This window comes from Pongo abelii, chromosome 11, assembly GCF_028885655.2.
Source record: "Pongo abelii isolate AG06213 chromosome 11, NHGRI_mPonAbe1-v2.0_pri, whole genome shotgun sequence".
In the NCBI taxonomy this organism is placed as follows: domain Eukaryota; kingdom Metazoa; phylum Chordata; class Mammalia; order Primates; family Hominidae; genus Pongo; species Pongo abelii.
In genome coordinates this window covers 20206065-20423335 of record NC_071996.2, presented here as the reverse complement: position 1 = coordinate 20423335, position 217271 = coordinate 20206065, and the positions used below count along the sequence as shown (strand labels likewise).

At 48.7% G+C, this 217271-nt stretch overlaps 4 protein-coding genes and 1 pseudogene across 15 annotated transcripts; 3 read left to right on the top strand and 2 right to left on the bottom strand.

Annotated features, from left to right (window-relative positions):
- The first annotated feature begins 1465 nt into the window (after positions 1-1465).
- On the top strand, positions 1466-1626 carry LOC112132537 (U4 spliceosomal RNA; annotated as a pseudogene).
- Positions 1627-10084: 8458 nt separating this feature from the next.
- Positions 10085-56750, bottom strand: IWS1 (interacts with SUPT6H, CTD assembly factor 1). 11 transcript variants are annotated; one of them, XM_054549141.2, is made up of 14 exons: positions 56059-56750; positions 53089-53204; positions 33915-34983; positions 32636-32822; positions 32064-32121; positions 27395-27492; positions 25193-25343; positions 24078-24160; positions 22507-22657; positions 21203-21320; positions 19059-19170; positions 18407-18463; positions 15785-15896; positions 10085-10452 (listed from the first exon to the last, which is right to left on the bottom strand). In XM_054549141.2, the coding sequence occupies exons 1-14, from the start codon at positions 56105-56107 to the stop codon at positions 10321-10323; spliced, it is 2493 nt and encodes an 830-aa protein (XP_054405116.1). In that variant the 5' UTR covers positions 56108-56750; the 3' UTR covers positions 10085-10320. The 11 variants fall into 11 exon arrangements, with proteins under 11 accessions (XP_054405116.1, XP_063568777.1, XP_054405114.1 ...); XM_063712707.1 differs by having other exon boundaries at positions 22507-22636; XM_054549139.2 differs by having other exon boundaries at positions 32636-32825; positions 56059-56712.
- Positions 56751-92706: 35956 nt separating this feature from the next.
- MYO7B (myosin VIIB) lies at positions 92707-165014 on the top strand. Its single transcript, XM_063712646.1, has 48 exons — positions 92707-92739; positions 92831-92992; positions 93551-93664; positions 94632-94784; positions 96030-96214; positions 99195-99316; positions 103285-103427; positions 105925-106038; positions 107470-107623; positions 110065-110141; positions 111211-111330; positions 111624-111766; positions 113444-113654; positions 114100-114235; positions 117687-117850; positions 119289-119426; positions 122025-122177; positions 122768-122866; positions 125701-125795; positions 135132-135216; positions 136499-136717; positions 137996-138166; positions 138794-139003; positions 139121-139288; positions 141521-141598; positions 141747-141874; positions 147570-147696; positions 149201-149320; positions 150410-150583; positions 151306-151533; positions 152593-152760; positions 154205-154322; positions 154414-154540; positions 155606-155769; positions 156863-157044; positions 157996-158126; positions 158458-158615; positions 158876-159029; positions 159523-159678; positions 160527-160632; positions 161446-161559; positions 161869-161956; positions 162402-162508; positions 163004-163189; positions 163496-163612; positions 163833-163916; positions 164084-164203; positions 164614-165014. Exons 1-48 carry the CDS (start codon positions 92707-92709, stop codon positions 164713-164715), a joined length of 6606 nt encoding a protein of 2201 aa, XP_063568716.1. The 3' UTR covers positions 164716-165014.
- A 692-nt stretch (positions 165015-165706) lies between these two features.
- Positions 165707-202520, bottom strand: LIMS2 (LIM zinc finger domain containing 2). Of its 2 annotated transcripts, XM_063712704.1 has the most exons (11): positions 201552-201654; positions 200968-201033; positions 184689-184848; positions 182108-182174; positions 181699-181819; positions 170257-170406; positions 169376-169526; positions 168187-168279; positions 167538-167586; positions 167338-167413; positions 165707-166704 (listed from the first exon to the last, which is right to left on the bottom strand). In XM_063712704.1, exons 3-11 carry the CDS (start codon positions 184842-184844, stop codon positions 166557-166559), a joined length of 1011 nt encoding a protein of 336 aa, XP_063568774.1. In that variant the 5' UTR covers positions 184845-184848; positions 200968-201033; positions 201552-201654; the 3' UTR covers positions 165707-166556. The 2 variants fall into 2 exon arrangements, with proteins under 2 accessions (XP_063568774.1, XP_024099062.1); XM_024243294.3 differs by lacking the exons at positions 200968-201033; positions 201552-201654 and adding an exon at positions 202252-202520.
- GPR17 (G protein-coupled receptor 17) lies at positions 173066-180475 on the top strand. The gene is made up of 2 exons (XM_002812373.6): positions 173066-173550; positions 177974-180475. The coding sequence occupies exon 2, from the start codon at positions 177994-177996 to the stop codon at positions 179011-179013; it is 1020 nt and encodes a 339-aa protein (XP_002812419.1). The 5' UTR covers positions 173066-173550; positions 177974-177993; the 3' UTR covers positions 179014-180475.
- Positions 202521-217271: the final 14751 nt, after the last annotated feature.

Genomic DNA, 217271 nt, shown 5'->3' with positions numbered 1-217271 from the left:
TGTACAGGATATTCCTTATATGCCACTTATGCTATGGGATTGACATAGGTTTTGTCCCTTATGCTATGGGATTGACTAGGTTTTGCTCTAAAAAGCTTTAAAAAAGAAAATTCATTACTATAAGATCAATTCGATTCCAACTTAATCTTACAGTAACTCTAAGGTATGATTATGCTGCAATTCTAGTGTATTTGATTTTTATTTCATATTGAACATCATTATATTCTCAATAAACCCTTATCAGGCTTTAACTGTCTCATAGCTTTCTCTCTGATTTCCTCGATAAAAACAAAAGAGCAATAATTAGGAAAGATCAGAAAATAAAAGCCAAGGAATGAAAAGTCTGAATAAAAGCTATTGCATACTCTACATAGAAAAGATCTAGCTGATATGGTGGTCACGAAGGCACACAGGATCTGGAATCAGGAGACCTGAGCTTGAATTCTGACTCAGCCACTCAGTAGATGGGAGGCATCTTGGTCTCTATGGGCCATTTTCCTCATCGAAGATGCAAATATCATCCCAATTACAATCGGTGTCAAATGACAAGTGCTATATGTTAGTTCAGTTCAACAAGCCAAATAGAGACAATCAGACAGACCTGGTCCCTGCCCCAGGGAGCTCACAGTCTCTTTGACCTGGGCCCTACCTTTTCCCTGATCTGGTTTTTAGTAGAGGCCAGCTTGGAATTGCTACTCATGACTACATTGATTGACTTCCGGGAGAGCCCTTTGAAACACCAGTGCTCACTGACCTAACCTTCTCTGCTGGTTTTACATAGAACTGGTCTGGGGAACTCACTCTATTTCCATGCTATCTCTAGCCAAAATACTTAACTTCTTGCACAAAAATCATAAAATAAAGAATTACAAATAAATCACTCCCCCTGCAAACTCAAAGACCAGGCTCATCCCCTCTCCTGACTGTGTGGCAATATCATCCTTTGCCCAAAAGAGATCCTCTCATACTGGAGACCAAACTCCAGGTCACTTTATTGCCAATCCTGTGCGTTTACATGCCATCATAGTAAAATTTACAAAGTGTTTTCCCTAAAGCCTCGCCCACTGCTACCCAGGTCAAGTAGAACCAAAGGATATCTAGCTGTCTGTCCTTGGGACTGACACACCCTGAATCTCTCCTCTCGCATTTTTAAGCAGTTATGCCACAGAAAGAACCTTTGGGCCCAGGACCCTGGGTTTTGTAAGAACCAGTCTTTAGGAGAACAGACCCAAACCCTCTTCTTCTAAAGTGAGTGGTGTTTTTACTAGTTGCTTCTTCAAACTTTGTAATTCGAGTCCTTCTTTAAAGTAACAAAAATGTTTTCAAAGTCTTCTGCTGAATCTCTTACCAAACAATAACCTTCAAGTTTTGGTGAAACTATTACTTTTATGTGTTGAGCTTGCTTAAAACAAGGCACGCAAGTAATCCTGTGACGTACTCCATTTTCTTCAAAAACTGATGAACAAGCTTTGCGCAGTGGCAGTATCACAGCCAATGAGGTTTACTTGAGGTGTGATTATTGCTAATTGAAAAACTGATGAACATATGAAGTGCATGTCTGTAGCTTAATAATACAAAGTCAGCCAACTTGAGACCTTGGCTCAGGTATTTTTGCAACATTTCTAGCCCATGACTACACTGGGTAATCCTACCTCTTTGGACTTATCAAACATCTCTGTAATCCTTTAATATACAATAGACATCTACATCACTCCAAACGACACTCTACCTGCTCCAGGGGGAGTCTTACATCAGAGGACTTCTGCTGCTGCGATAGGGGAAGATCACAGAAAGAGACAGTATGGAGTTTGATTCAATAATTTCTGCCTGTCTGAGAGGAACAGTACACAGGCAGGTGGAGAAGAGTTGGTTTATAAACAGTGGTTACCAATGCCTTCCAAAAAACTGTACAGTAATTTACTAGTAGTCTCTCTTTACCCCCGCCAGGACAATCTCAGCAGCAACTCTGCAGTTAGAAGGCAATAGGATAATGTACTTAAAATGATGAAAGAAAAACCTGTCAACTAAGTTGTTTTTTTTTTTTTTTGAGACAGGGTCTCACTCTGTCACCCAGGTTAGAGTGCAGTGGTGTGATTTCAGCCCACTGCAGCACTACACAACCTTCTGTAGTCAAGGGATCCTCCCACCTCAGCCTCCTGAGCAGCTGGGACTACAGGCATGAGCCATCACATTCAGCTAATTTTTCTATTTTTTGTAGAGATGGAGTTTTGCCATGTTGCCCCGGCTGGTCTCGAACTCTTGAGCTCAAGTGATCAGCTTGTCTCAAGCTCCCAAAGTGCTGGGATTACAGGTGTGAGCCACTGCACCCAGCCAAGAATTCTGAATCTGGTAAAACTATCCTTCAAAATCAAGGGAGAAACTAGATATCCCTAAATAAACAAAAGCTGAAGGAATTCATTACTAGACCTACCCTGCAAGAAATGTTAAAGGGAGTCCCTTCCTTCAGGCTGTAAGTAAACAACACTAGACAGTAACTCAAAGACGTATAAAAATGTACATTTTTCCTTTCAAGGTAAACACATAGACAAATATAAAAACCAGTATTATTGCAATTTTGGTTCATAACTCCCCTTATTATTTTACAGGACTTAAAATAGAAAAGCATAAAAAACTATAAATCTTTGCTAGTGGGTACACAATATATAAAGATGTAATTTGTGACAGCAATAACATAAAGAAGAGACGGAGCTGTAAAGGACATCTTTTGTATGCAATTAAAGTTATCAGTTTAAAATAGGTTGGTATAACATTAGGATGTTTTATGTAAGTCTCATGGTAACACAAAGGAAATATCTACAGAATATACACAAAAGGAAGTGAGAAGGGAACCAAACATGCCACTATAAAAAAATCAACTGAACTCGCTGGGCGCGGTGGCTCACGCCTGTAATCTCAGCACTTTGGGAGGCTAAGGCGGGCGGATCACAAGGTCAGGAGTTCAAGACCAGCCTGGCCAATATGGTGAAACCCTGTCTCTATTAAAAATACAAAAATTGGCCCGGTGGGCGTGGTGGCACATGCCTGTAGTCCCAGCTACTCAGGGGGCTGAGGCAGAGGAATTGCTTGAACCTGGGAGGCAGAGGTTGCAGTGAGCCAAGATCATGCCACTGCACTCCAGCCTGGGTGACAGAGTGAGACTCCGTCTCAAAAAAAAAAAAGGAAAAAGAAAAACAAAATCAACTGAACTCAAAGAAAGACAGTAAGGGAATAAATGAGGGACAAAAAGAGCATATAAGAGATACTGAAAACAACAAAATTGCAATAGTGAGTCCTTCCCCATCAGTAATTACTTTAAATGTAAATGAATTTTAACTCCCAAATCAAGACAGATTGACAGGATGAATTTAAAAAAAAAAGAATCCATCTATATACTGTCTACAAGAGACTCACTTTAGATCTAAGTACACACAGGTTGACAAAGAAAGGACAGAAAAAGATATTCCATGCAAATAGTAATGAAGAGAGTAGGGGTGGCTATACTAATATCAGACAAAATAGACTTTAAGTCAAAAACTGGTACAAAAGACGAAGAACATTATATATTTTAAAAAGGATCAATTCACCAATGAGATATAACAATTATAAACATACATATATATACACACATATATACACACACACACCCCCCAAACATAAGAGCTCCTATATATATGAACAAACACTGACAGAACTGAAGGGAGGAACAGATGGCCTACTGTAACAGTAGGCTTCAATACCCCACTTTCCATAACTGGTAGAAAAGCAAGAGACTAGATCAAAAAAGAAACAGAGGCTGGGCACAGTGGCTCACACTTGTAATCTCAGCACTACGGGAGGCTGAGGCGGGTGGATTGCTTGAGCCTAGGAGTTCAAGACCAGCCTGGGCGATGTGGTAAAACCCCCCTATCTCTACTAAAAATACAAAAAATTTGCGAGGCATGGTGGCACACACTGATAGTCCCAGCTACTTGAAAGGCTAAGGCAGGAGAATCACTTGAGCCTGGGAGGCGGAGGTTGCAGTGAGCCAAGATCACACCACTTCACTCCAGCCTGGGTGACAGAAGTGAAACCCTGTCTCAAAAAGAGGACTTGAACAAGAGGCCATTTGGACCTAACAGATATACAAAAAGCATACACCCAACAATAAGCAGAATACACATATTCCTCAAGAGTATATGGAACATTCTCTGGGACAGGCTATTAGGCCACAAGTAAGTCTTAAAACATTTGAAAAGACTGAAAGTATATAAAGTATCTTTCTAATCACAATGGAATAAAATTAGAAATCCATAGCAGAAAGAAAACTGTAAAATCCACAAATATGTGGAAATCAAATGGTACATTTTCAAACAACCAATGGGTCAAGGAAGAAGTCACAAGAGAAATAAGAAAATAACTTGAGACAAATGAAAATAAAAACACCAAAGCTTACGGGATGCAGCAAAAGCAATGCTGAAAGAAATTTATATCTACAAATGCTCAAATTTTAAGATCTCAAATCAACAACCTAATTTTATACCTTAAAGAACAAGAAGAACAAACTAAACACAAAGCAAAAGGAAAGAAATAATAAAGATTAGAGCAGAGATAAACGTAACAGAGAATACAAAAAAGAGAAAAAAAAAAAATCAAAGAAACCAAGAGTTGGTTCCTCAAAAAAAATCAACAAAATTAACAAACTTTTAGCTAGGTGAAGAAAAAGAGAAGACTCAAATGGGGGGAAATTATGACTCATTTTACAGAAACAAAAAGGATTATAAAACAGTACTATGAACAATTGTATGCCATCAAATTGGATAACCTAGACAAAATGGACAAATTAAATTCCTGGAAACACAACCTACCAACTCTGAATCATGAAAAAATAAAAATCTGAACAGATCTATAACTAGTAAGGAAACACCCAATGAACAAAAGTTCAGGACTAGATGGCCTTACTGGTGAGCTCTACCAAACATTTAAAAAAGAACAAATACCAGTCTTCCTCATACTTCAAAAAATTGAAGAGAAACACTTCCAAACTCCAAACTATGAAGTCAGTATTATCCTGATACCAAAACCAAAGAAACTAAAACTACAGACCAATATCCCTGATAAATATGTTGCAAAAATCCTCAACAAAATACTAGCAAAGAAAATTCAAGAGCACACTAAAATAATTATACACCATGACCGTGAAGGATTTATTCCCAAAATGCAAGGATGGTTCAACAACAACAAATATAAATCGATCAATATAATATACCACATTAACAGAATGAAGAAAACAACTCATGATCATCTCAACTGATGCAGAAAAGGTATTTAAACAAAATTCAACACCATTTCATTATTTTAAAAAAACACTCTACAAACAAGAAACAGAAGGAAACTCAACATAATAAATGTCATATATGAAAAGCCCACGGCTAATATCATACTCAGTGGTGAAAGACTGAAAGCTTTTCATCAGAAACAAGACAAGAATGCCCACTTTTACCAAGTCTGTTCAACATAGTACTGGAAATCTTAGCCAAAACAATTAGGCATAAAAAAGAAACTAAAAAGGCATCCAAACTGGAAAGAAATTAAATTATCTGTTTGCAGACAACATAGTATTACATGTAGAAATGCCCAGAGTCCACAAAACACCCCCAAAGCCAAACAAAACTGTTAGAATAAACAAATTCAGAAAAGCTGCAGGATACAAAAATCAACACAAAAATCAGTTGCATTTTTACATGTTAACAATGAACAATCCTAAAAGGAACTTACGAAAACAATTCAATGTATGACAGCATCGAATAGAATAAAATACTTAGGAATACACCTAACCAAGGAGGCGAAAGACTTGTACACTGAAAACTACAGGCCATCATGGTGGCTCACATCTGTAATCCTGGCACTTTGGAGGCCAAGGCAGGGGGATCGCTTGAGGCTAGGAGTTGAAGAGCAGCCTGGGCAACATAGCAAGACCTCAACTCTACAAAAAAAATTATCCGGGCATAGTGGGACACACCTGTAGTCCTAGCTAGTTGGAAAGCTGAGGTGGGAAGATTGCTTGAAGCCAGGAATTTGAGACAAGCCTGGACAACAGAGGGAGAATCTGAATCAAAAAGAAGAATGAAAAGAAAGAAAAAGAAAAGGAAAAAAGGAAAAGAAAACTACAAAACATTAAGAAAATTAAAGAAGACACCAATAAATGAAGATATTCCATGGTCATAATTCAAAGACTTAATATTGTTAAGAAGTCAATACCCCAGAGCACCTCTACAGATTCAATGCAATTCCTAACAAAATACCAATAATGTTTACTGCATATATAGAAAAATCCATTTTAAAATTCACATGAAATCTCAAATAGCCAAAACAATCTTGAAAAACAACAAAGTTGGAAGACTCACACGTCTTGACTTCAGAATTTACTACAAAGCTACGGTAATCAAAACAGTGTCATAGTGGGGACGGACAGACAGACAGTTCTATATTGCAACATGCAGACCAATGGAAAAGAACAAAGTCCAGAAATCAACTCTTGCACATATGGTCAAATGATTTTTGACAAGACTGCCAAGACCATTCCATGGGGAAAATAAGTTTTTTTTTTCAGTAAATGTTGCTGGGGAAACTTGGTATCTATATGCAAATGGATAAAGTTGGAACCTTATTTTACACAATATACAAAAAATCAACTAGAAATGGATCAAAGACCTAAACATAAGAGCTAAAGTTACAAAATTATAGGGTAAAAGCTTCATAATATTGAATTTGGCAATAACTTTTTTGATATGAAACCAAAAACACAGGCAATAAAAGAAAAAAAGTGAGATACAGCAAAATTTAAATAACGTGTGCATCAAAGAACACAATCAACAGAGTGAAAAGGCAATCTAAAGAATGAAAGAGAATATTTGCAAATCATATAGCTGATAAAGCATTAACACGAATACACAAAGCACTCCTACAACTCACACCAAACAACCCAATCTAAAACTGGGCAAATGACTTGAATAGACATTTCTCCAAGGAAGATATATAAGTGGTCAAAAAGCACATTAAGAGAGGCTCTACATCACTATCATCAGGGAAATGCAAACTAAAATCACAAGATACCACCTCATATCACTTAGGATGGCTACCATCAAAAAATTAAAATAACAAGTGTTAGCAAGCATATGGAGAAATTGGAACTCTTGTGTACTATTGGTGGGAATATAAAATTGTGTAGCCCCTTATGGAAAGTGTATGTATGGCACTTTCTAAAAAAATGTAAAACAGAATTACCATATGATCTAGCAATTCTACTTCTAGGTATATAACCAAAAGAATTGGAAAAAAAGAGGGTTGTTTTTTAATAGTCTCTAGAAGTGAAGAAAAAAAAAGTCTTGAACAAATACTTGTACACCCATGATCACAGCAGCATTATTCACAATAGCCAAAGGTGGAGGCAACCCAAGTGTCCACTGACAGATGAATGGACAAACAGAATGTGGTATATACACACACTGGAATATTATGCAACCTTACAACGCAAGGAAATTTGGACACATGGACAAACCTTGAGGACATTATACCAAATGAAATAAGACAGTCGCAAAAAGACAAATGTATGATTCCACTTATGTGAGGTACCTAGAACAGACAACTCGTAAGAGACAAAGTAGAATGGTGGTTGCCAAGAGCTTGGGGGAGGAAGAAAGGAGAGTTCTTTGATGGGTAGAGTTAAAATTTTGCAAGATGAAAAGATTTCTGAAGATGAATGGTGGTGATGGCTGTACATTCTGAACATACTCAATGCCACTGAGCAGTGAAACTGTTTAAGATAGTAAATCTTAAAACCGGAAGAAGAGGAAGAAAAAAAGCCAAGCATGAGAGTGCATGCCTATAGACCCAGCCACTTGGGAGGAGACTGAGGCAGGAGGATTGCTTGAGCCTGGGACTCCAAGGCTGCAGGGAGCTAGGATCACACCACTGCACTTCAGCCTGGGCGACACAGCAAGAACCCATCTCTTAAAAAACAAACAAAACCCCCGACAACTCTGTATCATCATAGCCAAGTTGTCAAAGTTAGTATCATCAATTCTGGGACAAAACTAAAGTCTATGTTCGTGGAAGAAATATGCTGAAGTATTTGGGGCTCAAGTGGCAAGTTGTCGGCAAGTTACTCTGAGTCTGCAAAAATAGCTCTATGTATATACAAGATGATAGAGACAATGACGTGGCAAAACGTTAACACTTGGTAAATATCAGTGAGTATACCAGAGTTTATTTACTGTTTTTGCAATTACTGTAAATTGGAAATATCTTCAAAATTAAAGGTTTTTCTGGCCAGCTAGGTTTGAGCTGCCATAAAACCAACACCAAGGCTCATTTATCTAGAAACTAATTTTTTCCTTCAAACCCAGTACAGGAGAATCTCTTACCATTTTGAATTCCTCAGGTATGGTTTAAAACTTTTTACTTGCCAACATCGTAAGTTTTACCCTGTAATAGTGAAATTTTCAGGTAATTGGAGCTTACCCCATTAAATGACAAAATTGTGTAACTTAAAAATCTTTCTTAAATACAACCTTTGTTGTCTTTGTTTCAACTTTGTTTTTTAATGATCAGTGTAAGGCTTCACTATATGCCTATGTTTTTTCCTTCTCAAGTGTTTTTGAGGGTATTTGTATGAAACATTGCAGAAAAGCTTAGGTTTTTGTCTCCATCTAGTGGTTAGCTATTACCTTCTAATGCCTTTATGCACCTGCTTTTTACAAAGCACTATATCCCACTGTGCTTCTGCATTTGTTGGAAGTAAATAGTTTCAGAGTTTCTTGTAAGTTTCTTGTAAGTTTCTTCAGTGTTTTAGTATATAAACTTCATTATTTTAGCTGTAAGGTCTTTGTGGCCAAAAGTAGTTTTATGTGTTTCTGAAGATCAAGGTGCCAATCTGTATCAGAGTAGGATTTCTGTAATTAAAATAATCTAATTGATAAAATGTTCTTGGGCCTCGTCATCTTGACCTTAAGAGACCTCTCATAATTAAGTCTATAGAGACTATTATCACAAAAATAGAGCAACAAGAAACACAGCTACAAGCCATAATTTTTCTCTCTCCCCTAATTGCTCAACTGCTCTAAGCTTTTGGCATAGTGATTTTCAGTTATATCCATATTTCCTTGAAGACAGTAGTATTTCTTGATCTTTTCTCTAAGTCCCTATCCCAGAGAAAAATGAAAATCAAAATAATTATCCCAAATAAGAGAAACACATTAATAAGATTTTGTTGGTATTCCATTCCCACCCCAACTGAGGTACTGCAATTCAATTCTGATACGACACACCCAGAGCTGGCATCAGACTCCACAGGTTTAAGGGGTCAGTCCTCCATAATACTGCCCCCACTTCAGATGCAAGCCACAAGTGAGGTACCCAGGCTACTGTCACTTCTGACCAGCTACAAATTTGGGGTTCGCATAAACCTCTCAGGTTTAAGAACTTGCTGAAATGACTCACAGAACTCAGGAAAGCACTATGCTTCCCTAGAAAACACTATGATTAGTTTTACTATAGAAGATATGAATTAGGAGGGCCAGTCAAATGAAGGGACACATAGGGGAAGGTCTGGGAGGGAAGGCAGAGCTTCTGTGTCCCTGTCCTCATGGAGGGGAATCCTCTCCCTCCCAGCACACCAATGCTTTCACCAACCAAGAAGCGTCATTGAGCTGTGGGGTCCAGAGCTCTTCATCAGGTCCCATTTTGCAGGCATGGTTGATTAAATCAAACAGGTCACTGACTGCGTCTCAATCTCCCGGGTCCTGCTGGCCCAACCTCTGTAGTAGCTGTTTCTGGTTACCAGCCTCCATCCTAAAGCCCACCACACAGTCACCTCGTTAGCATAATAGAGACACTATCACTCAGGAAACCACAAGGGTTTTAGACATTCCTTGTCAGCAACCAGGGGCAAAGGCCACACAAATTCCTCATTATACCACAATCAGGGAGGATTGAACCTCTAAGGGTCACAAACCCCTGTAATATCATAAGATTTTTTCCCACACAATGAGAAACAATCTTTGCCCCTATTAAGAATGCATCCTCTAAGAAATGAAGAGACAGCCCCCCAAAACCAGAATGAAATTTTATTGTGTAAAGTTTATAGAAGTATGACTAGTATTCCTTTGTACAAAGTACACAACGGTTTTAAATATAACTGAGAGAAATGTGAGTCCTATGACAACATCTGATACACGCTGAACCATTTATAGACACACTAAAAATGTTGTAAAATATCTTCTTTCTCCAAAGAGTCCATTGCGCATTTCTTAGAGTAGAGATGGGGACACATTCCAGGCAAGGTCACAATGGCATTTTGTTGCCCTCAATGCTGATTTTCACTGCATGTGCAGATCTGCTTTTTTTCCTTATATCTGTGAACTTTCTCATCTGTTTATCCAGTCGACTGATACCCTTCTTGGAGGTCGCCTGAAACTAAGAGTACGGGAAAAATTAAAGAGCAAACTACTGAAATACATAAGTCTAGTTATGTCTTTCATCTTCTTATAACTGAGTTAGCAACCAGAAGAGCTCCTAGCTCTAGAATAACCAGAATGTGTGTTGATGACCTCAAGAACAACAAAGCAAGAACAGATGGTGTTAGAAACGCATATTAAACTCTCTCAGTGAAGAATAATTCTGTTGTCTGTGCTTTATTTTTAATTTTGCTGCAGTCCATGGAGGTCTCCTAGATGGGAGAAAGGGGGGGAAACTGAGACTATGATCCTCCCAATTCCATCACGTACATTACATTTTAACTGCATGCTTTTTCCCTTTCGAAGACCAAATGTGGAGCTAGCCGCTTGACTTACACTTTCAAACAGTGCTGGCATACAAAAGAATGACCTAAAGCAAAGTCAGGTCAGCTGAGAAAAAGTCTTAAGCATAATAAATGAGATTAGATGATTAGTGAAGTGAACCCCTAAGTGCAGGAGCTCTTGAGTTTTTAGACTTGGGGTGAATCCCTGCTCTGATTCAGTAACTTCTGTGACCCTGGGCAAAGCATACCCAGGGTAGGTACTCCTTCCAGAACTGCTGAGAGAAGGAAATGAGATAGTGATGTCAGATCCAAGCACAGAGACTGAGCACATATAGTCAGTGCTCAAAATAATAGGAGCTATTACTATTTTACTACTTCACAAGCAACTAGATTTACATTAAGTATACTTGACACAAAAAGAATATTAAGTCTTCACCCACTTGCCCTTTATGTTTAAAGGTTTGGTTTGGCGGCTATTTTATATTTTGAAAACACTGCCTTGCAAAGATGTGGTCTCCAAGAAACTGCCATCTTTTAGAAATGCTAGAAAGGTTTGCTGACTCTGTTGTAAAACAATTCAGATGTTTAAGAATGATGAGTGCTTAAAAAGAGATGGGTTTTTCTAATTCTTCTCTCCATACATTTACTACTGAGTCACCTCTGAAACTCAATTCAAAAGAATGCTAAAATAAGGTAGGGCCTGGGAGACACTCCGGGGTCAGTACCAGCCTGGTGAGCTTCTTTGGTGGAATCTCATCCCACCTCTGGACCCAGCCTCAACCATGACCTGAAGCCAGCCGAGCACTAGGCAAGGAACTCTAAGTCATTCTTGACCAAGAGCCATGTTGACCTATCTTTCTAGGAATATCTCAATTCAAATACTATTCTGTATCGTCTCAATACTTGGCATTAGTACTCTGAGTAAGCATAAAAAGTGTCAGATGAGAAAGGGCTATGCCACCATCACACTATCTCCCAGATTTCCTGGACAGTCCCAAATATCTGACTTCCTTTTAGAGGATGTGCCGTGATCTTAGTACTTGTACTCGGTCCACATCAGAAGCTTTACCTGCTCAAATCTCTGCCAACTACACAATTCCCAGCAGCTTCACACATTAACTGGACTTCCCTTCGCCTACTCCCAGGACCCTCACTAACTGTCTAAGCCCTGATGGATCTGTCTAGCCTCAGCAATCAGGGCACACACTGGCCAGTTGGTTACAAAATATATGACTGGTAGTTGCAGATGCCTAGTTACCCCAAGCTTGAAAAGACACACCATAGTACCTCATACACCGAGTTCAATGATCTCTCTCCTGATTCATCAAGGGAACACTACACTTCCTTAAAAATTAAGAGTGTGTGCTACACTGCTTTACTAGAGCAAGACCAAAAGCAGCTTCAATTATGGTACAACTGTGTGAAGACACAATGCAAAACCACTCAAGAATGCTCACTCAAATGGATCTTTTACGATGGTAAGTAAAAAACAAACCCAACAAGGTATAAAAGAATATGATCACAATGTCGCTTGAAAAAAAACAAAAACAAACAAAAACCCAGTAATTGTCTATGCATATGTATGAAAAAAAAAAGAAATAATCTAAAATGTTAACACTGAGTTGTGGTGGGATTACAGATGGCATTAATTTTATTTATGCTTTCTGTATTTTTAAAAGTTCATGAAAAAATAGGCATTGCTTTTGCCATTTTACTGTTATTTTAGAAGTATTCCATGGAGTAAATGAACATATAAAAAATACAATGTAGCACAGGTTACTACATTATTTAAGAGTAAAAAACCAGAAATCGTAAAGGAATGAATAAACACATTATATTCATGGCCGGGTGTGGTGGCGCCTGCCCATAATCCCAGCACGCTGGGAGGTCAAGGCCGGAGGATCGCCTGAGACCAGCCTGAGCAAGATGGTGAAACCATCTCTACAAAGAAAGAAAATACACAATTTAAAAAAAAGCAAATTATATTCAGGATAGACCATTATGCAGCCATTAAAAATGATAAATCGACTAGGTGGTTTAATGAAGGAAAATAACCAAAATTATAATTTGGTCGTTTTCTGTTATGTGTGTGTGTGTGTGTGTGTGTGTATATATGTATTTTTTTTTCTTCTAGAGATAGGGTCTCACTCTGTTGCCTAGGCTGGAGTGCAATGGCATGATTCTAGCTCACTGCGGCCTCAAACTCCTGGGCTCAAGTGATTCTCCCACCTCACCCTCCCAAGTAGCTAGACTACAGATGTATGCCAGCATGCCTGGCTAATTTTTTAATTTTTTGCTAGAGATGGAGTCTTGCTATGTTGTCCAGGCTGATATTTAGTATAATTTTAATTAACATTATCAGTAGGAAAAAAGACAACAAATATATCAAACTGCTTTTGAATGCTAGGACCATGAATAATTTTTCTCTTTATATCTAAACATTTTCTATAATTATAAAAACTAAGTTCAAGGCATATCTGGAAATACATTTAAAACCTCAAATTGTTGGCCGGGCGTGGTGGCTCACACCTGTAATCCCAGCACTTTGGGAGGCCAAGACGGGCAGATCACTAGGTCAGGAGATCGAGACCATCCTGCCTAACACAGTGAAACCCTGTCTCTACTAAAAATACAAAAACAAAGTTAGCCAGGTGTGGTGGCGGGTGCCTGCCCTAGTCCCAGCTACTTGGGAGGCTGAGGCGGGAGAATGGTGTGAACCCGGGAGGCGGAGCTTGCAGTGAGCAGAGACTGCATCGCTGTGCTCCAGCCTGGGCGACAGAGTGAGACACTGTCTCAAAAACAAAAACAAAAAACAAACAACCCTATTTTTTATATTTATTTACATAACTTTGAAAACAAAAATGATACTTAAGACAAAAAGTGTTTCATTGGAAAGCCATTTCCATTTTTCTTCCTGGACATGTCTTTTCTAATACTGCTCATTAGCGTCTACAATGCGGAAGCAAGTCCTGAGTGAATATGCAACCCTGCTCCACCTACAGGGAGGTGGGACCAGAACCAGAAACATCAGCACACAGGGACACAGCCCTGGAAACACAACCTGTTTTCAAAGCAGACTGACCACTAAGAGTTTTTATTGCATTTTCTTTGCCATATTGTAGTTCCCAATTCTCAAAAATAAAAATGTTAAGAAAAATATGAAAGAGGGCTAAAAAAAGAGAAGAAACAATGAAAAAGGAGATGGCTCATGCCTGTTCCCTTTGGGAGGCCGAGGCGGGTGGATCACGAGGTCAGGATATCAAGACCATCCTGGCTAACAGGATGAAACCCCGTCTCTACTAAAAATACAAAAAATTAGCCAAGCATGGTGGCAGGAGCCTGTAGTCCCAGCTAATTGGGAGGCTGAGGCAGGAGAATGGTGTGAACCCAGGAGGCGGAGCTTGCAGTGAGCAGAGATCGCGCCACTGCACTCCAACCTGGGCGACAGAGCAAGACTCGTCTCAAAAAAAAAAAAAAAAGAAAAAGGACATAAGGGCAAAAAAGAAACAGGTGCAGGGGACATGGAGAGGTGGTCAGGGACACGGATATGGGCACAAGGGAGGGAGAGAGAGAGGAGGAAATTCTTGGCACAGAACTAGTCCTTCTCTACCCTTGATTTATTCTCAAGAAATAAGAAAGTACGTTTTGTTTTGATAGTCACTTAATAGCAACATGAACTGGCAGGTAGGAGAGTGCAGTCAGTGGAAACAGCTGCCAAAGCAGGGGTCATGGAAAAGAACAAAAGGCAGGCAACACACACACACTGTGTGTGCTCCGCAACAAAGGTGCCATTAGTCTCAAAGCACAGCGGATCAGTGAGTTGGGCTTATGAATGTTCCAAAGCCTTTTTCACTTCTGACCACATTTTGAGTATGTGTTAATCAAATTCATCTCCTAAATATTTAGTATAAGGCTTCATGCAATGAGTCCTCAAATGCATGTTGCTGAGCCACTGACAGCAGGAAAACAAGCTACCTCCCACCAAGAAACCACTAACTAGTTTATATGCCTGTAACATGTATTCACTATAATTCTGGGTCCTAACAAAAACCTTTTTCATAAAAACGGGTACCAGTCAGGAAGACCCAAATGCATATTAGGGAAGTAATTATCTATTACTCTCTAGGATACTGATAAAGGAAGGGACTTCCATGTCAATTTCTAAATATTCAAAAGGCCTTGAATATCCCAAGGTGCCTGTTAGGGTCATTATTTCGCAACTAAAAGCAGACCTGGCCTCTTCTGATTAAGAAAGCACACACACACACACTTTTCACTCTGACTGTTGACAATTCAAGCCCATGCACAGTACATGCTTCCTTGGGAATACCTCTCGTGTATACACTCTGGTAGGGCCAGGCCTATAGGGGCATCCTGTTGCCTTCAATGCTGAACTTGACAGCACGATGCACTTTGCTGAGTCGTTTCTGTTCTGCAAATCGCCTCTTATGCTTTTCCAATCGGCTTAGGCCCTTTTTAAGAATACCAGGCTAGAAGTAGTAGTTTGATTGGAGAATAAAAAGAGATTACTGAGAAACACTGAAAATCCACCGAGCAGTATTTAAATGATAACAGAGTAAGTGTCTACCCTAATCATTTGCAATGGAATTGCTTAAGCTATTGAAGAGAAAGGGAGAGGTAGGTCTGCTGAAGCACATAAGCTCTGTTTCTCATGGTTATTAAAAAAAAAATTCACTGTATCAGAATACTCCAGGTCTCAATTTCAAGCCTCGCTTGAAGTAAAGGGATTAATAAGAACAAACTTCCCTACCTGATAATGTTGAATTAAGCCTGAAGAAAAGTTCATCAGCAATAAATTTGAATCCTGGTTAATACTTTTCCTTTCTCTACTGCTCAATTTGAGGTTTGGCTAGATAAGCGACCAGAAAACAGTCCTCTCTGAATCAGACAAACCTCAAGAGCTACAAGGGTTATTAACACATAAAGTAAAGAGTCAAATAGTAATCTGCAGGTAAGATCCACCTTGCCGATCCTCCACTTGCTTACCCTGGACGACTCCATTTCCACATTCCATTTGGGCCTGACAACATAGTCCTTGTTTGAGGGCATTGGGACCCTTGCACGGGCACAGAATCCAGGATCTCCAGGTCTAAGAGCCCTGAAAAAGGGAAGAGGAAGAGCATGCTTCTTATGTGGCCATCCACAGTGGGGCACACAGGCCATTTCACACTCCTGTTCCTACGTCCACCCATTAAGCTGCAATGTTCGAAACTCCTCTGCTCCCCACCAAAGGTCACCCAATCCACCCTCCTGCTACCTCTCAGCTAGCCTGTCATCACACACACTCTAGTATGCATTCCTCGCTTCTCTTCCAAAGCCATCTTGCTCTGCATTTGCATGAATCCTTTTCTCCTCTCCTCAGCTTCAGATATACTCATGCCCCTCTGCCTTCCAAGGCTAGTCCCACCAGCGTGACTTGGAATCCCCTTTTCTCTTGTCTAGTGGAGTCACTCATGAGTTCACTGGTGAGATGACGAATTGTGATGAATTGAGTCGTCAAATGACCCCCCAAAACTCTCAGTATGCCTATAAAGTAGTTTTTCAATATACAACCCATACAGCAATTTTTAATGTTTATTTTTGTAAAAATCTTTTGAAGATAATTACAGATTCAAATGAAGTTGTAAGAAATGATAGAGAGATCCAATGTCTCTCCCAATAGCAACAACTTGCGAATCTACAGTACAGTATCACAACCAGGATACTGATGTTGATACAGTACACTAATCTTATTTACACTTCCCCAGTTTTACTTGCACTCATTTATGTGTATGTATTTAGTTCTATGCAAATCCATGGGCAACCATGCTAGACTAAAATAAGATTACTAACCTTCCAAAGTAAAGCCTATCTATGGATGCCTGGGCATTCAAACCATTCAGCCTTTAGGTAACTAGTAAAGAGTGGATCTGTGTGTGTCTGTTGGGGATGGGGAGAGAAGGGTAAAAAATTCTCAATTGCTTCTATTCTCTTGTACACTTTACCCCATTTTTAACCTTAAACTTGAGTCTCACTCTGTCGCCCGGGCTAGAGTGTAGTGGCGCAATCTCAGCTCACTGCGAGCTCCGCCTCCCGGGTTTGTGCCATTCTCCTGCCTCAGCCTACCAAGTAGCTGGGACTACAGGCGCCCGCCACCACGTCCAGCCAATTTTTTGTATTTTTAGTAGAGATGGGGTTTCTCCGTGTTAGCCAGGATGTTCTCGACCTCCTGACCTCGTGATCTGCCCGCCTCAGCCTCCCAGAGTGCTGGGATTACAGGCGTGAGCCACCGTGCCCGGCCAACCTTAAACTTTTATAACCTTCATATATATATGAACAGATTAATTGGCTTGCCAAGATAATTCCCTGTAACTCTTACTTTCCTTCTGAAGCCACGGTCTCATCAACTTCCTTCCTAAACAAACTTGCTTCCTCTAGCTCATCCCCTATTCTCCTCTTGCAATCCGGATGCTGCCTGACTACCAACACACCTGCACAAAGCCCTCTGCAGCACCTGCCACTGGCCCATGCTTTTGTCACTGCCACCTCCAGCTCAGCCTCATTCCCCTCCAGGCTCTGCTCCAACACATAGGACCACAGCTGCTCATTCACCTTCACTGGCTGCTCTGCCTGGCTATGCCCCCTTTCAAAATTGTTTAGTTCATTTCTTACTCTGTACTCTCTTGATTGAACAATCTTTTCTATGGAAAGAACCATCAAATCTAGGTCTCTAGCCCAAACATCTCTTTACAAGTTCTAGACCCATAATATTTATAGGGCTATCTCATTAGTCATCTCACATTTAATATGCTCAAAAGAGAACTTGCCTGGTCTCTCAAATCTACTTCTCCCTCCATTTTGGTGAAAGGTAATAAACACTGTCTCAGCACTTAGGTTAAAATTTTGGCTGAGGTCTTTAACTCTAGCCATCTTCTCTCCCAGTAAGTCACCAACATATGACAGCTTTGCCTCTGCAATGTCTTCTTACCCCTCTGTTCCCTCACTACCGCCTCTGTTTAGCTGTATCACTGCCTCAGTCCCACTGCCCTCCAATCCATCCTACATGATGCCATTGGCATCAGCACCCTAAATCAAATCAAACCAGATGGCTTCACATCCAGCCTCAAAAACTTCCTGTGGAATCACAAGGCATGTGAAAATTCCTCATCTTGATTCAAAGCCCTTCACTGGTCTATTATTTCCAACCTTATCTTCTACCACCTCAGGCCCCATACTACTGTCCAACCCCTTCAGTCTACTTGCCATTCCAAACACAGACCTGGCACACTTACCCCATGGCTTTACCAAAGACCTCCCTTTGCCTATCATCCTTGTAAAGACTTTTAGAGAGCATAGACTATTTTTAATTTGTTTTTATATTCTCAGAGCACAACAAGGAGGCTAGCACTTAGCAAACAGCAACAAAATCTTTATTGAATGAATTATTTTCTCAATTTTCCTTACATCCCCAGAGTACCCAATACAATGCTTTGTAGATACTAAACGTTAAAATGAAAGTCACTTCCCGCAAATGAGAGCATAACATCATTTCATTTACTACTTTTCTTAAAGCAGCAAACGGAAATTCTCTATATAGTCTAAGAAGAAAAATTAACATTAAAACCTTACTTCTCCTCTCCTGTCAGCACCTTTTCCAGGTCTCTTCTGGGTGTCTGACCACCAGTGCTGAAAAAAAAGTAAACAAGGAGATACCAGGAATATTAGAAACTAATAACTCAGAAAAAGAGCAAACTAAAAATCAAACGTAGACTGTAACTATTAACAGCTCTTTTATGATGGATCAGGGAAAATAATTCCTAATCTTTAAAAAGTACTACTCATTTTAGTATTCATTTGCATAACAGGTTTCCTTTTGGGTGGGCCGTAATTGCCACATTTGTAACTAATGACCCTGTCCTCCTGGATGCAACTGTATATCCACTATTATCGATACAAATTAAACTATAACATTTTTTCTTCTAGGAATTCGGAAACAGGACCCAGAAAGTTGTTTCCTGCAAGTGGCTGGAACAACACAAGCAATAAGTATCCTGAAACAGGCCCTGTTCCAACAAACTGACCCAGAAAGGTCTGGTTAGGACAGGACCCTCACTATACACTAATACATTTAAACTAAAAGGATATTATGAATTATGTAGACATATCAAGCTGAGAGGAAAGGAAATCCTATCATCTTGCAGGCTTCCTAATGATCTTACTTAAAACTGAGTTACTGCAACAATAACATGTATTCCACTTACTCATACCTGTTCCCTCATACCTGTTCATTCTTCGTCGTTGAGGCATCTGTTCTAGATCTCTCTGCTCCCTTTCTTCTCTTGTCATTCCTTTGTAGTTTGAGGTAAGACCAAATATAGGCCTAGACCACTCATCTGTAGTAAGAAAAAAATCAATTATTTTGTCCATAAAATTGCATTTCCATTTTTTTCAAATAATTGCACCCCAGTGTGAGGGGATATTCTAGACATTTAGAATATTCTTTCCTTGAAGAGCCCATTATTTCAGAGTAATTTATAGGATAAACAAAGCATAATGCCAGTATACTAACTCTGGCTGATTCAGAAAATTTAATGTAAAAGACCACAGAGATTTAAAGAAAGTAACATGTGATACACTTTAATAGTCAACAATTAGCTGGATTGACATTTCATAAAAGAAATTTATTTAAAATTTTTATTTATTTATTTTAAAAGGCAGACTAATTTCTAAGTTTACTCTACTGGAAATAAAAAGTCTTGAAATTCTGCTTTCTTATCCTAACCCAGAACAAGCTCCCTTACGACTACCTTACAAAATGGTCTGTACCTTTAAAAATTACAGTTTAATAGTGCGGGTGGAGACTTTGTACTTCATTAAGTCTAACATAGCTGCTATAATCACCATGAAAGAAAGTACATGCCACTGTTCAGTCAGTCAAAGTCCAGGAGCCAACTGATGTCTTTGTTCTAAGATGTAATGTAGCTTACTGCTACATTTAATACACTATAAAAACAAGAAAGGACCTTTATAGACCGAACATGGGTGCTGTCACACAAAGAAAGAAGCACGGATTCTCAGGGGGTCCACATATCTTTTAAAACCACCCCCATTGACCCCCCTTCTGAATTCAGAATCACTGCTGTAGTAAGTCATGGATACCAGTGGGGATATTCTGCTTTTCTCAGTCTAGGGCAAAAAAACAAAGTTGCAAACCACTGCATAAAAGCACCAAAAGTTAATCACTTAATAGCCAGTAAGCTGCAGATTACTAACAAGATCAAAGATGGTAGTATATCTCTGGTTTATAGAAGAAATTTACATTTCTCTAGAAGCTTTTGATAAACTTAACAATTCAAAAGAAAAATAATTATTCTATTCGAACATAGTAGTTACTTTTTCAATCTGGCCTTGAAGTTCTAAAAATTCCTTTTCAACATGGAGGACAGGAAGAGTTAAGGAGGATAACAAAAACAAACACGGGTTTCATTCTTAAAACTGAAGAATTTCACAAACATGGCGCTTGATTACATAAATTTTGGTTTAGACTTCTCTGGATTTCTCTGGCATCATTAAATAAGAACATGCAAAAAGGTTTTGGAGACCACTGTGCAAGTAACAACAACAGTGGCTGTTTCTTGAGTACTTACTATGTGCTAGGTACCGTGCTTTAGACACAACCTCTCATTTAATCTTTAAAGTCACCCAAAAGAAAACACATAATTATCTCAACTTTACAGAGCACAAATCACTAGCTAAGGAAATGCAGTAAGGTAGGTGGTGGATTCATGATCTCAACCCAGGTAATATCAACTCCATGGCCTGCAATCTAACCCCTCTCTCTCTCTCCATGCTCTTGACCCATGACTACAAAATGCATACTTTTCACTTGCAATTTTTTTTTTTTTTTTGAGACGGAGTCTCACTCCGGTTGCCCAGGCTGGAGTGCAGTGGCATGATCTCGGCTCACTGCAACCTCCGCCTCCCAGGTTCAAGTGATTCTCCTGCCTAAGCCTCCCGAGTAGCTGGGACTACTGGTGCATGCCACCATGCCCGGCTAATTTTTTGTATTTTTAGTAGAGATGGGGTTTCACCATGTTAGCCAGGATGGTCTCGATCTCCTGACCTTGTGATCCACCCACCTACCGCCTCCCAAAGTGTTGGGATTACAGGCGTTAAGCCACCGCACCCAGCCTCTTACTTGCTATTTTTAATACTGAATAGCATACTTAATTATATTGAGGGTTTTTTTTTTTTTTTTTAAGTCTAAGAGAAAATGTTGGTACCTGTAAGAAGTTATTTAAAAATTTCTATTGCACTTTACTGGCTCGTTTAAAACAAATACTGGTAAAAATACAGCTTTTATATAAACGCATCTCTCTCTTATCTATAGACAAACACAACAAACAAAAAGGAAAATTTACATACTGATTAATTTCCCTGCCATGTCCTTGTTGGACCTTGATTCCTTGGGGTGTTTATAGAGATACATCACTGCTCGTCCAATCCCACTATGCTTCAGGGTCTCCTGGCTCACACTAGGCAGCTGGGGAACATAAACACATACACACATATTAATCACTCAGAAGCTGGGGGTCTTGCTAATCTATTCTAGAGACCTGGCGCATTCACAACAGAACAAATAAAAAATTCCATTTTCAGGATCTACAGACATAGAACACAAAGATACTTTGTGTCCACATCAGAAGTTCAGAGTTCAGGCCAGGCATGGTGGCTTACGCCTGTAATCCCAGCACTTTGGGAGGCTGCGGCGGGTGGATCACCTGAGGTCAAGAGTTCAAGACCAGCCTGGCCAACATGTGGTGAAACCCCATCTCTACTAAAAATACAAAAATTAGCCAGGTGTGGTGGTGGGCGCCTGTAATCCCAGCTACTCAGGAGGCTGAGGCAGGAGAATCGCTTGAATCTCGGAAGTGGAGGTTGAAGTGAGCCGAGGTGGTGCCATTGCACTCCAGCCTGGGCACCAGAAGCAAAACTCCATCTCAAAAAAAAAAAAAAAAGGTTGAGAGCTCAGTATTATAGCTGAGTTGACGTAAAACCTAACAATGTGAGAAAGTATGAACCAAGCATACTCAGAGGTTAGCAGTTTAATACAGGAGCCAGCACAGGCCTCAGAATCCAATTGACCTAAGACTGAACCCAAGCACAGCCACCTTCTAGCTATGTGACCTTGACGAGTCATTTAACTTCTCTGCATCTTAATTCCCTCATCTGTAAAATGGAAATAATACACCTACCTTCTCAGTTTACTGTGAGGAAAAAATGAATCAACACATATATAAAGCACCTGGCACAGTGCGTGGCATATGAGGTTCCTTGGGAATTCCTTCAGAAGTTAAATAGTTTACCCAAGGTGTCACAACTACGTAAGGTGGCCCAGCTCAAGATTCAAATGCAAGTTCATATGACTCTGAATTTGGTGTTCATTCTGCATCACATGTCTCCCCGGAACTTGCCCACTACTGTACTACTCTTCTCAGACACATCACAGCTACTCTAAGATCTTTTCCCTGCAATGTGATAGTTACATGAACTTTTATAAGGTCTTCCCTTTCATGCTCATTTTATTAGATATGTTCCTTTTTTCCAACCCCTCTCCTGGGAGGCTGTAGCAGAGATAACATATAAAAACACTGTAAACTACACAGGTTATGACCATACAGACCACATTAGATAATTAATAAAGAACAGTCAGATTATCTGCCTCTAACCTCTTGCAGGATCTTCAGCAGCTCCTCCCGGATCTTGAGTGCAGGCAAACTCCTATCTGGTAGAGGTGAGAGCCATTCTTTGATGGCAGACATCACACCGCTGTCAATGAATGTTTCTTTAAGGTCCTGCCTGCAGTAATAACAATAATTTCTAAAAATTCTGTGAACCTTGGTTCTACTGTATCTTCTGACTTTTCTTACATATTTAGTGATGTTTCTAAAAACTGCTTTTAAAAAGTTACTCATATAAATTTGATATTTACTGAACACCATTCTGGTTTCGAAAGCAGTATGACATTTAGTTCTTATTTTCCAGAAATGCATATACTTGACAAAGATGATTTGCTGAAAACAAAACAAACTCAAGTTACACAAGATAAATTAATGCTGATATGAATGGTACAGATAGTAAGAACAATTAACTCCAATCATTTCAACTAAAAAAAAAAAAACAATGTTCAATCTATCAAAATAGTGATTCTTCAACAGTTTTACATAGTGGTGAACCCAGATTTGCTGTTCTCTGCAGGACACCAATGAGACTAGCACTCCACTGGCAAGACAAAAAAAAAAAAAAAAAAACTTAATAAAATAATGCTTAAATTCCATTTTACATACTGAAATCAGTTATGTTAATAGAAAACATAACATTATATACATAAAACCTGCCACAGATAGTTTTCCCTGTTAGAATAGAGGGAGAAATTTTCTAGTTACATATGCTCTAGGCCATGCTGATGGCAGCTCACTGATGCACCAATACATTTCCTCAGTCATCAAAAGTAGGCTGTGGCTTAGTTCAAAGGGAAAGCAAGGTTGCCCAGAAATATGAGCAAATCAGGGCCCGGTGTGGTGGCTCACACCTGTAATCCCATTCCAGTACTTTGACTTTGGGGTGTTGAGACGGGAAGACTGGCTGAGCCCAGGAGTTCGAGACCAGCCTGGGCAACACAGCGAGATCCCGTCTCTAATTAAAAAAAAAAAAAAAAAAAAAGCAAATCAATGAAAAAAGTTAGAAACAAGGATCTACTCAAAAAGGGCATCATTACTTCAGAAGGATCAATAATTGTGACACATTAGAGTCACTCAGGTAGGGTCTTCCAAGATTTACTATTTTCCCTCACACGGAGAAAACAGATGCAATTTTACCAGACCAAAAACTCTCTATAAAGAACAAAATTAGTGGCCAGGTACAGTGGCTCATGTCTGTAATTTCAGCACTTTGAGAGGATGAGGTGGCAGGATTACTTAAGCCCAGGAGTTCAAGACAAGCCCGGGCAACATAGCAAGATCCTGTCTTTACCAAAAAACAAAAACAAAACAAAAAAACACAAAATTAGTAGTTTCCAAGTTTTTCTTTCATTAGTATCAATTTTTTATTTGTTCTGTTTGCACCAGGCATCAAGGTTTAATAAAAGTTTATGAAGAAATATAATTTAGGAAATTTTATTATCTTTCTGTGAACTGACAGAAGTCTATCATTATTTAATATTCCTAGAACACCAATATATCATTTGAATTATCATTCCATGAAAAGGAAAAAGACATTTTAAAGAAAACAAAATACTTACTTCTTAAGGTGCATAACTACAGTAGGCAGTAAAGTTAATTTTTTCAGTGCTGGCTTTTTTTGATTGTTCAACTGTCTGTCTTCCTATTCAGAAAAAAAATAAAGATTTTTTTTTTAAAACAGTACTTATTATTAATATTGAATTCACTGTAATTCTGAACCTTAAAATAAGTTTTTCAAAGAAACAATTTTTCCTACAAGAAAGAATAACTTAAGAATGGATCTTTTGCAGAGCACCAAGCTCTGTATCTGTCCATGTCAGTCAAACCCACAAAACTATTAGAATAATTGCCTTTAACAACTACAAATTGAGAGAAACAATTTTAATGTAGAACATTAGCATAATTGTCAAATTTTCAGAGTTCATTAAAGGTACAAATTAAAACTGGGAAATTTTGGCTTATTATATTAGGAACAATTTTCCAGGTGTGAGGTTATATGATATTGGAATATGCTATATCAAAGAACAGTTTCAGTATTTACTTGGGCAGTTTTTTCTATGTTTTTAAATTATGAAAAATTTCAAATTCTACAAATATAGAATAATATACCTGTTGCATATATTTCAACAACTAAATACACATAGCTAGTCTTCTTTTAGCTACTTTCCCTCCATTCTTGAATTGTTTTGAAAGAAATCCTAGAACACAGATCATTGAATCCATGCTGAACTCTCAACAAGTGTCTCCAAAAGATCTGAACTTGTTTTTTAAACATACTACTGGGCCAATTTTTGTAAGCTGAGTGGATTTTAAAAATGCAATGAAAGAAGCCGTGTCTTGATAAGGAGCAAGACAACGACACATGAATTTGTAACACCTTTTATATATGAAGAAACTAAACTTTGTGAACTAGCCAAATCTGAGAACAAAACCATTTCCCATGAAACTAGCAAAGCCATTCACCTAAAACGTTTCATTTTACTGAATACTTCATCTTTTCACTTTTTCTAAACGTGTGACTAAAAAATTAAAATATTAAAATTTAGAACAGTAAATGCTTTATTACAAAAAGCAAAGCATCTTAACTGTAGTTTAACAGTTAAGCATCAAAAAAAGGGCATCCAATAAACTCAGTGGGAGGAAAAAAGGTGAAGCTAGAAGCGACCCAGCTCACCTCAGCAGCTTCATTCATCTTGACAATCATGGCACTCACGACGTCGTCTGCGTCACTAATAAAGGTGCCACCGTCACGGTTCCGTCTGCGCTTGCCACTCATGCTCTTTTTTCGCTGCAACATCATCTCAAAATCCGACAGAAAGTCCATACTAAAGCAGTAAACAAAAGCAAGTGAAATACAAGTTGCCTTTTAAATACACATTTACTTTCACCACAATTAAGAACACCAGATTTCTTAATTCTAACTCAATGAAGTGCCACCTTCTCTTAAAAGTGCAAATACAGTCATGCGCCGCGTAACGATGTTTCGGCCAATGACGAACTGCAAATACGACGGTGGCCGTCCAGTAAGCTAAGGTTAACTTCTTATTGAAGAAAAAAGTATTTTTATAAATTTAGTGTAGCCTAAGCGTACAGTGTTTATAAAGCCCATAGTAGTGTACAGTAAGTAATGTCCCAGGCCTTCACATTCACTCATCACTCACCCAGACCAAATTCCAGTCCTGCTTTCATTCATGGCAAGTACTCTAAACAGGTGTACCATATTTATTCATGGCAAGTACTCTAAACAGGTATACCATATTTATTCATGGCAAGTACTCTAAACAGGTGGTGTACCATATTTTATCATACACACACACACACATATTTTTTTTAAAGAGTTGGGGTGTTGCTCTGTCACCCAGGCTGGAGTGCAGTGGCACAATCATAGTTCACCGTAGCCTCAAACTGCTGGGCTCATCCTTCTACCTTAGCCTCCTGAATAGTTGAGACTACAGGCCCATACCACATGCCTGGCTAATTTTTTAAATGTTTTGTAGAGACAGGGCCTCACTTTATGTCACCCAGGCTTGTCTTGAACTCCTGGACTCAAGTGATCCTCCTGCCTCAGCCTCCCAAATTGTTGAGATTACAGGCATAAGCCACCACGTCCAACTATACTGTATTTTAACTGTAACTTTTCTATGTTTAGGTACACAAATACCATTGTGTTACCACTGCCTACAGCATTCAGTACAATAACATGCTGCACAGGTTTGTACCCTAGGAGCAACAGGCTTTACCATACAGCCTAGGTGGGTAGTAGGCAATACCATGTAGGTTTGTATAATACTATGATGTTGATACAACAACAAAATCACCTAATGACACATTTTTCAGAATATATCCCTGTTGTTAAGCGACGCATGACTGTACTTAGAACTTGCTATTAAAAGAACAGTTGATCCTAGACTTTATGTTCAATTTGTGTACTACCCTGTTATATATACACATATAAATCACTAATAGCCCGGAACTTTTCATGCACTATATTCACACTTGCATCTATCAGTTTGAGAAAGTACATTTTAAGTTCCAATTCAGGGGACTCATTCAGCTTTAGTGGCACTGCCCTTTCTTGGACTAGGAAGGTGTTCAATTATTTGAATGTTGTTGTCTTATATAGCATGAGTAGAAAAAATGAAAAATAAGCTGCTGCTTTTCAGTGATAAGAAGTATAACTCTCAAAACATAATGAGAGATACACATGGAAATCTACAGGCTTGCTAAGCGCCTCAAACCTTTATGGCTTTCATCAGAATCATTACACTTAAAAAAGATGGAGTTGTTATTGTCGGCCACTATCGTATCAATTCAATTTCTAAAAGTACTGCCAAACTCATTTAGTTTAATTACTGCATGACACTAGGAATTAAAAATGAAACTATTTTTTAAAAGCATCTTTACAACTGAAAACAGTAACTAATCTTTCTATTACTGTATGACATCTTTTAAGATATCAGATTTTTCTGAACATAGATTCCAACTAGCTCAACAAAAGTAAGTGAAATATGGTGAAGTAATATTTTATAGTTAAGATGTTAGACTCATTTCCCCTGCCCCATAAAATCAGCTTTTCTCTCAAAAAGGTATTTTTAAAATTAGGTTATTTTTCATAAGAGTTTACTTGGTGAGCCATAAATTAAGTCTGGTGCCATATAAATACAACTCCACAAAGTAAGATATCTGAGCACAGGGTAAATGAAAGACAAGTAACAACAGCAGGTAATTCACTGACAACACCGTAAATGGAGAAAAACAGGAATAGATCCACTCCTGAACTTAATCAGGAACCAAAATGAAAAACAAAAGAAAGTTTAATAGTCTCTACCTTGATTTTTAAACTTCTCTTTAACAAATTCCTTAAAAACAAACTTACTGTTTTCCTCTCTTTATGTTATCATCAGAATCTGAATCTTCTGCTTCTTTTACCTGTGTTTCACCTTTTTCTTCTTCCAGATCTTCTTGGTTAAAACCCTAAATGCAAAATTATCACAACCTCCTTACAGATTTTCTTCTGTATTAAGTGTTCTTAATATTTTGCATTTTTAAAGTAATTCATTCACAAAAAAACAAAAATTCAAGATATCAAAAGGTACATAACAAAAGGTCCCTCTCCAGCCACTAGTGTTACTAGGTTTCCTGTTTCCTTCCAGAAATAGTCTATGTTTATATAAGCACTTCTACACATACTTCGTATTCTCTTTTATTACACGAACGGAAGTGTACTATTCAGAGTGGATACAGGATAATGCATCTTCCAAATTTAAGAAAAGAATCTAGAGGCCAATCCATGTCAGTATTAAGTCTTGTCATTTTTTTCAAGGCTTTAGACTATTTCACAATATGGCTGTAACCATAATTTGTTTACTTATTTGCCTAGTCACATTTAGTTTTATGTATTTGAAATTGCGAAATACTTGCCAAACTGTATTCCATAGAGGTTACACCAATTATCTCTCCAGCAAGTATGAGGAATCCTGTTTCCCTACGTTCTCACTACGACAGCAGGATATCAAACATTGATATCCACCAATCTCTGGATGGAAAAACAAATCTCAGGGTAGCTTCATTTGCATTTTCTTACTATGGGAGTAACGTTGGGCATTTTTTCCATTTACAAAGCCATGTGTCATTCTTTCTCTGTGAACTCTGAACATTCTATGCCCATTTTTTGCTGGACTGTTCATCTTTTTCTTATCAGTATGTAAAATCTCTTTGAAAATTAGATACAGCCCTCTACAAGTGACAAGAACTGTACAATCCCATTTGTACAGTTTGATTTTGTTTATGCTAATATTTGCCAGGCATAATTTTTCTTTTTTTTTTGAGACGGAGTCTCACTCTGTCGCCCAGGCCGGAATGCAGTGGCGTGATCTTGGCTCACTCCAAGCTCCACCTCCCGGGTTCATGCCATTCTCCTGCCTCAGCCTTCCGAGTAGCTGGGAATACAGGCACCCACCACCATGCCCGGCTAATTTTTTGTATTTTTAGTAGAGACGGGGTTTCACCATGTTAGCCAGGATGGTCTCGATCTCCTGACCTCGTGAGCCGCCCGCCTCGGCCTCCCAAAGTGCTGGGATTACAGGCATGAGCCACCGCACCCAGCCAATTTTTCATTTTTATGTAAATGAAATGGCCTGTCTTTTCTTTATAATGTCTACCTTTTGTGTTATACTTAGAGGCTTTCTCAATGGTTCACCTAGTACATTGTTCTTCTAACTGAACTGAAACTATAACCAAGTTGATGTTAAGTCTCCAAAACAGGTAAGTATACCTTATTCTTACAATATGGTGCTTAACTAAGTATGAGCTCCATGAAGGCTGTGTCCAAACAGTCTCTGAAACATCTGTTGAATGAATTCTTCCTTTATATTTTCCTTAGGTTTACTTTCTTATTTCACTATTGTCCTGAGTTAGATTCTAAATTCATCTACTTTCATTCTCTATTGCATTGGTTAAAAATAAGTATTGATTTTTTTTTTGACCCAAGAACTATTTAAGCAGGGTTTAAGTTTCTTAGTGGCAAACAGATTGGAAAATATATACAGACACTTGATATATGACAAAGCTGGCACTACAGAATAGTAGGAAAGGATGATCTTTTCAATCAATGGTGCTGGGTCAACTGGATACTTCAAATAAGGAACAAATCTTGACTTTTACCTCATACCACATACGAAACCAATTCTAGGTGAATTATACAATTAAATGTGAAAGACTGAATAATCAAGCTTCTAGAAGATAACTTGTATCTTCATGACCTTGGGGACAGGCAAAAATTCTTAGGCAGAATTCAGTCTTCATCATAAAGAAAAAGATTGGTAAATTTGATCCTATGTTAAAATTAAGCACTTTTGTTCATCAGAAGACTCCATGTTAACGGAATGAATTTAAGATATTCTAAAAAATTTAAAAATTAAAAAAATTTTTAAAAAAAGATTCCATTAAGAAAGTGAAAAAGAAGTAACAAAATGAAAGGTATTTTTAACATTCGTAATTGCCAAAGGGGATTATATGTGGATTATATAGAGACTGTTCCCTGGTTTTTTCGGTCTGCTTCTTCCGTCAGTTACATTTCTCTTAGATTATGGATTTGTCCATTTCTCTTTTCAGTTCTACCAATTTTTGATTTTTATGTGTGCATATATCTATAAAGCCATGTTATTAGGCGCAATTTTAAAATCTTTTTATCGATATAAAGTGACCTCTTTATCTCAAGTACTTTTTTCTGCCTTAATGTCTACCTCCCTCTTTTATAATATTATAGATACCACAACAATTTTCTTTTGGTCCATGCTTACACGAAGTCCCTTTTCATACACCTTTATTTTCAGCTTTACCTTCTGTTTCAGACAAATCTCTTGAAATCAGTATATGGCTGGTTTTTAAGATCCTGTCTGGCAATTGTTGTCCTTTAACTGGAACATTTACTATTTACATTTAATTTAATTTCTGATATTATCAAAATTTAAATCTACTATTTTACCACGTAATACTTTCTAATTGTCCCTTGTCCTACAGTTCTTTCTCTTTTCCTGCTCATTTTCGACTGATTAGCTCTAGTTGTTCCACTTTTCCCCCCTCTATTAGTTTAGAAATTACACATTCCATTTTAGTCTTGTTAGTGATCACTTTAGAGACTACAACATGCATCCTAACTTATCCGTTTACTAATGTACATTCATATACATTTGCAAAGGCCTGTGAGCACTTCAATTCCATGTATGCTCCCAATTTACTGCTGTCATATTTTAATTTTATACATATTCCACATTAAATACATTTCATTTTGTACAGTCAGTACTCATTTAGACTTATACACATACTTTTGTTGCTCTTTTCTCCCTCCTGCATCTCTAACCTTCCATCTGAGATCATTCTTTCTTGCATTTCTTTCCTTCTGTATTTCCTTCAGCTGGTACACTGTTAATTAATTCCCTCCTTATTTCATCTTCATTCCTGGAAAGTATTTTTGCTAAATTTAACAAAATTCTAGGTTTGCAGTTAGTAGATTCTATTTTTTCTGTTGTGAAGTCAGCTGTTAGTCTAATCATTACTTTTCTGAACGTATTTTTTTCCCCTTGTGGCTGCTTTTAGACTTTCCTATTTTCGTTGGTTTCTTGCAGTTTTATTATGATGTAGTTAGGTGTAGATTTCTTTTTGTTTATCTTCCTTGCAATGTGTAGAACTTCGAGAACCTATGGTTTAGGTATCATTTCCTTTTAAAATACTGCTTCTGCTATAAATGTAATTTTCCCTCACCTTTCATTATTCCAATTTTTGCGAAAACTTTTCCATGTATAGTCTATATCTTTTACTTTCTTCTATAATACTGTATCTCAAAGCTTCATTCTAGATCTCTCCTTCTAACCTATCTTCCAGTTCACTTATTTTCAAGTATGTCTAATCTGATGCTAAACTCATCCACTAGGTTTTCTGTTTTCCCCACCCCCTCCCGCCCCATTTTTCTTTTCAAACAGGGCCTCACTATTTTACCCTGGCTGGTTTCGAACTTCTGGGCTCCAGCTACCCCCAAGCCTCAGCCCCCCGAGTAACTGGGACTACCAGCTACTTGCACCTACCTACCTGTACACCGAGTTTTTAATTTCAGTTACTGTATTTTTATAGTTCTAAAATTTCTACTTGGTTCTTTTCCAAATTTGCCTTCTTTTTGTTTGCTCTGACATTTTTAATCTTGTTTCTTATCTCCCTGAACATATTTAAGGTGGTATCTAAAATTCCTATATCTAGAGCCCTAAGTCTATTACTATTGTCATCATTATTGTTTCCTTTTAATGTTATTTTTGTGTATCATACTATATGAAAAACTTAAACCACTATAATCTTATTTCTGAGACTGAGATTCTCTAATTGCCAGAAGATTCAAAGATGGCCTAAAATCTGAGCAAAGGCTATTTTACTTCCCCCTGAATCCTATGGTGCTGCTCTCTGAAGTCTCAATCCAGGGTACGGGGTTTACAAAGCCCCCTAACCTCAAAAGGCCCTGAACTCTAAATTTTGTCCCCAAGCCTTGAGGCTGTCAAAAATATGAGTAGCCTCTCAGTCTGACAGGCAAACACCCCCACAGAAAAAGCACTTCTAAATACTGAGTTACCACTTTAGGTTTCTCTTGGCTTAGTAATTCTTTGCTACTTTGTGCCTGGACAATGAGCAGATTTCTATATATTTTGTCTAGCTTTTCTAGTCATGCTTGGCGGAGGGGTTAGTCCAAATCACCCAGAATGCCACTGTGAAAATCGGAAGTTCCCTAATTATTGTGAATCTTGCCCTTTAGCATTATAAAGTGACTTTCTTTGTCTCAAAGTGTCCCTTCCCTCTTAATTCAATTTTGCCCATTAGCTTCCTTTTATGTCTTTGTATATACCGTTTCATTTTACTTCCTGAATCCCTCTTCTAGATTTTTATTTTGAATACATCATAATTGTTTATTCCTACTTATCAGAATCATCTATAATTGGCATCACTGCCATAAAAACACCAAAAAAAGCACAGTCAAGGAGGAAATATTTCCATCTTATACTTACTGTAAATTCTTCTTCCTCTTCATCACCAGATTCTCCAAATATGTCTGCAATAAGATTTCTAGAAAGTAGACAAATGTAAAAACATTCATTTGCTTTATTCTCATTTGCATAGGAACCATTTTTTTAAAAATAGAATTTATGTACAGTAAAATGTGCAGATCTTCAGTGTCCAGTTCAATGAGTTTTAACAAATGTATACACTCATGTAACCAGCACCCTATACACTCATGTAGCCTCCCCAGAAAGTTCTCTCATGGCCCCTTCTAGCTGGTCCCCTAATATCAACATCCTAGAGACAACTGCCACCTTGACTTCCAACACCACAGATAAATTTTGCCTACTGAAATTCATGTAAATGGAATCATATATGTCCTCTTTGCTTTCTTTCACTTAACATGTTAATTCTGACATGAATTCTGAGATTCACCCACGTTGTAGTGTGTTCAGTTCAGGAACTAAAATACTAAATCCCCAAAGACATGCAATTAGGCAGGACATATTGTATTATAACACAGACCCCTCTCTATTGCCTAATTAAGAACCCCTGAAACTCATGTTATACTGTCACTTACTCTTCTTCATTGCCTGACTCACTGTCACTCCCAAACAGATCCTTCTCTTCATTTTTCTTATCAGACAATTCTTTCCCAGCTTCTTCCTCACTGTCAGATGCTATGGTCTTCTCTCTTTTGCCTGACTTGTCTGATACAGCATCACTGTCAGAGTCATCTGCATCAGAGACAACGCGACTCTTCTTTGCTGCTGTTGAAAAAGAAAATCATCATTAATTTTATTTTATCACAGCCTTTGTATTACTAAGCATAACAGGTGCTTTAAAATGACAGTATGCAGCAAAAATAAATAAATAAATAAATAAAATAAAATCAAAGGGCCTCCTGACACATGGTTTAGAATTTTAAAAATAACTAAATGGCTCATTCAGAGTCATCTTACAAATTATCTGTTATTTTGCTTAAGAAAAAGTGGCCAAAAGATGAAGAAAGATATCATCAATATAAAAGCAGCTACCTTTCCTTTTGGGAAATCGAGAAAATTAAAACTAGATTGATGGGCAAAATTGGCATCCTTTCTATGTTGCCTAGTAGTAACTGAACTAAAAAGGACTACATATTTGTTTCTAGGAATAGTCTCCATGTTACTCTATCATTGCTGGTCAGTTTGAAATTTCTCATCTCCCTTAACAAATTGACAGCATGTCTGGTACCTTTTCCTTCTCCTATAAGAACTGTCAGGTTATAATGAAATATGTCTTTTCCAAAAAAGATAAGTTTCATAAAAAAGTAAACAAGTTAATACTTACTATCTGTGCAAATGGAGTCTTAGATAGCAGAGACTGAAACACTCTGGAGAGAGATGGTGCCTCTAAATAGAATCCTCTCAAAGCTTCCCTGTATCTGAATATTCAACAATGTTTAACAAATGAAGAGATGTACCTGTGGGAGCTCAGTTACGGTTTGGATGGGATCTAGCGAACTAAGTGTCAAAGAGACCCACAGCTAACAATGAATACAGTTAGGGGTTTTCATAAACTTTGAAACATTACCTCTTCCAGTTTAAAAAAAAGAAAACAGTATTTTATATTCCTATTGACATGTGGTTTATCACTTTGAGGCAGTCAGAGATTAATATGTGCTAACAGAACTCAAAGGAAACTTACTATTAAGCTTAGCTAATGATAACCAGGGGAAATGAGTGTCCTACTGATATTTTAGAATATTAAGCTGAATAACACAACACAGATCTGACATACCAAGAGGATACAACGTTCCACAGTTACAAGCTTAGACAATGAATAAAGCCATTGATAAACAGCCCAAGGTAATTCCTTACATGCTTTCTCTTCATCTTCACTATCAGAAAGCACAGCAGCTTTTCTCTTCGCTACTTTCTCCTCCTCACCCTCTTTCTCATCTTCATCACTGTCCATTTTTTGCTTTTTGTGTTCTTCCTCCTCACTATCAGAACTGTGAAACTTTTTTCTGTCCATATGGCTGTCTGAATGGAAGGAGTCATTCTGCATTTCTGTATCCTCTCCCTTATTCTCCCTGTCGCTGTCATCATCTGACTCTGGCTTCTGTTTGTGTCTGGACGCATCCTCAGTTTCTGAGTCACTGGCAGGCCCCTTCTGAGGCCCCTCACTCTCAGAGTCACTGACTCGGGGTTTGGGTAGCTCCTCATTTTCAGAATCACTGGCCTGGTTCCTTGGGGGATCCTCACTTTCCGAATCACTGATTCGGGGTTTGGGAAGCTCTTCATTTTCTGAGTCACTGGCCTGGTGCCTCGGAGGGTCCTCACTTTCTGAGTCACTGATACGAGGTTTGGGAAGCTCCTCATTTTCAGAGTCACTGGCCTGGTGCCTTGGGGGTTCCTCACTTTCTGAATCACTGACCTGAGGTTTAGGAAGCTCCTCACTTTCAGAATCACTCATTCGAGGTTTGGGAGGCTCCTCATTTTCGGAGTCACTGGCTTGGTGCCTTGGGCGTTCCTCACTCTCAGAGTCACTGATTTGAGGTTTTAGAGCATCTTCTGTTTCAGAGTCACTGGCAGGACTCTTCTGGAGCTCCTCCATCTCAGAATCACTGGCGGGATGCTTCCCAACATCTTCGTTTTCTGAGTCACTTGCATGCCCATTAAGAAGCTCCTCATTTTCAGAGTCACTACCAGGTAATTTCCTGGTCTCTTCACTCTCAGAGTCGCTCCCATGCTGATTGACATCCTCATTTTCAGAATCGCTTGCAGGAGGCTCTGCACGTTCCTCAGATTCAGAGTCGCTGTCCTTTTGCCTGTGAAGCTCCTCACTTTCAGAGTCACTAGCATTAAGATTTAAGGGCTCATCATTCTCAGAGTCTGTCACATGATGTCCTTTGGGGAGGCCATCTTCTCGATCACTAGTTTCATTCTGAAAAATAAAGTGAGAAAAAATTAGGAAAGTGCAAAAAAAAAACTTAAATAGTAAAACATTAAATTTTTTCAGTGATTTTTTAAAAATACAGGATTATGTGCACCTAAATGGAGAATTCTTGTCCTATACCCATATAGAAATACCCCCACAGAAAGCCAATCAGTGAAATGGTTTTATTTGGATCCCCAAATGGGGAAATATAACCAGCCTTCATCACAACAAATTTGTAAAGCATGCTCTCAGATTAATATAGAAAACTGACCATGAAGAGCTAGATTTTTTCTTTTTTAAAAGGCGAATTTTCTCATACATACTTCTGTTTTGTAAAAATATAACTCTAGGCTGGACAAGGTGGCTCACACCTTTTGGGAAGCCAAGGTGGTGGATCACCTGAGGTCAGGAGTTCGAGACCAGCCCAGCCAACATGGTGAAACCCTGTCTCTACTAAAAATACAAAAATTAGCTGGGCGTGGTGGTGGACACCCGTAATCCCAGCTACTAGGGAGGCTGAGGCAAGAGAATCATTTGAATCCGGGAGGCAGAGATTGCAGTGAGCTGAGATTGCGCCGTCGCACTCCAGCCTGGGTGATAGACTGAGACTGTCAAAAATAAAAATAAATAACTCTATTTTTCAAAGAAATACAAGCAAACATGTAACCAAGTTCTTTTACATAGGAACATTCTTGGGTTTTATAAGGTTAAGATTATTTAAGGGAAAAGAACTATAAAATTTAATTTTATTTAAAGGGTCAAATAACATATGGGCACCTTCTCCCAAGATAATTTAAGCAAACAAAGAAAGGAGAAGTTAACATTTCCTAAGTACCCACTAAGAGCCAATACCACAATAGGCTCTCTCCTGTTAGTTCATTTACTCCTCATAATGGTACTTCTCATGATAACAAAATTGAGGCTTACAATAGTCATGGTCCTGTGTCTAGTAACCCTAGAAACAAGAAAGCTTAAGTTTTAGGGAGAACATGATTCATCTAACTATACCAACACATAATGTTACTTGAAATAATTACTCTGAAAACATGCTCTGGGGTACAAACTTGATATGTACATATTATAGCTATGGTTTTTAAAATTCAGAGAAAAATATACAAAATTAAACATACCAAAATACTAACAAGTGTTTTAGGATCAGGTAAATTTTTTCTCCTATCTGGTAGCTCAACTTTAAATAACATGGCAATAATATTCTAGCTTAAAAAGTGAAAGTATTTCCATGTTTCAGTATACCCTCTTAAAAATTTACTGAGCCAAATATTTCTTGTTAGATATATGACTGAAGCTATGTGAACCTACCACAGACCAATTTTCAAGGACCAAAGAGCCTTTAATAATATATATGCCCAACATCATGCTATGAAACAGTTAAGTTACAAGATAATTCTTGTCAATGACAAGATAAATGGCATGAAAATGTTCTCATAAAACCCAAACTTTTACTAACCCAAGTATGCTGTGTCTACAAATTCAAAAAGAATATGAAAAATTATAAAATAAGCCTATAAAGCCAATGTTTGAAGAGTTTTTTTTATATTTTATCACCATTATGACAGCACAGCATTGCAAAGAGTCATTGCTATACACAGTCACTGAAATACAGCACATTCAGGAAAGTTTCCAAAATCACACACTTTTCAAAATTCCTAAATACATTTTTCTTGAGTTCTCACTGGGCACTCAGCACAGTACTGTATTAGATTCCTTGTCAGTCACAAGCTCTATTATCCCACTGAAACAGGCACTTATCTATTAAAACGGTATTAGGACTTGAGAGATATCATAGAATCTTACAATTACCATACAATACTCTGTATGTTGCCTAAAGTTTACTTTAGCCATACTTCATAATTTAAAAGAATGCAGATGGAAAATTTACCTATCTAGATTGTAAGCTCTAGGAAGGCAGACATATTTTGGTTTGTTTTCCTGAGGTATCCTCAGAGTGCAGAATGGTCTCCAGTACATACACACACTAGGTAGAGTTTGAGCATTCCTAATCTGAAAATTCAGACAACTCCAAAATCTGAAACTTCTTGAGCATTGACATGACACCACAAGTGGAAAATTCCGCACATAAGCACCCAACACAAACTTTGTTTCATGTGAAAAATTATTTAAAATAATGTACAAAATTACCTTCGAGCTATGTATATAAGACACATGAATTTCGTGTTTAGACTTGGGGTTCCATTGCCAAAATAGCTCACTATGTATAAGTAAATATTCCAAAACTCGAAAAAATTCTAAATCCAAAACACTTCTGATTCGAAGCATTTTGGATAAGGGATACTCAACGTGTATTTGTTAAATGAGTAATAAAGGCGTTAAGTGGGAATAACATAAGGTGAGGAAAAATTAATCCAACAAGAATGTATTTCATGTCTACTATGTGCAAGACGCCAAGAATCCAGGCTGAGTATGTCTCAGGGCCTGACCTTAAGAGCTGCTGTCTAACGAGGAGCCAGCCAAGCATACCATAACAGTGTAGTGTGACATGCACTATTCACAAAGTATGTATATGATATTTCAAAAGTGCACTGGAAGTGCATCCATATGAAACTGAGCTGCAAAAAAAAGGTGTGCAGACAATGAGCCAAGATCGCACCACTGCATTCCAGCTTGGGTGACAGAGCGAGACTCCACCTCAAAAAAAAAAAAAAAAAAAAAAAAAAAAAAAAAAGGGTGTACAGACAACAGGCATGTTTGCATGCAGTTTGTGATGGCTGAGTTAAGATGGGAGGGTGGGGAGAGGCATACAGTACCAGCAGAGGCAATTAAAGCAGGAGGCAAAAAGGAAAATTATAATTGGCTTTTGGAATGCTTTCCATGACATACCCATCACATAACTCTAACACCATTTCTATGCGTGACTTGATTTATTTTAGTTGAACAACAGAAATCATCTCTAGCTAAGTCCAGAAAAAAAGAACAATCTTCTCAGGATCAAAGTCAGTTGAATGACTAAACACTCGGGAAGGTTAAATACCAATGCAGCACAGAGAGCTTAGAAAAGGGAACTCAAGGATCATTTTACTAGAGTACCATCAGTAACATGATTCAGCTATACGCTGTCTAGAACCTAAATTATAAATCCCCAAGAGAGATGACTTAACTGGCCAAGGCAATATTAGAAACTGTGACTCAATCAGTTACAGCTGGATCGGGGCACAGCACTGGGAGTCGCTCCCAAAGAAGTGAGAGACACTGGGCAGTCATCCAAAACTCACCCGCTACACTCTACCCCAGATTTCCCGACGCATGGTGTAGCATTCCAAAACAAACCCTTACAAAGACACTGCATAAGACAATGATTGTAAAATTTAGGAATCCTCATGAATTTTTTATGAGTTTCGTGAAAACATAACATTATGTATGGCATGACAGAGCAAAAAGGGAGAAATCACTACAGTAAAAAAGTACTAGTTTAATAGACTCAAGCTAAAGAATACACTTAACAACACCACAGAATTTGGGACGAGTATGCTGGAAATTATACAGTTAAGCTTAAAAGTTATCAAAACAATATCCAAAGTTTTTAGAGTGGTTTTGGCAATTAAATTGCAAGCTTAAAAAAATCCAAAAGACAGTTTTTTAAAAGTCAGATGAGTACAACAAATCAACAGTTGCAACTGACATTTAATTTCATTTCTAAAATAATGTAAGACATTTCCTAGTTGTAATGGTAAAACAAATTGAGCACTCAGAAGGTTCTTAGATGCTTTGGAAACATCTATAATGCCACCGGGCACAGTGGCTCACGCCTGTAATCCCAGCACTTTGGGAGGCCGAGGCAGGCAGATCACGAGGTCAGGAGATTGAGACCATCCTGCCTAACATGGTGAAACCCTGTCTCTACGAAAAATGCAAAAAATTAGCTGGGTGTGGTGGCGCACTCCTGTAGTCCCAGCTACTTGGGAGGCTGAGGCAGGAGAATCACTTGAACCCAGTAAGTGGAGGTTGCAGTGAGCCAAGATCACGCCACTGCACTCCAGCCTAAGTGACAGAGCAAGACTCCATTTCAAAAAAAAACAAAAAAAAACATCCATAATGCCTCATACCTCCTTCTTAGTCATCATTCACACTGCAGTTATAAATTACTGGTTATCCATCATAATAAACAATCTTGTTTATCTCAGTCTACAAAGAATAGCCACACTTCTTATGACCAGGGCTACAATACACAGAGAGATAACTGACATTCTTAAACTGCAAAGTAAATAAAACTGCTATAAATTAAATAATAATTTGTAAAGTATTCAAATTTCAAAGTATTATATTGTCAAATGGAAACTTGTACAGACCCAAATAACTCAGGACACTTTGTTTCTTCTTTACTGGTAAGAAGTGTCAAACTCAAAGTACTTGATGTTGCATACTACTCTACCATTATAAACTGGTAAAATGCTCAACACTAAACCACACAGTACATTCCATGAAGAAATATCTATAGGACCATTTTCAAAAACATGTTTCACTGGCCCTTAGTTCCAGAAGATATAGCTGAAACTATCATATTGGACTTTGTCAATGCGTATCAGTTTAATGAGCATGAAAGAATCTGAGAAACCAAGCAGTAAAATAACATAATGCTGTCAATCCAATGTAGTTCCTGGAGTGTTGCAACACTCTGAGAAACTCCCAAGCACACACTTAATATAATGAAGCTATAAACCAGAATGTCCCTTGTGTCCCCTGTCTATCAAAAGTTGGTTGATCTTAGACTAAGAGTCAGAAACAAAGGCACTCCTGATGAATACCAGAAAAAAAAATTCTACACAAAGCTTGTTTTTTGTTTGTTTGGTTTCTTTTGTCTTTTTGAGACAAGGTATCACTCTGTCACCCAGGCTGGAGTGCAGTAGCATAACCACAGCTCAATATAGCCTTGAACTCCTGGGCCCAAGAGATCGTCCTGCCTCAGTCTCCCAAGTAGCTGGGACTACAAGCACATGCCACCACGTCCGGATAATTTTTTTTTTTTTTTGGAGAGACAGAGTCTGTGTTGCCCAGGCTGTTCTCAAACGCCTGGCCTCAAGTGATCCTTCCGCCTTGGCCTCCCAACCAAGTTTAAGATTTTGTAATAATGATGTAAACTCCTGCCTACCTCTTTAGACTCACTTCTTTCCACTCACCATCAACCCTATGTGTTACACCAGCAGTTCCCAAACTTCAGTATGCGTAAGAATCACTTGGGGAACTTTGGAGAAAACCACACAAACTTTTGTGCTTCTCACCTCCAGATATTAATTCAGTGTATCTGAGAAAGGTGTCACAGAATCTGAATTTTGACATGTGGTCCACATGATTCTGACCACATTTTAGAAATTCTACTCCAGTTCCAGTAGAGTGGAACTACTAACTTCACGCCTTTACAAATGCTGTTCCCTTTACCAAGAATATCTTTCTTCTACCTTGTCTTTTTCATGCCTAAAAACTTGCCAAAAATACTCGCCCCCTGAAGTCTCTTCCATCTTTCTCCCTAGGTAGAATGGATGGACTTTGTGCAACATAATCTGACAGTTAAGGCTGTGGAATTTAGAGTCAGAAAGACCTGAGGTCCAAGCCCCAGCTCTGCTATTTTCTACTATGTGATCAAAGGACATTTTCCTAACTCTTCAAAGCTTCCATGTCCTTGATCTGATGGAATCAGGAATAGTATCTATACCGTAGAGGGCAGTTCTGAGGACTAAAACCATGCAAAGCAGTTAGCACAGAGCCTGTGAATATTCAATAAATGTTATGCACCATCAATAACAAAATCTTATTAATTATTAATTACAAAACATTCACCCCTTCAAGACTCAGCTCAAATACATTCTGTGACAGCTGCTGACCTGGTTAGCCATTCTCTCCCTTCATATCCCCATAGCATCTTGTACGCTCACACTTCACTGAAAGGTGATTTACACATTTATTTACATTTATCTGATACACTGACCTTAAGATCAGAGGCTATTCTGTAAAAATGTATCTTTTACCTGCAGCATAAAAAAGACACTCAAAATATATTCACTAAAATGAAAAAGAAACCCCACAAGCAATGCTTAACATAAAATAAATGGAAAATAATGTTTGCATTAAACATTATTAGAATCAAAGACAAAGACTGAAAACTAAAACAGGAAAATGTAGATAGAATCAAAAGAATTAATAAGAAATAGGACAGCAATGGCCAAGACAAATCTTCAAGTTGTTTTGATGTACTCCCCCATAAGCATGCTTTCCTTATACTAACACAACCCCCTGGTGGAAAGATCCAAATAAGAGCAGACTTTTTCTTTTACTCAATTCAAGTAATGTTGGAGCTAAAGGAGTTGTCACTGACTTCAAGGGCGGATGGCTGGGCCCACTGTGCTTTGCTTACAGTCAGAGAACCATGAGAAGCCAGGTTCCATTCCCAAACAACATCTTCCTCAATGTCTCACACTCCATTTTTTCCTGTGGGACGCTCAGGAGGGTACTTCTATATATAGATAAAATCTACAGGCTTCTGGATGTTAAGGTAAGCATTTCCTTTGATACATTTTCCATGAAACAGAAACCAGCTGAATCAAAACCACACAGCTAATTGGCAAAAATACTGTCTAAAAGAATATATGGTAAAAATAACAAAAACTAGAACTGGCAACTAGTTATAACTAGGTCACATTTGACGGCCACCTCTCACTTGGTGCTCAAATTGCTTTATTAAAAAGTTACATTTCCAGTGATTACTATTCAAAAAGATTTTTCAGAGTTTTCCCCCTTCTTCCCTGTTTGTCCTACCACAAAAGGTGTGAAGCCATCTAACCCAAACTTAATTATTCAGCATTACCTTCCATTAAGCTATTCCATTTTCTAGCCACAATAATGATTCCTGAAATATATCAAGTCCTTCTTAATGTTAGGCCCTGTACCTGTCGCTCTTCTAGCTAGACAGAATTACCACCACCGCTATCGCCACCCCTAACCTGTTTCTCCAACTGGCAATGTCTCTCATTCTTCTGTCAGCTGAAATATCTTGGCTACTAAGCCCATCCTCCCTTCCTCTCAGTGCTTGGTATGTATCCTTTCTACAATGACGCATTATATAGTAGTCACCTATTTATAGGTCTGCCGCACCCACATGGACACCTTAAAGTTTTAAGTTTGCATTGCTATGCCTAGTAAACAATAAACATTCAAAAATGTTTATTGAAAGACATGAATAATAAATTATGAAAGACATGAATAATAAATTATCACACATTATATAAACTTAAGCAAGAGTGCCAATTTTTTGGGAAATGCATTCCAATCTAAAGATTTAATTATCTGGCGGGGCACCATGGCTCACACCTGTAAGCCCAGCACTTTGGGAGCCCAAGGTGGGTGGATCACCTGAGGTCAGGAGTTCAAGACCAGCCTGGCCAATAGGGTGAAACCCTGTCTCTACTAAAAATACAAAAAGTAGCTGGGCGTGGTGGCGCATGCCTGTAATCCCAGCTACTCAGGATGCTGAGGCAAGAGAATTGCTTGAACCCAGGAAGCAGAGGTTGCAGTCAGCCAAGATCACACCACTGCACTCCAGCCTGGGTGACAGAGTGAGACTGTGTCTCAAAAAAAAAAAAAAAAAATAAATAAATAAAGGTTTAATTAACTTGATTTGGAAACCATATAATAACACAATTGGGGACAGAGAAAAAAATGTCAACTATCTCAGGCTGCACATACATGAGGTACGGGGTAGCTGGGAATACAAAATCTTCAAAGAAAGATGTGTAAAACTTCTACAGGCTTCTGGATTGAGAAATCTAAACTGCAATACCTTTTCTTGAAATTTAAGAAACTACCTTTCCATGTATGCTTCCAACTAATCTATTAGGAAAAGACAATTTGATACCTAATAGCTATAATTTTTTAGTAAGGAAATATATATTAAAGATAAAAACAGAAAAAAACAGCTAGTAAAGAAAGGTTTATCTTTATTTACATGAAAGGGTTCTTCACAAGGTTCTTCTAAATCTTGAATTTTTTAGTACATTTTGAGTTAGCTGTTGCATGCTTATAAATATGGGTTACCATATAAAATGGCATAGTATTCTACCAAATTATTTTCCTTTTTATTTGAAACATTAATGAGCACTGCAGAAATAAGACGAATGCAAATCACACCCAAAGATCACCATCATTTACATTTTAGTCCTTTCAATCTCTTCTTTGTGTAAATTTACTTTAGAAACATTAAACTAGGACCTAGAATCACAATAATAGCCTGTATCTTTCAAATAATAACGGCAGGAAGCAGACAAATTCCTAGGCAGATAGGGGTGGGTCCCTGGTGAAATGTGACCTTCAAGCCAAAGACAGCTTAAACCCTGAAAACTGAGCTGCTAGAGCACCTGACCGGAATGAGAACCTTTATTCCCGTTTGCCTGCTCTTTCCTGAGTGGTTCTTTCTGAATAATGCTAATTTTTAACTAATCAAATGTTGCCTTTCCCAAGGCTACCTACAGCCCATACTCCCCAATTCTGAGCCTATAAAAACCCCAGAGTCAGCTACACACTGGGGACAACCCACCTTTGGGTAGGGGCTGCCAACTTCAAGTCCCCATGCTGCTGAGAGCTGTTCCATCACTCAATAAAACTCTTCCCCACCCTGCTCACTCTCAGTTGTCCGTGTAACCTCATTCTTCTTGGATGCAGGAAAAGCACTTGGGACCCGCCAAACGGAGGATGCAAAAAGGGGTGTAACACTGTGTCCCTCCCTCCCGCTTACCCAGCAATGGGGGAGAAAAAGTCGCTGGGCATGACACACCACCGTTCGCCAACGCTGTGGGCAGCAAGAATGAATAAGAGCTGTAGTGCTTCTTGAGAGCCCAGACCTCGAGACTCTCCAAAGCAGGGTTGTAATATGCCCCTGCTCGCCAAGCCCTTGGCAGTGGGAACTGAGCTGTGACACCCTTGGGGCTCTGCAGTTCCTGGCATCTCCGAGTTTTCAGGCACCACCACATCCCCCTCGTCTGGACACCGGTGCCTTCTATGGAAATTGCTGTGGCACACTGGGTCCAGCTGCAGCCTCACACGGAGCCAGCGCCTGTGTCGGTGCCTGAAGCTGCCCGCCCGCTGCAGCAGCTGACCCACCTGGCTGTGTGCTGTAACCAGACCCTGCACTCGCTCATTCACACACCCCTTGCCATTCTGTACCTGTCTTGCCTGCAGAGGCTGGTAGCAAAAACCAAGTGCAGCCTGCCAGGCCGAGTGGGCAGGGTGAGTCCAGGCGAGTCCAAGCGAGCCCGGAGCCTAGCAAGGCCCAAGCAGGGGTACTGCTGACCCCAGAGGTTTCCCGCCAACTGGAAGTGGCACTCTCCAAAAAAATCCTGCATCACAAGTAACATGTTCAATTCTCCATATCACTAAATATTCTTTGAAAGCAATTCCAACAGCTGCATTGCCATTTTTATAAATGTTCTATTTACAGTTTAATTGCTCATTTTCTACATTGTTGAGTATTTCTTGTTTCCTTTCGTATGTTTATTACACCTCATTTGTCCATTTCAGTGTTTTCAATCCAAGGGTGGTTCTGGGTCTTCACCCAAGGGGTTAGTGGGAAATTCGAGGGGCTGTTTTTGGTCATCAATGATGGGGAGGATGTGTTACTAGCATTTCATTTAATGCCCAGTAACCAAGATGCTAAATGTCCTGTTACTATACAGGCATGCCCCCAAATACCCACAACTGGCTTGCTAAGAATCTCGTTCAGGAAAGCAACACAACGCTGCTCTCTCTGGATGTGTGGCCACAGGCAGGACCCGGAGGACCTCACCCATACACACATAGAGGAAACTCCATGAGATGAAAGAGCTCAATGGGCCCAATACAGATTGCACTAACAGACAAGAGAAGCATAGTGGGTCCCTTTGGGATTTAAACTGGGGAATATGCAAAAGTCTGACCAATCTGTAAGAGATAAACACGAAGTCAAACAAGGACTTTGGGCATCACAGAATGAGAAGTTCTACTGACCTTCTCCCCAGTGAAAATTATTAAAAACAACCACTTAAAGCCTCTACAAATGGTCCTAACAGCAAAGGGCAAATGAAGAAACGCCTACACAAATTCCACAAGACAGACTATTTGAACCAAGATCAATCCCTCCTTCCAACCTCACAATTCAGTGAGGCTGACTCCACTCCAGATTGCTGCAGCCAGAAATACAGAGTTCCTTCTCCACCCTGCTTCATTTAGAGGGCTTCCTTCCCAGGAAGAGCAGGGCATCAGCATCTCTTATCCGGCTCCCCAACACCCGTTGCTGTGGCTAAGTTCCGAAAGACTGCAGTTGAGAAGTGGAGATTCCCATCTTTTGCCCAACCCTCACTTGCTTAAAGAAGGCTCTACACCTTGGGTGGACCACACTGAGAATACTGGGGCCCTAATCACCCTTGGGCCGGCTTGTGAGACCATGCCAAGAGATGCAAGCTGAAAGGATTTCAGGTTACTAACTCATTCCCACTCCTCCACCCCCTACCCAGAGCTCAGTGTTTAAAAAAATGCAGAAGGCAGCCTAGGCAACGTGGTGAAACTCCATGTCTACAAAAAACACAAAAATTAGCTGGGCGTGTGGTGCATGCCTGTGGTCCCAACCACTAAGGAGTCTGAGGCAGGAGAATCTCTTCAACCTGGGCAGTGAGCCAAGATCGCGTCATGGCACTCCAGCCTGGGCGACAGTGAGACTCCGCACCCCACCCCCGCAATACACACACACAAAATAGAAAAGGAGAAAACAGCTGAATAGAATTACTAGACATAAGCTCAATGAGAAAAAAAGAGGACTTCAACAATACTACAAACCAACTAAATCAAACAGATATCTAAAGAAACAGGCCTGGCACAATGGCTCACACGTGTAATCCCAGTACTGCTGAGAGGCCAGGGTGGGACGAACCACTTGAGGTCAGGAGTTCAAGACCAGCCTGGGCAACATGGCAAAATCCATCTCTACAAAAATTTTAAAATTAGCCAGGCATGATGGTACGCTAGTGTAGTCCTGGCTACTCAGGGGTCTGAGGCAGGAAGACTGCTTGTGCCCAGGAGTTCAAGGTTACAATGAGCCATAATCTTTTCACATGCCCGCTGTGTCAAAGTGAGCCACAAATACACCACTGCACTCCAACCTAAGCAACAGAAGAGACCTTTAAAAAAAAAAAAAAAAAAAAAAAAACCTTTATTCAACTATATATTCTTATTAAGTGCATGGAACATTCTCCAGGATAGACTATGTGCTAGGCCCTAAAACAAACCTTGACAAATTTAAAAGAATAGCAATATACAAGGTTTGTTCCCCCACCACAATGAAATAAAATTAGAAATAGTAGGAAAAATGTTTAGGAACAATATGAATATGAAATTAATAAAATAATTCCATTTACTAAGCATCAAAGAGAATAACATAAATTTAACAAAGAAATCCAACATGTATACACGGAAAACTACAAGTCACTGTTAAAAGCAATTAAACACTTAAACAGACATCCCATGTTCTTGGATGAACAGACTTTACACTATCAAGATGGCAATATTCCCCAAACTGGTCTACAGATTCAGTGCAATCCCCCATCAGAATCCCAGCTAACTTCTCTGCAGAAATCAACAAACTGATTCTAAAATACACAGGTAACTCCAAGGGACCCAGATAGGCTAAAAGAATCTTGAAAAAGAACAAATTAGGACTCATACTCTCCAATATCAAAACATACTACAAAGCAATAGTAGTTAATACACTAGTACAGGCACAAGGATAGATGCAGACATGAGTAAGATTTTAAAGTCCAGAAATGAAGCCATATATCCTATGGTCAACAGATTTTCAACAAGGATGCCAAGACCATCCAATAGGGAAAGAACAGTCTTCTCAACAAATGGCAATGGGACAACTAGACAGCCAATGCAAAGAATAAAACTACACCCCAAAAAGTCAGGTAATAATTGCTGACAAGAGTATGGAGAAATCAGAACCCTTACACTCAGCTGGTGCGAATGTAAAATGGTGTAACCACTGTGGAAAATAGTCTGGCAGTTCCTCAAGTGATTACACAGAATTACATTATGAGCCAGCAATTACCTCCCTAGGAATAAACCCAAGAGAACTGAAAACATATGTCTACAAAAAATTTGTACACAAATGTTTATAGCAGCATTATTCATAATACCAAAAGGAACAATCCATATGTCATCGGCTGATGAATGGATAAATAAAATGTAGTATATCCATATAATGGAATATTATTTACCACAAAAAGGAATGAAGTACTGATGCGTGCTACAACATGGCTACATCCTGAAAATATTATGCTAAGTGAAATAAGTCACAAAAGACAATATTCTACCATTCCATTTGTAAGAAATGTCCAGAACAGGGACTTCTATGAGACAGAAAGTATATCAGTGGTTGCTGAGGACTGTGGGGTGGGGAGGGGTAGGCAAAGGGAAGAGGACGTTAGAAAGGTAACAGCAAAAGCGTTTCTTAGGTGATGAAATTCTAAAACCAACTGTGGCGATAGCTGGGCTACTATGAAATACTAAAGATCACTGAATTGCACAAATTGTGTAGTATGTAAATTGATCTCAATAGAGCCCTCTTTTGGGCCAGGCACAGTGCTCATACTTGTAATCCCAGCACTTTGGGAGGCCAAGGCGGGCAGATGGCTTGAGCCCAGGAGCTTGAGATCACCCTAGGGAACATGGCAAAACCCCATTGCTACTATAAATACAAAAATTAGCTGGGCATACTGGCACATGCCTGTGGTCTCAGCTACTTGGGAGGCTGAGGTCTGGATCACTTAAGCCTGGGAGGTTAAGGCTGCAGTGAGCTGTGATTGTGCCACTACACTCCAGCCTGGGCGACAGTGTAAGATTCTGCCTCAAAAAAAAAGAAGAAGAAGAAAAGCTGCTTTTTAAAGGAACAGGCGCTTTTTTTTTTTTTTTTGAGGCAGAGTTTCGCTCTCGTTGCCCAGGCTGGAGTACAATGGTGCGGTCTCAGATCACTGCAACCTCTGCCTCCCAGGTACAAGCGATTCTCCAGCCTCAGCCTCCCGAGTAGCTGGGATTATAGAAGCCTGTCACCACGCCTGGCTAATTTTTTGTATTTTTAGTAGAGACAGGGTTTCACCACCATGTTGGCCAGGCTGATCTCGAACTCTTGACCTCAGGTGATCCACCCACCTCGGCCTCCTAAAGTGCTGGGATTACAGGCATGAGTCACCGCGCCCGGCCCAAGACAGGTGATCTTTTTAAAGATCAATGTCGGTGCGAAAAAACCCATGATGAACAAAATATCTAAAATGTGAAGACAGGATAACTGGTACTGGTTTTTCCTTTCCCCTCTGGCTCAAATATAGACCAACGCAGCATTGTTACTGATCCTAACTTTAAGATTTTGATATTTTGTTCATTTTTTTGCATTAATTTTGAGTTTTAAAATATCATTTATCTTGATTACTGAATGTTTTTCAAATCTTGGAGAAAAAAATAAAGCCAACCATACAAGAATAAACAGACATGTTATTAGAAATGGCCATTAGGCAGGGCCATCAATGACAGATGGACAGAACAAGCTACCTAGACAGATTTACAGCCCATTACATACATGTGTTACAGTAAACTCTTGTTTTCTTAAGGTAATCTGATATGAGACTTGTTCTGTCACCTGTCTGAGATTATTTATAGACATATACAATTACTTTAAGAAAAAATAAGTTTTTTTAAATAACTAAAGGAGCTTTCTAATAAAGTGGTTAAGAAATCTGCAAAAATTACTGGTCTTCAAAATCTTATCAGTATTTCCTATACTGACCACTATCTTAAAGACTGTGTGTGTGTGTGTGTGTGTGTGTGTGTGTGTGTGTGTGTGTGTGTGTGTGTGTGTGTGTGTGTGTGTGTGTGTGTGTGTGTGTGTGTGTACTGAGTAAATACTATAGGTGAAATGAATTTAAAAAAAAATACTAGCCTAAATTACAGATGAGGGGCTTAAAAAAAAAAAAGTACCATTATTGGGAAAATTATGCTGTGAGTACCATCTTATGGCAGCAAAATAATGGCCCCCCAAAAATGTCCATGTTCTAACCCTTGGAACCTGTGAATATGTCACTTTACATGCAAGGTACTGTGCAGATGTAATTAAGGTAAAGACCCTGAAATAGGGACATCACCCTGGATTATCCAGGTAGGCCCAATTATAATTACAAAGGTTCTTACAGGAGGGATGCAGGAAGGTCAGAGTAAGAGAGAGACATGATGACAGAAACAAGAGGTCAGAAAATGAGTTGTGAAGATGCTATGCTGCTGGTTTTGAAGATGGAGGAAGGAGCCTCAGCCAAGAAATGCAGGTAGCCACCACAAACTGAAGAAAGCAAGGAAATGTATCTTCCCTCAGAGAAGAACACAGACCTGTGACACCTTGATTTTAGTCCAGTGAACCCATTTTGGACTTGACCTCCAGAATTATAAGATAATAATTTTTCATTGTTTTAAGCCACCAAGTCGTATCAAGTTGTTACAGCCTCAAGAGGAAACTAGTATCTTTTAGGCTTTGGACCTGTAATTTGTACTGCCCCATTTTTTTTGTTTTTGTTTTTGAGACAGAGTCTCGCTCTGTCGCCAGGCTGGAGTGCAGTGGCGTGCTCTCTACTCACTGCAACCTCCACCTCCCAGGTTCAAGAGATTCTCCTGCCTCAGCCTCCTAGGTAGCTGGGACTACAGGCGCAAACCACCACACCCGGCTAATTTTTGTATTTTTAGTAGAGACGGGGTTTCACCATGTTGGCCAGGATGGTCTCGATCTCTTGACCTCATGATCCGCCCACCTCGGCCTCCCAAAGTGCTGGGATTACAGGCATGAGCCACCGCGCCCGGCCTTTGCACTGCTTCATTTAATGCGATCATATTCTTTTAACATCCCATTACTTCTAAAAAAAATTTTTAATGAGAAAACAAAATGTCTTCTTAAAAGCCATTTTAAACAGGCAAAAGAACATTAATACAGAACTCAACACTTATACGCAGTACAACTGGCACTCTTGAAGTACTAGTGGTTTAGCAAATTAGCATAACCTTCCTGGAGAGGAATTTCTATGAAGAGCCTTAAAATGTCTTAGTCTCTAATCTCGTTAATTCTCCTGGCAGCTTTCTAAGGAAACAATAAAAAATGATCACAAATGTTTATGTACAAAAATCTTCAGGGCAGCTTCAGTTATTTAATACAATAGCTAAACAGCATAAATGACAACAATTAGAAAATTGCTGAATAAGTGATGCTGCATCCATATTGTGAAACCATTAAAAATTATGCTTATTGAGAATCTTTAATGATGTGGGGAAACACTTAAAAGTATCATCTTAAGTGAAAAGATAAAAATAATACATAGGCTAGGCACAATGGCTCACACCTGTAATCCCAGCACTTTGGGAGGCCAAGGCCGGTGGATCACAAGGTCACGAGTTTGAGACCAGCCTGGCCAACCTGGTGAAACCCTGTCTCTACTAAAAATACAAAAATTAGCCAGGCATGGTGGTGCACACCTGTACTCCCAGCTACTCTGGAGGCTGAGGCAGGAGAATTGCTTGAACCTGGGAGGCGGAGATTGCAGTGAGCCAAGATCACGCCACTGCACTCCAGCCTGGGACAGAGTGAGACTGTCTCAAAATATATAGATAGAAAGACACAAAATATATATAATAACATCTCAAGTAAAGTTAAAATATATAGACGTCATATACCTGGGACAGAATGAAACTGCAGAAGAAATAATGTGAAAAGGCTCATAGTCATTTCTGTAGTTGGACTATGCTGGTTTTAATTTTTTTCTTTAAACTTTACAGATAGAGGAGCGCCTCAACTTATTATGGGGTTACAGCCTGATAAACCCATAGTAAGCTGAAAATGTAATTAAGCCAAAAATGCATTTCATACATCTAATCCACCAAACATCACAGCTTAGCCTAGCCTACCTTAGATGTGCTCCAAACACTTACAGAGGTAAGGTTACAGTTGGACAAAATCACCCAACACAAAACGTACTTTATAATAGAATGTCGAGTATCTCATGTAATTTACTGAATACGGTGAAAAAACAGAATGGTTGTATGGGTATTCAAAGTATGCATACAGCACTTGCAACATCGCAAAGTTGAAAAATTTTAAGTCAAACTATAGTGTAAGTCTGGGACAGTCTGTGATTTCCAAATTTTCAAAAACAGGCACACTTATTTATTTAGAATCTGTATTATTAAAAAAAATAAAGATGCTTAGGGTAACCTGAACTTGTAACTGCACCATGAGGCCACGAGATGACTACCCTACTGGGCTCTAAACTGACAGTGGTTAATCTCTGAATGCTGTTTCCAAAGTGGAAACTTAAAATATCACCCACTAAATGCACTGGCTGTAACAACATATACACTACTAAGTAACTTCCAACTATCAATTAAAATACTGGAATTTATTCTGAATGTTTAAAAGCACAGAAAAAACCTGAGTGACATCAAAATATATAAAAGATGAGCCTTGTCCACACCCGCATTTAGTTCTCTGACCTCCCCTGCCCCTTAATGACCCACTTTAGTTCCACCGGCTCCTCGAAGATATCAAGCACTCTCTCACCGTGGGGTCTTTGCCGGGGATGTTCTTCCCCTAAACGTCCATATCCACACGGCTATTCCTGTACCTCCCTTCACACCTTGCTTCAAATGCCACTTTCTTAATAAAAGACCTATACGGTCCCTATTTAACACCAAAGCCTGCCCTCCATCCTTTGTTCTGTTCTAATTATCTGTTTTCTTCACAGCGTTTGTTATCTTCTAGCAGACTACACAATTTAAAAGAAAAATTTTTCCTGCTTAATGTCTTTCTCCTCCTACTGGAAAAACAAACCTAAGAAGAGAAGGATTTTAACTTCTAGTCACTGATAAGTCCAAAGCACCTGCAAAAAAGAGTCTGACACATATTAGGTGCTCAGTGAATACCTGTTGAATGTATGATGTGCTAATGTTGCTGTCAAAGGACAGAGTCAATATAATCTCTAATCATACCTACTGAAAATTGGACAATTTTCTGCATATGTGTAATCAAGAAAAATATAAGGCATAGAAAGTTCTTAAATCTTTGCATCTTTATCATTCCTATTTGTTTCAGTCATATCTACCAAAGACTTACGGTGAACTTATTGAAAAATTTCCCTATTTTTTCTTGTTAACATGATGTATAAACAGAAAGGAAAATAAAGCAGTTCTGAAATATTTATGTATTAGGGCAAACACATTAAAATGTACACAAAACCCAATACTACTCTGTATTATTAAACAAAAACAGCTCTTAAAATTATATTTGCAGGCCACGTGTGGTGGCGCACGCCTGTAATCCTAGCACTTTGAGAGGCTGAGGTGGGCAGATCACTTGAGGTCAGGAGTTTGAGACCAGCCTGGCCAACATGGTAAAACCCCATCTCTACCAAGAAAACAAAAATAGCTGGATGTGGTGGCCTGTGCCTGTAGTCCCAGCTACTCGGGAGGCTATGAGGTGGGAGGATGGCTTGAGCCCAGGAGGCAGAGGCTGCGGTGAGCCAAGATCTCACCACTGTACTCCAGCCTGTGTTACAGAGTCAGACCCTGTCTCAAAAAAAAAAAGCATTATTATTACATACATTATATACACCGTAACAGTCAAAATCAGAAGGGCAAATGCTGACATAAATTTTGACAGGTGATAACCCCCATAACTTTCTATTTCAAGTGGTATTTCTTCAGATTGCAAATGCTCAATGCCCCACTATGACATTATTGCAGAATAGGGAAACAGTCAAATATCAAAGGCCGGGCCCATTTTCTGAATCAATATGCACAGTTGAAAACTGCCTAACATTTGAAATGTGACCCAATCAGAACATATTTCACTGTGATTTCAACAGTAACCAGACCATCCCTATTTATTTTTCAAGCAGTTTTCTATTAACTTATGCTCCTTTACTCTCAGAGATTAAACCCTAAACTCTGTCACAGAGATTCTGTAACTCCTATAATATAACAGATCTCACAGAACGCAAGGGAAAAGCCCTCCCAAAGATGTTGGTTAGCCAATACCTCTGAATGACGTTCTACACTTCCAGTGTCTGATCCGGAGTGTTGCTCATTTACATCATCCTCACCGTCTGACCCTGAATCCCGTTCATCCTGTACTGGGGTAGCACCACCATCATCTGATTAAAAACAAAACAAAAACCAACTTATGGTGTAAGATGAATGACATCTACAGTGAAATGAACACACTGAATCAAGAATAACGTAAGTGCAAAAGTTACCACTGAGGAAGCATTAACTAAAGATGCTAATATTTTGAATAAGGTAATACAATACTCATACAAACACCAACAATCATAACACATACTGTGAAATACGTGGCAGCAGAACTACACCATAAAAACAATTTGTAGCTTAAGAAACAACACTAAACACCAAGTCAACAATTTATTTCAACTTCATGTTAAAATTGGGTCTTTCTCTCCATGGCATTTATCACCTTCTAATATACTACCTGAAGTTATTTTGTTTAACGTGGGTCTTCTTCACTTGAATGAAAATGCCACAAGAACAGGGATTTTGGTTCACTGCTAAATCTCTGGAGCCCAGAACACTGCCTAGTACCTGATATACAGTAAGTATTTGTTTACAAATGAAGAACACAAGGAACTCCAGTTCAAAACTAGTGAAAATCCATTCAAGAAAAGCATATATAAAATGGTAAATACAAACTGTTACCTAACTTTCTTTTATATTTTTGTAGAGATGGGGTCTTGCTATGTTGCCCAGGTTGGTCTCAAACTCCCGGCCTCAAGCAATCCTCCTGCCTTTGCCTCCTAAAGTGCTGGGATACACCCAGCCCCAATACTTTAAAAAATACAGACTAAAATCGTATTTTAACCTATGTACATGTATTACATATAATTACTTTTTTTTTTTTTTGGAGACACAGTTTTGCTCTTTTTGCCCAGGCTGGAGTGCAATGGCGTGATCTCAGCTCACTGCAACCTCCACCCCCCGGGTTCAGCAAGTGATTCTCCTGCCTCAGCCTCCTGAGTAGCTGGGATTACAAGCGCCCGCCACCACGCCTGGCTAATTTTTTGTATTTTTAGTAGAGACGGGGTTTCACCACGTTGGCCAGGCTGGTCTCAAACTCCTGACCTCAGGCGATCCGCCCACCTCGGCTTCCCAAAGTGCTGGGATTACAGGCGTGAGCCACCGTGCCCGGTCTACTTTTTAAAAAGTAACTTAAAAACGCAAATGAATGGAAAAAAACTATTTTGAAAGTATCAGGAAAGTGTTTCTTGTGTTTTTTTCTTGAGACAGAGTCTTGCTCTGTCGCCCAGGCTGGAGTGCAGTGGTGCAACTTCGGCTCGCTGCAACCTCTGCCTCCCGGGCTCAGGGCTCAAAGAATCCTCCCACTTCAGCCTCCTGAGTAGCTGGGACTACTGGTGTACGCCACCACACTCGGCTAATTTTTGCATTTTTTGTAGAGACTAAGTAGGGGGGTGGGGTAGGGGCATGGGGGGTGGGGGAGGTGTTGGTCTCACTATGTTGCCCAGGCCGGTCTCGAACTCCTGGGCTCAAGCCATCGGCCGCCTACGCCTCCCAAAGTGCTGGGATTACAGGCTTAAGCCACCGCACCTGGTTTAGGAAAGTGTTTTTAAGCAGTGCATGCTTGGAAAACCCTTTGCAGTCATTACAATTCACTGTCCTATGTAAGGAAAAGCAATGAACTCAAAACAGTAAAGGGCTTAACGCTTAAACAATTATTTAAGCACTCATATTTTCTTCTTAATTTTCAATTTTTGTGGGTACATAGAGGGTGTATTTATTTATGGTGTATTTAAGAACTTTTGTAACAGAACGCCCCAACAGAACTAGCACACAAAGGGAAAGCAAATGCAACGTGTTTCCCACACCAGGTTCTGCCTCACTTATCCTTAATCTCAGGTGCCGAGCACCGTGCCAGCAGAGTGGGCCCCAGTAAGAGTTTACAGAATAAACAAACAGTAAAGAAAGGAGACCAAACTTCAGTGAGGAGGAAGAGGAACGATCTCAAGGTGGAGGAAAGGCACAAAAATCACCAGTAAGTGCCAGAAGCGCATTCCTTACTCTCTGCATGCAACTGAAACATGGGTCCTGCACTTACGTCCGGTGTTGCAGGCAAGATTAAACCACTCCTAACTAGGAGTGAAAAGTCTAGGAAGGATCCCCCGCCCCATCGCCCCTTGGATTCTCCAACTACTCAACTACTGAAAACTCTCTTAACAGAAGACACCTCTCCTTCCCTAGCACTTTGCACACAATAGGAGCTTAACATATGAAAGTGACTTCCCAATTTCAGCAAAAACCTTCGCCGATTCGGAAGAAAGCTTTCCCACCAGAATCCCCTCTCCAACGTTCTAGCTTCGACGCTTGCAGCTGGTCAGAGGGCTCTTGCCCTCCTCGGGCCGGGTCGCGGGAGGGAAGGTCTCGGGGGCCTCCTTGCCCCCACCCGCGGGGTGCCAGGCCAAGCCCCGCCGAGTAACTGCTCCGCCTCCCAGCCCGGTCCCCCAGGTCCCTGCCCCACCTGACTGGTCGCCGCTGTAATATTCCGAGTCCATGGCAGGCGGACTCTCAGCGGGGAGTGTCCGCGCCCCGCGCCACCCCCGTCACCTCCTTCCAGGCGGTGTGACCCCGGATGGCGCGGCTAAGTGTTCAGACACTCCCGCCCGACCGGAGAACTTAACGGGTGCGGAGGGTAAGAAAGCGGCAGCGGCAAAGGCGAATGCTTTGACCTGGAAGCCCCGGCGGAAAAGGCCGTACCCGGCAAGCTGGCGGGCGGGCAGGCATGCGAGCCGGCGCTCTACTTCCTAGAAGCACGGCTGGGGCCAAAATGGAGTCTGCCCACGACCCTCAAAGGAATGCAGCGCGCAGGCGCCGCAACCCGTCAACCGGCCAATGAGAAGACGCAACAGCAATGACGCCAGGCACGGCCGGAAAGGAGACTCCTGGGAAAATTGAGCTGGAACTCGGGCTTTAGTTAAATACCTTCCTCAGGTGGATCCTGGTCTGGCCCCCGTGGAAATAACGTTATCATTGATTCTTTATCATTTCCTAGATTCTGTGTCCGTGCCTTGTTTGAAGAGCTTTTGAGATACTCTTCCGAAAAATGAAGACCTGCTCAAATGACTTTTCCGTCATTCAGCCAAACCACTGTCGTTCCCGTCAGGCCCAGAGGCGCCTGGTTCCCGCCCGCAGTAGGCAAGAAAGCGGGCGTTGCTCACTGGGACTTGTAGTATGACGCCCGCGAGCTGTGATGCGTTACTAACTGGCGCGATCCACAGCGCCTCCTCTCCCAGCGTCTTCCTCTCTTTCATTCTAAACAACGATTTAATTTCCTTGTTAAGAAGCCGTTTATCCAACAGTAAGAAGTACACATCTTTGCTTCCAGAAGGATTCCCCTGATGAAACACCGAGGAAGGTGAAGTTGAACTTTACCTGAGCCCTGTGTTCCTGGAAAACAGCGGTGATTAAGAAACCCCCTCATCTATTTGTGTTTCTGGAACGGCACACTGTAAAGAACCACCCGTCTCCATGTGACTCAGATAAAACGCGTGCAGATGACCCCCTTGTTTGCCTGTGACAAGGCCAAACAGAGACCTTTCCCCTTTATTCTGAGCCTGTTAATAAAGCCAAACAGACCTTCCAAATTCCCGCTGATGATATCGAGTGATTAGTTGAGATTAGAACTCTCCCCCCACCAACTAGTTAGACACAGAGAACATTTTCTGTTCACGTGACTGAAACTTCTCCTGATTGCAAAACCATCCCAACTGTCAATCATCCCACCCTCCTCCCTATAAAAGGCAAAACTACGCTGCCAAGACACTGATCATATCTGGAGTGCTCTCCCTATTGCAACAGGCTGAGTAAAATCCATTTCCTTACTTGTTCATTTTAGTCTTGGACAGAGAGGGGAACATTCTTGCCTTTTGATCGGAGGAGGGCCAGTAGAGGTTTAAGCAAAGACTCCCCAGGAGGTGTAGACATGTAGAAAAAGAGCCTTTTGTTACTACTACAGATATCTGACCCTTCGTTAGCCAGTCAGAGTATGCTGGCAGAGCCCAATTATAGGCTCCTGAAGAGGACATGGGAAGAGAAGAAAGGGGAGAAGTGGTTTCTCTCTGGAAATTCCCATTTTCCTGCAAGAGAAATCATGGATATTCCTTTCCGAAGTGGTGGAAACAGCATTGAATCCAAATTCCCTCTTTTCAGCTGTGGAAATGACATCTTCTCAGGCAGTCTTGAGAATCAAAAGAACAAAGAATTAGCAATGCCTGAAACCAAATCACTTGATAGAAGATATCAAACCTCTAAGCCCTCTTCTAAAGAGAAGGTGAGAGTACACCTGTGTAAATGGAGCAGGATTAATAGATCAAAATTCCAGGAAGAGGTTCAGTGGAAGAGAACCTTTTAGTTTCACCAGAGATGTAAGTCCAACAGTCAGGAAAGTGGTTGGGTTATAAACAATGCAATTGTCAGATGAGAATTACTGAATTTTAGCGTTAAAACTAACTGTACTGGTGGTTTGGAGAATGGATAGAAACACTCTGGACACACAACAATGTTCTTAGCTCTAGAAGGCTACAAAGAAGCATCAGATCTAATTTTTGTACTCAGCCAACAATTTAGTGAGACAGGACACGACACGTCTTTCAAATGAATACAGAGCCTTAGTTAAAGCAGTGCGGTTGTCAGTGTAAACACAGCTTACGGAGAGTTCCCAGAGCTCCTTCCTACCAGCTGGCTGTCCCTCCTGGATCCTGGTAGAGAAATTCTGTAGTGGCACAGATGTGTCTTTCTGAGTCTTGGCTGCCTTACATTTTCAGGACTGCCATCTCCTTACCCCTCACACCCCACCCCAGTGCAGTTGGCCCATGGCGGTGGTAGGGAGGCACCCAGAAGATAGGCTGTTTCCCACACCAAGGGTGCTAAGGACAGAGAAGAATGGAGAGGCAAACTTGCAGCGGTCCACAATGCTTCCTCCCTTAACAGATAACCCAGAGACACTGCATTCCCTAAGTGAATGTAAGATTTATTTGGAGACACTCTGAAGACACTGCCATCTGCTGAACATGTCAGGGAGCAAGAGGCCACATAATATAAACGACAGCCTGGCACCATCAGGGCTGTAGACTGGGGGCTTAGAGCCCTAGGTTGTGGGCCTATCACTGGGCTTATTGTACTTGGTGAGCTGGGACAAGCTACCAGCCTTCTATGAGCCTCAGTTTCCACGTGTATCAAATGAGAGGGTTGAATCAGGTTTCAAGTACTCTTAGCTTTTTTCTATGTCAGAGAAGCCAAGTCTCTAAGTCTGACCCAGCTTCTTGTGCTTGAGCCACTAGCAAGCCCTACCAGGGAAGACACAAATGAAACTTACTAGCTGTGTGACCTTGAGCAAGTTGCTGAACCTCTCTGTGCTTCAACGTCCTCATCTATAAGTTGGGGATAACAGTACCATTTATGTCACAGAGTTGTTATGAAGCTAAATGCACATATATAATTATAATGTATAATATGTTATATATATTACATGTATAATATTATATATTATATAATTATATATATTATATAATGATTCCTGGGACAAAATATTGTGAAATTAATTAATTCAAACTTTTTTTTTTTTTTTTGAGATGGAGTCTCACTCTGTCACCCAGGCTGGAGCACAGTGGCACAATCTTGGTTCACTGCAATCTTCGCCTCTTGGGTTCAGGCAATTCTCGTGCTTCAGCCTCCCTAGTAGCTGGGACTACAGGTGTGCACCACCACACCTGGCTATTTTTTGTATTTTTAGTAGAGATGGGGTTTCACCATGTTGGCCAGGCTGGTCTTGAACTCCTGGTCTCAGGTGATCCACCCACCTCGGTCTCCCAAAGTGCTAGGATTACAGATGTGAACCACTGCACCCAGCCAAATAATTCAAACTTAAAGCTGTTGGAACTTAAATCGTTCTGAGTCTTGAGAGGAACGTGACTATGCAGCCTGAGTCACATGGCATGCAGCTGCAACTTCTGCCTTTTTTCCCCCTGTAAATAATTGAGACTAAGTGGTGCCAGAGATAAAACCCCCTCAGATCACTGCCCCTCCTACAGAGTAATAATGTCATCTTCCTTGGGATGCAGCAAACTGTAACCAATCAAATCACTGTAACATATGCACTGTCTTGTATGGAAAATGTTATAATCCTGCTAAAATTTTTCTGTCTCTCTCTGTATAAGTAAAACCTTAACTTCTCCACTTTGGAACGCTGAACCCATTCGTTTGGAGTCGAGGTCTCCTGGGTGGCTATCTGCACACTCAGATAAACTCTATGTGTAATCATATTTTATGCATCTTATTATTTAAGATTAGCAATATATATGTTAGCTGTTATCATTATTATTAGGCATTGTGAAGATACAGAAAACTAACACGTGATTCCTGCCTTGAGAAGCTTACAATTCATTAGGAAGCATGGCTTTGAAAAAAGAAAATGCTAAGAGGTGAATTGTGTGATGTGGGTAACAAGTACCATGGGAATTAAAAGGAGGGTGAGGCTAGAGTGAACAATCAGGTTGGCTTCCTTGGGGGAGGGTGCTTGAGGTGATATTCGAAGGACAAAGGCCGATTTGGTTGGAAAGATAGTGTTTCAATCATGGTAAGCTAACAATCTACCATGTAGTTATGTTGTTATAACAACATCAACAAATTTCAGTGGCTTGACACGATAATAGTTTATTTCTTCTTCCTGTCAATGGGCAGTGGGGTCAGTGGTGAGGTGGAGGTTGCACTTTGCTCCTAGCAGTCATTCAGTGATCCAGGCTCTTCCCGTATTGTGGCTCCACCATTTCCCAGGGCCTCAGAAGCCCCTACTGGATGCTCCGCATGCCACCAGCAGATGGGAGAAGAGAGTGTGTAGAAAGGTGCAGGATGTTTTAATGGGTCTAGCCTGGAGTTGGAGCATATCACTTACCCTCATTCCATGGCCCCTTCTAATTGTGAGTGAGGCAGGGAAGAGTATGTCCACTGTGGGACCAAGAGGAAAAGGAAAATGATCTTGGCGGACATGCAGCATTCCAGACAAGGGTAAGAAATCCACCCCAGTACTTCTTTTCCCAGAGATGAAGTTCTTAGAAATGAGCCTAAGAGCTAGGCAAAGTATCACTATCTTCCAAGAGCTAGGCAAAGTATCACTATCATCATAATTAGCATCATTAACATCATTTATTCAGTTTATTGAGTTGACACATAAGCAAGTTTTGCTTTTCCTTGTCAGTATCTCAATCTCCCCAAGGCAATAAGATTAGTCATCAGGATATGCCATTAACACTGGTCATGGGACAGAGGTCCCATGTTTATGGCCAGTGACCTAGGTTTAAATGCCAGGGCCTAAGACAGATTTATCCAGTGGATTGCCCAAAGCCCTCTAGAGAAGAGGAGGTGATCTTTTCATTTTGTGTCCCTACTTTCCCCCTCTTGCTGCCTTGGACAAATCTCTGGGTAGTTTCCTCAGAGGGCTTATGGTGACAAAAGCACCACCAGAAATGAGTCCTTTCCTCCTGGGCTGAGACTGTGGATGCCTAGCTGGCCCGTCAGGACTTTGGATCCAAGACCTTCCCAGTCTAGGAGCAGCTATCTTGAAGCTGCTGTTCCAGGAGGATGAAGTACTTGAGTTTGCCTGATGACACAGTCATCTCCTTGGCATGTCAGAACCAAGATCCTCCAGGAAGCACTCATCTTCCCTGCACCCTCCCTCTGAGCCATATCTTCCTCCCATTGAAGGAGCCCAAGGGTCAGGGTCACCTCTTCCGGGAGGACATTTGTTCTGGTCTTTGTTGGCCTCCTCTTTCTCCCTCCAATGGCACCTGGGCCTGTGAACTATATATTGGTTCCCAACTGGGACTTTGTCCCCCAGAGACATTTGGCAATAATATCTGAAGACATTTTGATTTGTCACCACCAGGGGTGGGGACATAACCAGTGGCTGCTGCTAAATGTTCTACAGTACACAGGACAACGCCTCTCATTCCCCAACAAAGAATAATCTAGTCCAAAACGCTAATAATGCCAAGACTACACTACAGGACAGAATGTGCCCTGTGATCTATTCTCTCGTACTGTGCACAACTGTGGTTCTGGGGAAGCATTTAAGCCTTGCTTCTCTTCCCAGATATTCTCTTGCCCCAACATCTCAGAAACCAAGGCAACAAAATGGGCAAGGCCTTTCAAACCCTGGGCTAGGGCCAGCAAGTTGGGGAAACACCTTTTTTTTTTAAATCTCTGAAGGCAGGATATCTCATGCATCACTGGGGTGAGGAAGGAGGGGGTCTGGTTTGTCTGAGGGTTGGCGTGGTATAATGCATTCCAATACGCCCAGGCCATGGGGTCAGGTACACCCTAATTCAAACCGCACCTCTGCCACTTTTGAGTCGTGTGGCCTAAGCAAGTTTCATAACCTCGTTGACTTTAACTTCCTTGCTATGAAATGAGGAGAAGCACCCCTCATTTGTTGAGGTTTGATGAGGGTTGAGTGAGATGGTACAAGCAAAGAGCCCAGCACAGAGAAAATCCTCATCACATGCTAGCTCTTTCTGAGACTGAGAATTCAAAAATGTTCTAAAAAGTAGTTCAGTCGCAGAGGTCTATGCTGCCAACCTTGCTATTTCATAGGGTTAATGGACAATTTGGCTGCTGTAGCCTAGACAGGAAGATTAGGGCCACCATAAGCGAGCGACATTCAGTTAGCTCTATGATATACTGGTAGAGCTGAAGCGAAAGGCTTGCTCTGTGTCAGTCACTGTGATGATGCTATAATGGGCTTGGTCACTGACAGGAATGGAATGAACCATAGGTTGTCCATGGGCACATTTCAGCTCAGCTCACAAACGTATTTTTCAAGGTTAGCAGAATATTCGCATCTTGGGAAATGAGCACTATGCTAATTGTGGAAGTAACACTGGGCTGGGAGACAGCCAAGCCTGATCACCCGTGTTACCAGGAAGACCCCGCCCTGCCTTTCCCCAACCCATCTTCTTGATTTCCAGGGCTTGGGGTCCCTTGGCTATGGAAAGCCTGAGGCTCCAGGAGAACCATTCCTCAGGGTGTCCCCCATTGCACCAACTCACACAGCAATCAGACCAGGTCCTTGCAATCATAGGCGCAGTTTTGACTGGGAGGGAGGACTTGGCATACCACTTGAGAAACATTAGCAATCAAAAATTCATGCCCACTGTTCTTCCATAGTGGAAGATCTTCTTCCAAAGATCCCACTGGAATCTTCCATAATGACAAAATGCAAACAACGCTGAGAGCACAGATATGTTCATTGCAGTGTTGTGTGTGACAGCAAAGGATTGGGTACCTCCCAGCGCCCATCCAGGGAAGATGGGTATACAAATGATGGGGCACTTGTGTGACATACTGTCACACTGTTTCTAAAGACCAATGGTAAAAGTTTGGTACAGTGTTAGAAAGTTCTTGTGATATAATGTGTAACATAAAAGAGAGAGACAGAGAATAGCAGGTCAGTATCTAAAATGTGTTTCTGTCTAATTTTGCATAAGGTGAGAACTGGATGGGAACATCTTACAGATTGTTTTGGTCCACACAGATTTTCTGTCCCAATATTTTCTTACATGAGGGCAGTAGAAAAGGTCCGAAGAGGACTCAGTCTCAGCCCCAGAGCAAGGGGTTCACCATCTCTGGGAGCTGCCAGGAGCAGCAGTGTCAGCCCTAGAGGAGCTAAATGGTATCTTTCTAAACCCGAGAAACCATGTGCAGCATGAAGCTCAAAAAAGCTGAGTGTGGACCCAGAAACTGGATGAGATTTTAGGGAGCAGGAGGCTAGTCAGAGCAAGGGCAGAACTTGGGGGGCTGTTCTGGGGGAACAGGCAGGTCGGGGGGCTGCCTGAAAGACTCGAAACATGCAGCTCCCTCCAAGTGGTCCTTCAAGGGATCTCCCAGCTCGGTTCCCTGTCTTCAGCATGGGCCATTTGGTTTTAAGATACAGAAACTCCTTCAAGCCACGTCAACAAAAAAAGCATTTAATAGACGGAAACTGGGGACTCCATGGAACCCACCCACAGGAGGCACAGGAAACCCTGAGGCATCGGGGGTCTCCTCCTGTCTCTGGAGCCAATGGGTCTCCACCTTTGCAGCTTGTCCACCTCTCCTTTTCTCTCCCACCACCGCTTGGTCTGTGTCCCCACGAAAGGTCCATATTCAGGGTTGCCACCCTGCCTTGACCTCAGTTCTAAAAGACGATGGCTTATTCCCACATTTCTGCCTGCAGCTCCCAAGTCCCTCCAAGTCCGAGGAAAAGAAAAGGAATCTGATTGGCTCCAGTTGGGCCAACTGTAAGGATGACCAAGACCCCTTTTTTACCCAACACAAGGCCTGCGGCTGAGCAGGTAACTCCCTCCCCCTATTATCCACCCGCCTTCAAAGCCTTGCATAAATGAGCTCCCCTCGCCCTCATGCTCACTTCCAGGGACTGCCTGGCCCCTCCAGTCTGACCCCTCGCAGGGCCCACTGCCGGGTGCACTTCCCTTCCAAATAGTCTGTATTTGCCTCAAGCCCAAAGCCCCCTTGATCAAGTGCCAGCCCGAGCCTGCCCTGTTTGTTGACAGGTACCCTCCTGGGAACCTTGTTTGTCTGATGGCCTTTGTCTCTAAGGCTTCCTGATGGCCCCAGACATGCCCCAGGTGTATGCTCCTTTCACACTCAACACAGAACATTCTCTTGACCAGGTATCCAAGCAGTTCTCCAGCAGACTCCGTCTGGATGTCCTGTAATTCAATTCAATCAGACACTGTCAACCTGGAGTCATAGATCCCACAGGTTAAGGGCTCAGTCCCACAAAACTGCCCCACTTCAAATGCAGTCTCAAGTCATAGGTTGCCACCTATACTTCTGACCAATTGGCTATAAATCGGGGTTCCCATGCCCCACTCCTCAGGTTGGATTTGCTAGCACAGCTCACAGAACTCAGGACAGCACTCATATTGACTAGATTGTGGGAAAAGATTTTACAAAGGATTACAGATGAGCAGCCGAATAAACACGCGCAGGTGAGTTGTGTGGGAAGAGCATGGAGCTTCCATGCCCTCTCTTGCATGCCAACCCCCAGGGACCTCAGATGTGTGGAAGCTCATCAAATCTTGTTCAAGAGTTTTACCTTCCCAGAGGTCAGTAGGCAGGGCTGAAAGTTCCAATCCTCTCTTCACTAGGTCTTTCTGGTGATTGACCCCATGCTGAGGCTAGGTAGGGCCCCCACATGGTCACCTCTTCAGCATAACTTCAGGTGTTACCAAACAGACTCATTATGAGGTGATCACTCAGGAAATTTTTTGTTTGTTTGTTTGTTTTTGAGATGGAGTCTCACTCTGTCACCCAGGCTGGAGTGCAGTGACCCGATCTTGGCTCACTGCAAGCTCCACCTCCTGGGTTCATGCCATTCTCCTTCCTCAACCTCCAGCTGGGACTACAGGCGCCCGCCACCACACCCCGCTAATTTTTTTTTTTTTTTGTATTTTTAGTAGAGACGGGGTTTCACCGTGTTAGCCAGGATGGTCTCGATCTCCTGACCTTGTGATCCGCCCGCCTCGGCCTCCCAGAGTGCTGGGATTACAGGCGTGAGCCACCGCGCCCAGCGATCACTCGGGAAATTCTAAGGGTTTTAGGAGTTCTGTGACACCAACCGGGAACAAGGACCAAATATACTGTATTTCATATTATACTACCACCCTCAATTAGAGCTTGGGGTGCTTGGGGGCAGAGCTCCTGCCATGCAGCACCTGGGAAGATGCTGAGCCCCCTGGATGGTCAGCTGACTGTCACCATGGGATCTGGCTGGTGGCCAGAGCAGGTGCACAGACTGCAAACCCTGTTGGCCTCTGGGCAGCATGCATCGTTGTTCTGCAGAAGGGGCCTGGGTTAAAGAGCAGACATCATGAGGCTCTGCCAGCTGGGGCTGAGGGAGGCGTGTGGGAGTGGAAGTGCCTGGAGCCCAGGGACAAAGTCCTGTAATAAATTACGTGGGCCCAGAGTGCTCCCGGTCATTTCCTCTTGGAGCCCTACGTCTTCTTCCTCTGTCCCTTACTCCCTGACACACCCGGAGGCCCAACACTGCCTCCTTTCCTGGCTCTTTCAGGGCGCCCAGGGTGGAGGGGAAGGGGAGTCAGCCAGAACCCCATCCTGACAAGGTAAGGGCGTGCCGGGGACGTGTCTGCCAGCGGGGAGTGGGGGGGTCACCTCTCTGAAGAGGGTCGCTGGGCAGGAGGCAGGTTCCCTGGAAATAAGATGGAACAGGTCTGAGGGATAGAGAGTGGAGAAGCCCTTCAGGAGCCTGGAAACCAGAAACCGCAGCAGGGGACTCAGTTCATCGGGCTGAAGGGCAGCCCCTGGGGGGCTGAGGAGGAGGAGGAGGGGGAGAAGCTGTCTATCCCTCTGCTGTAGAAGGGCAAACTCCCTGCAGGAGGGGAACGACAGGTGCCAAGGCTGCTCCCACCCCGAAGCCTCCTCACAGCTGGAGGGCCTCACTGTGGAATCATGGGATAGCATGGATAGCCTGGGTCCCATGATGAGCCCCTGCTAGATGTCAGCTGTGCCTTGTGTGACATCCCACTGCGTCCTCGCAACACGGTGGTGGCATTGCCTCCATTTTATGGACACAAAGACTGAGGACCATGGAAGTGAAAGTGCCTACAGGAAGAAGCAGAGCCGGATTCAACTCCAAAGCCCAGGCTTATCTGCCTTACCCATGTACCTTGGGCAATTAACTTTAGTCACCTCTGGAAGGCTAGGACCCTGGGGAGAGGCAGGACAGGCCTGGGGTGGGGTGGGGGGTGGTGGGGGAAGAGGTGGCTGAGGAGAGGGACCGCACTGGAACTCACATGGGCTGTTCCCCTTGAGCTGTCCAGGTGGTGTGTGTCCCATCCCCATTTCACAGAGGACAAACCTTGAGACACAGAGATCGTGAGAGCTGGCCCAGGTCAGACAGCTGGTGGGTGTGGGGCCCCCAACCCAGATTCCCCAAATTCTCCATGACGAGGCCTCTCCTTCAGGCTCTACTTTGTAACCCTGGACTTGAATTTTGCTCTAATTTATGAGACCCCTGAACTTTGTTTAGGATTTTAGTTCGGAGATTCGCACACACCCTCAGTGAATCATTGTTAGGAACCACTCAGCTCATCAGCCCTTTGGGCAGGAAGCCCACCCCATCTCCCTGGACCTGCTGGGGGCCCTATGTCTGTCCCTCAGATGCCACCTCTAAGATAATCCTCCCCAGGCGGCTGTCTTGGGGCCTGCTTCATCCACAGCTCTTAGCACGGGGCTCTGTGGAGAGGCGGCACCACAGGGATGACCTATATGTGTTGATATTGCTTCCTGTTTTACATATGTCAAAAGACAAAATTATAAAAAATGTATCTTAAAGATCTCAATTGGCTTTTATTTGCAATTCTAGAATTGGGCAACACCCCATTTATAGAATACAATGAATGCTCTGATGAGCCAAGCAGAGGAGTTTGGCTTTATAGACAGAATGGGGCTGAGAGAAACAGAAAACAAAAGGGGATTAGTCATTTCAATTTATTTTCCTTGTAAAGGCTAGAGCTGAGGGAACTTCCTTATCATGCCCGCTGAAACTGGCCTGTCTGGGGCTCCAGCTATTGTCTCTCTCCTGATTCTTGGAAGGTCGGATAATCTTCGTTTGGGCCTGGTGGTGTGGAACTTAAGCATGAGTGACTCCATTTTGGTCTGGTCTGTTGGCCTTGTTTAGGAGCTCAGACCAAACCCATGGCCTCCATACATTTTACTTAACACATGTATTTAAATGATGCTTGTGTCCCCATTCTTGGTCCACATAACAAGCTGTTCAGGGAGGAAGAGCCAGAATCTTAGCACATTTTTCACAGAAGAGATGAAGAAGGGTAAATGAGGCTGGGCATGTTGGTGGCTCATGCCTGTAATCCCGGCACTTTGGGAGGCCGAGGTGGGAGGATTGCTTGAGCCCACAACATGGGGAGACTCCATCTCTACAGAAGAATAAGAAGAAGGAAGAGGAGGAGGAGGAGGAGAAGGAGAAGGAGGAGGAGGAGAAGGAAGGACTTGACCAAGGCCACTGGACTATGAGCTCCTCAAGAGCCTGGGCTAGGTTTCCTTGGGATTTTTCCATCTCCTGCACATGCCCAGGCCTCAGCAGAGAATGGACACTTGGCACATGCTGAATGAATGAATGGAGTAGCTAGCAGCAGAAGACCAGCTCAGAGTGAAGTCAAGTTTTCAAATCCAGTGTCATTGTAGACTCTGTTGTCTGCCTTTCCAGCCGTGTGTAGTGTGTTCCTTCACTGCCAGCTGGGGAGGCGAGGCTGCGAAGGAAAAGTGACCCATGTACACCACAGGCACAGACCTCCGGCATTGAGTGGTCAGAGGAGGCGGTCCTGGGGCCGAGGACAGGTAGGGGTGGGAAGGGATGCAGTAGGCTGTGAGGGGAGGATGGTGTGAGGATGAGGGTGGGGAACGGGGGATGTTCCAGGTGGAGGAAGTGGTATCTGCAAAGATACAGAGCAAAGGAAGTACCAGTAAGGCTTGGGCACTGTGGCGCCTGGCAGGGATGAAATATGGTTGAGGGGAGTGGTAAGATATGCTCTAGAACGTTCCATGATGATAGAAATGTTCTCTTCTGCACTGTCCAAAACAGCAGCCACTAGCCACATGTGACTGTTGAGCACTTGAAGTGTGGCTAGTGCAACTGAGGGTCTGAATTTTTAATTCAGCTAATTTAAATTTAAATAGCCACATGTGGCTAGTGGCTACCAGCTACCATATCGGACAGTGCAACCTAGAGGGTCTTGCTCATCAGGCTAAGAGAGAGGTGAAGTGGAATAAGCAAACACTTTGGAGCCAAACATTTGCAGATTCAAATCTTGTTTTTTTTTTTTTTTTTTTTTGAGACGGAGTCTGGCTCTGTTGCCCAGGCTGCAGGGCAATGGCATGATCTCGGCTCACTACAACCTCCGCCTCCCAGGTTCAAGCAATTCTTCCCCCTCAGCCTCCCGAGTAGCTGGGATTACAGGTGCACACCACCACGCCTGGCTAATTTTTGTATTTTTGTAGAGATGGGGTTTCACTATGTTGACCAAGCTGGTCTTGAACTCCTGACCTCATATGATCCACCTTCCTCCGCCTCCCAAAGTGCTGGGATTACAGGCGTGAGCCACCCCACCTGGCCCTGCAGAAATCTTGAGTCAAGAAATCTTGACTCAGTCACCTACCGAATGTGGGGCCTTAAGCCTCAGTTCCCTCATCTATCAAATGGAGTAGCATCACTTACCTTGCAGGGTTGTTTTACAGATCAAACTAATGAGCAGGTGCTGGAAAACTTTCAGCACAGTGTCTGTCTGAGCTCCTACTCTGTTCTGGGGGCTGGGGGCAGAGTACTGAGGATATGAAAAGGAACCACAGTGCAGTGGTTCATGCACAAGTATATGTATCTGTCAATTTCTCTTTCATCCCTTGCCTGCCTTATTTAAATACTAAACAAAACAGAGTGATATGAGACAGCTTACAGTATACCTATAATACAACAGAATCAAAAATAAAATAAGAAGCTGGGACGTAGGAGAAATGAAGGTAGGAAAATACACTGCAGCTGGGAAAATGTTAGTAAACAAAATGTACATCAGAAAATCTCATATATTTGCTAGGCATAGACACAAAATTTGTTCTGAACGTCCAGATAGTCACTCACAAAACTATGCAGTAAAGATTACTAATGTTCTCAAGTTAGGCACAAGCCAGTTTCCAAGGGGAAGACCAGCTTTCCTGTTGCAATGTCATGAAGGGGATAAAAAGGGAGAAAACGACATTGGCTATAACAGTAAATTCAGGAGAGTGTTTAAAGAGCTATTTGTAGAAAAGGAAGGAAGACTTTTCAAGAACTATCTCTACATGAGGGAGGGCACCTCACGGGCTATCTCTACATGAAAGGGGCTTCTCAAGGACTGTCATAAAAAGGAATGAGTAAGGACTTCCTTGAGGGCTACTTCTTTTTAAAAAAAATTCAATAGTTTTTAAGGTACAGGTGTTTTTTGGTTACATGGATAAGTTCTTTAGTGGTGATTTGTGAGATTTTTTTGCACCCATCATCACAGCAGTGTACATTGCACCCAATGTGTAGCCTTTTATTGCTCAACCCCGCTCCAGCCTTCCCCAGAAAGTCCCCAAAGTCCATTGTATTATTCTTACGCCTTTGCAGCCTCGTAGCTTGGCTCCCATTTATAAGTGAGAACATACAATATTTGGTTTTCCATTCCTGAGTTACTTCACTTAGAATAATGGCCTCCAGCTCCATCCAAGTAGCTTCTCAAGACGTTATTTCATTGCCTTTTATGGCTGAGTAGTATTCCATGGTGTACGTATACCACATTTTCTTTATCCACTCGTGAGTTGATGGACACTTAGGTTGGTTCCATATCTTTGCAATTGTGAATTGTGCTGTTATAAACATGCATGTGCAAGTGTCTTTTTCTGTTTTTTTTTTTTTTTTTTTGAGATGGAGTCTCGCCCTGTCACCCAGGTTGGAGTGCAATGGCGTGATCTTGGCTCACTGCAACCTCCGCCTCCCGGATTCAAATGATTCTCCTGTCTCAGCCTCCCGAGTAGCTGGGATTACAGATGCCCACCACCACGCTCAGCTAATTTTTGTATTTTTAGTAGAGACGGGGTTTTACCATGTTGGCCAGGCTGGTCTCGAACTCCTGACCTCAGGTGATCCACCCGCCTCGGCCTCCCAAAGTGTTGGGATTATAGGTGTGAGCCACCACGCCCAGCCACAAGTGTCTTTTTCGTATAATGACTTATCTTCCTTTGAGTAGATACCCAGCAGTGGGATTGCTGGATCAAATGGTAGGTTTAATTGTAGTTCTTTAAGGAATATCCCTACTGTTTTCCATAGTGGTTGTGCTAGTCTACATTCCCACCAGCGGTGTAAAAGTGTTCCTCAAGGGCTTTTTCTAGAATGAAGGGGGGCATCCAATGGGCTTTTGCTCTATCTCATGAAGTGGGGCTTCTCAAGGGATAGCTCTAGAATAAAGCAGGATTTCTCAAGGACCATCCCACAAATGAATGAGGGTTTTCAAAGGCTGTCTCTACAGTAAAGGAAAGTTTCTCATGGCCTACCTCTAAAATGAGGGAGAGTTTTTGAAAAGGCACTGATACAGTGAACAGGGGCTTCTGTGGAGCTACATCTACATGAAGGAGGGTGTTTCAAGGGCTGTCTCTCTAATGAAGAATAATTTCTCAAGGGTTATCTCTGTATAGGAAAGGGAGTTTCTCACAGGCTATCTCTACAGCTTAGGAAGTTTTCTCAGCTGCTAGCTCTAAAATGAAAGAGGGATTTTCATAGGTCATATCTATAATATGGGATATCTCTCTCTACTGAGAATGACATCATCTCCAGGCTATCTCTCCACAGTGAAGGCAGCATCTGCTGGGCTGTCTCCACAGTGAAGGGAGCGTCTCCTGGGCTGTCTCCACAGTGAAGGGAGCGTCTGCTGGGCTGTCTCCACAGTGAAGGCAGCGTCTCCTGGGCTGTCTCCACAGTGAAGGGGGCATCTCCTGAGCCATCTCCATGGTGAAGGAGGCATCTCTGTGGCTGTCTCCACGGTGAAGGGGGCATCTCCAGGGCTGTTTCCACACTGATGGGGGCTCCTCCAGGGCTATCCCCACAGTGAATGTCATCTTCTTGATGCTGTCTCCACAGTGAAGGAGGCATCTTCAGATAGGCCGACAGCATAGCATAAAAGTGCAACTTAGGATGAACTGCCTCTGAATAAGTGTAAACCAAGCATTTTAGTGCAAAGCAGTGAACGTCATTACAGAGTGCTGTACAGGATCCACTGGTAGCAGAGGGTGTCAAGACTTCAGTTCTGATTGAGGGGAACAGCATCAACGAGTCTGAAGGAAACAGCCGAACCAGGTCTAAAACTGCAGGCTGGACTGGAAGCTAAATAGGCCGACACTTGCCCATACCTACACAGGAGCCATATGGCACCTGAACCTAGTTGTGTGTCTCAAGTGTGTGTATGTGGTGGGGAGGGATAAATTTGGTCAAATTTGTCCATCTTGTGATGTTGCAGAGGATAGGCAGGGTCTTTGCCAAATCCCCAGCCCCATATTTCCCCTCTGATAGGGAGCAGAGCCCTTCTGGGAGGAGAGATTCTCCTAGGAGAGGTTATTCTCCAGGGCACCCTGCCTTCGCTGACTTCCCCAGGAGGGGCTGCGCCAGGCTCTCCAAGAGCAGGGTCTCTTCCCCAGGGCTGCCTTGCCATCGCTGACTGCCTCCTAAGGAAGCTGGATTTCTCTAGCCACACTGTTGCATGTTGTAGGATTTTTGGCAGTGGGGTGGCTGGGCCCTGTGCCCACTGGGAGAAGACAGGATGGAGGACTGTAACTTCGCATTCTTACCCTGGGCTTGCCTGGGCAGAAGAGGAGGGAGCCCTCATGGTGATCCAGGAGCACTGCATCTCTAGGCCAGAGAAAGTGTTGCAGGGACATGTATCTCCGGCACTCTCAGTCACGTGCTATTCATGGGAAGGGCATCTTGTGGACATTACCCTGAATGCTGAGCTGTCCTGTGGGTGTTAGGCTCCCTTCCAAAACAGCGGCATACCCTTCTTCATGGGGAGCCCTGGGCTGTGGAGACAGGGTGGAGCAGGGCAATGGAGGGGACTTGAAATCTAGACTCAGGACCCTCTTTCTCTAGCGTGCACTGACAACCCCAGCGCCACTGAGAGCAGGGCTGCTGCCACTTTCAGCTCCTCCTGTTCCTCCCTGGCAGCTGTGTGGGGGCCCTTTCTGTTGGGCCCTCCCATGGCTGGCTCCCCACTGAGCTTGGCAGTGGGGCTATGCAGATGGTCATCACTGTCTGGGCGGGGATGGAAGCTCAGATATCCCAGACAACTCCTGTTGACAGTAAAATAAATAACAAATGCAAACTATGGATAAGGATGAAGGGGTGGCCAGCCCCTCCACACCTGTGGGTGCTTCTCGTCAGGTGGAATGAGAGACTGAGAAAAGAAAGAGACACAGAGACAAAGTATAGAGAAAGAAAAGTGGGCCCAGGGGACCTGTGCTCAACATATGGAGGACCCACACCGGCACTGGTCTCTGAGTTCTCTCAGTATTTATTGATCATTATCTCTATCACCATCTCAGAGAAGAGGATGTGGTAGGACAATAGGGTAATAGTGGCAAGAAGGTCAGCAGGAAAACATGTGAACAAAGATCTCTGTATCATAAATAAGTTTAAGAAAAGGTGCTGTGCTTTAATGTGCACATACATAAACATCTCGGTGCATTAAAAAGCAGTATTGCTGCCAGCATGTCTCACCTCCAGCCCTAAGGCGGTTTTCTCATATCTCAGTAAATAGAACATACAATCGGGTTTTACACCGCGACATTCTATTCCCAGGGAGGAGCAGGAGACAGATGCCTTCCTCTTATCTCAACTGCAAAGAGGCCTTCCTCTTTTACTAATCCTCCTCAGCACAGACACTTTATGGGTGTCAGGCTGGGGGACGATCAGGTCTTTCCCTTCCCATAAGGCCATATCTCAGGCTATCACATGGGGAGAAACCTTGGACAATACCTGGCTTTCCTAGGCAGAGGTCTCTGCTGCCTTCCACAGTGTATTGTGTCCCTGAGTACTTGAGATTAGAGAATGGTGATGACTTTTAACAGGCATATAGCCTTGAAGCACTTTTTTTTAAACAAAGCACATCCTGCACAGCCGTAAATCCATTAAACCTTGAGTCAACACAGCACATGTTTCTGCGAGCACAGGGTTGGGGCCACGGTTACAGATTAACAGCATCTCAAGGTAGAAGAATTATTCTTAGTACAGAACAAAATGGAGTCTCTTATGTCTACTTCTTTCTACATAGACACAGTAACAGTCTGATCTCTCTTTCTTTTCCCCACAAAGGAAAAGCCAGACAGGACAGAAAGGAGCCATATGTGAAGTAAAAGTCTCTTCCCTCCTTCCACTCTCCACCCCAATAAATTACAGCTAACAGTTTAATATAATTACCTCCCCAGAGTATTTCTCTCCATCGCTCTCTTTCTCTATATATGTATATATGTATCCTCTCTCTCTGTTTCTCTCTCTCTCTATATATATATGTATATATACATATATATATATATTTTTTTTTTTTTTTTGAGACCGAGTCTCACTCTGTCACCCAGGCTGGAGTGCAGTGGTGCGATCTTGGCTCACTGCAAGCTCCACCTCCCGGGTTCACGCCATTCTCCTGCCTCAGCCTCCCAAGTAGCTGGGACTACAGGTGCCCACCACCACACCTGGCTAATTTTTTGTATTTTTAGTAATTTAGTAATTTTAGTAATTTTTGTAATTTTTGTAATTTTTTGTATTTTGTATTTTTTGTATTTTAACATCCGTGTTAGCCAGGATGGTCTCGATCTCCTGACCTCGTGATCTGCCCACCTCGGCCTCCCAAAGTGCTGGGATTACAGGCGTGAGCCACTGCACCCTGCCTTTATTTTTAATTATAATATTTTAGTGACGGAGTCTTGCTCTGTCACCCAGGCTGAAGTGCAGTGATGCAATCATAGCTCACTGCAGCCTGGAACTCCCAGACTCAAGTGATCCTCCCACCTCGGCCTCTCAAGTAGCTGGGACCACAGGTGTGCACCACCATGCCCAACTAATATCTCCTATATTTTTAAATAAAAATAACATTATACTATAAAACATATATTTTTATTACATACTCATATATCTACACATACATTAGATTGAATCATTTGAAACTGCCAATATGTGACCTTCTTCACCTAGAAAAAGGACACTTTCATATAGTTCAACGTAACTACACTTTTTCTTTTTTTGAGATGGAGTCTCACTCTGTCACCCAGGCTGGAGTGCAATGGCACGATCTTGGCTTGCTGCAACCTCTGCCTCCCAGGTTCAGGTAATTCTCCTGCCTCAGCCTCCCAAGTAGCTGGGATTACAGGCGTATGCCACCATGTCTGGCTAATTTCTTTCTTTTTTTTTTTTTTTTTTTTTTTTTGAGGCAGAGTCTCGTTCTTTTGCCCAGGCTGGAGTGCAGTGGCGCTATCTCGGCTCACTGCAAGCTCCGCCTCCCGGGTTCACGCCATTCTCCTGCCTCAGCCTCCCGAGTAGCTGGGACCACAGGCGCCTGCTACCGCTCCCGGCTAATTTTTTGTATTTTTAGTAGAGACGGGGTTTCACTGTGTTAGCCAGGATGGTCTCTATCTCCTGACCTCATGATCCACCCGCCTCGACCTCCCAAAGTGCTGGGATTACACGTGTGAGCCACTGCGCCCGGCCCTAACTATGCTTTTTAAAGAGCTGTGTGGTATTCTACCCAAAGGTTGAACCTGAATCCAGCAGACCTCTGTTGTTGGACAATTGGTGGTTTGTTGAGTTTTTGTTTGTTTCCATTTTTTGCTATTACCATCAATGCCTGTACATCTACCTTGATGAAGTTTTACAAGTATATTTGCAGGGTATGTTGCTAATAGTGAGATTGTGTAGACAAAAGGTGTTTAAATTTTTGATAGATGTTATCAAATTGTCTTCTACAAATTGTGGCACCAGGGCCCACTGTGCTGCCTAGGGGCCCCCTCCTTCCTCAGGCTCCCATCCTGGGTGAGCAGCTGCATGCTGGGATGAGATCAGACCCTTCGGTTGGGGGACATTGGGAAGTTACCTAGCCTCGAGCGGCCTCAACTCTCTGAGAGACAAGTTGGGGAAAATGAAATAACTTGGGTGAAGCACCGCCCCACAGCATAGAACAAGGCTCTGCTGGGAGCAGCTCCCCTTTCTTTTCCTCTCCTCCTGCCCAGGGCCTTGTCTGGCCTGGTGGTTGGGTGCACAGGCTCTGCCACAGCCCTGTCACCACTAATGCCAAGGCTCAGTTTTTCCAAATATGGACGAGTATGGGAAATAATCATATGTGCCTCACGGGCTTATTGTGCAATGGAAGGGGCATTGTGTGTGGAGCTGTTGGCCCGGTGAATGCCCAGTAAGTGCTGCTCTTGTAATGATACCAGGACAACTCAGCCTGTGAATCCTTGGACCCTGGCAGGACCTCTCCCCAAGGCTGACCATTTATAGTGACCTTTCTGGGGCCCAACTGGGGCCCACTGACCAGCCTGGGCTAGCCCCTTATTCAGGGTGTTCGGCCCGGATCTAGACTCTAGTGACTTTGCCTCCTTTGGGTGGCAGCCCTTCCAACCTGTGTTCTCCTTGAGTGATGGCTTCCATGCCAGGTACTCTCAGCTCTGGGGAGCAGGGAATAGGCAGTCAGCTGGTGGCATAGGAGAACTTCCAAGTCTTACTCATCCCTCACCCAGCCCCAGATGCCCTTTCTGCCCAAAGAACACTCAGACCCCTTTGGAGGGCAAAGCTTTGTCAGTGCCCCTTCTGGGCTGGTATCCCATAGGCCAGAGTCTCAATGTTAGTTTTGCTTCTTGGACCCCCAGTTCCTGTTCTGTGAGGTAGGATGTCTCCATGGACAGCACAGGGTTGCTGTGGGGCTCAAATGAGAGAACCTGTGGAAAGTGCCCTGCACACAACCTGGCACTCAGCTGCCTGCCCACTCCAGCCCCGTCCTGGTCCAGCAATGCTTTGATCTTCCCTGCACCTCCACCTCCCCACTTTCCTTTCAGCATATTATTACCCACTCTACCCATACTCCAGTTCAGTGGCACCACAGAAATGCACGTTAGTAGTGTGGCTTCAGACCCACAGCAGCTTTGAGGAGGGCTTTGAGAACTAGCAGTTTACCCTTCTCTTCTCAGGTGAAGGTCACCCTCATTCTGGTCCCTGAGATTAGGTAGGACACTGATCCCCATAAGCTCAGCCACACTGACCTGCCTCAGGGCTTGACAAAAGGAACTGGACTAAGAAGTCATCCCATTCCCAAGGGGCAGAAACTTTCAAGCACACCAGTGCTTCCTGTAAGGGGCAATGCCTCCCCTGCTTTCCTGGGTAGGTCCATCCGTCCATCCATCCATCCATCCATCCATCCATCCACCAATCCATTCATCTGTTTGTTCATTCACCTATTCATCCACCAATCTATCCACCCATTCACTTACCCAATCCAACCACTAATCCATCCACCATCCATCTATCCACCCACCCATTCACCACTCATTCAACCACTAATTGATTCATCCATCCATCCATCCACCAATCTATCCATTCATCAACCCATCAGTGGATCCATCCATCCACTTATGCATCCATCCAACTACCCATACATCCACCTATTCATTCACTAATCCATCCATCTATTCATCCATCTACCTATCCATCCACCAACACATCCATCCATTTACCTATCCACCCATCCATCAGCCCACCCTTCCACCTACCGACTCATCCATCCATTCATCCCATTCATCTTTCCACTCATCCATCCATTTACTCAGCAAGCATGTCCTGAGCCCTGACTAGTATGAGTAAGGCACTGTCCAGCTCTCAAATTTCTCACAGGTGTGGGAGAGACACACACTGTAACACATAAAAACAGGGATAAATGCTGAGGTTGAAAATTGCAGCCTCTGTATGTGAGGATGTCTGTGCCTATGTGTGTGTACATGAATGCATGTATGCTAACACACGTGCTTGTGTGTGTGCTCCAAATTCATATCAGATCAAGTACAGACACACTGAGGTAAAAGAGAACATGCAGTGTTTCAGGAACTGCATGATATTCAGTGTACCCTGGGGGGAAGAGGTAAGATACAAGGTAGGCTGAAAAGGTGGGCAGGCTATGATGCTGAAGATCCTTGAATGTCATAAAGATATGGCACATTCTTAGCTGTGGGAGGCATGACCCAGCCAACTTTTGCATCTTCTAAAGATCATTTGATTGGTGTGATGGAGGATGATTGTTTTGAGAGTCCAGAAGCAGCAAGGTCACCTGGGATGCTTCCAACCTCCCAAGTGAAGGATGACAGGAGACTAAGGGATGGCAGGAAGGAGAGTGCCTCAAGTTTTTTCTTCCTTTTAATGTCTTTATCTCATTTTGGCATTAGAATAACGCTGGCTTCATAGAATGAGTTAGAAAGTATTTCCTCTGCTTCTGTTTCCTGGAAGATACTATGGAAAATTAGGCTCATTTCTTCCTTAAATTCTTGGTAGAATTACCAGTGAAACCATCCAGACCTGGTACTTCCTTTTTTGAAAGGTTGCCAATCATTGATTCAATTTCTCTAATAGATACAGGATTTTCAGATTATCTATTTCTCTTCGCATGAGTTTTGGTAGTTTTCATTTTTCAAGGAATTTGTCCATTTCATCTAAGTTACCGAATGTGTTGTTCATAATATGTCTTTACCATCTTTTAATGTCCATGGGATCAGAGTGATGTCTCCTCTTTCATTTCCAATAGTAGTTAATTTGTGTCTTCTCTTTGCTTTTCTTGGTTAGCCTGACAGAAGTTTATCAATTTTATTGATGTTTGCAAAGAACCAGTTTTTGGTTTCATTGAATTTTCTCTTTTTATTTCCTGTTTTCAATGTCATTGATTTCTGTTCTAATTTTTATTTTTTATTTTTTATTTTCTTCTTCTTACTTTAGGATGATATTCTTCTTCTTTCCCTAGTTTCCTAAGGTGGAAGCTTAGATTATTGATTTTAGATTTTTTTTTTTTTTTTTTTTTTTTGAGATGGAGTCTCGGTCTGTCGCCCAGGCTGGAGTGCAGTGGCAGATCTCAGCTCACTGCCACCTCTGCCTCCCAGGTTCAAGCGATTCTCCTGCCTCAGCCTCCCAAGTAGCTGGGATTACAGGTGCCTGCCACCAAGCCTAGCTGCTTTTTCTATTTTTATGTAGAGACGGGGTTTCACCATGTTGGTAGGCTGGTCTCGAACTCCTGACCTCGTGATCCACCCACCTCGGCCTCCCAGAGTGCTGGGATTACAGGCATGAGCTACCACGCCCGGCCTCTAGATTTTTCAACTATGCATTCAGCACTATACATTTCCCTTAAGTACTTGTTTCATAGGATTCCACAAATTTTGATGTGATATTTTCATTTTCATTTAATTTTACATTTTTCTTCGGACTTACCTGACCCATGTGTTATTTAGAAATATGCTTCTTAATCTCTAAACATTTTGGGGTTTTCTAGTTATCTTTCTGTTATTGATTTCTAGTTTAATTCCATTGTGGTCAGAGAACATACTTTGCATGTATTTTGACACTTTCTTGTCAGGCGCATACATGTTAATAATTATCATGTCCTCTTTGATAAATTTATCCCTTTATCATTATGTAATATTTCTCTTTATTCCTCATAATCTTCCTTGCCCTGAAGTCTGCTCTAAAACTAGTATAGCTACTCCAACTCTCTCTTCTTTCCTTCTTTCTCTTTCTTTCTTTCTTTCTTCTTTCTCTCTTTCTTTCTAATACAAAACACTGATGTATCTAGCTCTATTTTGATTAGTATAAGCAACCTAATACTAACCCAACCCTTTCTTTTAACCATTTCTCCAACCCTTTACTTTTAATTTATCTATGTCTTTAAAAAACAATTTCAACTGGTATTTTTATTAGGGAGTATATGTACAGGTTTGTTACGTGGATACATTGTGTGATGCTGAGGTAGAAATGATCCCATCACCCAGGTAGTGAGCGTGGTACTCAATAGGTAGTCTTCACATTTAACATGGGTTTCTTGTGGACAACATATAATTGGGAGCCTCAAGTTTTTAAAAGACAAAATCTCCAGGTCCTAGGGATCATTTGGCTATGAAGAATAGAAGACTCGGTGTTTCTTTCAGCAATTGTTAGTTTCATTTGCTGAGATAAAGAATGCAGGGGCAGGAGCAGGTTTGGGGATCAAGGAGATGAGGTGCTATGGTCACATTGAATTTGATGTGCCCGTGGCATATCTGAGGGACATGTCCAGGAAAAGGGGCCTTGGCAGGTCTGGAGATCAGGGTAGAGATGAGAGTTGGAGACGCTAATTTGGGACTCAGCAGGGCTATGATCCTGGTGGCCCTGAGAGAGTGGGCACACATAAGGGGAGTGTGCAGGCTGAAAGAGAATAGAACAAGGGCTGGCAGATCAGTGGGAATTATTTGGTTCCAACAATCGAATCCAAATGGCTTACCCCAAATAATCAAACTGCAAAAAGGCAGAGACAGGATTTCTGTGTTTTGTCTCCTTCCCTCCACATCTGCCAATTTTGTTCTTTCAAATCAGCTATTTTTAAGAAGCTAGGACCATAGCTCCTGGTACTTTCGGCATTGGATTTCATTATTTTGGCATTAGAGAAGAAAACCAACCCTCAGCTCCCACTCAGAACATCCCAGAAAAAGCTGTGATTGGCTCTGGCTTGAACCACATGGCTGCTCGGGATCCCAGGATTCACAAGCTTCTCATCAGCAACATGATTTGAACTGGGGGAGATGTTCCCCATAAGGATATAGGAGGAAGGCATACTGGGCAGACAAAAATCACCAGCCACTCCCTTGGACACCAAGAGGTCAAGGTGAGTGAAAGGGCCAGGCGCGGGGGCTCATGCCTGTAATCCCAGCACTTTGGGAGGACGAGGTGGGTAGATCACTTGAGGCCAGGAGTTCCAGACCAGCCTGGCCAACATGGAGAAACCCCGTCTCTACTAAAAATACAAAAATTAGTCAGGCATGGTGGAGCATGCCCATAGTCCCAGCTATTCGGGAGGCTGAGGATCCCTTGAACCCAGGAGACAGAGTTGCAGTGGGCTGGGATCACGCAATTGCACTCTAGCCTGGGTAACAGAGTGAGACTCTGTCCCCCCCCAAAAAAAGCTCTGGGAGGAGATTTAGTGGTGCCCCAGAGGCAGAGGGAAAGTCAGGAAAGTGCAGCCTTGTAGGAGCAAAGTGAGATGGTCAGGATGTAGCATGAGAGGTGAGAAGGTGGAGGCAGTGTTATGGGGTGGCTGTTTCAGGCAACTTGGCTGTGGGGCAAACCCAACGAGGAGGAGGACATGAAAGCTGGATGGGGACAGGGAGGCCAAGAAAATGCGTTTTAAGATAAACAAGACCTGAGCTTATCACTATTCAGAGGGTAAAGGACCAGGAGAGTGGGAGAGGATGAAGATGTGAGGGGAGGATAATGTACTAGTCACTCATTGCTGCATAACAAGTTATCCCAAACTTTAACAGCTTAGAATAACAAGTATTTATTATCTCACACAGGTTTTGGGGGTCAGAAATCTAAGAGCAGCTTATCTGGGTGGTTCCAGCCCAGGGACCCTCATAGGGTTTGTAGTAGTTGCTTGGGTTGCCATAACCAAATACCACAGACTGAGGATAGGGTGGGGGTGGGGCTTAAACAATGGAAAATTATATTCTCCACTGTTCTGTGGGCTGGAAATACAATATCAGGGTGTCAGCAGGGTTGGGTTCTCCCAGGCATCTCTCCTTGGCTTGCAGATGTGGGCACAGCCATCTGTCCTCTTGTCACCTCTTCACACGGTCTTCCCTCTGCATGTCTGCATCCTAATCTGTTGTTGACTATAAAGTTGTTGTCAGAATGTTGGCTGAGCTATGGTGATCTGAAGCCACAACTGGAGCTGGAGGGTCCCTTCCAAGGTCACACAGCTGTTAACTGGGGCCCTCAGTTCTCACAACACGGGCCTCTCCTTAGGGCTGTTTGAGCATCCTCACAACCTCCAGGCTCCCCAGGCCAAGTGATCTTAGAGAGAGAGCAAGCAGGAAGCCACAAAGACTTTGTAAACTAGCCTCAGAGGCTCTATTCCATTCCTTCTACCTTATTCTATTTGACAAAAGCAAATCACTAAGTCCACACTCGAGGTGGGGTGAATTAGTCTCTATCTTTTGAAGGGAGATGTGTCAAAGAACTTGGGGACATACATTAAACCACTACAGTAATTGATAAGGCGAGGGCCCTAAAGCAGAGGCCAGAGAAGGCAGGGCTGGAAGGATTCGTGTGGGCTGTCAGGGTTCCCTGCCCCTGGGCAGTCATCTAAGTCTGCAGAAGTCCGGAGGAGACAGGGAGGGGCAGCGTTGGAAGCTGAGTGTGTTTTCTCTCTTGTTTCAGTGAAAGAGGTCAAGGTGTTCTGCAGAGTGAGTAGGGGAAAGGAGCTTTGAAATAGGGATTTTGGCAGAAACAGCTGACCAGGGCCTGAAGAAGGATCCCTGTACACTGCTGAAGGCCTAGTGGAGGTGCAGGCCATGAGACCACCCTGCCCATGTCTGTAAGGGGGTGGAATGCATCCCCAGCCCTACTCAGCTCCAAGGCTGGGACTTTCCAAGGAGAGATCAGGAATCAGTTCAAGGGAAATCACAGTATTCGCAGGAGGGCGACGGACCACAGGGGCCCACGTCATGCATACTTCCTTCTGGTTCAAGTTGGCATTTGGAAAAAAAAGTGTGCTTCTTGTATTTTCTTTGGGCTTTTAATTATTATTTTTAATTGACTCATAATAATTGTACATATGTATGGGGTACAGTGAGGGTGTTTCAATATGTATTTTATTTTTGTATTCCATTCACAAGTGTTGATCTGACCACTTTCATTCCAAAAAGATTTGAGGCCGTTTCCAGGCTAGTTGGGGACGGAAATGAAGCCAGGAGGTGGGTTGGTAGACAGAGGAGACATGGAAGGACCCAGGTGTCATGATGGAATGAGAACCAGTTGCTCACGGGAGCCAGCTGGGGCCAGGGAAGGGCATGGTGGGGAAGGGAGGTGGAGGCCACAGCTTCTGAAGTGGAGCAGTTCTGGGCTGTGGGAAGACCAGGCAAGCCAAGGAGTGGGGGTCCCTTGGGCTGGGGGTCAGAGGAGTGGACGTCTATGGTATGTGACAGGCCATGCGGGGAATGGCAGGACCAACATGGGGGCTCCTGTGGGGCAGATCCTGGAGTCTGGAGAGGAATGATGGGGCATGCCTGGAGGTCAGATGCTGCAGCAGGGAGGAGAGCTAAAGACCAGCCAGCTCAAGACCACAGGTGGGCCTCAAACTTCCACATGGGGTGGAGAATCCAGAATCTGGAAGCAACAACGGGTAGCCAGAGGCAGGGAAATTCCCCCTGTGTCTTTTCCTACCTGCCACCCTCTGAAAGAGCTGTCTGGGAGCCAGGATTCAGTTATATAACAGGTGTTCTCTGCATTTTTATACAGGTTCTTAAACTTTCCCAAAGCAGAGGATGTGGGGTAAACAGGAGGGATTTTGGAGCTGTGGAGAAAATTCCCCTTCTTTGCTTACTAACTGCATAGCCTCTGCAAAGTCTCAGCATTTCTCAGCCTCAGTTTTCTCACCTCTAAAATAGGGACAGCAGCATTTCTTCTCAGAGCTTCCTCCACCACTGTGCACCCTCACTCATCCGTCAAAGCCGTTGTCAAAGTCACATCCTCTCCAAGGGCTTCATCCGCTCTTTCGTTGGACAAGTATTGACTGATGGCTATGGCCTTATAGGATAGTTTGAATTCAGGTAATGTGATGCCTCCAGATTTGTTCTTTTTGTTTAGTCTTGCTTTGGCTATGCGGGCTCTTTTTTGGTTCCATATGAATTTTAGGATTGTTTTTTCTAGTTCTGAAAAGAATGATGGTGGTATTTTAATGGGAATTTCCTTGAATTTGTAAATTGCTTTTGGTAGTATGGTCATTTTCACAACGTTGATTCTACCCATCCATGAGCACGGGATGTGTTTCTGTTTGTTTGTGTTGTCTATGATTTCTCTCAGCAATGTTTTACAGTTTTCCTTGCAGAGGCCTTTCACTTCCTTGGTTAGTATACACCTAAGTATTTTATTTTATTTTTTTGCAGCTATTGTAAAAGAAGTTGAGTTCTTGATTTGATTCTCAGCTTGGTCACTTGGTGTATAGCAGAGCTACTGATTTGTGTACGTTAATTTTGTATCCCAAAACTTTGTTGAATTCATTTATCAGTTCTAGGAGCTTTTTGGAGGAATCTTTAGGGTTTTCTAGGTATACAATCATATCATCAGCAAACAGCGACAGTTCGACTTCCTCTTTACCGATTTGTATGCCTGTTATTTCTTTCTCCTGTCTGATTGCTCTGGCTAGGGCTTCCAGTACTATGCTGAAGAGAGTGGGAATCCTTGTCTTGTTCCCATTCTCAAAGGGAATGCTTTCAACTTTTCTCCATTCAGTATTATGTTGGCTGTGGGTTTGTCATAGATGGCTTTTATTACATTGAGGTATGTCCCTTGTATGCCAATTTTGCTAAGGGTTTTAATCATAAACGGATGCCGGATTTTGTCAAATGCCTTTTCTGCATCTATTGAGATGATCATGTAACTTTTGTTTTTAATTCTATTTATGTGGTGTATCACATTTATTTATTTATTATTTTTATTTATTTATTTATTTATTTTGAGATGGAGTTTCACTCTTGTTGCCCAGGCTGGAGTGCAATGACGCAATCTCAGCTCACTGCCACCTCCACCTCCTGGGTTCGAGCGATTCTCCTGCCTCAGTCTCCTGAGTAACTGGGATTACAGGTGTGCGCCACCACACCCAGCTAATTTTGTATTTTTAGTAGAGACAGGGTTTCTCCGTGTTGGTCAGGCTGGTCTCAAGTTCCCGGCCTCAGGTGATCCACCTGCCTCGGCCTCCCAAAGTGCTGGGATTACAGGCATGAGCCACTGCTCCCGGCCGTATCACATTTATTGACTTGCGTATGTTAAACCATTCCTGCGTCCCTGGTATAAAACCAGGTGAATCCACTTGATCATGGTGGATTATCTTTTTGAGATGCTGTTGGATTCAGTTAGCTAGTATTTTGTTAATGATTTTTGCATCTATGTTCATCAAGGATATTAGTCTGTAGTTTTCTTTTTTGGTTATGTTCTTTTCTGGTTTTGGTATTAGGGTGATACTAGCTTCATAGAATAAGTTAGGGAGGATTCCCTCTTTCTCTAAGTTGTGGAATAGTATCGATAGGATTGGTTTTCTTTTTTGAATGTCAGGTAGAATTCAGCTGTGAATCTGTCTGGTTCTGGACTTTTTTGTTGTTGCTGGTAATTGTTTTATTACCATGTCAATCTCGCTGCTTGTTATTGGTCTGTTCAGGGTTTCTAATTTTTCCTGATTTAAATTAGGAGGGTGTATTTTTCCAGGAATTTATCCATTTCCTCTAGGCTTTCTAGTTTATGCATGTAAAGGTGTTCAAGTAGCTTTGAATGATCTTTTGTCTTTCTGTGGTGCCAGTTGTAATACCTCCTGTTTCATTTCTAATTGATTTTTTTTTTGAGATGGAGTTTCACTCTTGTTGCCCAGGCTGGAGCGCAGTGGCACGATCTCAGCTCACTGCAACCTCTGCCTCCCAAGTTCAAGCAATTCTCTGCTTCAGCCTCCCAAGTAGCTGGGATTACAGGTGCCCACCATCATGCCTGGCTAATTTTTGGAGTTTCACCATCTTGGCCAGGCTGGTCTTGAACTCCTGACCTCGTGACCCACTCGCCTTGGCCTCCCAAAGTGCTGGGATTACAGGCGTGAGCCACTGAGCCCAGCCATCTAATTGTTCTTATTTTGATCTTCTCTCTTCTTGGTTAATCTTGTTAATGGTCTATCAATTTTATTTATCTTTTCAAAAAACCAGCTTTTTGTTTCATTTATCTTTTGTGGGTTTTTGTTGTTGTTGTTGTTGTTCCAATTTCATTTAGTTCTGCTCTGATCTTGGTTATTTCCTTTCTTCTGCTGGGTTTGGATTTGGTTTGTTCTTGTTTCTCTAGTTCCTTGAGACGTGACCTTAGATTGCCTATTTGTGCTCTTTCAGATTTTTTGATGTAGGCATTTAAGGTTATAAACTTTCCTCTTAGCATTGCCTTTGCTGTATCCCAGAGGTTTTGATAGGTTGTGTCACTATTATCATTCGGTTTGAAGAATTTTTAAATTTCCATCTTGATTTCATTGTTGACCAATGATCATTCAGGAGCAAGTTATTTCATTTCCATGTATTTGCATGGTTTTGGAGGTTCCTTTTGGAGCTGACTTCCAGGTTTATTCCACTGTGGTCTGAGAGAGTACTTGATATAATTTCAATTTTTTAAAATTTATTGAGACTTGTTTTGTGGCTTATTGTATGGTCTATCTTGGAGAAAGTTCCATGCACTGAGGAATAGAATGTACATTCTGTGGTTGTTGGGTAGAATGTTCTGCAAATATCTGTTAAGTCCATTTGTTCCAGGGTATAGTTTAAATCCATTGTTTTTTTGTTGACTTCTGTCTTGAGGATCTGCCTAGTGCTGTCAGTGGAGTATTGAAGTCCCCCACTATTAATTGTGTTGCTCTCTATCTCATTTCTTAGGTCTAGTAGTAATTGTTTTATAAATTTGGGAGCTCCAGTGTTAGGTGCATATATATTTAGGATTGTGATATTTTCCTGTTGGACAAGGCCTTTCATGATTATATAATATCCCTCTTTGTCTTTTTTAACTGCTGTTGCTTTAAAGCTTGTTTTGTCTGATATAAGAATAGCTACTCCTGCTCACGTTTGGTGTCCATTTGCATAGAATGTCTTTTTCCACCCCTTTAAGTTTATGTGAGTCCTTATGTGTTAGCTGATTTTCTTGAAGGCAGCAGATGCTTGGTTGGTGAATTCTTATCCATTCTGCCATTCTGTATCTTTTAAGTGGCACATTTAGGCCATTTACATTCAAATTGGTATTGAAATTTGAGGTATTATTCCATTCATTATGCTATTTGTTGCCTGTATACCTTTTAATTGTATTTTTGTTTTGTAGGTCCTATGAGATTCATGCTTTAAAGAGGTTCTGTTTTGATGTGTCTCTAGGATTTGTTTCAAGATTTAGAGCTCCTTTTAGCAGTTCTTGTAGTGCTGGCTTGGTAGTGGCAAATTCTCTCAGCATTTGTCTGTCTGAAAAAGACTGTATCTTTCTTTCATTTATGAATCTTAGCTTTGCTGGATACAAAATTCTTGGCTGATAATTGCTTTGTTTAAGGAGGCTGAAGATAGGGTCCGAATCTCTTCTAGCTTGTAGTGTTTCTACTGAGAAATCTGCTATTAATCTGATAGGTTTTCCTTTATAGGTTACCTGGTGCTTTTGCCTCATAGCTCTTAAGATTCTTTCCTTTGTCTTGACTTTAGATAACCTGATGACAATGTGCCTAGGCGATGATCTTTATGTGATGAATTTTCCAGGTGTTCTTTCTTGTATTTGGATGTCTGGGCTTCTTGTATTTGGATATCTAGGTCTCTAGCAAGGCCAGGGAGGTTTTCCTTGATTCTTCCCCAAAGAATGTGTTCCAAACTTTTAGATTTCTCATCTTACTCAGGAATGCAAATTATTCTTAGGTTTGGTTGTTTTACATAATCCCAAACTTCTTGGAGGCTTTGTTCATTTTTTAAAAATCTTTTTTCTTTGTCTTTGTTGAATTGAGTTAATTCTGAATTGGGTTAATTCAGAGCTTGTCTTCAAACTCTGAAGTTCTTTCTTCTGCTTGTTTGATTCTATTGCTGAGACTTTCCAGACATTTTGCATTTCTCTAAGTGTGTCCCTTGTTTCCTGAAGTTGCAATTGTTTTTTATTTATGCTGTCTGTTTCACTGAAGATTTCTCCCCTCATTTCTTGTATCATTTTTTTGATTTTCTTAAATTGGACTTCACCTTTCTCTGGTGCCTCCTTGATTAGCTTAATAATTGACCTTCTGAATTCTTTTTCAAGTAAGTCAGGGATTTCTTCTTGGTTTGGACCCATTGCTGGTGAGCTAGTGTGATTTTTTGGGAGTGTTAAAAAAAACCTCATTTTGTCATATTACCGGAATTGTTTTTCTGGTTCTTTCTCATTTGGGCAGGCTATGTCAGAGGGAAGTTCTGGAACTCAAGGCTGCTATTCAGATTCTTTTGTCCCACAGGGTGTTCCCCTGATGTAGTACTCTCCCCGTTTTGTGGTACTGGTATAAAAATAGGCATATAGACCAGTGGAACAAAATAGAGAACCGAGTAATAAACCCAATTGCTTACAGCCAACTGATCTTCAACAAAGCAAACAAAAACGTAAAGTGGGGAAATAACACCCTATTCAACAAATGGTACTGGGATAATTGAAAAACCACATGTAGAAGAGTGAAACTGAATCCTCATCTCTCACCTTATATAAAAATCAACTCAAGATGGATAAAGGACTTAAATCTAAGACCTAAAACTATAAAAATTCTAGACTATAACATCAGAAAATCCCTTCTAGACATTGGCTTAGGCAAAGATTTCATGACCAAGAACCCAAAAAACAAATGCAACAAATACAAAGATAAATAGGTGGGACTTAATTAAACTAAAGAGCTTTTGCACAGCAAAATGAACAGTCAGCAGAGCAAACAGACAACCCACAGAGTGGGAGAAAATCTTCACAAACTATGCATCTGACAAAGGACTAATATCCAGAATCTACAAGGAACTCAAACAAATTAGTAAGAAAAAAAAAACAAACAATCCCATCAAAAAGTGGGCTAAGGTTATGAATAGACAGTTCTCAAAAGAAGATATACAAATGGCCAACAAACATGAAAAAATGCTCAACATCACTAATGATCAGGGAAATACAAATCAAAACTGCAATGCGATACCACCTTACTCCTGCAAGAATGGCCATAATTAAAAAATCAAAAAATAAAAGATGTTGGCATGGATGCAGTGAAAAGAGAATGCTTCTACACTGCTGGTGGGAATGTAAACTAGTACAGCCACTATGGAAAACAGTGTGGAGATTCCTTAAAGAACTAAAAGTAGAACAACCATTTGATGCAGCGATCCCACTACTGGGGAAAAGAACTCATTATTCGAAAAAGATACTTGCACGCACATGTTTATAGCAGCACGATTCACAATTGCAAAAATGTGGAACCAGCTCAAATGCCTATCAGTGAACAAGTGGATAAAGAAATTGTGATATCTGTATATCATATATAGAGAGATATAGACATATATATATGATATACATATGCATGATAGAATACTACTTAGCCATAAAAAGGAATGAATTAATGGCATTCACAGCAACCTGGATGGGATTGGAGACTATTATTCTAAGTGAAGTAACTCAGGAATGGAAAACCAAACATCATATGTTCTCACTTATAAGTGGGAGCAAAGCTATGAGGATGCAAAGGTGTAAGAATGATACAATGGACTTTGGGGACTCGGGGAAAGGGAGGGAAGGGGGTGAGGAATGAAAGACTACAAATTAGGTTCAGTGTATATTTCTCTGGTGATGCGTGCACCAAAATCCCACAAGTCACCGCTAAAGAGCTTAGCAATAGACCTGTTACCCACCTTGCACTGCTCAGCGCAGGGAGAGGAAGATGCCAACCCTTAGTCAGGATAACTCGAGGTTTCCTCCTTTGGATGGGGCAAGTGGGCTCCTCCCCTGTCCTCCTCCTCCTGGGCCTGGCTGCCTACTTGGGCCTGGCTGCCTACTTGGGCCTGGCTGCCTGCTCCCTCTAGAACCACCAGGTGCTAAGGACAGGTTTGAAAGGAGGCAGATCCGGGTTTGATTCCCAGCTGTGCTACTAATTAACTGAGTGGCATTTCCTGCACTGAGTCCCATGTCTAAAGTGAGGGAACACGCACATTCTGCAGTGCTGTGAGTTTTAAAGTTGTGTCTATAGCTCCAGTGGCTGCTTACCTGAGCACTTCCCAGGATGTGTGATGATGACTGGTTTTCATGGATATCTGACCAGTTAAAATTGGGGCTTCTGGATGACAGGGAACCACCTACTCCCTGTATCAAGCCCAGGACTGAGTATGAAATACATCTTCAATAAAGGTGGTGTAGGATGAAGAAGCTGAGAACATCTCTTGCACTTGGGCTAGGACTGTGACTCATTCATCCATTTATTCAGCATTGTTTTTGAGCCAGGTCCCATGCCGGGCACTTAGGGAAGTGTTGGCGAACAAGCCCAGCTCCTGTGCTCCAAGGGCTCCTATCGGGGCTGTGCATGGAGCTGACATTCTGCTTTCTCTCTCCATACAGGCGTGTGGAACTGCTGACTCAGGATGTCGGGGTTCAGGCTGGTAAGAATTGCACGATTTGATCTAGGGGTTATTGGTGTAAGTTACTGAAGGCCAAGTTGAATCGCTCCCAGGGAAAGAGAGGAAAGGCAATGAGACCCTACAGGAAAATACCAGAGACAGGGGAGTTTAGGAAACACGACAGATTCTAGCATCTAAAGAAAACAAGTTTGGCCAGCCACTGGCCTCGGCAATACATGTATAGTTATATATAGTTATCACTCAGTTTCATGCAGGGCTTAACATGTCCCTTTGTCTTGACAAAGGGATTTCTTTTCTTTTCTTTCTTTTCTTTTTTTTTTCAGACAGGGTCTCACTCTGTCACCCAGGCTGGAGTGCAGTGGCACGATCTCAGCTCATGGCGACCTCAGCCTCCTGAGTAGCTGGGACCACAGGTGCATGCCACCACACCCAGCTAATTTTTGTATTTTTTGTAGGGACGGGGTTTTGCCATGTTGCCCAGGCTGGTCTCGAACTCCTGAGCTCTAAGCAATTCACTAGCCTTGGCCTCCCAAAGTGCTGGGTGTGAGCCACCTTGCCCAGCCAACAAAGGGATTTCCCAGTTGTCTCATTGCGGCAGTTGCAGGGAGCTCCCCCAGAGAAAACAGGGAACTGGGGAACTGTGGGCATGGGTAGGACTGAAACCCAGGTCTGAATCACCCCTTTGGACTCTGCACCGTGTTCCCTTCACTCAGCAAATATTCCTGTGTTCCAGAGGCCAAGAGATGGCTCCTCCATAGGAAGAAAGCAGAGGAGTTTTGCATTTACTGTCGAATCAACCGACCCTGGGGAACTGCCCTGCCCTGGGAGGCAGGGACTGGCCTTGAGAAGCCTGGCAGCGGGGCGTGCAGGGTGGAGAGCACAGAGGCTGGTGAGCTCAGAGAGCAGAGGCCCCAAACCAGCCTGTGCATCTTTCCCTGCTCTTCACATTTCCACCCTTGCCCCATGCCGCACAGAGTCCAGGAGAGCAGGACAGTGCTGCAAAGTGCTTTTTGATAAGAAAATGCCCCGAATGTTCTTCTCCTGAGTGCAAAGCCACATAGGACATCATTCCTGGCTGCTGGAGCACACTGCCGAGAGGCGGACCTTCACTACACAGGAGCCCCTGGTGCTGCCACTAAGCCTGGTAGCATCTGACTCACAGAATGGACAGCCAAGATTGGCTTCTTGTTTTCAGTTACAGAATACAGCTTAGGCTGTTTTAGGCTGGAGAGAGGACACACATGGTCTAAAAGGTCAGGTTGTGAGCGCTTCTGGTAACTAAGTTGCAAACATGAGAGCGTGGCTCCACTTTGGAGCATGATGTGGTTTTAAGACAAAGCCAAACATTTAACAAAGGAATATGCCACGAGATGCATCAACGCCAAACGTCCCTCTGGGAATGCGACTAACTGCAAGCAGAGTTTAGAAAAACACCTCTTGGGGCGCTATTACTCACAATTACAGTTGCAGGCCTGCTCTGTCTTCAGAGATTGTAAGTCTTTGAGAGGAGAGTAATTTTTTTTTTTTTTTTTTAGACAGAGTCTCACTCTGTCACCCAGGCTGGAGTGCGCAATCTCGGCTCACTGCAACCTCGGCCTCCCAGGTTCAAGCAATCCTCCCGTCTCAGCCTCCTGAGTAGCTGGGACTACAGGCACCCACCACCATGCCCAGTTAATTTTTGTATTTTTAGTAGAGACAGGCTTTCACCACGTTGGCCAGGCTTGTCTCGAACTCCTGACCTCAGGTGATCTGCCCACCCACGTTGGCCTCCCAAAGTGCAGAGTGGTCATCTTTTTAATGAATAAGTCTTTCAGAAGGCCCATGTGGTTGCTGAGCCCTCTGTGGTGCCCTCTGTGCTGGACACTATGCGGGCTCCCTGCCATAGGGCATTCCATCTTCACAGCAGCCCTGTGAAGCGGGCCCTTTCAACAGATAAGGAAGTTAAGGTTCAGAGCAGTTAAGTGACTTTCCCAAGGCCGTATAACTCCTGGAATATAGAGTAGAGATTAGAACCCAGCCGGGCTCTCTGACTTCATCCAGGCTTGGACTGCCATAACAAGGTATCACAGACTGGGTGGCCTAAACCACAGACATTTATGTTCTCACAGTCCTGGAAGCTGGAAGTCCAAGGCCAAGGTGCCTTTAGGGTTGGTGTCTGGTGACGCCTCTCTTCCTGGCTTGCAGATGGCTGTCTTCTCATTTTGTCTTCACATAGCCTTTGTTCTGTGCTGGGGGGTGAGGAGAGGGAGAGAGAAAAAGAGAGAGAGAGACAGGGAGAGAGAGAGAGAGAGCGTGTGTGCATCTCACTCTAGTGCCTCTTCCTTTTTTATAGACACCAGTCCTGTTGGATTAGGACCACGCCCTTAGGACCTTATTTAACCTTAATTACCTCCTTGAAGGCCTTATCTGCAAATATGCTCATGTCAGGAATTGGGGCTTCACTATATGAATTGTGGAGGGACACAATCCACTCCATATAACGAGGTGTATTTATATTTTTGCCCATCTTCTATAGCGACCTTCTTCTTCCTAATTCTAATTTTATTTTATTTTATTTTTTATTTATGTATTCTTTTTTGCCAGAGTCTCTGTCAGCAAGGCTGGAGTGCAGTGGCACAATCACAGTGCACGGCAACCTCCACCTCCCAGATTCAAGCAATTATCCGGCATCAGCCTCCTGATTAGTTGGGATTACGGGCGCCCACCACCATGCCCAGCTAATTTTTGTGGGCTTTTTTTTTTTTTTTTGAGACGGAGTCTTGCACTGTTGCCCGTGCTGGTGTGCAGTGGCATGATCTCGGTCACTGCAACCTCTGCCTCCTGGGTTCAAGCAATTCTCCTGCACCAGCCTCCCATGTAGCTGGGACTACAGGTGCGTGCCACCACACCCGGCTAATTTTTGTATTTTTAATAGAGACGGGGTTTCACTATGTTGGCCAGGCTGGTCTTGAACTCCTGACCTCGTGATCCGCCTACCTCGGCCTCCCAAAGTGCTGGGATTACAGGCGTGAGCCACCGCACCCAGCCAATTTTTGTATTTTTTTAGTAGAGGCAGGGTTTCTCCATGTTGGCCAGGCTGGTCTCAAACTCCTGGCCTGTCTTGGCCTCCCAAAGTGCTGGGACTACAGGTGTGAACCACCACACCCAGCCCCTAATTCTAATTTTTTAACAAATTCTATATCATTTTGCTCACTTTTCTCCTTCCTACCTTTTATGATTCTTCCATGTTTTTATAATCAGGGTATGTTCTCCCGCTGTTTCCAATTTTGCTTTCATTCTGGTCTGCATTTCTTTCATTTCCTCAATTTTTTCATTCGGCTCTGCCAACTCATGTCTCATCCTTTTTCTTAGTTGTCCTGAGTCTAATTCCTGGACTCTTTTGCCTCTGACCTAATCTTTGGTCAGTTTTTGTAAATTATGGTGAAATACTTGGTCACAACTTCCTACTGCTCTGTGGCAGTTGTTTCTCTTTTGCTGAGTGTTATTTGTTCCTTTCCTCCTCTTGGGTTTCAGTATCTCCTAACACAGACCTGTGCTGGTTCCTTTTGGATTACTTCTCTTCAGATGGGGTGAGCTTTCTTGGATTAGAAGGAGGTTCGTGCGGGGTCAATGCCGCAGTGCAGGCTAGCAGAAATCTCACATGTGAGTTTTTAGTCATTACTTCTTCCACCCAATAGATCTGTGTACTGCAGAGATTTTCACAGGGCAAGGATTCTCTTTTCCCACCCCACAGAGAGACTGCTTCCTGCAAATATGGCAGACCTGCAAATATGGTCTGTTTCCTAGAACCCAGACAGGCCAGGCAAGCTCCGACTGCCACCTTGTGCCCTTGCTCCTGCTGCTGCAGCAAGACATGCTGCTTTTGCACGCCAGGATGGGCTCCTGCTTTGGAGAAGTGAACTTTGCCCTCTCTTTCTGGAATCTACAGCTGGGGCCACCTTTTCAGCTTCCTCCTGCGTCTTCTAGTGTTTGTTTCTGTTTCTCATCCTCCTATTGCTTGTGGGTGATTTCTGAGAGGATGAAACTCTTGCTACCGTCATCAAGCTTGAGAAGCACTTTCTCTTTTAACCACTCAGCCACGCCACCTTCCTAAATAGTAGCCAAGTTTCTTTTTCATTATGAGAGGTGCTGTGGTGAGACTGGAGCTCCTGTTCTTGTCAGCTTATTGTCCCAGACAAGACAAAGACATGGAGAGAAGCTGTACAGGCGCTTGGTACCTGCCCAGTGAGCAGGGCAGGTGACACATGCTCAAAGGAAACCTGGGCTAGGAGAGAGAGGAAGAAAGAGAGATGGGAGAGGAAGGGGGGAGAGGGGAGGAGAGGAAAGGAGAGACAAGCTCCAGCCACCTTGGGAGCTCTGGGCTGGAAGGCATAGCCCCAAAGAGAGGTAAGTACCCAGCAGGGAAGGGAAGAGAGAGCGAGAATCACACCACTGTCTTCTGTCTGCCCTCCAGGGTGACCACGTGTGGCTGGAGCCTCCCTCCACCCACAAGACCGGCGTGGCCATCGGGAGCATCATCAAAGAGACAAAGCCAGGCAAGGTCTTGGTTGAAGATGACGAGGGCAAGGTCAGTGTTCTGGGGCTTTCCTCTGGGCCCTGCCCTGCCCTCACATCCAGGGCCCCGGAGCCCTCCCCACCCTGTGGAGCCTCTCCCCAACACCAGGGGCTCCAAGGCCAAGTGGGGACCTGGGTGGCAGGACAGATTACGGTGGAGTCTTGCCATGGAGAACATGGCCTGTGTGTCCTGGGGAACGTTTCAAGAAGGAAGTGAGAAGTGGGAAAGGGGCTCTGGAAGGGCCAGAGGGGCAGAAAGCCAGTTTGCAAAATAAAACGGGCAAGGGGGAAAGGTGGGTGAGGAAGGTGTGTGGAGGGGCAGGACAGGGCAAAACGCACAAGTGAGAGGCCAGCAACCTGGAGTGGCCCGGGGGTGACCAGCTCGTCCACCAGAGGGGTCAGGGCCAGCTAGGTGGTGAGCAGGGAAGGGCTTACAATGGAGTGTCCAGCTGGTCACTTAGCTCCTCAGGTTGTCCTGTCTGCTCAGCTGGGTGCCGCAGGCTTAGCCTCCAAGGAGAAGTTTCTAGACTGTGGCCTGTGAGATCCAGATGATGGAAGTCAGTAAAATAATAACAATATCTTCTATTTGTGTGACGCTGTAGTTTTTAAAAAAAGTTTTTACTTGCACCGTCTTATTCCAACAACCTGCAAGACTCCCAGCTGCAACCTGACCCTAAACCTAACTTCTGGCTACAAGCTCCTTTGTCCCTGGTCTGAAATTTAGCCCTAGCCCCAGCTACGCCCTAACCCTGGGCCCTAGACCCATGCTGACCCAGCCATAGATGGACTGGATCCTGCCACAGGAGTCCCTTGACCCTTGTCATAGACTGACCCTGGCCAGAGGCTGGCCACCGCCCCAGGTCAGCTGATCCATGACCCGGAAGGTCACCTTGCTGCTGAGAACTTGGAGGGGAGGGTGTGGCAGGCTGGCCACGGGGATGGAGGCCACCCCTCAGGGCAGTCTGCACCCATTGTTCCAGGAACACTGGATCCGAGCAGAGGACTTTGGTGTCCTCAGTTCCATGCACCCCAACTCAGTCCAGGGCGTGGATGACATGATCCGCCTGGGGGACCTGAACGAGGCGGGCATGGTGCACAACCTCCTGATCCGCTACCAGCAGCACAAGATCTATGTGAGTCTCCCCAGCCCTGTGTCCACAGGGGAGCCCCTCACAGGTGCCAACCTCCTGGACAGGGAGAAGAAAATGATGCACGGGGGGCACTGCCCCCCATGCCCTCACTGAGGGAGGTGGGCGAGTTGCCTAACTTTTCCCAATCTCTGCTGCCCAGTCCCACACAAGCAGGGTGATCCCACCCTGGAGGGGAGGAAGCCAATGCATAGAGTGACAGCACAGTGCCTGGCACAGACTGTGCTCAGTGAGGGCTGCAGATGGCCATCACGTGGCCATTGTCCTCTGCCCTCTCCTTCCCAGGCATGTTGTAGAGACAGTCACTAGACAGAAAGCCCCTGGCCTCCCAAGAGTGAGGCCCGTGACAGCCCAGATCCCAAGGTCCTGATTCACCAGATGAGGGGGCCATGGGGATGGATGTGGGCCCTCCGCACAAACCTGGCCTGGATGGAGGTTCACCCCAGCCTGAAGCTCTCATCCTGGTTCCAAAGCAGATTTTTCAAGGGAGGTGGTATTCCAAAACCAACACCAGCTCAGCCTAAGTAGGTGTGGCCTGCAGAAGCCACTGCCTGCCTGGGCCTCTCTGGCCTGGAGGGGTGGCTAGCTTGGTTCTGACCGGCCCTTCTGGGCTGCTCAGAGGAAGGCAGCTTGTGCTTCCAAAGGGCTTGTGCCTGCACTCCTCATCTGGTGGCACAGCCTGAAGCCAGAGGGCGCGTCCTCTCCTTTCCTGAAGTGAAAACCATGGACACCATGGTCATGTGGCTTATTGTGCAGGCTCTGCCTGGCCCACCCCCTGAGGGGCAGTGGGGCCGGGTGGGGGCTCCAGATGGGCAGCTGATCCAGGGCGGAGGTCCCAGGGGCACACAGAATTTGGGGTTGGGGTCCGTGAGGGCCAGTTGTTGACCAGCCTATATGAAAGCCCCTGCGGGATGCAGGTGAAAACCCATTTCATACTTCATCCGTTTTTATCAAGCCCCTTCTAAGTACCAGGCAGGGTACCAAACAGTTAACATTTGATCTTCTTGGAAATATGTCCCCTGGGAGCTCACCTTCCTGGTGGACATCCCATCTTCCCAGAGGAGAGATCTGCGCAGCTGAATGTCTTATCTCCCTGGCCCAGAATCAGATTCTACTTCCCCACCAAAGCCAGCGGCCCTGATAACCCCCTGAGGGCAGGGCCAAGGCCAAGGCCAGGGCCGAGTATCTCTGCCAGAGGCAGAGGGCACTGACCACCTGCTTCCTTCCCAGACGTACACAGGCTCCATCCTGGTGGCCGTGAACCCGTTCCAGGTGCTGCCGCTCTACACCCTGGAGCACGTACAGCTCTACTACAGCCGCCATATGGGCGAGCTGCCCCCGCATGTCTTTGCCATCGCCAACAACTGCTACTTCAACGTGAAGAGGAACAAGAGGGACCAGTGCTGCATCATCAGGTGAGGCAGAGGGGTCAGGCACCGCCTCCAGGCATCTCCCTGAACTGCTCCCCACCAACATGCCTGCAAGGTCAGGCGAGGTGGGAGCTGTCCCTACTCCACGGCACGCACCCTTCTCCACAGCACACAGCGGCCCCAGCTACCCTGCAGCCCGAGCAGTTCCTCCAAAGCTTCCTTCCTTCAGAACCTAGGCTTTCATCGTGTCACCAGGGATTGGGCTGACCAGCCTTTAATAAAGGTTTACTGAGTCAAGGAAGGAAGTTGGGCTGAGTTCCTTTAGAAATGCGCCCCAGAAGTCAGGCATAGTAGCTCATGCCTATAATCCCAGTGACTTGGGAGGTCAAGAGAGGAGGATTGCTTGAGGCCAGGAGTTTGAGACCAGCCTGGACAACATAGCAAGACCCTGTCTCTGTAAAAATAAGAAAAGAAAAAGATATGGGACCCAGGTTAGGCACTTGAAGATGCAGGAGTTGAACAGGTGAAGGCCCACTCAAAAAAAAAACTCAGGGCAGGCCTCAGGTGAGGACAGAGGAGAAGCAGCTCCAGGGGACAGCTCTCAGGTCACCAGGGGACCAGAAGGAAAGTGTCCCCTCCAGTCCAGGTCCTGACTGCTTCAGAGACTCCCTGCCTGGCCTGGCCTCTCTACCAGTGACCACAGACCCTGAGAACTTGGAGGTGAGGGTGTGGCAGGCTGGCCACGGGGATGGAAGCCACCCCTCAGGGGAGTCTGCACCCGTTGTTCCAGGAACACTGGATCCTAGCAGAGGACTTTGGTGTCCTCAGCCCCATGCACCCCAACTCAGTCCACGGCATGGACGACATGATCCACCCGGGGGATTCATTCATTCATTCATTCCTTCATTCATTCAATCATTTGAGGTTTTGTCATGCCCCAACTGTGTGCCCCCCACTGTCCTAGCATGGTGAGGCAGCAGCTAACAAAAGGGACCAGAATCCCTTCCTCAGGGAGCTTATATTCTAGAAGCGGAGACAGACAGGCAACAATTCAGTGCGTTTTTATGCAGGTCCTAACAGCTTTGAAGAAAAACACAGCAGGGGAGAGGGAAGGGTGATGTCGGCCTCTGCATTAGATAGGGGGCAGGCCAGGCATGGCCTCTCTGAGGAGGGATGTTGAACAGAGACCAGAATGAAGTCCTAAGGCGCAGGTGATCACATTTCATGTCCTCAGCAACCCTCCGAAGGAGATGCTCTTATTCCCATGATATGGTCCCATGTTACTGCTGGAGAGACCTACAATCAAAGTGGTTGAGATCCTGTTCCAATGGTACACAGCAGTGAAGTGGGGAATTCAAACCCAGGGCTCTGGAGAAGACAGCAGACAGGTGCCTGGGAGAAAGCTGGAACTCCCAACCTGCCCCCAGAGGCAGGGCAAGAGGCCTCTCAGCAGAGCTGGGCTGCAGGCTGGCTGGCCAGGGAGCTTACAGTGTGGCTCCACCTTGGAGGTTGGCAGGACTGGCCGAGTGTGAACAAGGAGAGGAAAGAGCCCCCTGATTTTGGTTCCTTGTAGTGAGCAGAACGTCACTTGTCACTTTGAGTCAAATTGCGTTCTCCTCCTGCCCTTTCCTCCCCCAGGGCTGTGGGCAAGTCCCCTTAAGCCCCTGTCTCTACAACGGCAGGTTATTTGATGAGCTCGTGTTTATAAAAACGCCTGGTGCTTGACAGGCACTCAGGGGAGTCCACAGCTATCACTGGAGGTTTGTTGATCTCACTCTGCTTTGCTGGCATAGTGATTGTGGGTATTTTGATAATAACTTTTAAAAAAGGTAATATTTTGGCCGGGTGTGGTAGCTCACGCCTGCAATCCCAGCACTTTGGGAGGCTGAGGCAGGTGGATCACCTGAGGTCAGGAGTTCAAGACCAGCCTGGCCAACATGGTGAAACCCCGTCTCTACTAAAAATATAAAAATTAGCTGGGCTTGGTGGCCAGCGCCTGTAATCTCAGCTACTCGGGAGGCTGAGGCAGGAGAATTGCTGGAACTGGAGGGGGCGGAGGTTGCAGTGAGCTGAGATCGTGCCATTGCACTCCAGCCCAGGCCAACAACAGGGAGACTCTGTCTCAAAAAAAAAAAAAAAAAAGACAATATTTTCAGGCCAAGCACGGTGGCTTATGCCTGTAATCCCAGCACTTTGGGAGGCCAAGGCGGGCAGATCATCTGAGGTCAGGAGTTTGAGACCAGGCCGGTCAACATGGTAAACCTTATCTCTACTAAAAATATAAAAATTACCTGGGCGTGGTGGCAGGCACCAGTAATCCCAGCTACTCGGGAGGCTGAGGCATGAGAATCTGAGAATCACTTGAACCCAGGAGGTGGAGGTTGTAGTGAGCCGAAATCACGCCACTGTACTCCAGCCTGGGCGACAGAGTGAGACTCTGTCTCAAACAAACAAACAAACAAAAAGGTAATATTTTCAGTTGAAGCAATATCTGAGATTTGCTTTAAAATAGTACAGGAGGGGAAACAAAATTGGCCGGGAGTTGAAGCTAGATAATGGGACTGTGGGAGTCTGTTTTGCAAACTCTAAAGTGTAGGAATCCTCTGTGGATCCTGGAAAATGCAGATTCTGATCAACAGAGCCTGTGTGACCTGGGCATCTGCATTCCCAGCCTGCTGCTGGCCTGTGGGCCACCCTTTCATTAGGAAGACACTGAGTCATCTCACTCAGCCTTCTGTATGTCCTGGGCACTGTGGTGCTGACCCTGGAATGAATCAGATCTGAGTGTGCCAAGGAGCTTGCAGCCAAGCAGAGAAGAAAAGACAAACACAATAACGTGTACAACACAGGCAGCCTGAGACCCGCAGGGGACTTCAGGGCTTCAATGCAGTGGGATTTCTGCAGGGGAGAGGCCATCCCTGTCAGACTGGCTCAGAAACCAGGACTGGGGTTTGCAGGAGAGTTGAGAAGTGTTGAAAAAAATAGTTGTTTTGTGGCCTCATGTCCCTGTACACCCTTTTTGCAGCGGCGAGTCTGGGGCTGGCAAGACGGAGACCACCAAGCTCATCCTGCAGTTCCTGGCCACCGTCAGTGGCCAGCATTCGTGGATTGAGCAGCAGGTCCTGGAAGCCAACCCCATCCTGGAGGGTAAGCATCACTCTGGGACCCACCCTTCTCCCCCAGCCCCACTGGAGCCTTCCTACCAGGTGGGATCATGGGGAGGGACAGGATAGGCCACAAACCTTCAGCAACTCCTCCAGACCCTTGGGACACAAAACACAAAGGTGGGGTGCATGGTAAGGGATGGGGGCCAGGCAGCACAACAGGGAAAGACTGAGGACTTAATAAACTTTCACCAGGTGTGTTTTCCACGGGATTGTAAGGAGTATTCTTTTTAAAAAGGCATCCAAGATCAAATCAATTTGGGAAATGCTAGATGTGTGTGTTCAGTTGCTGGAAAGCAGTTGCTGGGCCAGAGTGAGGACCGCAAGAGGTTTATCGAGGGGTAAACCTGCGGAAGGCAAAGTGGGAGGAAGCAGGAGTGGGCAGGATGAGCCTTCAAACTTGGATGCTGCTCAGACGCTTAGGAATGGGAAAAGGAGAGGAAGCAGCTTGGGTCGGGAGAGGCTCATGCTGTGATCCAGATCTAAGTCTTGGCCAACCCAGCAGGGGGCTCTGGAGCAAACTGGTCCTTAGAAAGCTCCTGCCTTCGGCCCCGGTGGCCCTGGCCTTAGTCTAGTCGGGGCTGCCCAGAAGCCTGTGGCCCCGGCCCCAAGGCTGTCAGCTGCTGGACAGCACAGTCTCTCTCATTTCTTTACAACTGAAGTTTGCTTTACATATAGTAAATATTCACCTTGCTCATGTACAGTTTTGTGAGTTTTGACAAACTCATACAGGCCTATGGCTCCCATCATCATCATGGAATAGAGTGTTCCCATCACCCCCCAAATCTTCCCTCACGCCCCTTCGTAGTCACCCCGTCTTTCCAACCCCTCCCCTGGCAACTACTGATTTGTCTTTCCTCAGCCCCGCTTCACAGTTTTGTCTTTTCCAGAACGTTATAGAAGTAAAATCACAGGGTTTGTAGCCTTTTGTGTCTAGTTACCTTGGCTATTTGGGATTCTTCCTTGTTGCTGCCTTCATCAGTGATTCATTCCTTTTTAATGCTGAGTAGAATTCCATTGCGTGAAGGTACCACAGCTTCTCCACCCGTTTAGGACATCTGGGTTGTTTATCGTTTTTAGCTACTAGGAGTAAAACCTCTATAAACATTCACATACAAGTTTTTGTGTGCACATAGGTCTTTCCCTTGGATAAATATGCAGGAGTGAAATTGTTGGCTCAAAAGGCAAGTGAGCCATTTTACTTTGTCAGAAACTTCCAAAATGTTTTCCAAAGTGGTCGCAGCATTTTGCTTTCCCACCAGCAGAGCAGGAACATTCTGGTTGTCCTGTGTCCCCACCAGCACCTGGCACGGTGAAGGACATGGTCTGCCTTCTGATATGTGTGGAGCGTGCTTGTAACTCCTGTGGTCCTGACGACTAAGGATGTTAGCGTCTTTCTGCATGCTTACCTCCCCTCTGTATATCTTCTCTGGTGAAGTGTCGGTTCAGATCTTTTGCCTATTCTTTAATATTCTTTAATTGGTCTGTTTCCTTACTGGTGAGTTTTTTGTTTTTTTTTTTTTGCTTGTTTGTTTTTTGTTTGTTTGTTTTTTATTTTTTTGAGATGGAGTTTCGCTCTTGTTGCCCAGGCTGGAGCACAATGGCACGATCTCAGCTCACTGCAACCTCCGCCTGCCAGGTTCAAGCGATTCTCCTGCCTCTGCCTCCTGAGTAGCTGGAATTATAGGCATGCGCCACCACGCCCAGTTAATTTTGTATTTTTAGTAGAGACAGGGTTTCTCCAGGTTAGTCAGGCTGGTCTCAAACTCCTGACCTCAGGTGATCCACCCGCCTCGGCCTCCCAAAGTGCTGGGATTACAGGTGTGAGCCACTGTGCCTGGCCACTAGTGAGTTTTAAGAGTTTGTTATGTGTTCTGGATACAAGTCCTTTATAAGATAGGTGTTACATCTTATATTGTGTCTGAGTTTGTGGCTTGTCTTTTCATTCTCTAGCCAGGGTCTTTTGCAGGGCAGAAATTTTAAATTTTGATGAAGTTCAATGTTTCCTTTTTTTCTTCTATGGGTCATGTTTTTTAGTGTTGTATCTAAGAAATCTTTGCCTAACCCAGAGATTTTCTTCTATGTCTTTCCTATATGTTTTGTAGTTTTAGGTCTTATATTTAGGTTGATGATCCAGTTTATGATTTACATTTGTGATCCGATATTTTTCTATGGTGCAAGGTACACAGCATAGAAAAAAAGACTTTTAGCTGGGCGTGATGGCTTATGCCAGTAATCCCAGAACTTTGGGAGGCCAAGACAGTCAGATCCCTTGAGGTCAGGAGTTCAAGACCAGCCTGGTCAACATGGGGAAACCCCGTCTCTGCTAAAAATACAAAAGTTAGTTGAGCCTGGTGGCATGCGCCTATAATCCCATCTACTCGGGATGCTGCGGCAGGAGAATCACTTGAACCCAGGAGGCAAAGTTTGCAGTGAGCCGAGATCGTACCACTGCACTCCAGCCTGGGCGACAGAGTGAGACTGTCTCAAAAAAAAAAAAAAAAGACTTTTCTCTCTTTCCTTCCTTGTTTCTTTCTCATCTTTTCTCCTTCCTTCCTTTCTTTTTCTCCTTCTCTCTTTTTTTGTTTTGCATGTCGACACTCTACTGTTCCAGTCTTATTTGTCAAAAAGACTATCTTTTCTCTATCGACTTACCTTTGCACCCCTGTCTAAAATCAATTGACCATCCATGTATGGGGCTGTTTCTGGATTCTCTATTATCTTCAATTCCCCTCTCTGTCTATTCTTTCACCAGTGCTACACTGTCTTGATTTCTGTAGGAAGTGGTGCAGTCAGATAGCATGTGCCCTCCAATTTTGTTATTCTTTTTCAAACTTGGCTATTCTAGGTCATTTACCTTTCCATATATAGTACATTTTAAGATCAGCCTGTCAGTTAGTACAAAACAAACAAACAAACAAACAAAAAAAACTGCCTGCATCAGATTATTTCTTGAAGAGACACCCAACCAGTCACCCCCATGGTGGCCACACTGGGTTCAATAAGTTAAACAGGTTTCATAACTGTGGCACTTCTCAGAGGCTCTGCCGTGCATTGGGATTCCTCAAGAGAGAGACAGGGTGCCGTGTTTCCTAAACCTACTTCCCCAAGGAACCCTTTTCCTTTGTTTCATGGGACTATGCTGGATGCTGGTATTCTGAAACTGTATTCTAACCATTAATGGGCCATAAAATCAGTCTTCTAGAACAAATCAAATATCATAGAATAGAAACACCCCAGCACATTACTCTTCATAATAACTAGTACTGAGTATTTTGTTCCAACTTTGTGTGTGCAGGTGGACATGTGTATATACTAGGATTTTGTTCCAACTTTGTGTGTGCAGGTGGACATGTGTATATACTAGGATATAATGCAAAATATCTTTCTTACTGTGGATCACATCAGAAAAGCTTGCAGAAACAGTTTTACAAAAAAGACTGACCACTTCCGTGTGCCCTGGCCTGGACACGCTGTTGCCACTCTCCATGCCAGCTTGGCCTCTCCATATCAGCCTCAGCCCTGCAGCCTGAGCCATCTTTCTAAGCTGTGAATCTGCTCCCACACTCTCTCAGAAGCTTTACTGCTTCCCTTATTACTGCAGAATGATTGCCCAAGTTCTGAGCCTGGCATTTAAGGCTCTGTGCCACCTGGCCCTACCTACTAACTAGTTCTGTCTACCTTCCACTGCTTTCCTCCTGCATCCCACACTCTGACAAGATTTCTGCGTCTGCAAGCACACTCCATGCTTTTTCTGACCTCCGAGGTTTTCCCTGCATTTTTGTCTTCCTCTTAGGGGGCCCTTGGCTTCCATCACTGTCTGGTGCAGCCGTGCCCATTCTTCAATTAGAGGCTTGGCCACCTCCTCTGAGAAGCCCTCTTACATGATCCCACTCAAATTACATTTTCTCCTCTCTGCTCCAATCATGGGCATCGCCTGCTTACCTTCAGCCTTTGGAAATGCCAAGACTATCCGCAACGACAACTCAAGCCGCTTTGGGAAGTACATTGACATCTATTTTAACCCCAGCGGGGTGATCGAGGGCGCACGCATCGAGCAGTTTCTCCTGGAGAAGTCCCGGGTCTGCCGGCAGGTGAGGCCTCCACCCACCCAGGTCGGAAGTTGAGGGAATTGGGGAGGTTTCCAAGAGGGGCCCCCTTTCACCACTCTCACCTCTCCTCCCCTCTTCCCCAGGGGCCCTCCCAGAACCCACAGGCCTCACTGGATAAAGAGGGCCCTTCCCCAGTATTCCAGGACAGCAAATGATAGACATTTTTCCATTTTGAGCAGGGCTTGGTGGCGCACGCCTCTAATCCCAGCACTTATGGGAGGCCAAGGCAGGTGGGTTACTTGAGGCCAGGAGTTCGAGATCAGCCTGGCCAACATGGCAAAACCCTGCCTCTACAAAAAATATGAAAAAAAAAAAATTAGCTAGGCAGTGGCACACACCTGTAATCCCAGCTACTTGGGAGGCTGAGGCATGAGAATTGCTTGAGCCTAGGAGGCAGAGGTTGCAGTGAGCTGAGATTGCACCACTGCACTCCAGCCTGGGCAACAGAGCGAAACTCTGTCTCAAAAAAGACTTTTCTCCATTTTGAATTTTCCATTCACATAAATTTCTTCTTTCTTTGGTGCCTACCATTCCTCATCTCTACTAGAATTAATTCTGAGACTAGGCTAGTTGGGTGGGCCATATCTTCAGGTGTGTTAGGGGACATTGCAGAAAGACACAGATGACAGTATCCCAAATACCACATGGCCAGGAAGTACAGCGGCATGTGGCCTGTGTTGTTATACCAGGCCCTGTGCTCAGGGGGCCCCATGCTTGGTTTCATGCTCTGCTATTGCCACCTTGAAATTCTTACTAGCTTTTTAGCACTGGGTGATCATGTAGCCAGTCCCAAATGGTAGGGATCCCAACACGTGGCACCCACAACAGCAGAATTAATGCACCTGTGTGTGTGTGTGAGGGGGTGCTCTCGTATGATGGCATAACACCTAACACATGCATGTGTGCAAATGAACGCACACACACAGAAGGGGTCCAGAGGGGAGAACGCCACCAACAGAGGGGCTGTGGCTATGTGAGAGGGACAGATGCCTTGGCACTGAGGCAAGCTGAGAAGGAAGGTCACATTTAGTGACCCCCCAACCTGGTGCTATACTTTTCCTGTTTTATCTTATTTGACCTTCACAACCATGAGAGGTAGGTCTCTTTATCCCTGTTGTACAGATGAGAAAACTGAGTCCAGTTAAGTTCGGCCTCTTGTCCAGGGTTACAGAGCCAGCACATAGCAGAGTCTCTCTGCCCTGTCTAGAAGCTCCTATTTCTTGATATAGTGGTTGCAGAGTTCATAGAACTTGTCACCCAAAATGATACCCTGAAATGGGCAGGAAACTTCTAAAGCAGGTGACAAATAAGGCCTGCCCAAGAAAAGAGAGAGATTTAAAAATTATGGCATATCTATACTACAGAGGAGGCGGTCTGTCCATGTCAATGTGAAGGATCACCAAGAGATATGTTTAGGTGAAAAAAAAGGAAGTTGCAGAACCATAAATATGTTTTGTGTATAAAAAAAAAGAAAAGAAAAGAGGGAACTATTTATAGATATACTATAAGTAAATGTTTTTTCAAAAATGTCTAGGTTCTGGGGCGGGGAGGAGGGGATTTAAGGAAGGGGAAGGCAGGGTGGAAAGGAGCTCTCATTTTTTTGTTTTTGGTCCTCCCACCTCAGCCTTTTGAGTAGCTGAGACTAGAGGTGTTTGCCACCATATCCAGCTAATTTTTATTTTTTGTAGAGATGAGGTCTCACTATATTGCCCAGGCTGCTCTCAAATTCCTGAGCTCAAGTAATCTTCCCACCTCAGCCTCCCAAAACTGCTGGGATTACAGCCCAACTGAAACTCCCATCTTTTAACACTACTGTATATGCTTTAGATTGTTTGATTTTTATGAGAATGCATTTATAAATAGTGTTTTAAAAAATACAGAAGGCACCCTAGGCAACATGGCAAAACCCCATCTCTACAAAAAATACAAAACTTAGCTGGGCGTGGTGGTGTGTGCCTGTGATCTTAGCTACTTGGTAGGCTGAGGTGGGAGGATGGCTTGAATCCAGGGCTTCGAGGCTGCAGTGAGCCGAGATTGCACCACTGCACTCTAGCTTGGGTGACAGAGCAAGACCTTCTCTCAGAAAAAAAAAAAAAATACCGAAGGCCTAGGGAGCCCCGTGGCTGTCAGATCTCTTGTGGGTCACTAAGTGCCTGTGAAGACTGTGGGACTATAAGAGAGCCCCGACTCTGTGCCATCACTCCTGGCCTGGGGACTTTGGGCACAGCAGTGTCAGGGCTTCGAGGAGCAGTCAAGATGCAGGGAAATGGAGTTCTCAAGGCAGGGATGAGACAGCCGTGGAGGCCCGGGACAGGGACAGCGACCAAGCCAGGCTGGCCCTGGGTCAGTGCCAGAGCTGCTCCTGGCTGACAGACTTGGAGCAGAGGCCAGGGCTGGGCTGGGCAGAGGCAGTCTGAGGCCCTGAGGCCTCAGGGGAATGGCTCACGAATCTGTCTGGAATGCCCTTCCTCCCTCCCAGGCACCCGAGGAGCGGAACTACCATATCTTCTACTGCATGCTCATGGGGATGAGTGCTGAGGACAAGCAGCTGCTGAGCCTGGGCACGCCCTCCGAGTACCACTACCTGACCGTGGTGAGCTGCCCACCTGCTGCCTCCCAGTAGCCATTGGAAGGGAGGAAAAAGAGCTGGTGCCGCTCCACCCTCCGTGACAGCTGCAGAGAAGCCCAACGCTGGCCGGGCCCCTGAGGCGGGGCTGGTTCCCTTTCCCTCTCCTCGCCAGCCCCTCTGTGCTGGGAATCACCTTGTCTGCGTGCCTCCCGCTTCCCCGTCACATCTACCCCATGCCCCAGGCTGGACCCGGGGCCTCCCCACAGACCTCATCTTCCTTTGGTCCCCACTGGATGACAGGCTCCCAGTGCCCAGTGGGCCACAGGGAGTTGCCCACAGGCCTCCTGCTCCTGATTTCACTCCAATTGTCTGTCCTTGCAGGCCCCCTAAAACGTAAGCCCCGGGCCCCAGGAAAGCAAAGCCCTTCCTGTGCTCCCAGCTGCACCCGCCACCTAGGACAGGGCGGCACCACAGCCATCGCTCATTAGCTGAGGTGCCCTGGCCCTCAGGAAAACTGCATCTTCTGGTTTATTGACCACGGAGTGGACCCAGAGCGTTCTGCCTCTGGGATCTCTCCCATGCAACCCTCTCTCTTGGGTCCACTGCTCCAAGGCCTTCACCAGCCCCTGCCTGGACTTCATGGGTCCCCCGTCACCAGTCTTGACCTCTAATCTGTCATCCACCCTGCAGCCAAAGCGCTCTTCCTGTAGGAAGGTTTGCACTGTAGTGTCATGCTTTGGATGGCACTGCTGCAGTGACCCCTGCGGTGTAGGGTAGAAGTCCAAACTCCTCGGCGTGGTTTCCAAGTCCCTCCAGGATCTGCTCCTCTGCCGACCTCTCCCTTCTCAACACCCACCCCAGCCTCCGCATAGCCCCATCCCTGCCTCCCCACCTCATGGCCTTGCTCCCATCATCCTCTGCCTAAACTGCCCTCTGTCCTCAGAGGCGGTGGGGCCAGCTCTGCACCTCCTCCAAGAAGCCTTTCTCCACCTCTCGATAGGGCTGGCCCCGGCCCCTGTGGTCTGGGCACCTGTAACAGGCAAATGCCCTGGCATGGTCACTGGCTCCCTGCCTGCCCCCCTGGATGCACAGCACAGGGCCTGGCCCATGGTGAGCCTCGGAAAGCATTTCTTCAAGGAACAAACCCACAGTGTCCCCCAGAGGGACAAGGCAGGCTCGAGGAGGGATGAACGACAAATAGAGGATCAGAGAAGAAGTGTGACTTGGCCAAGATCACGCAGTGGCTAAATGCTGGTGCTGGCTGCGAGGTCCGATCATGCTGTGGCTACTGTGTCATGATTCTGCCTCTGAAAAGAATTGCATGTAGTTTCTGAGCGTGGACCCTACACGGTCCACCCAGTGCCTATGAAGTGCAGTGTCTCAGCCTTGCTGGCCCCAGGAGGGAGGCGGTGGGGCAGGGGATGGCCCCATTCACTGAGGCGCCCTGTCCCGCAGGGGAACTGCACTTCCTGTGAGGGGCTCAACGACGCCAAGGACTACGCCCACATCCGCTCGGCCATGAAGATCCTCCAGTTCTCTGACTCCGAGAGCTGGGACCTCACCAAGCTGCTGGCTGCCATTCTCCACCTGGGGAACGTGGGGTTCATGGGTAATGCCGGTTCTGCCCCAACCGCACCCTTGGGGAGGGAGAGGGAAGGGGACAGGAGCAGGAAGGCATCTCTAGGGGTTCTCACGGGAAGGATCCTGTGGTCCAACCCAGGCCTGGAAAAATATATCTAAAAAATTCAGCTGTGATTTTGGAGGCCTCGTGATGCGAAGGGGAAAACGTCAAAGCCTAAGGCTCTCCACAGGTGGAGACTATGGCCAATCATCCTCCACTTTTAGCTGGGACCCCAAAGGGCTTCCCCCTTAAGGTTCAGGTAAGCCAGAGTAAACAAATCCACGTGTGAACTTGCAAACCAGGTTGTGAGCATGGGGCGGTCTGGGGATTAAGGTGTCCTGACCTGTGAACACCCCCAAGCACCTAACGGAAGTTACTGACAGTCCTCACTGGAAGAAAGCACCAGCAAGTTAGATTACAAATGATTCCTGCGGGTAGTTTTTCAAACACAACATCCAGCATGAAGCTAGGAATAAATAGGAACAAGGAAATGAGCTACCATGAACAAGAACCGGCAGAAATCATAAACAGTAGAAATCGATCCACAAAGATTTCAAAGTTGGAATTATTAGACACAGACTAGAGAAGTTCCGCTTACTTTGCTCAAGAAAAGAAGCAGCCAAGCTTGAAAATTTAGACAGCGAATGGGAAACTTTAAAGACATTACAGATTTATAAACGAACCACATAGAAATTCCGTTCTAAAATTTAAAAAAAATACAACAACCAAAAGGAAGAACCCAATGGATGGTTTAAGGGATTCTGTGCCTGTCTAGGAGAGGGAATGTGTGAGCTGGAGGGAAAATCAGGAGAAACTGAGTACAGCATGGAGAGAGGAACAGCGGGAAATGTCAGAGAGAAGGTGGAGACTGGGAGAACACCGTGGCAGAGGGAGCACACCTTTCATCGGAGTCCTAAAGGAAAGGAGAGAGAAAGGGGCAGAGGCAATATGTGAAGAGATTAGGGCTGGCTCTAGAACTAAGGAGAGACCATTCACAAAGCAATGGGAAGGGATAGACTTTTCATAAACTGTTCTAGAGCAATGGGGTGTCCGTATAGAAAACAAGAGCTGGGGCCACCATCTCATGCCGTGTGAGAATATTGCTTCCAGGCGAGCTGCAGCTGGGATGATCTGTTGTCTACCAGCCAGACTGCACACTTCGGCCAGGGAAAGGTGGGTGCTAACCAGAGGTGGGCACCGGGGCCTGGGACAGCATCAGAAACATGATGCCGAGGAAGTGAAGCAGGCACAAGAGAACGCAGACAGATCCACTAACATAACATGTGTTTGTCTGTTTGTTTTTGAGAAAGGATCTTGCTTTGTTGTCCAGGCTGGAGTGCAGTGGTGGGATCTCTACTCACTGCGAACTCCACCTCCCGTATTCAAGCGATTTTCCCACCTCAGCCTCCTGAGTAGCTGGGATTACAGGGGCCTGCCACCACAGCCCGGCTAATTTTTGTATTTTTAGTAAAGATGGGGTTTCACTATATTGGTCAGGCTGATCTCGAACTCCCAACCTCAGGTGATCCTTCTGCCTTGGCCTCCCAAAGTGCTGGGATTACAGACACAAGCCACTGCGCCTGGCCCACTAATATAACATTTAAAAGCAGGCATATTAAATGCTGTTTAGGGACTCTATGTAGGGAATAAAAAGCTAGGAAGTTAGAAGTTGGGAGGGTGCTTACCTCTGGAGGAGAGGGACATAGTCTCAGCCCACAAGGACCTCGGAGGGCTGTGGGTGCTGGCAGAGCCTAGATTTGGCTTTAGCGGTGGTTACGTGGTGCTGACTTTATTCTTTACAACACAGCTTTGTGTTTTATGCACTTCTTTATCTGTATATTTTATCTCCAATTTTTTTCAGTTTAAAAAAGAAAAAAAGCTAAAACAAAGACACCCAAAGGTCCCGTCCCCCACCAGCCTGGCATGTCCTAAGCTGGACGTTGGTTGAAGAGGAGGAACCGGAAGCTGGGAGGCCAGTCAGGAGACGGTTGCAATAGCGCCGGGCCTGGCTTACAGCTGGAGCTCCATTAGTGCTTTGCTTCCTATGACTGAATAAATAACGAAACGTCCAGGTTTCTATACCCAGCAGCGTGGATTGAGGGGCCTGATGGCTCATCTCTCCAGCGCCAGTGTCTGCTGTGTTTCCGAAGTCAGACTTCTCCCTCCAAATAAGCCCACCTTTCTTTAAACTTCCCTTTGACCCAGGGCCCTGGTCTCCCCAAGAGGAAGTGGTCTGCCACGTTCACCAACAGCTAAGGTGTGAATGACCCATGGTCATGGGGCCATTGGCTCCCTCAAAGGGAGGACCCTGGGAGAGGCTGTGGCTCACGCTGGGGCAGCTGTCCTCCTGAGTGGATCTGGGGCTGCCATGGGCCCAGGCCTGTCGGACTGGCTGCTTTCCCACTCAGGATTCCTGCTTCTCTATCTAGCTTCAGTCTTCGAGAACCTGGATGCCTCAGACGTGATGGAGACGCCCGCCTTTCCCACCGTGATGAAGTTACTGGAGGTAGGGCTGCTGTGTCCACAGCTTCCATTTTGGTGGGGGGCCTCAGAGGCCTGGGCTGACAGACCCCTGACACCTGATTCTCATAACCCTACCCAGGCCCCCGCCTCTCTCCCAGGCCCTAGGCTCAAACCCCTCCCCTCTGTATACTGCAGGTGCCTGAGGGTGGGTACAGAGTGGGGCAGTGCCAAACAGAGCAGCGGAATGGCCAGTTTGGCTTTAATGAATGTTCCCTCCCTTTCCCCGCATTTCCTCCTGCTTGTCAGTGGCCATGTCTCAGCATCCTCGCCCTCCACCCTGTCCTGTCCCTAGGCTCCCCACTCGGGCCCCAACCCACCCATCAGACCAGCCTTGCCCTGTGCCCTCACACCCCAGAGCCTCTCCGGGGCTTGCGCTATTCTGGGAGAGTGGAATGTGCCAGTGAGTCCGGGGGCCCATCCCATTAGCCTTCCCAGTTGTTCCCCAGTCCAAATGCAGCCTTGGCTTAAAGGAAGGGCAGCAGGCCCTGAGTGAGGGGCTACCTCTGCAATGGGGACATGGCAGCACCCCACGTCACCCCCATTGACAGTTCTGATGGAAAATTAATAGAATCAGGAGCAAGAAATAAATACATAAAGCAAGCAATCATATTAGGTACCTTTTGCTATTAACATTCTTCTTTTGGTTCGAGGGCACTCAGAAACTCTGGGTTTTGTCAGCTCCAGTGGAGGGCTGGCCCAGCACACTCCCTTGCTCCTTTAGACTCTTAGCCTTCAGGCAGGACTGATTTCAGCTAGGATACGCCTGAGGTCTGGCCTCAGATCCCTCCCTCACCCTGGTTTTCCAAGGCCAGCCTGGGGGAGCCAGCCCCTTTCTCAGCCCCCAGGAGACCCACTAAGGGCTTGACCCACCGAGCTGGAGAATCCTTCCCTAACAGCTCCCAGAGCCCTGGCCCTGGCCTCGGGCAGCGCCCACCCTCAGGTGGGCATAGGTGCTTGGTCACGAGAGGGAACAAGACTTGGCAGAAGCAGGTCAGAGTGCTGGGCCAGGCCCTGCTCCACAGGTGCGACGCAGCCCCCACCTGCCTCCCCAGGTGCAGCACCAGGAGCTCCGGGACTGTCTGATCAAGCACACCATCCTCATCCGAGGGGAATTTGTCACTAGGCCCCTGAACATTGCCCAGGCTGCTGACCGGAGGGACGCCTTTGTCAAGGTACAGAGCTGAGAGAGCAGGGCTTACGTGGCCATCTGTTGACCATGGCTCTGCTCCTTGCTGTGCCAGTGGAGGGCAGGATGGAGCAGAGGGCCCTGGGCAGGTCCCCACTCTGCCAGTCACCTGCCTGGTGACCATGGACTCCTCGGCCTCTTGGGCCCTGGCTTCTTGCCTTTGAAGGAGGGATAACATCCACAGTAGGTCCAAGACATTCGGCCTCTGCAGGTGAACTTGGAGGTAACCTCCTCCTGAGCCTCCAAGCCCAGGATTCTCCCACCCGCGTGTCTCTCCAGGGCATCTATGGGCACCTCTTCCTGTGGATTGTCAAGAAGATCAATGCCGCCATCTTCACACCACCAGCCCAGGACCCCAAAAATGTGCGGAGGGCCATCGGCCTCCTGGACATATTTGGCTTTGAAAATTTCGAGAGCAATAGGTATGAAGATCTCAGATCCCAGCCCCACTGCTTCCAGAAAATGGAAGATAAGCAGCTCCTCTCGAAGGGGGCAAGTTGGAGGGGAGCCATCACCCTGCACCCAGGCCTGGCGAGTCCCAACAGGTCCTGTGCTCTGCATGGGGTGGCTGCTGTCTCCTGCCATCTAGAGAAGGCCGTACAACTAAAAGCTGTCCCTGAGAGCCAGGCTGAGGCCCCGGCATTTGTCACCCCTCTTGGGCCACCTGCTGTCCTCGTGAGCCAGAGTGGATTATCACACGAGGTCAGGGTTGAAACGGAAATCAATAACATGGATTCATCTGCATCTGGCTGGTTTATCATCTTAGGTAGTAGGGGAAGCTAGAAGCATTTGTGGACCATCCCTGACTTTTTAATTTGTGGGGTAAGGCACGGCAGGACTCCTCTGACCTGGCGTCCCAGTGTTCTGGCACCCCAGACTAGAAGCTGGAAAGCTGTAATCAGGAGGCAGGTCAGAAAATAGCTGCAAGCTATGACTGTAATGAAGGCCGGGGGTCAGATAGACAAAGGTGGTGAGGGCACCAGGCAACGGAGCCAGGCCAGGCCAGGCCAGGCCAGGTGATGCTCAGGGGCACTATCACCAGCAAGAGGAGTCCCATGAAGACTGAGACAAGCAGGCTGACAACACTAGCTTTGCGATTTAGCTTACCTGAGCCAGCTCATTGAAAGGGCTTGATGGGACAGAGACCGGGCCACTGGCTCCAGGAAGCAGAGGCCTCTGGGCCCTGTCTGAGGAGCCAGGGGGCTAGCCTGACCTTGCCCAAGGCCTGTCTGATCTGAGAGTGGTTTAGAAGGGCCCCCCTTGGACAGCCAGGATTGTCAAGACGCAAGCCATTCCACATGCAATCACGCTGGGATCTCAGCCCTCCCAGGGCCAGCCGGGCGTGCAGGGCAGGGGCCTGCTCACTGCAGTCAGGTGGGAGAGGCAGGGCTGGCAGAACTTAGCCCAGTGCACTCTCTAAGGCATAGAGAGCTCAAGTGTGATTCGGATCATTGGTGTCTGGCCCTGGGAGAGACAGGTATTGGAGATAGCATGGGCCAGACTTTGGCAACTGATGGGAACTGGAGAGGAGGGACAGAGACAGAAACTCCTCGGTTTCTGACTTGAGCCAGGGGTGGTAGGTGGAGGGGCCATTTCCCAAGGCAGGGAATGCAGGAGGAAGTGCAGGTTGGAGTGCTGGGAACAGGGACAGTAGGACGTATGCCTGGTTGATGCAGAGGGGCCCGGCACTCAATGCTGGGTCTCTGGAAGCTCGTCTCAATACCAAGGCTCATGGGTAGGGCTGCTAGTGTGCACTCAGACCACAAGAATTGTTTCAGTGTCAGGTGGGCAGGCCTGGCAGAGGACCCGGCAGGGGGCTGTGAGAAGCTGAAGGCGAGGACTTGATGATATGCTGAGCCTCCTCGTTTCTTTGTCTTTTTGCCGTGGGGTGGAGAAGGTGACGGTGATGGAGGCAGACAGAGGAGAGAGAGTGTGCAGGAATGAGTGTGCATCTGTGTGTACACGAGATGTACATCTGTGGGCATATCTGTATGCAGCTGTGTGCAGATGGCTGATGATCCTATGTATGGCTCCAGCCTGCTGCAGCGGGGACTCAGCTGGCCCCACTCCACCCCTGGGCAGTGACCTTGCCTCCACAGCTTCGAGCAACTCTGCATCAACTTCGCCAATGAGCACCTGCAGCAGTTCTTTGTGCAGCACGTGTTCACCATGGAGCAAGAGGAGTACCGCTCGGAGAACATCTCCTGGGACTATATCCACTACACCGACAATCGGCCCACCCTGGACCTGCTGGCCCTCAAGCCCATGAGCATCATCTCCCTCCTGGATGAAGAAAGCCGCTTCCCGCAGGTGTGTGTTCAGGCCTGCCGACCTTCTGGTGGAGGCCCTGCTATGGGTCTCCTCTTGGAGGCTGGGAAACTCCATTTGGTTGGGCCACTTGTTCTGAGAGTCACTAAAACCTCTGCCAGGAATAAGCAGAAGAGCCTCAGCCTAACCAGACAGACCCTCCTCTCCAAGGCTCACTTCTCTGACTGCTGGGGTCCTCAGACAGTAGCTCAGAGGGTGGAGCAGAAGAGCTGGTGGTGGAGGGTGGCAGACCCGGCCTCTGCTCCCAGCTCAGCCCTTACTCCCTGCAACAAGTCACTGACCCCTGGGCATTAGTTTCCTGTCTGTACAGAGGCCCTCAATCATTCTGAGCCCAGATCTCTTTGCCTCCATGAGGAAGTCCCTGAGCCTCACCTCCCCATGGCTGGACTCTGGGACCTCAGCCCACAGGGTGTCCGGGTTCTTCCAGGGGACAGATCTCACCATGCTGCAAAAACTGAACAGTGTCCACGCCAACAACAAGGCCTTCCTACAGCCCAAGAACATCCACGATGCTCGATTTGGCGTTGCCCATTTTGCCGGCGAGGTGTACTACCAAGCAGAAGGTGGGTGCAGCTCTCCTCTCATGCCCCTTCCAAATCTGGACCGGGTTCCAGGGAGACCATGGAAAGCAGGCTCAGAGGATGAGACTATTTTGCAGCTCTAGCAGTGGGGCAGAGGGATGAGTAGTATAGCTTCTACTGGAGAAAGAAAATGGAGTGAATCAGGCATGTTTTGTTTTGTTTCTGGTAATAACTCTATTGAGACATAATTCACATACCATGTTATTTACCTATTTTAAGTGTACGACTTGACTGTAATATATTCAGAGTATATTAATGATTGCCACAATTTTAGAACTTTTTCGCCACCCCTAAAAGAAACCCCTCATGAGCAATCACTCCCATTTCCCCCCAGCCCTGGGCAACACCAAATTTCTGTCTCTATGGATTTGCCTATTCTGACTTTTTGCATAAATGGAACCATATAATACGTGGTCTTTTGTGGCTGGTTTCTTTCACTTAGCGTCATGTTTTCAAGGTTCATCTATGTTGTAGCACGTGTCAGTGCTCCATGTCTTTTTATTGCAGAAAAACATTCCATTATCTGGAATGTTTATTTATCTTGTCATCAGTTGGCAGACATTTGGGTTTTTTCCACTTTTTACCTATTATGAATAACACAGCTATGAACACCCATGTACAAGTGTTTGTGTGGGCATATGTTTTCATTTCCCCTGGGTATCTACCTAGCAGCAGAATTGCTGTGTCATATGATAACTCTATGTAAAACTGTTTGAGGAACCACCAAACTGTTTTCCAAAGCGGCTGTATGATTTTACATTCCCACTAGCAGTGTATGAGGGCTCCAGTTCCTCCACATCCTCGCCTACACATGTGATTGTCTGTCTTTTTTTATTATAGCTACCCTAGTGGGTTTGAAGTCTCAATGTGATTTGCATCTGCATCCCCCAATGGCTAATGATGTTGATTGCCTTTTCATATGCTTCTTGGCCATTTGCACGTCTTCTTTGGAGGGATGACTGTTTAAATGCTCTGCCCGTGTTTTCATTGGGTTGTCTTTTTATTGTCGAGTTGTAAGACTTCTTTATATATTCTGGATACAAGTACCTAATAGGTGATTAAATTTTTTTCTCATTCTGTGGATTGTCTTTTCATCTGCTTGACGGTGTCCTTTGAGGCCCAAAAAGCTTTCATTTTGAAGAAGTCCAACTTATCTATTTTCCTTTCTTTGCTTGTGCCATATCTAAGAGTCCAGGGTCAAATACAAGGTCATGATGATTTATCCCCTATGTTTTCTTCTAAGATTTTTTTAGTGTTAGTTTTTACATTAGGTCTTTGACCCATTTTGAGTTAATTTTGGGATATGTTAAGAGAGGATCGGTAATGGTTTTGATTGAAGAAGTGAAGGCCTGGGGTGGTCACCCTATGGGTGTGCTAAGAAAAATGAGGAAGGTGGCCATGGGCTGCTGTGCTCAGGAAAGCGAGGCGGCCAGAGGGTCACTCTCTGGCCCTCATGTGGCGGAATGAGGAGGTGTTCTAGTCTATTTAACTGGGGACAGGAATCCAGGGATGATTCTTATGAGTAGAGGGTGATCATTTAGTCAGAACAGGCTAGGCTAGGCTTTGGGAGGCCAGGGGAGAAACGGAAAGGTGCCGTGGCTCCTTCATAGTTCCTGCCACATCCTGGCTTTGGGCCAGTTGGACCTGCAGGATCCTGGGATACAAAGAAGATACCAAGCCCATCCTCCATGGGGCAATTCAAGGCTGAGTTTTATTTTTTGAAATGATAGGAAACTTACATAATGCTAAGATTAAGGTCGATTCTTTCTAGACTTTCTGGTTGCAGAAATATTAATTAAAGCTAAGCCTTCTTTTTATTTTGGATACCCTGCTGTGCTGATGACCTCGGCTTCACTTACTCTCCCTGTTGGGAGACTGAACCCAGGAGTGTCTCAACCCTCCCCACCCTGAAAACATCCAGAGAGCTCCCTGTCCCTGGTGGGGAGCTCTGCCTGAGCCTCAGGGGTGCAAGGTGTCACCGAGTGTCTACCCCCCACCCAGCACCCAGTGCAGCCCCCCTGGTGCTGCTCCCCTCACAGACACCTGCAGGAAGAGGTGGGAAACAGGCTCCCTTCCCTCTCCCATCCTTGACTCTTCCTCCCCAGATCCACAGCAGGCTGTGCAGGTGTGCACAGAGCATACCACTAAAAGCTGGAGTGACTTAAGGGGAGGAAAGTGAAAGAGGAAAGTCAGGGTCGTGCCCTTGGGAGTTGGTCCTTAGAGACCAAGCAGTGCAGCCCCTGGCCTCATGGAGCCTGACTTTGAGGAGCAGCTCATCTTCAGTGCCTTCTCAGTGTGGTTCTGTCCCTACTGCAGGGCTAGGCCATTCTTACTCATGGCTTGAGGGGAGACGTGGGATCTTCTCACCCCCTGGAGCCATGCCTGTATTAGTCACTAGGGCAGCAGTAACAAACACCACAGACTGAGTGGCTTAAACAACAGAAATTATTGTCTCAGAGTTCTAGAGGTTGGAAGTCCAAGATCAAGGTGCTGGCAGGTTTGATTCCTTCTGAGGCCTCTCTCCTTTGTATGCAGATGGCCGTCTTCTCTCTGTGTCCTCATATGGCCTTCCTTCCCTCTGTGTGTGTCTGTGTCCTCATCTCCCCTTCTTTCTTTCTTTTTTTTTTTTTTGAGACAGTCTCACTGTGTCACCCAAGCTGGAGTGCAATAGTGTGATCTCAGCTCACTGCAACCTCTGCCTCCAGGGTTCAAGTGATTCTCCTGCCTCAGGCTCCTGAGTAGCTGGGATTACAGGCACATGCCACCATGCCTGGCTAACTTTTGTATTTTTAGTAGAGACAGGGTTTCACCATGTTGGTCAGGCTGGTCTCGAACTCCTGACCTTGTGATCCACCTGCCTCAGCCTACCGAAGTGCTGGGATTACAGGTATGAGCCACCATGCCCAGCCTCATCTCCCCTTCTTATAATGACACTAGTCACACTGGGTTAGGGCCCATCCTAATGACCTCATTTTACTTTAATCCCCTCCTTAAAGGCCCTATGTCCACACACAGTCATGTTCTGATGTATAGGGTGTTAGGACACCAACACATGAATTTTAGGGGACACAATTTAGCCCATGACACTGCCCCTCTCCTATTTCTGGAGGCTTCATCTATTTTTAGTCTGAAGGAGCCTCAGCCCTAGTAGGATCTGCCCAGAGGCAGGAGGATGTGGCAGCTTATATAAGGGGGTTTGGAGTGGGAATGGGAATTTGGGGGGTCCAGAATTTAGATAGGAGAAGTGACTTTGTGCTAGGTAGATGGTGGGGGCCATGCCTGGGTAGAGGGGTGGAGAGCATGGCCTTAATGGGGCCATTGTAGGAGGGGGCTCCTCCACGCATCCTGTATTCCCCCACACTGCCCTCTTCTTCCCCAGGGGTGGGCAGTGATGGCTAAGCTGGGATGCTGGGTGGGCCCTGTGTCCCCACAGGCTTCCTGGAGAAGAACCGAGATGTGCTGAGCACAGATATCCTCACCCTGGTTTACTCCTCCAAAAACAAGTTTCTGAGGGAGATATTCAACTTGGAGTTAGCAGAGACCAGGCTGGGCCATGGGACCATCCGCCAGGCAAAGGCAGGAAACCATCTCTTCAAGGTGGGCTCCCAGGCACCCTCCTGGGTCTCTCACCCCTGATGGCTACAGGGCCAGACAGACATGTACAGGAAAGACTGTTTTACTCACCTCTGGGTCCCCAGCATGCAGTAGGCACTTGGGAAACCTGCAATGGATGGATGGATGGATGGATGGATGGATGGATGGATGGATGGATGGATAAATGGATGGGTGAATGGGTGGGTGGGTGGATAGATGGGTGAGTGGGTGGATGGGTAGTGGGTGGGTGGATGAGTGAGTGGATGGATGGGTGGTGGGTGGGTGGATGGATGGGTGGTTGGATGGATGGGTGGGTGAGTGGATGGGTGGATGGGTGTGTGAGTGGATGGGTAAATGGGTGTGTGGATGGTTGGTTGGATGGATGGATGGATGAGTGGATGGATGGGTGGGTGGATGGGTAAATGGATGGGTGAATGGGTGGTTGGGTGGATAGATGGGTGAGTGGGTGGATGGGTAGTGGATGGGTGGATGGATGGGTGAGTGAGTGGATGGGTGGATGGGTGAGCAAGTGGATGGGTGAATGGGTGTGTGGATGGTTGGGTGGATGGGTGAGTGAGTGAATGGACAGATGGATGGGTGGGCGGGTGTGTGGATGGGTGGGTGGATGGATGGGTGGGTGGGTGGATGGGTGAATGGATGGGTGGATGGGTGAATGGATGGGTGGATGGGTGAGTGGGTAGATGGATAGATGGATGGGCAGGTGGCTGTGTGAGTGGGTGAGTGGATGGATGGGTGGTGAGTGGGTGGATGGGTGGTGGGTGGGTGGATGGGTGAATGGATGGGTGGATGGGTGAGTGGGTAGATGGATAGATGGATGGGCAGGTGGCTGTGTGAGTGGGTGAGTGGATGGATGGGTGAATGGGTGGGTGGATGGGTGAGGGGTGGATGGATAGATGGATGGGCGGGTGGCTGTGTGAGTGGGTGAGTGGATGGATGGGTGGTGAGTGGGTGGATGGGTGGTGGGTGGGTGGATGGATGAGTGGGTGGATGGGTGAATGGATGGGTGAATGGGTGGGTGGATGGGTGAGGGGTGGATGGATAGATGGATGGGCGGGTGGCTATGTGGGTGGGTGAGTGGATGGATGGAGGGGCAGGTGGGTGGATGAATGGATGGACGCATGGGTGGGTGGGTGGATGGGTGCTGGGCAGGTGGAAGGATGGGTGAGTGGGTGGATGGGTGGTGGCCTGGTGGATGGATGGGTGGGTGGATGGATGGGTGTGTGAGTGGATGGGTGAATGGGTGGGTGGATGGGTGAGTGGGTGGATGGATACATGGATGGGTGGGTGGGTGGATTCTTGAATAGGTGGATGCACCACCCCACCTGTGGGACCTTGGCAGCAACCCTTGCTGGGCTACAGGGTCAGCTGTCCCAGGACATGGCTCCTGAGACCCACTTGTGCTCTGTGCTTCCATTCGCAGTCTGCAGACTCAAATAAACGGCCCTCCACCTTAGGAAGCCAGTTCAAACAGTCTCTGGACCAGCTGATGAAAATCCTGACCAACTGCCAGCCTTACTTCATCCGCTGCATCAAACCCAATGAGTATAAGAAGCCGCTGGTAATGACAGGAGGCTGGGGCACAGCAAAGGAGGGAGGAGGAGGCTGATGGCCTCTAGGGTTGTGGTCACTCCTTCTGCCAGGGCCTGGCTAGTGTTAGAGCTGTTACTGCCCCTACCTTAGAGATAAGTACACTGGGGTAAGCCGACCAGTCTAGGTCATGTGAAGGTCAGTGACCTGCAGAGCTTTGGGTTGCTGAGACCTCAGTTCCCTTAGCTCTGCCATGCATCTTCTGTGTGTTCTTGGCCTGGCTCTTTGCTGCTGTGAGCCTCAGTTTTCCCTTCTGTAAAGTCAGACTTGCTCCTGCGTGCAGGAATGCACTGAGGGTTGGACATGAGGTTTGCAGTACATGTCCCATGTAAACCACACTCAACAAAGGCAGCAATCAGTAATAGGACTTTAGAGGCTGACACCACTCCTTTCACCAAGCCCTGCAGAGAGTCAGCTTTACCTGATGTGAGATGGTGAGGGGGTGACAGCCCACTCCCTGCCCACAAGAGAGTCCCTGCTCCATTGGCTGGGGAGTCCCACCCAGAGGCTGCATATGCAGGGATTCCCCAAACTAGAAGACATGAGCTGAAACAATATAAAATGGTTATATCCCCATAAGGGAATAAAAATATTACATGAAATTAAATGCCTTTTGGAAAGAACAAAACTATGTAAAATTGAGTTTGATCTGGGTGCAGTAGCTCACGCTTGTAATCCCAGCACTTTGGGAGGCTGAGGCGGGAGGATTGCTTGAGGTCAGCCTGGGCAACATAGCAAGACCTTATCTCTGCAAAAAAATTTAAAAGTATAAAAATTAGCTAGGTATGGTGGTATGTGCCTGTAGTCTCAGCTACTCAGGAGGCTGAGGAAGGAGGATCACTTGAGCCCAGGAGGTCGAGGCTGCAGTGAGCCATGACCACACCACTGCACTTCAGCCTGGGTGACAGAGCAAGACCTGTCTCTAAAAAAATAAAATGGGGCTTGCCTTATGAAATCTAGGTTGCATCTTCCTTGAAGGCAAAATAGGCAGATATGAGATAACCTATCTTGTTCCTTAACTGCTGGGAGAAGTAGCTGGGCTCCCAGAGACCCTTGGCTCATTCCCACCCTGCCTACCTTGGGAGCTGGGAGCTGCAGGACAGGCAGGCAGGCCTGAGGCTGAAGCTCCGGGGTTGAGAGTGCCTCTGGCTGGGATATCTCTCATTGGTGGCAGCTGCCCTGCTGTGTGGTGTGTAGGGGAAGCCCAGACAGGCTCAGGGTTCAAACCCAGGCTCAGCCCCTTAGAAGCGCGGCCCTATGCCTCAGGCACCTCATCTTTAAGTTGGAGCCAATCACCCCCACCAGGTAGGAATGTTGTAAAGATTCAGTGAGAAACACCAGGCCCATAGAAAATCGTCAGTGAAGCGCAGCTAAACACTTACCCGAGGCTAAGCACAGTGTGACCTGGACCCCACCAGCAGTTGGCGCTGTGACCCTGCAGGTAGGGTAACAGTGCCCGCTGGTGGGCCTGCCAGATCAGAGGGCATTCCCCAGGGTCCCTCAGAGACTCCTGGCTTGTAGGTGGAGGGGGGCTCTCCGGAATCCAAGCCATGGCAGAGTCTTGGAACCCCTGCTGAAGCCTGACACCCCAGGGAAGGTCATCATGCCATTTCTCTGCCAGTCACACTCGCCTCCAAGCAAAAGACGGCTCAGCTTCCTGGGGCCAAGGGCCCTCCATCCACTCTGCCGCCCCCGCCACTCCAGGTCTCACTCTGACCTCCATCTCCAGGGAGGGAGAGACTAAATTGATTAGGATATTTTCTGCCTCTGAGTAGATTTATTTTTTCATTTAACTATTGTGGGGGGAGGCACCATGAAACTGCAAGTGCCTGCGGGGCAGCTTTCCAATCTGACCTATATAGGCAAGGGGCGCTTAAAAACATTTTAAACTGGGCCGGGCACGGTGGCTCAGGCCTGTAATCCCAGCACTCTGGGACGCCAAGGCGGGCGGATCATTTGAGCTCAGGAGTTGGAGACCAGCCTGGCCAACATGGTGAAACTCCGTCTTCAACTAAAAATATAAAACTTACCCGGGCGTGGTGCTACACGCCTGTAATCCCAGCTACTCGGGAGGCTGAGGCAGGAGAATCGCTTGCACCCAGGAGGCAGAGGTTGCAGTGAGCCGAGATCGTGCCACTGCACCCCAGCCTGGGCGACAGAACGAGACTCCATCTCAAAAAAATAAATAAAATTAAAAATTGTTTTTTAAAAAAGCATTTTAAACTGGGCACGTGCAGAGGACGTTTACATTCACAGCGCTTCGGGTAGTTGAGAGTGATGGGAGTACTGTGTTTCTGTGGGTGCCACAGTTTCCATGCTATTGACTTTTATCTCCTTGACAACACTCAGGATTTTTCAATTACTTGCACCACTCTCTTCAAAATGTAGCCTTACTGAAGTCGCATTTGTTTAGTTCTTCCATCTCTGGAGGACAGTGGGGGCGGGCGGGGCGAGGGGCTGGACACACTGACCTCTGGCTGTGGGCCCGTGCCCGATGGTGGGGTGCCAGGAAGGGGGGTGGCTGGAAAGGGGGTCTTGCGCTGGGTCAGCGCCCCGTGTCCGCCCACAGCTGTTCGACCGGGAGCTGTGCCTGCGGCAGCTGCGATACTCGGGCATGATGGAGACCGTGCACATCCGCAAGTCGGGCTTCCCCATCCGCTACACGTTCGAGGAGTTCTCGCAGAGGTTCGGCGTGTTGCTGCCCAACGCCGTGCGGATGCAGGTCAGCGCCCCTCGGGGACGGCCACCTCTGGCCATCCACGGCCTTCCCCTCGGCCTTGGGCACTTCCAGCCCCCAGTACCGAGGGGGTCTCCCGCTGCCCAGCCTTGCGATGAGCCCTGTCCTTCCTCCCTGTCTCCTCCTCCCGCCCTGCCCTCTCCCTCTCCCAGCGCCGCGGAAGTGAGGGGGCTTTCCCTGGGGTCTGGGAGAGCTGGCGGCCGCAGCGGTTCTTTCTGGAACATGTCTGTAATTGTACAGCAGACACGTTCTCTCCTACCGTGTCAGGGAGCCGAGGTGTGGCTAGAAAGCTACTGGGGCCCGAGGTTCTTCCTGTCCTGTCTGGAACCCTCAGCCATCGTGAGGCTTGGCCTGGCCTGGGCCGAGTCCCACAACACATGGAGGCCCCAGGCCCCGAGTTCCTTCCTCACCCCATCCCCTATTCGAGGTTCCCGTTGTGCCTGTGCCTGGGCGGGGGTGGGGGGGCAGCCCCTGATGGGGGAGCCTGTGGGAGGAGGAGGGAGACACCACCCCCAGAGAGCCGCCGAGGGGTCTCTGCCCCACCTCCCACCGATACCCCCGTTTGGTCTTGGCAGCTGCGAGGCAAGTTCCGCCAGATGACCCTGGGCATCACTGACCTGTGGCTGCGGACAGACAAAGACTGGAAAGTGGGGAAGACCAAAATTTTCCTGAAGGTGAGACTCCGAGGAACCAGCTGGCCTCGGCCTCCTGCAGCATGTGGGCTTGTCAGCTCTTGCACCAGGCCCGGGGTCCATGGTCCATGTTCCATGTGCCCTGAGCCAATGGCACTGGGCAGCAGCTCAAAGCGTGGTCCCCACCCTCAGGGCACCCCTGGATGTAGAACGTCATGCTAGGGGACAATGAGGTGGTGGTGAGGGGACCGGGGAGGGCCAGCCCAGCCTGTGGAAGCCCAGGAGGCTTCTCAAAGGGATACCTAGGGCAAGGCCTGAGGGTGCAGAGGAGGCACCTTCCAGCCACGGGGTAGCACCCAGGAGCTCAGGGCGGTCTGCCGGTGTCCTGAGACCTGGCCTCCATCATGCTGGGAGCCACATCCTGCCGTGCAGGCTTCCCCACGCTGGGGAGGCCCAGCCTCTGCAGAGCCCGGAGGGCTACTGCTTTAGTGAAAGGGTGCTGTGTGTCAACTCTCCGCAAAGTGACTTGTCCTTAGTGGGGCTTGTGCGAGCATCACCACCACAACCTGCCTCCCCCAGAACGCACAGGGAGCTGAAGTCACACAAAGGAAGCTTCGGGGCCCTCCAGAAGTGCCATTTGGGTCAGAGCCACTGAGGAGGGAACCTCCCTGTCCCCTAGTCTCATAAGCCTCAGCGGGCCAGCACAGTGAGAGGGAAGAAGAGTAACTGGGAGCAGAGCTGGGAGGATGCTTTGCCAGCTTGCCTGAGCCCCCACCCATCCCTGCTGCCCCTTCTTCTTCCCCCATAGTGCCTGCCCACCTGCCCTTATGTGTCATCAGAGGGACGTCCTGGCCCCAGCCCTCCAGTCGGTCTGTCTGTCCATTTGGCTGCGCAGTAGTCAGGCTGTGCTGGGGCTCAGAGGCTAAGATGCGTGGGAAGAAGCAGAGTGGCTTCCAATTTAGTTGGGGAGGCAAGGCCAGCAGAGGGACCATCTCAGGGCACTGTGGGTTTGTCATAAATGGCTCTTATTATTTTGAGGCATGTTCCTTCAATACCTAGTTTATTGAGAGTTTTTTAACATAAAGTGATGTTGAATTTCATCGAAGGCCTTTTGTGCATCTGTTGAGATAATCATGTGGTTTTTGTCTTTAGATTTGTTTATGTGGTGAATTATGTGTATTGATTTGCATATATTGAACCAGCCTTGCATCCTGGGGATGAAGCCAACTTGATCGTGGTGGATAAGCTTTTTGATGTGCTGCTATATTCAGTTTGCCAGTATTTTATTCAGAATTTTTGCATCGATGTTCATCAGGAATATTGGCCTGAAGTTTTCTTCTTTTGTTGTATCTATGCCAGGTTTTGGTATCAGGAAGATGCTGGCCTCATAGAATGAGTCAGGGAGGAGTCCCTCCTTTTCAATTGTTTGGAATAGTTTCAAAAAAAAGAGTATCAACTCCTTTTTGTACTTCTGGTAGAATTCAGCTATAAATCCATCTGGTCCTGGGCTTTTTTTTTGGTTGGTAGGCTATTTATTATTGCCTTAATTTCAGAACTTGTTACTGATCTATTCAGGGATTCACCTTCTTCCTGGTTAAGTCTTGGGAGGGTGTGTGTGTCCAGGAATTTAGCCATTTCTTCTAGATTTTCTAGTTTATTTGCATAGAGGTTTTTATACTATTCTCTGATGGTTGTTTGTATTTCTGTGGGCTCAGTAGTGATATCCCCTTTATCATTTTTTATTGTGTCTATTGGATTCTTCTCTCTTTTCTTCTTTTTTAGTCTAGGTAGTGGTCTATCTACTTTATTAATTTTTTCAAAAAACCAGCTCCTGGATTCATTGATTTTTTTGAAGAGTTTTTTGTATCTCTATCTCCTTCAGTTCTGCTCTGATCTTGGTTATTTCTTGTCTTCTGCTAGTTTTGAAGTTTGTTTGCTCTTGATTCTCTAGTTATTTTAGTTGCGATGTCAGGGTGTTGATTTGAGATCTTTCTAGCTTTCTGATATGGGCATTTAGTGCTGTAACTTTCCCTCTTCACACTGCTTTAGCTGTGTCCCAGAGATTCTGGTACATTGTCTCTTTGTTCTAATTGGTTTCAAAGAACTTCTTGATTTCTGCCTTAATTTCATTATTTATCCAGGAGTCATTCAGGAGCAGGTTATTCAATTTCTATGTAGTTGTGTGGTTTTGAGTGAGTTTCTTAATCCTGAGTTCTAATTTGATTGCACTGTGGTCGGAGAGACTGTTTGTTATGATTTCTGTTCTTTTGCATTTGCTGAGGGTGTTTTACTTCCAATTATGTGATCAATTTTAGAGTAAGTGCCACGTGGTGCCGAGAAGAATGTATGCTCTGTTGTTTTGGGGTGGAGAGTTCTGTAGATATCTGTCAGGTCCACTTGATCCAGAGCTGAGTTCTAAATATCTTTGTTCATTTTCTTTCTCGATGATCTGTCTAATATTGACAGTGAGGTGTTAAAGTCTCCCACTATTATTGAGGGAAACATTTTTATATTGAAACAAGCATGGGGCTTTTACACGGTTGAATGCAAATGTCACATGAATTTTGGGAAATAAAACACAACTTCAGGAAAATTTTGTGCCCCCTCTTGAATTCTTCAGAGTAGAAATGAAGGATACCAGATTGAATTATCAAGAAGAAAGAGCTAATGTGGGAAGTTCTTGGATTGGGGTGGGAGGTATAGTTGCAGCTCCTGTCTCTGAGCAACATCAAGGTCACTTTGAGGGCCCCCTTCTCTGGCCTGCCCTCCTGGGAGAAGCCTGAGAGATGCTACTTTCGGGAGACAGAGCCCTGACCCCAGGCAGGGGCTGTAGGGTGAGGGTGAGCAGCCCAGTGACAGCATCTCTCCCGTTCCAGGATCATCAGGACACTCTGCTGGAGGTACAGAGAAGCCAGGTGCTGGACAGAGCGGCGCTCAGCATCCAGAAAGTCCTGCGGGGCTACAGATACAGGTGCCAGCCCCACCCCAAGGCCCACCCAGCCCACTCCTGCCCACAGTGTCCCCACACAGGCTTGCAGCCCACAAACCAGGATCACATGTTCCTGCTGGGCCCTCCCTGGGGTTACTGAGATCTTCCAATGCCTTCCAACCAGGGACACTGCAGCCTGTGTTGGCCAGAGAATTCAGATACATTATTAGAATGTCTGGAAAAAACAAAAAAACACTCCATATGCAAGAGACGGGAGCCGAATGAAGGGGCAGCCCCGCTCTCAACCAGGGTTTGACGTTCCACTTCCATTATATCAAAGCGTATGGGTTTGGGTTGTGAGGCAATTTGCTTTTGGACGGAAAAGAATCCATGGCTTGCCTGGGTTCGCTGGTCAGTAAGAGGGTACCGCTTGAGTTGTAATCCAGGATCAGCAGATCAGCAGCGCTGCTGCCTTGCCCCACCCTCACCTGGGTTCCTGAGTCACCACAGCAAGGGCTGGAAACCCAGGCATGAGAAAGTAGAAGACAGCCAGCCCCGGGAATAGAGAATGAGGGGACAGAGAGCAGGGCAGGGAGCAGGGAGCTAGGGCCCACAGCTAGAGAGGCAGCTCTACTCCTGGGAAGCCGGAGGCCAGCTCAGGGCCAGGCCCTGGTGCTGCCGATCTCAGGACAACAGGCCGCATCTGACCAAACAGGCCCACATGGTCAGAGGCCAGGCAGGCTGGCCACTCTGACTCCCAACATTTTAAATTAAACTTTTTGTTTTGAGATTATTGTAGATTTACATGCAGTCGTAAGAAATGATACAGAGATATCGCCATAATCCTCACCCATTTTCCCCAGTGGAACCGTCTTACCACCAGGATTCCTTCTGCAACCTTGTTTAGCCACGCCCCCTCCCTCACACCCGCCCCCACCCCTGCTTAACCCTGGCAACCTCTAACTTGTTCCACATTCCTAGAATGTTGCCATTGCACAAATGTTATATACGTGGAATTATACAACATGCAGCCTGGGGTGGGCTTTTTTCACTTGGCATGTTTCTCTGGAGATTCATCCAGGTTATTGCTTGCATTAATATTTATTTATTTATTTATTTGAGACAAAGTCTCACTCAGTCAACCAGGCTGGAGTACAGTGGCACAATCTTGGCTCACTGCAACCTCTGCTTTCCGGGCTCAAGCTATCCTCCCACCTCAGCCTCCAAAGTAGCTGGGACTACTACAGGCGCCCACAACCATGCCCAGCTAATTATTGTATTTTTTGTAGAAACGGGGTTTCGCCATGTTACCCAGACTGGTCTCAAACTCGTGGCCTCAAGTGATCCGCCCGCCTCAGCCTCTCAAAGTGCTGGGATTACAGATGTGAGCCACTGCGCCTAGCCAATATTTTGTTACTTTTTATTGCTCGGTGGTATTCTATGGGATGGATACACCACAGTTTGTTTAACCATTCGCCTGTAGAAGGACATCTGGGCTGTTTCCAGTTTTTGGCTTTGATGAATAAAGCTGTTATGAACATTTATGAGGTTTTTATGAGAACATCAGTTGCTGTTTCTCTGGGATGTATGCCCAGGAGTGCAGTTGCTGAGTCCTACAGTGGTTACAAGTTTTGTTTTTTAAGAAACTGCCAGCTGTTTTCAAGAGTGGCTGTACCATTTTACATTCCCACCAGCAATGTCTGGCTGACTCAGTGTCCCTGCATCCTCACCAGTATTTGATGTTGTCACTGTTTATTTTAGCCCTTCTGATAGGTATGTGATAGTCTCTCATTGTGGCTGTCCTTACCATTTCCCAATGTGGAACACCTTTGTGTGTGCTTGTCATGTATGTGTCCCCTCTTTGGTGACCTGTCTGTGCATGTTGCTTGCCTGTTTTCTAATTGGAGTCTTTGTTGAGTTTTGAGAGTTCTTTATATATTCTAGATACTAGTCCTCTGTCAGCTATGTGGTTTGTGAATATTTTCTCCCGGTCTGTAGGTTGTCTCTTCATCCTCTTAAGAGGGCTTTGCAGAGCAAAAGTTTTTAATCTTGGTAAAGTCTAATTGTCAAATTTCTCTTTCATAGATCATGCTTTTAGTGTTAAGTCTAAGAACTCTTTTTGTCAAGATTTTCTTTTGTGTTTTTCTAAAAGTTTTTATAGTTTTAAATATGTTACATGTAGGTCCATGATACATTCCCACTTTGAATTAATTTTTGTATGGAGCGTGACACTTAGGTCAAGGTTCTTTTAAATTTTTTTCTATGGTTGTCTCCCCAGTATTATTCATAAAAAAAGTCTATCCTTCCTTCAATGAATTGCTTTTACATCTTTATCAAAACCTAGTGGTGTGGGTCTATTTCTAGGTTCTCTATCCCATTCCCTTGGTCGATGACTCTATCCCTCCACAATGCCACCATATCTTGTTTATCGTAGTTATATAATAAGTCTTAAAGCTGTGTAGACTAATTCTTCCCACTTTTCTTCTTCAAAAGTGTTTTAGTTATTGTAGTTCCTTTGCATTTCCATGTACATATAAAAATAATTTTGTCTATATCTACAAAAAAAAACCTTGTTGGGATTTTTGATAGTAATAGGCTTGTATAGCAATTTGAGAATTAACATCTCTACTAAATCCATCTTCCAATCCATAAACATGATATGTAGCTCCATTTATTTAGATCTTATTTGATTTCATGCATCCGTGTTTTGTAGTTTTTAACACACAAACCCTGTACATGTTTTGTTAGATTTACATGTTTTTTAGTAATTGTAAATGGTACTGTATTTTTAATTTTGACATTGGCATATTCATTGCTAGCAAATAGAAATATGTTGGATTTTTGTGTGTTGACTTCATATCCTGCAGCCTTGCTGAGCTCACTTTTCATAAATTCCTTAGAATTTTTGATGTAGTTCATCCTGTCATCTGCAAATAGGGACAGTTTTCTTTCTTTTTTTTCCAATCCGTATGTCTTTTATTTCCTTTTCTTGCCTATTGCAGTGGCCAGAACATCCAGTATTGTTAGAGTGGTGAGAACAGATATATTTGCTTTGTCCTTTATCTTAGGGGGAAAACACTCAGACTTTAACCATTAAATATAATGTTAGCTGTAGGTTTTTCATTGATGCCCTTTCTCAAGTCGAGGAAGCTTCCCATATTCCTGGTTTTCTGGGAGTTTTTATCATGAACAAGTGTTGAATGTCAATTTTTTTTCTGCATCAGTTGATAATGGTATGTGATTTTTCTTCTTTAGCCTTTTAATGTGGTGAGTTACGTTTACTGATTTTTAAATATTGAACCAGCTTTGCATCCCTGGAGGAGACACCACTCGGTCATAGTGTATAATTCTTTTTTATGTTGCTGAATGCTGTTTGTTAATGTTTCATTAAGGATTTTTGCATCTATATTCATGAGGTCTGAGGACTTTTTTTCTTTTGTCTTGTCTGGTTTTGGTATCAGAGTAACACTAGCTTCATAAAATGAATTAGGAAGTGTTTCCTCTTCTGTTTTCTGGAAGAAATTGTGTAGAATTGATGTGAATTTTCCTTTAAATGTTTGGCAAAAATCTCCAGTGAAAATATCTGGGCCTAGGAATTTTTTTATAGAGAGTTTTTAATTATAAATTCAATTTATTTAATAGTTATAGGAATGATTCAAATTATTTTATATTGAGCGAGTTGTGGTCATTTGTGCTTTCTGAGGAACTAGTCCATGTTATCTAAGTTGTCAAATGTATGCATGTCAATTTGTTCATAGTGTTTCCTTATTATCCTCTTGATATCTGCAGACTCTGTAATGATATCCCCTGTGTCATTCCTCATATTGGCAATTTATGTCTTCCCCTTTTTTTCTTTGTCAGTCTTGCTAAAGATTTATCAATTTTCTTGTCCTGGCCGGGCATGGTGGCTCACACCTGTAATCCCAGCACTTTGGAGGCCGAGGCAGGCAGATCACCTGAGATCAGGAGTCCGAGACCAGCCTGGCCAACATGGCGAAACCCTGTCTCTACTAAAAATACAAAATTTAGCCGGGTGTGGTGGCAGGCGCTTGTAATCTCAGCTACTCGGGAGGCTGAGGCAGGAGAATCGCTTGAACCTGGGAGGTGGAGGTTGCAGTGAGCCAAGATCGTGCCATTGCACTTCAGCCTGGGCAACAAGAGTAAGACTCTGTCTCAAAAAAACAAAACAAAACAAAACAAAAAACATTCTTGTCCTTTTCAAAGAATCAGGCTTTAGTTTCATTACTTCTTCTCTAATTTTTTATTTTTAATTTCCTTAATTTCTGCTCTTTCATTATTTTCATCCTTCCAAAATATATCCTTGGGTGTATTTTACCCTTCCTCCTCTAGATTCTTGAGGCAGGAGATTAGATTATTAATTCAAGGCTTTTCCTCTTTTCTAATGTAGAGTGATATAAATCTCTGCCTTAGCACTGCTTTAGCTGTGTTTCACAAATGTTCACGTTATACTTTCATTTAGTTCATTCAATTTCATTCACTTTCACTCAGAAAAAAAATTAAATTTTCCTTGAAATTTCCTCTGTGAAATTTAGAAGTATGTTGTTTGGTTTTCAAGTGTTTAGAGATTTTTCTGTTATCATTTTGTCTTTGACTTCTAGTTTGATTTCACTATGGTAAGAGACACACTCTGTATGAATTAAGTTCTATTAAGTATGTTGAAGTTTCCTTTATGGCCCAAGATACGTCCTCTCTTGGTATATATTCTAAGAGCACTTGGAAAGAACATATATTTTGCTGTTAATTCGGAGGTGTGCTCTGAAAAATGTCAATTAGATCTTGTTGGTTGATAGTGGTGTTGAAGTCTATATTATTGCTGATTTTCTGTCTATGTGTTTATCAATTGCTGAGAGAGTCTCTAATTATAATCATGGATTTGCCTTTTCCATTTCAGTTTTATCATTTTTGCTTCACATATTTTGCAGCTCTGTTGTTTGGTGAATACACAATTAGGATTGCTATGTCTTGGTGGATGTGCTTTTTATTATCATGTAATATCCTTCTCTGTCTCTGGTCATCTCCTTTGCTCTGAAGTCTACTTTATCTGGTATTAATATAGCCACTCCTGTTTTGATTACTATTTACATGATCTATATTTTTCATCCTTTTACTTTCGGCCTACCTATATAACTATATATTAAGTGAATTTCTCAGACAGTATGTAATTGGGTCATGTTTTTCAATCCATTCTGCCAGTCTCTGCCAATGTATGTCATTGGCATACATTGAATTCTCCCTTAACATCATCAACAGAGTCTTGGAAACTATGACTTTCCAAGAATATACAGTAGGTGTTCGAATATCATTGTTCCCTTCAATGTGGTTTCATTATAATGTTGACGAGAAAACAGTTGGTTCCATTACATATCATTTCACTCAAAGCCTGTTTCCAAGAAGGTATCAACAACATTGAGGACTTACTGTATTTAGGCCTTTTACATTTAATGTAATTATTCATGTTAGAGCTCAAGTCTGCCATTTTATTTTTTGCTTTCTATTTTTTTCCTTTCTCCTTTGCATTTTTATGTTTTCTTTTTCCTGCCTTTCTATGACTTATTTAAAAATTTTTAAGTATTTCATTTTGATTTATCTACAATGTGTTAGAGTATATATCTTTTTTATAGCTCTCTAAAGTGGTTGCATTAGGTATCACATTATACACATACACACAGAGAGAAAGTATCTACCGGTGTCATCATTTTACCACTTCCAGTGAAGTATAGAAACTTTACCCCCTTTTATGTCCATTTACCTTCTCTCATATGTAATACAATTTTCTTATATATTTTATCTACATACATGTAGAATGACATCAGAAAGTGTTGGCCAGGCACAGTGGTTCATACCTGTAATCCCAGCATTTTGGGAGGCCAAGGCAGGAGGATCACTTGAGGCCAGGAGTTCAAAACCAGCCTGGTCAACGTAGTGAGAACTCATCTCTACAAAATAAAAATACAAAAATTATCTGGGCATGGTGATGCATGTCTGTAGTCCAGCTATTTGGGAGGCTGAGGTGGGAGGATCCTTAAGGCCAGGAGTTCAAAGTTATGTTGAGCTCTGATGGCACCACTGCACTCCAGCCCAGATGACAGAGTGAGACCCTGTCTCCAAAAAAGAAAACAAAGAAAGGAAACAACAACAATACTTTCTTTGCTCATCTATAAGAAGCAACCCCTGGCTGGGCAAGATGACTCATGCCTGTAATCCCAGCACTGTGAAAGGCTGAGGCAGGTGGATCACTTGAACCCAGCAGTTCAAGATCAGCCTGAGCAACATGGTGAAACCTCATCTCTACTAAAAATACAGAAAATTAGCTGGGCGTGGTGATGTGCGCCTGTAGTCTCAGCTACTCAGGAGGCTGAGGTGGGAGGATTACTTGAGCCTGGGAGGTGAAGGTTACATTGAGCCGAGATTGCACCACTGTACTCCAGCCTAGGCGACAGAGTAAGACCTTGTCTCAAAAAAAATAATAATAATAAAAAATAAGTAACTCCTAATCCATTCAAATTTTATCATGAGATTGCAGCAAATTAGCCACATCTTCAGGCACCACTTCTAATTCTAATTTTCTTGCTATTCCCACTACATATTCTGTTTCTTCCTCCACTGGAGTCTTAACCCCTCAAAGTCATTCATGAGGATTGGAATCAACTTCTAAATTCCTGTTAATGTTGATATTTTGACCTCTTCTCCTGAATCATGAATGTTCTTGGTGGCATCTAGAATGGTGAAAGCTTTCCAGAAGGTTTTCAATTGACTTTGCCCAGATCTATTAGGAGAATTACTATCTATGGCAGCTATAGCATTATGGCATTTATTTCTTAAATAAGACTTGACAGTCTGAATTACCCTTTGATCCATGGGCTACAGAATGGATGCTTTGTTCACAGGCATAACAACATTAATCTCCTTGTATGTCTTCATCAGAGTTCTTGGGTGGCCGGGTGAATTGTCAATGAGCAGTAATAGTTTGAAAGAAATCTTTTTTTCTGAGCAGTAGGTCTCAATGGTGGCCTTAAAATATTCAGTAAACCATGCTATAAATAGATATGCTGTCACCCCGGCTTTGTTGTTTCATTTCTAGATTACAGGCAGAGTAGCTTTAACATGATTGTTAAGGGCCCTAGGATTTTCAGAGTGGTCAATTAGCATTGGCTTCAGCTTAAAGTCACCAGCTTCATAAGCTGCTAATAAGAGAGTCAGCCTGTCCTTCAAATATTTGAAGCCAGGCACTGACCTCTCTATACCTCTCTATTACCTATAAAAGTCCTAGTGGCATCTTCTTCCAATATAAGGCTGTTTTGTCTACATTGAAAATCTGTTGGCCGGGTGTGGTGGCTCATGCTTGTAATCCCAGCACTTTGGGAGGCCGAGGTGGGTGGATCACAAGGTCAGGAGTTCAAGACCAGCCTGGCCAATATGGTGAAACCCCGTCTCTACTAAAAATACAAAAAATTAGCCGGGCATGGTAGTGGAAGCCTGTAGTCCCAGCTACTTGGGAGGCTGAGGCAGGAGAATCGCTTGAACCTGGGAGGTAAGTGGAGGTTGCAGTGAGCTGAGATCACGCCACTGCACTCCAGCCTGGGCGACAGAGGGAGCCTCCATCTCAAAAAAAAAAAAGAAAAGAAAGAAAATCTGTTGTTTAGTGCAGCCACATTTATCAGTGACCTTAGCTAGATCTTCTGGATAACTTGTTGCAGCTTCTCCATCAGCACTTGCTGCTTCACCTTGCACTTTTATGTTATAGAAGTGGCTTCTTTCCTTAAACCTCATGACCCAAACTTTGCTAGCTTCATACTTTTCTTCTGCAGCTTCCTCACCTCTCTCAGCCTTCACAGAATTGAAGAGAATTAGGATCTTGCTCTGGATTGGGCTTTGGCTTAAGGAAATGTTGTGGCTGGTTTGATCTTCTATCCAGTCCATGAAAACTGTCTCCATATCAGCAAGAAGGCTGTTTCACTTTCTTATCATTCATGTGTTCACTGGAGTAGCACCTTCAATTTCCTTCAGGAACTTTTCCTTCGTATTCACAATGTGGCTGTTTCGCACAAGAGACCTAGCTTTTGGCCTGTCTCAGCTTTGGACGGGCCTTCCTCACGAAGCTTAATCATTTCTCACTTTTGATTTAAAGTGAGAGACATGAGATGCTTCCTTTCACATGAACACTTAGAGGCCATTATAGAGTTATTAACTGGCCTAATTTTAGTATCGCTCTGTCTCAGGGAACAGGGAAACAGAGAAAAGAGAGAGAGATGGGGCACTACTGGTTGGTGGAGCAGTCAGAACACACACATTTATTAAGTTTCCCATCTTATATGGGTGCAGTTTGTGGTGCCCCAAAACAATTCCAATTGTAACATTAAAGATCACAGATCACCATAGCAGTTGTAATAATAATGAAAAATTTGAAATATTGCAAGAATTACCAAAACATGATGCAGACATGAAGTGACCACATGCTGTTGGAAAAATGATACCAATAGACTAGCTCAACACACGGCTACCACAGACCTTCAATTTCTGAAAACACAATATCTGCAAAGTGCAATAAAGCAAAGTAACATCATAATAAACTGAGGCATGCCTGCATCTCTATATGCACTGAGCTTGCCTGGGAGTGACTCCACCTTGCCAGAGCCCAGCTTTCAGGTTTTCTTCTCCGTGTCCAGCCCTGGGCTAGTGGCCAGAGGAGGGCCGTCTGCAATACAAATGCGGAAGTAAGTTTTATCCCTTTGTAGCTCTTTGGGGGTAGAGGGAATGAGGAAGAATTTTCTGATAACTTAAAAAAACTGGACTGTCGGCCAGACACAGTGGCTCATGCCTGTAATCCAGCACTTTGGGAGGCCAAGGTGGGTGGATCACTTAAGGTGAGGAGTTTGAGACCAACCTGGTCAACATGATGAAACCCCATCTCTACTAAAAATACAAAAATTAGCTGGGCGTGGTGGCAGGCACCTGTAATCCCAGTTACTAGGGAGGTTGAGGCAGGAGAATTGTTCAAACCTGGGAGGCGGAGGTTGCAGTGAGCCGAGATCGTGCCATTGCACTCCAGCCTGGGCAACAAGAGTGAAACTCTGTCTAAAAAAAAAAAAACAAAAAACAAAAACAAAAACAACAACAAAAAACTGGACTGTCATCATCCACAAATTTGGGTTGCTGATAGTAGATTTTTGTTCCTAACCTGCCTGTGCGTCTTTTGGTCTGTAACACCTTCTGAGAAAGAGAATACGTACTGATTGTACATATTCATTTTTCCCAATATTTCACTAACCCTGTTCCCTTCCAAACCAGTTTTTCTCCCTCAGAGGCTTTAAACCATCTGGGATTGTTACATGTGTGTGGCTTGCATTGCCCTTCTAGGAAGGAGTTCCTGAGGCAGAGGCAGGCAGCTGTGACCCTGCAGGCCTGGTGGAGAGGCTACTGCAACAGGAGGAATTTCAAGCTGGTGAGAGGGCTCGCTGGGGCGGCTGGGCCCGCGGGACCAGCGGGTAACTGTCCAGTAAAAGACAGATTTGTAAAGTTTGTTTCTCTGAATGAGAGACCTCAGGCAGGAAGGATCAAATCATTCACAGACGTGGCATGCAAATTTAAAATGATCAGACCTCATCATCCCACACAGTCTCTTCTTAGCATAATCTCCAGCCCCATGGTGTGTAGGCTTCAAAATGTTTTGCAGAATTTGGAGCATCCTCAGAGCTAGACTAGGTGTCCTGCTCTGGAATGGAATAACTCCTGTCTTTTCCCAACTTGCGGGCAACAAATAAGCAAATGGATTTATTATTCTTTGTTCCAAGTACCTATTCCTAATTTTTTCTCTTAACCACGGGCATTTGCTAATGAGTATCTGCTCAAAAGAATGAACTAGAGCAACCATGGCTGTGCCCGTGTCACTTGGCCACTTGCTCTTGTCACGGATGTGACTGGTCATGACATGAAATGGTCACATCAGCAAGATTGGCCCAGCCTGCCTGCATTCCATGCCCACCAATGGCATGATAGTAGCTGACCTGTGTGGAGCAGTTCCTTAGGGCCTGTTGCTTCGCATACATCATTTTATTTAATATTAAACCAACTCTGTACATCAAGGAACTGAGACATAGAGGGGTTGAGCAGTTTCCCCAGGAGCATGAGACTAGTAAACCCCAGAGCTGGGGTTTAGATGAGGGGCTGTGACTTCCAAGCTCTTAAGCCAACCTGTTGGGCAGGTCTTTAGGAAGCCCAGGGACTGCTGTGGCCCAGGGGATGTTTGCGGCACTGACGTGGTGTTCATCCATTTATTACTGCACTTTTACTTTAAAGATGCCCTGAGGGATTTGAGTGGCCACAGGCCTCCACACGGGTGTGCTAGCCCGTGGGCAAGTCAGCTGAACTTGGCTGGCAGATGTGGACAGCAGGGCCTCAGGAATCCACTCTCCCATTTCACCCATGTGAAATCCACACCAATTCTCTCCATCCCCGGCCCCAAGGAGGCCACTTTATTATTTATGCTATTTCACAAATGCTTATTTAGCACTTATTTGCATGTCAGGCTCTGGTCTAAGTACTTTACAAGCAATAACTCACTTACTATTCTTGTGTTCATAGGTGTGTACCATTCTAGCACCAGCCCTTTGCCAAAACAAAACTAACTGTAAATCTATCTTGCACTGTCTCCTGGGGAGCACCTCTCTCTGTTTCCTGGGGAAGGCCTTGTTGCCCCTGATCCCACCTCCCTCTTGCCTCTGCAGATCCTCGTGGGCTTTGAGCGCCTGCAGGCTATTGCCCGGAGCCAGCTGCTGGCGAGGCAGTACCAGGCCATGCGGCAGAGGACAGTCCAGCTGCAGGCCCTGTGCAGGGGATACCTGGTGCGTCAGCAAGTCCAGGCCAAGAGGAGGGCAGTGGTGGTCATTCAGGCCCATGCCAGGGGCATGGCTGCCCGGCGCAACTTCCAGCAAAGGAAGGCCAATGTAGGTGGTCACCTGGCCTCTTGGGCAGGTGGGGCTGGCTGGGGCCCCAGTGGGTGAGGGCAAGAAGGAGTGAGCGGCTGTGGTTAGAGCCCACCAGAAGCACTTTGGAAAATCCCCCCGCCCCTGCCACAAGCCAAGATGTAAAATCTGTTCAATTACTCAAGAGCACAGCAAGGATACAGGACACAAGAGGCAAATTAGCAGGCACCTGGGCTGAGATGTAGATATCATGAGAGACACACCCTCCTCTCTCTGTTCAAAGTCAGTTCTACAATGGCTCTGCAACGGCTGGGGAGCCATGGCCACCACCCAGGAGCATGCAGGGTATAATATGGGAGAGGCAGCAGGTCAATGGGACAGCCTTAGCCTTGAACCTGGAAGGTGAGCTCAGGTCCCCTCCCTTTCACCTTGGAGATGATTTTTGGGGCAGGGATGGTCGGTCCCCTGGAAGGTGCAGCAAAGCTGAGCCAGACAAGCTGGGAAAGGCCCCAGTTCCATGGAAGAGAGCAAAGTGCCCTGGTTACTGGGCTGTGTATGACAGCTCAGGGGACAGAAATATTAATACCAAGGGGAGCTGCTGAGTGTCTGGGGGGCTGGGAGGACAGGGAGCAGGGGGACAGCGCCAAGAGAATAACCCCATTTCCTCCATCGAGTACTCGAGACTCAACCTTCACACTTGGCTCATTTGGAAGTTGTGATAAGGCAAAGGGGCTAGGATGAAATTGACTTCTGCTCCATGGATGAAAACTTGGTCTACTAAGCACACTGCTAATACAGTGAACAGGGCAAATGAGAGAATGCACCCACAGACACATCAGCAGCATGCTTCTGCACCCGCATGCTCCCAGCTGGCCGCAAAGCAGTCTGATCTGTGACTTCGTTACTGCAGCCCCTGGGGACCTGTCCTGGTGGACCCTTGATGCCCTTTGAATGAAGGGACCAAGTAGTACTGAGCAGTGGTTGTGCAGCTGGGTTCCTAGGGGGTCCCTGGAGTTTGAAGGGATGCCTTAAGGGCCATCTGAGGGCAGGGACAAGCCAGCAACCTCACCTCTCCAGAGCTCTTATTATCACTGGGAAAGGGAAAGCCCTGGCTGGTTGATCTCTAACCACACTAGCTGTTAAAATCTATTGTTTCAGAGCAGAATATTGATTTGGACAAATGATGGCAGGATGAGGCTTACTTGGCTTCTGGGAGGTGCTTGCCCTGTGAGGTAGGCAGGGCTGGGCCCCCTGAGCCCTGCTGGGCCCCTGGGTAACCTTCCTCCATGGGGTATGCAGGCGCCGCTGATCATCCCGGCAGAGGGGCAGAAGAGCCAAGGCGCTCTCCCCACCAAGAAGCGCAGATCCATCTACGACACCGTCACTGACACGGAGATGGTGGAGAAGGTGTTTGGCTTCCTCCCTGCCATGATTGGGGGCCAGGAGGGCCAGGCCCCGCCGCGCTTTGAGGTAACACAAGCCTGGTGTCCACAATCCGCCCCGGTTGGGGACAGGGAAGCCTGCCCAGTCCGTGAACTCAGTCCACCTCTCGGCTTCCTGAGAAGCCAGAGCGGTGGCCAAGCGTGTGCTGTAGCCCTGCTGGTCCCACACGGAAGAGGGGAGCGTGCGTGGGTTCTGTGGTCAAAGCCTTCGAGTCAGGCAGGCTTCCCACCTGCAAGACTTCCTAGAGCCTTCTCTACCAGTGCTGCTGGGCTCTCCATCACACGGCATTCCCCGTGTATATTTGACCCCACCCGGGCACCCCCAGAGCACCTTTGAGGCCGCTGCTCTGCAGTGTGGCTGAGGAAGCTGCAGTGAGGATGGTGCATGCGGCAGAGGACACAGTGTCTGAGCATGGGGCCAGGAGGGGAGAGGGCAGGAGTCCTGCCCCTGCCCGGCAGGGTGTGTAGAGAGCCCTGTGCTGGCACACGGCAGCCCACCTGAGCCCACTGAATGTGGGGATGGGTGGTCTCCAGCACCTGAGGGAGCGGGGTAATGCAACAGCCCCCGTGCTGCCTGGCCTGCTGGACAGCCAGCTGATGGGTTGGTTGTTACCTGAAAGCCCTGCTGACCCATGTTCTCCCTCAATGGCCGTAGGATCTGGAATCAAAGACCCAGAAGCTGCTTGAGGTTGACCTGGACACAGTCCCCATGGCAGAGGAGCCTGAGGAGGATGTGGATGGCCTGGCCGAATACACCTTCCCCAAGTTCGCTGTGACTTACTTCCAGAAATCAGCCAGCCACACACACATCCGGCGGCCCCTCCGATACCCGCTGCTTTACCACGAAGACGACACTGACTGCTTGGTACCAGGGTTCACTGGCTTCTAGTGGACCTGGGGTCTGAGCTATAGCTCAGGGGAAGAAGGAAGGGGCCGCAGTCACTGATGGGTTCCCACTGGGCCTTCTGTCTTGTTTCCCCAGGCCGCCCTCGTCATATGGAACGTCATCCTGAGGTTCATGGGTGACCTCCCAGAGCCAGTGCTGTATGCCAGGAGCAGACAGCAGGGCAGCTCAGTGATGCGGCAGATCCACGACACGCTGGACAGGGAGCACGGTGCCCAGGTTCCACAGCACAGTAGATCTGCACAGGCAAGTCGGGGGCAGCAGCGGGCAGAGGAGGGTGACACCTGCCAGGTGCCTACCAGGGCCCAGTCCCTGGGGCAGCCAGACAGGACGGAGAGACAAGACCTGGAGCCCTGTCCTCAGCCTCACCCACGGAACCCAGCCCCCAGGCCATGGTGCAGGCACTTTCAGTGTTGAACCATGTTCAGGAGCTCATGAATCCCCATCCCGGGCTTTTTGAATTATACAGTCATTAACGGAGAGGGTGCCCTGGACTCTGAGTATTGGGTGTGACTTGAGCCAGATTCAGATGCACATAACAATAATAATAACAGGTGTTATTGACCGACAGCCTGCTCTGTGCCAGCTGCTACTCTTAATTCAATTCCCAGGTAGGCTAACCCTACAAGGTAGGGATGACTATATTTATTTATAGCTAAAGAAACGAAGAGCTGAAATGACCTGCCCCCAGTTGCAGTGGACACGCGTATGGGACCTGGGCTTTGAATCCATTCTGCTGAATTCAAAAACTGAGCTCCTGACCCACGTTCTACCCTGCCCTCTAATGAAAGTTAATTCACATCCATTTTTGGTCAGAAGTCCTTCCTAAGGTCCATTTCCATGCTGTAATCTTTGTGGAACTGACCAAGAACAGTCCAAATGAATTACACGCAGTGACAGCACTCAGTGGCCCGCCAGTGGCAGGAGCCCATGACTGCCCCGTGTGCCAGGTGACCAGCTGGGACTTAGCTCAGTACCTGTGGGGTCCTGTGTACAGGCTAACTGCATAGGAATCTAAAGGAGCCTGCAGCCCCATCACATGGCCAACCTTGTCCAGGAATTACAGAGAAGTTGCCCAAGCCCAAGCCCTGACTCCTTGATCTCTGGAGGTATGGGCTCTGCCAGAGTGTGTCAGATATCTATAGTTGTGTAACAAATTACCCCCCCCAAACCTAACTGCTTCAAATAGCACACATTCATTATCTCACACAGTTTCTGAGGGTCAGGAGCAGCTTAGCTGCATAGTTCCAGTTCAGGGTCCCTCATGAGGTTGCTGTCAAGCTGTCCCCTGGGGATGGTGTCATCTGAAAGCTTGATAGCCGGAGGGGCTGCTCCCAAGAGGGCTCACTCACATGGCTGTTGGTGGGAGGCCTCAGTTCCTTGTCACGTGGGCCTTTCCACAAAGCTGCCTGGGCATCGTCACAACATGGCTTCCCCCAACATGAGTGATCCAAGAAGAAAAGCAAGAAGGAAGATGCAAATGTCCAGTCTTGGAAGTCACATACCTGTGGCTGTGGGAGGGGCCCACACAGGGCAGGAATTTCAGGACGCAGGGATCATGGGGGCCATGTTGGAGGCTGGCAGCCACTCGGGGAAAAGACTCTGGGAGGCAGTCCAGCCAACCAGCACCTCTGAAGGGTGGACATGGGGGGAAGCAGGACTGGCTTCCCAGAGGTCAGGTCTCAGGTTTTCTGTCCTGCACCTGTTTATTAAGTATCCTGATGTGCCCCAGACACAGAGCAGTGAGCCCAGCAAGCCTCACTGCCCTCACGGACTTTGCCAGCTCATGTGTTTCATGGCCGGCCTCTCTACGGTAAACCAGCTTCGACGCACCCAGGAGCTGGTGCCTGGCCCTGGACCAGACTGACCCCCACCCAAGCTCAGTCCCACACTGAGCTCCAATTTTGGCAGCAAATTCTTCTCATGACACCATCATGAGAAGGGGCGGCCTCTGCCTAAGGAGAGCAACAGATCCTAGTGGCTGCAGCCAGTCCCTCCCTCCTACCTGGCCTCTCAACCCCGGCTCTTCGGATCCCCTGCAGAGCACCTTGCAGTGGCAGAGCATCCTGCTTCATCTGATATCTTTACTGAGAATGACCATGGCCTGGGGCTGTCCTAAGTACCTGGGCTCAGACCCAGTCCCACCTCCCAGGGGTTTACTGGGGAGAGGCACAAGCTTTGGGATCAGAACAGCCCTGAGCCCCTCCCTGGGGGCTGGTGACCCACTGAGCAGCTTTTGTCTAGTCTCTTGCCTTCCCTGAACCTCTGATTCCACACCTGGAAGTGAGGATGGGACATGCACCTGTATGTGTGTGTGGTAAAGCTCTGCTGAGCTGAGGGACTGCATGGTGCTTTATAAATCGGGCCAGGAAATGGCTGGGTGAAAGGGACACGTGCTCCACCCCAGGGGGCTGTGGGGTCAGCATCACTGAGGTGAGCCCAGGCTCACCTTCCTGCGGGAACTGTCTCCCTCCACAGAGATCTGGCCACAAGGACAAAGGAACCAAGGATATCTCCTCCATGAAGCTGAAGCGGTCCTCTCGGATCACGGGCCAGGTGAGCCCAGGGCACAGAATCTCTGCTCCCAGCTGCTGCTGGCCTGCTGCAGGGTGCCAGTCTATTGCTTCCCTCCCTGTGCACCAGTTTCCTACTTGGCAGATGGGGAGAATCATAGCTGTCCTGATGGCTGCCTTTGGGTTTCAAGGTGGCCAGCCAGCTGAACACTGGAGAGGAGGCATTGGAGCCCGATGACCTTGGTGCAGACCGGCCCATGTCCAACCTGGAGAAGGTGCACTTCGTCGTGGGCTACGCCATCCTGCGGCCCAGCCTCAGGTCAGTTCCCACTCCCATCCCAGCCCCATTCAGAGCATCAGATGCCCTTGCTGGCTCTCAGCCCATGGCCACAGCCTCCCCCACCACCCCTGTGACACCTCCTTGTCCTGCGGCCTGCAGGCTGGGTCTCAGGACAGCAGATGTCATAGCCACCGAGGGTTCACTATGTGCTCTGCCTTTAAAAAAAAGCCATGAGTAAAACCCGGTTTTAGGAAAAGAGTCATCATGGACCAGTGATTCCTTTTAGAACAGGCTGTAGTGCAGGGCCCTGTAAATGAATGGCTTCCTCATTTATATTATACATTTTGTGCTTTATATACAATTTGCTTTATAGGAATGGGTTTCTATACCAATTAGAAGAAACACGTATAGTCAGCCTGCAAACACTGCAGTTCCCATCCATGTTGGCTGAATGCGTAGAAGCAGAATCCAAAGATACAGAGGCTGATTGTTCACTGCTTTAAGGGACAGACTACTGTGTTTTAGGGGTTCACTTACTTTAGGTTAATACTTTTAACAAAATTTGGGAAACTGTTGGTCATTATTTCTTCATATATTTTTTCTACCTCATTCTCTCTCCTTTCCTTCAAAATCTAATTAAGCCTCTGTAAGATTCTTTTATATTGTTCTTCAGATACCTAGGGGTCTGCTTATCTTTTCTTTCTTTTTACTCTGTGTTCTTTAGATTGGATAGTTTCTACTGACCTGTCTTCAAATTTACTGATCTTTTGTCTTCCCCAGTCTGCTGTCATATCCATCCAACAAATTTTTTATTTCAGATATTGTATTTTTCAGTTCTAGAATTTGTACTTGGGTCTTTTTTATATTTCTGTGCCGATTTCCTATTTGTTCATTCATATGAGCATTGTTTCCTTTATATCCTTGAGCAGAGTTACAGTAGTTTTTAAATCTTTTCTGCAAATCCAATACCTGGGTCATCTCAGGGTCAGTCTCTATTAACTGTCTTTTCTCTTGAGGATGGTGGTGTGTTTGTTTCCTCATATATCTGGTACTTGACTGTTTTTTCCTCATAAGTCTAGTACTTTTGGGTTGTATCCTGGACATTGAGGATGATATGTTAGAGACTCTGGATTCTGTTGTACTCTTTCAAAGAGCATTGATTTTTTGTTTTAGGAGGCAACTACCTTGGCTGGACTCAAACTCTGTCTCCTCCATGATGAGCAGAAGCTAGAATCCCTGTTTAGTTATTTTAGCCTTGGTTAGAGTACCTGGAGTCTGCCCCACCATGCGTGTCAGGGGGCAACCAGAGATTTGGGAAGATTTTATGTGCAAAATTTAGAACTCCTCTGATTCTCTTCATTCCAGGATTTCCCTTCTCCCTTTCAAGCTGCTGTGGGTACCCCAAACTCTCTCCTCTGGTTCTTCAAGCCAGTAAGACTGCAGGGCTTCTCAAGTTTTAGCTGCCTGCATGACACTAGCTGGGCAAGTCTTCTGACTTAGCTGGTTCTAATTCTCTCATGGTTAATCCTCACTGGCCACCACACCCTCCAATATGGCAGACACATAAAAGTTATGTTCAAATGACGTGTACTTTGGGTTCTTCAGACACTCCCTATAGGCACTCCCATACAGTGCTGGTGTCCAGCAGTGATACTGTCCAACACTGATCCCTTGAGACTTCCTACTGACTCTAGGCTGAAGTGGAACATCCCACAGCCTCTTACTGCTGTGGTCTTCTAGAAAATGGGCTGCCTGCCTGTGCTGGATCCCATCTAGATGCCTGAAGCTCAGCTCCTTCCATGACATCTTTTGGTCAGCAGGAAGCTCATGCCTGCCCAACCATACAGTACACGTGCAGCTCCTATCTCCTGTCCTCTCTCCTCCTTGCCCATCAGGATGGGCTCAGAATTCTCCAGGAACAAGCAGGCGCTAATGTCTTTGTTCATGGAGGTACCTAACTCCAGGTTACAAAAGTCAAGCACTGGCAAGAACTCAGTCAACAGGCTCTATTCTAGTACCCTGGGAGGTGGCAAGTGGGCTTCTGGAGCTCAGCAGGCATCAGATGGGGAGTGACATGGGTCTCTTCTCTGGCAGCCCCCATCTTCTCTGGCAGCCCCCAGTTCTCCTGGGGTCCCCATCACCACCCTCATCACGTACAGGGAGTGGAAATGGGCCACAGATCTCTCTACCCCCATGAAGTCCCTTCCAGGAATCACATTCCAAATTTCTTATCTTCCTTTATGCAGGCTGGAGGTGGCTTGGTGGCTGCACTAGTTCTGCCACCTTTTAGTAAATCCTACAAGAATGTGTCTCTTTAGAATGTTGGATGTGAGCATCCATTTGTCCTTGGCTGCAGGGCCTTGGTGAAATTCCCAGACAAAGCAGATGCCCCGTTCCACGTCTGTCACACATTCCACACACACTTGCTCATTACCCACTCTGGGTCAGGCCCCAGCCTGAGGGCTGGCAACAGAGATGAAGAAGACATGGCTCTGTCCTGGAGAAGCTCACCCTTTAGTTGGGGGGCACGAGAGGACCAGGAAATTCACAATGCCAGTATGTGCTAAGATGGAGGTCTGTTCAGGGCCCCACAGGTGCACCAAGGAGGAGTGGCCTTAGTGCTTACCTGGTCCAGGAAGGAGGAGGGGTGTTTGCCAGACAGAGGGAAAGGGTAGACAGGTCACCTGTGACAGACTGCCACGGTTACTACTTGAGACCGTCACTATGACAGTTACTACTGTCACTACTTGAGACCGTCATTACGAGACGGAACGAAGGGGGATGAACGTAGAAATGAAAACTTAAGACAAAAGAAATTGTTTTAAAGGGGCCAGTGGAAGAAAAAGGAATCCCTGCTCCTAGTAAGCAAAGATAGCCCCTGCCCCAAGCTTCTTCAGCCCTTAGTATTTATTGGGTAGAATGAGCAAGGAGGAGGAGGTAACAATTGGTCAGCTGCTTAATTGATCACAGGTTCATATTATTACTAACAGACTTCAGACGTGCCCTGTAGATAATCACAAGAAACACTTGTGCCTGGGTCATCACTGCCCTCAGCATTCCTTCTAGGCAGCAGACGCAGTTTGTCAGTTTGCCAACATTCTGCTTTTATGAGAACAGTTTGCTGTTTACTCATATAGCCTGCAGTGGTATACTGGATCATGACCCTCACTCTTTTGGCCGGCAACAGTCACCCTTGAGACAGCCCACAGGGTCTGGAATTTCTGAGTGGTTTGCCATAGTTGGGGCATGGAGCTTGGATTCTATCTTAAGGGAAGTGGGGAAAGTTTTACACAAGAGAGGATCTCAATCATATTTGACTTCCAGAAAGACCTCCCTGGCAATGTGGCAGGATGGAGCCTGGGGCTGGGAGGCCAGGCAGGGCTGCTACAGAGATCCAGAGAGAGCTGATGAGGAATTGCCCAAGGAACAAGAGCCAAGAGGAGGGGACAGAGGAAACATGCAGGAGACAGATGGCAGCATGTGGGGGCTGGCTGGATTGTGGGGGCTGGTTGGATTGTGGGGGCTGGCTGGATGGTGGGGGCTGGCTGAATTGTGGGGGCTGGCTGGATGGTGGGGGCTGGCTGGATGGTGGGGGCTGGCTGAATGGTGGGCGCTGGTTGGATTGTGGTGGCTGGCTGGGGTGTGGGGGCCTGGTGGGGGCCGGCTGGATGGTGGGCGCCAGTTGGATGGTGGTGGCCGGTTGGGTTGTGGGGGCTGGTTGGATGGTGGGGGCTGGCTGGATGGTGGGGGCTGGCTGGATGGTGGGGGCTGGCTGGATTGTGGGGGCTGGTTGGGTTGTGGTGACTGGTTGGGTTGTGGGGGCTGGCTGGATGGTGGGGGCCGGCTGGATGGTGGGCGCTGGTTGGATGGTGGTGGCCGGTTGGGTTGTGGGGGCTGGTTGGATGGTGGGGGCTGGATGGATGGTGGGGGCTGGCTGGATGGTGGGGGCTGGTTGGATTGTGGGGGCTGGTTGGGTTGTGGTGACTGGTTGGGTTGTGGGGGCTGGCTGGATGGTGGTGGCCGGTTGGGTTGTGGGGGCTGGTTGGATGGTGGGGGCTGGCTGGATGGTGGGGGCTGGCTGGATTGTGGGGGCTGGTTGGGTTGTGGTGACTGGTTGGGTTGTGGGGGCTGGCTGGATGGTGGGGGCTGGCTGGATGGTGGGGGCCGGCTGGATTGTGGGGGCTGGTTGGGTTGTGGTGACTGGTTGGGTTGTGGGGGCTGGCTGGATTGTGGTGGCTGGTTAGGATGTGGGGGCCGGTTGGATGGTGGGGCCTGGCTGAATGGTGGGCGCTGGTTGGATTGTGGTGGCTGGTTGGGGTGTGGGGGCCGGTTGGATGGTGGGGGCCGGCTGGATGGTGGGCGCCGGTTGGATGGTGGTGGCCGGTTGGGTTGTGGGGGCTGGCTGGATGGTGGGGGCTGGCTGGATTGTGGGGGCTGGCTGGATGGTGGGGGCTGGCTGGATGGTGGGGGCTGGCTGAATGGTGGGGGCTGGCTGAATGGTGGGCGCTGGTTGGGTTGTGGGGGCTGGCTGGATTGTGGGGGCTGGCTGGATGGTGGGGGCCAGCTGGATGGTGGGCGCCGGTTGGATGGTGGTGGCCGGTTGGGTTGTGGGGGCTGGTTGGATGGTGGGGCCTGGCTGAATGGTGGGCGCTGGTTGGATTGTGGTGGCTGGTTGGGGTGTGGGGGCCGGTTGGATGGTGGGGGCCGGCTGGATGGTGGGCGCCGGTTGGATGGTGGTGGCCGGTTGGGTTGTGGGGGCTGGTTGGATGGTGGGGGCTGGCTGGATGGTGGGGGCTGGTTGGATTGGGGACATGAAGGGATGGGAGGGCTCCAGGGTGACCCCCAGATTTCCAGTTCAGGTGAACGGCTGATGGCGATGCCTGTAGACCGCAGAAAGAGGAGGGATGCAGGAACTCAGAGAGCCAACCATGCACATTGCTTCCCAACTCTGTTCGGTGACGTCGTGTCGCAGTTGACATTGGCTTTGGTGGGAACATTTACATCACAGAAATAAGCAAATGCGATGAATTGGGCTTTTCTTCCTGGGGGAGCCGGTTGATAAACATTTACCAGCACACCACTGAGTATTAGGGGAAAGATGCTGGCCTCTGGAGACGTGGCATTTGAGGTGTTAATGGGCCACTTTTATAACATGATAGAGGCTTGAGTCCATGGGGAAGGACACAGGAGAGAACCGCCTCCAACACACCCCCACCAGGAGTGGGGAGGCTCCATAGACTGTGGGAGTGGGAATGGTCAGGAGATGGGATTGAGTGGCTCCCATGAAGTCCTCACTTTTCTCTCTGCTGTGGAGGGGAGGGGCTGCATTCAGGGAGGGAGTTGGGGCCTCAAGGCAGAGGGAGAAATGACTGTAATCACCATGAGACTAGATCTCACCATGAGGCTGGGGATCCCGCACATCTGGGAGCAGATGGGCTGTGCAAAGGGCACGGCTGCTGAGGACAGGGCTGTGGCTGGAGAACCCGCTGCTTCCTGAAGCCCAGCCCCACCCTAAAGGACCGAGAGCACACGCCATGGGAAAGGAACCGAGCAGGGGTGCAGAGCCTGGTGGCACTGTGCTGAGAGAGGAGGAGGCTGGGCAGGGCCCCAGTGCTGGAGAGGTGCCCTGCATATGGGACCTCTCAGAGGTGCAGAAGAGCTGTGTGCCCAGGTACCCCGTCTCTTCTCCTTCTCCATCCCCCAGCCTACTCTCCTAATGGTCTGTGTCTTTCAGGGATGAGATTTACTGCCAGATCTGCAAGCAGCTCTCGGAGAACTTCAAAACAAGCAGCCTGGCCCGGGGCTGGATCCTGCTCAGCCTCTGCCTCGGCTGCTTCCCACCCTCAGAGAGGTTCATGAAGGTGAGAGGGCCCCGGAGGGCACGCAGGGGGCAGGTTCTGGTGGGAGTGTAGGTGGCCCCTGGCCCTGGAGCAGGTCCACAGATTCCAGTCCGTGGCCCATTTCTCCTGCTCCTGCAGGCCAGATGGGCAGCCATGCCTATGCTTCTCCAGGCCTCAGTTTCCCCATCTGGAAAAGAGGACCCTGCTCCTGGGCTCCTTCTAGCCCCTACGCAGGGTCTGCAGGGCCATTTCACTTTGACTCAGGTGCCGGGATGGCGCTTCAAGACTAAAATGAGAAGGTAGATGACATGGGCCTTGAAAAGACAGGTGTCCAGGAGTGGGCCCTGCCTGGAGATGGGCCACGGCACCTCTTTCTAGTTCTTAGGACTGAAAATGGAGGTGGGTTGGCCGAGTGTTAGTGGCCCCAAGCTTCACTGATTTAATATGCCTTTAAATTCTGATTATAAAAGTAATACGTGGAAATGCAGAACATCTAAAACCAAAATAAAAGTCACCCCCACACTCAGAGGTAACTTCCGTTACTTTTTTCTTCTGGCCTTTTGTGGTGTTACAGGGTCCTTGTGATCAAACAGAAAACACTTTCTCACATGTCCCTTTGGGGACAGCAGGAACCATGGTCACTGAAGCCATCTGCGCATGGCACTCAGGCTGCTCCTGACACCAGTAAACCCTTCCAGGCTGTCCCTCCCTACCCTAAGGCAGAAGAAATAACATCTCTCTGTGAGATAAAAAGAGCTTCAACGCGTTTTCTTGAACATGTTTGGGACATGGACTCTTCTGCTTTTTTTTTTTTTTTTTTTTTGAGACGGAGTCTCACTCTCTCGCCCAGGCTGGAGTGCAGTGGAGAGATCTTGGTTCACTGCATCCTCTGCCTCCCGGGTTCAAGCGATTCTCCTGCCTCAGCCTCTTGAGTAGCTGGGATTACAGGTGCGCATCACCACACCAGGCTAATTTTTGTATTTTTAGTAGAAATGGGGTTTCACCATGTTGGCCAGGGTGGCCTCAAACTCCTGACCTCAGGTGATCCTCCCACCTTAGCCTCCCAAAGTGCTGGGATTATAGGCGTGAGCCACTGGGCCTGGCCCTGCACTTTTCATTTACTGTCTTCATTATGTTTTCTCATGGTATCGACCTCCCAGATGCCAGCTTGATGCCTCGCTGTTCCAGAAGGCACTGGAGTTGTGGGTGGGCATTTAAAGTCCGTCTTCCAGTCATTTATCACCATAGATGCCACCATGACCAAAAACCACACATCCACCTTTAGGATAGGCCTGCATTATTGTGACAAAGAGTGTACACACATCAAGACTATGCACCGTTTAAAACGTGTTGCCAAACTGCTCCTCAGAAACACACTGACCATGTTCCTTCTAAGGGGTGTGAGGGTGCCCCTCAATGCACATTACACACTGAGTATTATAATTTTTAAGTTCACCTGGGTGGTGAGTAGAAACTGGCCTCCTTTCTGAGTGTCTTCCTCCCTTCTCCCCTCCTCACCCACCAGTATCTACTGAACTTCATCGGCCAAGGGCCGGCGACCTATGGCCCCTTCTGTGCCGAGCGCCTGAGACGCACCTATGCCAACGGGGTGCGTGCGGAGCCCCCCACCTGGCTGGAGCTGCAGGTAGGGGCCGGCAGGGGTGGGAGCTGGCAGGGTGGGGTGGTGCAGGCCCCCAGGGACCCCCAGCACAGCTCATGGGGTGCCTTCTCCTAGGACAGAACTTTGTCCTCCGAGCCCCGCCATCTCCTCTGCAGTACCTCCCATGCCAGTGGTCCCTGTGAGTGCCCCTGGGGTTCGGCCTCCCCAGGCGTGGCCCCCATCTCCGAATCCATATTCCTTTAGGGCCCCATTAGCTAAGGGGAAGATCACCGGACCCATTCATTAGCATTACAGTGCGCCAGTTGCTTCCAGCACTCCCCTCCAAGGGCATTTCACTTGGTGACAAGGGCAATAGTCACACCATGGTTGGCATCCTTGGTGGCATTGCTATTGGGCACATGTGCCACCTCTACCTGCTTTGGCAACTGTGTCATCTGTGAATTCTCGCTGTTTTCTCAGGAAGGGTCATTCAGAACAGCCAGCCAGGGTGGTGAGGGCACCCCTGCACCTGGCTCTACACAAAGCTCTGGCCCTGGCAGGTGCCAACCCTGTGGCCCGAGGTGCCCTATACCAGGAGCTGCGGGTCACTTCCGCTGCACCTTCTTTCTGTTCTCACCCTGCCCCCGAGCCCACAGGGGCTCCCTCCCATGAGCCCTGGAATTGTAGGTAAACTTGCAGTAGCTGTGCCTGTTGACACAAGGGAACAATACGTAAAGGCCCCAAAATGTTCCCGAGTCCTGGACTCAGATTCCCGAGAGCTCCTGGTCTTCTGTGAGGTGAAGTCACTGAACCACACCAAGCTCAGGATTCTCATAAAAGCAGCCACTACGGCCTGAGGCTGCCCCCACTGGAGGTCCAGGAGGACCTGGACGCCTGTGGCTAACATTGCTCTTGCCTGGTGGCTGTGCTTCCAGTGGCAAACACCTGTTGGTCTGAATTTTGTTTTCCATGCCAAGCCCGTGGCCTGGGGCTTCAGAGGGCCCACCCCTGGGAACCCACGAGATGGCAAGCAGGGTCCATGGGCTGGGGAGAGGAGGGAGGTGGTGGATGGCGGGCCAGCCTCCTGTCCATAGGTTCCAAGAGGCCAGGGAACTGAATCTCATCTGTCCCCAGGCTGTCAAGTCCAAGAAGCGCATCCCCATCCAAGTCATCTTGGCCACTGGAGAAAGCCTAACCGTCCCCGTGGACTCAGCCTCCACATCTCAGGAAATGTGCGTGCACATCGCTCACAAGCAGGGCCTCAGCGACCACCTGGGCTTCTCCCTCCAGGTCGCTGTGTACGACAAGGTACCGGCCAGGCACCCTGACCATCAGCCGCCTCCCTCATACACCCAGGGAGAGCACCCCGAGGCTCAAGGCCTCTCACCTTTCCAGCCCGTTCACCACCTACCCTCCCAGCCTCCAGGCACCGCACTGCCTACCCTCCCAGCCGCCAGGCACAGGCAGGTGCACACACACAGAGCAAACAGCCTGTCCTCCCGCACTCACATGGTCACCTCACAGCTGCGCCTCAGCCCCAGCAGTGCCACATGCACACCTGGTCCCCCACCCAGCAGCCACGCACAGACATCAGGCACTCACACAGTCTCCTGCTCCAAACTCCCTCATGCCCAGGAGCTGTGGACACCCCTGCAGCAAACATGGAGGGTCACACCAGCACAGACCCTCACCGCCCACACAGGCACCCCCAATTCCACGCCCACACCCTCAGACTCAGACACACACCAGTCATCCAACCGAGGCGCCGGAGCCGAATCACATCGGCCAGACTCATGTCTGCCTCCTTAAGGAAGGGGCTGCAGGGAGAGTAATGGGGAGTGGCAGATGGGCCATTGCTGTGTGGAGAAGCCCTTCACGTGTCCACACGGGCTCAGCAGTGTCCACTCAGCCCACGCTGGGCTCCAAGGGCCCCAGTCCCTGTCCTCCACGTGCACACGCTGACGGTGGGCGTCCCCGTGGGGTGGGGCATGCAACAGCCGCTAACCCCTGCTCCCCGACTCTGGCCTCAGTTCTGGTCCCTGGGCAGCGGGCGCGACCACATGATGGATGCCATCGCCCAGTGTGAGCAGCTGGCCCAGGAGAGGGGCGAGAGCCAGCGCCAGTCACCCTGGCGCATCTACTTCCGGAAGGAATTCTTCACCCCCTGGCACGACTCCCGGGAGGACCCCGTCAGCACCGAGCTTATTTACCGCCAAGTCCTCCACGGAGTCTGGTCTGGCGAGTACAGCTTCGAGAAGGTGAGGGGCCTGAGAGCCAGGTCCACCCTAGGCTTTGCCATCAGGAAACATCCCATAGAGGAGGCACCCAACTGGCTTCTGAGGCCAGGTAGAAGGTGGGGAGCAGAGGAACGGGGGCCAGGAAAGGGGGTCACAAGGGTGCAGGTCCCTTCCAGGCCCAGCCTTTGTTTCCTCCTCCCTTAGGCCACAGGTTTGTCCAAGCCTCCAGGGTCCGTGGTTCCCACAGCAGGTCCCAGAGGGCCCAGGCCTGCCTGGCCTCACCTCTCCTGCTCTGTTTATGGGGCATTGAGACCTGGTGGTCAAGAACATGGCCTTGGAGCCTTAACGCCTAAGTCTGAATCCCACCTCCCCATCTTCTTGGCATTGTGACCTTGGAAAGTCCTGTCACCGCTGAGCCCCGGGTGCTTATCTGACTGGGGGGCTTGGGAGGGGCTCTCATCTGGACTGTGCAGAGCGCACTGGGAGCTCTTTTGTAGGGGATTGTGAGAAAGCAGAGTGACTGTGCCCCTGAAGTTCTGGGGGCAGCAGGCACAACCCTCCCTGTGCCAAGTCAGGAAGATGCTGTTCCGGGACCCATTGGAGGCAGCCATAGCAGCGCAGGAAGCCTGCCTGGAAGAGGCATGGGCAGGGGGTGGCAGGGCACCAGGCTCCAAGAGGCTTTGGTCTTCCAGAGGAAAGGGGCTTCTTGGGTCCTGCCCAGCTGAGCCCCGGCAGAAACTCCGCAAGGGTGGCTACTGGTCTCCCTTGACAAGCAAGGACCGGAGCGCAGATGAGGAAACGCCTTGTCACTCAGAGCAACCCTGCTGGGTCCACCCCAGAACTGGAGAGCAGCCGTTGTCCTCAGGCAGAGGGCCTGTGAGGCTCTGGCCAAGGCCTCTGGGATTCCCGGCCTGCATGGTGGCCCAGTCAGGGCATGCTGGGAGGGGAAGTTCCTGCCTGAGCCGCAGGTTAGCTCCCCTGTGTTGGGGCAAGAGCTCGGCCATGGGACAGGGGCATCCTGGGGAAGGGGGGAGCTCTCACTTTTCTCACTCGCCCCCGTGGGTGCCCTGGGCTGTGCAGGAGGAAGAGCTGGTTGAGCTGCTGGCCCGGCACTGCTACGTGCAGCTCGGCGCCTCAGCGGAGAGCAAGGCTGTCCAGGAGCTGCTGCCCAGCTGCATCCCCCACAAGCTGTACAGGACCAAGCCCCCAGACAGGTGGGCGAGCCTCGTCACTGCCGCCTGCACCAAGGTCAGCCTGCATGCAGCTCAGGCACCCACCCGAGGGCTCTCCTTTGGGAGGTGGGGGGACTCGTGGTATACAGAGGAGATGGATTCTCTCCCCATAACCTCCACCCCCTGGGGAACAACAAGCCTCAGCTTGACAGTTACGTAGAGCCCTGTCCCTTCAGGTTTAAGCAGTCCCACTCAGTTCAGCTCTCTGTCACAGGCCCATGCCACCTTCTTCCTTCCAAGCTGGCATCTTGGATGGGTCCCTGTGCTGGTCTGCACTGTGGTGTCTGGCCAGGCTCTGGCTTCTTGGCATGAGAAGGCACCTGCAGCAGCTGACTGCTGACCATACCATGGCCTTGGGGGCCCCCCTGCCTGCCTCTGGGCCTCAGCATCCCCTCACTGTGTGCATGGGAACCCCCCGGGCCAGAGTGTATGGACATTCTAAACATTTGATACGTATCTAATATTTTCAAATCACCCTTTAGATTTGATGCATTTATTACACTCCCAAAGCCAGTATATGAATAGTACCCAGCCACTTTTCTAAGAAATAACACTGTATTCAACAAACAGTGAAAAGAGAGTTCGGTTGGATATTACAGTCGGTGATGGGCACAGCACAGTGGTGCTGGGGAGAGGAACGGGTGAAGGTGGGGAGTTAGGAAAGAGGAAGGAAGGAGACTGGAAGACAAGGAGCTAGAGGTGGTCCCCGAGAGAGGCCCCCAGAGACACAGAAGAGCTCCAGAGAAGAAAGAAGAGAGGCACCCGGGACACAGACTCGGAGCAAGATGCCCTCCTGCACGGAACGAGTCACAGTCCCGCAAGGCATAGGCTGGCAAGAGGGAGCCTGGGCTGGGGCACACAGACAGCACCTTCCACAGCTAGTGCAGCCCGCCCTACAGATGCTAATGAGGGGACGGGATGGCCTTCCTCCCTCCTCCTAAAGGGTCCCCACACCCCTCCCAGGTAGAATACGGTGGCGCCAGGCTGGACGTGGTGGCTCACACCTGTAATCCCAGCACTTTGGGAAGCCAAGGCAGGTGGATCACCTGAGGTCAGGAGTTTGAGACCAGCCTGGCCAACGTGGTGAAACCCCGTCTCTACTAAAAATGCAGAAATTAGCCGGGCTCAGTGGCACGCGCCTGTAGTCCCAGCTACTCGGGAGGCTGAGACAGGAGAATCACTTGAACTCGGGAGGCGGAGCTTGCAGTGAGCTGGCATCGCACCACTGCACTCCAGCCTGGGTAACAGAGCGAGACTCTGTCTCAAAAAAGAAAAAAAAAGGATAGGGCTGCACCAGTCCCTGGGGACGTCCCAGGTGCCTCCCTACAGGATTCGTCTCCAGACACTGGCCTTGTAGAGCCTTCTCAAAAGGATCCATCAAATCTTTTACCCTGAGCACTAGGTGAGGGATTCACTAGGGGAGGCAGGTGATGGAGGTGACATCCAGGATCCCCCCTCAGGCCCCATACACTCAGAGGCAAGCCACACCACTGGCCGTGCGAGAGCAGGTGGTGGATGCCGCCCGCCTGCAGTGGCCGCTGCTCTTCTCCCGGCTCTTTGAAGTCATCACACTCTCAGGTAATGGCATCTGACGGGGGGCAGGGAGCGGGTATGGGCTGGGCACCCAGGGGTCCCATGCAGCCTTCACATTGCCATCTCTCCTGGCCAGGCCCCCGCCTGCCCAAGACGCAGCTGATCTTGGCTGTTAACTGGAAGGGGCTTTGCTTCCTGGACCAGCGGGAGAAGATGCTGCTGGAACTCTCTTTCCCAGAGGTCATGGGTCTGGCCACCAACAGGTGCGGGCCCTGAGGGAAGATCTCTTCTTACACCCTGAGTCCTTGGATTGATGCATCTGGGGGCTCGGGGAGAGATGGGGAGAGGGGCGGTGTGCTGTCCCGGGTAACAGGCTGGGGTGGAGGGACAAGAATCAACGTACACGATGGCTTCTGTACTTCGGAGCCCCACCCTCCTGCACCAGGCTGTACTGCCCATGAAGTACTCCGTTGGGGCATCACGCGTTGCACTGGCAGCTTCTCTTTGAAACCCAGATCCACCCGGAAAGGGCAGGGAAGCATGCAGCCTCTGGCGGGCACTTATTTAGAAGGCTCCTTTCTTTGTCATGGACGAGAACTGGTGGCCTGGAGGGTACAGATTGTCTGGGACAGCAGCAAGGGACAGTGCCTGGTGTGTCCTGGGGCACAGGGCAGGGCTGGGGGGCCTCTTAGGCTGGGGCTGACCCCCACTCCCATAGGTCTCCATGGCTCTCGTTGACTGGGAACTTTTCCATGCCCTTTGGGAAGTCCCACCCAAGCCCTGCCAGAGCGCCCCTTGGTTAAAGCACACGACAGAGTGGCACGTGCATCTCTGGGCTGTGCCAGGTGTACAGTGGCCACCACTCCCCACTGGCCACCTCTCACAGAGGCTGACCATGCTGGGCACTTTCCTGTATGCCACAAAGTACTGACAGCATCGCCCATTCTGCAGATGAGCAGATGAGTAAACTGAAGCATGCCGAGGCTAGGTGGCTCAGAGTAAGCACATGGTAGGGCCGGCAGCTCATCTCAGCTCTGACCTTTGCAGTGTCCCTGTGGTGGTCACTGCACACTGGCCACCTCATTGTCTGCCCATAGCCAACCCCACACATGGGCTGCACCACTCTCAGCCTCCGAGAGGTCCTGTGCTCCACTGTCCTTCATTTGTCCTGACCCACAGTGGTGTCTGGCCTGGTCCTGGCCCTGGCAGAGCAGCTCTGTGTCCTCATCTGTTACTCAGGACCCCCAACCCCACCTCCCAAGGCTGTTTACGGGCTGGATCAGGGGGAGGTGGAGGGGGCTCCTGGTCATGCTGCCCTTCGTCTCCAGGGAGGCCCAGGGCGGGCAGAGGCTGCTGCTCTCCACAATGCATGAGGAGTACGAGTTTGTGTCGCCCAGCAGTGTGGCCATCGCTGAGCTGGTGGCCCTGCTTCTGGAGGGCCTGAAGGAGAGGTCCGTGTTCGCCATGGCCCTGCAGGACAGGAAGGCCACAGGTGCCAGACTGGGTGGGGTGGGGGGAGGGCCGCGCGTGGGGTCTGTAGGGAGGTGGCTTGCTCATCTCCACAGAGCAGCCGCAAGGCAAGCAGAGGGAGGCAGGGCCCCAAAGCTCTGTGGGGGCAGCTTTAGGCAAGGCCCTTCCTTCTTTCAGCCGCTGCTTCCTCTTCTACAAAATGAGGGGCTAAAGGAGATGGTCTCCAGACCCGCATAGGCCAGCCATGCTCAGCGCTGCACTGCTGCAGAAGCACCGAGAAGGGCCAGCCCCCAGCCCAGGAAAGCTTTGAACACCATCCCCACAGTGCACTGCTGCAAAAGCACCCCATTATCCCATTTTACAGACACGAGGCCAGAGGCCCAGAGATGGAAGTAGCTCACCCAGGGTCACACAGCTCAAGGGGGTGGGAGCCTAGTTCTTGGCCACAGCTCTCCCGCAAGCCAGCACTCCAGCGAGAGCTGGGCTGTGTCTGTGGGCTATGGGGGAACATGACAAAGCCCCAGGACCCCTGCTGGCCCAGGCTGCTGGCCGGGCGGTCATGGGCGGTGGGTGGTGTGGTTAGTGCAGGGGCTTCAGAAGGGGGTGCTGGTTGGGATGTAGCAGAAGAGGCTGTGTGTGGGGTCTTTGGGCAGTGAGAAATGTCAGCCGAGATGTGCTGCCCTGTCGCCCCATTCCGTCCTCACGGCCACCACAGGAGGGAAAGAGGATTGCCATCTCCAAATTCCAGATAAGGAAGGGGGCTAGAGAGGCAGGCAGCACTCAGGCCAGGCGTGGGGACTGCCAGCCTGTGCATCCTCCTCTCCCTCATCCCTGGCTCCTGGTCAGCCCTCCGAGGGTCTCCCAGGGCTAGGGCTGCAGTCAGAGCTCTCGAGCCCCCACCCACCCTGGGCTCTGTGCCTGTGCGGCTGCAGCAGGTGACAGCCGTCTGAGGCCCCTGAGGTTCCATTCCCACCATCGCTCACTCTTGGAGTGGTCTTCTGCCCACCACTCTATGCCTCGGTTTCGTCTGTCAAAGGAGATGACCCACAAAATGCCAGCACAGCCTCTGGCCCCTGCAGAGCCGTCAGCAAACAGCAGCCTCCTTGCCCTTACAGATGATGCCACCCTCCTGGCCTTCAAGAAGGGGGACCTGTTGGTTCTGACAAAGCAGCAGGGGCTGCTGGCCTCTGAGAACTGGACCCTCGGCCAGAACGACAGGACAGGCAAGACGGGGCTGGTGCCCACGGCCTGCCTCTACACCATCCCCACGGTCACTAAGCCCTCGGCACAGCTGCTGGTAACTGGCACGCTCCCCTGTCCTCAGCCTGGGTACCCGAGGGCAGGGTGGAGCGGTCCTGGGATGCCTAGTTGGGAGGCCTAGCTCAGGGCCTGCAGCCCACCTAGCAGAGGCCAGGAGGGCCACCTGGGCAGCCCCCACTATTCCTGCAGCAAGGTGTGTGTGCAGTGCCAGCCCAGCTCTTGGTACTTAGTAGGTGCTCAATAAATGGGTGTTCCCTCCCTCTTCCATCATGGGGGTGTCCTGGGGACAAACCCAATCTTTCTCTGCCTCAGTTACACTCCGACCCAGGGGGGCCCAAGTCTCTCCCTGCACAAGGGAACCACCCACCCCAGCCCCCAAGACCAGCCTCTCAGGAGGCAGGAATGGCAGGCATTGCAACATGTACATACTGAGTGCTGAGTATGTGCCCTGTGCCTGTGGTATGAGTCTGGGCACAATAGCAGCTCCACCCTCAGGGCAGACATTTGGGCAGATAATGACACATGGATGGCAACTGTGCAAAGTGCCACCAAGGAGAGGGACAAATAATAGGGTGGGGAGCTCACCCTGTCTGGGAAGGCATCCCCAAGGGAGGGACATTTGTGCTGAGGCCTGAAGTTGGTGGCAGACCAGGCAGGCAGGGCTGGGGTGAGAGGTGGCCTCATGGAGAAGGGGAGCTGGGGAGCTGGGGGTCTGAGAAACCCAGAGTGCCGTGGCCCCCAGAACGGGCGATGTGGGTGCCACAGCCATTGGCACTCATCCTCCCGAGGGAAAGGAGACAGGCACCAAGAGGTAGAGTCACGGTCCCGGGTCACATGGCAGGTGACAGGGGTGTGGGTAAGCCCTGGCCTGTTCAGCCCTGGGTCTGACCCCTCCCAAGTCACTGAGGCCGCCAGGCCAGGAGGAGCCTGCAGGAAGGGCCTCATGGGCGGTGGCTCCTAGGCACCCACAGGCCTGTGCCCCCTCCAGAGCTTGCTTGCCATGTCACCAGAGAAGAGGAAGCTGGCAGCTCAGGAGGGGCAGTTCGCAGAGCCACGTCCTGAGGAGCCACCCAAGGAAAAGCTGCACACCCTGGAGGAGTTCTCCTATGAGTTCTTCAGGTGACCCCCCAGCCCTGCTCCGCCTCATTGCAACCCCACCTCCCAGCCCCACCTCACCTCATTGCACCCCCCGCTCCCAGCCCCACCCTGCCCCATTGCACCCCTGCTCCCAGCCCCGCTCCACCTCACTGCACCCACTGAGAGCTGCAGAGAGGCCACACCACCCATGTGGAGCCTGCCTGGCCTTCCCAGGCCAGGGGAGTCAGGAGGGGCTTGCGGCAGAGTGGGATGCTGTGGCCCTCCCACAGCCACCCAGGGGTGTCAGAGGACAGAGAAGCGTGGGACAGAGAAGGCCACAGGGCAGGCCTCACGCCAGCCTCTGACCTCACAGGGCTCCAGAGAAGGATATAGTGAGCATGGCCGTGCTGCCCCTGGCCCGTGCCCGCGGCCACCTGTGGGCCTATTCCTCCGAGCCGCTGCGACAGCCACTGCTCAAGCGAGTCCACGCCAACGTCGACCTCTGGGACATCGCCTGCCAGATCTTTGTCGATATCCTTCCCCACCAGCCTGCCTGTGCCTCGTCAACCCCAGGGCAGAGGCACCCAGCACCTCCTGGCCCTACAGCTTGTGCTGTAGGGCAGGAGAGCCCAGGAGATCTGAGAATCCCAGAGTGGCGGGACAGAGCCCACACATGGCTCACCGCAGGGCTGGGGTCGGGGTCAGCAAGGGGCCCAGGTCGGGGTCAGCGTCTATCCCCAGTCTGTGTCAGCGTGGGGCCACCCCAGCACCGTGCTCCTTGACAGCCACACCCATCCTCCGGTACATGGGCGACTACCCCTCTCGGCAGGCCTGGCCCACCCTGGAGCTCACTGACCAGATCTTCACGCTGGCCCTGCAGCACCCTGCCCTGCAGGACGAGGTCTACTGCCAGATCCTGAAGCAGCTGACGCACAACTCCAACAGGTCTGGTGGGGCAGCGGTCGGCCCACGCTGGCACCCTCAGTCCTCGTCCCAGCCCCTGAGGCCAGACCGAGGCTCAGAGAGGACACCGCAGCTCGTGGCAGCGGAACCCCTGCCTGGGCACCTGCATCAACAGTGGGAAGGGTTGGGGCCCTTGGTCTGCTCTGCTGATGTCCTAGGGGTGGTCAGAGCAGGAGAGGACGGCCCTGCCCACTCCCACCCCGTGTGTGTGAGCTGGCAGGCCCTGGTCTCTCTGAGCTTCAGTGTCGTCTTCCACAAAATGGGTGCAATGCCCACCCACCCCCATCTTGAGGGTGCGAAAGCCCATGGCATCGGGCAGCCGGGCACAGCTGGCATGGTGCAGCCTGGCAGGTGCCCTCCCCCTCGGGCCCTCTAGACCCCAGGCAGCTCTCACATCCATCCCTGCTCCCCAAGGTGCCTGCCTGGCCTGGGCCCCCTGAGGGGCCCTTCCCGGCTGACAAACGCCACCCTTCAGGCACAGCGAGGAGCGGGGCTGGCAGCTGCTGTGGCTGTGCACGGGCCTCTTCCCGCCCAGCAAGGGGCTGCTGCCCCACGCCCAGAAGTTTATAGACACTCGGAGGGGGAAGCTGCTGGCCCCCGACTGCAGCCGCCGCATCCAGAGGGTCCTGAGGTGAGCCCAGTGCCTCCAGCCCCCAGCATTGGCCCTGGGCTCGCAGACCTGGGATGCTGTGGGTCCTTGCCAGCCTTCCAGGAGCTCATGGTCCCGGGAGGACTCTCCAGAAGCCGGTGTCAGCTTGGGAGGCAGGACTGGGCCCCGAGCTGCCAGAGAAAAGGGTGCAGGACGAGGCCCAGGAGGGTCAAGAGAAGGCTCAGTCATAGCCACCAGCTCCCCAGCCCCACCACTGCCCGGCGGTGGCACAGAGGCACTGCCTGGGGGATAGAGAGGAACCTGGATACCCCAGCCCAGGCCCTCAAGGCTGAGGTCAGAGGCCCATCCTTCCAAGTCCATGCGGCCTCCCTCATCCGCCCACAGCCGGGAAGCTCTTCCTTGGCCGTCTTTGCTCTCCCCCGCGCTCCTGCCTCCTCTGGCGTCCTGTGGCTGTGAGGAGGGCGGGTTGACCGTGGGGGTGGCTATGATTTCAGCGGCAGCCATGGCCACAGAGGGACGTGGGCGCCCCACAGAGGCCCTGCCAGAGTCCCTGGCCCCTGCCCGATGCCCCTATTGTGCGAGAACAAGAACGCTGCCAGCCTTGCCCGCCGGCGCCTTCCTGGGAGCCCCTGGCCAGGCCCTTCCCCGTGTGTGCCCCAGGCTTTCGGGCACAGCTGCACCATCGCTGCCTCTGAGGCCGCGTGGAGCCAGGGGCAGCCCCCGGGACGTGCGAGGGGCTGGAACCACCAGTGATGGTCACTGGGGTTTTCTTTTGTTTCTGGCACATGGTTTAGGGCCCACGTCGGGGCTGGGGCATGGGTGAGGATGAGGGTGGGGGTGGCACCTGCAGCACGCGCTGTCCCCCTCAGGACAGGGCCCCGGAAGCAGCCCCCGCACCAGGTGGAGGTGGAGGCCGCGGAGCAGAACGTCTCCCGCATCTGCCACAAGGTCTACTTCCCCAATGACACCAGCGAGGTGAGGCCCTGCTCTGGTCTGCACGGCAAATCTCAGGCCTCCAGAGGCCACGGGGCGCCCTCCCTCCTGGCCCAGCCTGCTCCTTGGTAACCCCAGAGAGCCTTTTCTAGGGCTGTCCCATCCTCACCAGTCTCCCGCCCTCTCCCCATGGGATGCAGGCCCCGCCTGCCCTTGGGTGCTTCGGAAGTCAGGCCAGTCGCAAGGTATGAGCTGGGGGATCCAGGCCCAGGACGCAGGAGACAGGACAGAGGGGTGGGCAGCAAGGGTAAGTCTCAGGACTTGGGGGCCCCTAGGGGCTTCTGACCAGCTGGGGTGCGGGAGAGCAGGTATCCCCACTGTGTGTGCCTTGTGCACAGAGCCTGCCATGGTTGCTGGGGGAACAAAGGGGCCGGGGGTAGGTGGGAGACCACCAGGACCCAGCCGTGACACAGAGGCCTTGATCAGGGGCAGCAAATACAAGCGAGCTGAGAGGCCAAGGTGGGCAGTGTCGCCTCGCACCCTCTCCAACAGCACGATGGTCTTTTTGGCCTTGATATTCGGGTCCCAGTAACAGGAAGTTCCCACAGTCTGGCTGCTGGGCTGTCAAGGCGAGTCAAAAGGCCAGGCCTCCAGGGCCCCAGGACAGCAAATGCTGGGACTAAACAACGTGAACCTCTGGCCAGGGTTCTGGAAGGGAGGCTTGCCCTGCTCAGGGCAGACCACATCCAACCCAAGTTTCATGAAGGAGCAAAAGTGCCAGGCTAGGAAGGCTCATCCTGGGCTGTACTGGCCCCTAGCCAGGCCCCGGGCCTCACCAGCTGCCTCTCTGTCCAGATGCTGGAGGTGGTTGCCAACACACGGGTGCGGGATGTGTGTGACAGCATTGCCACCAGGCTGCAGCTGGCCTCCTGGGAGGGCTGCAGCCTCTTCATCAAGATTGCAGACAAGGTGGGCTGGGCTGGGGCTGGGCAGACGGCGGGCGGGAGGCCAGTAAGCGGGGCCCTAGGTGCTGCCTGTGGGGGCCTCAGCCTACCAGGGGCACCCATGCTGGATCAGGCTGCACGGCCAGGGCTGCCGAGACGGAGGTAGGTGGGGTCCTGGAGCAGAGCCAGTGCCACACGCCAATAGCCCACGCACAGCCGACTCCAGCGCAGCACCCAGGCCGCAGGTGGCCACTGGACCAGAGCCCAGCAGGGCCCTCTCAGGAGGACAGTCCCCGGAAGCCACCCAACTTCCCTGTACCTTCTCCTTCCCCAGGTCATCAGCCAGAAGGAGGGAGACTTCTTCTTTGATTCCTTGAGGCAGGTGTCTGACTGGGTAAAGAAGAACAAGCCCCAGAAAGAAGGTGAGGAGGCCTCTGTGGAGCTGGGGGAGGGCGTGGCTGGGTGGGGCGAGGGGGCACCGTCGGCCTCCATGCGGCCCATGCCCATTCATCCATCCATTCATTCCCGTCTGTCCCTGGGTTGTGGGGACAACCAGGCCCTGGGGCTCGGTGGTGAGGGCCTCCCAGCTCAGGCAGGAAGAGGTGGCTGCACCGCAGAGTGATGAAGGATGCCCCGGGGCTGAGGGGCATGACCCTCATGGGCCGGGGGTGGGAGTCCAGGAACGTTCCTGGAGAAGGCAGCTTCTACACTAATCTTGAAGGCTGAGGAAAACGTGGGGACTGGGGAGGAAGAAGGGTGGAGGCTTTCCAGGCAGGGAGGTGGCAGGCGCGGTGTGGGGGTGGCAGGGGGTCAGAGCTGGTGCACCTGCTGGGACAGGCTTGGTGCCCACTGCTGGCCCTCGCCCAGGGGCCCCCGTGACGCTCCCCTACCAGGTGTACTTCATGCGGAAATTGTGGCTCAACATATCCCCGGGGAAGGATGTGAATGCGGACACCATACTCCATTACCACCAGGTACCGGGCAGGCTGCCCTGGTGGGCACTGGGGCCACCCCCATCTTCCCACACCTGTTCTGAGGCTGTGGAAGCCAGCAGGCCAGGGCAGGGCCAGCCTCAGCCCTGGGTACCAGCCCATGTGGTAGGCAGACCAAGCCCCTGAGGGCTCTGGAACCAGGAGCAGAGGGCAGCAACGTCTGGGGACAGTGACTGCACTGGCACCTGCAGCATGACTTGGAGAGGGTGGGACAGAGGGTCCTGTGGCCCGTGGAGCAGTGGCCATGGCCTGCAGGGCCAACCACGTGGGTGGAGCAGGCCACCACCTCCACGCAGACGTCAGGGGGCCCTGCCCTGACTCAGGGTCATTCTCCTGGCCTGAAACTCTCTACCCTGCTCAGTCCGTCCTGGATGGAGTGGGCTAAGCCCCAGTTCCCCACCATCTGAGCGGGAAAGAGGTTGGGGGTGGGTGGGCCGCAGCGGGAGACCCAGCATGCCCAGTGTGTCCACCACCCAGGAGCTGCCCAAGTACCTGCGCGGATTCCACAAGTGTTCGCGGGAGGACGCCATCCACCTGGCGGGCCTCATCTACAAGGCCCAGTTCGACAATGACCGGTCCCAGCTGGCTAGTGTCCCCAAGATCCTGAGGGAACTGGTGCCTGAGAACCTCACACGCCTGATGTCCTCGGAGGAGTGGAAAAAGGTCCCTCGTGGGGCTGGGGAAGGGTTCTCGGGCTGCTGCTCCTCCCTGGGACCCTGCCCCAGTGCCATGCCCTGCCTGGGCTCCAAGATCACATGGGTGCACACGGGTGGTGTGGAGGGTGGGCTGGCTCTGCACACACCACGCCTTCCTACGCCGTCCACAGCACCACGGAGACTCTGTTCCATGCTGCATTCCTCCCCTCGCCTCCCCACCATACTAGCCCTGGGGTAGGCAGGTGCTGCCCCCACCAGGGCTTTGGGGGGGCCTCTGGGCACCCAAGTCCTTACTGGCCCTCCTGTCCCCCAGAGCATCCTTCTGGCCTATGATAAGCACAAGGACAAGACAGTGGAGGAGACCAAGGTGGCCTTCCTGAAGTGGATCTGCCGGTGGCCCACCTTCGGGTCTGCCTTCTTCGAGGTGAAGGTAGACCTTGCCCCACGCCTGGGCCTCCTACCCAAGCAGGCTCTGCTCAGCTCTGCCCCGGCAAGCCCAGCGTCCACCAGCACACATCTTGGGTGGGGCTGGCCGCGAGGCTGGAGGGCGTGGGTGTGTGTGTGTATGTGCGTGTGGCCTAGGTGAACTCCTGGGAGGTGCAGCCTGGCCTCCCGGGCTGGACTATGACCGCCGTGTCCCTCCATCCCAGCAAACCTCGGAGCCCTCCTACCCAGACATCATCCTCATCGCCATCAACCGACATGGGGTTCTGCTCATCCACCCCAAGACCAAGGTAGCTGCTGGGCCTCCGGAGGGGCTGGGGGCCACCAGGTCCAGGGACCCGTGCAGGTGGGGCTGTAGTCACCTCTGCGGTGTGTCCTGCCTCTCTCCTGTCCCCTAACACACACACAGCCCACGGGCTCTGGAGGCGTCCTGCCCACCCACCCTTTCTGCCCCCAGGACCTGCTCACCACCTATCCCTTCACCAAGATCTCCAGCTGGAGCAGCGGCAGCACCTACTTCCACATAGCACTGGGGAGCCTGGGCCGTGGCAGCCGCCTGCTGTGCGAGACCTCCCTGGTGAGCTCAGGTCCCTTCTCCCAGCCAAGATGCATAGGATGCAGCTGCTGGAGACTGGGTTCCCCACCCTCACCCCTTTCAAGTGGCTAAGAGGGCTCAGTCACAGGGCCCAGGCAGGGCCAGCAGATCTGGAGAGGGACTGGGTGCGTCCCCAGGATCAGCAGCCAAGATGGCAAGGCCAGGCGGGACCCCCTGCACCCCTGGCCCGTTCCGAGGAGGGAGGGAGACACAGCTCCAGCAGGGCAGGCAGAAATGACGCCCCCAATGGCAGGGGCCCGCCTTCCCTTTCTCCATGCCCTGCAGGGAGAAGGTGGTCCTAGTTGCTGAGGAAGAGAAGGTGGTCCCTGAGTCCAGGAACCCCACCTGTCCTCTGCACCCACAGCCTCTGACCCACCCTGTCCCCTGTCCAGGGCTACAAGATGGACGACCTGCTGGCCTCATACGTGCAGCAGCTCCTGAGTGCCATGAACAAGCAGCCGGGCTCCAAGGCCCCAGCCCTGGCCAGCACCTAGCAGCGGATGCTGGCGTGTCTGCTCAGGCACCCTTCCCGACCTCTATCCTGGCGGCACCTTCCCAGGCCCTCTCAGCCCAGGGCCTGTCCTCGGCAGGCAGCCTTCCATGCTGCCCCCATACAAAGCCCACTCAGCCCCGCAGGCGGCCCCCTCTGTCCTGGACGCTGCCCCGGGAGGCCCAAAGACGGGCCCAGAGTGGGGTCGGGAGTCTCGGACCCCCAGGCTGTTGGTGGATGGCTGAGAGGACACCTCCCAACCCCACCCCACCAGAATGTTCAATAAAAACCCCTGGAGCAGGAGAAGTGTGTCTATCTGAGGAAGCAGGGTGTGGCACGAGGTAGACAGGGGGCCTGGGAGGCTCTGGCCCACAGAGAGCTGCAGAAAAAGCAAAATGCCGTGTGAGTCCCCCAGGGAACCCGGAGAGCAGCTGCATTCTCCAGAAATGACTTCATCCCTCCCTCTTTCTGCTTCCTTCCTCCCCCTCCCTTCCTTCCTTCCTGTTTCTCAGACTGGGGAGGGGCACTCGTGGGAGAGTCCTCCTCCCAGGCCCCTCCTCACACCTTCTGTCCCTCCCCCACCCGGGGCACTGATACGCCTGCACTACCCCCAGGCGGCCAGGGTGGAGGTGCGGCTCTCTGGCTGCTGGCTTCATGCTATGGCCAGCTTATGCCCAGACAGTGGGCAGAGCTGGACATAGGACCTTGGAGGCCTGGATTTCCCCACCTCGCTGGCATGTCCTGTCCCCGCCCACCCCCTCCTCTGCCCACTGGGCCAGCTTATGTGGACCTGGCCACCCAGGCTTGTGAGGTCCTGGTAGGGCTAGTCTTCAACCCCTCATGGCAGCCTGGCCTGGGATAGAGGCTAGGGCCCCCTGAACTCGTGCCTGTCTGATGTCTGTCCCTGTGTTCAACTGCCCCAGCAGCGTGTGTCCAGAGCCGCTGCCATCCCCTCCACCCCCGACCCCCGCCACAAACCACGCAGGCTGCTGTGGTTGTGTGAAGAAGCCTTCATTGTGCAAGCGTGAGCCCAACACCAGGTCTGCGCTGGCCGCAGAGGAAGCGTCCTCCCTGGAGGTGGGAAAAAGCCACCTCTGACCCCACCTCCTCTGACCTCACCACCTCCTGGCCCCTGGCCCCACCCCAGGGCTCAACACAAGCCCCAAGGTCGGGGGGAGGGGGCGGGGCGGAACCCAGGTGGGAGGCCAAGGTGGGGTTCCAGGAAGACCTTCCGAGGGATGGAGGTGGGTCCTGTCCCTCCAGGTAGCTTGTGGGTGTGGACAGCAGGACTTGCTGGCTCAGTGTGGGAACAGGGACACTGTGCCCCTGGTTGAGTGAGTGGTGAGGGACTGGAGGTGGCTCCCAGAGGCCTCCATCTGCATGGTCCTGGCCCTGTGGCTCCAGCAGGCTGCCCTGGCTGTAGGTAGTCCAGGAGCCACATGCGCTTAGTGGGGCCGCTCTGGGGCAGGGGCTCTCACAGGACAGCATGAGCCACTGAGCTGCCTGGGGAGGGCCAGGCCAGGCAGGGAGCTGTGGTGCAATTTGCTTCTGTCCCTGGAGGTCTGTGGGTGGAAACTGTGGGCACAGGTGGACGTGGCTGTCAGACGTGGGGTCATAGGCTCCCACTCCCCAGCTCCTGCCTCCTCACAGACAGAAGCCACAGCCGAGGAGAGGAGAGACAGGGGGAAGGCAGAGATGAGGGAACAGGAAGGGGGGAGGCAATGAAGAAAGAGAAGGGGAGCGTAAGATGCAGAGGGCGCAGGTGGACGGGGACGAGGGGGCCAAGCATGGACAGCGGGAGGGGAGAAGGCGGAGGGGCCGAGAGGCGGCTGCGCAAGAGGGCCTTCAGGCAGAGTTGAGGTCCGCGGCCTTGGGCTGGGCCTTGCGGGAGGTCAGCTCTGACAGCTTCTTCAGCCGCTTCTTCAGCTCCAGCGGGAACTTCTCGTAGCACCTCTTACACACGGGCTTCATGTCGAACTCCACAAACTTGTTCCTGGGGAGGAAGCTGAGCTGTCAGCAGAGCCCCACGCCCACCCCTTTAACCCCAGACAGGTGACTGTGGAGTGGGCTTCCCTCAGCCCCCAGCCTCCTCACACCAGCCTCTCCTAGCCAGCAGGCCAGGCCCTAGGGTGAGCTGGCCAGAGAGCATAGGGATGAGAAGGGCCTTGAGGCTTCCCTTCCCTCCCAGAGGCTTCTCTCAGGTTCTGAAACCCCAGAACCCTCTATGCCTCCCCACAGCCCTTGGAAACCTGGACGCCATCTCTCCTCTCCCAGCTCCAGCCATCCCACGCCCCTCGAGGCTTCCTCAATGAGCAGCTGATACTGCTGCTTTTGCATATGCTGTTCCCTGGGCTGGAATGCCCTTCCCTCCCCAGAGCCCAGGGTTCTGGCAGGTGTGTTGGAGGCACGAGTGTTCCTCCTCCTCTCACTGTTCCCTGGGGTCCCTGGATCCCCTAGACCCCCTGGACCTACCCCCATCTCCCTGGGTGGTATAAGGCCGGGCTGCCCCTTGTCCCCACCATATCCCCAGGCCAGACCCAGCTGGTGTGCAGGAGGGCCGTTGAGAGGAAGGACCCGCAGGAGCCCCCTCCACCCTGAGCCCCATCCCACGATCACAGGGACTCACTTCAGGGTGAGCTTGCTGTTGCAGGTGGAGCAGGAGAAGCAGCTCACACACCAGGCCTTGTTGAGGGCCGAAACCACTGTGAGGGAAGCGTGGGACTCAGCAGGCCTGGCTAGGCTGCCGCAGGCACAGCTGGGCTCACAGCTGCAGCACCCAGGCCCCAGGAGAGCAGGTGGGGTGGGGGAGGGAACACAAGGCCTCACCATCGCCTTCAATCACATGGCTGCAGTTGTAGCAGACGTCCCCGAAGAGCTGTGGGCCGAGCAGGCTGTCAGAGCGGCTGCAGGCAGTCACCCCCCAGCCCAGGGCCATCATGCAGCCAGCCTGGCCCTGGCTGGGGTGTGACATCATGCAGCCAGCCTGGCCCCTCTCAGGCATCTCCCAGGCCCTGCCTCCCAGGGCCCAGCTGCAAGGCTAGGTTGAGGGCACTGCAACCCATTAGAACCACCCTCCCGGGAAGGACAACAGGGTGGGGCACTGCTCCCCAGAAGGCCCCTTTGCTCTGGCTGCTGCTGTCCTGCGAGGAGGTGGGCCCAGGTGGTGACTGCATCCCATCAGTGCCCCCTGCCTTCTGTACCAGAGCAAGGGAGGGAGGGGGTTGCTGGCACTGTCAGCCCCATGTGCCCAGGACCTCACACCAGCCCCACAACATTCTTCAAAGGAAGACACTGAGGCTGAAGAGAGCTGCCCAGGTCGGGAGACCCCAGGCTAGGAGCCAGGGCTGAGGGTGCAGGCTGGGCTCAGCACCTGGCAGAGCTCCTGAGGGGATGTCCACAGCCTCCCTTGCTCACAGCAGCTCTCCTGGCCACCCCCTCCAGACCCGCATCCCTGAAGGTTCTGCACCGGGCTCACCTGGTTGTAGTGAGTCTCACAGTAGGCCAGGCCCTTCTTCTCATAGTGCCGGTGCCCCAGGAATGGCTTCTCACACTTGGCGCAGACAAAGTGCTGCGAGGACAGAGGGTGGGCCGGGTGGCATCAGGGCTAGAGCGGTGACCCCGAGGGACAGTGGTGACCCGGGGACAACAGTGACCCCAGGAGCCAGTGGTGATTCCAGGGGACCACAGTGGCCCCAGGAGGCAGCAGTGACAGAAGGGGACAGGAAGCAGAGTCTGGGCAGGTGCAGGCCTTTCAGGATTCACACTGGGCAGAGGGGGCTGACACCTCTGGAATGCCCTGGGGTCAGCAGACCCTACCCCTCCTCTAAGGCACCGATGGTAACCTTGCGAGTCACCATCCCCTCCCAATCTGGCCTCCCCCTTGGCAGCCTCAGCCCCAGGAGTCAGGTGCCGGCCTGGTGCTGCGGCATGGTGAGCCCTGGCAGGCAGAGGCGGCCCTGCCTGTCCACGTGGGGCCTCCTGCAGGCACCCCCTGCAAGCCTGGGATCACTGAGCAGCACCCTGCATTCCCCCAGGGATCTGCATGTGAGGATGAGGGCTGGGAGCTGGGGGCTGGGGGCTGGGGGCTGGGGGCTGGGGACCGGGCCTGCATCAGGGCAGGACGGCATGGCCTCCCACCCAAGCCGCCACCCAAGGCACAGCTTCTGGACACAGCACTGGCCAGGTCATCAGGGAGGGTGGTGGGCTCACTGTTCCCAGTGTACCCATGAGAACATGAGAGCCCACCACCCAGCGGGGGCACTCCAGGTGACCCAGTGCTCACACCTGAGGAACCCTTCAGCTCCATGTTTGCACAGGGCTGTCCAAACAGCAGGTTCTGTCAACCACAACCCCCAGGCACCCTGGGCAGACTGCCCCCAAAGTTTTCTCGTGACCTTGGAGTCTCTTAGAATGCCAGCAGGGGGAAGAGGAGAGGTGAGCACAGCTACCCAACCATGTGTGTGCACTCGGGTCTCCTGGCTCCCGTGGGCAGGCTGGGGTCCCTGGCTGAGCACAGGGAGGGGCAGTACCCCAGAGGAAGGGCCTCGTTGGGAGCCAGCCACCCGCCCTGGGCTGGGAGTGTGGAGGGGCTTCAGGGCTCTGACCGTGACCCTGAGCTGGGGCACCCCCCAACCTGAGGCCACGTGTCCACCAGCCTGGCTCACCTCCACATGCCACTGCTTGCCCAGCGCGTTGACCACTCGGCCCTCAATGGGCCGGCGGCAGGCCCCACAGATGGGGACGCCCATCTTGTCATGGCAGGGCAGGCAGTAGAGCTCACCCTTCAGCTCGCGGGCCTCGGCCGTCAGCTCCTTCCTGGAAGACAGCGCGCAGCCCCCAGGTGCCATCCCTGCCCTTCTGCAGGGTCATGCCAGCAGCGCCTCCACCCCAGGGCACGGCTCCCCGAGGGGCCCATTCTGTCCCTGCAGAGCCTGGGCGGCAGCTCCTTCTGATCTCTGGGCCCTTTGAAGACTTCCTGTGCCCCAGACAGGCCCTGGAGCACAGACTTCCCGCACAGCCCAGAAGAGTGGCCTGTGTTCTGCACCCTGGCCTCTGAGAAGCAGGTCTGTTCTCGGGGCCCCCTCCTCCTCCACACCAGACGGGGTGTCTGGATAGGCACGGAGAGGACTGGAGGGGACGGTGGGGGTGGGCGAGGATGGGGGCTCAGGGGCTGCCTGTGCAACTCCTCTCTCCAACACCAGCACCAAGCCCACTCCCGGTCTCTTGCCCTGCCCCTCTACCCCTCAGGTCCCTTCTGCTGCTCCATCTCAACCCTCGTCTGCAGTCTAGGGGCCCAGCCCACCCACCTCCTGAGTCTCAAGTGCCCCCCGAACAGAGCCCTGGAGAGAGAAGCTTCCCGCCATGGCCGCTTCCTGGCCTCTGGCCCACCTCTGCCCTGCAGCCTTGCTCTCGGGACCCCTCTCTCTGCCCACTCTGCTCACCTCTCCCTCCTCAACACTTCCCCAGGTGGAGGCCCCACCGCCCTTACCCTGGGCCAGCCCTAGCTCCCCGCCCCCGCAGCTGCAGGGCCGGGCCGCGCACCTACCCACAGTGGGTGCAGCTGAAGTGATCAGGGTGGTAAGCGTCGCTCCTGAACATGAGGGGCTGCTCATCGATGACCAGGTGGCACCGCTGGCAGATGTACTTGCCCAGGCCCTTGGCCTTCTCACGGTTGTGGCAAGGCCGGCAGAGATGCCTGCGGGAGACGGGGACATTAGGGGCAGACCCCCCACTCCCACACAGCCCGGCCACCTCCAGGAGAAGAGAGCCCGGACCCCTGCAACTTCACTGAGCAGCTGGGGCCTTCAAAGGGGCTCAGCCCAGGGTACGGAAAAGCAGGCTGCCCTGTCACAAGGCCCAGACGGCCACAAGTGTGGCGCTCAGCAGGAAAGACGCCAGAATGCTCGAAGTTACTGTCTCTGGATGGTATTTTCTTCTTTCTACTTTCTCTAAGCCTGGGGCATGCTGCGGAATACAGTAGACATTTAATTGATATCTGCTGAAAGCATTATTTTCCTAATGTATTTAACACACACGAGTTATAGTGAGTGTCACTGTGTCCAGCAGAGTGGCCAGTGAGTGTCCCGGGAGGCCCACTCACCCCCTTCCGTCAGGGTTTGCCGGATGAAGAAGGGCCCAAACACGTACAGGCGATTTCTGTCTCCAAAGACAAGCACAGCTACGTCAGATGGAGGCCCCCAGACCCAGGAACTGTCGCTACAGAGTCTTTTTGTGAAGACCTCAGAATAATTTCTGATGCTACTCGCTGTGTTGGATGACAGCTGTGTTCTCAACGGACAGACAAATCAACATGGTTTCTGTTTCCTTGGACCTCAAAGGTGGCAGGAATCTAGATTCAGAGTCCCCAGGCAAAGAGACACAAAGGCCCCAATCCAACACCCCTGGCCCCCGTCCCCACCTGCCACCCGAATCTCTCTCTGGTGCTCCTGCTGCATCCAGGCCTCCCTTCCCAGGCCCCCCAGCCCCAGGGGCCCTCTCTACCCCTCACCAGCCTGCACGGCTGCCCGACACCCAGTGTTGGCCCCTCCGACAGGCTGGTCAGGGAGGATATTGAAGAGATCCAATCTCAGACCCAAGATCCCCACCCAGGTTATGGTGGGCAGACCCCAGATGCCAGGGCTACCCATTCAGCATCCCTCCCTGGACCCCAGGACCTGCTACTGCTGGGTCTAGACTCCATCCTGCACAGCACTGTGCTCCATCTGCCCTGGGGTGTCTCATCGTCAGCTGTGTGCAGGGCAAGGGGCCCAAACAGAGGCCCAGCCGCCACTTGCAGCTTTCTGTGCCTCCCCGAGACCCTATGTGCCCAGCAGGGGGCAGCAGCTCAGGGTCAGTTGATTGAATGCCTGGGTGAATGAATGACTGTGCAAGAGAGGAAGGGAGCCTCGGTGGGCATCATCTCCCCTCAACAACTGGCCAGGGCCCTGGCTCTTACGCCCCAGCGATGGGAAGCAGTTGTGACCTGTGGCTTCAGTCTTCATCACCACAATCCCTGAAGCCCACCCTTGCCCAGACACCTGTGCCCCAGCCCCAACCCCAACCCCCAGGCCACCTCCTCAGCAGGTCTGGGGCTAAGCTGCCCCACCTGGCGCCTATGGCGGCCAGCCCATGCCCCCTGCGGTGCCTCTGTCCCAGACTCGGCATTTAGGCCTCATGACCCCACTCCACATTCTGGTGACTCCTCCTGAGCGTCAGGACAACACTCAACCCACGAGGAATTACTTCTGTTTCAAAGATACAGGAATAAGCTCAACGCCTCAAAACTCCATCACCATGGTGAATGCCCTTGAAGCCATCGACAGTGATCACCCCAATAACAGAAGGTCTGTGAGCCCAGAAATGCCCTGCTCAGGGTGGTTAGCTTCAAGCCGCCACCTTTCCAACCAGCCTGGGCCAATTCTTCCAGACAGCCGCCTGCGGGCACAACAAGAAAGAGACCTGTGCCCTGGCTCAGACACTTCACACCCAGCTGGCTCTCAGGCCAGACAAACTGGGAAGCCCATCTCTCTTGAAGGAAGTCCAGATGGGAAATAGCTTCTCAACAGACCAGATCACAGCACCAAATCTAAAGGTGACCTTCAGAATTCTTTTTCAGGTTGAATTAGGATCGAATTTAAGAATTCTAATTTCAAAATGCAGCAGAAAAACAAAACAAACACACACACAAAGCCTAAGTTCTGGAGTGACACGTGCTTGGGTTCAAATCCTGGCTCTGTTGCTTCCTACTGTTTGCTGATGGGTGAGTTTCTTCATTTGCCTGAGCCTCAGTTTCCTTGTCTGTAAAATGAGGCAATAATCCCAGCTGCACAGGGTGATGTGAAGAGACAAATTTAAGACACTGCCCCTTAAATGCTAGCCACATACATACAGTTTTCAATGTTTAAACAACAAAATTTAAAGTCTTTTGAAACCAGGAAGGGTGATTTGGTTTCCCATGTTGCTGGATGTATCATTTTTACAAAGACAGGGAGAAATGAACTTTGTTCACTCAGTCTCAGAGGCAGCCGCCGGCAGTACTCAAAGGCACCCCAGCCTGGAGCCGCCCCAGGGAGGAGCCCCAGGGCCAGCGGTCAGATTCATGGGCTTCCGTGCAGAAGGGGAGCTGCACCGGCAGGCACCTGGCCTCTGAGCTGAGCCGCATCCCCACGGGCAGGACAGCGCCCCATTATGAGGCTCCTGCAGCTGTGCCTCGCTCCAGATAAAGGCCATGATTTATTCTGTGTGCCCAAATGGGGCCTCATTATACAGGGCAGGACACAAGGACCCTACAGCAAGTGTTCTCAAAGAGTCGCCTCTCACTCGGTGAGCAAGACTCCTCGGCCGCCTACCCTCCGTTCACAGGCCCCCTCCACTGTCTGCGGGCGCAGGCCTGGGAGCGCCGCCTGTTGCCATGGCAGCCAGCCCCTCCCTGCCCCCCATCAGTAGGAAATCATCCCCTTCTGAAACGTCCTGTTGTGTCCCTCAGCTCCAGCCCAAGCCCCCCACCCAGCCCCCGCCTGCTCTGAGTCTCTGAGACAGTCACACACTCAGCCTCTGTGGCCAAGCTGGGGGCGGGGGGCATGGGCTAGGGACACACTAGAATATTCACCCTCCGGTGGCGGCAGCAGCAGCCAGAGGAGCGGCCCATCACACAAGGGACCCCTCAGGAATGAAGCAGCCTTTCAGGGCCAGAGGGGCTGTGGTCTCCCTTCCTCTCCTTAAATAGCCAGCGTTCCACCCACAGCGGCACGGAGCCCCCTGCCACCACCGACACCCACGGGCGGAGATCACCTGCTGCCCCGCAGACCCCTGTCCCTTCCTCCCGGACCAGCACCTAGAGGTAAGGGGCAGGCCGGGTGGGGCGGGCTGGGAGCCCAGGGCTAAGCAGAGGAAACACTCAGCAGGGAACCCTGCCCAGGGAGACAAGCAGCAGCCTGTCTCGTCCCATCTCTTTGGTGATGGTCTGACCTGCGCATTGAAGGCTGACCACAGTCTGAACTCACAGCAGCCCACCAAGCTGTGTTTTGTCCCTCTGATGGGGGCTTGCAGAGGGGAAGTGGCTTGCCCGCAGTCCGGGTTGCAATGACAGCACCCCTGCCCCTAACCATTAGGCAGCCTTGACCCATAGAGAAGCCAGATGCCTGGGAGAAGGCTCAGGCCAGGGGTGGAGTGGCGCTAATGCAAAGGAAACTGCCACCACCTGGCCATGGCACTGCCACCACAGGCCCTCCCCGAGGCCACACATGCCCACCTGCCACCTCCACAGAGGCCTAAGACCTGTCCTGGATGCTCGACTCACCCACAGCCACGGGACGCAACACTGCCCAGGCCCCGGCCCGTTCCACGCCCTTTCCTCTTAGGGACACCTGCGCGGTGGCCTCTGAGCAGTGAGCCGTGAGGAACCAGCAAGTCTAGGCTGAAGTTTGTGTTTCTAAAGGGCAACGGAGAGTGAAGCGGGGCCCATCTCAGACCAAACTGCAACAATCAGTATCAGAACTCCTTAAACGGGGTTCAGAAAGGGAGGAGAAACCTCAGCAAACCTGAAACAAACCAGAAAGTGGTTTAAAATGGAGTCTCAGTCCTAGAGAGAGGGAGGGGCATGCCCTTCGGCCCGGACAGGAAGCGGAGGGCAGTGCCCAGGCTGAGGCCCCCGGGCTGGAGGCAGGAGGCACCACAGGCCCACCTAGTACCATGAGATATGCTACCCCTGCTGTCACTCAGGGCCCTGAGCCCAGTAACGCTCTGCTGTCATTGTCCTGAAACTCTTCCTTTTTGAGCAAGGGGCTGCACATTCTCATTTCACACATGGGCCCCTAAAATTAGGAAGTGGTCCCAGGGCCAGGTGGGGGTGCTGAGCCTGGGAGACAACTCCATGGCAAGCTCTGAGACTGAGTCACACTCCCTGCGCTGGCCGAGACGCCCTGGCGGTCTTCCAGGAAGTGAGATGGTTTCCCTGGTCTCACTTCCAGCTCCAGGGCCAATGTCCCCTGGTCAAGTGACCTAGAGCAAGTTAGCAGACACTCGGCCTTGATTCCCTAATCTGTAACATGGGGCTAACACTGGTTTGAGCCAGCACAGGCAGGCCCCCACCATGCCAGGCAGAGTGGTCAGTCGTACCTATGAGCTGCTCTCTCGTGGGGCCAGGTGATGCCTGCACTGTGAGGCACAGTACAGGCCCGAGGGACAGCCTGGGGTGGAGGGTACCCACCTTGGCCCCTTCCCACCCCCAGGTTCTAACAAGGACCCCTCACTCACTGGGCCCCCCCTCCTCTTCCAGTCTCCAGGGCCTCCCCGCACACACCTTCCTCCTCTCCTGCCAACCTGAAAACAGCACACCTGTGTACCCCTCCCGTCTACCACGGGCTGTCCTCTCTGCTTGCCCATGTGCCTGCCCTGGAGCCCTGTTCCTCCAGTCTCTGGGTCCTCACCCCCAGCACATGCAACATGACACCGTCAAAGTCACAGGCCCCCCTCCCCCCGCACTGTCCCACCAGCACCTGCTCCCTGTCCTCCCCTGCCTCACAGGCCCTGTCAAGGGCTGTGTTCCTCCCTCCTTTTACCTCTCCTCCACAGCCCCCTTCAGAGCCCTCGGCCCTTCCCCAGGGCTCCAGCCAAGCCTGTCTCCCTCTCCCAAGGATCACTCACTCCGCCTTCTTCGGCCCTCAGCTCTCCGCCCTCACCGTGGTTTTAGCAGTCCTAGGGAAAGTGCCAGCCGAGACCATCCAGACCAAGTCAGAGGACTGTGGAACCTCGATTCCTGGGGAATGGGGTCCCCATGAGGAACTCCACACTGGACTAAGAACAGACCCTGTTCCTGGTAGCAGAAGGAAACCATCTCTGGTGTTAGAACTTCAGGCATCTTGAAACACTCTGAAGCCGGGGGCAATCTTTTCAGGTAGGGGAACCTGCCTAGAGAAATAGCTAAAAGGTAATATTATTAGGTAGTTGCCCTCCCCTTTGCTTGAGGACACTGATGGCCAGGTGCTCGGGCCAGCCCTCACCCTCCGTGTGAGGGCCACAGCAGCTGGCCGCTTGCTCTCCTGAAGGAAGGGTGCGGCCCACCCTTCCCTAGGACTAGGGCCACCACCATGCCTGCTTCTCCTCCATGTGAGGATGGCTCCAGCCTCCTCCTTGAGGAGCTGCTGTACCCATGAACAGTCACCATGCCCTCTCTGCCCCATGCCACCAGCATCCTGAGACAGCCCTGTGGAGTCAGTAACAGGAGAGGGGCTGGGCGCAGTGACTCATGCCTGTAATCCCAGCACTTTGGGAGGCCAAGGAGAGAGGAGGATCACTTGAGCCCAGGAGTTTGAGACCAGCCTGGGCAACATGGCAAAACCCCGTCTTTACCAAAAAATACAAAAATTAGCCGGGTGTGGTGGTGTGCACCTGTAGTCCCAGCTACTCAGGAGGCTGAGGTGGGAGGATCACTTGAGCCCTGGAGATTGAGGCTGCAGTGAGCTGATTGCACCACTGCACTCCAGCCTGGGTGACAGAGCGAGACCCTGAAAAAAAGAAAGAAAGAAAGAGAGAGAGAGAGGGAGGGGAGGGAGGGAAGAAAGAAAGAAAGAGAAAAAAAAGAGAAAGAAAAGAAAGGAAAGAAAGAAAGAAAGAGAAAGAAAGAAAGAAGAAAGAAAAGAAAGCAAGCAAGCAAAGCGAAGTGAGAGAGAGAGAGGAAGGGAGGAAGGAAGGAAGGAAGAAGGAAGGAAGGAAGGAAGGAAGGAAGGAAGGAAGGAAGGAAGGAAGGAAGGAAGGAAGGGGCAGGGAGAAATATGCAGAGTGAATTTGCTGCAGGCAGGACCCCGGCTGCTCGGTGCAGAGCCAGGCTCGCCCAGGATGAGGACCCTGCCAGGGCTGCAGCCTGTGCCTCCTCCCCTCCTGCTGCCATACTGCAATGGGCACAGGCTGGATGCCAGCTTCTCTTCTGCAAACCCCTCTCCAGCCTCTGCTTCAGCCTGGCTGTGCAGGGTGGGGATTGTGGATACTGGGAAGCCGAGTGCCCAGAGGAGCCCCAGAAGCTGTGCCATCATCAGCACCCACCTGGCCGAAGCCTGCTGGTGACCCCAATTCAAAGGCAGGCCAGGCCGGCTGTCCTGCCCTGGTTCCGGGCTGCTCTGGCCCCACCGCCTGCCCACACCCCCACTCGCAGGCCTGGGTTGGGGAGGCGGGGTGTTTGGGACCCTCACTCTCCTTCTTGAATCTTCTGAGTTGACTAAAATCAAAACAGGTGTGATTTTGTGTCTGCTGAGGGTGGGGAGCACCCTATCCAGACCCGGGGTTTCACCAGATGGACGTGACTTGTTACCCAGGACTGTCACGGGGCTCTGCATTTGGCCTTCAAACGTGGGCAAGCCACGGGGCCTCCAGGCCTCTCTGGGGCTACAGACCTGACCTGAACAGCGCTGGCCAGTGTCTCTGACTCGGTAAAATGGGTCTTCCCTCCTGGAAGAGATGCTGCCCCCTGGTGGTGGATCTACTCTGGGAGAGAAAATACTCCCAGCTGGCCTGATACCCAGGCACAGGCTTCTCCTAAACACAGGTCTCCCCACCTGTCAGGATGTCCAAACGGAGTTGGTGGGCTGGGTCCAGAAAGCCCCCAAGAGAGATGCTGAGACTCTCAGGTGGGTAAAAAGAGCAGACCTCTGACGTCCCAGGGCACAGCCCTTGCTGCCATCCTGGGGGCACCCTCCTGAGTCAAGTGCCGGGGAAGCCATGGTCAGGGGAAGCAGAAAGTGGTGACGCCCTGGCCGCTGCACCTGTGGGCAGGTAGGTCCGGGAGGGTCCAGGCACTCAGGATGAGCAGAACTCACCTGCCAAGGCTTGGGCTGAGGAGGAGCTGGAATCCTGGAGACACACTGCCCCCGCCCCTCACCACCCCGTCACTGAGACAGCACACCTCAGGGGCAGAACAGAAAACCCAGAGCCTCACCTAGGCGAGGCTCAGGTCCCATTCCCCGCCATGGCACTGACCCGGTCCTCCCAGCTCTGAGGAGCCTCAGATCTCCCCAGTGGCAGGGGTGCAGCTGTGTAGTGGCGAAATTCCAAGCCCTGGTTCTGCGTTTGCCTTGTGCTGAAGTTCAGAATGCCTCTGACGCTCACGCACCCCAAATGGACAAGGAGGTCCTCTCAGCAGCCCCGTGGGCAGTGCTGAGCTTGAAAGCAGGAGGTTCTGAAGGCATCGGAGGCCTGACTTCTGGACTTCGGAGAGCGTGAAGCTGCCCGGGTCGCAAGCTCATTGTGAACTGTTTGCTTGTTCCCTCCAGGCTCTGACTCCAGCCAAAGCATGAATGGCCTTGAAGTGGCTCCCCCAGGTCTGATCACCAACTTCTCCCTGGCCACGGCAGAGCAATGTGGCCAGGAGACGCCACTGGAGAACATGCTGTTCGCCTCCTTCTACCTTCTGGATTTTATCCTGGCTTTCGTTGGCAATACCCTGGCTCTGTGGCTTTTCATCCGAGACCACAAGTCCGGGACCCCAGCCAACGTGTTCCTGATGCATCTGGCCGTGGCCGACTTGTCGTGCGTGCTGGTCCTGCCCACCCGCCTGGTCTACCACTTCTCTGGGAACCACTGGCCGTTTGGGGAAATCGCATGCCGTCTCACCGGCTTCCTCTTCTACCTCAACATGTACGCCAGCATCTACTTCCTCACCTGCATCAGCGCCGACCGCTTCCTGGCCATCGTGCACCCGGTCAAGTCCCTCAAGCTCCGCAGGCCCCTCTACGCACACCTGGCCTGTGCCTTCCTGTGGGTGGTGGTGGCCGTGGCCATGGCCCCGCTGCTGGTGAGCCCGCAGACCGTGCAAACCAACCACACGGTGGTCTGCCTGCAGCTGTACCGGGAGAAGGCCTCCCACCATGCCCTGGTGTCCCTGGCCGTGGCCTTCACCTTCCCGTTCATCACCACGGTCACCTGCTACCTGCTGATCATCCGCAGCCTAAGGCAGGGCCTACGTGTGGAGAAGCGCCTCAAGACCAAGGCAGTGCGCATGATCGCCATAGTGCTGGCCATCTTCCTGGTCTGCTTCGTGCCTTACCACGTCAACCGCTCCGTCTACGTGCTGCACTACCGCAGCCGTGGGGCCTCCTGTGCCACCCAGCGCATCCTGGCCCTGGCAAACCGCATCACCTCCTGCCTCACCAGCCTCAACGGGGCGCTCGACCCCATCATGTATTTCTTTGTGGCTGAGAAGTTCCGCCACGCCCTGTGCAACTTGCTCTGTGGCAAAAGGCTCAAGGGCCCGCCTCCCAGCTTCGAAGGGAAAACCAATGAGAGCTCGCTGAGTGCCAAGTCAGAGCTGTGAGCGGCGGGGCGCCGTCCAGGCCGAGCGCAGACTGTTTAGGACTCAGCAGACTGAGCAAGAGGCATCTGCCCTTTCCCGAGGCATCTGCCCTTTCCCCAGCCACCTCCCCAGCAAGCAACCTGAAATCTCAGCAGATGCCCACCATTTCTCTAGATCGCCTAGTCTCAACCCCTAAAAAGGGAGAACTGACAAAGGGGATTCATCGGCCACCCCTCTGCAGGGGCTTGTGATGGCTACAATGGCTCCTAGACACTCAACGACTTCATCTGTGGCAGGGAGAGAGGAGGCCAGAAGAACAACCCCTGAACAATGGAGGCCTTTCTTTCCCGCTAGGCTCCCAGCCTCCTTCCCACTACAGAATCGCTCAGCAGCAAGGCTCAGCAGAAAGACCCGGAAGGCAGGCTGCAAATGACCCAGAAGAGGGATCTGGGAGTCCTGGTAGGGGCAGGGAGGGAGTCTCAGTATTCCTTTGCAGTGCAAGGTACTCTGAGTCCCCTCTGTAGTGCCTCTGACAGACACACACTGCCTCAGTTGAAGAGACACAGGCCACACATTTCAGGCTGGTTGCCAGAGGACGTCAGCACTCACGGCCTGCAGGGACTCAGCACAGCTCTGGATTCTGGATCTCTCCTGCTGTAACCCCACGCACAAGCCTGCAACCCCCAGAGCTCTTTGACAGGCTCCCGGGCCTCCTAGTCCTGGACAAGCAAATCCTGTGCAGTCACGGGAGCTCAGCTCAGGCAAGGGCTGGGCTGTGCACCTGCCTCCCACTGACCCAGACCCACTTCCTCCAGAGAGGCCTCTCTCTGCCTGAGCTATTTCTCTTGCTAACGTGCAGATATTTCCCTAACATGTCCTTTTTTGTATTTGTTTGTACAGACCATAAATATAACTGTAGCTTTAAGACTACACAGGTTATTGTGTTTGGTCAACATGAAGCGTTTCTCAGAACGCTCTCTTTGACCCAAGAATGGCAAAGTGGTGGTACAGTGGCAGAGGCAGCCTCGTGGGCTCTCTTGCTGGGGCTCTGGCAGCTCACAGCACATCTGCCCAGATTCTGAGGTTCTGCACTGTGGGGCTGGGAGGGCCGAGGGGGGCCCTCATTCCTCACTCTAGCTGCTGCCCTGCACCGTCCTTACAGCAATACGCTTTTGTAGCATGTTTGACTTTCCAAAACATTTCCAGCATCTTTCGGATTTCCCCAACCAGCCCTTGGGGCAGTGGCCCTGTGCAAACCTTGGCTCAGGAAGGAGATTGGGCTCGCTCCACACGCCCTGTCGGCGACATTGCTGGTCAGCACGAGCCCCTGGTGCTGTCCCTCGGCCCCTGCACTGCACCGTCTGCCCTTCAGCCCTTCATTTAGACAAGGTGCTCAATACCAGGCACCGCCCAGCTCCGAGGACAGTGGGCTAGACACCAGGCACCAGGCCATGTGCCTCTCCCGTGGGCAGCACACGGACAAGAGCTTGGTAGTGTCGGGGAAGCATCTCGCAAGAGCTGCGGGAGGGAGCAGAGTGCCTGGACAGAGAGAGTGTGGCAGGGGAGGCATGGCTGGGGCCTCTGGGGGGCGGCGCTTCCTCTCGCTGATACAGGGGACGCATGCAGAGGCAGCCTTGGTGGTCAGTGGAGGAGAATCCCAAGCTGCTTGTGCCCCATTGCGTTTAGGATGCCTGGTGGACACCAAGTGGAGGTGGCATGTGGGCAGCTGAGGACAGCGAGAGAGAGGCCTGAAGTGGAGCCCAGAATTGTCCAGACACACATGCCATTTAGGGCTCTGAGATTCTGTCTGCAAGGGCAGCCATGAGGGCCGGGCACAGAGCCCCAGACGATGCCCCCATGGAGAGACAGGGAGAAAGGTGGCTCAGAGGAGGGGAATGAGCAGGTGCAGCTGTGAGGGTGGGCAGAACCACAGGAACTCACGGTCCCGGGTGCCAGAAGGGGGCCGTTTCTGCACTTCAGCAGCTGTGGTGAGGGCTGCTGAGGGGTCAAGAGGAGGTGTGGGTCCCTGGGCAGATGAGGCCAGGGTAGCACATGTGAGGGGCGGCAGGTGTGCTGGGAGAAGCTGGGGAGGAAGGCCCGGCAGTGTTTTTAACCCAGCTCCCCAGGCCAGTCCTTCAGAAAGGACGAGAGAGTGGCGTGGAGAAGGAAGCCCTGGAGAAAGCGTGGGGATGAACAGGGCTCACAGACAGAGGCAGGGCTGCACGGGATCTCAGAGCTAGGGCCAGGGGAGGTGGGAGACAAAGCCACATGCTATATGGGAAGGGAGGATGAGAGACCAAGCGTTCGCAGAAGGTGGGAACTTCTGGAGTACCCATGAGGTCTGTGGCCCTGAATTTAGAGTAAATGTGGGCATCTCCCTCCAGCCACAGTGAGCTGCACAGGTACAGGCAGGAGAAGGTGGACAGATGGGGTCAGCAGACGGGGTGGCTGGTGGGGTAGCGGAGTGTGAGGATTTCTCATGGCTCCCGAGAGGTTGCCAGGAGCATGCTGAGCGTGGGGCCCTGTAAACTGGGAGCTGGACTATCCGCCCCGAGGTGACCTGGAGGGAGGGCAGCTACATCAGTGCAGGCTGCAGCACCGGGACCGTGCTGGGCCCTCAGCAAGTGGGCAGCACACAGGAGGGGTGGCAGGTGTGCTGTGAAGGGCTGTGGCCCAGTCCTCTCTGGCCCGACGCGGCCACCTCACCTGCCAGCATTCTTCACAAAGCCCAGGTCAGCCAGCTCCACATCACACAGCTCGCAGCGGAAGCAGCCCGGGTGCCAGTTGTTGTTCATGGCCTTGATGACACGGCCGATGATGAACTCACCTGGAAGAGGACAGGTCCCTGCTGGCCAGAGGGCGCGTGCCCATCCCCTCTTTGTACCCTCCAAAGCCCCGTCCACCTAGCACTCCACCTGCTCTCTACCTGGCCCATGGGCTCCCTCATGGGATGGTGATGCCTGTAGGGGGCCTGAGGGTTGCCGCTCAGAGAGGCAAGGTGGGCAGTTAGGAAAGAGCTGGGCCAGTTCTGTGTGCCCCCTCGGTCCCCTGCCCCCCGCCACTGCTGCCCACTTCCCAGGCAGCCCAGGATGTGCACTGTCACCACCGGCCTTACCGCAGGATCCGCAGCACGGAGCAAACAGCATTTGGAAGTCGTGTTCGCAGTACTTCCGGCCTTCAAACTGCAAAGGGGTCGCAGAGAGAGGACAAGCAAACCACCCATCAACCCCACGAGCCGCCCAGGCCCTTGTCGGGTCAGGACCTGACAGCAGGGGATGAGGCACTGAGACAGGGACATGCCAGGTTGAGGCTGGAGCAGTGGGTCCCAGGCCTGGCCAGAGAGGACATTGGCCCTTTTGGGATGGTGGGGTGCAAAGGGAGGTGCCCCCGTGGAAGCTGGAGAGGTCGGCGAGGCCACCTGTCAAAGGGCCACTGGTGTCTACTGAGGATCTGGACCCTGTTGGTCCGGAGAACAGGCTGGGGGCGAGGGGGTTTTAAGCCAGGAGGGATGAGATCCAGTTTGAAGTGTAGTGTCACTTGGTCCTATTTCCTATACCTTCTCTGTGGGAGTAGACCAGCTCTCCCAGAGGCCATGAAGACCCAGGTATGGGAGACAGGAGGAAAGGAACGCAGGAAGGGCCTGGGCATGGGGGAGTGTGAAGAGCTCAGGGCTGCGGCCAGCAGGAGCCAGCATGCACACCCTCCAGGCGGCAGCTGCCAGCAAGGGCCCCTGTGCTGGCCACAAGCGGGGCCAAAGCCTGCCTCTGCTTTCCTCTAACAATTGTATTTTCTGTTTTTTAATTTGGTTTTTCCCTGTTCTCTAAAATGAGTGTCTTATTAGACTGAACTGGATATAGCCCTACCCAATGACCTGTAGAGGCAGGAAGGGCTTAAACTCTTTCAGCAACGAAAATCTTCTGGGCACCTACTGTGTGAGAGGCTTTGTTCTGGGCATATGGCCACCCCTCCCAGAGCTTTGCCCACCCCTCCCGCTGCCTCTACACTTAGACAGCATTTCTCAGGAGGCCGAAGGCACCGTGAGGAACAGCAGCTCCTGCTCTGCCAGGAGGACCACAGGCCCCACATCCATCCACCAGCCAGTCCCATCAGCTCTACCTTGAAACAGAGCCAGCATCTGACCCCTGGCCACCACCGCCACCACAACCACCAGTGATGTGCTGGTAAATGTTGAACAGCCAGCTCTCTGGGGGCAGAGGCAGGCCCTGCTGTGTGTGGGGTGTTTGCCAGTGTCCATGGTGTGAATATTCCCGTCATGGCCAACTCCCGGCTGCCAACATGACATCCATGTGGACTTGAGGGGAGATGTGCAGTGGCCACACCAGCACAATGGACAGAAATAACCCCAACAGCATAGACAATAGTAAAGTGAAACAAAATAATTAGCAAGTGGTATGCTTTGAGTATTTGTTACCTCTGTTTTTAATAAAATTGTATCCCATTGTATATTGATATAATTTAATTTTTAAACAATAACTCTGTTGCCCAACCAGTTTGCAAGATTGTTGATGATTTAAGGACTGCTCTTGTGAGCTGGTGGGGGCCCCTTCACTTTCATCTGGGTGATTGCACTAATTCAGCTCCTGGTCCCCCCGGCCTCCCGGCCCAGCCTCTGTTCCTGCCCCGCCTTACATCCTGTCAGCACAGCGGCCACAAGCCTCCTTTTTTTTTTTTTTTGATGGAGTCTTGCTCTGTCCCCCAGGCTGGAGCGCAATGGCGTGATCTCGGCTCACTGCAACCTCTGCCTCCCAGGTTCAAGTGATTTTCCTGCCTCAGCCTCCCGAGTAGCTGGGATTACAGGCACCTGCCACCACGCCAGGCTAATTTTTTGTATTTTTAGTACAGACAGGGTTTCACCATGTTGGCCAGGCTGGTCTTGAACTCCTGACCTCAGGTGATCCATCCACCTCTGTCTCCCAAAGTGCTGGGATTACAGGCATGAGTCACCACACCTGACCAGGGCACCTTTTCAAATGTCAGCAGATAGTGTGACTCCTCTGCTCCACGCCCCGAGGTGGCTCCTGTCTCTCGCAGAGCGGAAGCCTACGGCTCTGTAGAGGCCCATGGGGCCAAGCAAGATCCACCTCCCTGTCCTCAGGTCCTGGCCCTCTCCCTCTCATGCCCTCGGCTTCCGTCACACCAGCCTCCCTACTGCTCTCCATACACCCCATTTTCTCCCACCACAGGGTCTGTGCATGTGCTCTGCCCTCTGCTCAGTGCTCTTCCTGCAGAGACGTGTATGGCTCCCGTCCCTCAGGTGTGCCCAAACCTCACCTTCCCTGAGCACCACCCCACCCCACCCCGTGAGCCCTGACCCCCAGGGCATCAGCACCAGCTGGTGGGCCGTGCGGTTGCTGTGCTGTCTGGTCCCCATGGAGGGCAAGCACCACCAGGGCAGGCTCTTCCTGCCCCCAGGGCCTGCCCAGCATCTGCCCAGAGGAGGCTGGTGAAAGGTGGCTCTCCATTGGCACCCAGGGCACCTGGGGCGCGGTTTACATCTCACAGGTGAAGGATGGGCCCGTGCAGGATGGGCCCGTGCAGGAGCTCAAGCCTGGTTCTGGGCTGGCTCCAGACCTAGCCCTGTCACCAGTCAGGACCACTGCACGGAGCCCGGCCCACCCGCTCGTAGAGGGCAGACTCCTAGCTGGGTCTGAGAAAGCCCTCAGTAGTGTCCTCACCTCATAGAAGAGCCCCTCGGGGAAGGGCCGGAAGCACTGGGCACACACGAAGCACTGCTCATGGTACAGCTCCCCATTGCTGTTGACAATGCGCTCGGCGGGGGCGAAGCGGGCCTGGCAGCGCTGGCACACGGCATTGGCCAAGGCGTCCGACATATTGCTGGGGCGAGAGACAGGAGGGGTGAGTCAGAGCTGGTCAGGGGTGCAGATGGGGCACACGCGGAGGCCTGCACGCGACAGACACACCTTGTATTAAAAAGTGAAGATGCTCTACGGGATCAGGAAAATCGCTCTAACCCAGGGTCCAGGCTGCTCAGTGCTTGTAGTGCCCACCCCTTGGGGTGTCAGGGGCCCAGTCAACTCCCACTTGGGCCCCTATTACCCTTCTCCAGGGACCGAAGAGTCTCACGCACAGACCACCACCCAGCACAGGTGAGCGGCTCTGTATTCGCACTCTTATTTAATCCCCACAGCAATACTGCAGCTACCATTATTATGGCCTCTTCCAGAAAAGGGACCTAAGCTTCAGAGAGGTTGAGTAACTTGCCCAAGCTCACACAGCAGAGCGGGGTCCACACTTGAACCCAGACTGCTCAGTCTTCCATGGTTCCATCCTCTGCACCATGAGTTAGTTTCAAACTGACTGCCTCCAATAAACACATAACCACCCAAACACGGAGAAGGCAAGAGGGTAGGCGGGTGTGCATGCAGTGGCTCAAGCCTGTCATCCAGAGCACTGTGGGAGGCCAAGGTGGGTGGATCCCTTGAGCCCAGGAGTTCGAGACCAGCCTGGGCAATATGGCAAAAACCCATCTCTAATAAAAATACAAAAAAACAAAAAAATTAGCCAGGTGTGGTGGTGTAAGCCTGTAGTCCCAGCTACTCTGGAGGCTGAAGCGGGAGGATGGCTTGAGCCTGGGAGGCCGAGGCTGCAGTGAGCTGTGACCATGCCACTGCACTCCAGCCTGGGCAACAGAGCGAGACCCTGTCTCAAAATAAAAAATATATATAAAAAAAAAGACAAGAGTATGAATCTTTGAGACGAGACGGGAGTGCGGTGAGGGGAGCAAATCTCATCCATGCTGGGCACTGCCTGTCCCCAGAGTCAGGGGTGGGTTTCCTTCTGGGAGGGGTGAAATGCAAACTACAGGGGAAAAGCCCACAGTGAGCCAGGCCCACAATCAGTCCAGCCCCAGGGCCCTTCAGCGCATCCAGGAGGGGCCTTTTAGACTCAAAAACAGGGTTAGGATGTAGTCCTAAACACCCCAACTGCCTCTACGACCTTCAGAGAACCGGATACCCCACACCTTTTGCTAGGAAGGGAGAACATGGGTTCTGTCTCAAGTGTCAACTCCAGTGGATTCCTGGAAGGCTGGGCAGAGAGGGATCGTCAGGCTCACTGGGGAGTGATGCAACCAGCTGGTAACGTCTGCCTGGTTGCAGCTGGGGTGTGGCAGGACTCGAGTGCAGTGCCTTTGGGAATACCTCTCCACCTGCTCTGCCTCCCAGGATGAATCCCACCCAGCAGTCACTCACTGCGGCGGCATCATGAGGGAAATGCTTGGTGAGTGAGGCTCCTGTCGGGGTGTTCTGCGGCCTGCAATCTGGGCAGGGCCAGCCTGAAGAGTGTCAACCACAGAGAAGAGGGGCCTTAGACAGGATGAGCCCAGGGGTGGAGGACAGGGCTGCGCTCAGGGTCTGGGCGTGGGCTGTGGGCAGAGGGTCTCACAGGAGGCTGCTGCTACAAGGAGATGGACTGGAAACTTGAAAGGGGCACCCAGGCTGATGTCCTTTCTTCTCTGCTTAGGGACCCATGTGGCAGAGGCTGTCTGGAAGGCCGTTCAACGAGGCTTTCTGGGCATGCTAGGCTTCTGTCCACCTTGGCCTGCCCTCTGGGGTGCTTAGGAGACCAAAGCCACCATGTGAGCCCACATTTAGGCCAGAGGGGCAAGGAAGCAGAGATGGTGACAACATGAGTTGGGAAGAAAACAAGAAAGGAGGCCTTGGCACCCAGCGGCTGCTCCTCAGTCCTCCCAGCTCCCTGCTGGTCGCCACGGGGCGGACCAGGCAGGCCACCAGGGTGGAGGCTGGCCGCCCCAAGCCACCCTCGAGGGCTGGGCAGGGCTTCACTAGGACAGGCTTGGTTTCCTTCCGGGAGAACACTGTGAACCTCCTCTTCTGAAACACACACCCAAGGTGGCAGGGAGGACGTTCCAGTGCCTGACCATGAGCGAGACCTTGGGAATCTTATAGAAGTCGGAAATCAACAGGAAATCCCATGACTATGTGCCTGGAATTCCTCACTCCAAGGACTCAGAAAACGAAGCCAAATTAAGGACTTCCACCCAGCCCCAGCCTTTCAGATTCCGCCTTAAAGCCAGACCTCTAGACCCCAGTGAGTGAGCATACACCCCTCGCACCCCCTCCACGCTCCTGTACTCTGCCCCAGGAGCTGCTGTTTAGGGCCTGCACCCACACGCCTGCCCCCTCTGGCTTCCAGCTGTGCTGACCCTACTCCCATGGGCCAGGTGCTGCTGGGACCTGTGCCTTTCCTTGTGGTTATGGGCATTCCTGCCCCGCTAGCCCAGCTGCTTCACCACCCTTCCTCCCTCCCCGTTTCATAAACAGACCCTCAGTTACCACTCCCCAGTTACCATGCTTCCCGCTGAAAGGGGAAGCTGGCTGGGCTTCTGGTTCGGGTGGGGACTTGGAGAACTTCTCTGTCTAGCTAAAGGATTGTAAATGCGCCAATCAGTGCTCTGTGTCCTGCTAAAGGTTTGTAAACACACCAATCAGCACTTGGTAAAAACTGACCAGTCAGCACTCTATAAAATAGACCAATCAGCACTCTGTAAAGTGGACCAATCAGCACTCTGTAAAATAGACCAATCAGCAGGATGTGGGTGGGGCCAAATAAGGGAATAAACACAGGCCACGGAGCCTGCAGCAGCAACCTGGTGGGGTTTGGTTTGCTGGGGTGCAACGTTTGTTCTTTTGCTCTTTGTAGTAGCTGTTGCTGCTGCTGGCTCTTTGGGTCTGCCCTACCTTTATGAGCTGTAATGCTCACTGAAAAGGTCTACAGCTTCAATCCTGAAGCCAGCAAGACCATGAACCGACCGGGAGGAATCGTTTGGAGGAACAAATGATTGCGGACGTGCCACCTTTAAGAACTGTAACACTCACTGGGAGGGTCTGAGCCTTCACTTCTGAAGTCAGTAGGACCACAACCCCACCAGAAGGAAGAAACTCCACACATATCTGAACATCTGAAGGATCAAACTCCAGACATACAGTCTTTAAGAACTGTAACACTCACCGTGAGGGTCCACGGCTTCATTGTTGAAGTCAGTGAGACCAAGAACCCACCAAAAGGAGCCAATGCTGGACACACCGCCAGGGCCCTAACAGCAGCCTGGCCACACACGCTCTCCTCTACCTTCCCGCTCATCTTCCAGTTAGACCTGGCTGCCAGTCTGTAACCAGTTCCCCGGCTGGTCCCTGGACACCTCCAGTGAGATCATTGCTGCCTGTGGCGGACAGGCCTTGCACAAAGCCTGGCATAGGTGGAGGGGTGTGGGGGTGGCCACCTCCTTGTGCCGAGGGGCCGCCCCAACTGAAGTCACAGGCAACAGAGCCCCTAACAGCAGCTGTGTGAGGGAACATTCCGATCCAAGGGCAAAGACGGGACAGACAGAAGCATGCAGAGACAACGGAGACTCAGCACCATGAGATAACATGCTTGCTGGCTCCTGCAGGGGAGGAAGAGAGGCAGTGTGACACAGAGAGGCCGGCAGAGGCCTGGGCCCACCTGCCCAGCTCTACACCTGATGGCCCCAGCCACCAGCTTGGGACCTGGAGAGAGGTGCTCGCTTCTCTAGGCCTCACGTTCTGTTCTGTAAAGAGGTGCACCAGAGAAACAGCCACATCGAGGAGCCGAAGTGAAGAATGAATGGCACCCACGTGTCCAGCACAGAGCACCAGGCCAGGCAGGGCAAAGCGCTGGATAAAGAGAACTGTTGTTTTCCAGCAACTCTGGGAGCCTTCCAGAGTCCCTCTGCATGGCCCAGCCCGGGGAAGGCCTGCAGGCTGCCTGCGGTCCCTGCGAGAGGTCAAAGGGTCAGAGACGTGGACATTCCATGTCCTCCTTTGCACATTCCTTCGAGATAGAGAACACAGAGTCTGCCCAGTTATCCCCCAGGAGACACCACTACCCACCCCCAGCTGGACCACGTAAAACATACTGCCCAGGGCACACCCAGCCTGGAAGCCAAACCCCAGAGCTGGGGGAGAGCACACCATCTCATGCCCTTCCTCAGCCCTCTCGAGCACCCCAAAATGCTCTCAGTCTTGACAGCCAATACAAGCCAATTTGTTGCAAGATGTCCCTGAGTCTGGGGTGGGATCAGAGAAGCCTGCTCTGTTCCAGGCCTTTGTGTAAGGGGAGGAGGCTGGTTCCAGATAAGGAGATTGAAGTACAGAGAGGGTCAGTAACCAGCTGAGGGTCACACAGAATTGGACTCATGTTCCCCCCATCTCCTTCTGGCATCCCCCATTCCGGATTCTGTTTCTTCAACAACCCCAGACCTTCCTCCATCCCAGCATCCCCAATATCTGAGTCTAGGAAGAGTGTGTAAGGATCTGGGAAGACTCGGGGGCCAGCCACAAGGAGTCTAGTCACACCCAAGATAAGCCAGTGTTGCTGAGGCCACGTCAGCCTGAGCAGCAGTCAGGCCAAGGGTGTGTCCCCTATAGCCAGGCACACCAGGCTGCAACCCTGGCCCAGACGCCTCTTGTCTGTGTGACCTGCAGCACAAGACTCTGAACCTCAACTTTGTCGTCTATAAAATGGGCCAGGAATAGCTACCTCCAGGGGCTGTTGGGAGGGTTCAGTGAGGCCGTTCCTGCAAGCACAGCCCATGCTTCTGTCCTTCATCCAACGAAGTCTTCACTGAGCACCCGCACTGATAGGCACTATTCCAGATGCAGAGGGTTTCGGGGAGGGACTCTACTGCAGCACAGCCCAGGGAGCAGCCTCAGTCCGTCGGCAATGGCTGGGCCTCCTCCCCGCCCCGCCTCCATGAAGCCAGCCAGAGGCCAGTGTCGGGTCACCTGGCTACACGAGGTCAACAAAAATGTACACAAAGCCAGCCCACCATGGGGACGCTAGAAAATTAACATGCTGCCTGTTCTCACTCATAGGTGGGAATTGAACATTGAGAACACATGGACACAGGAAGGGGAACATCACACAGCAGAGACTGTTGTGGGGTGGGGGGGTGGGGGTGGAGGGATAGCATTAGGAGATATACCTAATGCTAAATGACGAGTTAATGGGTGCAGCACACCAACATGGCACATGTATACATATGGAACAAACCTGCACGTTGTGCACATGTACCCTAAAACTTCAAGTATAATAATAATAAAATGAAAATGAAAAAATTAACATGCTGCCTTGGGCTGCTATACACAAGATGCATTGACACCATCAGAAACAGACTCCAAATCAGTATGAAACCTGCTGAAATTAGAGCTTTTTCTGAAGCCCTTGCCATATGTCTTTGCTCCAGCGGCTTTACTTTTAAGCAGGTACACCTGAAACATGTCACACTAACAACAAAGAACTGACAGAGGACATGAACCAGAAGTTCAAAGAAAAACAATGTGAATAGTCACATGCGCATGCATGCTCAGGGCTGCCCCAGGCCTGTCATCATCGTGCCTGTCCTGCCCGCATCTCAGCTGTGGTGTCAGTACTGTGAAAATCACTCTCCAGAACAGCCCTGGGGCCATCAGTGCCCTGGCCACTCGCAGCCTGGTACCACAGTTATGCCACACTCATCCAGGGCTGTCCAGAGGTTGACCAGGGAGGGTGCCTGTTCCAGCTCTGCCACACTCAGGTGAGTGACTTGTCCTCCTGAGTCTGGGGGTCCCCATCTGAACAGCAGGCTGCACCAGACCTGCCGTGCCAGCACAAGCGGGAGCCCAGCGTGCAGCAGGGACTCCACAGATGGCCGTGCTGCCGGCCTGCAGTTCCCGCCCTCCACTCGGTGCCCTTCTTCCTCTTCTCTTCTCAGCAGAAGATATCTCTGATGGCTCAGTCCTCTAATTGCCGCTCTGGGAGCCTTCCCTGACCACACACAAGGAGCTGAGAGTGGGCTGTGCTTGCCCTGGGTGGCACTGGCCTTCCTCTGCTCCTGGGTCCTCCAGGCCCTCCCCTGCCTCTGTGACTTATGTTCCTGGCTCCCTCCCTGGCCCCCCCAGCCCTTCTGCCCAGCCTTGGCCTCCTCCCCAGGGTCCCCATCTGTCACTTTGATGCCAAGGACCCCAAGGTCACAGCCCTATTGCTCTCTCTTCCCCGCTGGCCCCTCGGCACTGCAAAGGCAACATGTCCAGGAGCTCCTCCTCATGCCCCTGACCCCAAGAGTGAGGGGAGGTGGCTCCACCACCATCCCCGTGCCCCTCCCAACCTCCCCATCCAGAGCCAACTCATCCTCTGAGATGCCCTGAGGACCATCCTGAACCCCACTGCTGGAGTCAGTCTAACCTGGGTTCAAATCACAGCGTAGCCATGTTTGGGGTTGGTGAGTCCAGCAGGTGCCTGCTCTGCTCAGAACCTGTCTGCTTATCTATAAAGTGCAGCATGATCACCCCGGTCTGAAAGCAGTGCTGGGGGCTACACAGGCTCCCTAGTCTCTAACATAGGTCCCTGGGCACACCCTGCCAGGAGAGCTGATCACAGGTGACATCCAACCCTGTTAGATAAAGTCGCACGCGCCCACACTGTCGCCAACCCAGGGCCCATCCGACGCCCGGGGAGAGAGCCCACGGCGTCGGAGGGCCCCGGCCGGGTTTCCGAGGGAAGGCCTGCCCTGCCGCCGCAGCTTTCCGGCCATTGTCCCCGCCACCCGCCCCGCCCCTGGCCACCTACCCCGCGGCGGGCGGCGGGCTCTGCCGGTGCTGGCGCCGCCGGTACAGCCCCGACGCGGCCAGCGCACCCAGCCGGGCCGCCATGGCGCGGGGCAGCCGCCTTGAGGTCGCGGGCGCGGGCCGCCTGGTGCAGGGGCTGTGGGACCACCTCGGAGGGGAGGCGCGGCCGCCTGGGGCCAGACACCGCGACGGGACGGGCGTGTGGGCGCCTCCCCCGCGCTGGTCGCGAGCTCACGTTACGCGCTGGAATCTCCAAAGGGCAGCGGAGTCAACTCCAAATAGAAAGGATATTGTTCGCGCCGCGGGGGCAGCTCCTGAAAGCTGAGGCTGGCGGGGTTGGGTCCCGCTGGGAGGGGACTGGTCTGGGAAGGCCCCAGACAGCACTGAGGTGAGGTCCACAGTGGCGGCAGGACACCCAGGAGGTCTCCGGCTGCCACCTGCCAGGAGAAAAGCCTGTGCCCGTGGACACACTGAGGAGGGCAGAGTCAGCTGAGGAGCACGGGGAGGACCTGGCGCCTTTAGGATCCTTGCCAACAGTTAGGAAACCGAGGACCGGAGCCACACAGGCCCACATTCTGCTTTGCTCCCTTCTCTGAGAGCCTCTGTCACAAACATCACCGTGGGGCACCCAGACCAGGGCAGAGCCCATCTTCTGGATCTGGCCAACAAATGGTCAGGCACCCCAAAAGAGGTCCATATTTTAGAGAAAAGGCAATCCTCCAGCTTCCAGGGGAGCAGACACAGAGGGACCTGGTGGAAACCACCAGGAAGGTACCACGTCCCCCGCATTTTTACCCAGAGAGACTGGCAAAGTTACTTGTGATTCATAAACACCCACGGTCGGCATCCAAACTGTGGCCAAGATGAGCCTGGTCAGCAGTACAATAAAGATCCAGAGCACTCATGGAAATCTTTAGCATTGATTCCGTTTCCCTGAAAGACCTTTCTAGAAAGGTCAGAAAGCTTGAGCAGTATCTTCTTCTGCCTTCCGAAAGCAAGAGCTGGCAGCCGTTCACTAAAGACAGCAGGGCACTGATCCTCCCAAACTAGGGTGGGAGAAAGCCTTGGAGGGGCTCACTGGCACTCAGATACCAGGCCCACACACCACCGAGGAACACACTCACCCAGCAAGTCCCAACAGGAGGAGGTACTCATTAAGCACCCTGGCAGTCAAGTGATGACAAGCATTGGGTACAATATAATTTGTAAATGTAGTCCAATTCCAAAGTTGCCCAACACTGATCAATTCAACAAATAGTTTTTAAAGGTGGCCCCAGGGGCTAAAGGGCATGGACAAGCTGAGCCCAGAGGAGCCAAAATGAATAAGGAATACCACTGACTCTCTGATGTAGGTAGCCGAATGCTTAAGAAAACTTAAGCAGAAAATGTTCTTACAGCAGCTACGAGTCAATGCCATAGGGCCTAGGCCCTCTCACCACTCCCAACTCAGCCCATCCATGTGGAAAACCTCAACACTAGAATCCAGGACTCTCATGCAGACCCACAGTTTTCTGTAAGGAGGAAACATTTATTTAGGGCCCCAAGGGTCACATACAGCACTGGAAAGGAGGTTACAGCCACAAGTGTTTTGTACAACATAATTTGTAAATGAAGTTCAAGCACAAGTTTACCAAGTACTAATCAATTCAACAAATATTTACTATAAAAGCGGACATCGAAGGCTAGAAATTGAGAGAGGCTTAGAGTCTGACTGAGCCCAAATCCCAAATCTCTGCACAACCTTACCACCCATTCTGCAGCCTGTCCTGCTACAGGGATGGGATTGGGAGCCACAGATACTGTAAACTGAATCTAGAACTCTATACAAAGTATTATACACCATGACAAAATGGGATTTGGGTCAGTGCTCTGGCTCTAGATATTGCAAAAACACCGAGAGTGATGTCAGCAAAAAGTGGTGGAGTAAGGACCTCCAGAAGTTCATCCCTCCATAAAAGCAGTGAAAAACCTAGCAAAAATTATCAGAATCTACTCTTTCAGAACTCTGCAAATCCACCAAAGGTTTTCAATAACCCTAGGAACATTTGGTCCAGAAAAACAGATGAATCTTGGTAAAAAAACAAACAAACAAACACAAACCAGTGAGGTTTGTGTTGTTTTAACTTATCCTAGTCCCTTATTCCTGCTCCCTAACTCCATGGTTGCCTTGAAAAATAATAGCTCGTGTTCCCAGTAAGGAGGCAGCAGAATGGAATATTATGAACAACTGTATGCCAATAAATGAAATAACCTACCTGAAATGGAGAGATTCCTAGAAGGACACTACCAAAACGAACTCAAGAAGAAATAGAAAATCCAAATGTATCAGTCTAAATTTTCATACTGCTATTAAGAACTGCATGAGACTCAGTAAATTATAAAGGAAAGAGGTTTAATCGACTCACAGTTTAACAGGGCTGGGGAGGACTCAGGAAACATATAGTCATGGCAGAAGGCAAAGGGGAATCAAGGCACCTTCTTCACAAGGTGGCAGGAAGAAACACCAAGCGAAGGGCGATGAGCCCCTTATAAAACCAGCAGATCTTGTGAGAACTGACTATCACAAGAACAGCATGATTGAATGACCTCCACCGAGTCTCTCTCTTGACACGTGGGGATTATAGGGATTACAATTCAAGATGAGATTTGGGTGGGGACACAAAGCCTAACCAAACCACTGAGTAAGGCCAGTAACATGTAAAGAGACTGAGACAGTAACCAAAACACTTGCCACAAAGTAAAGCCAGAGCTACATGGCTTCACTGGTGAATTATATCAAAGGTTTAACTAGAATTAACACCAAGCCTTCAAACAAACAAACATACAAAACACCAGTGTGGTGGCACATGCCTATAATCCCAGCTACTCAGGAGGCTGAGGCAGGAGAATCACTTGAACCTGGAAGGTAAAGGTTGCAGTGAGCTGAGATCATGCCACTGCACTCCAGCCTGGGTGACAGAGTGAGATCTTGTCTCAAAAAGAGAAAAAAAAACCAAAAAACACCAAACCTTCACAAAATCTTTCCAAAAAAAAGAAAAGAAAGACTAGGAGGGAACACTTCACAACTCATTCTATAAGTATTATCTTGATATTAAAATAAAACACGAAGGTCACATAGATGCAAATGTCCTCAATAAAATACAATAAACTAAATCTAACACTCTATATAAAGTATTATACACCGTAACCAAATGGGATTTATCCCAAGAATATACGGTTGGTTTCACATCCAAAATTCAATGTAATATACCATATCAATAGAATAAAGGGAGGACACCCTATGACCATCTCAATAGATGCAGAAAACACATTTGGCAAAATCCAACACCTTTTCATAATAAAAGCACCCAACAAACTGGGAATAGAAGGGAACTTCTTCAATTTGATAAGGGGCATCTACCAAAAACCCATAGCTAACATCATACTTAGTGATGAGAAAATGAATGCTTTCCTCCTAAGGTCAGGGGGATTTCCAGTCCGCTATTTGTTTTCAACATTGCACTGGAGATTCTATCAAGGACAGTTAGACAAGAAAAAGAAATAAAAGACATCTAGTTTGAGAAGGCAGAGTAAAACTATTTTTATTTGCATATTACATACTCATATATAGAAAACCCTGAAGAATCTCCCCTCAAAAAAAGAAACCCTATTTACAGCTAAGAAATGAGTTCAGTAAGTCTGCAAGGTATACGATCAATATACAAGAATCACTAGCAATGAGAAATCTGAATATGAAATAAAACAACCCCATTTGGGACAGCATCAAAATGAATAAAATACTTAGGAGTAAGTTTAACAAAATAAGTGCAAGACTTCTTATTCACTGAAAATTATAAAACATTATTGATATAAATTAAAGAAGACCTAAATAAAGATAAAGATATCCCATGTTCATGGATTGGAAAACTTAATATGTTAAGATGGCAATACAACACTACATCAAATTGACCTATAGATTCAATACAATTTCCATTAAAATTCCTGCCTTTTTTAAAGAAATAGACAACACATTCCTAAAATTTATATGAAAATGCAAGTGACACAGAATAATCAAAACAACTTTAAAAAAAAACAAAGAGGCCAGGTGCAGTGGCTCACATCTGTAATCCTAGCACTTTGGGAGGCCAAGGCAGGTGGATCACTTGAGGTCAGGAGTTCAAGACTACCCTGGCCAACATGGCGAAACCCCATCTCTACTACAAATATAAAAATTAGCCAGGTGTGGTGGCACATACCTGTAGTCCCTCCCACCTACTCAGAAGGCTGAGGCAGGAGAATCACTTGAACCCAGGAGGTGGAGGTTGCAGTGAGCTGAGATCAGGCCACTGCATTCCACCCTGGGTGACAGAGTGAGACTCCGCCTCAACAAAAAAAAAAAAAAAAAAACTTACTTAAAAATTACAATTTACTTACTAAAAAATTACAAGTGAGGCAGTGGTGTAAGGATAGACATATACACCCACAGAACAGAACCAAGAGTCCAGAAATAGTCTGGGTGCAGTGGCTGATGCCTATAATCCCAGTACTTTGGAAGGCTGAAGCAGGCAGAGCCCAGGAGTTCAAGACCAGCCTGGGCAACATGGCAAAATCTCATCTCTACAAAAAATACAGAAAGTAGTCAGGTGTGGTGATGTGTACCTGTGGTTCCAGCTACTCAGGAGGCTCAGGTAGGAGGATCACCTGAGCCCAGGGAGGTTGAGACTGCAGTGTACCAAGATCTTGCCACTGCACTCCAGCCTGGGTGAAAGAGTGAAATCCTGTCTCAAAAGAGCCCAAAAATAATCCCATATATTTGTGGTCAACTGAGTTTTGACAAGAGTGCCAAGACCATTCAATGGGGCAAAGAGTAGCCTTATCAACAAATGACACTAGGACAACTGGATAGCTACATGCTAAAAGTATAAAACTCCTAGAAGAAAACAGATGTTTTCATTTCATGAGCCAGGATTAGGCAATAGTTTCCTAAACATGACAACAAAAACTCAAGCAACTAAAGAATAAGGAAATAAATTGGATTTCATTAAAATTTAAAACTTGTGTGTATCAAACGACACAATCAAGAAAGTGAAAAGATGATCCACAGAAAAGGAAAAAATATTTGTAAATCGGCTGGGCACGGTGGCTCATGCCTGTAATCCCAACACTTTGGGAGGCTGAAGCGGGAGGATCACCTGAGGTCAGGAGTTTGAGACCAGCCTGGCCAACATGGTGAAACCCCATCTCTACTAAAAATACAAAAAAAATAGCCAGGCATGGTGGCACATGCCTGCAGTCCCAGCTACTGGGGAGGCTGAGGCAGAAGAATCGCTTGAACCCGGGAGGCGGAGGTTGCAGTGAGCTGAGATTGCACCACTGCACTCCAGCCTGGGCGACAGAGCAAGATTCCATCTTAAAAAAAAAAAAAAAATTTACAAATCATATGTCTGAGAAGTGTCTAGTATCCAAATAAATAAAGAACTCTTACAATTCAACAATAAAAAGACAACCCAATTTAAAAATGGGCAAAGAGTTTGAATGGACATTTTTCCAAAGAGGATTTACAAGTGGCCAACAGACACATGAAAAGATGCTCAACATTATTAGTCATTAGGGAAATGGAAATCAAAACCACAATATGACACCACTTCTCACCTACTAAACCAGACAACAATAACAAGCATCAGCAAGGATGTCGGGAAATTGGAACCTTCATACATTCCTGGTGTAAAATTTAATAAATGTAAAATTGTTCAATTACTTGGAAAACAGCTTGGTAATTCCTCAAAAAGTTTAACATAGAGTTACCATATGCCAGCAATTCCAGTCCTGGGTATATATTCAAGGAGAAAATGTATGTTCACACAAAAACTTGTATAGGAATGTTCATAGCAGTATTATTCACGGTAGCCAAAAAGTGGAAACAATTCAAATGTCTACGACGGATGAATGGAGAAACAAACTATGGCACAGTGGAATATTATTTATCCAGAAAAAGGAATGAAGTACTGATTCATGCTACAATATATGGATGAACCGTGGAAATATGTGATTAATAAATGAAAGACGCCAGGCACAAAAGGCCATATAATATATGGTTCCATTTATGTGAAATGTCCAGAACAGGCAAATCTGTAGAGACAGAAGGCAGGTCACTGGTGGCCAGGGCTGGGAGGACGGGGAAATGGGGATTCTCTGCAAGTGAGTACAAGGTTTCTTTTAGGAATGATTAAAATGTTCTGGAATTAATGGTGATGGTTGCACAACCTTGTGAATGCACTAAAAACCACTGAATTTTACAATCTAAAATGGTGAATGTAATAATATGTGAACTGTGTCTCAGATTTTAAAAAACACATGAGTAATGAAGAATGCAACTACATGGCTTCCTAGAGGCTGGAACTGAGGCCCCAAGCTATGAGGCAGGGATACCTCCCCAAGGCCCTGGGGCACGTGCCCTCAGCCCAGTGGGCAGAGGCAGAGATGCCACAAACAGGCTGTCCTCCAGAGCCAGCTCCCCCACCAGACTCCTCGCTGGGAGGCTGAAGACAACTCCATGAGTTTCCTGTGTATTCCTCCGAGGACATGGGTGAGGACACGGTAGGTTTTACATTCATATGTGTATTCAGTCACCTCATCTCAGCAAGACATATGCATTCACCCATGGAAGTATCTCACTAGGGTGGACATCCTGCTAAGTCATCTAAGTAAATATTCACCTTCAGAAATGTACACGCTACACCTAAACAGAACAAGGAGGACAGTGACAGTGCCTCCCTTGGCCCCTTCCCCACCTGGAAATGAAGACCTAAGGGATGGTTAAGCCTGCACGCAGGCTGGGCACAGTTGTTCACGCCTGTAATCACAGCACTTTGGGAGGCCAAGGTGGGTGGATCACAAGGTCAGAAGATCAAGACCACCCTGGCCAACACGGTAAAACCCCATCTCCACTAAAAATACAAAAAAAATTAGCTGGTCGTGGTGGTGTGCACCTGTAGTCCCAGCTACTCGGGAGGCTGAGGCAAGAGAATTGCTTGAACCTGGGAGGCAGAGGTTGCAGTGAGCTGAGATCACACCACTGCACTCCAGCTTGGGTGACAGAGTGAGACTCCATCTCAAAAAAAAAAAAAAAAAAAAAAAAAAGCCTGCATGCGGCACAGCACGGATAGGGACAGAGAGAAGGGTGACCTGCTGCGAATGGAAAGCCCGGGCTCCTCTCCCCAGTGGCTCCCTAGGCTGTCCCTTGCCAGCTCACAAGTGCTGACTGTTAACTATTCTGGAATTCTGTAAAGCGTTAACGCCTTGTTGGTGGCTTGAAATGAACCCAGGTGGGGGCATTCACACCACGGAACTGGACACCCTGCAGATCAGTCCTTCCATCCCTATTATGCCACTGGCCAGCTAGAAGAGGCCAGTCAGCACCAGAAGTAGAAGAAAAAGGAAGGAGGTGAGGAGCCATGGTAGTGCCCACCTGGCCCAGTCTGGGGCTCAAGGCTCAGTGGTGCCACATCACAAGCCACATCACTTGTTACCCACTTCACAGTTTGCTTAAGCCCCTGACGCCACTGCAGCCTCATGTGCTGTGCTGAGTGCTCTGGCTGCAGTCAGCTGCCCCTTGGCCGACTCCTTCTGCCTAGGGGACCACCGGGCACACTCCTCACCCGGAGGAGAGGCAAGATTGGTGGATATGAGTGCAGGGATCTAGCAGCCTGCTCTGCGCTGTACTAAGCATGGGCTCAGCACACAATCAGGCATACGACAGCCTCACACGTGACACACATGACGGTCACACGGTGGGTGGGACTCCACTTTATGCAGCCAAGCCACTGAGTTCACGTGGCCGTGGGTGTCAACATCCCAGGCTCCATTTCCAGGAATGCCAGGGACAGCTGGGTCCCTAGGTAGGTGGCCTTAATATCCTCCCTGTAGAACAACGGTGATGCCAGAGGTCCTTTCAGCTGTGATAGTCAAAGATCTTGTGGTTGTAAGTTCCAAAGTCCCAGGGTTGCCGCTGAGGCCGAGCCCCATCTCTTCCCACGGCATGCCACCCCATGCTCCGGGCTGCCTTCACTCCCTGCCCAGCTGGGTTACTCCTGGGCTTCAGCCCCTCCATGCCCAGGTACCTCCCACAGCTCCCCCTCAGACTTGCCACAGCTCTTCAAGCACTCCACAACCACACCAAGCATGCCATCCACCCCCACCTGTCATCACAGGAGGGGCATCCTCCCGAGCCCCACCCTCTGTGGCCCACCTCACAGCCAGTCAGTTGGGTCCTATCCACTCCACCTCCTAGAACCCTGAGTCAGCCTCCTCTCCTCCACCCCCTCAGCCACCCAGGAGAGGCCTCCCTAGTGGCTGCCTTCTGTCTCCTTCCCCAGCTCCTTCCCAGCAGCCCTTTCTCCACACAGCACCCATGGGTTCATCTGCAGACAGCATGGCCACACATGCCACTCCAGGTCACTTTGGTGGCTCCCCACAGCCCTCCCTCTGCTCTTGCCTGGTGAGGTCCTAGGGAGAGCTGGCAGGGAGAAGCCCTGAAGGTATGTGAGCAGAGAGGGTGTTTCCCAAAAGCAGCCTGGCTCTGGGCAGCATGGGGGATCCCGAGAGAACCAGGATCCAGGCACGAGGAGCTGCCTGGGATCACATGGGGACAGTGGACTTGGGGAAGGGCACCCAGCATGAAAAGGTGGAAATGAAACTCCACTGCTTCTGGGACAGGAAAACTCTCACCCACTGGGAAGGCCGGGTTAGATGTCTGTTCCTCATAGGCTGGCCCGGCCCCATCCCTGTGTGCGGAAGGCAGGGAAGCCTGTGGGGCACCAGCACTGCGGGAAGCAGGGCCGCCTTTGAAGGAGTGGGTGCATTACACTCAGATCGCTCACAGCTGCGTCAAACAAACTCCAGGAGAAAGGAACTGCGGTGAGCCACCAAACTGCATAAAGGGAGGCTCTCGGGAGTGGAACTGTGGCTGTTTCCTTCTCTTTATGTTTCTGTTATCTTTTATGTTTCCAGGTTTCTCCTTATTCTCTAAGACGAGCAGTATTGTCTGGACAAGGAACGCCCTACACAGTGTCCGCCAAAGGCTGACTGTCATCCCTGTGTCATTTGAGGATAAGAGTTTCTCGGGCCCTTGGAGCCCACAGCAGCAAGGGCCGGCTGGCCCCTGCTCGCCACCACCTGCCTTCCCAGCAGTTCCAGCCGGGCTCACCTGACGGCCTCTGTTTCCAGGGAAAGGCCCAAGGGACTCAGGGGCAAGAGGACCCTTGCCAGGGAGCAGCGGCACCTCGGGGCCTCCCATTCCAGCCCCACACCCTTCACGGCTCTGTCCTCCTCGCCATCCCTCCTGTGCCTGAAGGAACCGCCTCTCACCCACCTCCACCTCAATGCTGCTGCTGGGGCTGCTCCTGACCCTGTTCCTGTCTCTCCCCACTTTCTTTTCCTAGAAAACGGAGGGTGAGAACCAGCCAGCTGGCAGGGACGCTCTGAGGAAAATGGGAGGCAGCCCGGCTAGAACCCTGGGGGGTGACCACAGGCAGCCAGTGGGCCTTCAGATGCCACTCTCCTGGGGGCCTGGGCCAAGGCTTAGGGGTGACTCCAAGAGAGGCTTGGGGAGAAGAAAGGGAAGTGTGTCTGGAGGGCAGGACTTACAAAGTGACAAGTTACAGGCTATTTTTGGTTCCTGGGGCTGCCCTGAGACCCCAGGCCACAGCCTTAATGGCGATCACAGGCAGCTCCCCTGTGGGCCTGGGATTTGGGACTGCAACCCTGGACACTGCCCTGTACCCTCCAAGCCCCCTTTCCCAGCAAAGCCACCCATCACTCTCGGGGCTGGGGCTCCCCTAGAGCCCCAGGTCATGGGATCCTGAAGAAAAGCATCCCCCTGCCAGGACTTGGCTGGGGGAGCCCAGGGCCTCAGAGACAGCCCCTCCCACCCAGCCCTGTGTCATGCACTTGTACCCAGCTAGGTTCCAGAAAGGGCTGCAGGGACAAACACTGGCCGGACACTGGTGGACCTGTGACTGGCCTCCTGAGTGGCTCAGCCTCTGTGGCCTCTGGTGACCTCATCTGTGAAATGGCAACGAGGGGCCTGAGAGCAGAGCGGGGGCCAGGCCCAGGGGAGCGCCCTGTCCCCAACCAACCCCTGCACAGCTGGTGCTTGGGCGCAGCTCTGGCCAAGTCCCCACATACCCTTCATCATTTTTAACATTTTTACCACCCCAGGTTTACAGAGGAGGAAACGGAAGGCTCCAGAGATGACACTCACCGGGATCGGGGATCGCACAGCGCGGGCTCGGGGAAGTTGGGGGAGGCACACAACCTTTGAACCTTTTGCCCGTGGTTGGTGTCTGACCTTGGACAAGACCCCCTCCCGCAGCCCTGGGCGTCGGTTGTGAGCAGACGGCTGTCCCATCTTGCAGCGGGCGGATGGGCAGGAGCTCCACCTTCCGCTGCAGGCGCTCGCCCAGAGGAAGAGGCGCGGGGGCTGGGGGACCCCTGCCCCGACGGGCGCTGCCGCCCCGGGAGCTGCGAGAATCCGACGCGCCAAGGCGGAGCGGGGACCGTGGCGCCGCGGGGCTGTACGAGGGCGAGCCGCGCCTCGGCCAGGGGTCCCGCAGTCCCGCCTCCCCGGCTGGGGGGCGTGGGTGGGGGCCGTTACCTTCCCGTCATGGTGGCAGCGACGCCGAGCCCGGGGTTGCCGGGTTTGCCGCGGGTCTCCCTCTGCCGCGGCAGCCGCCAGCCGTGCGCCCGCCCGCCAGCTCGGGCCACGGAGCAGGGAGACGCCCAAAAAAGGCCAAGAGCCGCTCCGCCCGCGAGAGGGGTGGGGCCCGCGGGGAGGGTGGGATGGGGAGGTCAAGGCTGAGGGTGGTAGGGGTGTTGGGGAGGTGACTGTGGGAGGTTGCGGGCGTAGAGGTGGGGGTGGGGGGTGGCAGGTGGGGGTGGGGGTGGGGGGTGGCAGGTGGGGGTGGGGGTGGGGGGTGGCAGGTGGGGGTGGGGGTGGGGGGTGGCAGGTGGGGGTGGGGGTGGGGGGTGGCAGGTGGGGGTGGGGGTGGCGGGTGGCAGGTGGGGGTGGCGGTGGGTAGGGTTGGAGGGGTGGGGGTTAGAGGTGGGGCTGACGGTGGGGTTGGAGGGGTGAGAGTGAGGTGGGGGTGGGAGTGGGAGTAGAAGTCGGGGTAAAGGTTGAGGGTGGGCCCCGCCACCCGCACAGCCCCAGCTCCAGGGACACCGAGCGCGGCCAGCGGCGGGAGCGGGTCAAGTCCTTCCCCACCCGGGCTCTGCTCGCCACCTCCCGGATTCCGGGCATAGTTTTCCTTTTAAAGGGAGTAAAGTTATAATAAACGCGAACAAGCACCCCCACCCCCACAGCCCCGCCGGGACGCCCCGCCCGGCGCCCCCTCTGCAGTCCCTGGGCCGCCCCAACCGCAAACGCGTGCGGGAGATGGTAGGCGTGGGGGCGATGCTGAGACCACCTCCCTCCCGGGCTTTCCAAGCCCCGAGTTCCCACCGCGGATCTGGGCACTGACTCCCTCCCGAGGCACCCGGGACCCCCGAGTCCACACAGTCCCGCCCCCAGGGAGGCTAAAGCCGAGAGGCGTCCCTCTTCAGTCGCAAGGCTGCTTTCCCCGGGAAATTCCCATTTCATCCCCCGATGCGGGCCATCCCCCTAACTTGGCGAAAGATATTTCTTAAACGACAAAACCAAATGCCCAGCTTCCAGGTTTCCAGGGGAACCAGGCACGCCTCTGTATAATGAAGCGCTGAGAAGCTACCATTAGAGGCGTTAAGATGGAGGGGTGATATAAACTATTTAGGGAATCTCTTCGGAGGAAATTTTCAAACAAACAAAACAAAAAACCCTCGCCCTGCCTAAAGGCAGATATTTCCAGCTGGACAGTGGCGTGCAGCTCATCTTTGGAAGCAGCCCAGATGTCACACTGAGGGTTGGGAGCTGGGCGGCGTGATGTGTAAATGTGGTGCTACTCCAGTCTTGGCAGCAGAGAAAGATGATCTAGAAATGACGGTGTGAATTTGCAACCCACAAATAAACTGGTGCCGTTCAGAAAGATGAGTTGATAGTATCCTGCAGTTCCAGCTGCAGAAATAAGCAGGGAAAAGACACCTGTTCCTAAGTGGCTGGTATTGTGAGTGACTTTGCAGTTGTTACTTTTTTTTTTTTTTTTTTTTTGAGACTGAGTTTCGCTCTTGTTGCCCAGGCTGGGGTACAATGGTGCAATCTCGGCTCGCTGCAACCTCCGCCTCCCAGGTTCAAGCGATTCTCCTGCCTTAGCCTCTCAAGTAGCTGGGATTACAAGCATATGCCACCACGCCCAGCTAATTTTGTATTTTTACAAATTTTCACCATGTTGGTCAGGCTGGTCGCAAACTCCTAGCCTCAGGTGATCCGACTGCCTCGAGTTGTTACTTCTTGTTGCAAGTGTGTCTCAGCTGATTCGGCTTAACTGTAATTTGATGGTTGATTAAGCATAAGTATGGATAATTTCTTGGCTCATCTGCCCATAAAGGGAGAAAGGCTTTCCACCATTACTGACACAGAGGTATAGGCATGCTGCGGCCGTGCACCGAAAATCCACTGCTGGACGGTTAATTGAATATCGGGGTCTTGCGGGAACCAAAGAGGATGAAAAGTTGAAAGCATTACACCAGAGGCCCACGCTCTCCACAGAGGAGACCACATTCCTGCCTTTTAGCCCAAAAACCTCCCTGCATATGATAGCTGAGCACACATGGATCTGTATGTGGCCAAACCAGGACCCTATGCAGCTCCCAGTGTGCCTCATCCCTGGGCCAGGGCAAGCTCAGTAACAGCTGGTAGGGGTTGTGGGCATGGCTTAGCCCTGTTGGAGATGCAGAGGCTTCAAGGAGCCAGGGCCAGCCTCCCACAGTTCAGCCAAGAGGGCAGGGTTGCAGGAAAGCTGGCAATCACACATTCACACACTTATCCACTTGTTCCTTCAAGAGTATTTATACCACATGGGCACTGGAAGTACTACGGGGAGCAAGAAGCCATGGACCAGGTTCTCACGGAGTTTAGCAGGGGGTGGAGGATGGGCAATAAACAAATAAATAAATACGCAAACTGGATTTTAGACAAGGGTAAGTGCTGCAAAGAAAAGGACAATGGTGGTGGCTGCTTTAGAGTGAAGAGTGAGGGAAAGTTTCTGAGCAGGTGACATTCAAGCTAAACCGAAATGAGGGAAAGAGCCAGCCCTCAGCCATCTGCAGGAAAAGCATTCCGGCAGAAGAACAGCAAGTGCAACAGCCCTGAGCTGGCATGAGCTTGGGGTAAGCAAGGTCAGAAAGAAGACCAGTGGGTCTGGAAAACAGGGAGGTGGCAGGTGGAGGGGCACGGGAAATAAAGGAGGGAGCCCACAGCAGAAGTAGGGTTCCACCCTTAGATGGAGAGTTCTAAGCAAAGATAGACACAACACTCTAGCATCAGCAGGGGTGAATCTCAGAAATACTGACTGAATGAAAAAAGAGCACCTTCTCCATCTATATCAAGTTCTAGAATAGGCAACATTTGTCTGTGGTAGAAAAAATCAGAACGGTGGCTGCCTCAAGCTGGTCTATTACACCCCAGACTGCCCTGGGGCGGCAGGACAGGGGTTGACTAGGAAGGAACGTGAGGGAGTTTCTGGGGTAATGGGCAATGTTTTAGTAGGCGTTTGGGTCACGCAAGTGTATATGCCTTTGTTAAAACTCATGGAATATATGGCCAGGATTTGCACATTTCATTATATGTACATTTTACCTCAAAAGAAAAATACTGTAAACGATACTGAACTCTAGTTAATGACGTACAATGCCGAAGTGTTTAGGTAGAAAGGTACTGATGTCTACAACTTACTTTGAAATACATTGTTTAAATCAAGATGAGCCGGTGTGGTGGATCCCTGTAGTCCCAGCTAGTCCTTAGCTACGGGGAGGCTGAGGAGGGAGGATCACTTGAGGCCAGGAATTCAAGACCAGCTTGGGCAACATAGCATGACTCTGCCTCTAAAAAATGAACTCAAGATGGGGAGATGGGTAAAGGGATGGACAGAGAGGTGGTAACGTGAGTCTACGACGATATTAATGGGAGAATCTAGGTGGTGGGTATCCGGGTTTTCAACTTTGATGAGTGCTTGAACTTTTTCATAGCAAAAGGGGAAAGTGTCCCTAGCTGCTGTGTGGCCACTGTGTGAGGGACAGAGTGGTCTCAGGGACAGTCTGATTAGAGGCTATGGTGAGCATCCAGGAGGGACTGGTGCCTTGGGCCGTGCGACAGTAGGGATGTTGAGAAGGCGTCAAATACGGGATCTATTTTGCAACCAACAGGATTTGCTGGGAATCTGGATGTGGGCCGGCGTGGGCGTGGTCAGCACAGGTGTGGTGGTTGTGGGGCAGATGTGTATGTGGCAGGTGTGAATGTTCAGCCGTGGGAGTCAAGAGGACTTGCAGGTGGCCTTGCTTTCCTAGATATTGGTGGCAGTGGGGCAGTCTGGGCAGGTCAGCGAGGGGTGACATTGCATTGGGCCCTCCCCAGGCATCCCAGGGGAGATGGTGCGCGGGGCACCGTGAACCTGGAGCAGGGAAGAGAGGTCCATTCTCCAGCGTAGACGCAGAAGGCTTGGTGCAAATGGAATTTCAACTCTGGGGCTCCACGGAGACCCTGGGGTGTCTGTGCCAGTCAGGAGCCCTCCAAGGGTAAGAGGTGGGACTGGCAGGAAGTGAGGGGGAGAGCAGGAGAGCGTGAGGTGCCACAGAAGCCCGGAGGGAAAGAGCTCCAGGGAGGAGGTGCGCCACTGCCCCGTGTGCACACCGCTGCCTGCTGAGGCCAGGGAGGCATCTGGGTTTGGGTCAAGAGCTGGTCCATGGGAGTGAGGGGCCTGAGTCCAGCTGCAGAGGGGCAGGCAGGGCCCCTGAAATGCCTCCCCCAGGAGCACCTCTCCCTGGGGTCTGTGCAGACGGTGCTCCCCAGAGTGCTGCACACAGTGCCCCTGGGGGGAGAATGCTCTGAAAGGAGGCAGAGAAGGGACAGCAGTTGGAAGTGAGGAGGGGAAGGAGAGGGAAGGTGAGAAAGCAGTGTCCATGCCCAGGTCTTATAGGATGGCATCACTGAGGGACATTCAGAGAGTGGCTTGAATCACATCACACACTTAGTCTTCGTTGGGGGACAGATGGGGCTCTGAGGCTGAGGCTGGGCCACAGAGTGACATGACAGCTGTCCTAGAAGGTGAAAGAGGTGCAGCATCTCCCTGGGCACGAGCCTTCTGCCCTCTGGGGCTCAGGGCAGGTGGGCACCCCCTTTGCTGGGCAGGTACCCGAGTTTCTCCACCCTGTACCTTCTCCCTTCCCTACTCCAGGGGACAGCTACCTGTGACAGCCCAGGGCCCAGCGCTCATGGGAGCTGGGACCCAGGGCCAAGAGAGGGGCTGGGCTTGGTCAGTGTGGCTAATCAGCAGTAGGAGGCTGAGGAGAACCCGGGGTCTCAAAGTGCCTCAAGGAGCCTCCTCCAATATCCAGAGCCACAGCCCCGTCCCCATGTGACCACAGGGAATGGAGAAGGCCTTGCAGCTCTCAGGAGGCCTCAGGGTCTCCTGCCACAGCCCAGGTCCTGGAGCAGGAGCCAGCATGCCTTCCCAACAGGTAGGCTGTTCATGCTGACTGTTTAAGGATGGCCCCGTGTGATGCAGGGCCACCCAGACGGCCACTCTACAAGGCCTCTGCCCCAAATCTGGTTAAGGCCTGTCCCTTTCAGGGCACTGGGAACTGGCAAAACACAGAGACCTGCCGAATATCAACACAAAGCTCAAAGCCGTCAGCCGCCTCCTGCGAGACCAAAGTTAACTCAGGAAGTGGCTGTGAAGAACCCCCCGGTGGGGAGTGGGGAAGCACCTGCACAGCCGGAGCCCTCCCGGGCGGCTCCCTGGGCCAAAGGAAGAATAGGGAGCAGCACACCGCCCCTGGCACCCACAGGCTTCACAACACATTGAAAAGTAAATGTCTCTTTTTAAAAATATGAGCATAAAACTAGCCGGGCACGATGGTGCGTGCCTGTGGGCCTAGCTCTTCATGAGGCCAAGGTGGGAGGATTGCTTGAGCCCAGGATTTCGAGGTTACGGTGAGCTATGATTGTGTCACTGCACTCTAGCCTGGGCAGCAGAGCAATCTCCTGTCTTCTAAAAATAATCATAATAAATAAAAATAAAAATATGAGCCTGCCCTCAGAACTGTCATTAGACACACCCTCTGACCAGCACAAAATGGCCTTCCTTCTCCCTGTGCCACTCGGCAGCTCAGTGAGAGAAGCTGGGGGAATGTCGATCCACAATTCTCTCAACATTTGCAGAACACACAAGAGACCCAGGGATTCTTTTCAGTCTGAGGGGAACACAGTGCCCTTCTTGAAAGTCTGATTTACTCAGGAGTGGAGGTGGACCATTAAGCTTCACAATTTTCCAAAGATGACCTGGCCTTGGAGTTTGGGAGGAAAAGGCCATCTCACTCTCGCCTTTGCTCTGGGACAGACGCCATTCATCTCACGGGTTTGGCTACCGGAGGGCAGCGCCCACCACATATCCAGGAATGCCACATTTTTACACCTCAACACATCATGCCGTCGAGTATCCAGCAAGAAGCCTGCTGGGCGCAGAGCTTCTCACCTGCGGGGCACCAGCCTCTCCCTGCCTCTGAGAGTGTCTCTTCCACATACTGAGGGTCACTTTGCTTCTTTTTTCCCATTGTGACCTTCCCACTGGAGCTTGTCCCACTCTGTCCAGGGGAAGGAGCAGCTGCCCATCCCAAGCCCAGCCTGTGCAGACGTGGCCTCGCCCACAGAAGGTCCCGCGTGCGGCCACGGTGGGCTGAACCTTCACCGTCCCCAGGCCCCTGACTGAGAGCAGCCGCTCCAGGGCTGTTCCTTGACCCCAAATGAGTAACATTAGCACAACCACTCCGAGTATAGGGAATTGCAGGGGCAGTGCAGCGACTGGCAGGTGGAAGGACCTCCCGGGGCCCCGTGCCCATCACAGGGTCTTTACCTCCGTGGCTGAGACACCGCTGCGCCTCCTCGGGTGCTTCCTTCCCTGAGCGCCGTGAGCAACTTCTCTGAGGGAAATAGCAGCTGCCTGGCCGGCTTGGCACAGCCACGTGCAAGACTGAGCAGCCGCTAGGAGTGTCCGGCCACCACGGGGCACCCAGGCACTCCAGCTTCACCTCTCCCTGGGCAGGAGGCTTGGCCAGAGGTCCTTAGCTGGAGGCAGAGGCCGGAGGCACCTTGGGGTCAGGAGGAGACGGAAGAAGCCGCGGAAGGAAAGGCGGCCTCCCCGGGGAGGTGCTGCTCAGGGCCCAGAGCCAGGCCCACAAAACAAAAGGAGCAGCGGCTGCCCTCTGAATCCAGAGACGCGGGCAGAGGGGCAGCCCCAAAATGAGCATTTCCCGAAGCCCTGAGCGCAGGAGCCCCGCCGGACAGTCTAATGCTCACAGTATCCACGGACAGACTGCAAAAGAAGCCCCACAGTGAAAAGAATCCGGGCAACTAATTACGTGAACAACCCAAGAACAGCTACTAGGATGCTGTGTTGCCAAGTACTATTTTCCCTAAAAAGAGGAACATCTCAGGACCATTTATATTAAAATAACATAAATGAATTATTTTATAATTTTCTGCTATAAAAGTTTCATTGTATTAGAAATGCTCAGAAGTAGAAAGAAGAAAAATCACCTCCAAAAGACAGGTACTGCAACACTTTGTTCACTTTTAACCATGTACATTTATTTTTTGCCTGATTGTGATCATTTTGTAGTTTGCAATCTTTCCTTTCCTTCCTTTCTTTTCCTTCTTTCTTCCTTTCTCTCTTCCTTTCTTTTTCTTTTTCTTTCTTTCTCTTTCTTTTTTTCTCTCTCTTTCTTTTCTTTTCTTTCTCCCTCTCCCTCTCTTTCTTTCTTTCTTTTTTTTTGAGACAGAGTCTTACTCTGTCACCCGGGCTGGAATGCAGTGGCAGGATCACAGCTCACTGTAGCCTTGACCTCCCAGGCTCAAGCCATCTTCCCGCCTTGGCTTCCCAAAGTGCTGGGGTGATGGGTGAGAGCCACTGGGCAGCACCTGGCCTCTGTTTGCAATTTCATATCAGTTTCTTCATAAATAAATGGCAGCTGTCGGCCTCTGCATCGTATCAGTGCGCATCAGGGCTGCCCTGGGTCTTGTAGCTGAGAGACACCACTCACAATGTGCTCTGCCCCAGGATCTCCCTGGTCTTGTGCTATTTGGAAGAAGGAGTGCTGAGATTTATGTATACTGTGTACATGATTTCTGTGTCCAACTTTTATGAGCACAACTGGTTTGCATTTTCAGTCAAATTTTACACCCCTCCAGGGTGGGACTGTTTGCTTTTACACAACACGGAGCCCAACAGAGAGCAGCTAGAGATAAAGCGGCACTAGAAGATGTGTTGAAACCAGTGATGTATTACTCTATAGCCACTTTGGATTTTCAGAGACAGGGTCTCACTCTGTTTCCTATTCTGGAGTAAACTGGAGTGATTATAGCTCACTGCAGCCTCAAACTCCTGGGCTCAAGCAATCCTCCTGCCTCAGCCTTCTGGGTAGTTGGGACCACAGGTGTGAGCCACAATGGCCAGCCCCATGTATTGTTACATTTTTAAAAATAACCTACCCGCATGTTATAAATATGCTATACGCCAGAGTGTAAACTGCTCAGTAAATATTTACAGCCTGTTGTTGTAAATATTCTTGGTAAGTTTCACACTTGTATGAGGAGCTGCCTAAATGTAGAGTGTATATCATCCTGTTTTGCTCAAAGAATCTCAAATATCACTTTACCCAACATATCTATTCCTGAACTGGATTTATATAAATAAAAAACAGTTTGACCAGTACCTGTAGCTCTAACTACTTGGCAGGCCCAGGCAGAAGGATCGCTTGAGCCCAGGAGATCTAGCCTGCAGTGAGCTATGATTGCACCACTGCACTCCAGCCTGAGTGTCAGAGCGACACCGTCTCTCATACCAATATTTTTTTTAAACGTAAGAAAAATAATAACAGACTCTGTTTGAAAACCAATTCACTCTCAAACTCATTTTTCATATTCCAGATGTTATGGCCGCATACTAGCCTGAGATCTGCCCCAGTAGAGGCAGCCTGGGAAGCCCACAGCACAGTAAGTTGGCCCGGCACTAACGTTGTTCTGCCAAACGTGCATGTGCACAGGGCTGACCAGCTACGGGCAGGCCCACCGCCTCTGCCAAGTACCTGCAGGAGAAGCTGCAACCCCACTGCACTTCTGTCCATGTGCATCCAGCCCATTGGTGTGAGGTCAAAGGGTGAGGGAAATCAACCACACACCTTCTGCCAGATGTGGGCAACGCAAAGACACTTGGAGCCCATGGCCTCTGCTGGACAAGAAGTGGGTGCAGGCGCTGGGAAAGAACAGGGCTGGGCCTGCATCTGATGTTTACTCTGTGAAGCTTAAAAGTGTTGTAACAGTCTGAAAACATATGCTAATGGAGGCAGCGTGGCACGGTGGATCCTGGAACGTAGACTACAGAGCCGGGCTACTTGGGTTCAGATGCTGTCTCACACTCACTGTATGATCTTGGACAACTCCTTCACTTCTCTCGGCTTCAGTCTCCTCATCTATAAAATAAGGTTGATAACAACAGTACCTTCCTCATAAGAATGTTGTAAGGGGTAAGAAAACTCGTATGTGAAAGTGGTTCTCAGACTTTTTGGTCTCAATACCCTTGTCTTATACTCTTAAGGAGTGTTGAGTATATCAAAGAGCATTTATTTATATGGCCTATATCTATCAATATTTACAATAATAGAAATTTAAATGATACATGTTAAGATTATTTCATTATTAATTTATGGCCGGGCACAGTGGCTAACGTCTGTAATCCCAGCACTTTGGGAGGCCGAGGTGGTGGATCACCTAAGGTCAGAAGTTCAAGACCAGCCTGGCCTATATGGCGAAACTCTGTCTCTACTAAAAATACAAAAATTAGTCGGGCATGGTGGTGGACACCTGTAGTCCCAGCTACTCAGGAGGCTGAGGCAGGAGAATTTTTTGAACCCTGGAGGCGGAGGTTGCAGTGAGCTGAGATGGCACCATTGCACTCCAGCTTGGACAACAGAGCGAGACTCTGTGTCTCAAAAACAATAAACAAAATAGTTCTTTTTTTTTTTCTTTTGAGGCAGAGTTTCGCTCTTGTCGCCCAGGCTGGAGTACAATGGCGACCTCGGCTCACTGCAACCTCTGCCTCCCAGGTTCAAGCAATTCTCCTGCCTCAGCCTCCTGAGTAGCTGGGATTACAGGCGCATGCCACCACACAGCTAATTTTTGTATTTTTAGTAAAGATGGGGTTTCACCATATTGGCCAGGCTGGTCTCGAACTCCTGACCTCAGATGATCTGCCCGCCTCAGCCTCCCAAAGTGCTGGGATTGCAGACGTGAGCCACCGCACCCGGCCAAGAATATTTCATTATTAGTTTACAAATCAATAAGAAAACTATTACATATGAATGCAATATGAATACAATGACATATCTTTATTAAAAAACTATATTTTCTAAAACAAGAAATAATTACTAAGGCTTCTGTACCCAGCCAAGATGGAGTAGCAGGAGCCAGACAAAATACATGAAACAATTGTTTCTGAGATACTGAACATCAGGCAGCAAGGGACAGTGACCTGTAAGAGATGGGAAACAAAGGAAGCCATGATTGCCCCAGCATTCTGCTGTGAGAGTACTTCCAAGGCCTCGCCCAGGGAGGGGAAAGCCAGGTGGGGCTGAGAAGACTCCTCGAGTTGTGGAGCTGAGAGTACAGGGAGACCAAGGCAGCCAGACGCCACAGGACTGGATACCAGACAGGAGGAGGCTGCACAGAGAGCGGACACAGATCTCTAGAGGGTTCCCCCAAGTATTCCACTGAATGCTGATAAGCACGTGTGTGTGATGAAACTATCGTGGGCCAGGAAAGAAATTTAAGAGGATTATACATGGGGGAGGGAAACGGATTAACTGTGCTGGCTAATTTTACGTGTCAACTTGACAGGCCGTTGTCTGCCCACATTAAATATTGTTTCTGCTGTGTCTGCTGCTGTGTTTCTGGGTGAGGTTAGCATTTGAATCTGTGGACTCACTCAGCAAAGTACACTGCCCTCCCCAGCGTGGGTGGGCACCATCCAATCCACTGAGGACTTGTATAGAACAAAAGGCAGAGGAAGGAGGAATTCACCCTTTTTCCTTCTTACCTGCTTGAGCTGGGATGTCTCATCTCATCTTTTCTTGCCCTTGCACTGGGGTTTATACCATCAGCTCCCCTGGTTCTCAGCCTTTCTGACTATACCATCTTTCTTGAACCTTCCCCTTGCAGGTGGCAGATCATGGGACATCTTGGCCTCCATAGTCATACAAGACAATTCCTCATGATAAATCTCCTTTTGTATTTATATATATGCATATCTTATTGGTTCCATTTCTCTGGAGACTCCTGACTATATACAGGGAATTAACAGGAGGTAAATTTTCTACACTTTATTTGAACTGGTAATATGTTGCCACCAGTAGGCTATGCATAAGTTACATATGTATGGCTTTTTAGAACAACCACAAAAAAACTATACAGAGATATACCCCCAAAATGGTACAGATAAGTAAAAACGGAATTCTAAAAAATGTTCAAGGCTTACATAACAAGGCAGGGTAAGATACACAAAACGACTCAGACATATCTCAAGGGAATTATGCTGAGTGAAAAAAGGCAACCTCCAAAGATCACATACTGTATGATTCTACTCACATAATATCCTTCAAATGACAAAATTATAGAGATGACAAATACATTAGTGGTTGCCAGAGACTGGGAATGGTTGCAGTACGGGAGTGAGTGTGACTATAAAGGAGTGTTCTTATCCATTAACATAGGATGTCTTTCCATTTATTTAGATTTTCCTTAATTCCACTGAACAATGTTTTGTGCTTTTCAGTGTGTGTAAGTCTTGTACTCCTTTAGATAAATTATTCCTAAGTATTTTACTCCTTTTGATATGATTGCAAATGCAATTGTTCTCTTAATTTCCTTTTCAGATTATGACTGCTGGCATATAGAAACACGAATAAATTTTGCATATTAATCTTGTATCCTAAAATCCTGCTGTACTTGTTAATTCCAGTGCTTTCTTGGAAATTCCTTAGACTATTCTATACACAAGACCATGTCATCTGCAAATAGAGGGTAGTGTTACTTCATTTCTTCCAATCTTGATGCCTTTTCTTTTTCTTACCTATTGTCCCTGGCTAGAAACTAGAAGTGGAAAGAGCAGACATCCTTGTCATGTTCCTGATCATAGACTGAAAGCATACAGTCTTTCGTCATTAAACATGATTTTAGGACACACATGGTGACTCACACCTGTAATCTCAGCACTTTTGGAAGCCGAGGCAGAAGGATTACTTGAGCCCGGGAGTTCAAGACCAGAGCAGGCAATGTAAGGAGATCTTGTCTCTACAAATTTAAAAAAAAAAAAAATTAGCAAAGCATGGTGGCATGCGCCTGTCTGTAGTCCCAGCTACTTCGGAGGCTGAGTGGGGAGGATCACTTGGGCCCAGGAAGTCAAGGCTGCAGTGAACCAGGATAGCAACACTGCACTCCAAGCTTGGGCTACACAGTGAGCCAAAAAATATATATATGATTTTAGCTGTGGGTTTTTCATAAACCCCTTTACTGTGTTGAGGAGGAAGCTCTCTTCTATTGTTGGTAGAAGTCCTCTCCTGTTCTTGTTTTCATTTGTTTGTTTTATCATGAAAGAGTGGTGGGCCGGGTACAGTGGTTCACGTCTGTAATCCCAGCACTTTGGGAGGCCAAGGCAGGCAGATCACAAGGTCAAGAGTTTGAGAACAGCCTGGCCAACATAGTGAAACCCTGTCTCCACTAAAACTACAAAAATTAGCTGGGCATGGTGGCGCTTGCTTGTAGTCCCAGCTATTCGGGAGGCTGAAGCAGGAGGATCGCTTGACCCTGGGAGGCAGAGGTTGCAGTGAGCCGAGATCGTGCCACTGCACTCCAGCCTGGGTGACAGAGTGAGACTCCATCACAAAAAAAAAAAAAGAATGGTAGATTTTGTCAAATGCTTTTTCTATGTCTGTTGAAAGGTCCATATGAGTTTTGTCCTTCAGTGTATTAATGTAGTGTATTACAGTGATTGATGTTAATATATTATACCAACCTTGCATTCCTGGGATAAATCCCACCTCGATGTGGTATATAATCCTTTGTATATGTTGCTGGATTTGGCTGCTAGTAATTAGTTGTGGATTTTTGTGTATATTCATAAGAGATGTTGGCTGTAATTTTTCATCCATCTCCTTTGTGCTTACTATTAAATAACATTTTGACAAAATGTTGACATATATTACATTCTTATATGTGCATAGCCCATAAAAAGTTACATGCATATTTTCTTATGCAATTACTTTTTAGATCAGTTAAGAAAGAAGAAGAAATATGCAATTATACTTTCTTTTGTAATTATCTACTTTTACCAACACTTTTGTTTTTCATGTAGATTCAAATTAGTTTTTGGTGTCGCTTGCTTTCTATCCAAAAAACCTTAAATATTTCTTGTTACTCAGGCCTGGTAGCAATAAGTTCAGTCAGATTTTATTTATTTTGGAGTGCTTTTTATTTTGCCATTATTGTTGAAAGATAGTTTTGTTGGGTATGGAATTATTGGTTAACAGGTTTTTTGTTGTTGTTTTGTTTTTACTATTAAGCACTTTGAAAATGTCATACCACTGCTTTCTAGCCCCCATTGCTTCTGATGAGACATCATTTGTCAATATTATTGTACAACTGGTACACAATGAATTGTATTCCCTTTGCTGCATTTAAGATTTTATCTTTATCTTTGGCTTTCAAAATTTGACTATAATATGTCTGAGTGTGAATGTCTTTGTGTTTATCCTACTTGAAATTCATTGTTTCTCAGATGTTTAGAATAATGTTTTTCATCAAAGTTGGGGAAATTGGTCAGGCACAGTGACTCTTGCCTTTAGGTGACGAGTAAGCTCAGGACTTTAGGAGGCTGAGGTGGGATGATCATTTGAGGCTAGGAGTTCAAGACCAGCCTAGGAAATACAGCAACACCCTGTCTTAACAAAAAACTTGAAAATTAGCTGAGCATTGGGGTGCATGCCTGTAGTCCTAGCTACTTCGGAGGTTGAGGCAGGAAGAATGCTTGAGCCAGGGAGTCAAAGTTACAGTGAGCTATGCTTGTGCCACTGCCTTCCAGGCTGGGTGACAGAGCAAGACTCTTTCTATAAAAATAATAATATTAATAAATTTTAAATAAGCAAATAAATTTGGGAAAATTTTCAGCCATTGTGCCTTCTAATAATTTTTATGTCCCTTTCTCTCACTTCTCTCCATTATTCTTATGAGTATTAGTCCATTTTTGCATTGCTATAAAGAAATACCTGAGACTGGGTAATTTATAAAGAAAGGAGATTTAATTGGCTCACAGTTCTGCAGGCTGTACAGGAAGCATGGCAGCATCTGCTTGGCTTCTGGGGAGGCCTTAGGAAACTTATACTCATGGCAGATGGTGAAGGAGAAACAGGCACATCTTACATGGCCAGAGCAGAAGGAAAAGAGAAGGAGCAGGGAGGTGCTACTTTTTTTTTTTTTTTTTTTGAGCTGGAGTCTCACTCTGGCCCAAGCTGGAGTGCAGTGGTGCAATCTCTGCTCACTGCAACCTCTGCCTCCCAGGTTCAAGTAATTCTCCTCCCTCGGCCTTCCAAGTAGCTGGATTATAGGCACCCACCACCACACTCAACTAATTTTTGTGTTTTTAGTAGAGACAGGGTTTCACCATGTTGGCCAGGCTGGTCTTGAACTCCTGGCCTCAGGTGATCTGCCCCCCTTGTCCTACCAAAGTGCTGGGATTACAGGTGTGAGTCACTGCGCCTGGCCCAGACTTGTAAATGACCAGATTTTATGAGAACTCACTATTATGACTAAGGAGGATGGTGCTAAACCACTAGAAACTGCCCCCATGATCCAGTCACCTCCCACCAGGCCCCACTTCTAACACTGGGAATTGCAATTTAAAACGAGATTTGGGTGGGGACACAAACCATATCATTTTGCCCCAGGCCCCTCCCAAATCTCATGTCCTTCTGATATTTCAAAATATAATCATGCAGTCCCACAAAGTGTTAACTTATTCCAGCATTAACTCAAAAGTCCAAAGTCTCATCTGAGACAAGGCAAGTTCCTTCCACCTATGAGCCTGTAAAATCAAAAACAAGTTAGTTACTTCCAATGAGGGTACAGGCATTGGTTAAATACTCCCATTCCAAAAGGGAGAAATCAGCCAAAAGAAAGGGGCTTCAGGCCCCATGCAAGTTCAAAACCCAGCAGGGTAGTCGTTCAATCTTAAAGGTCCAAAATAATCTCATTTGACACCATGCCCCACATCCAGGGGACACTGGTGTGAGAGCTGGGCTCCCAAGGCCTTGGGAAGCTCTCTCCCTGTGGCTTTGCAGGGTTCAGCCCCCATGGCTGCTCTCATGGGATGGTCTTGAGTGCCTGTGGCTTTTCCAGGTGCAGGATGCAAGCAGCCAGTGGATCTACCATTCTGAGGTCTGGAG

Excerpts from the sequence above, each read along its gene's own strand:
- IWS1 (XM_054549139.2), bottom strand. The coding sequence starts at position 56,107 with ATGATAACGTTATTTCCACGGGGGCCAGACCAGGATCCACCTGAGGAA. Across the intron at positions 53,205-56,058 it reads CCAGGATCCACCTGAGGAAG|ATGATGGTGGTGCTACCCCA; the intron begins GTATTTAACTAA and ends GTTTTTAATCAG. Across the intron at positions 21,321-22,506 it reads TGCTGAAGATCCTGCAAGAG|CTGCCTAGTGTGAGCCAGGA; the intron begins GTTAGAGGCAGA and ends TATGTTCCCCAG.
- MYO7B (XM_063712646.1), top strand. The coding sequence starts at position 92,707 with ATGCCGCAGTGCAGGCTAGCAGAAATCTCACAT. Across the intron at positions 158,127-158,457 it reads TTCTCCTATGAGTTCTTCAG|GGCTCCAGAGAAGGATATAG; the intron begins GTGACCCCCCAG and ends CTGACCTCACAG. Across the intron at positions 159,679-160,526 it reads CGCATCCAGAGGGTCCTGAG|GACAGGGCCCCGGAAGCAGC; the intron begins GTGAGCCCAGTG and ends TGTCCCCCTCAG.
- GPR17 (XM_002812373.6), top strand. The coding sequence starts at position 177,994 with ATGAATGGCCTTGAAGTGGCTCCCCCAGGTCTGATCACCAACTTCTCC.
- LIMS2 (XM_024243294.3), bottom strand. Across the intron at positions 167,587-168,186 it reads GTGAGACTCACTACAACCAG|CTCTTCGGGGACGTCTGCTA; the intron begins GTGAGCCCGGTG and ends CTCGGCCCACAG. Across the intron at positions 167,414-167,537 it reads CCATGTGATTGAAGGCGATG|TGGTTTCGGCCCTCAACAAG; the intron begins GTGAGGCCTTGT and ends CTTCCCTCACAG.